This window comes from Chionomys nivalis, chromosome 2, assembly GCF_950005125.1.
Source record: "Chionomys nivalis chromosome 2, mChiNiv1.1, whole genome shotgun sequence".
NCBI classification, from domain to species: Eukaryota; Metazoa; Chordata; class Mammalia; order Rodentia; family Cricetidae; genus Chionomys; species Chionomys nivalis.
In genome coordinates this window covers 92,998,539-93,286,896 of record NC_080087.1, presented here as the reverse complement: position 1 = coordinate 93,286,896, position 288,358 = coordinate 92,998,539, and the positions used below count along the sequence as shown (strand labels likewise).

The 288,358-nt window shown below is 42.5% G+C and overlaps 1 protein-coding gene across 1 annotated transcript; it reads left to right on the top strand.

The window, feature by feature from the left end:
• Positions 1–92,284: 92,284 nt before the first annotated feature.
• Man2a1 (mannosidase alpha class 2A member 1) lies at positions 92,285–259,275 on the top strand. The gene is made up of 22 exons (XM_057761917.1): positions 92,285–93,376; positions 117,391–117,642; positions 119,764–119,908; positions 131,252–131,423; positions 146,644–146,771; positions 155,108–155,281; positions 160,656–160,842; positions 164,791–164,968; positions 170,143–170,336; positions 174,276–174,458; positions 178,647–178,761; positions 180,078–180,148; positions 209,925–210,090; positions 211,666–211,884; positions 214,545–214,667; positions 217,672–217,786; positions 235,111–235,244; positions 238,182–238,323; positions 239,383–239,516; positions 244,118–244,321; positions 254,947–255,057; positions 256,561–259,275. Exons 1-22 carry the CDS (start codon positions 93,242–93,244, stop codon positions 256,711–256,713), a joined length of 3,435 nt encoding a protein of 1,144 aa, XP_057617900.1. The 5' UTR covers positions 92,285–93,241; the 3' UTR covers positions 256,714–259,275.
• The last annotated feature ends 29,083 nt before the right edge of the window (positions 259,276–288,358 follow it).

The following is a 288,358-nucleotide window of genomic DNA, read 5'->3' as shown; positions in this document are numbered from 1 at the left end:
ATTCATGAATGTTTTTTGCTTGGATTAAACTAAAGCTAGCTTGTCTAGGTCTTTTTAAAAGCACCTTTGTCTCCCCTCATTGTTCTCTTCATAATTCAAGCACAGAAGGTAGGTTCTCATTGTGTGACCTCCCAGTATAAGAGTCCCTGACCGGGTGTACCCGGATGAGTCCATCAGGACCAGGAGTTGGCAGGGGAATGCACAAGGAATATAAATACCTTGCTGGAATTGATTCATTGGAAACAGACAAAGGGTGGAGAAGCCACACAGGACCCAATTCAATGCAAGGTGCATATATTCTCTCTACAACATGCTGTGTACAATAATGCCTGAGGACCACCTAGTTTATCTTCCAACCTTCCCAACCCCTGCTTCCACTCTCCTCTTATTCCTGGCTTTGTTCCTAAGCTCAAGGAAGTCAAGTCCCAGAGACCATACTGTAACCCTGCCTCTGGCCCACATAACACATGAGCACACAATGAACTTTGGACCCTTTGGCAAAGCCTGTTTGGGGATATAGTGAAGCATTTATATACCAGGGGGTTGCCCGAGTTCAAAGCAGCTGCCAGCTAGATCCTTGCCACTTCCCAAGGTCAGAGTAGCCACTGTCAGCAAGGAAGCCAAGGAACCTGGGTCTCACAGAGTCTCAAGCTGTCATCTCTCCCCTGGTCATGTCTCCCCAGAGACACCAGTAAATTAGAAAAAAAAATTTTTTATTTGCAATCTCAAACCCAGCACCTTTCATGAGGAACAGGTATTCTAGGCATGGCTAGTTGATGATAGATTTCATTTACATTCCACTGTGTTTAAACAGAAGACTATATCCTTGTAGTGTGGTGTTCATTTATTTGTCATTTTATTGGCTCTTATTAAACCTTTGGCTAAAACAGTGATCAGTTATAGGCACAATATAACCACTTAATTTCTGATGCTTGGACTATCTCTTTGTGGTACTATAATGAGCACCTAAGTATCAGGGTTCTATGAAATAATATGTAAATGCCGTAGGATTTTCCAGCAGAGTCAAAGGAGTTTTTGTTTTATCTTCTTGCCTCTTTTTTAAGTTATCTGACATCACTGTTAGCAGGGCTGATGGCAACGACAAAGGAATGTGTGTGCCTTTCTGTGCTGAGCTGGAAGGCAATGGTAAACTTCCAAATGGCCACGCGGGTCACAAGTCACCGGCTAACAGTAGTTTTAAATCCTTTAGTGGAGTAGATGGCTCCAAGTCTCCCAGGCTCTTGCTCGGCCACTTTTTCATGCTAACACGACTAATGCCGATTTGACAGCTGGAAAAGCAGTATGCGGCCCATGGTGAGTGTTTTGATTTGACAAAGAGCATTTATCAAGCGGGCAGAAATCAGTGCCTATTTTGTAGCTTGAATTTGGGCTTACTGAAACATACTGTTTTGTCACATAACAGCTTAGTGGCAGGTAGACTTCTGTTGCTTGAGAAGGGGGGCTTCAAATGAGGGGCACTGGTAAGAGTTCCGTTTGCTGCATCTCACTAAAGACCAATTCTTCCCAAAACGGGAGAATGTAGTCATCATCTGCATCCCCTAGTCACTGTCCATTATTCGCACCGTGTCCCCCACACACTGACAACTCAAATGGCTCAGGGCAGAACTCAGAGTACTCAATAGTGTTTGCACAGGGCGTGGCTCAGATTCACAATGATAAAATGAAGAGCATCTAGGGACACGCAGATGCTCATTTCTCCTCTTCCCCACTGCCCACCTGCCATTGTAGAAGTGGACAAAGTGGACGTGGACAAGAGCATCATGAATCCCAGGGGGTGAGCATTCATGTCAGTGGGGAGACGCAGGAATGAAATGTGTCTTCGACAGTTTCCCTTAGAAACTTACATTGCTGGGATATGCTTCACATTCCAGAGACGTGTGCTCACTTCCTAGCCTGTCTTTTTGTATACACCACATAGTCTAATCCTCTGGCAGGCTGTGCCACCGAGATTCCTGAAAGTGTACTCTGTGTTTGCATCACAATGGAATTACCCCAGGACATCTGCCAGGAGGGGTAGCCATGGTTAACATGACTCATTGTTGAACTGGTTTTGGTTTTATTTACTATGTTTATTGTTATATATGATTCAGAAAGTCATAATCCACTAGATATCCTTGCCCATACAATAAAGATATCAGCTACTTCACATTAGGCCAAATAAATGGTTTCCTACATCTACTTCTTATTTCGATGATGAAAAATCAATAATACCTTAAAAGCTTTGGTGCTGCAAACAATTAGCCTAGTTGATATGTGTAACAAATGTAAGAGAGGAACCTACCAGAAGAAGGTCAGCTGAGGAAGGAGCCAAGAGTCCAGGGAAGTAAAACACAGGTCAGATTACACAGCAGACTTAGAAAGTAACACCTAGGAATTTATACAAAGTAACACCTAGGAGTTTATACAAAGTAACACCTAGGAGTTTAAGCAAAAGCTAAACATCGAAAACCACAGCGTGGGCATTGGCCAGAGACTATAGTTGATGATGGGAGGCTGGTTAACTTCCCAATGAATGGATACATCAGTCACTTAAAGAGCTCTTACACTATAGAAAAACAAGCACCGGGCTTGTTCTTCCTATATAAAATAAGCAAAAGCAGAGAAGGAGCAACATATATATTAAAACAACAAAGGTAAAGTGCAGGAGCCCACGTATGACTCAGTTCCCGTCTGGAGTCATTTCTGACTTAAAGAAGTCATTTGGGCTCAAGCCTGCCTGCTCTGCTTTTTCCTACAACCTTGAGGGCTGTGAGAGACTTCCGAGTTAGCCTGTGAGAAAAGAACACTTTATCTAGTAGAGTATATACTGCTGACGACAAACCTCAGGAACATCAAGATAGAAAGTAAGGCTGCTTCCGAGCAGCAAGCACATGCTGGAGAAGAGGCTGCTTACTCAAGGACAGGAATGGTCTTATGGTTAGATACTGACTGACCATCTGTGCTGTGCTTTGTTCTGCTTTTGTATATACGCAAGCTCTGAAATAAACTCTGGGCTGTTTGGCTGCTTTGGCATGACCAGACAGACCTCCGATTCTATCCTGTCTTCTGTTTCTTTTATCTGACTTTTCTTTGGCTATGAGGATCCCCTGTCCAGAAACCCTAGCTGACTTTGTAGGAGCAGGCTCTTACAGTAAGGCAAGAGACGAAATCCTAAAGAGGGGGAACAGAAGTGAGCCCTACAATCACTCTAGCTTACTACCTTCAGGGTATTTGCAAGCTGTAGCTGAGGGAACCCAGAGAGATCCTGACTAATCCAGTTAGATTCCTGACGTTGAGGATCTGAAACTGGGTGCCCAGGACACCAACGTGTTTAGAGAGGAGTGGAGCCTCGTGGAGTGACACCTATCAACAGAGGTGGAGAGTCCCTCCCTACTGCCAGGTCCCCAATAAACACGCAAAAACTTATATTAAATAAAGAATGCTTGTCCTATAACGCTGGTGTATTGCTAATTAGTTCTTACAACTTAAATTAACCCATTTCTATTCATCCACATTTTGCCACATGGCTTTGTGGCTTTACCTGTTCTCTAGCACATCTCGGTCCTCTGGCCACTGGCTGGCCTCTCTCTTTCTGACTCCACCCCTTTGTCTTCTGTATTTTCAGTTTGACTTTCTCGTCTATCTTTACTCTGCTTTGCTATAAGACAAATCAGTGTTATTATCAACCAATGAGAGCAACACACATTCACAGCATACAGGATTATTATTCCACAGCCAACACCTCTAGAAATTAGCAATCTAGGGACAGCCTCCTGGAGAGGTTTCTTCAGAGCTCCCAGCAGGGCACATGTGGGGGTAACTTATCTCACTTAGGGGGATCAGAGAGGATTAGGAGCAAATGAGCCTGGTTCACCTAAAGCTGGAGAGGATCTGTTCTCACAAGCCAGAACAGGAAGCCTCAAGACTCGTGGGAACACAAAGAAGTAGACACAAATATCTTGCCCCAGTAGAGAGGACTGACTAAATATTGTTCTAGGTTCGTGTTTGAAACGGAAGACTTGCGCTGAAAAGGTACAGCATTTCTAAGCACCTACATCCAGAGTAAAGCTAGAATGGTACCGACAGGCACGTAGAGACACCTAAAAGGGTAGGATTCTCACAGCCTGCCATGTGTGGAAATTTACCAGGCGTGCAGACACAGAAAAATACAATGCAGCATAAAGTGGAAAATCGGTACTTAAACTGACACAGAAGCAAAACAGATGTCAGAACGAAAAGAGTTGTAGGAACTTCGTGCATTCAAAATGTTAAAAACAAACTCAAATCAAGTTTGTATGGGCTATAATCACAGACATGTAAGAAAGATGCCTGTCAGCTGATGGAAATGTCCATCTGGTCGTGAGAGCTCTGCCCTCACTCAGTATAGAAAAACAAGAACCACACGTATTCTCTTGACATGAAATAAGCAAGAATGGTTACAAATATATATATATAATATATATAGTACAATTATTTTGTTTATATATCATATACGTGTTGTTTGTATGTATACATACATATATGTGTATGTGTACATATTTATATATTTACATAGAACTATACTTTTATTCATGTTATATTTATGATATATTCATATTTATATATTATACCGTCATATTTTATGTATATTTATTAGATATATTTGTTGGTGTTTATTTGTGTGTTTCTATTTTATTTATGTATGTTTAGTAAATATATTTATAAACATATGTAATAAATATTCATATGTATAAATATATAACACATATATTTATAGATTTTGTTTATTTTGTTATGTATTATATAACATATTGTTATGCATTATGTGCATATGTGTATATAGAGATATATAAACAATGTGTAAAACACTTAATGTAGGACAACAAAAAGTGTCAAAGAGAGAAGAGAAACACTGAGGTAAGCTCTAAACATTTATCCACTAACAAGGAACGTGACCACATTAGATATTATAGAAGAAAAGATGGGGGAAACTCAAAGATAGTCATAAAACTCTGTGAAATGAGAACTAAGAAAGATTTATTCTTGCTTTGAAATAGAACAAAGCATTAAGGAGTGATGGGACAATTTCAAATATATGTATACTATATATGTATGCATATACATATACAAATACATACATACACACAGGTACACACACATGCGTACACACCGATGCACTTGCATGCATACACACACACACTTCAATAGTTACTTTTCTATTGCTGTGGTATTTAGATGATGTGCAGTTCCAGAGGGATAAGGGTCCATCACCATCAGGACAGGCAGGCATGGCAGCTGGAGCAGAAGCTGAGTATTCATATCTTAAAGGGCACGCAGGAATCAGAGAGAGCAAAGGCAATGGCATGTGACTTTTGAAAGTTGAAAGCTCAGCCCCAGTAACATAATTCCTGTAGCAATGCCACACCTCTTAATCCTATATAAAAGGTGCCACCAACAGGGGACCAAGAACTTAAATGCCTAAGAAAATGATACTCTAACCAGGGAAGCAGGTAGGCTAACTATAGATCTTCACCTAAACCCCCATCTCCTCTAAATCCAACCCCCCAATCCAGTCCCAGCTTCCTAGCAGACTACCCTTTGTGGTCTCTCCTCACACTCTGCCCCATTCCCAGGGAACTAAGCAGATCCTGGTGTAACACCCTGCTTTCCTCCCTCCTGTGCTTCCCTCAGCCCCCACCTCCTAGGCCATGCCCATTCCCAAGTGTCAGTTCACAAAACCTAGAAAAACATTTTACCTGGAACCCCAGTAGTCACAGCTATCAAGATCCCATCAGAATTTCTTACCAGGCAGCATCCAGCCTCCACACTCTCCTAAAAATTAGAAAGGGCAACAGAAACCAAGAACAAAATACCCATCCAACAGAAAAGACCAGACATCAGCCCCCAAATTACAACTACCCCCAAACACTGCTACTGGACACAAAATTAGTTCACAAAGATAAGTAGTCCTCCTATATACAAATGACAAACAGACTGAAAAAGAAATCAGAGAAACAACATCTTTCACAGTAGCATAAATAATATAAAATATCTTGAGGTAACCTTAACCAAGCAAGTAAAAGGCTTGTATGATTGAAAACCTTAAGACATTGAAGAAAGAAACTGAAGAAGATAGAAGATGGAAAGATCGCACATGCTCATGGATCAGTAAGACTGACAAAGAAAAGAATGGCCACCCTACCCAAAGCAATCTACAGATTCAACTGTATCCTCATCAGAACTCCAACACAGTTATTGGGAGGACAACTTTCAGCTTCATATGGAAGCCCCCCCCCCAAAAAAAAGCCAGGATATCTAAAACAGTCCTGAATGACAAAGGAGCTGAGGGAGGTCTCATCAATTTCCAGCTCTACCACAGAACGATAGTAATAAAACCAGCATGGTATCGACTCAAAACAGACACATCGACCCATGAAATCAGATTGAAGAGCCAGACATAAATTTACACCCTATGAACAACTGATTATTTTTATAAAGAAGTCAGAAGTACAAAGGGGAAAAAAAGACAAGAGATGGCGCTGATCACATTGGATGACTGCATGTAGAAGAATCCAAACAGACTCATCCTTATCACCCTCAACAGAATTCAACTCAAAATGGATCAGAGACCTCAACATAAAAAACAGATACACTTAACCTGGTAGAAGAGAAAGTGGGAGATAGCCTTGAACTCCTTAGCACAAGAAAAGACTTCATGAAGAGAACCCTGTTAGCACAGGTGCTAAGATCAACAATTAATAAATAGGATTTCATGAAACTGAAAAGCTCCTGTAAGGCATAGGATCCCATCATTTGGACAAGGAGGCAGCCTACAGAATAGGAAAATATATTTACCAAATATACATCCTATAGAGAGCTAATAACCAAAATACACAAAGAACTTAAAAAACTAGAATCTCTGTATGTTACCAAAAGAGAAATGTAAAGACCAAGCCAGCCACAAAACCTTTGATTTACAATGGTGTCCTGCCTGAAGTTATGCTAGGGCAATGGTAGCACAAAGTTTGTGGGAGTAGCTAACGAATATCTGACTTGACTGAAAGTTCATTTGGGAAGATGGAACCCATACCTAACGTTGCTTCGGTGGTTAACAACCCGAGACCGGATAACTGAGGGACTTAGGGAAAAGGCAAATACTACAGTTCTTGAAAACCAATGTAACAATAAAATGGCTCCAGTGGTACTCTGCTCTATTCATAGATCGGTACCTTGCTCAGCCATCCCCAGAGAAGCTTCTTCCTGCAGCAGATGGGAACAAATACGGAGATCCACAGCCAGACATTATGCTATAGTGAGAGGTCTGGAATGCTCAGCCCTAAGTGTGATGCCGCCATCAAATCCCTGTCTCTAGGGATCTGGGAACCCTACGGAAGAGAAGGCAGAAAGACTGTAGAGCCAGAAGGGATGGTGGAGGACACCAAGAAGGCAAGAACCCCTAAATCAACATGAAGAAAGCACATGTGAACTCACAGAGTCTGCACATGTGTGTATCGGGTCCTCTGTGTATATATCACAGCTTCCAGTTTGGTGTTTTCATGGGATGCCTGAGTGTGTGAACAAGTGGGTTTCTGTCTCTTGTGCCTTCTCTTGGGCTCTTTTTCTTCTCGTTGCTTGTTTTATGTGATTCCAGTATGTTTAGTTGATTTCTGCTGTGGGAACTCCTTCAGCCAATAGCCTTTAAGATACCAGCCAACTTTGGGTGTGGTCTCATGTTGTATAAATGCAGACGAAAAGTACGCATGGGCCTCTTGGCTTCTGGTTTTGGTTCCAGTTCCCCATGCACATATAGGACTGCAGACCACTACTCTTTCTGTGAGTTTATCCCCAGATAAATAAACCTTTGTTATACTCCATTCCGGGCTATTGTGAAACTTTTTGTATGCCAACAGTATTTTTTTCTTATTTAATGCTTTGTTTTATTTTATTTTATTTCATTATTATTCCTTAGAAGCCTGTTTGTTCTCTAATGAGAGTCAGAAAGAGAGTGGATCCTGATGGGTAGGGAGTTGGGGGGAGGGGCTAGGAGGGGTATAGGGAGAGGAAACTGTACTCAGGATATATTATGTGAGAAAAAAATCTATATTCAATAAAAAACATGAGAATATGGGAATATCTCATTCAAACTATCATACATATATATTGCATAATATATAATGGCTATCAGATCCCAAAGAAACCAGGACAAGGCTCACCTGGTACCTGTGGCTCATCCCAGTACCTCTCACCCAGTCCCAAACCTTAAACATCTCCAGTCCAAGGGTTTCCCATCCCCTCTCCCAGTTTCTCATTTCTATGGAAACCTACTATTTCAGCCACACATTTTCTTGGTGCTCTCTCTCTCTCTCTCTCTCTCTCTCTCTCCCTCTCCCTCTCCCTCTCCCCCTTTTCTTCTCCTTTCTCCCCACTCCCTCTCTCTGCTCCTCTTGGCTCACTCTTGGCTTCTCTTCCTCTCTAACTCTCTGCCTCCTTCTCTCCTCTCATGACCCGGTTCAGTCTGGACCCTTCCAGAAGCCTCTGTCTGCTTTCCCCCTCATATCTACCACAAATCTTCTCATCAACCATACCTTGCAGCAGCCATGTCTTTGTTTTTATTCAGTATTTATGCAGCTGTGTAAAATACATGCGGCTATGACAAAATGCAATATTCATCCTCCCGAGTCTGGCTTATTCATTTACTAGACAACCTCTAGTTGCATCCATTTTCCAGAAAATCACATAACTTCATTTTTCTCTGAGGCTGAGTAAAAGTTCCTTGTGCATTTGTGTGTGCACATGTGTGATCACATTTTCTTTGTCCATTCACACATGGGCAAATGCCTAAGGTGATTCCATAACTATCATGAACAGTGGCACTATAAGCATGGGCATGCAAGGGTTGTGGTATGTTGCCTCAGAATCCTCGGATATATACCCAGGAGTGACACAGCTGCGCCAAATGATAGCTACATTTTGGGTTTTGAGGACCTTCCATACTGGCTTCCACAGTGGCTAGGCCAGTTTACACTGCCACCAGCATCTTTGTCTTGGATGTTTAGACTTTTTAGCCTTAACTGTGAGAAGCAAATGTTGAGGCATGGTAGCATACACCTGAAACCCCCATGCTCACTCAGTCTGGAGACAGAGGTGGGAAGAACATGAGTTTGAGGCCAGCCTGGGAAATGTAGTAAGTCTGACTTGTAACAAGTCCCTCTCTCAAAACAACCACTAACCAAACAACAAAGACTGGAGAAATAGTCCGGTGGTAGAACACTTACCATACTGTGACTGATCACACACACACACGCACACACACACACACACACACACACATCGTTTAAACCACTGAGTCTGTGCTATTTTTTGTAACTGCTCAGGTAGAGGAAGATGAGAAGCATTCTGTAGTAATATTTCCCACACTATACAAAGCAGGCTAATTCCAAACGAATGTGAACTGCCACTCTGAATATTTCTGTGTATCAAATTAATACGTTGAGAGCCGGGCGGTGGTGGCGCACGCCTTTAATCCCAGCACTCAGGAGGCAGAGGCAGGTGGATCTCTGTGAGTTCGAGGCCAGCCTGGTCTACAAGAGCTAGTTCCAGGACAGGAACCAAAAAGCTACGGAGAAACCCTGTCTCGAAAATCAAAAAAAAAGAAAAAATTAATTAATACGTTGAGTCCTCATTATTAAGTCAATGTTCTTAGAAGGTGTGGCTTTGAGAGAGATTAAAAGATCATGAAGAGTTGGCCCCGTGAAGTTGAGTCATGTTTTTATATGAGAAATTCCTTGTTTCATCATATGAAAAGTGTGGGAACACTGGCCTATGCCTTTAGGCAAGATCCCAGACCTATAGTTCTCTCTCCTCCCTCCCTCCCTCTCCCTCCCTCCCTCTCCCTCTCTCCCTCCCTCCCTCCCTCCCTCCCTCCCTCTCCCTCCCTCTCTCTCTCTCTCTGTCTGTCTCTCTATCTCTTCCCCCTCTTTTTCTCCCCTCTATGTCTCTCTCTCTTTGCCCCCCTCTTTCTGCCCCCTTCTCTTTCTCCCCCTCTCTGTCTCTCTTTCTCTGCCCCCCTCTTTTTCTACCCCCCTCTCTGTGGCAGAGTTGAGAGAAGCATCTGTGGCGTAGCCTGACAGTGGCCTCTTATTGATGGCCATGCTTCCTTTCACATATGCTCTGCTAAGCTAAATCATGTGGCATGTGTTATGTCCAAAGCAGTCTCCCAAAATGGCAACACTGGTGACACTCTCCTAAGCAGAAGGACTTTGGCTGGGTAAATGGAAGGATTGTTAGTGGATAAACAGAGGCCTAAAGGCCAGTTTCTGTTTACATGAAATCTCTCTTGAACCTCCAAAACTTCCCTTAATCCCGTCCCAAAGGTCAACTACCATGGATAAGGGCATCTAGTTCCAGGTCAATCCTGTCTATACCAGCAAAGACTCCAACCTGCTAACAGTCATACAAAATTCACCTGCTTTTTCACCATTTTTCTCTGCTCCAACCCTTCCCCTTCCCCACTGCCAGAGACAGCTTTGGCAATTAGATCCCCAATAAATCTTCTTTCTACCCATAGAATGGCCCAGTTCAGTGGTTTCACTGTGCCCTCGCCTGGAGTATGAAAGTTCCCACAACCCTAAAAGGTAATATAATAAAAAGTCAGGCTTTTGTTCTGGGCATTGGTCCAAGGTCTTTTGAAGTCTGAAGAGACTCCTCTGGCCTTCCCTCACTATCTCTCTCATGGCAGCTCTCTCCTCAGTCAGTCACTCTCCCTCCTTCCTTCTCCCGCTCCCTACCTTCCCCATTCTCATTCCTTTTTGAGATTTAATTATTTTATGTTATGTGTATGTGTGTTTTGCCTGCATGCATGTATTTGAACGGCTTACATGCCTGGTGCCTACAGAGGTCAGTAGAGGGTAGCAGATTCCCTGATTGTGAGTTACCATGGTGATGCTGGGAGTCAATCTGGTGGGGTCTTATACAAAAACCACTGGTGTTCTTAAATACTGAGCCCCCTCTCTCTCACACTTACAAAGCTCCCCTCCAGACTTTAAGGGGTTCCTTCCCCTTTAAGGCTCTGACATGTTTGGATCTGACATGCTGTGCTGTTAGTGTCTAGTTCTATCCCTCCCACCTTGAGAGCCAACCACAGCCTTGAGGTCTCTCATTCCAATGAACCTCATTGAAGAGAATCCTGCCAGCTTCCTTCCAGACTGACCACTAATGTCATTTGTTCGTCTTGCATTACAAAGATTCAACAAGAAGGTACTCTTGAAGAACTTGGGGTCACAGCCTGTGCCCCAAGCCTGGTTCTGCCGCCGATCCTCATTAAGTGAATTTAAATAAATAACATTAATAGTGAAAAGGATAGGAAGGAGATCTATTCTGTGTAGACTTGTTGAGAAGAGGGATCAAGAGATCCAGGGACCCAACCCCACCCTATTCATCTGAAGGTCCTGATATGAAGGTTGGGCTTTTGTTTTCTGTCTATCTGTTTGGTGTTTTGAGACAGGGTTTCTCTGTGTAGCCCTGGCTGCCCTGAAATTCACTCTGCACCCGAGGTTGGCCTCAAACTCTGAAATCTGTCTGCCTCTGGCTCCCAAGTGCGTTGAAAGTAAAGGTATGCACCACCACTCCAGGCTGAAGGTAGGGTTTTCATAGAAGACACGACGCTGTATAACTATTTGCTGTATAACTAACTAGCGGCCCAGACAAGGTGTGGTCCCTGACTACCAATCTCAGCTAAAAGACTTCCCTGAGAGGTCAGCTGACAAGTCTCAGGACTTCCTCCAGGAGACAACTTCCTCCTCTTGCTGCCCCCAGGCTCTCAGTCATTTCTCCTTCCAGCATTTCTAAGGAGCTTCTAACTTAGGGGTTGGGGACCATTCTTTCAATAGTCTGACAGTTAGAGGGAAGGACTAGCATCTCTCACATCTATTGTTCTTGCCAGGTGGACTGTTACTATGGCATCTAAGAGCTAAGGAAATGGGTCCCTGCCAGCAGCATTGCTGGGTTGGTACACTAGTCAGGTGCTTGCAGGGTTGAAGGGCATTGAGGATGAACCATCCCACATAAGCCACAGTTTATGAAACCAGAAACTCAGATTGCAGAACGTTGTCACCAGGCCCTGGAGGTCCAGCTACCTGCAGCCTCTTCAGAAACAAACTAGACTGACCATAGAGGAAGAAACCATTTTATTTAGCTTTCAAAGTTTGGGAAAAATAGAGTAAGGACTGTCCATCTCAAAGAACATTCCATTTTCCGTAAGAGCTAGGCCTAAGGGGGTTCTATAAAATGACGGGCCAAACATTTCCCCATTCACCAGATTCTTGTTCCGAGACAGTTCTTCAACTTCTTGCCCAACAGATGTGTAGAGCAAAGATTATCTTTTTCTTTAAAGTCACCTTCTGGCTCCTGAATCTTGTACCTCTGATTGACAGCAGCAGATAAAGGCACAGGGAAGTAGGGAAGTGTTGAATCCCCTGTGGCATTTGCACTGGGAAGTTGGAAGACAAGCACAAGAGTTGTTTCTCTCCCAGTGCATGGGCGCTGGGGGGCCAGCACTGAGCATCAGGCTTATGCAGCAAGCACCTTTATCAGCTGGGCCACTATTGCTGACCTAGGATGTGGAATTTTATGTTTATTTTTGTCTTTTTCTTTAATTCTTCTAAATTCTCTCTGTTATTTGATTGGGAGTTTCAGTCATAAATCTGGCCCCAGGTGGAAACACAGTATCCTGAATTCTCAAATGCTCATAATGGAGACTTTATTCACCGTTGTCCTCACCTGGACAGGAAAACACTCCTTGGGGAAGTTGTCTGTTCCAGAGGAGACTTTTAAACCCACCAAAAACTGTCCACTCTGACCCTGTGAGTGTTTTTCTCCTCTGTGGTCCCCTGGCGACTACCAATTCTCGTCTTGGAGAGTGCCTCCCTTTATTCTACGTTAAACTTTGCCTATCTTCTACACACAACTGTGTGTCTCATCTGAACTTTTTCAGTAGAGACCTCAAAGACTAGGTGCCTGAAAAGAGGCCATGGGAGACCCCAGGAACACCTTAATGTTATACTCCTCAGCTGTCAAACCTGGGAAGAACATGGTTTTGTTGTTTGTAAATAGCCTAGCGTAAGGTATTTCGCTCTAGCATCTAATGGATTAAGATGGTTGTGATAAGCTAAAGTTGTGTCCTATAAAACCTAACACAACAAAGCCAGGGGACAGCTAATTCAGTGCAAATACGGTAATAATATAACAGATATCAGTCTGACCACCCTAGCAATCACATTAGCCACAAGTGATCTGAGTATTCCCACTAAATCAACATGTCTATTAGCCATAAATAAATTCTCTACATGAGACACTTTAAACAGAAAGAGAGACACAGGTTAAGTTCTGTATTTCTAAAGAACAAAGTACTCTCATGGATAAAATAACAGTGAAGGGATCGGCCAATCGAGATGATGCAATCATCAATCACTGTGTCATTGTGAACATTAATTCACCTAACAACAAGACAGGGACATGACAAATGAAAAAAGAGCTGGAAATACTGCAAGGTAAAATACAAATTTTACTTTTCTAGTGAAGATATTAGCCCCTGTTTTAGTTATGGTTTCTATGGCTGTAAGGAGACACCATGACCACAGACACTCATAAAGAAAACATTTAATTGGGATGGCTGGGTGACTTGCTTACAGTTTCAGAGGTTCAGTCCATTATCATCATGGCAGGGAAGATGGTGGAATGCAGGCAGATGTCCTACTGGCTACATCTTGACTCCCAGAGAACAGGAAGTCAACTGTAACACTGGGTAGTATCTTGAGCATAGTCAATCGCAAAGCCTGTCCCCACAGTGACACAGTGTCTCCAACAAGGCCATACCCACTCCAACAAAGCCACAACAACTGCCACAGCACCTTTCAGTAACTGCCTTAAAAAAGAGGTTTAGAAATAGTTCAGGTTGAAAAGTAGTAAAAACTAGCCAAACCTAATGCATATTGTTAGATAAGCAGAATGCACATTCTTCCAAATTCAGGGAGGAAAACATCTGCCAGATCCCACACCATAACATAGCTATCAGCACAGTTAGCAAGAATTCAAATTTTACATATGTTCTTGAACAATAATGTAATGAAATCAGAAAACAACAGAAATCTCTTAAGACTCCTCCAAACACTTATAAGTTGAACATGTTATTTCTAAGTCTAGATAACAAAAAAAATCAAAAGGAAGCCGGGCGATGGTGGTGCACGCCTTTAATCCCAGCACTCGGGAGGCAGAGGCAGGCGGATCTCTGTGAGTTCGAGACCAGCCTGGTCTACAGAGCTAGTTCCAGGACAGGCTCCAAAGCCACAGAGAAACCCTGTCTCGAAAAACCAAAAAAAAAAAAAAAAAAAAAAAACAAAAGGAAAATTAAGTAACATTCCTGGAAAACAAAAATTTCTCAAGAAACAAGGAGTAAAAAGCAATTACTTAAAAAGAAATAATGAAAAATGCCCATCCATGAGTAAATACTAAATGCTTTCTCCCCAAGCCAGAAATAAAGGTACTTCTACTCTTCCCATCCCAACACTGTTCTGGAGATCGTAACAAGCGCAGTAAGATAAAAGGCAAAAAGAAAAGGGGAAAGAGAGAAAGGGGAGGGAAGAAAATCATAATATATCTGATGGTTCTGTTTATACAAAGTTCTGAGAAATGCAGACTAGCCCACAGTGCCAGAAGGCAGATCGGTGATTGCCAAGAGTTGACCAGGACTCTCCCTAGGACAACGAGATATCAGAAAAGAGCCATGAGAAAACCATACGGAGTGATGGACATGACAGATTCATTAGCTTAATTGTGGCTGTATAGATGTTGATGGATGTCAAAACTTGTCAGATTGTATGCTTAAAACATATATAGCTTATTGCATGTCAGTCACTCCTCAATCAAGCTGTTAACACAAAAGAAGAGATATATAAACAGGAAACGGAGAGAGTGTGTCATAAATCCAAAGGTGTGAGTATATGTGGTAAGCTACTTATGGATGAAGGCACCAAAGGGAACTTGTGTGTTACTAAGATTGTCCCTATGACTAAGTCATTTTTTTTAAGGGGGAGCTAGGGGTACAGGGATGGACCATTATTCTGAAGTCATGGTGCCGATTAGAGGCTTTCCAGAAAAACAACCTTAATTGGAATAATGCATTAATTACCCAGAGCGAAATCAATGACCCCTTCAAGATGGAGCTCAGCTCTCAAAACTCAGGGAATGTGGAAATTAACCAAGGGTCTCAGCAGCATACAGAGGGAGTGATGTGGAGTCCTCCATATCCTGCCCTGAAGAATCTGTCATTATCAAATGTGATACTAGTTTCCAGGTTTTCCATACTGCACCCTGAGCTAGCTATGGTCAAGGAGCAGGCAAAGGCTATCCTCACCACTCAGCCTTGCCCCGTACCTGTGCTGTTCCAGCTACTTCTCCTGTATCAGAGAATAGGCCCTTCTATGTAGGCATAGGAAGACCTGAAACTCTCTGTTCTGGCTTTAGGAGAAGCACACACTCAATATCATAGCTGGTACAGATCATGTTGACAGTCATTTCCTCCCTAGCTATTTCTTGGAACAAGGACCAAGCTTATCTCTTCACCGCCAGCTTACCCTGACTCTGGCTGTATTTGTGGCACTGTCCCGAGACTCTTAAGCGAAATAATGAATGTTACCCACATGCTGACCCTGTGCGGCAGATGGTGTGGTCTGTCTCCTTTAAAGGTGAGGAACTGAGACATAGAAGAGGTTAAATAACCCCGCCCACCTCTCGGAGTTAGCAGTAATGGCAGAGCTGGTGCCAATCACAAGCGTCCCTACTTTAGACCCACGCCCTTTGTTTTATCTCCTCATGGTGTTCATGAAAGAGAGGGAGGATATGATTGGCCATACGCCAGTTGCTTTGCACAGTAAAAAACACTCTTTTGTTTAGCCATAGACTCCTTAAAATGTTTTCTTATTGGTGACAAACAGTGTCAAGTGAGAGCAACAGAGTGGTTCATTGTAAAGGCTTCCTGATGACTAGCAGAACAGCCCATGCTTCTGTGTCTCTGAAAATGGCACGGGGGCATTCAAGAGAGACTCTGAAAACCACAGAGAAACCCTGTCTCGAAAAACCAAAAAAAAAAAAAAAAAAAAAAAAAGAGAGAGAGAGAGACTCTGAGATGGATTAGTAGGGAGTAATAGGGAGTAATGATTTATTGGAAACGTTATTAATGCTTCGGCAGATGGACAGACCAACAGCTGCATGGCAGGGTCCCTGGAGAGAGCTCAGGGCCCCACAATGATTGACAGACAGCAAGATAGGGGCTCTGAACAGAGTAACTCAGTGCCCATTTGGTCGAAGAGGCTTCTTTTCTTAGATCTTAGGGCAAGGTTTCACGAGTTTGCAGCCAGACTCCCAGGCAGTAATGAGGGAAGGGAATGAGAAGCCGGTATGTAGTCGCCAATACCTCCTTTGATATAAACTTACTTTGATATAAACTAGGAAAGAGATCCTAGCATAGGAAAATCTGTTAACTAGAGGCTTACAGAAAATATCTCCTTAAAAAGGCCTTTTCCATACTTGTGAGAGGAAAAAGACTGCTGTAGATATTGTGGCCTAGATGCTAGCATGACATCCTTATAGCAGCTGGATGCTACACGACATCCTTACAACAGCTGGATGCTACACGACATCCTTACAACAGCTGGATGCTACATGACATCCTTACAACAACTGGATGCTACATGACATCCTTACAACAACTGGATGCTATAACATCCTATAGCAGCTGGATGCTACACGACATCCTTACAACAGCTGGATGCTACATGACATCCTTACAACAACTGGATGCTATAACATCCTATAGCAGCTGGATGCTACATGACATCCTCACAGCAGCTGGATGCTACATGACATCCTCACAGCAGCTGGATGCTACATGACATCCTCACAGCAGCTGGATGCTACATGACATCCTCACAACAGCTGGATGCTACATGACATCCTCACAGCAGCTGGATTCTACATGACATCCTCACAGCAGCTGGATGCTACATGACATCCTCACAGCAGCTGGATGCTACATGACATCCTCACAGCAGCTGGATGCTACATGACATCCTCACAGCAGCTGGATGCTACATGACATCCTCACAGCAGCTGGATTCTACATGACATCCTCACAGCAGCTGGATGCTACATGACATCCTCACAGCAGCTGGATGCTACATGACATCCTCACAGCAGCTGGATTCTACATGACATCCTCACAGCAGCTGGATGCTACATGACATCCTCACAGCAGCTGGATGCTACATGACATCCTCACAGCAGCTGGATGCTACATGACATCCTCACAGCAGCTGGATGCTACATGACATCCTCACAGCAGCTGGATGCTACATGATATCCTCACAGCAGCTGGATGCTACATGACACCCTTACAAGAGCTGGATGCTACATGATACAACATCCTTTTAGCAGCTGGATGCTTCCATGGCATCTGTAAATTTCTACCATCATCTTCCCACAAAAGGCCTGGGCTCCCTCCTTCTAGTCTCTGCTTTTTGGGGGAGACTGCTCATTCTTTCCTGACTACCCTTACTTAAATAATCACACAGAAACTGTATTATTTGCAATAATGTTTGGTGACTAGCTTAGGTGTATTTCTGGCTAACTCTTAAATTCTAAACTAACCTATCACCATTAATCTGTGTATCACCATGTGACTGTGGCTTACCAGGTAAAGTTCCATCTGGTGTCTGTCTCTTGCAGGGCTACATGGTTTCTCCCTGATTCTGTCTTCTTTCTCCCAGCATTCAGTTTAGTTTTCCCACCTAGTTTTATCCTGCTAAGCCACTGGCTGAAACAGCTTTATTCATTAAAACAATAAAAGTAACACACATTCAGAAGGACTTCCCACACCATCTGCTCACATTTTCCTTTTGGGTCGTGGGAACCACAGGTGGGGGCAACAATGGCCAGGGGAGAATTAGCTGCAGTCATAGCTGTCAGAGAGAAAGAGGCCAGGTTGAGCATTCTCTGCTGACATTTTTATAGGAAAAGTCAAAGCCATTGGGCTTCAGACCAAAACAAGGAATGCCCAGAAGGAATGGTCAAATATCACAATTTCTTCGGTTGATGGTTCCATGGTGTGTGATCTTGGAGGAAAATAGGTGCTAACATCAGTTACCGTGTCTCTGAAATGCCCTTTTCTGTGCTTTAGGGCACAAACCAAACCAAGAGCTACAATGGAACCATGCTAAGTGGGTCAAGAACGCAATGTCTAGATAAAGTTATCTCTGCATTTGCACTGTGGGACTGGACAAACCAGCATTGTTTGCAGAGGCAATCTGCCTCCTGTCCGTACCTAAATCAGCTGTTCCCTGGAATGTGGCCAGGCAAGAACAAAGCAAGCTAAGCTAATGGTGTCGCAGCCGGTGCCTTCTAACCTGCAAAGGTCCTCTCTCTGAGGTAAATAAACAGTGCAGTCAAAGGGGAGAATAGCAGAGAACACAAGCCCAGCCACTGCCACTGGACTCTGGACTCTGGGAGTCTTCTGTGCCCTCATGGCCACTAACAGCGCTGGGAACAGATTAAGCAACAATCTTCTGTGGTACCTTGAAGATGACATGTGCCTCTAGCCCTGTGGCTTGCAGAGAACTCTCACCTTCTGAATGTTCTTGTTGCCCCTCCCCCTGTCTACTCCCTTTGCTCCCCTGCCCACAATTTGAATTTGTCTCCTTGTTAGCATTAGTAAACTTTATATATTGAACACCTCCTCCTGACTTTGTTTTTCATTCATTCATTCATTTTTAACATTTTCTTGGCAACCTATTCTGGTGCTCGACCACAGCTGGGCACTGGACACTCACAGCACTCACAGGGATATGGTGGGTTCCTCCCTTTCTTAATTAATATCTTCTACCTCAAACCAGCTCTTGCTGTCTCCTGTTTTAAGATGAATTGCAGAAAAACAGTGAAATTTCTTTCTATCGGTATTACTAAATGAGAGAAAAGCAACAAAAGTTAATGGGCAAGCTGGAGTAATGGCTCAACCTTTGAGAGCACTGGTTGCTCTTCCTAAGAAGTTGGGCTGGAGCCCACGTGGTAGCTCCCAAGTGGGTAGCTTCATCCAGCTCCAGGAGATCTGACAACCTCTTTCTGGCCCCCATGGGCACTGCATGTCTGAAGCACACAGACACACACAGGCAGAACACCCATACACACAAGATAATAAAATTTTAAAATTAATAATGGGACTTGGGAAATACAAAGGCACACATAAACCATATATTCGGGGGCAGGAGTAGGGTTTGAAAGGGACCTGTCAAAGGTAATGAGATCCTGTCACCTAGCAGGAGGTAATCAGCTGAGGAACTACAGATCTCTTGACGATGGATACAATGGAGAAGATTCCAGCTTTTGCTAGAGTATTGATCTGAGATCCTATTGCACCAGCACCATCTTGAAGTTTCTTAGAAACAGACTCTCTCCAAGTCTCAAATCAAGAATCACAGGAGACTTTAACACACACACACACACACACACACACACACACACACACACACACACCACTTCCACCGTGGCTCAATTCTAGGACCTTCGTATTTAGCAGGGCTAGGTCGGGACTTGAGAATGTGGCTGAATGACTCTTTAAGAACACCTGCCCTGGTGAATTTACCAATCACCAACTACCATGGATGGCAAGGCCCACAAGGCTAGCTACCTTAGCATCCCCCATCCCTGACATCATAGGTGACTTTTGCCAGATGAGGTTTCCACTTCTGCTTCTCTCCCAGAACTCAGAGTCTCTTCATCTACCCTGCCTCTGTTTCAGGCACCTTTCCATCTAGGGCCCACAGGCATAATTCCCTTAAGCCAATCTTGTTGGAGCAGACTCAAGGACTACAATCCCAAGCCTGTCTATGCAGCGGGTTTTATTAAGTCACACATCTGGAAGAGTCCCTCTGCTGCTCCTCAGGGAGCCCTAAGAGGCATCTATGATTGTGTTACCATTAATGCGTACCAAGCACTAATCTTTCCCCTTCATGTTGGTCCACATAACTGTTCTTATCTCCAGCCCTGATTATTTGCCTTCCTGGTATACCTTAGAATCTCACTGAAATCAAAAGATTTGATCTGGATTTGATCACCCACCCTGTACTGGGTCTTTAAGTGTTATTGTATTTATTGTCTAGAGTTACACTGAAGTTATGGATGGTCCTATTTTAAAGACGAGAAGAGTTGAGGCTTAGGAAAGAGTAAGTAACACGTTCAGTGTTCTACAAATGGTAAGAGGCAGAGATCCGAGTGCAAACCCTCTGATCCCAATGTTTATGTCTACTTTGTTTTTATATATTCCCTCTTAAGCATTCTGATTGGTGACTGTGTGGCTCGGTGATCTACCCATTCTTAGTTGTCTGACTAATAGATTGGAAAATTTAGATGGAGCTATAATCATGGATGATATATATATATATATATATATATATATATATATATATATATATATGGAGTTATGTCTATAGGATATAATAACTAAAGTACAGGAGTCCTCCATGAATGGGCACGGCCACCCCTTCCCCTGCTGCCATAAATATTCAATAAAACTACAAAATGTGGTGTGCTCTGTGTGACTGACTGAGTTCAGGGATGGAACATTACACCCAGGCTAGATCTGGGGCTTGCCAGGAAGCTAAATTACATGCATGGTTGTGGGAGGAAGGAGGGGGAGCCATAGACGTCAAGCTGGCAAATGTGTATGGATTGTGTGGCTCTTTAATAGCTCCCCCTTGTGTGTTTCAGAATACTGGACAAGACTGCCATCCTCGGAGGGCTGGAAAGCCCCTGAAAGGATGAATATCTGGTGGCGGGGGGGGGGGGGGGGGGGCGGATATGCCAGGATGACACAAACACAAAACCTAACTTCTCCCTAGCTTTTAAATACTGAACAGTCCTTAGTGGACCAATACCAAGATCTACCACCATGAAGGCTGGAAGTTTCAAACCTAAAGAATCCCAGACCATGGCAAGACTCCTCATGCCTCTATAAATTTTTCCTAGGCTCTACAAAGCCTAATGGAGAGGTTATCTGCTCCTTATTGATTCTCACAGGATGATATTAGAGACACAAGAGGGACTTGGGTGCTAGCTGTAGTTTCCGCCCAGTTCCCTTCTATCTCAGGCTGGAATTGCTGCTGTACTAACTATGCCCTTCTGGGAGTGAGAGTGGTTCAAGACCGGAGCTTTCCTGTATCAGTTAGGATTTTTATTGCTGTGAAGAGACACCATGACCACAGCAATTCTTATAAAAAAAACATTTCCTTGAGGGGGTGGCTTTCAGTTTCAGGGGTTCAGTCTATTATCATCATGGTGAGGAGCATGAGGACGTGCGAGCAGAGGTGGTGCGGGCTACATTTTGATCAGAAGCCAGCAGGAAGTCAACTGTCACAATAATGAAGCTTGAGCCCATCTCCACAGTGACACACTTCCTTGAACAAAGCCACACCTACTCCAAGGACACATCTCCTACTAATGCCACTTACTTTGGGGGTGAGTTCCTTTCAAATGACCACATTCCCTCTCATCTTTCACACTCCTTGTGCACATACAGTGTGATGGTTTGAATCAGAAGTATTTGACTCATGTATTCGAATGCATGGTTCCCCACTGGTGGCCCTGTTTGGGGAGGTTCTGGACCACAGATAAGCAGTGGAGGCTCACGGGACTGGGGTCTGGTTTTACAGGTTTGTAGCTCCTCACCATTTCCAGGTTTTGTTCTCCCTCTTCTCCCCCTCCTCCTGTCTCTCCTTCTCCCTGTCCATCTCCCTCATGTATCTCCAGCTAGCTTCCTGTTCCTGTTGTCACGCCATGCCTTCCCCGCCATTTTGGATTCCCTCTTTGCAACGGTAAGCCAATCTAAACCCTTGTTTTGGAAACTGTTTTCGTCATGGTGTTTCATCCCAGCAATAGAGGGGAGACTGAAACAGATAGTACATACCAGCATGTGTACGCTTGGCAAAGAGAAGTTTTATCAGCTTACGTTTAAAAGTTTTGTGGGCCAGCCACATACCTTCATGTGGGGAATCCTGAGGGAGGTGGGAACGCTAAGACTCCTTGGTTTTAAATCAATGAAATTTTTAGTTTTCTAATCAAACTTAGTTTTAAATCAAAACTCTCTTTTTACTTTAAAGGGGAAAAGGTAGACACAGAGATACACACCAGAGAAGAACAAAAATGCAGTCCATGACTTTTAAAAGAAAATTCTTTATCTTTCTTCTATTTTAGAATAGGTCTGTATAAGCGATGCAGTGTTAATAAGGCTGGTATAAATCATACCACTATGGTTTGTTATTATGGTTGTGGTGTACATGGCTCTATTCCTGATGTGTTAAGTAATGTCTGTCAGTTAAGAGAGCCACACTAGGTTTCAAACATAAGGAATCCTATCATAAGATATCTCAAGGGGGTAAAGTCCTATATAGGAAAGGATTAGGAGAAAGTATTTAAAAACTGACAAGAGTCTTTGAACAGAGTGCTTGCCGAGAACCACACAGGATTTCCTTCCAAGTCGGTACCGATTTCAGGCAGAGCCAATGTCCAGCCTGTTGATGGTGCAGTGCACTCTCTATGCAGGATGGGGAGGCGGGGCTGCTTCTCCCGCCACTCTCTGATCATCTGGAAAAACTGGCTTTTTCCCTCCCCTTTTTATTTATTTACTTTTTGTTTTAGAGATAACAGTTTGATTCTATTTCTTTCTTCCCTTTCCTCCCTCCAAGCCTTCCTCTATATCCCTCCCCACTCTCCTTTGAATTCAAGGCCTCTTTTTTTATTGTTGCTGCATGCATATAAATACATATAGCTATCCTAAATATAACTTGTTCAGACCACATAATGCAAGCTGTATTTGTGTTTGGCCCTGAACGACCAATGGTATGCTCTTCCCTGGGGAAGGCTGCTTCTTCTGTTCCCAGCTTTCCTTAGTTGCCCAGAGCTCTTTGTGTAGGGTTGGTTTCAGGAGGCCTCATGGGCTTTGCCCCATCCAATTTTTTTAAGGTTGATTATTTTTGGCTCTTGTGTTTTCTTTATTGTTTTTATTGAGCTATATATTTTTCTCTGTTCCTCTCCCTTCCCCCTTCTCTCTTTCTGCCCTTTCCTGTGACCCCCCCCCATAATCTTCCCATCCAATTTGGCATTTTCATTGATGCCATCCTGGCTTGGCTCATATTTGAGCAGCAGTGAGTGTTATAAATGAAAACGTGGTAATCGGTTAGAGCAGTGGTTCTCAACTGCAGAGTCATGACCCCTTGAAGGGTGGACCAACCCTAAGACCATCGGAAAAGACAACTGTTGATATTACAATTCATAACCGCAGCAAAATTAAAATTAATTTCATGGTTGGGGGTCACCACAACATGAGGTGCCTCTTTCTCCCAAATACGGGGATTAATGCCCTGCTATAAAGCAGGACTTTTAGAAGGTTAACAGAAAGAAGGAACAGATAATATGGAGATCACAGGGGAGAGCATACAAGTAGAGGATGGCAAGTGCAAATGTCCTGAGGTCAGAGGGGAGATTGATCACTCAGCATCTTTGGTCATCCACTCCTGGAAAACAAGTCCACCCTTTCTTCCAAATGCATAGGCTAGAATCTTTCTACTTCCTCACTACATCCAGACAGTTCTATTTAGGGCTTCACTCTTGCAAAAAAGTATTGTAGTTTAATGCATGTGTCCCAACTCCAAGCTTTCTCACAGAGAATATATCAGAGCAGGGCAGTGGTGGTGCACGCCTTTAATCCCAGCACTCAGGAAGCAGAGGCAGGTGGATCTCTGTGAGTTAGAAGCCAACTTGGTCTACAAGAGCTAGGTCCAGGACTGGTTCCAAACCTACAGAGCCTACAGAGAGAGAGAGAGAGAGAGAGAGAGAGAGAGAGAGAGAGAGAGAGAGAGAGAGAGAGAGAGACTCAGAATGCTTGTACTACCAGCCAAGAACTTGACCACTACATGTTAAAGCAAAATGATTAGACAGAATAAAGAGTTTTCAGGGCCAGTTGCACTCACTTTTTAGAGCCAACACCTTGTTTCCCTTCGAGTCTCAAAACAGATATTCTACCACAAAACATCTCCAACTCCTCACTTTGTTTCAATTTCTGTGGTCGGTTCATATGCCAATCTGGCTTTCTCACCACAGCTCCCCAAGGTCACTGCTTGTTACATTGTTATTAAAACAGGGGCTCCAGGGTGGGGTGGGAGGGTATGTGGAGGGGCTGGGAGGAGGGGGTGGAGTGGGAACTTGAATTGGTATGCATAATGAAAAAAAAGTTTGTTTTCTTTTTAAAAAAATAAATAAATAAAAAGGAAAAATAATTAGAAACAACAACAAACAAACAAACAAAAAAAACAGTGGCTCTTCCATAGGCCTGTAGGTTCCATGTGAACTCAGGCTGGCACAAGTAGGGGTGTCGAATGTATGGACAGACCAACGGATCATTAAGTAGAACATGAAAATATATAAGGAGCCATTCATGGCAGAAGGGAGCAAGAGGCTGGGCCAAGGCCAGACAGAAACATCCAGAGACTAAGCATTGGCAACCTGTTAAAATGATGAAAGGATTGCTGAGCCCTTCTTACTGTCCTTAGGTGCCTATTTTGCTTTCTTTCTTACTTTAAGTTGATGGAGGAAGGTCATTGGTTAATTAATAAAGAAACTGCTTGGCCTGATAGGTTAGAACACAGGTGCATCTGCTGGCTTGTATCTCTTCTTCTTAACCCTCCCTTTTGGTAAATGTCCCTCCTCCATTCTTAACTGTGTTCTGTCAATGGACTAATTAAGGCCCAAGTTCCCGAGGTGCTCTCATTGACTTAAGCCACTACGCATGTCCCATCATCAGTGACTAACGCTGAGGAAGGTCAATGAAGCCAAGCAGATTCGTTCTCAGTGGGGACTTCTAGGGAGAACTCAAAGAAGGACCTAAGAGTGTGAAATGTGACGGTAACCCAACTCCAGTCATCTAAGCGTCCAGCTGATGGACCGTGAGCATGCTGGGAAGTCCGTTCCTTCATTTTAAAATGGACTCCATGAGACTGTGACTTGAAGCTCGCACGCATGCACACGCACCTCTCTTAGCCACCTGGGGTAAAGATCAACACACATCAGCTGTCCATGTTGACATTATACTTATTCCATTGAAAATACATAGTAGCATGTGGAAGCGAATGTTTGGATGGCGGCAGCTGAAGCCAGCCAGTTGTTGAGATCACCACAGAGTATAAAGGCACTGGAAAAACCAGAGAATAAAAAACCCCAGGACGCGATTTAGTTTTGTGAATTAAAGCAGTACCTGGCGTCCGCCTTCTCACTAGCCTTGCAGAACTGCGAGAGGAGTTTATTCTGGTGCAAATTTGAGGTGGTGAGTTGGCGCAGAAGGGAGGATCTCAGTAGGGCCTTTGGCTATATCTTATCCCAGCCTTACCCTGGTGTGTTAAGATTCCCGGCTGGTTTGCTGTTGCTTGCTGTCAAGAGAACAGATGATTTTTTGAGTCCTTTTCTCACATTGGCAACAAAGTAACTTGCGCTTCCCACGTGAAATACCCTTCCCATAGGTTCAGGTTTGAACACTTGGTCCCCAGCTTGTGGCACTTCTTTGGAAAGTTGTGGCACTTTTAAGAAGAGTGCCACCGAGGTGGGCCTTGAGATTTTATGGCCCCACTTTGTCCGTTCTCTGCTTCCTGACTATTAAAACAGGGAGATCAGCTGCCTTCCGCACCTGTGGCCATGCCTTCCCTGTCTTGATAGACTGTATCCCATAAAATGAAATCCAAAACAAACCTCTCTTCCTTTAATTTGTTTCCTCTTGGGTCTTTGATCATGGCAACAAGAAAAGTGAGGACTCCATCAGGACTCCATGACCATCATCTTGCTTGTACACCACCATTGAATCCTTCCTGTCCCCTTTCAAAATGGACAACAAGGGTAGCAGTTCTGTTTGGCATGAGGATGGGAAGTCAAAGCTTCGGGATAGACAAACTGTCTACAGTTAGTCAGGGCTACATGGATTCTGATCTTCTACACCAAGGCCTAAGATCTTCCACAGTATCTTCTCCCTCTCCTACAGGGAGTGAGGACCACAAAGGGCCAGGGACCCATGTCAGCCTCTTGAAAGTCGGTCTTTCCTGGGTTTGTTACTGCCGACATAGCATATAGGACTCAGGCCAGGGATAGATGCTGATTAACACCTGAATGATTATAAAGTCAATTGTCAAACTTTAATAAATCAAAGTCATACTTAAAGCTTCAGCTTGCTGATCTCATTTTCTTGCAGCTGCTTTAGGCCCACTGAACATTAAAAACAGAAACAATGATGAAATAAGTCCGTGGAATTTTTCTTTCTTTTCAACGTCAGGCTCTAGATGGGTGGCAATCCTAATTAAGAAATATAATTTCCTTTAAATTAATAGCAGATAGCCATAGTCACACTAAACGCTGTAATCCACAGCTCAATATTATTACCTTGGGCCAAAATGTTCTGTTGGCCAATGTTCCTGCGGTGGCTGTGATTGTCCTGTTTTTAACAGCTATTTCCCCTTCCCTCTGCAGCATTAATCTCTCAAGAACCCACGTACAAACTGTTCACTCAAAAAATTAATTGGGAAGGAAATTATACGAATGCAGGGCTACTTTCTGATACCAAGTCTGCAGAGGCGGTCCCCTGAGTGATGATGAGGGGCCCTGCCTTAGGTTGGAGGCTGCAAATGACAAGAATGGGAGAGTGTGCAAATTTGAATCCTTTTATGAATGATCTCCAGGATTCCCACTACTACTGTTGTGTAATTCATTATTTCAAATGCCAATTGTAATCTTTCGCTTTTGCAAAAGACAAGCTGCCAAGCATTTATTTATTGCTGGAGCAAGTTCTTTACCTCCTGCTGTCCCCAAGGAAGAAAAGATTACTGAGTGGAAGTCATTTTCTGAAATGCAAACATCATGAAAGAAAACATGGCTGTACTTTTTAAGGTAAAAACCTTGAAAGGGGAATGTTGATAGGTGCCTTTTTTGAAGAATTAGCAAGCAAATACTTCTACGCATCTTTTTCTAGCTGCAGTCAATATTAATTTTTATCTATTTGCAGTTTAAAATAATTGTGCATGAAACAGCATCAGGAAAGGAAGAACTATGCAGTCTTTTAAGAATGTTGACTTGGAAATTCACTAGGTGATACTTTCAGATAGTGAATGCATTTTTAACCACTATAACTCAAATTAGGAAAGGCCAGCAGACACCAGTGAAGTTTAGCAAAATTCACACATAAGCTTTTGAAATGGGTTCAGGAGATACTTCACAACATTGTTTATATAGAATTTAGATTTAAAAAAAATAAAAACCAGGTGTAGGCTCTGTGCTTACCCCAGTACTATTTTTAAAAAAGTAAATTCATGCTGGGCAGTGGCGGTGCACACCTTTAATCCTAGCACTCAAGAGGCAGAGGCAGGCGGATCTTTGTGATTCGAGACCAGCCTGGTCTACAAAGTGAGTTCCAAGATAGGCTTTGAAGCTACACAGAGAGACCCTGTCTCAAACAAAACAAAACAAAAACAAAAACAAAAAAGTGAAATCATGAGGTCAGGCTATCTAGTTTCTGTGGCAGGGCAACTACTCTCTGCCATATCTTTCACACACATGCACACACACATACATGCACACACACATACACACACATACACACACACACACGTCTGCATCTCTGTCATTTGGTCTCTTCTCACATAGAATAATTGATGGTCTTGCTTGCTGGACAGTGAGTTGGTCCTCCATGGCTTTTAACAAAATGGCTTAGTTGCTAGGGCTGGAATTAGAGGGGTGTTTTTACGTTGGTTGGACTCCTTCTCTTGACTCTTCTGCACCCCAAGATTCCCTCCTCCCTTGTGTGTTCTTTGCTGTTGGTAGTCTTTCTATATGCCAGATTGAGGGCCTGGGATATTCCATGATATGGTGTTTGCATCAGTGGTCTAGTCAAAGATCAGAGTAGCATTCTAAATTCCCTCCCCTGCCCCACACACATACACCCGGTGAAGGTGAAGGCTTCACGGGCTCTTCCTCACCGAGTCCCCAGCTGCCCCGGCACAAGCATATATATCTCTGTACATGTCCAATTAGCAGCGAATGTCTTTGCATGTTTCCATTGCTCTCCTGTAAATGTTCCTATCTGTTTTCATTTGTATCTGTCCCATTTCCTTGCCTGTGTATTTTATGCCCTCCATTAGATTTCACACTCCTGAGAGGAAGGGCCTGTATCTCCTATTTCATTCTAATTCCCTAAATTCTCTCCAAACAGAACTTAATGGTTGCTCTTGGGCTGCCTGCTGTACCTTAACAAATAGTCAGTGCCCAGGGCTTTTCACAGGAAGGCATTGCATGCAGTGCTATTTCTGACCTTGAACAAATCTCTAAATCCTGGTCAGCTGAGTGCTCTTTCCTTTCATCATGGAAACACTGTTGCCAAGGGCTGTGGCCCAGCACAAACCGCAGATGTGAACCCTCTCTGAAAGTGAGGACGAGGGGGCTTAAGCCACTCTCTGGATGGCAGCTTCCTAGCTCCAGGGAAATTGCACATAATGAATAGCCCTGCTGAATATAGACTCAATCGCTCCCTCCCTCGAAGACGAGGACAGTTGAACAGTCAGGCTTATGATGACATTTTTGGGGTCCTTTTCTTGTATTTAAAAAAAAATAAAAACAAGGCCATCTACAAAATAATGACATCAAAATAATATTCCACTTGTGAATGAGCATAATGAATACGGAGAAAATTGTGGACAATCAGGCCGACGCATCTTCCTAGGCATAGCCATGCCTTTCTCATTCTTTCCCCTTCATCCTGTCCAGGCTTTTTGAGGACATGCAGACGCTTGGTCATTTTTGGACTCGCTGTCTTTTTCTCTTATTAGTCCTTGGGGGGGGGGGGAGTGAAGGGGTGCATGTTGTTGTTTTTTAGTCCTGAAATTCTTTTTCACATTGAGAGTTTCGATGAGGAAGTGAGTGACCCCTGCCCTCCAAAAATTGCATCCTAAAAGCTCTTAAGCGGACACAGAGCAATGACTGGGAAAGATAGCAAAGAGGAAAATATTACACCTAAGGCCCGGGAGGACCTGACACTCAAAAGCTGCCACAGAAAGTGGGAAACATCCAATTTGATACTCAGAAGCCTCACATGGTACTGCCAGGGCTGGGTGATGAGAGCAGTAGGTGATCATCCACAAAGCACCCAGTTTGGATGGGGCTGGAGGGCTCTTTTTGGAGTGATTATATTTGGTGCCCTTTGTGCTCAATGATGGGCTTTATGGTTGGGATGGCTGATCTTGGTTTTGAACTTGACTACATCTGGAAGTGACAAAGCCCTAAGCAACTGGGCACACCTACTAGAAGGAGCATTTGAGGTATGAGACCCACCATAACTCTGGGTCGTTTGAGATCAGAAAATCTAACCTAAACCTGGGCCACAACTTCCGGTGGACGCCTACGTAAAAGAAGGGGGCATGCGCTTCCTGTTTGCCCTCATTCTCATGGGCAAGTTCATCTATCCCGAGACACTCCTTGGCTAGCATTAGAACCTGCCTTTGGAATTCCGGTGAGGACTGAGAACTAACCACTCTCTAGGACCTCCCTGGGATAGTATATCAGCTCTGTTCCACAGAGAACCCGACTAATACCACGGCACTCAAACAAGCTCTGGCTAACGAAGGTGCAAAGCACATTTCCTTGGCTCTCACCTTGTTCTTCTGATTCGGCTCCTGGTCTTGTTGGCTGTTAACCCAGGGAAATGTGATAGCTGCTCAACGTTTGAAATTTTCCCATTTCTTTGGAAGGATCTTGCTTGCTTTCTAGACCACACTTTGAAATTCACCTTTCATTTCAGAGGAAAAAAAAAAAAAAAGACAGCTGCCCTAAAGACTAATATTAAAGGAAAACTCAGCATATATTTCTAAGAATCAGTTCTCCCAGTACGGGGAGTTCAGACACGGCTCTGTTACCCCAAGCCAGAGAGAAGTCCTTCCACACACTCCTCATGGATCCACTTTCAACTTGGGCGCTTTAGTCCTCAATGCGAGCCGACAGTTCTCAACCTACCTGAAATCCTCCTTTCTTTTTGTCTCCACGCCTCTGCCTGCTCGGGCACAGGCACCCATGCTATGATTTCTTTTTGATTCCCCCGATATTTGCTGAGGATCTTTGCAATAAACAGAGACGTGGGATGCACTTACCCCGTATCTATACATATGCAGGCCTGTCTCACAAAGGAAATTAATTCATCTCCAAGGCTCAGGGCTTCCCAACTGCTTCAAAGTCATGCACTCATATGCATTGATGTGAATATGTACATATACATACAGGGCTTAAGAAACAGAGTCCTCTGTGCGCTGCTGCAGCTGGGCTTGGGGATGAGTAAAACACAGCTGGGAATTCTTTTCAGCTCATAATGGGCTCTACTCCAAGCTTCAACCCTCCCACTGCTTGTTTTAAAACCCTGATTCAACTCTCGGGGGACATTCAAATTCCTATAGGGAGTCGTGGGGAGAGAAGACCACAGTCTTGCCTACTGTGGTTCAGAGGGCATGAGCCAACCTCTCCCACCTCTCCGTAGGCTAAGTGAGGGCAGACAGGAAAGTGTTGGGATTGTTCCCTTATGTCCCTGGATAGGCAGTTGTACATATGAGGGAAGAAAATAGTTTTGTTTATTTATTATTAATAATAAAGCCTTCCCTGATCTTTTCTATTGCACTTCTGTTGAAAAGACAAAAAAAAAAAAAAAAAAAAAAAAAAGATGATGCCACTAGGAAAAGGTAGTTTGAGAAGTTTCCCTGTGAAAACAAGATGCCTTCTACAGAGCCCAGGGTCAGACCACAAAATGTCCTTTTCCTCCCTAATCTATTTGGCTTAATTACGAAAGCTTATGAAAGAACCTGTGAATATTAGCTTTTGCTCTGGGCACTGTGACTTCTAAGTGGTTAGGTTTCTCTCTGTGCTCATCTCAGTATATTCATTAGCTTCTTAGCCAAGTTGGGCAGTGTGCATGAGCACATAACCGTAAGATGCAAATATCAACATCAGCTCTAACGGGCGAACACCGGAGAAACGGGCTCCACGCTCTGCCATGACCTGTAATTGGTCTACTGATGCATAAACTTTGGTTGGAAGGAAATAGATTCCCCAACGATAATTCTGAACGTTAATTTTAAGAGCTCTCTTACAGATTGACTTCACATTCTGAAAATGCTATGATTCAAATTAATGATCCATTTGTTTGAATAGAAGAGATACAGAGATGAGCACAATGTTCCAATGCCTGTTTCAGAGACAAGGCTCTGGACCACATGTCTACATTATCCTAGCAAGGAGGAGGACACAAACAGGAATCTATGTCAGTCTTCCTCTCTCCAAGAAACAGAGGAATGCAAGTGCCCTAGAGAGACAAATGATAGCACTTGTAAAACACAAAGGTCAGGGGTTGAGTGGACATCAATTATTGAGAGCGATGAAGGATGAAAAGGTGGGCTACAGAGAGTTTGCAGCACCGTGAAGCTAGTCTGTGTGATGCTACAATAGTGAACCTGGTCACTGTCCCTTTGACCGACTCCATAGAACATTTATCATCAAGAATGAACCACAATACAAATTAAGAAATCCGAGTGATGATCGACAGACTGCTATAACTACAGAAATTTACATATGCCTCTTTTTGTCAGGGTGTTGATAATGGGGAGGCTGTATATGCTGAGGAGGAGGCAACAGGAAATCTCATTTCTGCTCAAACGTTCCGTGAACACAAAAGTAATCTTTAGCCGTCTATTAGCATTTTTAAAATAAAGATGCATTTCATCTTTTGGCAAGGTTACATTACAGCATCCTTGAAAGTGTTTTGTTGAACAACAACAACAACAACAAAAATTTCTTTACTAACCTCCTTGCTATCCACAAATAGGGAAGAGGCTATGTTGTAATCACAGTTTCCTTATCCTAGTTCAGAAGTAATCCTTGTCTAAACTTCCCCCATTCTTTTATTCCATGTTTGGTCAAAGCCAACCGGGCAGGTTCTCTGACAAATGCTAAGCTAGAGCTGGAAGACCCTGCCCTTGTCTACTGCAGAACCTAGAGTCCTGAGATCAAGGAGAATAAGAAAATAAGCTGGTAGCTGCACTAGAGAAGAGTGACAGCCACTATTAACAAGGGAGGGGTTCTTAGAAACACAGGGGGACAAGCACACAAGTCACACAAGGGGAAGGGGTCAGGGAACACTCTCTAGAGAAATACCCATGCAGCATTAGGGCAGAGGGATTTGGGGCAAGAATGGGAAGTCAGGGTGTATGGTAGAGTGGTACAGAAGGTGACATGTTCAGTCTTTCTGGTATTAGTCTTGGAAAAGACTTGTGCATCTGCTGAGGAGAGCAGTCAAGCTCTCGGAGTGTTTCTGCTTCTATTCTCCATGAAGGAATGGCCAGTGAGTATTAATATGAGCAACGGAGTGTGTTAAAAATAACCTGCTTTTTTGCGCTCATGGAAACAGGCATACCAGGACTGATTATGGATTAAGATGAGATTTCATACAAGGACAATATTGCCTATTGTTTCCATGACCATTTTTGACACGAATAGCAATGATCTGGAACATTACTTTTTAACTTATCTTTGAAATAAATTGTGTGCATTCATGTGCTTGAAAATGGCAAAATATGCTAAGGGAAACCAATTAAATATTCTTACTTTATTTCCTTAAACGACATGCCCTGAAATGCATCCCAATATGCTAAACAGCTCTCTATGCTTTGAAAGCATCGAATGCATTGTTGAATATGCAACGCGTAATCATACTATTAAAACAGACAGTTTTTAATCTTACACATAGTCCTATAGCAGTTGCCTTGTATATTCTCGTAGGCTGCATGCACCTCTACAAGTTGAAGTGCTGGATCAAATGCTAAGCACACTCAGTATTTGGTAGACACTGTTGACATATGCCTTCCCTAGAGGTCATGTCAGATTGAACTCCCACCAGTGATATCTAAGGTTACATTTCCCCACAGTTGATCTATAGTTTGAACCTTCCCCTGATGGCTGAAAAATGATACAACAGATTAATTTAATTTGCATTTCTCTTATTATCACTGGAAGTTTTTCCTACCTCTTTGATAGAGCTTTTTTTTTTAAAGATTTATTTTTTATGTTTTTATTGATGATTGTGGGGTGTGTGTGTGTGTGTGTGTTTGTATGTGTGCATCTCTCTCTCTGTGAGTGTGTGTGTATGTGTGTGCAGATGCCTGTGGAGACTTGAGGTATTGGCTCTCCCTGGAGATGGACTCACAGCAGTTTGTAAGACCCTTGAAGTGGGTACTGGGAACTGCTCTCAGGTCCCCTACAAAAGCAGTAAGCAGTTTTAAACACTAAGCTAGTTTCTCCATCCTGGAAGAGATTTTTGCAACAAAACAAACAGTTCTTTGCATCCCCTTTCTGTGAACAGTGTATATAAAAACTGACTCAGTGTCTACCATGATTTGACTTTTTTATTGGTATAAGGAAGTTCTGTGTAGAAGGGATATGGTAAACAGTTTCCTTGGACTCTGCTTAGAGTGGCCTAAATACCGTTGGGGACTGAACTTGTTTTAGCTTACTCCCTAAGTGGGAAATGAGAACACATACACTAGATCAAGTGGAATAAAGAATTCTGAACTGCTTTCAGAGAAATCATTGCTTAGATTAAAAAACCCTGCCTTCGACATAGAGGGAAATGTCTTATTCCCATCATTAAATGCCCTTCCTGTCACTCATCTGCATCACTTAGAAACGCAATGTACTTATAGTGCAGGGTCATTTCCTTCCCTCTCCTTCTAAGGCAGACAAATTCCATGCACCTGTACTCGGCTCTGGTCAAGCGCTGTTGAAAGGCGTTTCTCCAGTTGGAAGCAATGTAGGGCAATGATACTGTTGTCTTCTTCAATATTGCAGCCTAAGTCTGTCTAGGTGACATTTGTCAAATTCAGGTCCTCTAAATATAGCTGTAGGTCTCCAAAACTTTCAATCAATACCCTTATTATCAATTCTTTCCTAATGTATTTGTTTGCTTCTCCCCTTTAGAGATGGGAAGTATGGATTCTACCACTCCAGCTTCTCTGGTTAGATTCCCTTTATTATTGCTACTGTTATTGTTGATGAAAACACTTTTGGTGAAGGCGATCCAGATAATTACCAACCAATTCAATCAGAATTTCTCTGGCACTTGCTTTTAATCCCAGCACTTGGGAGGCAGAGGCAGGCAGATCTCTGAGTTTGAGGTCAGCCTGGTCTACAGAGTGAGTCTAAGGTGAGCCTGGTATACAGAATTTCTCATTACATAAAAGATTTGCCAGCTTCCAATGCTGGGTGAGGATTGAGAACCAACAAAATAACAGTAGACTTGAAACTGATGACATCATTGTTTCTACTCTTTGTGTGTTTGAGAACAGGTTATTAATGACTTTAATTTGAAATGGCATTAGGGACAGGGACTGTCTCTGTCTCTGTGTCTCTGTAAGTATCTCTGTCTCTCTGTGTCTCTCTTTCTATGTCTCTCTCTCTGTTTATCCTTTCCTTCTCCCCAGTTTTGCTCACCCTGAAAGAATAGGAAGTAACATTCATGATGACTTCCCAACTTCACCTTGCTTCATTTTACTTTGTTCTGTCAGACTGTGTTTTGTCTTCATTCTCTCCCTTGACCTTGTCAAGGGACCTCATCTTCACAGCTTTGGATACTTAGTAGTCCACATATTGCTTGGAAAAGATTTAGCATAGAATGTATCTTGTGAAGTCATTAAGTTTTTAAGATTCTTTGAACTACACAGGAATACATTGGACATCTTACAGTGGATTTGTTAAGTTCCGCAGCTAATCACTCAACTAGAAAACTTATTTGGACATATTCACTGGAGGAACCTACGGGAAAAACAGAGGCAAACTTGATACCAAAGAAAACCATATGAAAAAGTTGGGGTTCAAGTCAACACAATGGATATAGTAGATTTTGAAGGCTTTGTATAACTGACACCTTCAAGGCTGTTATTACAAAAGATGACGTTAGGTTCATTTGCTAAAGAAGAGCCATTTTTTTAATTTTAGTTTTAGAGTATATCGGAACACATTTGTTAAGATATATAATTTTATCATTATAATATTGTTGAAGGATTTGAGAAGGGGTTTCTGTATCCATATTATGAATACCATTAAGATAAACTCAGGAAATAAATAGAACTTGTTAGCTTGAGGTATGTCAATCATTTCTTGTTTTAATACAAAGAAATAAACTATAAGTCTAGTCCAACAGGAAACAATGACTCTAATAGAGGAAGGGCTGAGACCAGGTTCTAGGCTTTGTTTCTGGTTTGATCTTCAAGGGAAAATTCCATTTGGGAAAACAAAAATAGCAATTGTGCTTTAGTGACAAGGTGGCTCAGGGTGGGCTTGCGATCGTTTCGATCAGTGTAGTCAAAAGTACACAGTGCTAAGAGAAAGACTGTAATCATGGCAGCAGGAGAAGCCTCGGCTGCCTTGGCGTAGACATGCCAGGGAACCTGTGTGGCACAGAGAGAACTGAACAGATCTTTTACCCCATGGATAACACAAAGATGATCCTAACTTGGAGATCAGGAACCTTGAAAAAAAGGCAGAGGTAGGCAGAGTTCACCAGAACACGACAGCCAAGGACTTAGCACCAATACGTGGGAAAAGGAGTAAGAGCCTTGGGATCCATCTTCAAGGGGGAAAGCAGATGGTCACAGAGCCACAATGCAAATCCTGAGGCTGCTGCTGAAGCTTCAGGTGTGCTGGCTCCCAGCACTTCATATCATACCTCTCATGGTCAATATGATCTACCATGCAGTGACTGGTGCTACCATTTCCGGAGCCTCATAAAGTGAAATTGTATTATAATTTCAGTGCTGTTAAGAGAAACTGAAGGTTTCAACAAAATGAAGCCCTGTAACCAGAGATATGGAGCTCTTCTTCCCCGAAAGTGGCTTTATAGCATATAAAGCCAACCTTGCTCTCGGCAATTAAACCAGAACAAGATAGATGTGTCTCATTCCCTGACGTAATGGCCTTGAGGCATCTTAATGGAAACACTCTAATAAAAGTTTATCTCAAATACTGACCAATCCTTCAGCACTGGCTACAGGAGATGGCTGGGCAGCAGCCCCAAGCGTTCAGGCTTATCGGAAAAGACACTCCTGTATCAAAACCAGGTGATGAAGAAATCCGGATGAATTGTGAGATGGGGAGGACGAGGAAAACACAATCCCATCTGGACAGATTCCTTCACCTCACAATTTCAGAGAACCAATATCTGAGCCCCCAGTCAAAAGTCTTCTGAGGGCTTCCTGACAATCCTGTCAAGCCATCCACAGTGGCTGGAAAGAAGTAGAAAGGCCCCCAGTCCATCCCTTCTCTGGAAAGAGAACAGGAGTCCACACGCTGTCGTTCCCACACGGGAAACAGGTTCCTTAAAAACGAAATCCCTTTCTAGTCTCTAACAGAAAGAAAAAAACAGGACGACACAAAACAAGATCTTGGAGCTTGCCATAAAGAAAACCCCAAGGAGAGTTCAGAAAGAAGTACAGATGTTCCCGGCTTGCCATTAATTCAGTGTCCCCATACAGGTGGACCGGAATTGCATTTCGCTCCCCTTGGTTCCCAGTTCCACAGGAACCATGACATTTCTGAACCTGGCCTTCCACAGTGACTGTATTCCACAACTCCAGGCCCTGCTCACACCTGTGCATCCTGTTCTCCATCCAGTTCTCTCCGTAGGGAACTAGGCACCGAGTGACCCTCATTTCAATCCACACCGCCTGGTAACAAGTTGGTATTCAGGGTACAACGCCAAACAGTCATCAAGTCACGTTAATTTCAGAGGAGACAAGGAAGTTTGGGCTACTGCAGGTAGTCGTTTTCATGTCAAAAGCAGTCGCTTAACATCCTCATCTGTCCTTCCTGAAGAGGAAAGCGGGACCCAGCTGAAACAGAATTCAATCACTGAACTCATTTCCTGTCACTCTGCTTGGGTGTTGTGGTCAACTACAGCCCCGGGAAAGGCCACCGTGAATGGTAGTCACAGTCAACCAACTTCAGAAACTCACCAGTCCTGAATCAAGACTTGAGTTGGTCTCAGTTCAAGTCTATGTCTCACAAGCTGCTATTTAGTGGATCTGGGCAGGTCATTCATTTCCCTGAGCTTCAGACTGGCACGTCTGTGTAATGGCAGCTACTTCACACGGGCACTAGGGGAGAAACTCCAATGATGGCAATAAAGAATGGTCCCTGGTAGGTCGGGGCTTCTGAGAAGGTAGGTCTAAACATAGTTTCTCGGGCCAAGGACTGAGTTGAAATATTCATGCGTCTTTAGAGCCATTTGTTTCTTCTGCCTTCTTCTGGCTGTGAAGTGCAGCTTTGGCAAAGGAAACAGAGCCAGTGTGTTTCTGTTCTGCATTCTGCTGGTGCCCTCTTTGTTTGGGCACACGTACGCTGCCGCAGTGAATAATGAAAATTCTATAATGTTTTCCCTCAACTTCTGCCTCTTGGCAGCCATGACCAAAATCACCCTGCAGCTGTCATTTGCAACAGGGATCCCTAGCCAACCCCTGACAGTCGCCCTGCTGTGAGGGGCAGCTGCTCCAGAGTATTTCAAGAAGGGAAGTGACAGAGCCATATGCTACCAGGAATTCCCCAATGAGGGCAGGACTCCCCAAAAGGATCGGAACTCCTGTTTCTAACTCCTGCCAAACAGCTAAGCATATGATCTTTCTGAGATCTTGCTAATTACAACTGTGGAAAAGAAGACAAAGACTCAGACACTCCCAAGCTCACACGCGTACACAAAGTCCTGAGCAGGCTGCTGGGTCACGGCCTACAGTTGCAGGGAATGGTGGGCTGGATGGAGACCCTGTATGCTTCTTCATTTGGGCTGTGGAATCCTAGATGCAACTACAGAAGAGGCAATGATGATGCGTAACTTGAAATGACACGTATCATCTTCCAAGCCGTAGCGTGCTCTTCCAAATGCCACAAATTCACTAAGCCTGCGGGGGAAATCTAGGATCCAGGGCTTTTCTAAATTTCTTCCTCCAAGAAGCATTTTCCACAGTTTGTTCGGAAAACGCTGGTTTCTTGGACTACGTGTTATATAAAAATAATATCTAAACTTATCTGGGCAAAATTATACACTATTTCTATATATCAGAGCTTCTAGTATACTGGTGTTTACTAGGCATAACATCTCCTAAATACTGAGATCATGGAGTGTGTATGTGTGTGTGTGTGCATGTGTGTGTGTCTATCTCTGTATATCATGCACATGTTCTCTGAGTGTATGTGTCTGCCTGTCTTTGTGTATGTGCACTCACGTGTGTGTCTGTCTGTCTCCCTATATCTTGCACATCTGCTCAGTGGGTGTGTGTCCGTCCGTCTCTCTGTGCATGGGCACTCACGTGTGTGTGTCTGTCTGTCTCTGTATCTCTTGCACATGTACTCTGTGTGTGTGTACATGTCTGTCTTTCTCTATGTGTGTGTGCACTGACGTGTGTGTGTCTCTGTTTGTCTTGTACATGTGCTCTGTGTGTGTATGTGCATCTGTTTGTCTCTGTGTATGTGCACTCATGTGTATGTCTGTCTATTTCTCTGTGCATGTACACTCACATGTATGTGTGTCTGTCTGTCTCTGTGTAACTGGTCCTCGAGAAACCACATTCCACAAGACCCCCCCCCCCATACCCTGCTGGGGTGGTCAGTAACACTTTGTGAATGAATTTCATCTTCTCTTTGCCTAGGGATTGATGAGGAACAGAACCTGAAGGCTACATGCCTCAAGGCAAAGTGCCTTGTTTGTCTTCCTCATTTTTCTTTGAACAGGCTAGGAAGATGAACAACTTCTACAAGCATGTTTGCCCTACAGGCTGGAGGAAGTACATTTCCCTCACCTGAGCCTTTCTTTCACGTCCTATGCAACACACCACAGACCTATACCACACACTGGCCTCCACTGCCCCTTCTGCAGTCCTTCCCTGGTCCACCAGCTGTGTGGCGACCATCTGGACCACTGCTGTCCAGCAATATGGCTAATGAGTGTCCTGCAGAGCCGTGAAGATACAGTAAGGAATCCCACATGAGCTGCCAGGATGCAAGCTGCCAGGTCTAGTGCCTGTCTCCCATGGAGGTTTCCAGGGGTGCTGGGGAGGAGGGCTAGGGACCTGTTCTCAGCTTACACCTGGCCGGATTCAAGGAGATGAAATCTTCACCTGTATGCTGAGAAAACACACAATTATGCTGGAAAATGTAGGGCTTAGCCGCTGGCAGGCACTGTTAAGAGACACACAGCCTGTAAATAGTGCTGTATGGTTGTTTTTAATCATCATTCTCAGCAGCCCTCACTGGAGTAGGTGCTGTTTGCACACAAAGGGAGTTATCGCGATGTCACGTAGTCACTTATGACCATCTCTTCAGAGGACAGTCTACAAGTTTTTAGTTTTTACATGCTCATATTGCTTACAGCTGGGAAATAGCAGCTAATATAAGGAAGAATATAAAGATGCTAATTGCAACGTCATTTATAAAAGTAAATTGAGATACAGTACTTATGTATAAAATTCTAAAAAGAAAATAAAAATTTTGAGTTTAAAAAGCAAATTGAGAGCAGCATACTTTCATACGGTGGAATGGTTACTTAAATTTACCATATTCACATTAGAGAGTAATACATCAATGTGAGGATAAAAATATATATGAAATATTACTGGGTAAATAAATCAAAGCAGAGAATGATGCCTATTGCATAGTTCTATTCATATAAAACCTGACTCTAAAAAAGTCGTAGTATCTGTGTGTGGAAGGAGACATACCATCTGGTCAGTGCAATGGGAGAAAACACCAAATCTGAGAGGGGTGGACCTCTTTTTAAAAACATGAATGTCCTACTTCTTCTTAAGGAAACGTTATTTGTGCACCACTGTGTAATTAAAAAATGCATCTGCAGTTAAAAGTGGCTAAGAATTTCATAAGAAAAAAATTAATATAAACAAAACAAAACTACCAAGTGAGCAAGGCAGGGGAGGCACAGAGTGAACAAGCTTGGCTGTCTGACTCCATGAGGTTTGGGCTGGCCTGATAAACACCTGAAAGACAGCGACCTAATTTTAGCCTTCCGTCTATTCTCTTAAATCCCCCGTTCATTCTTTATTATTTATTTTTTTTCCTAAAGTCTCGCAGTATTTATGGTGAGGAGAGTTTGCTGGGGAAGAACTTTGGAAGGCCGTCAGATGATCTGCATCTTGTGCTGAAGACAAAGAAGGGTGTCATTTGTGGAGAGCAAGATAGGACAGTGTGTTTCGTCAGTGTATAAAAACTCTTTTAAATCTCTGGTAGAATATCTATAATCAAGCAAACTATCATCTCCCTGCGCTCCAAGGGATTCTATGTTGCCAGAAAATACAATTACTTTTTTGGATCTTTCAAACAAACTGTAGGGAAATGTCAGGATCCGAAATAAAAATCTGCAGAGAAAGTCGTTTCAGCGGAGCCCATTTTGTCTGAGAGGTTGCTGGCTCGGTGATTTCATCGTAATGAGTCGGGCTGTATTTGTCTTGTGAGCATTGAGTCGTTTCTGCCTAGCATCGAATTCTGTCGGTGGAAACCTGTTGGCCTGCCTGGTGTGAGATTCTGCATAAGGCCCATGCCTGTGTTCTGGTGGAACTCAGTGTCCTATTAGATCTGCTGTACCCACAGTGCAACGATTGCCTCCCAACTGGCTGCTGGTAATTACAGAGTGACAGGTGGTAGGGACCGCCAGGAAACCTTTAAATCTTCTGAAATAGACATAGACTTCTGCTTTTTGTGACTATCTTCAAACTAGAAGGCCACTGCCTCTGCTCTGATTAAAGGCTGTGTGGAGGGATCTGTGCTATTTTTGGGTCTTAGCTAGTCTTTGAGGGGCTGGGGGCAGGGGGAAGTATCCAATTGAGCATCTATTTGTGTTATCAACGCTACTTCACGTTCTCACATCTCTTGTCTTATTTGGTACCCATAAGCCTCTAAAATTCTTCTCCCTGTGTTCTAAATGGGCCGCTGAGGTCATTTGATGTAACCTACGTATTACAAGTCAGAGTCAGAGTTTGAACCAAGATCTATCTCAATCTTTTTTTTTTTTTTTTTTTTTTTTTTTTTGGTTTTTCGAGACAGAGTTTCTCTGTGGTTTTGGAGCTGAAAGACTCTAAATGCATTTGTAAGCCCCCTCAACCCTAAGAAAATGTAAAACTTTAAGAAAAATCTAAAGCCATTTCTGATGACTCTCAGTACTTCCCCACCTCCCCTGGGAACCAAGGACATAACAGCTATGCATGCACGTACTGAGATGTTGGAAACTTTTCATCTCCCTGAATAGGGGCATGATAACCCTTAGGTGTTGACTCAGTTACTGATGTTATGACTTAGTCCCTGGGAAGGGGCAAAGTGACTTTCAGAAGTTTCCCTTTACCTCATCTGATCTAGCAATCACTCTCCAGCTAATTATTGGTAATAGCCTTTTTGAATAAGCCAATCCAATAAGTTGGAAAACAACCTACAGGTCCCCCCCCCCTTGTCTCTGTGGCTTTTTGCTTTAAAAGATGGGCTGTAACAGCTGTGGATGTCCTTCATATCCCGAACCTGAAGGACCCTGTCATGACAGAATAAAATCCTCTTGCTTTTGCATCAATTTGTGGTTATGTGAGTGGTGTCTGGAGCAACTCTTCCCTGATGTTTGGGCATCTAGTCCAACAGAGCCTGTCCTGGAACTAGCTCTTGTAGACCAGGCTAGTCTCGAACTCACAGAAATCCGCCTGCCTCTGCCTCCCAAGTGCTGGGATTAAAGGTGTGCGCCACCACCGCCCAGCTGATCTATCTCAATCTTAAGTGTAGCATGAATAATAAAAACCCCAGAGATAGGTATTGGGGTTCAAGCTGAAGATCAGAAAGGCAAAGCAGCCAATCACTAGAGAGACCTTTTTCTTCTACCACATCTTCAGACTGAAAGGGTGAGAGCCTGTCTCCACAAATCCTCAGGTTCCACTCCAGTGAGCTCTTCCCCTTTACACTCCTCTCTCCATCCAGCCATATCGTTCCTGTCTCCACCTCCCTAGTGCTGGTATTAAAGGTGTGTGACTCCCAAACACTGGGGTTAAAGGTGTGAACAACTACCTCCTGGAACTGTTTCTGGATCAATTTTGTATAGCTCAGGGTAGCCTTGAACTCATAAGAGATCCACCTCTGTCTTCTAAGTCCTGGGATTAAAGGCGTGTGCCACCACTCCCTGGCCGTTAGTGGTTTAACTTTGCATTCTGATCTTCAGGCAACAATTATTTATTTATTTATCTATTTATTTATTTATTTATTTATTTTGGTTTTTTGAGGCAGGGTTTCTCTGTAGCTTTGGTGCCTGTCCCGGAACTAGCTCTTGTAGACCAGGCTGGTCTCGAACTCACAGAGATCCGCCTGCCTCTACCTCCCAAGTGCTGGGATTAAAGGCGTGCGCCACCACCGCCCGGCAATTTATTAAAATACAAATAAAGTATCAATACGCTTAAGTCCAAACTCTTTCCATTTAATAGTCAAGAAAGATTACACTGATTTGGTTAGACCAATAAGATAGTATTTGATGGACTATTGTCCTTCTTGGTTCTATATAAAGCAATCAGAATATTTCTCTAATTATACACAACTGTAATTGAGGATCAGGCAAGGGGAGAGCATACCCAAGGCTGTACTTGTACCCAGGGTTCTAGTACATTCAGACATTTTGCACCTCAGTAGAATAGGACTTACGCTTCCTCAGGAGGAGACCACCCAAGAAGAGACTTACTTTGGCACAGAGAAAATGTGGCCCTGTCAGGTTGCGTTAGGTTCTCATCACCTCAATGAAACACCTGTTGTTTTCCACTGGAAAGGAGTGTGGTGATTTCAAAGAAAACGGCCCCCATAGGGATTGACACTATTAGGAGGTGTGGCTTCATTGGAGTAGGTGTGACTTTGTTAGAGGAAATGTGTAATTGTGGGGGTGGGCTTTGAGGTATTGTATACTCAAGCTATGCTCAGTGTGATACAGTTGCATCTGCTGCCTATGGCTCGAGATGTAGAACTCTCCGCACCTTCTCCAGCACAGTGTCTGCCTGCAGGCTGCCGTGTTTCCCTCCCAGAGGACAATGGACTAAAACCTTTGAAACTGTAAGTCAGCCCCAATTCAATGTTTCCCTTCACAAGAGCTACCATGGTCATGGTAGATGGTCATTTCTCTTCACAACAATAGAAACTCTGATTGAGAGAAGGTGCAACAGGGCTATCTTGCTCACACTTTTGAGTCTTAAATACAAAATGAGTCATGGGGAGGATGGTTGGTGACAAAGGTCACACATCAGAGTGAGTGGTCACATCATGAGCCAGGAAGGCTAGAGGAAAGAGAAGGGCTCCCCAAACCCTTTCAAGGTCACCCCCTCAATTACCTATGAACAGTCTTTAACTCTATAGTACCCCCAAATACTGCAACCCTGGACGCCAAGACCCTACACACAGACATTTAGGGACATCTATCAGACTACAGTGTTAGCAAAGCCCAGCTTCTCTTTCCCATATCAAAGCGGGGTGGCTTTATCTCGGTCCTCACTACCACCTACAATCCACCTCAGTGGTCCCTACCTATTCTTACTCCTTCAACTGTTAAGAATGGAGCACTTGGTCCTATTATTGAAGGAAAGCAAACACTAGTTACGAATGAAGAATGGTCCTCCTTGTCATTTTGGAGCCATAGCAATCAACAGCAGTCAATGCCTTCCATAACATGTCCAACACAATACTAATAGAACCAGAAGCTCTTCTCAGACGTGAGGCCTCTGCATCCTGCCAAAAAGAGGCCAGAAACAGCTCAGAGAAAGTGGAAAGGAGGAAGTGAAACCACACAGAGTCTCTCAGGAACAACTGTAGTTCTCTTTCTGGAGCCCAAGAAGCATCAGGTTAGCATAAAACAGAACCTGTCTAAAATATATTCATAAGATGGAACAATGCCAATTCTAGCATCGCTACAATTGCATCTATGCAAAATATAATCTACATCTTCAAAGGCTATAAAGCAGACAAACTGAAGAAGATCATATGATTATTTAGAACACTTGATTTTTTTTTCATTTTTTAAAAAGTGTCCTTAATGTATGGAAAAAGAAAAGTAGTCTAAGTTCTAGAGGTAATGTATTTTTTTTGTGGGTTTCCAATTCTTTTATGTTGGAGGTTTCCACTCTAATTTTAATTAGGAATTTATGTTCCTGGGTGTTGAAATTTGATGTCATTTGGGATCAAAGTTTTGTGTCAACAAGCCTATATATATGGCTTCTGAAAGTAGATCCCCTAAACCCCAGTGTGCTCTGCTATTTTGTCAAACTGTAGTTCTAGTGATGGGGTAAGGAAAGAAAAATGAAGTAGGCCCTGAAAGCATGATTTAGAAGTAGAACTAAGCATTGAAAGATGTTCACATAAAATAGATCTATTGATCAGAAATTTGTTTCAGAAACCATCATGGGTTGCTGGAAATTTGCTAAAAATTGTTTCATGGAGAATGTAGATTGTAGAATTCGGCAGTCAGACACAAACTAGAAGATGATTGACGGCTACAGCTTGTGTGGACCTGACCATGGTAGGATGCTGAGGCCTTGGGTCTCACAACAACATCAGGATCCACCAGCATCGTTTTGGCTTGTGACTGAACACACTGTCATCGATCATGTGGCTTCAATGGTGGCAAAGAAGCCACACACTCAGCAACTAGTGTTTGTTTCTAGAATTTTTTCTTTGTTTTTGTTTCTTTGTTATATATTTATCAAATAACAGAGACTTCACTGAGTTTTGTTTACACAGCTTATATTAACAAAATCACGAACTATGTTGTCATCACCAAGTCATCTGGCCAATTTCTCACTAATTTGGAGCATTTTCTTTCTGTTTATTAAACTGCCTTGAAAAACTCTCACTCTAGGGGACCTTCAGAAACTTTCATGTAGGACCAAAAACTTAAACCGCTTGCAACACTTTTTTTTCTTCCTTAGGTAGGCAGAAATGTTTGTACTATCACTGAAAATCAATCTGGTGCTTCATTTTACCGCAACTACAAAGGACTGTCTCATGCCGTGGTTAAAAAAATAAAAATAAATAAAATGCACAAAAGAGAAGCCTAAGTAATTTCCCACGTGCTGCTAAGAACTGCGGAGGATGCAGGGACAAGCCTTTAATCTCGGTAGGAAGCCGTAGCAGTTCTAAACTCCTGTTTGCTGTCAGATGCCTTTTGCATGGTTATTAGAAAAGATAGTCCTGCCAATTTATCTTACCTTACTCCTCTGACCTGCTCCTATTCTCATTAACACTTTATAGTTGTTGATAGCTCAGAAAGTGCAGATTTCCCCAGCCCCAGGTGGGATGAGGAACTGGGGTACAAGAAGTTTGGTGTTTCCCTACTCTGCCTTCCAGGCACTTGTCTGCCTTCTGTCTCAGCAAGCTTTTCACTTCCTGAACTCAGCTCCTGCTGCCCGTTTCAATCCACCTACTACATCCCCAGAGAATTTCAGACCAGGGCGGTCAACTCATCTAGAGTCATGCGTCAGGGAGTTTACCTTGGGTGATGAAACGGGCCTGAAGCTGGTAGGGAAGTCAGACTTACCGAAGTTGTCTGTCTCCTGAGTCGGGAAGCAAGGGTCAAGGGTCTTAGCAGGCTCTGAGTGATGCGGTAGCCTTCCTCCTGTTAAATAAGAATTCGGAAGGCCCTGGACCAATCAATACAGGAGAATCTCAGCAACAGCTTTGAGTGGTGGTAGGAAGCCCTGTGGACAATTATCTCAGCTATACGCTTAACTAGTTGAGCTATAACACCAAGTGACTGGGTAAACTGTGATTGGTTGATGAACTCTCTGGCTTGCCTCCATTTTTCTAGAAACGAGCTCTGATATTCCTGGGGATGGGAGCGTTTACACGTTCTCCCTGGTGCTGGGAGATGCCTGGTTGTTGGATTATTTTTGTTTCTTTGTTCAGACGCTCTTGAGTATAAGTACCCTGGGCTGTTTTCTTTCAGCACTGCCTCTAGGCCTTTTTCTGGAGGTCTTGGATTCTGACCTCCCACTTTGGTTGCTCTGGACTAAAACTGAAATCACTACAGCTTCCCAAATTTGACGCCACTCCTTTGGAAACAGTTCTCAAGGCCCTCGAGAATTTCGAAAGATCATTTCTTGCTGTGAACTATGTAGAGCAGGGCAGGTAAGTAGTGGATGGATTCAAAGGCATCCAAGGCGTAGTGTTTGGCAACTAGTCAGGAATTTTATGAGACCATTGGCATGGCCTGGGTGACTTGCAATTAGCCCCAAGTGAGAATATAGCCAAAAAAATTGACAAAGGCTCTCCACCACACTTCCATCTCAGTACGTGTAGCTGTGTGTCTGTGTTACTCCTTCTTGTGTCCTCCTTGCTTGGCACGAGTTCGGGATTTGTTTGTTGAATGATTGAATGACTGAATGAATTTGAGACAGGATTCGCTGTTTATTCTGGTCTTTGCCGTAATGTCTGAGGCAGATTCGGTACTCTGTTGTGCCTGTTGATGAGTTCCCGGGAGATTGCCTCCTCGTCCACTCACCCGGTCCCCGTCATGGTAGCGTCGCTAGCCTTAGCCCTGCTCTCGGCTCCTCTCCTTCCATCTACCCTCATGGATCTCCTCCGCGTTGCAGTAGGTGGGAAGAAAGCAACGTGAAGTTTCTAGAACCCCAGCTTCTAGTTCAGTCATGTGGTTTCTGTGTGATCTCAGAAACACACAGCTTCCAGTAGCCTCGGCGTCTTCATGAATGAGAGTTTCTTGCTGCTGTAGCCATCTCGGTGGGATTGAAGGAGCTGGTGCACGCGCCGGGGCCTTGGGACCTGAAAAGTGCCTCAATTTTCCTTCGAGACAGAAGGAGTCAGCACGAAATCCAGCTTGATGGCCCGAAGCAGGATGTTGACTTTTCCCAGGCTTCTATTTCTTCATTCATTGACAGGAACTAACAACACCTACCACGCAGGGCTTTTAGGAGCTCAGAGGAATTGTGTGAACAAAAAGACTGATAAATACAGTTTGCAACAATCTCTTCCCTTTCCCAGTTTCCTGACTCAGATGTTTGAGATGTGTCCTTGTCATTCTCGGTCCATATTTAAGGTGCCAGGAGTCTCAGGAGAAAAGCATTCTGATCCTACTGTGTCAGAGAAAAGGCTCTGGGGGTCAGAGGTCAGATCATCTGTCCTCACACGCTGGCTCTTCACCTGCTAACCTTGATCTTAAGCAGGTCCCCCGTCTCTAGGCCGCCATTAACTTTTCTCTGTAACTGCGTCTATCTGAATTAGGTTGCGAGGAGCCTTGTGCGAACTATTTGCCAGAGTTGCTGTGCTTGGTTGGTTTTCTAGGGGTCTTAATTACCACTGTTCCTCCAGAAACCTTTCTGTAGCATTAGATTGGAGAGTGGGATCCAAGGGCATGGGTGAAGAACTACCACAGAGAGGTGAAAGCAGAGGCCTTCTTCCGCGTGCACAGCCAGGCTTAGGCCCACCCCTCTACAGTATACCTGTTGCTGACAGAATGCTGCTACCTCTTGGGCTTCCCAGGATCATCAACAGAGAGGAGCTGCCTCTGCCCTTGGCCCTATCTGTAATCATGGCCTTCTTCCTCATCCCTTTGAAGCTGATGCCTGAAGGTAAGAGAGAGGCTGAGGAAGCAAATAAAGCAACCAACGGGCTGTTTGATATGTCTCGTCAGGACTGAGCAAGCCCGGTTGAATGCCAGCCAGTTGCTTTCCCTGTTTTCCATCTGGACAGGCCCAGAAGAATTATAGTGTGCAGCGTTCTGAGGCCTTGAAGTAGCAACTCTGCTTCTCTTTGCTTCTGACGTCACACTGCCTCAGGGCTGGTCTTGCATTTGCCCCTACTAGGTGGTGGCCACATTCTCCAGTGACCTCCCATCTTTTACCTATGAAATGGCTACCATAGCGGCAGAGCAACCTCAGGAGAGGGTTGTGGGATGTGAGATGACCCTTGGAATGAACTTTTTTAGGTCTTGGCATGGAGGAAGATCAACTTTCATGGGTGGTTTCCTGAGTATCTGCACATAAACGCACCGAGGGGAGACAGTGCCTGTGTGAACATTTCCTGGGTATGTCTACGTTCCCAAATGCCGAATCTTCTTCTCAGCCAAGTAAATTTGCATGCAGAATTTATTCCTTCATTTTTAACATTCCACTGAAATTAAGATGTTAAAATTATGTCAGTGTTTTTCTAGGCCTAATGTTAGTTAAAATGAGATCATGTGTGATTTCCCTGTGTGGTTGAGTTTGTTTGCTCATTATCATTAACCAATAAGAGTTGAAACTCTGAACTTCCAAACCCTGGTTCCAGAAATTAAGTTTTAGTGTGTCATCAGTTCTCCCAGAAAAAATACGAGAAATGAACATCAGCAATAAAGTTATATCTTGCATGTGTAATTGCTTACACAATTACCTGTCACTTCCCACACTGATACAATTTCCGATCTCTCCTGTCAGTGTGTCTGAAGCAGCTTGCACTGTTACCAGAAATAGACCGGGTCTTAGGTCCTTGGTTCGAGTTCCCTGTCATTCATGACCTTCTAGGTTTTTCCTGGTATTTTCTGGAGTTTTTGATCACAGGGGATGTTTTGTTTGGAAGCATGCCCCAAGGCTAGGCTTTTGTCTTTGGACCTGCTGGTGCCAGCAGAGTTCTGTGTGCTCCCTCCCTCTTCCATGAGTAACCATGGGGACAGGAACAACCCTAAGAGCACAGGCTCCTCAGCACTAACCCTGCACCTCATATAGGCAGGATGCTTCTCCAAGGATGAGACTTGCTATGCGTCGTTCTTTCCGGAGTTTATGTGTGCTTTTGTAAATTTTGTGAATAGGTGTTTCAACCTATGTAGCCTGGAAGACAAAAAGTGCCCTTGCCAAATCTCCTTTTTGAGTGCACACTGTCCAGAGTGCACTACCACAAACACACTTTAGGGACCGTTCCTGTTCTTTTGGGTCTCTCTGATCTCCCTCTGGTGCCATAGGTGCTCAACTTACTGCGTGAAGAGCCAAGAATGAGAACCTCTGAATTTCTGGGCATCTTAGCTTTTAAAATAAACAAACAAACAAACAAACAAACAAATAAATAAATAAATTTCTCCACACACACACTCAAAACTTGAAAATCTTACGTCTAATAGCCTCTGAAGACAAGATCCTATTTTAAAAAGAGGGATTATGCCCTAAGGCGAATGATTTGGAATTTCTTTGCCTGTGAAGAAGCAGGGAAACTATGCCTCACCCTCCCTCCCTCCCTCACGCCCTCCCTCCTTCACACCCTCCCTTCCTCTCTCCCCTCTCATTCCCTCTCCCAGTGATCACTGATTCTAATAAGAAGCCAGCCAAGAGAGAGCCAGGAAAACGGAAGGTCGTGGAGATGCAAGGTCTGGGGACTTCTGCAGTATCTGAGAGTGCCAGCTCTGGACCCCACCTCACCCTCTACCAGCTGCACACTGGCGAACAACTGCACCCATGCGATCCTCTGCACACAAGTGGCAAAGAGTCCATTCTCTTCTACCCAGATCTTCTAGATTCTAGAATTCAGAACTAAAACATCAAGAGTTTGAAATACGAGTGTATAGAGGGCACTTGTGTGATGTGCCAGGGCTGCAGAATCTCCCCTGTCACTCTTCTTTCCACATCCAAACACACATTTACTTTATCCTAAGACTATTTATTTAGAAATAAATCATTGAGCTCACTTGCTATTATTTTAATTACAGTACAAGGAGCTCAAATGTCCTTCATTTTTGCCTTGCTTTTTCTGTTGCTCTTGGTTGGTCATAGAAACACTTCTCCGTGATTTAATTACAATTAAGGAGATGCGAGTTTCTCACAGGCAGGAATGAACATGTCTACCACAGACCACAAAAAGCAGAGCTGGCAGCTTCCCAGGCCAAGGCGGAAAGCAAGAGCATGGGTGCTAGGGAAGGTGAGGTCTATATCCCGACCCCCGTCAGGCCTCTTGTTTTCTGCCTGCATTCTATGGCACTGAAAACTTGATTGCCTTCCGACCCCAATCAGAAGTTCCCGTTTGTCCAGTTGGTTGCGGAATAAAGCACACCCTCCGTGACCCGCCCGTGGTCCTCTTCCTTGGGGCCACAGTGGCCAGCTCTAGCTTCACTATCAAAACCCATACTTCTTCTTGTTGTTCACCAAGTGAGCTCTGCCTTTTCTATGCCTGGGCCTTGCCCAGAATGTTGCAAATCTCTTCTGTCTTTCTAGTCTTGCCACCCCTGACCATTTCAGCGAGAGGTTGCATTTCCTCCTCGAAGTTTAATATGAGTGAGCGTGGGCTTCAGACGCAGACAGAACCACTTAAAATCCCATGACCTTCAGCATGTGCCTTCATTTGTTATCTAAGAACGAAAATGGACGGGAACAATGCTGCTGGGGGCTGCCGGCTGTAAGAGCCGCATGAGCTCACACGTGGATGATGCACTTAGATGATCAATATGTATTTCCCTTCCCCTCACCACTCAAACAGCACTGCTTTCTTGTGGGCTTCTAGACCACATCTTCCCAACTCTATGAAAGCCCAGGGTCCTTGAGAGCAAGGGCTTTGCTTAAGATTATTTGAATATTCCCCAATGCTAAGAGGGGTGACTGGCAAAAGCAGTATTTTGGATGGGTGAATAAGTAATCTTCCCGTCTTCTCCCGACATAGCAGACAACGGGATGGAGGGGACACAGGAGAGCAGAGCCACGCAGCACAGTAGAATGTCTTAGCGAGGCGCTGGCACTTCTAACACTATTGATGCAGAAAGACCCCTTCAGCAATGTAAACACTCACCTCCTAGCCCGTGTGTGCTTCCTGAGTACGAACATGAGGATTCACGCTTTGAGAAGGATCACCGGGCTTATGTTTCCTACAAGAGCAGAGAGGGACTCGGGATCACACGGAAATGAATTCGTTGACATCCGAGGTCCTTGCACTGGTAGTGTAAAGCACACAATAGGCTCTCGTGGTTCCCTTTTGTAAATCTTCCCTTTAATAAACTGCCCACCGCCGTGTAATCCAGACGGCTGTTGGCACATCAGTGTAAAAGGATGCCTTAAATCCCATGGAAATGGGGGGGGAGCACACAAACGCAGTGATTTATGGACATCCAGGCAGAGATGGTGCCTCTTTCACAACGGGGGGGGGGACAGAAAATTTTTTTTCCAAGATTCTATGCATAGAAGGGTTATTGCCTCATTTTGAGGAGGACGGTTTGACAAAGAGATCCAGGCAGAGAATGTCTATTTCTCAGGAGGAGCTATCTGTTGCTTCTCTTGGGGAGAAGGAAAAAAGAACCAGATGTCATGCTTTTGAATATTTACTGCCAAAGCTGTTTTTAAGAGGATTATTTTTCTTATATGACCCAGGAGCAGCCCCGGCGTCACATCAAAAGGGAGGAATGAGCCACGGCGGTGTTTAGGATTTTGTAACATCAGCAGGTAAATTGAGACTGTGCGTAGATGACCTTGAAGGCACACCATCAAGTATGATGGTCCTCATCCCCTAGAAGGACGTTTTTGGCACTTATGAAATAGTGACCAGATCTTGAAGTCATGTGTCTTTCCTCTTAGGGAAATTTGCAATATAAATTTTAGCACAGAGGTCCTTATTTGGGTCTTCAAGGGCTTAATGTGATACCACGGTTTCATAGATAAACAATTGCCGATCGTTTAATTTGGAAGGAAGATGGCCAAGCCTGGTGAATTTGATCCCTATAACCCACGTAAAGGTGGAAGCAGACACTGACTACACAGAGTTGTGTGACCACCACACCTACTGTGCCATACACACCTCCCCTCCTCCCCTGTATGCACACACAATGAAAATAAGAAATTTTAAAAAATCTTAAAAATAAATAAATGTATGACATAGAACTAAATTTAAAGTCTGATTTAATAAAAGCCTCACAGTTTCATAGAATAATGGGCAGATGAACTTTCATTGTCATATATAATATGATAGAAAATATAAATCAACACAGAAACAGTTAGTGTGAATTCATAGTAGTATCATAATTATTTCTCCTGCTAATATGCTGTCAAGTGATAAGACCAACCGAAACTGAACAATCCTGCGCTTTATTAGCACCCTTAGGATTTCTTAAATCCATATTATTTTTTGAGGTTTCATAAAGCAATTTCAGAAGAAAGACAATCATTTTCTGTGATAATATTCTATTACAAGCAATGGATAATCTATAGCATATGATTTCTTTCTAATGGATTAGATTCATAGCAATAAAGAAATTTAAAGGCAAAAATGTAATTAATTAATTCCAGTCCCTATTCTTATCATGATGCAGACCATTTAGCAAGAACCAAGTGATAAGTGGTAATGTTCTTGTAATCCTCCTCATCAAATATGAATATTAATGTAGACATATTTTTCCAGTTCCCTTCTTACCTAAGTCTGACTATGAAACATAAACGAAGACAAATATCTCATAATTATCTTCCATCTCCTGGGTAGAAAGCTTGTGCTGACACCACTTCTGAAGTGTGTACATTCTGAAGTGTGAGCTACTTCTGAACCTGCGCATCATAGTGTGCGAGAGTAACCAATGTAGCAGAAAGGTCGGTCGGCTGTGTGAGTGGGAGTTCATGTTGTGATGTATGCATGCTCTTTTTTTTTTTTTTTTTTTTTTTTTTTTTTTTTTTTTTTTTTTTTTTTTGAGACAGGGTTTCTCCGTAGCTTTTGGTTCCTGTCCTGGAACTAGCTCTTGTAGACCAGGCTGGCCTCAAACTCACAGAGATCCGCCTGCCTCTGCCTTCCGAGTGCTGGGATTAAAGGCGTGCGCCACCACCGCCCGGCTGTGATGTATGCTCTTTTGCAAATTTTCTTTCAATCACTTATCTGTCATTTTGTTCCCCTAATCAATAAAAGTGTAGAAAGCAATTTTTTTTCAAAAACGTGTTATAAGACGGATAGTCTCTACATTTTTCTCTGATACTCTCCCTGCCTCCCGCCCCCCTTTCAACTCTCCCTCAGGGTCCCCATGCTCCCAATTTACTCAGGAGATCGTGTCTTTTTCTACTTCCCATATAGATTAGGTCTGTGTAAGTCTCTCTTAGTGTCCTCATTGTTGTCTAAGTTCTCTGGGATTGTGTTTTGCAGGCTGGTTTTCTTTGCTTTATGTTTAAAAACCACCTATGAGTGAGTACATGTGATAATTGTCTTTCTGTGTCTGGGTTACCTCACTCAAAATAATGTTTTCTAGCTCCATCCATTTGCCTAAAAAATTCAAGATGTCATTATTTTTTTCTGTTGTGTAGTACTCCATTGTGTGAATGTACCATGTTTTCCTTATCCATTCTTCAGTGGAGGGGCATTTAAGGTTGTTTACAGGTTCTGGCTATGACAAACAAAGCTGCTATGAACATAGTTGAGCACATGTCCTTGTGGCACGATTGAGCCTCCTTTGGATATATACCCAAAAGTGGTATTACTGGGTCTTGAAGAAGGTTGTTTCCTAATTTTCTGAGAAATCACCACACTGACATCCAAAGGGGCTGTACCAATTTGCATTCCCACCAGCAGTGCAGAAGTGTTCCCTTTTCCCCACAACCTCTCCAGCATAAGTTGTCATCAGTGTTTTGATCTTGGCCATTCTTACAGGTGTAAGATGGAATCTCAGAGTTGTTTTGATTTGCATTTCAATAAAAATTTTTTAAAAAAGAAATCTGATCAGGTTAAAAGAAAGAAAGAAAGAAAAAGGCTGAAATGTGGAAGTTTGCTCTGAGTTTCTAAATTAGTTACTTATTTGTTGCTGTGATAAAATAACATATGCAATTTTTAAAAAGCTTATGAGATTAAAAACAAAGGAATGTAAGGGAAAAAGAGCCTATTTTGGGCCTATGTTTTAGAGGCATTGAGTTTCTTATGGTGGTACGGCAGGAGGAACGGGAAGCTGGATGGTCACATCTTCAAACACATGCAAGAACCGGAGAGAATGAAAGGAAATGGGACAAGGCTATAAAGCCCCCAGTAAGAAGGAGCCTCTGAAAGCTTCCAATAACCATCCCCAAAAGCACCACCAGTGGGAGGTTACGTGTATAGATTCATGAATCTATGAGGGACATTTCTCATTCAAATCACCACAACCACATTACAAAAACCGCATAACATAAATATATATATATATATTTATATTTATATAAAAGACCCTGCTAAGCAGCTCAAATGTTCTAGAAACACAGCCAGTCTGGAGAGTATTTAGCTACAGGAGTAGTAGAAGGCAAAGTGTTCCTTGAAATAGTTGACACTGGGCTCAACCTCGGCCCAGGTTCTCTTGGAGGCAAATTTCAGCATAGTTTCACGACGTAAGTGAGTCAGTATGGATTTAGTTGCGGTGTTGGAAACTATGAGAATGGAAAAATTTTATGTAGCCCACAATAAAAATAAAGCAGAGGCAAAGTACAAAAAAAAAAAAAAAAAAAAAAAACCACAACAACAAAGACGAATAGTCTCTTCCACACTATCATCCTATAGCAACACCTTTGTCTAGAAATTACCTTTCCGCCCCCCAGGTACTCTCTAATTGCCCATACATCATGAAGGATAAGAATATTGTCATGACAACTGAAGAGGAAGCCTTCCCACCACCGCCACGGAAGTTAATCAAAATGAGACAGTGTAATGCTTACTGTGGGCGTTTCAGGATTGGCCGAGATTATGAAAATGGGCTCTGGGCCTCCCACCTCATTCTACATCAAAGCATTTTGGACACATCTGTCTGCTTACATTGGGGAAAAGGTGTTTGCTTTTAATCTTTGTGTGGGTTGGGTCGCCTGCATTCTGCTATCCTGATGATGCATTGAAGGAAAGACTGCTTGCAGCCATCAAACCCAGTTACTGTTCATGGATGCCAGAGGTGGTGAGCATTCAGTGCAGGGAGCATGGTCGCCATCTTACAAGACACCCACCCTGCTTCAAAACCATAAGGAAAGGAAGCTCCCAGAGCTGGATGGCAGGATCCAGGATTGCGCTGTGGAGGAACGTAACTCTAAAGCAGTGCAGGTCTGGGGCAAGCACAGAGATGCCATCAGTGACACTCCGGGTGGAGGGAATCTGGGTCGATTAACATGGGGAGAATTGAGTTGATCTTAGAGGTAGCTAAAGGAGTATTCATCTTGTAAAAATTGATTAGAATATATACACTTAACTTCCTGCATCTGTGTTTTGGTTTTTGTGGAGTATTCTTTAAGCTATTAAAGCTATCTAACTTCAATTTATGAGCATAATAAATGTGGGCTTACAAGCTGGAGGTTTCTGGACCTTAAGCTATGCTGTTGCCTTTGTGCCTCTCACGACTGTTTAGAGAGGGTTAGAGATCAAAGAGAAAGACAAAAATGAGGACAGGCAGGGACAGAGGCAGACGGAATAAGAACAAAGTAAAATGGTGTGTGTGTGTGTGTGTGTGTGTGTGTGTGTGTGTGTGTGAAAGTGTCCCATTGAGCACAGTTTACATACCAAAGTATCATGAAGAAATATCGTAAACAAAAGGGGAACCCCACAATTATTTGAAGCTGAGATTTCAATAGCCTTTAATTAAAATTACCATTAAATTACTTTGTGTAACACTGGTATTTTTCCTGAGGAGGTAACACTCTGTGTTTATAAATGGGGTGAAAGAGCGGCTGAGCTTCTTCAAGAGGAATCCCCTGGGGATGGGGTGGGCAAACTTGGAGTTCTGGAACAAGACAGAACCCGCTTTGTTGATGGGTTCTCAGAATGTGATCTTTACACGGTACTCAGTCCTTTCACAGACATTTGAACATTTTCCTAACCCCCCCCCCAAAAAAAAGCTGGAAAGTGAAGTAATTCTACCGTATTCAGTGATAGCATGCATTAAACTATCTGAGGAGACTACAGTCTATGTGGGGTTTGTGGCATTTTAGCTGATTTTATATCCCTGATATTTATCCTTTAAAAAAAAATCTAAGAGGATTATCTTAGAAACTAGCATTGCCTTGGGGACTGGTTAAATTACAAATAAGTAGCTTAGAATAGCTGTAGCCACCGGGCAGTGTTGGCGCACGCCTTTAATCCCAGCACTCGGAAGGCACAGGCAGGCGGATCTCTGTGAGTTCGAGACCAGCCTCGTCTACAAGAGCTAGTTCCAGGACAGGCTCCAAAGCTACAAAGAAATCCTGTCTTGGGGGGGAAAAAGAATAGCTGTAGCCAAATATTCCTACAACTAAAACCAAAATATAGTCAGTGTGATAGCACACCTGCAATCCTAACAACTGGGAAACAAGACAGAGGCAGGAGGATGTCCATAAGTTTAAGACTAGAAAGGATGATATAGTGAGATCCCAAACCAGGAGCCTACAGAGATGGCTAAGCCAATAAGGCAATTGCTGCATGGCATGAGGACCAAATTCAGATAACTAGCCCACGTCAAACGCCAGGCACAGCAGAGCTGACCTGTAATACCAGTGCTTGGGTGAGGCCAGGCAGGGGCTGAGTGACTACAGTCCAGCAAAATTGGTGAGCCCCAGGTTCAGTGAAAGACTCTGTGTCAAAAACAAACAAACATAAATAAATAAATGAGGAGAGTCATCAATTGAGGATACCTCCACAGGCAGCAGCTACAGCTACATAATGTATACCTGCACACACACACACACACACACACACACACACACACACAGAGCTACACATAGACAACCACATAGAAACACACACATACACACACACCAAACCAAAAATTTTCAAACATACTAAACCTAGCTGCTTAGTGGGCAGGGATGTTTGTGCTCCATCAGTTTGAGTCTACTCTCTGACCCGAATGGAGGGAAGAGAGAAGATGAGCGAGGCAGGCTGCCTGCACACCAAACGGAATAGTAAACAGAAGTAAGCACTTAGGTAACCCAGAGTGAAATGAGCGCAAGAGGACACTGACTGTTGCTAAGGGCACCCGAGTCACGGGAAATGAAGTCGTTCGCTGACTCACACGGGCTGACGCTTGTTTAATGCTAGTCATATGTAAATGTGCTGTAACTTACCTTCACGTAGTCTCCTTGTGCACATGCGCGTGCACACACACACACACACACACACACACACAAATGTTGTTCATTCTTGAGCTAACAACTCCTTCCAGCGGACATCTTTTTCCAGACCAACTTCTTGAGTTGCTCCCCTAATGATGGCCCTTCCTTCCCACTGAGAAGTGTCCTCTGAAGGAAAGGTATGTAGAACCCCTTCCCAAGTAGAAACCTTGTCAGAGGAGGACGCTTTTCCGAGAGAATCTTTGCAGGCATCTGAGACACATTCAAAGGTTCAAGAAAAGCCCTGCAAAGCTTTCATGTTCGTGAAAATTCCAAAGTTACAAAATGCAAGATTATAATTATTACAGAGAATAGTCATTTTAGCCAGATTCACTGATTATTAATTTACCCTATCTTTTTTATTTCTTGTGATATGATTTACATCTGTTATTTGTGGGCACCTTTTCCAGAACAATATAAGTCAGATGTACATATCATGTTCTTTTTTTTTTTTTTATTAAAGATTTCTGCCTCCTCCCCGCCACCGCCTTCCATTTCCCTCCCCCTCCTCCTGTCAAATCCCCCTCCCTTGTCCGCCCTAAGAGCAATCAGGGTTTCCTGCCCTGTGGGAAGTCCAAGGACCACCCACCTCCATCCAGGTCTAGTAAAGTGAGCATCCAAACTGCCTAGGCTCCCACAAAGCCAGTACGTGCAGTAGGATCAAAAACCCATTGCCATTGTTCTTGAGTTCTCAGTAGTCCTCATTGTCCACTATGTTCAGCGAGTCCGGTTTTATCCCATGCTTTTTCAGACCCAGGCCTGCTGGCCTTGGTGAGTTCCTGATAGAACATCTCCATTGTCTCAGTGTGTGGGTGCACCCCTCGCGTTCCTGAATTCCTTGCTTGTGCTCTCTCTCCTTCTGCTCCTGATTTGGACCTTGAGACTTCAGTCTGGTGCTCCAATGTGGGTCTCTGTCTCTGTCTCCTTTCATCGCCTGATGAAGGTTAATATTCAGGAGGATGCCTATATGTCATGTTCTTTAACCCTTTAATGGCAGTAATTCTCAACCTGTGGGTCATGACCCCCAAAGACCATTGGAAAGCACAGATATTTACATTATAACTCATAACAGTAGTAAGATTGCAGATATGAAGTAGCAATAGAAATAATTTACAGTTGAGGGTCACTATAACATGAGGAACTATATTAAAGGGTCGCAGCATTAGGAAGGTTGAGAACTGGTGCTTTAATGCATACTTCCAATTAGATATGTTTTTACATAAATACCCATACCATTTACCTAGTCTAGTCCCTTTATGATGTCACAATTATCCTTTAACAATATTTTATTTTGGATAAATTATGTTATGATAATTATGTATTCATATTTCACTGTTTTAAAAGCCAAAAGCTAATAAGCATCACTTCCTAGGAAGTCACCTTATCAGATACACAGGAAGCCTAGCTAATACGGAAATGTTTCTCCACTCCACCCATGGGATGGATATGCCCTTGCGGGTTGCTCAAACTTCTCTCCTAACTTCTATTAAGATTACCTCCATTTAGAGAAACTGGGATAAACTTTCTTCCAGAAATTACAGTGACAAAGAGGACCTTATGAGTTGAGCCCTTCCCAGCAGTAACAGATAGAAGAGTCTGCTGTGCGCTAAGTGGGCTCTGCCTTTCCTGCTCTATAGGCATCTGAGCTAGCTGCTCCCTGACAGGTAGAGAGAGGTCCCAGCAAGAGCACACAGGCACAGCCAGCCCTCAGATACAACTGCAGTCACTGACCAGAGCAAGGATGTGCGACCTGAGAAGAGGGTCCAAAGCCCATGTGCCCGTCCTCAGTCGCAAGACCCGTTCCTGTGGTTTATTCTGACAGCTCCCAGCCCTGTCTATTAAAGTTAGTAAAGTGTGCTGACCTTCTATTTCTTGAGCTATTACTGGAGAGCTTCCAATAGACAGCTTTCTTTAACTGTTCTGCAAGGTGGATTGTGCCTTCCTGATACTGTATTTTGTCAGAAAAGAAATGGGTGTGGGGGTATGTGGCCCTAAGATTCCAACAACCTCTCTGCATGGCAAAGTACAGTTTTAAAACACAGATTGACATACGGGAACCAGTGTCATGAGGAAATATGTTATAGGAGAACAATGCTCGCTTTAATCTGTTGCAAAGTAATAGAAGATAAAAGGACTAGCAGCCATCAGAGCCGTGGAAACCTCATTAATCCCTCCTAATGGCCTCTTTTCGTGCTTCTGAACAAGGATGTAAGCAGGCTCCCAACAGGTGGGTCTCCATGTTCCAACCATCTAAAACACTACAAAAGTTTAAAAATAAGAACTAAAAAGCTGTGGCCCACCCATTTCTCTTTGCTAGCTCCCCTCCCCAATCATAGATAGAAGCATTTGAACAATTCCAAATTAGAGACACTCCCACTAGAATATATGTGTTGAGATATGTTGAGGGCTGGGGATGTGGCTCCGTAGGTAAACGGATTATTATAGAAACCCAAATGCTTGAGTTCAGCTCCCCAGAACCTATACAAAAGTCAAGTGCTGCGGGGCATATACCTGCCAACCTCGTGATGGGAAGTGGAGATGGGAGATTTCTGGAAACTTTTGGGCCAGGTAGCCTGACTTTACAAAGCAGTGAACAAGAGAAACCCTGTCTCAAAGAATCTAGAAGTTGAGGACTGACGCTGAAATTGACCATCATCTGACCTCTACATGCACACACAAACATGTGTGTATGCACACACACGCGTGCGCACACACACAGATACATACAAATATGTAAGGTGTCAGAGTCAAAACTTTTGCATTTAACACTGAATGGAAGATCTTGACTGTGAGGCAGATGACCCGGACTCCACTAGAAATAGAGTGCATAAGACCCGGTTCATCTTTTCATCTTGTCTCTTTCTTCAACATCCCAGTCTGCAAGAGTCCTACAGAGACTTGTGCCACCAGACACGTCTCTCTCTCTCTCTCTCTCTCTCTCTCTCTCTCACACACACACACACACACACACACACACACACACGCACGCACGCACACAAATAAAAACGTATCTCAAGAAAACTGATTTGGGGTGCAGGATGTACCCTATGGGATGGGCACTAGTGAGATGGGCTCTCCTATGCATCTCAGCATAAAGCTGACCACCACAGACCTGGTGTCCAGACTGTGATTATGAACAGTGTTCTACTAGGCCTTCTGATTGTCTCAGGACAGTGAGGACACAGAAAGGCTGAGTGTGGGACATTCTAAAGCTGAAAGTATGCACTTAGGAATGTACTTCATGACCTCCATGATGCAGTTCTGGGAAGTAAAACAGGTAGCAACAAGGGCCAATATCCTTGTTTTGTTGTTGTTGCTGTTTGGATTTTTTGGTTTGGTTTGGTTTGGTTTTCAAGACAGGGTTTCTCTTTGCAGCCCTGGCTGTCCTGGAACTAGCACTGTAGATCAGGCTGACCTCAAACTCATAGAGATCCACTTGCTTCCACCTCCTCAGTGCTGGATTTAGAAGCTTTTGTTCGGCGAGGGTCCATATCTTAACTAGGGATAGATTTTTACCACAGCCATGGCAAGAAGTCTGTGCCGCTCATCTGAACCAGAGTTCTTCAGCTCTGTCAGACATCTTAGAGAGTCATTCAGCCCTGCGGGTGGTGGAGCAGAGGACTCAGTATACACAAACCTCTGGGCTGGCCAACTGTAGGCACTGCCACTGTGTGGCCAAATCTGAGGAGTAGAGGGGAAGGTTAATTTTTAAGTGTGAGGGACAGGCTCTCTTCTCCCACCCCAGCCTGGGTAAGGCAGAGTGAGGTCAGGGTTGGATGTATTATGTCTATATATGTTTAAATCATAGCTTGTTGCCTGGCGGTGGTGGTGCACGCCTTTAATCCCAGAGGCAGGCGGATCTCTGTAAATTCGAGACCAGCCTGGTCTACAAGAGCTAGTTCCGGGACAGGCTCCAAAACCACAGAGAAACCCTGTCTTGAAAAACCAAAAAAACAAACAAACAAAAAAATCATAGCTTGTTGTCTAGCCTAGGATCAAATACTGGATTTGGCTAACAACCTTAAACTATTTCTATTGGCTCTCTTCATCCTTTAGAATATTGATTTCCTCTTTATTTATGTGTGTGTGTGTGCGCGCGCACGCACGCGCGAGCGCGCCTGTGCAAACTCAAGTGGAAGCCCAGGGTCACCTAAATGCATTTTTCTCAATTGTTCTCCATTTAACTTTTGATGCAGGCTCTCTCACTGATCTTGAAGCTCATAGAATCTGTTAGACAGGCTGTCCAGTAAGCATCAGAGGTGGTCTTTCTCTTACACACCAGAGCTAGGGTTACAGGAGCAGGCTGCTGGCCACTTTATTATTTTTTAGTTTTTATATTGTAATTTAGCTACAAAGTTTCTCCCTTTCCTTTCTTCCCTCTAAAACCTCCCGTATCCTCTCCTCTCTCCTACAAATCCATGATCTCCTTTTTATGAGTTGTTATTGCATGCACATATACATTTGTATATACTTATGTATTCCCAAATAGCACCTGCTGAGTCTATATAATGTTACTTGCATGTATGTTTTCAGGGTCAACTGCTTGATACTGGACCACCAGTTCTGTACTACTGGACAGATGCATACAATGTACTCTTCTCAATGTATGTGTCTGTAAGCAAATGACACTTATTTGCCTTTCACAGGTGATGTGCAATATAGTATCTCTTTGCTCTGTGCTCCTTTTCTATCATTCACTGCCATACTCAGTTATTTTGGCCCTGAAGTTGCTCTAGATTTGGTCAATGTTAGCTCCTCCAAGTCCTTCTGAATTTTTTTTTTTAGCGCATTTTATTTCTGGCACATTGACACATGATATGCTCATCTTGCGTTTATTCTCCGTTAGTCTTATGATCAACTGTTTCTCTAGGAAGCCTTTGTTCCTATAGTCAGAAAGATTAAACACTAAAAAATGTAGGATAAGTGTGCTCATCGCTACTGTGGTGTCTTTGTTATCTTTTAATTGCTGTGATAACACACTATGACTAAGGCAACTTATAAAACAGCATTTAATTTGGGGTGCATGGTTCCTGAAGGTAGTCCAGGACCATGAGGGTTGGGAGCATGGCAACAGACAGACAGACATGGTGCCAGAGTAGTAGTTGAGAGCTTACATCTTGAGACAACCAGAAGAGAGAGAGAGAGAGAGAGAGAGAGAGAGAGAGAGAGAGAGAGAGAGAGAGAGAGAGATTGCTCTACTAGGAATATATGGACTTTTGAAACCTCAGAGTTCACCCTTAGTGACATACCTCCTCCAACAAGACTAAGCCTCCATCCTGAACAGTTCCACCAACTAGGGACCACGTATTCAAACACATGAGCCTATGGGGTCATGCATTCAGTTCACCACATGCTGTGCCTTCAGATGCTTTCAGTGGCCAATACTAGAAAACGTGAGTATTCATGAATACATAAGCATGCACATTTACATGTATGTGTGTATTTGTATATATATGTTTATTTAGATATACTTAGATATACTTAGATATACAAACATGGATTCACAATGGTGCCTCCTATTCTAAATCATCCCCATGGATTCTTGTCTTAGTTCTGTATTTGTGGGTCTCTTTATTGGTTCTGCATCTGTAGGTCCTTTCTTCCATAGTGACGTTCTTTGCTCTCAACAATACCAACACATATGTTCATTTGTTTAATTCTACAATGCTTCATATAGCCTCCACATTGCTTTACCTGTATCACTATAGCACAAGTAAAACTAATAAAGCTTAGGATATTGTTTTTTCTTCAGTGATTGCCTGTTCTGCCCTGCAACTAAGATTCAGGACATGTGGACAAATGCATCCTGTCTGTAAGTTCCTGGGATCAGCGTTCTCTCTCTTGCTGCTGTCATGATATACGTTCGGATTAGAACACGACTCACTTGCTGTAGCTTGTTTTCTGATCAGTCGCACCCCCCTCCCTTTCTCACCCAGGTTGACTTAGCCTTATTTTAAATTTGTAGAACATTAGCATGCCTCTGAACCTCCAAACCGCAAATTGGTACAAAGAGAGAAATGAAGTCCCTCCCTACACCCCTTTGTGCCTTGCTCCCTAATTCCACTGAGGTAACTGAGGTGAGTATTTTCTATTTTGTTCTTTAAATCTAGTCCACCAGGATAGTCAGGATAACACAGCAGACTGTGTGGATTACGTGACAGATATTTATTTTCACCCAGTTCTTGGGCCTGGGATTTCAGATCAATACCCAGTAGTCTGTTTCCCTTGGAGGCATCTTGACTTGCAGGTGGTCTGCCTGTCACTGTCTCGTCACAGAGGTGCATATTTGTGCATGCATACATCGCCTTGGTGTCTCTTCTGTGCCCTAACCTCATAGGGCAACTCCAGTCCAGTTAGACTGTCATAAAGGTCCAACGATCCTGTTTGTTATGTTTGAGTCCCATCTCCAAATATGGCCGCATTTTAGAACACTAGAAGTTGGTGCTTCAATATGTGGATTTTGTAGAGGATTTACTCTCTCTCTCTCTCTCTCTCTCTCTCTCTCTCTCTCTCTCTCTCTCTCTCGTGTGTGTGTTTGAGTGTGTGAAGATAAGCACAGGTATGTGTGTATTCTTATTCCCTTATTTCTTTCACAAATGAGACCATGGAATTTACACCTATTTGCACTTTTCTGGCTCTGATTTTTTCGGAGACATTTAGTTAAACATGGTTTTGGCTTTTCACATATATTTTGTAACATCTGTTGCATATTTCTAAGATCTGAGAATCTAACATTTACATTTACAATGAGTACATCAGTCTTAATCTCATCGAAAGTCTGTTTGGACTAGACAGTGAGGTGTCAGTGGAGTCTGGGCCAAGAGTCCTGAAAACACCATCTCTCAGTAGAGCGTAGCGTAAACCTCAAGTCCTAACTGAGCAGCAAGCTGAAGTTGCATCATTATTATCTCAGGAGTGACTTTAAGCAAGAGCTGCATGGCCACTTCTTCTCAAAAAACGATCTTGCTTAAAACGTAAATTGATATATTTTTTTCCAAAGATCTGAGTAATCTTTCTCCTCCTGGACAGAAAAAAGAGAAGCAAAGAAATATGGAAAACATGCTTTAGTACTAATCCCCCAGACCTGCTTCTAAAGCCACTTGAGTTTACATCCACACAATTACAAAGTGGCCAAAGAAGTAGTCAATACAGTAGGAGCCTGTGCACTAAAGACCTTGGACTTGAATCCTAAATGCACATCATTGAAACAGAGGCCGAGTCCTCTGCCTGGGATGAGGAAACGAAGCGGGGAGTGTCTGAATGCTGTTCGGAGTCTCAACCACCCACCTGTGTCCATCTGCTGGCTTCATTTGTCTGCTAATAGCTTGTGTATTCATTCTCCATGGTGGACTTTACCCCTTCCCATTGTTAGTACAAAAACTCTCCTTGAATATTAATTCAGGAAGAGAGGAAAGGCACACCTGGGGACAGTAGACATCCGCTGGCCCTGTGCTGTAGCGGCAGAAAAGTGCCTCTCTCCCCAGAGCCTGTCCTTGGCATGTGAGCCACACACACCTCTTCATCCGTTTATCACAAAATGTGCTTTGAGTTTTTCCTTTATCTTGTAAGGGGATGGCTGCCCCAGCTAGTCCACCAAACAGAATGTCTACATTTAGATGCTGATATTTTAGGTGGGTCATGAAATGAAATTCTCCTCGGGAGCGAGCATATGTTGAAAGTGCATGGCAGAGCCGCATGTGTGCGAGTGTGGAGAGGAAGCAGGGAGAGAGGCCCTTCTGTCTTTTTTGATGCATATTCATGTGGAACTCCCAAAGTTCTTTGGAGGAGAGTTTCATTTAGATATTTGATTCTTGATAGTCACCGCAAATCGAGCGAAAAGGAACCATTGACTTCCCGGTTTTCTTTGCGGTTTAAACTGTCAGCGCGTGGCCGTTAATGGGCTTAATGTGTTGTTTGGCATTCTGTTTTCTGGTTGTATTATTTTGGAGTCATGAGATATAATTTATTTTGATTGAAAACTATTTATCTCACTGTTTTTGGACTGAGGAATGATTTCACACGATTAAGCTTTCAATTTTTTTCCTTGATACATTTGATTTTTGCCATTAGCTGCATTTGCAACAGCTTTTATTAAGCATCTTTCTGTTTTAAACTGGTTTATATTACAGTGATGCACATTCACTTTTAAAAACTCAAAAGATATGAAAGTGTGTAAACAAGAATGCTCAAATATGCCTAACCACAGGGACACCCCTATGGCCTTCACTGCTCAGAGCCTCTTGCAGAGACAGTATGTGCATTTTTCTACCTTGAAATGTATCGAACTATGTATATGGTGAAACTACGTAAGTATATTTCTGCATATAGTGGCTATCTGAAATAGCCCTGCATAGCTGTGGTCTTATATTCATATGTATACATACACAAGTATGTATGCAATCCATACCCTACTCATGTACACAATTCCCATGAACACTTGCTTATGTATATTATTTTAGCAGCTGATTTAACAATGATTCCGTTGCTCTGAATCACAATTTTTAGTGTTCAGTTTAAGGACATTTAAGATATTTTGAGCATTTCTTTTTAATAAAAGTGACTGATATCAACTAAAATGACTCTCCTGTTAGTATATACACCCAACGAAAGGAAGGATGCAGAGTTCACCACTGGTGGTCTGCTACATTAATACATTCCAAAAGCACTCAAATGCTCACAGGATGTTGGCTCCAACACAGAATTGGGCAAGGAATGGCTGTTCTAAGAACTATAACTAGCCCCCAGTATCTGGCCTTTTAACCTGCAACGTTCCAGCCTCCCCATGGTACTGGATTGCTAATCAACCAATCAGTCTCTGTAGACACATTGTGGTGGGTTGAATAGGTATGGCCCTCAGAGACTCATGTGTTTGAATGTTTGGCCCATAAGGAGTGACACTATTATGGGATATGGCCTTGTGGAGGAAGTGTATCACTGTGGGGGTGGGCTTTGAGGTCTTACATGTTCAAGCTAGGCCCAGTGTGAAACATAGTCTCCTTCTCCTGCCTGAAGATCAAGATGTAGAACTAGCTCCTTCTCCAGACCATGTCTTTCTGCATGCTGCTGATGATAATGGACTAAACCTCTGAAACTGTAAGCCATCCCCAATTAAATGTTTTCCTTTATAAGATTTGCCGTGGTCATGGTGTCTTCCCAACAATAGAACCCTGACTAAGGAACACACCTTCTTGTCAGGAACTTTGGTTTACACTACTACACATCCTTATTCTTGTAATTCTTATTTTCACCATTTCTGTAAGATAAATAAACATATGCACACTGATAATTATTTTTAAATCCCCAGTTAGTGGGTTTCTCTGCCTATACAATACACCAAACCCAGCCAAATTAATAAAACCAGGTTTAATCTGAGCAAAGTAACCCCCTGGTGATTCTCAGGGGAAGAAAGTAGGAAATAAAATCATGTGGCAAATCTAGGGACCATGCCTTAAATACCCTGTAGGTAAGATCTTGAGCATCTAAGGGGGAATAGTTGCTGCTTGGTGTGCTTTCTCAATGGGGGTAGGGTTTAGAGAGAGACAGGGAGGAGAGGTGAGATGGATCTCCCACCTGAACACACACCTCTTGAGAAGGTCTATCTATAGAGGTTTGACTAGTCAGGCAGTGTCTCTCCTCTATTTTGCTGTCAGTGCTAAAGTCAACATTATTTTCCTGTTTTCTAATTATTTCTCTAATTCAATATCAGCATGTAAAAATGTGCTCTGGAACCATATATGTATATATACATGTATACACTTATGTATATGTGTATATACATATATATATGTATGTTCATTCATGTGTGTGTGTATTTGTTTAAGAAAACAAGAACTCCTTGAAATTACCTGGCGTGAGTGAGAAGGAAACACGGAACACACAACAAATCCACTTAGGAGTTTATTAGAGGGGACATGTACAGACCTGGGGAAGTCAGTGTGCAGAGAGGGGGCGGGGAAGCCAGCTTTTAAAAGCTGCCTAGCACATGTGCACAGTGGGTTGACATGACTACATCATACACAGATGACAAGGCCCACGAATGTGCGCAAGGGATTAGCTGAGTCATATGTGCATGATATAATCCACGCCACACATGGGTCATGCGGGGCCCTTTAACATCCCTGGGGCCATTAGGCACTTCTGCCTGAGGGTTTGTTTGCACATGCATGGCCCTAGAACCTGGAATTGTCAGCCTTATTTTGGCTGAAATCATAACATTCCACCCTTTTGTTTATTATAAAAATTTGTAGCTATTGTGAAAGGTGATGTTTTTCTGATTTCCCTCTCAGCTTCTTTATCATTTGTGTATAGGAAGGCTACTGATTTTTTGAGTTGATCTTGTATCCTGTCACATCACTGAAGGTATTTATCAGCTGTAGGAATTCTCTGGTAGAGATTTTAGGGTCACTTATATACACTATCATATCATCTGCAAATAACGAAGGTTTGACTTCTTTCTTTTCAACTTGAATCCCTTTGTTTTCCTTTTGTTGTCTTATTGCTATTGCTAAAACTTCAAGAACTATGTTGAAGAGATATGGAGAGAGTGGACAACCTTGCCTTGTTCCTGATTTTAGAGGGAGTGGGAACTTGGATTGGTATTATTTTTAAAAAATCTAATAAAAAATTTGGGGAGGTTAGGGTCTTTAATGGGTGGGAATGGGGCATCGTCAGGTCTCTTGTGACTGCTTCCTGCTGATTTTGTGGGCGTTGGAGAGTTAAGATGCTTGACCACATCCTGGGGTAGCTGATTACTTTTGTGTTTTTTCCAGGCTCAGTGGCTGGCAGCTTGGACCTCTCAAGATTCTGGAAAGACAGAGAATTATGTCTGGAAAAAATTTTAGATCCTGGTGATTAAGGGAGGAGAGTCCCAAGATGGAAGATAGAGGGTTTTGGGGCGGGGGTGGTGGAGGAGGGAATTTCCCAGGGGTTCCTGAGACCAGGAATGATAAGAATTAAAGGATACTTATTCTGGGCAAGTCTGGCCCGTTTAGATAGGTCCAATTGGCTCCCTGGAGCTCATGAAAAAAAAATGTTTGAAAAGAAATAAATTTTAGTCATACTAAAAGCTTATGATTATGATGATATAGTGTTGCAATAGAAGATGGTAGGGAGGAGGGAGGAAAAGAAGGGGGAATTATTGGAAAGGGGAATTATTAGACCCCCCAATGTTTTACCTGAAGCAGATCTTAAGGCACGTGTTCTCTTTAGCATCATGGTATTACCTGAGACACTGCTGCAATCAGTGATAAACCTGTTATGTTAAAGTCTGGACTGTGAGTTTTTAGAGTCTGGGGCTGTGAATGTCACCAACCTCATTGTTGTTTTTTACCACCTAGGCTCTTGGCAATCCTTGTACCTCCAGCTCTATGTTTAATGATGGTCTTTGTAATAACAACCTGTGGCTCCGTGTTACAGATGACAGTTGTGGTCAGGTCAAAGGAGCCTGGGAATCCTCACTCGTCCATGGCCAGACCTAGAAGGTCAACTTGGGAATTTTCTGGGTTTGATGTCACCATGCTACAATGTGCTCAAGAACAATCACCAGTTCTACCATATTTGAAACACGGGCCTGATGGTTCTCGGCCCCCCCCCGGGGGGGGGGCAAGGGAGCAGCATGGACAACACGGATCAGCAGTCTGTCACCTCGGCCAGTTGGAAGGCCATGGCTAGCACATGACAATAATGATTCTAGGCTTTGTCATTCCTCGCATCGTACACCTTAAAAGCCAACTCTAAGACTTCCGCCTGTGGGGTCAAGGGGCCTTTCTCCAAACGTCTAAGTTTAGCCTTAATGCCAAGGTAGCACTGAGAAAAAAGATGAGTCATGAGTGGTTTCTGGATCTAAGTTAGTATATTGTATCAGGGCTTTAGTGAGGCAATCCAAAAATGTAGAAGGATTTTCCTTTGCATCTTGAATGACCTCTGAGAGCTTATTATAGTTTACTGGCTTGAAGGCAGCCTTAATGGAGATCTGCTAGAAGGCAAGTCAAAAATCAGTTCCTAGCTAAAATTCCACTTGGGGTGTTGTGGTTCCGCTTGGGGACTGCCTCTGCCCCTGGGGCGGGGGTGTTGCATGTGTTTGGTGAACCTCATCTGCACATAGTCTGGCCTGCTCCCAAACTCGCCTGTGTTCTTCAGGAAGTAGGTTATTAGGTAGGATCATATAGATATCATGAAAGGTGAGACTATAAGATTGGGACCTAGAATTTAGATAGTAAAAGGCTTGGATTTAAGGAAACTCCTTCCATTTGCCTGCGTGCTGACAGTAGTTAGAAAGCTCCCATAGAATTCAGGATCAAAGGTGCCATTAAGTGGCCACTTTAAATTGTTATCTAAGCCGGGCGATGGTGGCACACGCCTTTAATCCCAGCACTCGGGAGGCAGAGGCAGGCGAATGTCTGTGAGTTCGAGGTCAGCCTGGTCTACAGAGCTAGTTCCAGGACAGGCTCTGAAGTGACCACTTTAAATTGTTATCTGAGCCGGGCGATGGTGGTGCACGCCTTTAATCCCAGCACTCGGGAGGCAGAGGCAGGCGAATGTCTGTGAGTTCGAGACCAGCCTGGTCTGCAAGAGCTAGTTCCAGGACAGGCTCCAAAGCTACAGAGAAACCCTGTCTCGAAAAACCAAAAAAAAAAAAGGCCGGGCGGTGGTGGCGCACGCCTTTAATCCCAGCACTCGGGAGGCAGAGGCAGGTGGATCTCTGTGACTTCGAGACCAGTCTGGTCTACAAGAGCTAGTTCCAGGACAGGCTCCAAAGAATCTGTAAGTAGGGCATTAAGGCCTGGGATTTTAGGGCCTCTAAAAGGCATGGGGGGACGGGGCTGGATTGATGGTCTTGGATGGCTTGCTAACCATAGCTGAAACCATGAAAACCAGCAAAAACAGCAACACCACAGGCTTATAGGGGGACGTCTCCCCTTTAGAGGTGGGGTGTGAATTGGCAGTGGACACTGCAGGGCTGCAGGGTGTTAAAACCTGAATGACTCCGGTCAGGGTGACTTGGGAGCCAGAGAGGCCACAGCGGTAACCACTAACAAGTGGTCTAAAAGAAAAGAAAAAAAAGGAGAAAGAAAAATCTGAGGGACCCGGGGCCCCCAGTTGTCCCCTTCTCATCCAAACATGAATTTAGCTAAGGAAAGGAATCCAGAGATGAATGTCAGCAAAGGGTTCAACCGTAGCCTTAAAGACCATGGTTGGGGGCTGTCCTCCCACTTCTAGGAACATCAGAAGATTGCTGGGAGCTCAACAGTCAATTCCTTGGGTTTGGAGAAACAGTCAAGCTGACCACAATTGGGAAACTCACCAATTGAAACCAGTGGTGTGCATAGAAGTTGCACTCGGGCAGATGGAACACATGGTTGTTGTGGAAAAAAATACCTGGTTCTGGATTCCAACCCTGGGAGAGGGGCTTAGGGCGGGGGAGCCTCCCACTCTTACGGCATCAATGAAATTACCTGGCGTGACTGAGAAGGAAACACAGAACATGCAACAAACCCGCTTAGAAGTTTATTAGAGGGGGTGTGTACAGGCCTGGGGAAGTCAGTGTGCAGAGGGAGAGAGAGAGAGAGAGAGAGAGAGAGAGAGAGAGAGAGAGAGAGGGCGCACGTCCAGCTTTTAAAAGCTACCTAGCGCATGCGCACAGCGGGTTGACGTGATTATGTCATATGCAGATGACAGGGCTCACACATGTGCACAAGGGCTTAGCTGAGTCATACATACATGATGTAATCCACACCGCATGTGGGTCATGCAGCGCCCTTTAATTTCCCCAGGGCCATTAGGCACTTCTGCCTGAGGGCTCATCTGCACAGGCATAGCCCTAGAACCTGGAAGTGTCAGCCTCATTGTGGCTGAAATCATAACACTCCTGATACTTAATTTAGATTGTAACTTCTTGAAAGGCTTTTCTTTTCTTTGTGTCTCTACTTCGTCTTAGTGAGCAGTCAGTAGTCAGTAATAGTTCAAGGAACTACTTATTTTTCAAATGGATCTAAACTATCATGAAAGACAACTGTGGAGTTGTACGGGCAGTATCAGCCAAGAACACGGGGAATCATAGCTGAGAGGTTGGGCGAGGGCGTATCAGGCATGTTGCTAATGTTTTTGCCTTTTGGTGGGTATGCTACTAACTGAGTAACTGGAAGCTCTGACATCTGTGTATGCTGACAGCGAAATCCAGTGCTGTCCTTTTACTATTGGCTGGTCAAGTGTACACTTCGTCTGAGCTCCAACATTATCCATCCAGTCAAACTGAACTAGAATGAGAACCCAAATGAACGTTAGGGATAATGACAAAAATAAATGCCAACATCACACACACACACACACACACACACACACACACACACACACCCATCCATGGCAAGTACTCCTTCCTCCTGTCCGACACAACACAATATTTATCACCTTGCCTGTGTGACTCCATTTTATCCTCCTGACAGGTGAGGAGAGTCAGACCCTGAAAGGTTAAAACTCTTCTTTAGAAATGCATAGGATGTTGGGACTGTCTAAAAGGCGCTAGCCTGTAACTGTAACAAAGCCAGAAAGGGATTAATGGGCTGACTGACTAGTATGCTTTGTTTAAGGGTGGTAGCCGCAGCCTCCTTTGTTTACTCGAGACGCAGGCGAATCAGAACATAACTGAAGAACAAATCAAGTGCTCAACAGGGGAACTATTTGTATAAAAGACCAAGGTACACAGGCTGGGGAAATAGAAAAAGGAGGAAAACAGCCACAGAACCACATCCAGGGAGTGACGACCTGGGGCTTGCTCTCAACCTAGTCACTCAAGGTCAGGATCAAATGAAACTTTGATCAGGGTCCCCGTGTTCCCTGGGTCTGAGGCCACCTATGTGGCAAGCCAGGACTGAAGGACAGGACCCCTTCACACCATCTCTGTGACTGTGGGCATCTTGCTTTTCCAATACAAGAGAAAAGGGGGGTGGAATGTGAGGACGTAGGGCAAATGTCACTGGAAGAGTTTCGGTCCCTGGAAGTGAAAGCGAGCAAGAAAACAAACCAAAATCTTTTAAGTCCCAGGGGGTTTACAAGAGACTCTCTGCCTTGTTACTCAGAACTACGTTCCTTTCATTCCCAGCCTATAGGGCAAGGGTGAATCCTACCCAAATTCAAAGTATCTGTGGGGCATTTTCTTGTTTGTGTTATTGAATATCCTCTTCTAGGAGGTCCGTGAACCCTTCTAGGGCAAGGATGGTATTATTTTCTGAACATCTGGTAGGGGTTTAGCAGGTTACTTGCAAGAGGGCAAGCAGTGGACAATTCCTCTGTAATCTGATTTGACATTTGTTTGTTCTGTGTTAGTGATACCAAACCACCAGGTTGCGAGATAGTCCAAGTGAAAACAAGATAAAACAACAGTAACTAGCGTGCCCTCCCCCCCTGGCTGGGAAACAACTGAAACATTTTCTCCCTCTCTCAGCCATTTCCCTGGGAAGCCAAGCCAAGCCTCCAGCAGATTAACAACGTTAATGCTCTCCCGTAGGCGGACAGGCAACTCTCAGGGTGGCTTCTCACCTCCCCGCTCGCCTAATTTTTCAGAGGCGGGGGTGGGGGTGGAGAGGTGGGGGTGGGGAAAGAGTGGAGGTGGGGGTGGGGAGCTGAGGCGGTCTTCAGGAATCTCCACGCTGTCACACAGGTCCTATGGGAAAGTGGGAAGCGTGGAGCAACGGCACCGAAGCTGCAGCGCGGGGCGATGGAGAACACGGTGTTTAACCCCACAGTTCCACAGCAGAGTTATTAAGGGCCTCCACCAGAAATGGAACTTGATACTTTGGGCTATTTAAGAACGTTCTTGCTGAAGCCAGGCAAGTTCTGCTTTCAGAAATAGCTGCAGCCTCTATATCTAGTGGGAATGGGGGAGAAGCAAGGCACCAAAAACATCCGTGGGAGGTTCTAGTTTTCGGCTCAGCTGTTTATATTTGACCGTGCACTTGCTTGACTAAGAGACCCCGAGGCCCTCTCAAAACTTACTAACTTAACCAGGCACATCGCCAGGGTTTTCCTGCGAATGATGGGGTATTTGTAAGGTGGGAAAAATTAAATGGTGGGATACTTTGTGCCTGCTGATGCAGATGCTTATCTGTGGCTAGAAGGTAAGAGGGATTGATACGTTTAGCTTTTCTTTCCCTCCTTTGGCAAGAACCTAATTTTCTGAGCCTCATTTCCTACCTGTAAATGAACAAGTTGAGGCGAGATGACGTCAAGAACCTTCTCCTCTAGACCACTAATGTTCTGTGTTATTGCTTGTGAGATAGGGTAGAGAAGAGAGGCGTCGGGCGGAAATCAAGGACACATGACGTGAGGTCCCAGCCTTGCCATTTATCAGGTCATTAATCCTCTCTGAGCCTTGCTTTCCTTAGTCTGCAAGAGCCATTTCAGTTCTAAATTGTACAGTTTTATGGCACTGCTTATTGAGTCTGAAAATATCTCAAACATAAGGTCTTAGGAATTACCTTTAAGATTTTTTTTTTGCACCACGCAGATTGTACGACAAAAACAACCCAATTTGATCACCAACCAACAGCACTTATTGAGCAAGCAAATGGTTTATCTGCCCCAACGTGCAGAGGCTACAAGATGTATATGTTCTGCAGACACCATTCATTAATGGTGGTTTTACTTGCCCTATAGTAATTGAATTTTAAATCACAATTAATATTTAGCACTAATTACCACTGGGCTCTCTTGTTTTCATGAGGTTAAAGACTGTCAAGTTGATAACTTTTGTATTTTTAACACTCTGGCTTGCCTGCTTCCTAGGATGGTACCACTGGCTAACAGCCAAATAAGCACAGATTGGCGCTTCATACCCTTAGAAAACCACACGCCTGTCAAGCGCTTATGTAACCTACTTCCTGCCGTGGGTTCCACTTTAGGGTTTAGCTAATGCTTTTCCTTCCTCTTCCAGGAAGCGACGTGTCATTCTTTAAAAATATTCCCTTGATTATGGTGGGATGGCTGTGTGAGTGTGAGAGTGGACTGGGAAAAGGTATTTCTGGCCACAAGGGCATCTCTGAGCCTCCCAGGAGCTCTGCTTCCAAGTAGGGGGGCAGGTCCACCTCTGTCCTCTGCATCTCACCGGCTTTCCTAAGAGACAAGCAGGCATGCTGCTGAGGATGGCTTCCACGCTGCTCTGGAGGTTGCTGACATGGAAGAAGGAGGAAAAGCAGTTGGTTGGTAACATGTCTTGAGCTCCTCCCGTGTTGTCAGATACCGTTTAACTCATTCTCATGAGGTCCTTTGTGATAATGAACAGCACTGGGGGCATCGACAGTGCACTTGGGGCTTTTTTGCTTTTCCCCCTGTTTCTCTTTTCCATGAGTGATTTTGATTCCACTGATTCTCCCCACTGAGGGCAAGGAGGCCACCAGCATCTCCCTGGCCTCCATCCTCCTAGCTTAATCAACCCAATGGGCCGAAGACTCTTCCTCTCATGTCCGGGTACCAATCTCAAGGAAGATTCAGATTGGCCTGGCTGTGTCACATGCCCATGACTGACCTGCATCTTCTGCTCAGGGGTTCGGGTGTGAGGCACAGGGGTAGGCTGGTCAGGTATGGAGTAGGGGGGGAGTTTTTTGAAGGAGCCAAAAGATGGTGATGGCAATACTTCCTAGACAAGGACTACCGCAGATGTCACAGTGAGCTGCTCAGGAGTAACGTGGGTTTGAGCTGCCAGTTTGGATGCTTTTCTCTGACAGAACAGAATAATCATCCCAAAGAGATGGTGAAGGGTGGTTAGCTGAGTCTCGGTGGACTCAGCCATTTATCATCACGCATTTATCGACCAGCTACCCTGATCCGCCTCTGTTCCTCCTCTGAAGGTTCTTGCCGTAGAGAAGTAGCACTGGATACTACTTGGATACGTAGGCAGCCATCTAGATTTAAAGGCATATGGTCTGGTTTGGATGGCATACAATTTGCAAGATGGCTTTGAAGCCAAACTTGCTGCTTATTTCATGCCCTGCATATTTAATCACTGCTTGATATGAATGAAGCGTTTTATCCAAAGATAGAAGCCACAGAAATCTTACCTATGTTCAGTCATGAAATCTCTTTTAACATATTAATGAGGCGATCTTCAAGGGGAATGTCACCTTTGTGAAGGAAGTCTGCTTGGAGTATTAGATGTTGCTGGGAGTCTTAGATGTTTTCGATCAACTTGACCACCATTGTAGAAGACAGTAAACACAAATGATCCCACTTGAATAATTTTCCGGAAAATTCTGGAGCTCCAAAGAAAATTCTCCCATGGTTAGTGAATATTGATAAATCCTTGACTTATTTCAGCTTCTCAAAGAGAGAGAGGGCATTGCCCACGTCACTCGCTCTATGTGGGGGTGACACGTGACTGGAGTACCACATTTCTCTGAAGCACTAGTTTCTTTTCATTTCTTTTGTTTGGCTTCTGTAACTAAGACTTCATTCATCTGAATTCTCCTTCTGGCTGGCCACATTAGGTAATGCTAGCCAGGGGCAAGGGTAGCAGTCACTGGAGAACTTTTATTTTCTCTCTAAAAAGAGCTTTTATACTTTATTGTGTCGCATTAACACTATTGGGGCTCTTTAAAAACTGGCATTCAAGCAGACAGGCAGATCTAGCAAATTCCAGTTGTGTAACTGGACAGAGAGGGAAGGTCGAGGCTTGTGCTGGGTTGAGTAACGTGATGCTGGTATACTACCCAGCCTGTGCCACCACCTGCCTTTTACGTAGGGCAGCTGCTTGGTTGCTGTCAGATCAAGGATACTGTCTGCGTATAGTCTCTGTATGGGAACGTGTGGGACATGAGGTATGGAAGTTATTAGCTACTTCTGGCTTCTGGATCTCTGCTCAAATGACTCCTTGCCTTTTTCTTCTCTAGTGCTTAGCATCTCAGATAAAATGCTAAAAACAGAAGAAGAAAGGAAAAGAAATTTTACCTCAAATCTTAAGAGACAGAAAGGGCCAAGGAAGCAATTTTACTGTCCCTTTTCTAGTTTCCTCAAGCTTGATGTGCTCCCTGCTCCTCCAGAGTCTTAACGGAGTCTATTTCTTTGTCAAGAAGATTTTACCTCTTGTATTTGTTTATATCTTCTTTATGTTTGTTTAGGTTTCTTCTTCCTCAGAAAGCTTTGCTTGGATCTGGCCCCAAAGTCAACCTGGATGTCTACTTTGTAGGCCTATAGAGTCCCTTGCTCCCTGAGACTGTCTTTGGCAGTCGCTGGGAGGTACAGGGTGGCTGGAGATTGTGTCTGCCTCATTGCTCCTTGTTGATTATTGCTGGCCACACCAAGGTCAGAGCACATTCTCAGTAAAAGCCCTTCCTTGGAAGTACCCATCAGTTCTTATTCTGATGAGGCTTATTCTGCTTGTTGTATAAAATGAGCAATTGGAATATGACTAGCCCAACTTGAGGAGTCATATTTTTGATGCCCAAAACATAGCTCTTGTCTCTAAAGAAATAAAAGGTTGTTTATTCTGGAATCAAAACAAAGTGACCAGGCTCCAGAAATACAGGTTTGGGTTTATCCAAATATGGTGTTGTAATATGGTAACAGTTTCATGAAGTCTTCTGTGGTAACAAAACAAAGTTACAAGTGATGACATTTAAAAAATGTGTTGTTGGAAATATCAGGTAGACAGTTACAGCTGAGGAGGGAGGTTCTGCTTTGGGCCTCAGACGCTGTCTGATAACATTCTTAACTTTTGGGTGGGTGGAAATTAGGGCTTTGTTTGTATATTCCAAAAAGATACAGCAAATCATGTGAAGTATGTTAGGTCAAACACAGAGGTGGGCAAAAAATGTCGATTTTAGGGGCTAATGTAAGTCAAGGTAATCGGGTCTGTACCTATATCTTTTAAACTCTAAAACCAATCACTCAAGTTTAAATCAGTTAATCGGCCTTGTGGAATCTTTAATGTTACGTGTAACCCTTTCCCATGGAAACTTCAGTGACAGAATTAATTTAGTTGTAATATTGACTCAGGGTTAGTAGCCATTATATGGCCCAGCACAGTCTGAGATTCATGGAAGGATGGAATGGCCCACATAACGCAGACGTTTTGCAGTAACTCTCAGGGTTAGCTCACATTTGCACCGAGTACCCAAACAGCGTCCTCAAGTGGTACTTGTTGGGTGATGCCGACATCTGTTCTGGAGAGCCGCGTGCAGTGCTGAGGGGCCACGTCTGCTCAGACCCATCCTACATTTGACCTCCATGAGTCATTGGATGCCTTTGTGCCTCGGTTTTCTCATTTACAAAACTGAGCATAGATTGGTTTGTGTGTCAAACAGTCCTGTTAAGTGAGAGGAGGCGTGTGGGCAATAAAGTGCTTATCATGTCCTCCAAAGTGTTAATCATTCGGATTCATTATCCCGTTCTTTCCTGTTTCAGCGTGGTGTCTGTGCACACACACCAGTGTTTATCTAAATAGTGACAGAGCCACTAGACTTGCTTTGTAAGTTTCAGTGAGCGGGATGAGAGGCGGATGTGTGGTGCTATGGGAAGGCTGGAAGGCGGCAGCTAAAGCGTTAATCTGGACCATTACTAGGAAATGGCAGCTCACTTCAAAAGTGAATCACCTTGGAACGTTATGTTTAAAGAGCAGCAGTACTTGAAGTAGGAGTAGAATTCCTGCTTGTGGGAAGCCTTTCCTACTATAGTTCTGTTTGTCTCCAATTCTGTTTTGTCCCTGTGTTTTTGTTCTCCATTCCCAAGGGTGCTGTCTATCTAAGCTGGCCTTCTACCACCCTCTCTGTAGGGGAACTATCTCAGGGTGCAGCTTCTCTGGTCCACGCGCTGAGGAGGCCTAAATGGCTGGAACAGCAGTCAAAAACTTCAACCTGAGTTCATTCATATTCATGCTCTGTACAGTGTTTCTGCATTCTTTCCTGCCCCAAGCTCCACCAGGAAAGTGTGTGAGCAAGGGCAGGGGACTGGGAGATTGTTCCCCGAATATGTGGCTGACTTGCAAGCCTGAGGAGCCGGCATGAAAGGCAGCAATAAAAGTCAGTCATCAGCTCTGATATTTATAGCGAGACTGGAGAAAGAAGGAAGAGAAAGCTGTGAAATGTTATTAGGGAGTCAGAGCAGTGGAGAGAGCGCCTCACTATAACTCACACTGGACTACTTGACTTTGCACATGCATGATGCATCAGTGGGGCTCACTTTGGGAAAGGGAGTTTAGAACCTGTCCCCTCTCTGACCAATGTCATATGGTGAGTTGCTTTTGGTATAAGACATTGAAATTGTACTAAGTAGAGATGTACACAGATGATATCTAAAAAGCACTTCCAAGTTTTCTTTTCTGCCTCTCTCTCTCTCTCTCTCTCTCTCTCTCTCTCTCTCTCTCTCTCTCTCTCTCTGTGTGTGTGTGTGTGTGTGTGTGTCAGAAATTGGAGAATTATACTACATTTCACATACTCAGCCTGGTCGCTGTACCGAACTGTTGTACATTTCACAAATCTGGTTGAACTTTAGAAAGCATTTTTACAAAACACCTTCCGGTCAGTGAGAAGGCAGAAAGGAAAAGGACAGTTCTCTCATGATGTTGAAAAGACTATCTGTTGGCTTGTAAATAAGAAAACAATGCAATGTTGTGCAAACAGAAGGCATTCATTTACTAATACAAACAAATCAACAGTAACGATAGTGAGATGCAGATGCTTGGAAAACCCTTCAAAATACCAAAATGCCACAGAATGGAGGAGTTGTGCCAATTAACTGTCACAGGGTAGGTCCAGTGTTATCTGGACTTATTGATTACCTTTGTAAGCTGGTGCATTATTGTCCTGTTGAGATTAGATCACGGTGCTTGGAATTCTCAACAACTCACCACGACTACCCCCTATGTTGTATAGCATCCTAGGAGAAGGAGAAACCTGGGGCGGGGAGTATATATAAGTCTGCACTAGAGTAACTGTTCTACATATGTGCTCCCTTAAAATGTATTTTCTGGTCTTTTGTAACTCTTAACATCAGAACAGTCCAGTGCATTAGAGTTAGGAATTCTTGGGAGCCTTGAGAGAGCATTTGCCTTTGTGAGGCCGCTGGGTTTCCACTGCGGTGTGTTCATCAAACCAATAGCAGCCAGAACATGTGAGTGACTTAAGAAAGCAACCCTCCCTGCAGTGAAAGAACTGGAGTCTCCGAGACTGGCGCCTTGGCTCAGGTCACATACTAGTCAGAGAGAAGACATCACAGAAAGGTCCTGCCCGGCCCCAGCTGGTGCCGCTCTCCACAGCAAGCCCAGCCAGTGCCTCTCACCACAGTAAGCCTCTGAATAGTCTTTGGCACCCAGCACTTACCCGATGTCAACTAAACTATACTGTAGGAAATACCTGCTGACTGGCTCAGTGAAATGGGAGCCATTGTACTTTTAAGATGATTTAAAATGAGCTAAAACCCAAAAGAGATCTGGTTTTTAGAGAGGCCAGTCGACTACTAATAGATCTGTTACATATAACAAGAGGCAAGTCATAGTTGGTTTCTATTGTTACTTTGATTAGATGAAGGAACCTCTATGGCATTAGTGAGGCTATTTTGTGAGGGTATTTTCACAGAGGTTTAACTGATGCCCTAATCTCTCTTTCTGTCTCTGTCTCTCTCTGCACGTGTGTGTGTGTGTATGTGTGTGTTAGCCACTGTCTTCTTGGGCTAGAGTCCAGGACTGAATAAACAGGGAAAATAGAATGCAAACTGAACACCACATTCATTTTCTTCTGCTTCCTGCCTGTATATATTATGTGATCAGCTACTTCGAGTGGCTGCTGCGTGTGTCCTGCCTTCTCTGCCATAATGTACTATAACCCCTGCAAATTATGATCCCAGATGAGCCCTGTCTTCCTTACCAAAGACAGTTTGTCACAGTAATAGGAAGAGTCCTAAACACAAGGTACCGACTATTATGAACTAAGTGAAAAAATTCTGCATGAGCTTATAATTACTCCAGCTTCTTAAACTGTGGGTTGCGTAACCGGATGCGGGGGCTGTGAAAGTTTTGACAATGGTAAAAGGTTTCTGGGCATGCCTCAATGGAAAACTAGTTCAATATGACACGTGTAATCACATGGACCTGAGGTCTCATGGCAGCATTCAACTGTGTTGCATGGCACCATTCCACTGCAGCCTTGGATCTGAACATACCTCATGTACTTTCTGCAGGCATGCCCCCACGCCTCATAGTGTTGCTCAGATTCAAGATTCCTGTATGCCATGAGTTTATAGTGCTTTTGCTGTATGCACAAATGTTTTGCTCCTATAGAAACATAATGAAAACTAAAGGCTTCTACTATTTTCTGCCACCATTTCCCAGCATGTAGAAAACAAGTAGATTTTTGGATTGTGCTGTATGAGTGTTAGGTTGTAAGAACTGTTTTTAAATTACTGCTCTGAGTAACTCACAAAAAAATCATTAATGAACTTTGTCTTGGGATTAAGACAGAATTTCTATTACTTTCTGAAATGGCCCTCTACTTCTGTGATTTTGTGCTGTGTATCTATGAGAAGTGGCATTCTCAGAATTGAGGACTGTAAGATCAAAATCATGTTCAAATCATGTGGAAACATATTGAAGGTGTTCTATGTCCTGCAGTATTAAATATTCAGCCAAGATTACATTATTAAAAAAGCAAGCAATTTATCTAATTAGTATAGAAATTTGCTTTTGTCTAGTAAGTGTAACAAAGAATTGGGATGGAATACATTTATTTATGATTCATATAGATGTTTGATTTATAGATCTACTATTTACACCTAGATATCTAGAGTTTTATAAACAGTTCTCTGATGAGTCACTGTGCAAAAAGCATACTTTACAATCAAAAGCTCAGTTTCTCTGCAGAAGGAGAGGGGTTGACAAAGCGAGCAAGAGCGAGCGTGTGTGGAGGCCTAAAGCATCCTTGACTGTAATGGGGAGAAGCCTGGCATGAGATGCATTGCTTTCCACTGAAGTACAAGCAGCAGCTGACCGTTCAGAATGAATCTTCGGGAGAAAACAGGGCAGGATTTTGATATTCAGATATATCGAGAACCACCACAAAGAGCACGGCTCTTGGGGGAAACAAGATCTCTTCTTTTGTACTGAGTTAAGATGCAGTTATTTGGGGCACTTTTATTCAAAAGATGGAAATTGTGCCTAATTTCCATTTATCTTGTTCTCAGTCTACCAAACCGGCAAAGCAGAGGATGATTGATCTTAAAATGTCAATCTCTTACCTAAAGAGAGGAAGAAAAGATTTATTTAAAGACTAAAATGTCACAGGGGCTCTTAGGAGAAAAGCTCCTGGGTTTGAATTTTTCTCTTGACATCCAGGTTTCCAGGTGAGCAATTCTCCCTCTGTATCTGTCTCACCAATAGTGTTCCCCAGATGACTGTGAGTGTAGCCACCTAGACTGCTGAAGGCTTCCATGCTCGATGGTCCATTTTGTCAGTTTGTCTGTCTAGACACAGAGTTTCAATAGAGCTCTCTGTGACAAAGGCAACAGACTCTGAAGACTTCTATAAAGATGATAAATTCAAGTCCTGGAGGTTCTCATCTTAGGGAGAATGGGTCCAGCATGCTGGGGTGTCTGAGGTTTAGTGCTAGAAGATATTAGGGGAAACTGAAACTCATGGTTTAGAGAATTAGCAGCTATAGAAATGATGGGTGATGTGTCAGAAGGACCCAGGAATTCTTGCCTTCTAGTTACAACTTGTATACCGAAGGCTTAGTATGTATTTGATAATATAATACATTTCAAGAGCCTGCAACAGGGTCTCCCAGGCACATGGTCAGCATTTGACAGTTATTTGTTCAAATAATTCAATGTGAAAATTAGAAAACCTTTCCCGGTGGTTTAGATATAAGCATGAATGTACATTGTTTATGAAATGAAAGCTTATTGTTTTAAAATCCTATGAGTTAAACAAAGCAACACACAAATGAACTTAAAACACCTTGAGTTGTCATCTAAACTGACCTTCTGTTTCAGCAAGACTGCTACTCAAACTTCCCTAGATAAATGAATTCTTTTTCTAATTCCTTTCAGTGTAGAGTGGTCGCATAACAAAACCTAGAGGCTGGTACTCTGCTTCCCAAGGTGCCTGGAAAAATGATTCTCTGTCTTCAGGTTTCCATGTCTCCCTAATGGCTAGCTGGACTGGGGATGCTACTGCCGTGGAGTGGGGAGTGGGCCAGAAGTCATCAAGACAGTCTGGAAACTGCAACCCTAGTTTGGATCCTTATTCCTTCCAGGCTGCAAAAGGCCAAGAGATTTCCTGTCATTGTGGAAAAGCAGATGAGGCAAGAACTAGGCTACAGATCAAAATCCAGAAGGTGTTGGTCTTCTGAGGACGAGCAGGCTACTAGAGAGACTTCTCATTTGAACTCTGAAGATGGAAGGGACAGTGGTCATGGGCAAGAACACAGCTGGAGTTGCCTCGTCTGAAACATCTGGGGATCGTGGGTAAAGACAGAAAGACAAAGAGAACAAAGGAGAATCTCCCAGATAATTATCTAAAGAGTGAGTCCCAAGAAAACCACCCACTTTGGGTTTGCAAACTGGGCTAGGTTCCTTGACTTACTTTCCAGTTCTGCGAGTGGCTCAGACCAATAGCATGGACGGCCTTGGCAACTCTGAGAATCACTGGAGACACATGCGATTTTGGACTATGGGAAATAGCTTTTGTGGGTTACATAGTTATATGCTGAGGATTCAAACCTAAGGAGGACAAAGGATACACTCTCAAAATAGGACATGGTTTAGAAGGCCTAAAGGTTCTCATACAGCACACATGCCTGAGATTCAGCCACCATATGAATGGACCTGAACCAGAATTGCTTGATTATAACAAACTCCCCGACGTGCAGAAATAATATTCAAGAAACTGAAAATGCATAGGCTTTTGGTTTTCAACAACCATGAGGGAAATATTTTCATTTAGTCGAAATTTTCTAAGAAAATAATTTTAGCTGTCTCACTTTATGAGTTTTCAATAAATTTCTTTTCTTGTTGACTTTTTTTTTCTAGACACACCGAGGAAAGCAAATTGTTCTAGAATGTTCTCTCTAAACACTATAAAAGTTAATTATATTGCTTTTTGTATGTCTCTTGAATGCTACCTTTCTCCCTGGTGTCCAGGACTCACTTTTTCTGCCTATCTCTTCCCTGGTGTCTGTATGGCTTGTAAGGAAAGACATTAGCTTTTATCTGCAGACTGCAGCCATCAGATTGCCGTGGAAATATGAATTAATTACTGCAAAACCTCCTCAATGCTGAGCATTGGGCACAGGAGAATTGAAACCAGGATCCAAGGCAATACACACAGGCAAAGAGACTGGGGTGTGTACTTGAGCTTTTGTGGTATAGCAGGGCTGGAGAGTGGGGATGAGCTACTGGGACAGAGCGGCCTCCAGCCTGGGGAAGCTTCTCTTTAGGAAAGCCTTGTGGCTCACTGTGCCTGTCAGGTAGGCTAATGTGCCTGTAAATTTCTTCTGACAGAAAACACATCACATCACAGGAGTGGCAGCGAACCACACAAGCACACACTTCTTAGAAGACGGAAAACTGGGCCTTTTGGTGTGAACAGCATATACTAGAGTGAGAAGCTACAGGGCACTGGAAAGAAACAAAAGCCAGGAAGCACCGTGATGATGTTCTAAGAAAAAGGCATTTATCATTTACAGTCTGAAGAGATGCTTCTCCGGAAGCCGTGGCTTCTGTATGATCTGGCGGTTGCAGTTGAAGGTCGCAGTATCAGAGGGCCAAAGGGATCTGATTCAAGAGTTAATATTTGTCGTGACTGGCTCTGCAACTGCATGAATATTAAATATGTAGAAATAATCGTAAGCACGCTATCTTGATGTCGCTACGCATCGCTTTAATTTTTAATGTAATCTTTTTATCCGCCTTCTCCTCAGCTGGCTGTGGCCTTCTGATTTGCATGGCTAGAATGATCTAGTGCCATCAATTTGGTAATGAAGTCACTCACTGAGCAGGAGAGGTTTCCAAAGCTGTAGGAAAGGAGACAGTAGAAATCAACTTTTATATTCCAGCTAGGTGGAAAGTAAATCTTAGGCCATTTATTTTTCCTTGGTAATTTGATATGATTGCTTTATGAGAAATTGTAGAAGCAGAGAAAGGGGGAAAGCACAAATATTTCCATCATCTTTACCTCATCAGTATCCTATGTTCTGGTCTCTTATCTTTATACATGCATATTAGTAACAGATATAATCTTAGTTTGTATGATGTGTCTGTGTGTATAATTTTTCATCCTGTTTTTCTTAACCTTTCTGATTATAAAATAGTAATAAAATAGGGTTCCACAATTTATTCATAATTCTTTTCTGAATTATTCTGTGAAGCAGAACAATGTTGTCACTAGACACAACACACCACTTCTGCCATGAAGCAGCGTGGATGCAGAAAGACTAGAGGAAGGTGTGCCTCAGTTTCCCATCTACTAAGAGAGCTAACAACACTTCCCCTCTCTGAATGTTCCTGGTATAGTCAAGGAAAGAATCCATGGGAAGTACTTGGCCTGGCCCAAAAATTATCAAAGGCAAAAAGCCAGTTGCATTTGACTTCAAAAATTATGTGAAAACATTTTATAAAATGGGGTTTCCTGGGAATTTGTCCTCACTTTGAAACCCCCACATCCCCTTTCTCTCTGCCATTATTTTCTTGCTGAGTCCTTTTGCTTTGTTTCATAATTTACATACCAGAATACTTCCTTAAAGAGATAGTGGAGTTTTTGCCTGCTATTGAACTTGATATAAATTGGAACATGCACACATATGCACGCACGCTCGCACGCACGCACGCACGCATGTATGCACACACACACCACCACCATTTGGTATCTAGACAGATCACAATCTCAAGCTTGCTTCTGTTGTGATGAAAAAAGGCTTTGATAGGAAACCTGAGCTTGGCTTCCTATCCACTCTTTCTGAAACCTAGGGCAAAGTTTTCTCCCCTCGAGGTTGGATGTGCTGTTTTTGAAGCTTTAGGATACTCAGTTACTAAGCCTTTCCTTGTTGAGTGTGGCAGAGGAGAAATCAGAGCCAGAGAGAATCCAGAGAAAACAGCTTAGGGCGGCTGGAAGTAAGCCTGATCTTCACATCATGCCAACAACAGTGACAGCAAGCAGAGGGCTCTTGGAAATGACAGTGATGAGCCTACGCCACAAATTGCTTTGTCTCTAATGTGTACATATTTAGATACACTGTTGGCCTTAATTATCTTGTGAATAGAAGACATCTTCCTCTGTAAAGTCATAAAGATTTAGATGCCAAGAGTTTAGAGTTTGAGTAACTATTCACACATTGTGTATTACAGGTCTTCCTGGGCAGAGATGGTGTTGGAATACTTACGCCATTCTCTCTGTAGAAGCAGCTTTTCCTACTAATGCTGGCTATGACAAGTGCTGCAGGTTGGCTCCTTCCATGTGCCTCCCCCTCCCTGCCCTATTGCTTGCACGCTGCAGAGACCAGTAGCCTCCATTTCCTAGACTTCTTTGTACCTCGAGCTGTAGATCTGGATTGTGTTTGTCCATTGGCTATACCCACGATAGATTTAGAAAGAAGTGGGATGAGCACCCTTCTGACCTGTCAGTGACTCCCCTTCTGCACTGGCATTCCTAATTCATTACTCAGACCCCGAGGAGTAATAAGCAGAAGTGGAGGAGAGCAGTAGTGTTTGGACACACCTACCCACAGAGCTCTGACCTTGTGCTAGAGCTATTAGCTGCACTGACAGGCCAGCTCCTCATTGTTCTGGCGATCTTTCTTCCAATTTTGTAAGTGTCCCCTGTTAAATAGCTTAAAGCACCTAGACATGTTTATAACACTTCACACTGAATCAGGATAGCACAGTCCTAAGAGTAGCCATGCAAAATCCACCCACTCTACCCAAGATGATTGCATGCAATTTTATTTTATTTTATTTTATTTTATTGAGACAAGGTTTTTCCTGTGTAGCATTGGCTAGCCTGGTCTACCCTGGAACTCACTCTTTAGACCAGGCTAGCCTTAAACTCAGAGAGCCACCTGCCTCTGCCTCCCAAATGTTGAGGTAGTATCTTCAATTCCGTAGCATGCTGGAGGAAACAGAAGAGTTTTGAAATCAGAAGAACCAAGTGTGCATTTAGTAGTTATGTACTTTAAACCATGTTAATCTTTCTGCATCTAAGTTTCATTATAGATGGAATAGGTATCAGCACACTAAAGTGGCAGTATTATAAAAGCAATCAAGGAAACATGTTAAACACCCAGCATAGACTTATTTGCTTTATTTCTTTATATCAAAATATTGGATTCCTGTAATGATCAAGATTAGCAAATTTTCTTTTTAGGAATCCTCTTTAATGGGCTTTGAAGAAAGTACTTTGGGGGAAAGCGTGCTAATTCATAAAGCTAAGAATATCTTTTTAAATTTATTTTTATATTATGTGTGTGGGGGAGTTTTTCCTGCACGTATGTCTGTGTACCACGTGCATGCATGCCAAGTCCCCACATTGGTCAGAAGAGGATGCTGGATCCCGTAGAACTGAAGTTATAGACTGTTGCTAGCTGCCATGTGGGGGACCCCTGGAAGAGCAGCCAGTGACCTTAACCAACAAGTCATCTCTCTCCAACCTAAAGAACAGTTTTGAATGCAGACTAGCAAACAGACCTTTATATAAGCCAGGGCAACTACCTCCTTCCTAGCACTAGTAAGTTCGCCCTCACTGGTGCCTCAGAACCAGTCAATTAATTCAGAAGGTGCTTATTAAGCTTCATTATTGATAGATACTATTCTGCACATTGAGGTACAATGGAAAACCATATCCCAGGAGCTTGTAGCCTACTGGGAAAGACAGATGCAAACCAATTCAGTCAGTAATGGGAAGAATTCTGAAGATAGGGTGGTCATACTTCAGCTTCTTTATCCTTCTGATACCCCTTCAGTGGCTTGCTATACTTCCTGACTCACGCCTTCCCCACGTTTCTGCCATGGGGAGAAAGCATAGGCAGACAGAGAATATGGCATAGCATCAGCACCGTCTTAGGTAGGCGGGTGGTTTCAGGACTCAAGAAGGATCTGTGGTCAGTTACTGCTTTATAGATCCTGGTAGAAAGCATGAGATAGAGACTTGTCCGAGTTGTATGTCTCAGGTGGTGCTGGTTCCCCATGTCCTTGGAGCTCTGCTGTGTCTAAAGTGAGGGGTTCAGGTGGAAGCCACATGTATAGCAGGTTTGTGTCATTGTTGAGGAATACTGAATTAGGGCATTTCCTATTTCTGTGGTATGTGGTAAGCAAATTGGCTTTTTGGGAGGAGATACAATTTGGTTATCTGGTTGTTTTTGACAAAGGCAGCACTGAGCAGTGGCCCTACTTGAAAAGTGGCCAGGGTTTGCATTCTCAGCGTATCCAGGAAGAATATCTAAGAATGCTTAGACCATTTGGAAGACAGACTGTCTCAACATCCAGGAGAGCCAACCCTTCTATGCCTTTTAGTGCTCTACAAACATAACTATAAAATTTTTAAAAGTTCAGTGAGCATAAGAGAGAATGTCTCTATTGAAGTATCACTTCCCTCAGTAGAATAGTTATTACCAATGCTAGGAGACAGCAACTCACATATTAAAATATTATTGTCCTCATTACTAAGACACAACTTGAACAGATGCGAAGCAGTATCTACAAAACTTAACTTTTTATGGTTGTGGACAACCTTGAGTACGGGTTGACACTCGAATCTTGTTTGAAACAGGGCCTCTTGTTCACCACTGTGCTCTACATGCTGGACTAGTTGGCCAATGAGACCAGGGAGTCTCTTGTTTCCACCTCCCATCTTGCTAAAGGAGGTTTGGAATTACAGATGCAATCTACATTGTCCAGCTTTATTTGGGCCCTGGAGATTTAAATCTATGGTCTTCATGTTTGCTCAGGAAGCGATTTATTGCTGAACATGTCTCCAGCCTGAGTAGAGACGTATCTTCGCAGATATCAGTTGCTGTCCTATGTTGCTGAAGCATGATTCCCAATGGCCAAGATACTACAGTGAAAGGTCTTAGTGGAATAAATCACAATCGATATGATAAAATTTAATTTTCTAGAAAAGACAAGCTGCTTGTAGACTGTAAGTTGTACACACACACACACACACACACACACACACCTAGTAGTGGTATTGCTGGGCTGTAGCGAAGTTCTGTTTTCAGATTGCAGGGAACTTTCATACTGTTTTCCATAACCTGTGCCAATTTGTACAGTGCTATTTGAAATTATACCCCAAATTGTTTCTATTGTTATAACTGTTTCCCATCCCTCTGACAATTTACAAGGGCCTCCCACAGCATTATTTTACTTGTTTCCAAAACCATCATAACAGGTGTAAAGTGATATCTGTTGTGATTTTAGTACGTAAGTATCTGATGATCAATGCTGAAAACTTTTTATATAGCTGTGAGCCATTGATATGTCTTCTATTGAAAAAATGTTTCACAATTGTTTTATTTTCCTATTGCATGATTTTTTTTTAAAAAAATATAACCTGTGCCAGGTGGGTGGCTGTTTTCTGTATAGTGTATGCACACTTAGTCTGTCACCACGAGATAGGGTGCCACAAATAACAGAAGTTCATTTCCTCACAGTCTCCAGGCCAGCAGCCCCAAACCAAAGTTTCCGCAGGACTGGGTTGTCTTTCATGGCGTAGAGCCGGCCACCTTTTCACTGTGTCATCAGACGGTCATGGTGTGCATCATGTATGTCATAGTATGTTTCTTTCTTACAAGGAAGGACCTCAGTTGGATTGGATTAGGGCTCTAACCTTATGATTTCATTTGAAATTTGGTAATAAGCAGTTCCGAAAGTAAATAAACAGCATCCCCTCCTCCTGCAAAGTAGTGTGCCTTTTTGTTTGTGCATTGTAGATACAGCATAAGGTCTTTCCTATAAAGGCAACCAAATGACCCAGGCCTGTGAATTGATTTGGGTCTGAAATCTGAAAGGTTGTGCCTCTCAACAGCGGCAACTCAAGTCAGAGTTTGGCTAACTGGTCTAGAGCTTCAAGTGTTAAAAATAGAAAGAATTCTCTACCTAGGCTGCCTATGCTCTATGTTCTTCAGACATCTGGGCCCAGGTAGTGTGCCACTTGTAAAGATGAAGGGGTTCACTCTGACTTTGTTGGCTGAGTGCTGCTTGGCTTCTGCTGTTCTGAGAATCCTTCCATCTTCATGTAAACCAGAGAGGCCAGATAAACAGCGCCATCACCTGTAGTCATACCTGGCCCAGAGGGGCAAAATCTTCAGAGATTTTTTTTAGTGTCTTTCTCAACACTTCGGTGAAGGGTGTACCTTTTGTGTCTCAGCATGGAGCACAGCTGGGGGATGGATTTGTATGTTGCATATGATAAATCCAGTGCAATATTTGTTTTTCTCTAAATCATCAGCTTTCCTTTTCCACATCATGCCAGGAAGTTCTAGTATCGCAATCTCCTAAACTGCCCATTAGTCAAATCAATTTTAACTGCATGAGCTAAATGCATTAAGATTTATTTAGTTTTATTTTCTGCATATTGGTGTTTCACTTGCATGTGATTCTGTGTGTCACATGTATGTAGTGCCCAAGGAAGACACAGGAGAGCATCAGATCATCTGATGGGTTCTGAGTTGTCATACTGGTTCTGGGAACAACCTGAGTCCTCTGTAAGAGCATCATGTGCTCTTAATCTCTGAGCTATCTTTCTAGCCCAGAGAAGCAATAAACTTTGACTACATCAAGTGTTACAGTCTATCTTTTATGGCCTCCAAACCCTTAGAAATCATTCCTATATATGGTTCCCAGATTTTTGCCAACATATATTAGATACAATTATTATAGTTATTTTGATGCGTAAACTATTTCTGTATTCTACTTCACAAGATTAAATGCAAAAATGTGATTATTGTCTCAATTATAGTGGTGTAGAAGTTGACTAGTAGTTTTTTGAGAAAGATATAAATTCCAAGTCAAAGAATATGCTGCAGATGAGGACAATCACTTCTGGTGGATTTCATAGAAAAGATGAGTATTTTAGAAAAACATACATATGCGTACAATCCCCCAAACCTTAAATATGACAAGATTTTTAATTTTTTTTAACTTTTTGATTATGTGGACATTTTGCCTATATGTATGTCTGTGCACTACATGTATGCCTGGTGTCTAAAGAGACCAGAAGGTGCCAAATTCCCATATGGAATTAGAGATGGTTGTGAGCTGCCATGTGGGTGCAGAACCCAGGTCTTCTAGAAAAATGGCCAATGATCCAACTACTAAGCCATCTCTCCAGTCCAAACTGACAAGGTTTTCAAGCAAGAAAAGCTCAGTGAACTAACCACAGAGTGGCAACTGCTTCTACTGGTGAGAGAAGCGTAGCGTGGTCACACAGGTATGTGTTGGGGGAGGGGTGAGACATACAGCGCTGGGCTGCTAGATTTATGTGTCTGACTTACTCCAAACTTTAGGATGTTATCGTTCACCAATTAATCCATCCACTTTTTAGAGGGGGAAAAAACTTGTCACGTCTGTGAATTCAGTAGTTAACAATAAGTCAGCCGCTCCAAAACCAAAATAAAACATTTGATCTTCAGTCATGTAATTCTCGTTGCTACAAGAGGGGTCCTCTTAGGATTGTTAATGGAATCTCTTTGACTCTCATACCATAGGAGAACTGATGGACCCGCGTTTGTCCTTTCTCTTTATAAGCATTCAAAAGTCCCCCAAAGCATCCTCCCACACCAGTGTCCCTGTGGTCCCATTTGTAGCCATGAGGTCAAACGTAGCTATCACCGAGTCCCCCACGTATTTGCTCCATTGGCATTTCATCAGAATCAACCACAGGTGATTGCTTAATTAACTGAGACGCTCTTCACGACCCAAATTACCATTCTATTTCTCTTTGGCAAGGCGCTCTAGGCAAAGATCAGGCAATTTGACCTTTAAATCCTGTCTTCGCAGGTCAATCTCTTGGGACTACTTCCTGGACACTGAAGGCTTTAAGAGAACGAATTCTTAGAATTCTTAACTCTAATAGAGAATTAAATAACGAGGGATTCACTATATTCACAGAAAGAATATAGACAGCATCTGCGGGGAGCAAACCCTATAGTTACCTCTTGAGCTGATAAAGCCCCCCCTCCCCCAAAAGATGGCCCTGCCCATCCAGTCAGAGGCTAAGATAGAGATCTCGTGGCAACTGTAGAATGGGTGATAGAATAGAGGTCATTGTGATACTGCTTCCCCGCCCCGAACTTGCTTTGTGTGGTTGCTAGACCATCAGGAAAGCTGTTCAGGCTTTCCGCCATTACAAAAACGGCCGGCCACCAAGGAGTTTGGGACTTGAAAAAGTCAGGTAGGCTAGGAGAAACTGTTTATCAGATATACCAGAACCAGGAAGCAAGTTCCTTGATTTCCTGTAATGTCTCTTCAGCACCCTCTACTGACTAAATGTCCCAGAAGGAGAAGCTAAACCCACTCCAAAGGCCCAGATTCATTTTCACAGCGCAGGGAAAAAGGGTGAATTTGGAGCCCAGAGGCTATAATTCAACCGTCGGCACAAGCTCTTCTCTGCTCCCTCTCATTAGATTTTTGTCGACTGATGTCTACATCTGCCTGGATGAAGCTTCGTCAGCCTCTTTGGCTCCCAGGTTTCACCAGGGTGTCGCCAAAAGCCAAGGAGGAAGAGATGAGTCCAAAGAAGATCCTCAGATTTCTTGTCTACCTTTCCTGACAGCAGCCCTTCACCGACCTTTCCAAGGCTGGTCTGGGTGTTCCAGGAGAGAAGACCCGACCAGAGGATGGAATTTGGGCAATGACCCACAGGCGCTATGGAGCGCCGGCTACTGCTGGCCCCGGTTCCTGCCAAGCCGCCTCCCTTGTCACCGAAGCCTCTTGAGGTCTTCCTACTGTCAGGGCCCAGTGAGGCAGGCGCTGGGCGGGCCTGGCGGGCGGCGCGCTGTGATTGGGCGCCAGGGGGCCCGCCCCCTCATCCCGGCGCGTCGGGAGGGGGCGGGGCCAGCCGGCTGCCCAGCTCCAGGGCTACGGGCGCCTATTGACCCAGCGGCCGCCGCGCCGCCGCTACCGTCTCCTCAGGCTCGTGGCGGGCGGTCCTGGAGCGCCGAGTGGCGCTGGGGAAGCGGCTCTTCCTTTCGTGACCGCCGCCGCCATCTCCGCGTTTTCGGGGCGGGAAGGAGGGGGTGCTCAGGGCTGCAGCTGGAGCGGGCTCCTCTCCGGGGACGGTCCTCTCCTTGCTCTGCTTTGCCTCCTCCCGGCGCCGCCCGCCCCCTGCGCCCTCCGCGTGCAGCTCGGGCCCGGGAGGGGGAAGGTAGGGGCGGCGGGGGGGCCGGGAGAGGCCGGGGAACGGACACACACCCCGAGGAAAGTCCTAGATCGCAGCGCCCCGGAACCCAGGGTGCACCCCGGCCGGGCCCCCGCAGTAGCCGAGGCAGGAAGGGGCTCCGGCGGGGACGCGGGGGCGGCGTGGCGGGGGCGGGCCTGGGTGTCCCGGCGCTAAGTTGTGGGGCACGGCGCCTCCAGGTCCAGTTCCTCCTTCAGTGCGCGCGCTCCTCGCTGCCAGCGCTGCACGCTCGGCCCTGGAGCCGCGGAACCCGCGCGTTCTCTGGGCGCCGAGGACACGCCTGCCCTTGTCGAGAAAACTTTTCCTGCCGACTCAGTCGTGGCGGCGGTGGCAGGAAGTCGGGGCAGCGACCTCTCCTCTGCCGGCTCCGCGCGCCCTACCGGGTGTCGGTCCCCAGCAGGAAAGCAAGTTTGTGGGGACCCTTTCCTGGCTGCTCAGGAGTCCGTCTCGCAGGGACGGCCAGCCCCGGGGAGGGCAGCGGAGGGCTTAGGCCGAGGGCGCGTGGTGGCTCCGGGAAACGAGGTGCGGAGCGCGGCCGGGACTCGCGCTGTAGAGCGCGAAGGGTGTGCAGCCCGGAGCAGAGAGCCTTCGGCGATCGCCGGCTGGAGTCGCCAGTCCTCTGCCTCTTTCGTGTGAGGACCGTGTCCTGGCCCCGAGTCTATCGAGGAAAAAAATGAAGTTAAGTCGCCAGTTCACCGTGTTCGGCAGCGCGATCTTCTGCGTCGTAATTTTCTCACTCTACCTGATGCTGGACAGGGGTCACTTGGACTACCCTCGGGGCCCGCGCCGGGAGGGCTCCTTCCCGCAGGTAAGCACCTGGTGTAGGGCGCGGGGCCCGAGGGCTAGCTTGGGGGCTCTCACTTCTCGCCGGAGCTCGGCTCCGGGGCAGGGTGAGGCCACACCCGACGGCTCGGCAGAGCCTGCTCCGGCTCAGGCTGTGCCGCGCTCGGACCCCCGAGTTCGCAAAGTGCTGGGCGTCGTTCAGTGACAGCCTGGCGCTCGCCAGAAGTGGCCTTGTTCCGGCATTCGCACCCGGGCGTGTGGAAGTGGCCTCAGGCACCTGCTGGCGGGGAACCGGCGCCTCACGAGTGCCTCTGTGGGTCGCCCCCTCGGCTAGCCAGGATTAAAGCTGCCAGAGGTTGCCCTGTGCATACCCGAAGCGTAGCGCACCTAGCCCACATTAAAAAAAAAAAAAAGATTTCTGTTTTTTACCCCCGTCCTTCTTCACTGCCTCTTAAGACATAGAAAGTTTATTTCCTGTTACAACCCTTTTGGAGGTGGATAGTAGCGTTGATTTTAGTGTCGTCATTCTTCAGCTGTTACATCGGATTGATTTGGAGCCGAGCCGGGAAGCGCGTGTTATACTCCTGCTGGAAGCTGTGCGGCGCTCAGTTCTGTGCCGGGTGGTCAAACTGGCAAAGGGGGAAAAAAAAGACTCACCCAGTTCTTTCAGGAAAAGTTACTAAAAATAAGCAAATCGATGCAAGGGGTTCTGTTTGGAAGGTTACCACGCTGCGATTGCGAGTGGCTTTTATAGCTGCTCTTTGCAGTTGAAACACACACATTTCAGTGAAAGCAGATGAGGTGTGGAGAACTCTGAAGAATTCAAATATTGACAACCAGTCGACTAGAAAATTCTGTGACCTATTCCAATGAGGCTGATGTTTAATTTTTTTTTCCCTTTCACGGTTGAAATGATTGAAAACTATCCTTGGCGTTCCTTCTGTGCTAGGGTTAATGGCCTGGTGGGAACTGGAATTAAAGTAATGCTCTATTTGTAGTATTATGAAATTGACAACGAGGACTTAGGGATTCTGTCATTAGTACAGAACACGAGAAATAATTTTTAGAAGAGTGGAATTGAAAACCTGGCTGCAGACAGATGTTTCCAAATGTTTACAGCTTCTGCTCTCCCTAGGTGGTAGTATGATCGAGAAAATATATTACAAGCCCTATTGGCTGCCTTTAAATCTTGAATGTGGAGTTTGCGCCAGGCTTGTTGATGAGGCTGAAGTAAATAGTTTGACAACAGGAAAATCCATGTGGCCAGAGCCCAGGAGTTCTGAGCTGTGTTCCAAGTTCTCTGTAATTTCGGTGTTAAAGTTACTGTGATCCTCTTAACCCCATTTTCAGAATTGTCTCCTTTACAGGAAATATAAAACAGGTACCCTTTTACTTAGTGATGTCTTAATAACATCCTCTGGCTTTTGCTGGGTGATCACTTGAGCATGATTTATGCTAACATCTGCACGGGGTTCTCTGACAACCTTGACATTTCCCTCTGTTTCTAAAGCAGTGAGTGACTCATTCAGTCACTGAGAAATCTTAAGCACTTCGTTCTCCCGTTTCCATATGAGCCCCTGCTCACTGAGAAGTGAAAGTTCTGCTTAGAGCCGTGGAGGTGGGTTTCCAGAGAGGTGCCTGTAGTGGGTGTTTTCTGGACAGGGAGCGAGGGCTTGAGAGTGGTAGCCTGGTTCTCATCTGGACCTCACTCGAAAGGTTTAGTAGTGGTGGGCCTCGGAATCTCCTAGTGGCTAGACTTTGTAAACCCTCTCTGGAAGCCCGAGAATCATGTGTTTGGCATTAGCCAGAGTGCATCACATGATGAACTTGATTTCCCCAACTACCATTCAGTCAGTGGAGGGAACAGGGAACAGAGGCAGGCGCTGAGACTTTACCGTGCCAAGGTCACACAGACAAAATCTGGGCCTGGAACAGGCAGCTCTTAAGAGTGTCATCTCAGAGCCATAGAGCCATCTTTCTTCCTCCTGGGAGCCTCCTGGTGGGAGCCTGTAGCCTGCTTCTTGCCAGATCTGTGTCCAGCAGAAACAAACTTGGTGGTGGCAGTCTAGCTTATGACCTCCCGGCCCCTGAAAAGTAGCTCTTATTATGAAGGCATAATGAATGTGGTCCTTTTGTTGGCACGTTTTGCCGCTTTGGATTTATGCTTTCCCAGAATGTCTTCTAACTTACTTCACAGCCAAACATTATTACGACGAAAACCATTACGAAGCAGAGCATCCAACATGTACGTTCTTTAATTTTTTTTTTCTGTATCTAAACTATACATTAACTTTAATTGCACAACACTACCAGGCATAGCAAAAACTGTGTTGCAATCTGATTCTTGAACAGGTTTTGGTGGTGAATTCTTGAGTTTAAGTAGTACCCATTTTGCCAGTGTGTGTGTGTGTGTTTAGTGTCTTGTAACAACACAACCAGAGGTTATATCGTCAATTCTAGTTTCTTTCACTTGATGTGGTAACTCCATTAAGGTGTGCATCTCATTTCGTATGCAAACAGTATTTTAAGCCCATCCTAGGTTGAGAGCAGTCTGTGTTTGCAGTCCTTTGGACTTTTGCTCTTTCCCCTCTTGCAGTTTTGTTTCCTGCCACCTGATCAGTCCTGGGTCTAGAGTACTCCACGGCACCTCAGCTCTGCCCCACTCCAGCTCCCAGCGACCCCACCCCAGCACCCCCCACTCCTACACACCCCAACCCAGCTCCGCCCCCGCCCCACCCCCAGAACCCTGCCTGCCTCTGGGGAAACTACCCAGAGGTCTTTCCCAGAGTGTTAAGAGTTTCTTTAAGGCCAGAGACTGGGGCTGTAGGTGGCTATATTCTTAGGGTTCTTTTTTGTCTCAGCTAAACAATAAAAATAACTGAATAAAACAGAAACAAAAAAAAAAAACAAAAAGCAAAATCAAAGGCTAATTACCCTTCCCCCACAAAAAAGCCCCTCCAATCTGAATAAGAGGTTGGTGGGACCTAATGCTAGCTATGAGAGTATGAGCAGGTGAGATTGAGAAATGTTACATTTCCTTGAAAGGGCTGGCCATCCCACCAGGCAGTTTCCCTAGCTGCTCCTGCGACCACCAGGAAAAAGCACCAGTCTCGTGTTTACATCTAGAGGATTCAAACAAGGAATCAGGATCTGTAACAGCGACTGTCTTTTAACTAGTTTATCATCAGACATGGGGACCTGTGTTAGCTTCTGAAATCCCTTGGAAGTTAGACAATGACGAAAAATGTGCAGGTGAAGTCCAGACTTGATTGTTGGGCTCAGGTAACATTTGTCAAGGGAGAAAATGAAAATGTGAAATGTACGTGATCTGGAAGCCCTTATGGTAGGGATTTGATGCCTTAAGCAAATCCTTGAAACTAGATGTATATATAGAAGCCCCTTTAAATGCGTTCCACCACTAGCATCTTTTAGCATTTGGGAAACTGAGGCAGGAGTATGGATGCATGTCCTGGGCCAGCCTAAGCAGTATACCTTACCAGCATCTAAGCGAACACCCTCGCACAACCAAAACCACACTAGTAGTGTTTGAGTGCAGCACAGAACGTGTTAATAAAAATGGATCTGCAGCAGTAGGCATGAGGATCTTTGTGTCCTAGCTGCTGTTTCCTGGTTTCTATAAGTCGTATAGTCTGAAGCATGATGTATCTATGACAGTCCTCTCCCACCGCCGCCAGGGCACTGTATTTACGACAGTAGCTGTTGCTGCTGGGGTTTGCGTAGGAAGCTCAGTGGGGTTCTCTGGTTTCCTGAGCTGTAATGGTGGAGATCTAGGACTTTTGGGAAAGGGTGGAGCTTTGATGGCAACCGTGATTAGAAATTCAAGAACTTTAAGAATCTTGATTAAGGGTCTCCTTCATTCCCTCCAGAAGTCAGTAGTCTTCTGGCTCTTCTCTGAGGTGGGTCCCCTCCATCCCGTCCCGAGGTCAGTAGTCTTCTGGGACTCCTCTGCCAAGGGAAAGCTGAACCAGATGCCCTGGCTGTATCTGATCTGAAGTCTTTATTTTAAAAACTGATTTGCATGTATATTGTTCCTGAATCAAGACCCGAGGAAGTACTTTGATAACAGGTGTCAAGGTTCTGTTTATTGGAAAGGGATTGTTCTGTGAGTCGTTCATTAGCCTTAAGGGATTTCTGCAGTATGGATGGAACATTGATGAAGTTGACCACTTTTGTGGGCTTTTTTAACTCTGTGCTTGCTATTGGTTTTTGTGATGTTAAAGTGTTTACCCAGAAGACCAAGGGGCCATTCTTGCTGGTCCCTTCTGGTCTCCAGCTTTCTCCATTCAGAGGCCCCAGTTTCCCCTTGTTGTTTCCCTGTTTCCATAGACAACCCCGTAAGAAAATCAAAGGCTAGTAGTCATATGTTAGGTGAGCTGTGGTTTCTGACTTCTGAAGGGTTTGCTCTATTTCTGGGTCCTGTTCCCGATGTGGCAGCAGCTGTTCATAGTGTTTCTGTAGACCTGTGGAGAGGGATGTATGAGGTGGACATCAGAAGACATAAGCTACTTGATTTGAATACATTCTGTCTGTTGAGTAAGTCTAGACAGAGTATTGGAGAGAGAGTGTGTTTAAGGTAATATCGTTCATCCTGTTATACAGATAGTAGACACCATCAGTCTTTCGGTGTTCAGTCTGAAATTAACAGTGTTTCCTAAGGAAAAGGCCAATACTGAGGCACTTGAGTTTATAACTGCACACACTATCTTTCTGCTCCTTTAGTCTGGGTTTTTTTTTTTTTTAACCCCTTTGCTATTGATATGTTTTGGGGTCTGACAATTGTTGTTGGGGCTTGTCTCTGCGGTACTGCAAGCAGCCACTTGTCTCCTTTCTTGTCCCCCATTTGTAGCAATCAAAAAATGTCCCCAGACATTTGCTAGATATAAATAGCCTCTGGTGGGGGAAAAACTGTCCCCTCTGAAAACCAGTTTGCCTGAGGTCTGGACAAAGCCCACTTTTTTTTTTTTTTTTATACACAGTATACTTTCTGGGCATTTTGCATTTTAGGAAGGAGTGATTGAAAGGTCTAGTTCTAAGGCTCCGAAGGATAAGTAGCATATTTAGATGCTTCTACCCTGTTCTTTCTTTCTGGGTGCCTAAAATTCAGTTACATATCTAAGATTGTAAATTGCAATATGTTACAGAAAACATAAGGATACGTTATGTTCATATACAAATTAAAGGGAAAAAGGGAAGGGTAACAGAACTTTCCTTCTTTGTGTTTACCAGTTGGATGTATACATTCTAATAAAAACATTCTGTGCACGTCATAGCGATTAGGTGGTGTTCCAAGCTCATTGGAGACTGGCAGCAGTCCAGATTTATTCTCCTTGCCTTTTGGAATGGGAAAGCAAGCTCTATCGATCAGCGATAAGGTGGTATAAAATCATTCGCAAGCATTATTTGAGAGTCTGAAACTTTCTCAGCTTGGATTTCTTGTTCAGTCTGATGATTCTGGTGCTTGCTTTTTATGTGCCCTCTTGGGATGGGGAAAAGCAGAGGAGGAAACTGGGAAATACAGTCTTTCCTACTGTGCATTTCAATTTGTCTTCCAAGTGGTATTTTTGAAGAAGGAATGGAGAGATGAGCAGGAAAACAAGGAAGGTCTTAGTGAATCCTTGTCTTCTTTTTCTGCTGTCCGCATGCCGAAGGCAGCTGATGGTGAAACAGATTGACCTAGTGCCTCATTTTGTAGGGTGGCAGCTAAGAATGGTTTTTCATTTTTGAGTAGTTCTTTTCATTTCATGGCATCTCCGTGGCTAGTTGTGTGTGAACCCTCTTAGCCGAGTGAAGTGGCTGGGCAGAAAATGTATTTTACCTGAATATTTACCTGATATTTCTCAGAAAAGGACTTGGCAATCCTGGGTTTAAGCTGTTCTTCTCTGTTGTTGGAGGCAAACAGTATGCTGAAGCAGTAGAGTGAGTCACTGAGAGCAACATTCTTATAAACTGGCTCTTAAATAAACACTGGTCAAAATTTGTGTCTTGAACCTTATGTCTGTCTACTTGCTACATAGATTTCCAGGTATCCTTGGGGACCATCCATTCTAATGCATAGACATACATCATACACTTAACTACTTCCTGTATATCACCTGAGATTTAAAATTAATTAATTGACTATTTACTTACTGATTTGCTAGTGTACTGGGACTTGAACCTGGGACCTTACACATGCTAGGCAAGTATTCTCCCACTGAACCATGTTCCCATCTCCCTTCCCTTTGTCTTTACACTTTTTTATTTTGAGACAAGGTCTTAATGCATTGTATAACCTGGCTTAGAACTCACTGTGTAGTCCATACTCTACAGGTAGGCCTTGAACGTGTGTTCTTCCTGCCTTAGCCTTTAGAGTAGCTAGGATTACATATACTACCAGACCCTAAAACTTGAACTTTTCTCACTTGACTGCTCAGTGTGTGTTTTGGACCATGAACCAAACAAAATGAGTTTATACCTTCATGATGGGAATGCATGACTTTGTTGTGTCTTGCTGCTGTAAGTCCTAGATGGCCAGAGTACAGAGCCCAATCTGAACATTTAGGTTAGTCGGTAATGCTGAAGCAGACCCCACATGTGGATATCTGTCATAAACTATTTCATATACAGGACGGTACAAGACTCTCCGTGGTCCGGAGGATTGCCTAGGCTCTAGATTGCTGGTCTGCTCACTAAAGAATAACTCACCCTTCTGTATCATCACTTGTAAAGCTTATGTCTACCTTTGTTCTTAGTTGGATCTTTGGAGATCAGTTCACCAGCTTTAAGTCAGAGCACACCTGGTCTAAACCAAATGCATGTGGTGCTCTCATTAAGTCGTTTCTATGGTTGACATTTTAAAGTCTGTTTTCTTTTTCTTTATTCTTTTCCCTCTTTCAATGTATGTATTGTGAATTTTCAGATGGCTTTGTTTTCGGATCTAGGATTATCATCATCATCATTATTTGTTGTAAGGAGGTCGCTTGTTTGTTTCCTAGCTGCCCAGACTCCTGAAATAACCACACAGAAACTGTATTAATTAAATCACTGCTTGGCCAATTACTTAAGCATGTTGCTAGCTAGCTCTTCCATCTAGAATTAACCCATCTCCATTATTTTATATTTTACCATGAGGTTCGTGGCCTACAGGCAAGGTTTGAGTGTGTCTGTCTCTGGCAGTGGCTCCATGGCTTTTCCCTAACTCTGCCTTCTTTCTCCCAGCATTCAGTTTAGTTTTCCCCACCTAGCTCCGTTATGCCCTGCTCTGTTATAGGCTCAAAGCAGATTCTTTATTCATTAACCAATAAAAACAACACATAGACAGAAGGGCCTCCCACACCAGTTATTTTTTTGTTCTAAAAAGCAAACAGTTCCTGAACCAGACCTTCTGCTGTGGTCTTTTTAGTGAACCACTTCATCTTGGATCAGAATTGGCAGCCTTGACAGTGATCTGTTTTAAATTCTTTCATGAGGCATAGGTACACATAGGAATAATAAGAGAAATAAAAGACCCTCAAAGTAGGGAGGTGTGCATCACCACAGAGGTGAACATTGACACAGGTGTGCATTGCCACAGAGAGGTGTGCATCGACACAGAGAGGTATGCATCGCCATAGAGTGTGCATCGACAGAGAGGTATGCATCGCCGTAGAGTGTGCGTCGCCGTAGAGTGTGCATCGACACACGTGTGCATCGACACACGTGTGCATCGACACACGTGTGCATTGACACACGTGTGCATTGCCACAGAGAGATGTGCATTGACACAGAGATGTGTGCATCGACACAGGTGTGCGTTGCCACAGGGAGGTGTGCATCGACACAGAGAGGTATGCATTGCCGTAGAGTGTGCATCAACACAGAGAGGTATGCATCGCCATAGAGTGTGCATCGACACACGTGTGCATTGCCACAGAGAGATGTGTATTGACACAGAGATGTGTGCATCGACACAGGTGTGCGTTGCCACAGGGAGGTGTGCATCACCATAGAGAGGTGTGCATTGACACAGAGAGGTGTACATGGACACAGAGAGGTGTACATTGACATAGAGAGTGTGCATTGACACAGGGAGGTGTGCATCAACACAGGGAGGTGTGCATCGACACAGAGAGGTGTGCATTGACAACTGCAATCTTCCTTCTCTGCGGGCAGCTCAGTGGTCCCCAGTCCTCCTCCTGTGGGGTCCTCACTCCACTAGGTTTCTCTTTCTAAATCTAACATACACTCATGCACTATAATAAACAGCATTGTTTCATCTTCAGCTACTGTTTCCTTTCATAAAAGATTAGGGTTTCTTCTCTCCCCTTTATAAAAGATAGTTTGCTACTTAATTCTTCTATTTGATATTTGTAATCACTTAGAAGGATAGAATTCTGCATGCTTTCCTAATCTGTCACCATTAGGTATGAGCTCTCAACTCTCCACCTACTGGATAGTGTTTTTCAACACCTTCTACTTGTTTCTTTTTCTTTTCACTCTCCCATATTCCTTGAGTCGTCTTATCACCCACAAGCTTTAAATCATTTGCATTTCATTTCAGGACTTCATGTCTTACATGCTCTCCCTATTGGCTACAAAGGTTGAAAACCAAAAACAAAGGATGCAGAATTTCCAAAAGAGGAATAAACCTAAGAGATTTATTGTATAATATGGTATTCATGGATAGTAACAATGTACTGTTGTCTTCAAAACTGCTAAGAGTGGATTCCAAGGGTTCTTATTACAGAAGTGTTAATTTTGAGAACTAACACGTATGTTAATTTGACTGAATGTTTCAAATGTACGGGCATTTTGAAACAGCATGTTCTACCTGATAAGTGTGTATGATTTTTATTTATGAAAATATGTCAAAATGTTTAAACATAATGAACATTGCACATATTGATAGCATAGTGTGTTTCACTCTGTCAGGTAATTTGGCCTCATAGGGAAAGTAGGGTGATACTCATTCTTCAGTACATTCCATTTGGCATCTGGGCAAGCAGATTCTCATATCTTATATTCCAGCTGTTAAAAACCATGCTGTTTTCATCTCGTTCACATCTGGGCTGTGGCTTTCTTGTAGCTTTTGTTTTCCATGTCTATTTGTAATCTATTTTCCTTTTATATTACTGACAGTGGAAATGGAAATAATTAAATTCTGTCTCTTGCATCTTGTTTTATTAAAAGTAGTTGGACTCTTAAGGTTTTATGGAATCAAAAGAAAGAAGTTTTGTCCTTTCAAGTTGTTCACTGTTAATGTTGGCTCAAATTGCCACATTTCCTCCAGGGTAAGCACTGTTTTGTCTCCATTCCCATGAGGAACCCACCCTTCAGGGTGGGTACTTGGGCTCTGCATCCTTTGCAGCATTCTCTCTGACGTCTTCTATTATTATCTTTTGCTTGATTTAAATACACTTTGTTTATGTTAAATGCTTAAATAAAAATTAAAATGGAGGTTTTCATTCTTTTTTAAAACAAATTTTTAAATTAAAATATAATTCCCCTTCCAATCCACCCATGCCTGCAACTTACTCTCAAATCCTTGGCCTCTTTTTCTTTAATTATTATTGGCATGCGTGTGTGTGTGTGTGTGTGTGTGTGTGTGTGTATTCAGATACCTGTAGCCCTCACCGTTCATCAAGGAAGTTTCTTTTTGCAGCAAATGGCGACCATTAGAGAAGGCCACAGCTGGTCAGAATGCAGACGACAACTGAGCATAGGGTTGATACATTTACAGCACAGTAATGCCTACACCTAAGGTTCAGGGGACATTCTAGAAGAAGGTGTGAGAGAGAAGAGGACCCGGATATATGTTAGAGAATGTGTCTTTTGGATTTGACAAGGAAACTACACCCAAGGAATCTCAACAGTATGGCTGCTTTAACAAGACTTCAACTAATGACACCACCAGTTGACAATCCAGCACAGATGGCGTACACCTCTGAGTTCTTTTGTGCTAGAGGCATGGAATTCATGGGTGGGGGCCTTGTGGGGACTTTCTCTGGAGGATAGGAACCAGTGACTGGAACACGCAAGGATGGAGGCCCAATACTGAATCATCCTTAGAATCATTGTCTGTCTTAGGAGGAAAAATTGTACAATTTGCTGTTTCAGAGTAAAACGTTCATTTTCGCAATCATCAGCGTCCCAGATAAGTCATGCATAAAAAAATAGGTATAGAATCTGAGTGTAGATAGGGTCCTTAGGCTAGTTCATTTAGTCTTTGATTTTTCAGGTATGGAGACTGGGTGATTAGACCTCGGCACTGTGCCCAGTCATCACCAATGCATACCTGGACATGGCTGTGTCCTAAGCTGTGGTTCAGTGGCTTTTCTTACGCACCGCCACAAGCATAGGTTTATGAGCTTAGCGGGATGATAGATATTACAGAGATTTTGATGGGCATACTAGATATGCTTCTCACCTAGAAAGTGCTTCTTAAGTAACTTTGGGAAATATAATTATTGTATGGGAAGCAGATAGCTAAGTGCCGTTCACTTTTTCATTAGGCGATAATGTGATTAGGATGATATTGGGCAGATGTCAAATATCTAAGACATGCTAAACTTTGCCAGGGTGTGGAGATACACGGTGCACAGGTCGTGGGCCCTACATACCGTTGCACATTCTGGGGTCCAGGAGTGAAGACCAAAGCTGAGCTCTAGGGGTTTCCAGCCTTTCTACATCGTGACATGACATAGACATGTGGACGTAGACATCTACAAATGTTGGTGTGCTTCACTTATCGTCTAGTTGTCCTGGGATCGAGGAAGGTTGTTGGGCAGTAGATTGGGCATGCCGGCAGATGCCCACGTCTTATCTCTCAAGGTGTAGACTTCAAAGGGAACTCGGAGACACAGCTACGTTCAGATGATGGCCTAGTTTGCTGGACTCAAGAAGAGGAAGAAGTTGAGCATTTGCAATTGAACTTGGCAGGCGGTAGGGTCCTTGCTGATGTGGAATACAACTCTTTGCTAGCCCCGTAGTTCCGAACTTGGGCATTTGAGAAGAACTGAGGAGAATGCCTTGTCTAGATACCTCCTTCAGTACTTTAAAAGGTAGTTTGGAGCCAGGCGTCACAGCGCACACCTTTGATTCCAGAGTCAAAGGCAGGCAGATTTTCTGAGGTCAAGTTCAGTTTGGCCTACACTGAGTTCCTGGACACCAGGGCTGCATAGAGAGACCCTGTCTCAAAAACAAAAACATGGAACAAAATAAAACAAAAAAAGAGAGTAGTTTGCAATGTAATAGTGAGTTGCCTGGAGTCAACTAGCTAGAGCTGGGAGTTAGGCGATGGCAATCTTCTCAGAGTTACTGTGTGTGCCAGGCAGCTGCTTGAGAGAAGCAGTATTAGAGAATTCATTTTGTAGAAAATTTTAGACCTGGAAGGGAGTGAAAAGAATATTCAATCTAGATTATTCTGGGTGCAGTGTGTAGGAAGATTCAGAAACAGGAAGGCAGCTGAGAATCTGCGTGAGGTAATGTAACAGACATAAGGGTATAAATCTTTGTTCCAGTATCGAATTGGCTACAGTCAAAAAGGAGAAAAAATGTGCAGACATTTTGTGAGGGGGACACCAAGACTTTGTAGCGGATGGGTGAACGGCAGTGGTGGGTGGATCGAGTCACGTGCTCTTCCTTGACTTTTTCCTTATGGGGTATTGGAGACAAGTTACACTGTTTGCAAAGACAAGCTAGTTTGGGAAGCCAAGTTCAGTTTTATTTATAATGGAGTGAACATTAATGGAAATAGCCAAGTGGGCTGAGAGATCAAGGAAGGAGATGCCGACTGGGGAGTCATTAGAGTTGAGGAAGAATGACCTCACTCTGGGCCTGGGCCTGGTTAAGAGAGCCCCGAGCCAATCACATTGCTTATAGCCAAGATCTGAACGTCTCACATGAAGATTATCCTGCAGCAGATGTTAATAAAACAAAGCAGCGTGTGTTCAGTTCGTCAGAAACCAGCACATGGATGAACATACCTACTGGAAGATGACACCAGGAGGAAGCGTTTCAGAAATGCTTCTCAACAGGAGACGCGCAAAGACCTGTCTCATCTTTATCACCCTTGATGGGACCAAGTTATTTTCTCTAGGTCGTAAGGCAGAACATGGACTATTTTGTGTGTATGGTTGGGAGAGATGAGGATGAAGAGAGAGGTTCATTAAGAGTCAAAAGGCAGTGACTCCAGCTAGATAGCTCAGGGTTGGTCCAGAGGCCAGTCATCTTGCTAAAAACACCCTCCAAACAGACTGTGCCTGATAGAGCTGCTCTGGTTTGGCTGACCCTCATGTGGAAGAACTACGAATTGCTTTTGGCCCAGGACCATCTCTTGAAAACTTGCAGGGCCAAAGAGTTACAAGACTTGAAATGCAAAATATTTCTGGGAACTTTTAGGGTAAGAAAATCTACCTAGTAACTATTGAAAAAAAAAAATAAAATGTGAGACTCAAGAAGTTCATATCCTTAACGTGTCTTTTACAGCTCACGGCATTCTTAGAAATTTGTTACTATTGTATTCTTTTCAAAAAAGATTTATCTTATTTTTAATTAAATATATGTTTGTGCCCGTGTGTGTGTGTGTGTGTGTGTGTGCATGTTTGAGTGCAGGTGCTTGCAGAATGGGGAAGAGAGCATCAGATGACCTGGAGCTGCAGTTATGTGGTTGAGAGTTGTTAGTTATGGTGCTGGGAACTGAACGTGAGCAGTACATGGCCTTAGTCATAGAGCTACTGTCCTCCATGGTATTCGGGACTGTGTTCTGCCTGCTGTTGCTTACTGTCTCACTTTGCATGTGGCTGGTTCAGCTTGTTTATACAATAGGAGAAATGCTGTGACACTTTAGAGTCTTTGATGCTCAGGAAGTTCGGAGTTTCTGTAACTGGAGATGGAGCTTGTCTGCGTGTCTGTTCTCTGTTAGTAACAACTAGAAGGGACCTATTGGGGAAGGATTCCTATAAATAAGATTGTGGGGGAGACTGATACTACACTTAATAACAGCCCCATTTTCTTTTTTTAAATTGATTTTTATTGAGCTCTACATTTTTCTCTGCTCCCCTCCCTGCCTCTTCCCTGCCCCCTTCAACCCTCCCACAAGGTTCCCATGCTCCCAGTTTATTCAGGAGATCTTGTCTTTTTCTACTTCCCATGTAGATTAGATCTACGTAAGTCTCTCTTAGTGTCCGCATTGTTGTCTTAGTTCTCTGGGATTGTGGTTTGCAGGCTGGCTTTCATTGCTTTATGTTTTAAAACAACCTATGAGTGAGTACATGTGATAATTGTCTTTCTGTGTCTGGGTTACCTCACTCAAAATAATGTTTTCAAGCTCCATCCATTTTCTTGCAAAATTCAAGATGTCGTTATTTTTTCTACTGTGTAGTACTCCATTGTATAAATGTACTACATTTTCCTTATCCATTCTTCGGTTGAGGGGCATTTAGGTTGTTTCCAGGTTCTGGTTATGACAAACAAAGCTGCTATGACCATAGTTGAGCACATGTCCTTGTGGCACGATTGAGCATCCTTTGGATATATATCTAAAAGTGGTATTACTGGAACAACCCCATTTTCAAAGGCTTTCCCAAATCATTTCTGAATGAGAAGTGATCTCACGCATGTCAATTGCATTTATTTTAATAGAATTATACTGTTTGGGTTGATTGGCTTTTCCCATTTATTCGCTTTTTACATTTATTCGCTTTTTACATTGAAATTGTGCTTTCTCAAAATTGCTATGTTGACAGAACTTTTACCAGCAGATTCTAAGATTCAGTACAGACCCTTCATCTTTGGAGATTGAGTTTAATATAAATATACATCATAATTACCTTGTGGATAAAGAGATAGGCAGATGGCATAGATAGAAGTCAGAGACCAGATTAGACCAGAATACTTAATGGGGTGGTATCTACCAACAGAACTGTGCTGTTTGGGCACTGTTGCCACCTAAAGTGTACCCTGTGACCCTGAGAGAGTGCATGCAACTTCTTGGGTGAGGAGTAGATACACTCTTCAAAGATTATCTCAGAATGCTAAATATAAGAAGAAAAATGTATCAGGGCTGTCTCAGTGGGTAAAGATGCTTGCTCCCAAGTTCGAAAATCCGTGTTTCATTGCTGAGTCCTACATGATGGGAGCAGAGAACCAGCTCCTGCAGGCTGTCCTGTGACTTTTATACTTGCGCTGTGACACGTGGGTGTTCCTCCCAATAATAACTACAAGAAACATTTTTTTTTAAAAAAAGCTTTAAAAAATAATGTAAGATATTAAAAGGAAGTTGAAGGACGATTAATTAAAGCTCAGGGTCAGAAATTGGGGTTCAACCTCAAAAAGCAAAACAGTCAGCCACTGTTTTGACCTCAGTCTGAAATGTCAATTCCGCCTCCTAGAATCTCAGAATGAGACTGTGCCTGAGAGCTGTCTTCCCCCATTTTATATTCCTCTCTAGGGCTGGGATTAAAGGCATGCACCACCCAGTTTCTATGGCAACCAGTGTGGCTGCTGGGATTAAAGGTGTGTGTTACCATAACCTGGTCTGTAAAGCTGACCAGTGGGGCTGTTTTGCTCTCAGATCTTCAGGCTGTCTTTATTTATTAAAATACAGTTGAAATGCTACTACAGTAAGTCGTGAAAGAAATGTCAGTAATTTTGTTCGTAAACATTTTGGGGAGCAGAGAGGGGAGAGGGAGGGTGGCGAAGAGATTTGGAAGTGGCGAATTAAAGAACTCCATTAGACAACAGTTAATTTGCACGGTGCCACTTAATTGTAGCTATTTAGTGGATTTCTAAGTGGTAAAGCTGCATTTTATTAAAATATTTTATAGTCCAGATATTCGTTCAACTTCCTTCAGTAATTGTTTGAAAAAGATGATCTGTCTTACAAAACTGTTATTTTATATGGTAACTTGGTGCCTAAAATGTTGCCTCAGTGCAGGGGAGGTGGTTCCATGCAGCGTTCCTGGGTGTGTGCAGGTGAAGCCACTTGGTTTTTATCTGAATATTCCTCTGGTGACTGGCAGGGAGGAGGTGGGGTGGAGATGGGGAACAGCGCTCTGGTCTGTGCCTGCCGGAAGTGCCAGTACCAGGAGCCCTAGCCTCTGTTTAGGAGCAGAGTGGTCATAAGGTGCTGTCATTCCTGGTCAGGGTTTGGATCCTGCCTGGGGACTAGCAGCTGCCAGGTGCAGTCACAAGGGCTCTGAGTACCCAGTCAGGACATGTCAGAACCTTAGCTCCTCTGTAGTCACATGACACTCTTGTCTTCTACCTATTTCTGAGTGGCTTCTGTCAGTCTTACCTGAGCACGTGGGAGATTTATGAGTCATGACTGAGTTTTGGGAAGCCAGTATATAATTGAATATTCTTTCTGGTCACATGGTGATGTCACTTCTCTGCACGAACTAATGACTGCACACAGTCTCCTGGAAGAAATCCAGGTGTATTAAGCTCCAGATCTGGAATGAAACCCATTCTATTAGGAAACCCATATAGCAGTGGTCTGTGACTTGTTGACTGTGACCAGACAGGCCAGGTCTCTCTTTGGCCTCAGCACTCCACGTCTGCAGGGGTCAAGCGGCATTTGAAGGGCTACTTGTCCTGTTAGGAAACCCTGTGAAGTGCCTGGGATTGACTGACTTGCAGTGTTTTTTCGGGATAGGTGGGATAGGGCTGCGTACTGACTAGATAATGCTCAGTAGCCATGACACCGGTGCCTATATTTAGCTCGAATGCAGGGGTTCTTAATTGAGGATGTGTGAGAACTTCCCTGTAAGCCATTTCCCATGATAAAAAGTGGGCATGAGCGTGCTCTCCAGGCGATCTCACTTGTTCTCGGTGTTTGAGATCCTCGATTATATTGGCTGCTTAGGTATCCATCCTTGACTTCTCTTTTCAGCTCCAGACTTGCATGCACGCTGATACCACTGTACACCCGGTAGCTGCAGGACTACCCCTCTGTTTCTCCTTCAGCACCCCGTTTTCCTTCAGTGACGCTGTCTTGTACCCAGTTGCCCCAGTCAAACACCAGGAGACCAGTCTGCTTTTATTGTTCTCATTATTGGATTTCCTTCCTGCCACGTTTGCTGCTCCGCTTGTCCTGGCCTAAGCCATGTGGCTTTTCTTGGGCAAACTGAGATCCCTTCTGAAATGTACTTGCCCCTTCAGAGGTTCAGAGTAGCTTGAATATATTTTAAATTCCTCAACTTTAAAACAGTGTTCAAGATGACTACACTGATGTTTCTTTTCTTGGAAATTAATTAAAATGTTTATTTATTGATTGATTGATTCCTGGGACAGGGTTTCTCTGTAATTTTGGAGCCTGTTCTGGGACTAGCTGTTGTAGAGCAGGCTGGCCTCGAACTCACAGAGATCTGCCTGTCTCTGCTTCCTGAGTGTGGGGATTAAGGACATGGGCCATCACCACCTGGCATAAATATTTATTATTTTTATGTGTATGTTGTATGTGCCTGTGTAAGTTTATATGCACCATGCGTGTGCAGGAACCTGCAGAGGCCAGAAGAGGGTGATGGATTCCTGCAACAGGAGTTATAGGCAGTTCTGAGGCAGCTTGTGGGAACTGGGAACTGGATCCAGGTTCTCTGTATGAATAGTAAGCACTCTTTTTTTAACGGCTGATCTATCTCTCCAGTCCCCCTGGAAATTATTTTTACTAATAAAGGCTGATTTCATTTTTCCTCATCTCCTGGAGTAGAGGCAAATGTGGGCTGTCTGACCAAGCTGTGCTCTGGGGATGGACTGCTGCAGTTCCCTCTTACCCTCCTTCCCTGCAAGGAGTCAGAGTCTCTCCAGTCCCACTGGGACCGTAAGCAGAGCGGCTCCCACTGACCGCCAGTGTGGAAGGCTTTCTCAGTGTTTACTCACATAACGCTGTCTTTACCTGGTGTAGTCGTGCGCTGCTCTAACTGTAACCAAACAAACATGGAGACTCTGGAGGTTAGAAGTGTGAGGCTGGGGGTGGGGTGGGGGGTGGGCGGGGCTGGGTGGAAGCTCAGGCATTGCAGAATGGCATTGTATTCTCGGTCTCTGGGCAAGACTGTTTCTTGTCTTCTCCAGCTTCTAGAAGTTGAACAGTCTTTTCCCAGATTGGGATCTTGCAGGAGCATCATTCTACACTCTTCTGTTCTCTGTTTCTTTTTTGGGCCTTATTCTTTTTCTTTCGAGGATCCTGTGCTCTTAGGAGCCGTCTCTGGATATTCTAGGATAATCTCACCATCTTAAATTTTATCACCATCATTTCGCCACATACCTACCATATCCTAGCATCTGGAATTGGGGCATGGACATCTTCGAGTAAGCATTTTTCCTGTTTACCTCGGCAAACACTATTTAAATTTATTTGCATGTATCAGCTAATCAACAACTCTCTCGGTTTAGGTGTTATTCACTGCCCCTGCTTTATAGCTGGGGAAAGTGAGGCACAGGGAGGTTATGTAACTCTTTCCGGGGGTTTCATGACACTAGGTAGTGACGCTGGAGTTCACATGTCACTTTTAGTCATCAGGATGCGTACTGTTTTTGCAGGTGTCTAATGTATCCTTCAGTGTGATGTTTGAAAGCCATACAGTGGTGATAATCATGCCTTCCGGAGTGCTTGGTGGTTCCTCCTGTTTGAAGTCTTGACAGAATCATTTCACGCAGTGGGAATTAGCGTCTGTGTGTTCACCTCCTTCCTGCCTCAAGGTCACACAGATAACAAATGCTAAAACTGGAACACATGATCTGAACTGTGACCAGCCTACTTTGTTGTTTTTGCTTTACCTGATGAGGACATGTTTAGAAAAAGATTAACCATTATTTGGTGTTGCGTAATGGTCATGGTCAATGACAGACTCATGGAGACTGCAATACATCTCCTGGAGTTTCAGGAGGTGGGTGTTGGCAGCTGAACTCTGGTCTCCTGGCATAGTCGTAGGTGTTCTTTAGTGCTGAGCTATCTCTTCAACCCTTATCAGAAGAAGGTCTTGTGGTGAAGTGATATGCAGATTTCAACATCATTAGAAAAGAAAGAGGTAAAGAGGATGGAGTTGATCAGGAGGTTCAGAGCATTATGTTTGGTGGTTATATATAACATGCATGACATGCAGCCATCTCTCCTGCAATTAGCCTAGTTAGAAACTTAAGTGCAAAATCTTATCACCAAAATGGGACAAAGCATTCATTGTTTTGAGTTTCCCCTCAACCTTCCTTTGCATTCTCCACAGTGCTTAGAAACCAGCTGCTAGAGCTGTGCATGCTGAAACGGGTAGTTGAACTGCGGAGACTCGGGATCTTTGCCCTTAGAAGGGTGCCACAATTACTGCCCTGTTCATGAGGCCACGACTGTCAACCCGGGGCCAAGCCAAGTCAGGCTCACTTCCAACTGGACCTTAGAGAGCACTCCATTAATGTAGACCTTTCCATTCCTTTACCGCCTGGCTAAAAAACTTTTTATTATCTTCTAGTGTGTGTATGTACGTGTGTAGGTGTATAGGTTTGCATACACCCACAGAGGCCAGAGGTGCTGGGTCCCCCTTGGAGCTGGGATTACAGACAATTGTTAACTGCTTGGCGTGGGTGTTGGGAATTGAACCCCAGGTCCTCTGGAAGAGCAGCGTGTATTAGTAATTGTTGATCCATCTCTCCTACTAACATTTCCACTTTTTCTTATTTTTTAATTTGTTTTTTGATACAATGAAAATTAAAATTTTTATAAAGGATTATAAATGTTTTGTATCTTTTGAGGGGGGAAGATTGATGGATTATATGTCAATTACTTTTTTGTTCTAGACCGTTATGGGCCACAGCCTTTGGTACTTTCCTTGGTTTTCTCTTGTAATCCATAATTGAGATGGTCCTGCGAGTCAGGTGTTGTGCCAGGCATCAAGCATGGGGAGCAAAACAGCTGCCCACTTAGTGGGGGAAAGAGGGGTGCCGTGCAGGAGTACACTAAAATGCTGTAGAGAAAATGAAAGCGAAGTTGAGAAAGAATAATGTACAGAGGGCTATTTCAGATAGAACAGCCGAGAAGGCTGTGTAGCGGTGTATTTTAGGGAGAGTTGAAGCATTGTACAGAGGAAAAGTATGCCTGAAGGCACTGAAAATTGGTGAGAAGGAGCTGGCTTGGAGCTTAGTTACAATTAGGGAAAAGCTTGGTTGGGAAAAAAACACTGCATCCCTGTGTGTTTTGATGGTGATAAAGAATACAGGTGTCTTAGTTCTGTTCCAGTGCAACAAGGAAGTAGCAGTGGATATTCCACCGAGCGCACTATCTGAACAAGACATGGAAGAATAAAGACGCACATAGGGAGATGGAAGTGATGCAGAAAATTATTGGTGCCTTGTGGGTAGGGTGTGAGGAGGTTAAAGGGGAAGGAGTTTGTTGCTTCAACGAGTGTTTGGAGGTAGAAAGGAAAAGCATTTAAAGATAAGTTGGGTGTGGCAGCATTGTGAGGACAGAGGGAGAATCAGGACACCAGCATTTTGAAGGAACTTACTGTGGAGACCAGAGCTGCTTCCTGGTGATGTGAGAAGGGCAGTGGCTTTGGGAGAAGGGTGTGTTCAGCATGTAGGGTTGATGTTAAATAGAGCCATCAGGATGTGAATTTCAGAGTTATCAGCAGAATATGTAAATTCTGGAGGCAGGAGTACAATGTGGCATTTAAGTCACGGAGTGGATGAGATCACATAAGTGTAGCGAGGTAACAGGCTCCGGAGCTAACCTGGAGGCTGACGTTTGGAGGTCAGAGAGAGGAGCCAGCAAAGGACACCGATTAGTAAGCCACAGGAAAAAAGCCAAGGGCACACTGTACCGCAAATCGAATTAGTGATGGCCGTTTCCAGGATGAAGGGTGCTCTGCTGTGTGTGTGCTCCTGGAGATGATGAGGTCCCAGCATGCTTTGCATCAGGCGAGAAGTATGTGCATCTGGGGAATTTATATGGGCAGTTTAGTGAGGCGGACAGGAACTGAATGCATTGGGCCTGCAGGTGAGCGAGCTGAGGATCATAAGGCAAAAGGAGTGTTGAGTACAGGCCTTGGTAATCACCAGGTGTCCATGAAACATGGACTGTCTGCAGGTGACAGGGCCACAGAAACTCATTTTCTGCCTCCCTCCAAGTTCACAGTCCCTGACCCTGGCTCCAGGAAGCCCTTGGTGCCAAACTCAGGCTTGGATTGAGAGCCTGGATTCTGTGGAGAGAGTCTGGAGATAAAAGGCTTGAAGATCCTGGAGCTGTCTAGAAGGCAAAAGCAAGAATTTGCTTCTTCTGCATTTTTGCCCCAAGCAAGTCCTTGGTGACAGGTGTTGCTGGTCCACTTAGAGCAGACATTTCCCCTGCAGTCCTCTGGCCCAGGCTTCTCTAGACATGCCTTCTAGGCACACAGGGCCAGCCCTGTGATGCTGTTCAGGGCTACTTTGCCTGGATTTCCCCCGTTAACAGAAGAAGCAAGGGACCCAGTACTAATGATGATTGTGTTTTATCCCTTTTCAAGATCCTGCAGTCCAGTTAGGTAGCATCCTAGCCAGTCATCTCATGTAGTTAAGGGGGACATAGAGGTGTGGCTGACTTTTAAAAGTGGAGATAGTGGGACTGGGCGGATGGCTCATCAGTTAAGAGCACTGGCTGCTCTTCCAGAAAACCCAGGTTCTCTTCCCAGCACCTACAAACTGACTCAACTGGGAATTCCTCCAATCCCTGGGAATCTGATACCCTCTTCCACCCTCCTTGGGCATTACACACATGTGGTGCCGAGACATACACTCAGTCAAAAGATCCATACACATAAAAATAAATTAATATTGGAAAATTAAGCTATATTATACCGTAGTCACATGGCTGCCTCTTGTAGTTCAGTGTAGGAGGACAGCTACACCGCGGGGAGTGATTGCTTTCGAAGGAGATTCTCATGCAACAGCACCAAGAGGAAGCCTCCGAGCAGCTGACACAGATTGGCTTGGAAGTTAGAAGAACCGTGGCCTCTAAATGTGAGGCCTTTGGGATGGGAGAGGGAAAGGCAGCCTTATTTCGAGGTGTAACTTAAGGAAGAAGGTGTCAGATCAGCTGTGCTTGAGTGACCACAGTAACTAGTCCCCAGAGGCTAGTGTCCTCCCGGGGGCAGATCGTTAGGCAACGTGTTCAGATCCAGCTGCGGATGCAGCCGTTGATTTTGTTCATAGGATCGAGTGGGCACTAATCCCGGTCTACTGGTCTACCTTGTTGTAGGCTCTAAATTAGCTCTGCCCTACGTCTTTGATATGTGTGGTTTTGTTCCTCCTCAGCTTTTGTCTCTCACCACTAGCAGAGAAAATCAGATACGACCTTCTTCCCTGCCTGTGTTTGCAGTACAGCACCGAGGACGCCTCCCTATAGAACTGATTAGCAAATCAAAGGCTAACGCGCCTTTCTCACAAGTGATTTTCTTGCCCTACAGAAAACTGTCATTTTCAGTATTCCTGTCAGTATTCTTCGACCTGCCAGCATAATTGAAACGTTATCTATCATTTCTGTTTCTTTAATGCACACTCTGAGTATATTCGTTTTAGGTCATGACACCCCCCCCCCCCCCCCAGCCATGTGTATAGAATTTGTTCATGAGGTATATATTAAGGACTTTGGCTGTTTGGAGGGAGACTTTATTCTAGTGCGTAATATACTTTAAAGATGGTTTTCATTAGACCATTAATACTGCTATAGCCCCAGGCCATACTTTTCTACATGTACTTAACTCAATATCAAATCCTGGGCACTGGTCATTAATTGTATCTTTAGAGTTACAATGAAAGTGAAAGTCCTCTTTAATGCCTGTCAGCTCCCTCTTCCTGAAATGTCTCCTGTCATATTTGTATTGGGTAATATGCAGGTTTGGGACCAAGGCCTCATAGCAAAAGTTTTCCCTAGACTGCTTCTTTTATTTTTCCCCTCCCGTTGAGCATGTTGAACTACAGGCAGCTTGGCTGTGTACGTGGGTCCAAAGTAAATCCCCCTCCCCACCAGATTGCTCTAGAAGGATGCATTCAAATATGGCACCCACACATAGTACCTCTAAAAACTCTGCGAGTCCACTAAAGCCTCATTTTAGGGAGATGCATGAGGCAAAGCTGAAGTTCTGAGTCTGCTCGGGTTGGGAACTTGCTTGACTGTGGCCACTGTGGCGAGCAGGCCCCATTGGAGGGCTGTTTGTTTCCAGTACTCAGCAGGATGAGTCATAGCGATTTCAGGAAGCGGCTCCAGTCTGCTGTGCTGTGATAATGTGTGAAGGAATGTCTCCATTTGCTCCACATCATGTTTAGGAAGGTACGGACAGAGATGCCCTGCGTTTGACTTTTAAAGATTTTTATGTTGGGGGTTTGGACTTGGGGCTACAGCTGGAGGTAGCTTTTGAAGGTTCATTTATTTGGAACATCACATGGCTTTCCCACTTGGAGAATGAAAGTTTCAGCTGGTTGGACGTGATTCTGTCAGCTCCCAAGCTGTTTTCAAAGCCACAGTTTCGGATAACTGTGATTCTGCACCCTTCCTCCCCTCGTGCCCAGAGCTGGAGGGAGGGGCATGCCACACCACACCCAGTGCGGCAGGTCTTCATCTAAATACCACACCTTTGCAAGCCTCAGCTGCTTACAGGACCTCACTGCACAGCTCTTGCTGGCCTAGAACTTACGAGGCAGATCAAACTGGCCTTGAAGTCGCAGATATCCTCCTGCCTCTGCCTCCTCTCTCTACTGTTTTTTACTACTGTATTCATGTGTTTGTGTAAGTCAGAGAACAAGTTCCAGGAGTTGAGTTTTTTCCTCCTGCCATTTGGGTCCTGGGGATCAAGGTCATTGTACCAAGCTTGGTGGCACACCCTGGGTATTCCTGCCTTTTTGTAACACTATTTTCACTGTTTTGATACTTTCCTGGAAATAACCATCCTTATATTTTTATTTCATTTTATTTTTTGTTGTTGTTAGGGTAACAAAATGGCCCAGTGTTTGAGAGCACTAGCTGTTCCTTCAGAGGACCTGTGTTCAATTCCCAGCACCCACAGGACAGGTCCCAAGTGTCTGTAACTTCAGTTCTAGGAGAGCTGTTGCTGTCTTCTGGCCTTCAAGGGCACGTGGCACACACAGGCAAAACACTCAGGCACATAATAAAAATGAAAATTAAGAAGGTTTTTCTTTTTCAATTTTTAGCAGCTAAAGTCTATTTCATGATTGTTTCTATCCCATGATCATCTACTTTAGAACGTTTTGGTGTTTTTCAGGCTTTTGTGTATGTGTGCTGGTTTGTGTGTATGTGTGTGTGAGTGTTTATGTCTGTGTGTGCGTGCATGTGTGTGTTGCTTACAATGTCATTTTATATATTCAGAGACATCAGTATATACCTTAGGTGTTTTTGTCTTTCCACGGTGTGGCATTATGCCCAACCCTGGGCTTTCAGTTCAGAACTGTTGTGCAGAAACATGACAAATGCGTGCGTTTCTTTCCTATACTTGGAACTGAGTACACGGGGTGGAAACAAAGTCAGAGATGGTTCCTCCTGCCATTAGCTGCTCTGTTCTATAAAACAAGGTTGTTGGGATGGCAAGCCTTTGAATGTGGAGATCAATTAACACCACCACCACACCCTGAATGACACACAAGCGAAATAAAAGCATCCCCAATGACATGGTAGGGCTTGCTTGTGTTATGACAGTTAAAAGTGAATGAACTGATTTTTCTTTGGATTGGCTAATATTTGTTAAGGGCTAAAGTGGAAGATTCTTGTTCAGTTTCTTTGTTTTTTTGACCCGGCAAATTAACTCCAATCTATTTTGCTTAAATTTAAAATCTCACTTGTGAATATAGCATGCATCAGCATTTGTGATTCTGGAGACCTGAACAGGAAGCAGTCCCCAAATAGCTTGGGCATTCTCTTGTACTTTATAAATATGTTTGGATAAAGATTGCGGCTACAGAGTGGTGGTTCAGTCCCAGCGGCCCTTCTATTGTGCGTCTGTGCTCACAGAAGTGGGAAGGGCGAGTGACTGCGTAGTTTGGTGTAACCACAATCACGGTTCACATAGCTACCTCTTTCTTTTCTTTCAGGGCCAGCTTTCAATATTGCAAGAGAAGATAGACCATTTGGAGCGCTTGCTAGCTGAAAATAATGAGATCATCTCAAATATCAGAGATTCAGTCATCAACCTGAGCGAGTCTGTGGAGGACGGTCCGAAAGGTTCACCGGGCAATGGCAGCCAGGGCTTGGCACGCCTGCTTTCCTCACAGTCAGCCCTCCAGGTTGACCCCAAGGACTGTCTGTTTGCCTCACAGAGTGGAAGCCAGCATCCAGATGTGCAGGTAACGGAGAGTCGCTGGTAGCCAGCGGCCCTTTTGCTTGTTTTCAGAGTCACTTCTGTGTCTGTTCTTATTTGGCAACTTTTTAAGCTCTGGGCTCCAGTTTCTCTTTTTGCCAAGATCTGTTTGTTCTCACCATTGTTTTGCTTTGTTAGTGGTATAATCCACTCCTCCTGCGCTTCTGTTGATTTTCTGCTGAACCCCGCCATTTCGCTTGCTTTACTGTCTTTTTATCTTCTGTAGTGGTTGAAAAATCCTTAAAATTTGCCTACGTGATAATTTTACCTGCTTTTGGAGGAAACAGTCACATTCCAGTGTCACTCTTCACCGTCTCTATACAGCAAGCATCAGAGTAGATATTTGGAGGAGGCTCCTCTGGTAGGGCAGGGAGTAATCTAGAGTTGTACTTTCCACTATGGAGAGTGCCCTCCACACACTGGCTGCAAGCATTTACAATGTTGCCCTTTGATTTGAGATGCACTCTGAAAGTTTGTAATGGAAACACAGAGTGTTCTGGCCTTCGTATAAAGTATCTTTATTTTTGTATTAATTATAGGTTGGTTTGATAATACCATGGGTAACTTATATAAAATCTATAATTAAAATTTTATTGGTTTCATTTTTTTAGACTAAGATTGCCATGTTGGACTTGAACTCTTTCACTTGGACAACCCTGTTCTGGGGGGTAACGGAACTGAAAATCCAGAGAGGGCGTAGAACTTGATATAATCTTGAGGCCGTGGCTCATAGGCCAAGCTGGCAGCAGGAGGCAGTGCGGCTGGCCAGGCCCTGTACCCGTACCCTCATGGTTAGCTAGCGCATGGGCAGATCCTGGTGGGGCCAGAGTCCTGGGCTTTCCAGGGTACCTGTTTCCTTGGGGCTTGGTTTTGTTTTGCTTCTTATTGAGTTCTTCTTCGTACCACCTTCGTCCACTGTGGTAGGGCGATGGCAAAATGGCCGACTCTTTTGTTGTTGTTTGTTTGGTGTAAACGTGGGCTGTTTTTACTGGGGTTGCAGAGCCCCTGCGCCTGTGTCAGAGGGAGGAGGGAGGAGGGAGGACGTTTACGATAGGGCTGAAGATTGGCATTTCCTCCTGATGCTTTCCTCTGCCCAGCTGTGCTCCACAGATTTTCTGCCTTATCCTTGGAGTCTTAGTTTTATTCATTCAAGGCATGAGTCCCAAAACAAGAGATAGTTATTGTCTTAAACTATTTCTTGACATGTTACTTAATTTTCTGATATTCTTATTTTTTGTGATGTTTTATATTAATATGTAGTTTTTGTAGCCTGCTCAGTTTTATCAATTTAAATGTTCTTGGTTGAGTTGTCACATTCAGTATCACAGAGAATATGAGGGATAAAGGTCAAGTTTTACGTTTTGGGTGGGACACTGTTTTTTTCCTTTATGTCCAAAATGAATTATTATCTTCAAGGAATTATGCATTCAGAAGCTAGACGACATTTACTTGGTTTTGAGATGAGGTCTCACTTTGTGGTGACCTTCCTGCCTCAGCGTTGTGATGGGACTGTAGGTATACACCGCTACACCTGGCTGTGGAAACACATTGGACTACTTAAAAGTTAAATCTCAGTTTAAAAAATTTCATTCCGTGTGTATTTAGAATAAAAAAGTAAATACAACATTTGACAAATAGAAAACAAATACACATGAGTTTTCAGTCAGATACAGACTTAGAAGGTAGCTGAGGCTGATTATGAAGCCAACGCCCCAAGTGAGGTAAGAAATTGTGTTGAGTACGTATTTGCAAATGTTGAAATATTTGGTCATAACCAAACTTCACGAGAAATCTTTTGTTGCATTGCTGTTTTCCTGTTAAATCACACTGGTACTAAAAGCAAAAGGAGGAATTCTAATGAATGGAATCATATTTATCGAAAGCAGATGGGGCGGGCTTTCGTATCAGGGTAGTTTTGAATCACAATAGCATTTCAGGCCTTTGAATGATTTTGGCCTTAAAAATTTGAATTGATTTTTTATATAGTTTTATTTGATTATATATTGGTAAAAGAAACAGCAAAGAATATCTTTGAGCAAGTATTGACCAGCCTTAAGTATAGCTTAACAATGGTTAAAGTTTAACTATTTTTCTTTCATATTTTTAGATGTTGGATGTTTATGATCTGATTCCTTTTGATAACCCAGATGGTGGCGTTTGGAAGCAAGGATTTGACATTAAGTATGAAGCTGATGAGTGGGACAGTGAGCCCCTTCAAGTTTTTGTGGTGCCTCATTCCCATAATGACCCAGGTAAAGGCCGCACTCCCTCATAGCTCTGACAAGCTTGCCCCACACCCATGTCCCATAATGAGGGTCCGGTAGAGCTCCTGTCTCTCTGACTTCACAGTGGTCTTCTCAGATCCCATCCTCATGTACCAGTTTATGTGCCGTTATCAGGTAGGACTTATAGAGCAGGAAACAATGATAAACACAACAAGGATTTGGGGGGACATACATTTCAGGGCACTGTGATTTATTTTGCTTCTGGTGAAACATTGCGTGGGAGGGCTGGAGGCCTAGCGATGAGTTAAGAGCACTTAGCATTCTTGTACAGGACCCAGATTCAATTCCACACCCGACATGGTGGTTCACAACCATCGTAAATTCAGTTCCTGGAGATGCCTCACCCTCTTCTGCTGTCAGCTGGTCCGTGTGCACGTGGACAGGCAGGCAAAGCGTCCATACATATAAAGTAAAATAAATCTAACACATTAAAAAATACTTCATGAGAGAATCACTTTCTCTTGTAAATTCCACTCCCAAAAGGCAGAGTACTCATTGGAAGATTTGAGTCTTTAACCCAGAGAAGTAGAAGCAGTGGTTTGGGAGCTTTGGTGGAGGGGTCTAAGTCCTAGCCTGGGCCCGTAGACCAAGATGACTTTAGGCAGGTCACTTAATCCCTCCGTGGATAAGGGTTTTACCCAGAAGAATTAGGACGATAGTATCTTCCCAGGATGAGATGTAAAGGAACCTGCCTGACACAAAGATAGCTGTGATTACTGTAATTACTGTTATTTCCCACGAAGGCTTTTATTTGTCGAGGCCAGTGATCCCCCTCCCCCAAGGCAAGGGGAAATTGCTATAATTTCAGCGGCGCACGTGAGTAGATGTGCGTGCTTACTGGTGTGAACACACAGCACAGAGTGAGAGCGCAGTGAATTTAGTACAGTAGTTCTTGAGGCTGGGTTTCTAAACACTGTTTTGAAAGACTTCACCGAGCTTGTGTTTCTTACCTTCCTCAAGAACCTCGTCCTCTCTAGCTCGCCTCTTACTTTTAAGGTTTTTTTTTTTTTTTTGAACTCACATCTGCATGCGTGACTCACCTACTTCCATCCTTTCCTAGTTTACTGAACGCTCTCTTTCCGAGGTCCTCTTCCCGTGATGTCAGTGCAGCTCGCAGCCTCGGGTCTGAACGCGATTCATAGCTTTCCCCTTCTGGTTTCTCCGAAGTCTTTTTCCGCCATTTCCCCTTCCCTCTGTGCTCAGTTCCCACCAGCTCCCTTCCTTGTTGCTCTGTGACTTAAGCACTCAACCATAATATTAAAAGTTGTGGTTTACCAGGCAGGCTGCTGAGTGTTTTGCAAATAGCTGTTGCCGGGGAGAAGAGGTTGGTGGCACCGATCACGGGAAAGGTGCTATCATCTTGTCACGGTGACACAGCAGTGACAGTACTGGGATCCCTCATGTCGTGCTCACCTGCGTTTCTCTCTCGAGGAAACCCACGTGACAAAGCACACACGTCTCCTCTTGCCTATGGCTGATTCTCAGTCTAATACTTGGCACGTAGTAACTTGCAAATATGGAAGCTCTTCTCTGGGCTGTGTGTATTCCTTGACTGTAGGCACACACCGTACACATACCCATGCTTGGGCATATGCACGAGTTTAGAAATATACAGTGTTTGAACTGAGCCTACTTACTGCGTTTAAGCTCACCCAGGGCTAGGGCTTTGTCTCACCTACTGCCTTTTGTGGACCAGCTAGGCCAGCAACCGACACCTAGCACCTCTTCTCGGTTCTGCTCCCAAGGCATTGCAATAATAACCGACTCTCTAGGTTAGGGTCAAACACTTGGCCTGTCGCTTGTCTCGTGTTTTGCATTAACTCCCATCTTTTCTGTGTCTCCTTATTTCTATTTTTATTTATTTTTTTTTTTTGAAAACACCCTTTGCACTCTTTAGAGTAACAGCAGTATTAAGCTCTTTGAGGGTAGGGATTTCTTAGATTCCCCGTTTGTTTGCATTATAGTTCCAGCTGTAGTATGCTGTTTTGTGCGAGGACATCCGTAATAACTGTTTCTGACTGCAATAAATGGATCTGTCTGTTGGTATCCTAGCAACCATAGTGGACTCTTTTGTCTTAGTAGAAGATGTTAATGACCCTTAGCCTACGGCCCTTTGCCACTTGAGTTAAAAATAGTGGTCAGAAACAGACCCATTAAACATAATGCTTCATGAAGCAAAATGATAGAGAGATGAACCCACTGACTTTCTTCGTTATTTTCACGATTCCCTAGCAAAATAAAGCATTGATCACCTAAATTATCCTGTGACAAATGAAAACATTCAGATCATGAAAAATTACTGTGTTAATAGGGAGAAAACAGGAAAATATGTGCGTGTGTATTCTAAGTCAAACTACGACCGTAATGGGAAATCTTTGTAGAATACTCCCAAATGAATGTGCAATTAGGCAATTTACTTTCTAAATGAGATTTATAGAAAGTTGTTTGCATTTTCTGCAGCAACAATTTAAAACAAGCTTTGACTCAGTAGTTTGTTTCATCAGTGGGTTTATGTCTGTTGGGAATAGAAATATTTGAAATAGATTTTTAAACGAGTCCCATCTTTGTCCTTTCACAAGGAATTTATGGTGTGTGTATGTACAGGCATACATAGATACACACATGTGTGCAGATTGTTTCCTTTTGGGGATGAATTCATACTAGTAGGTAAGACAAGATACATTTAAAAAAACAGGATCTTAATAAATTTCCTAATTAAGTCTTCCAGGCCACAAGGTATATTCAAACGGTTTCCACGAATTAAAACAGAACAGAAAAGGAGTTGTTAGGTAAATGCTGATAGCTCTGCACTGCTATGGATTTGAAAAGTTTTGACACATAGACCAAGAAATTAAATATGAGTTGATGGATACATGTTCATGTTATATTTAATAAACTGATTAGAACACAATTACAGCACCTTTGTATCTACAATCTTAATTCTTCTCTTCCCACTAGTTAAACTACCAAAATATTTATTTAATTTTCCTTCAAAGAAATCCCAGTGTGTAGAGAAAAGATAAGGCAGACTGGATGGAAGCGTGCACAGCATCTTGTCAGGGAGGCAGTTTGTAAAATGCACAGCAGATTGTAATGCCCTTGTCGTGTGACTCTAAACAGTAGGGAGAGCTAGTCACTAAGTTATACCAGAAAGCAATTTTCTTTTGTGCATTTATATCTCTTTAGAAAAAGAATATTGATTTAATGCATGATGGGATTTTGCCCATTTTTAAAACTAGGAAAATGCGTTTTTTGGTGTGTTTCGTATTACATAATAATTAGAAATAGATTTGTTTATACGTCTGTGGCTAAAGTTCAAAAAGACTAAAAATATGAATCACAGTTTGATTTTCAAAGATTTTTGGTTAAATATTACACTTTTGGAATTTGAAAGTGTTTGGCCAGCTGTTGGTGAATGTCTACGTATATCAAAGTGGAGAAGGAAGCCAGTGAGGTGGGTAGCAACTGGGCGTGTGGTGTCAGCGTGGGGAGAAAGTCCAACTCTGTTTAGCCATGCAGGGTAAACTGTGTTCTTTGGTTTTGACAATCATTATTAAAAAGGTCAATTCCCTCAGCCCACATAGCATGAGGAAGAACTGAGGGACAGGGTTTATTTGTCCATCCTGTACCAGGAAAGGGGAGCGTCGTATGCTAAGCCATGTTAAATGGTATAGTAAGTTGTTGGAAGTCAGTCAGTGATAAATTCTCAGAGGCTGATGAATTGAAGCTCAGGATTGTCTCATTCTAAAATCCATGTTCTTCCCATTTACCACCCTGTTTCTTAGGACGTTTATTTAATTCAAACAGATTCTGTATATTCTTTTTAAAATGGGGAGTAGCCAATCTAACACATTTGCCTGAATGTCTGAGTTGTTAATGAAGTTAGCAAATAAAAATTCAGGACACTTAGCCAAACTTGAATTTCTAGTAAACAATGGATAGGAATACAAGTGTGTGTATTCCAAGTTTTAAATCAGTCATAGTTATATTAAATGTTTACTTGCTCTTTATTTGAAATTCAGATTTAACTTGGCATCTTGTTCCTTATCTGAATGATAGCATTTGAGAATTAAATAACAGCTTTGTGGAATTCTGTGTTTAAGAGGGATCCAAAATGTGAGTGTTGAGATTCGATTTTAGAGGAAGAAAGATCTGGTGATTTGGACCATCGGTGGACTTTTCTTGAGGCATACACATGTCAGTTGCCCTTGAGGGATGTGGGTGACCATCGTACATCTGACTCTGATTTCAGCCTCCATCTATTTTCTTAGCTGGGATGTGTGAGAACTCACCAATGCCCTAGTAACAAAAGCTAGTTTTAACCCTTAGGTCCATGTTCCAGAGGTTTCCCGTCATTCTGAGCATTTTACGAGTGTTAAAACCATTACTCCACTCAGCAGCACTGAGATAATTCTATAACATTACCCTCACTTCGCAGAAAAAAAGTCAGGAGAGATAATAAGAGATCTGCTTATGGCAGAGTGGACTTAGCACATGTGACATTGGCTTCTGAACCATGACTTGAGAATGGTTCTTCAATATAAAACTACCTTTCATTGGTACATTACTGAAGCCACAGGCAGAGCACATGAAGAAGTACTGTCATAGCTAGCTAGCATCATCTATGCTAGTAATATTAAACACAAAAATGATCTTATTAACTTCATGCAAAAGTGGACACATCATTATGCTATTTCCTAGTCTTTTTTCCTTTTCATTTATTCCTGTTGAAATGGATGTCCGTGCCTTGAAATACAGGCCTTTCTTATTGCTATGTATTCCTCTATGATTAGGCATGAGTTAGAAGCAATGTTTTCCAGCTTTTAAAGTGATTTCCAGAAACTGTGGTACTTTGCGTAGCTCATGTGATCCTAAGTCTGAATAACCCACGTGTGTACTGTAAGAATTGCCCATCAATGTCTTTAATATAACCCCCTCCCCCAAAATTTTAAGCAGCTACTCTCTGTGTGTGGAGGTGCCAGTAGATGTTCACAGAGTCCCCTTAGCAGAGAAGAGGGATACGCATAGCATAGATGGATAACGTCTTTGGGAGTCTGATCTCATAGTTTTTAGTATCAGGTATCAAGGTATGCAGGTGTCTTAATGGGCACTTAGGCAAGCAGCATGGGTGAGGATCTCAGGAATTACACAGCTGCAAGACGAGCCCACCCTCAGCTATTCTAAGGGGTAATGCAGATCGCTTCTGTGGTGTGGGGTGAAGTTTCCAACATAGGCCTCTGAGATGCATTAAAAAGCGCCATATCTCAAACAGTGCTACGGGAGTGAAGCTGATAGGCCTGGAGAACTATTAGATGGTGCTGAGCCACAGGAACGAAAGGTTATCTTCCTTCGGAAACCTGAGTTCAAAGCGTCTAGAGTTTTAGAGGAATCAGCAGGTTTGTAGGTTTGCAGAGTCTTTGGAAGAGCCTCAACCTCATTTTTGACACTCCGCACATCCTGGAAACTTTTCTTCAGCCACGAAGTTCTCTTAACTTCACCTGGATGCCCTCTTGAATCCTTTGCCCTGTTTCTACTCCACTCTGTAACTATTTTAAACAGAACTACAAGCATCTTGCTTCCCGTTCTTCTGTTTCAACTTTACATTTTAGTTTGTGCCTAACGTTCTTATTGTGTCTACAGTGTGTGAGCAATGATAGAAAGCCTTAACTCCCCTCCTCTGTGTTCCTTTAAGAAAAGACAGTGTTTAGAAGATGTTTAGTACCTCACTACTATTGTTATTAAATTGCTTTCCATGGTCTAGTCTAGTCATGGGTCCTGCAGTGTACAGTGCCCGCCTGGTTGCGCCCCAGCTCTCTTAGTGGCTTATTGTTTGTCCATGTGCTCTTGACCCTGTCTGTCTCGGTGCATGCTAAGACTTCTGTTGTCCTGCTAGGGCTCCACTCTCTCTCTGTTCCCTGGGCGTGTTGTTCTGGTATTCTCTGTGGAATCTGTTTTCATTTAGCTTTGCCTTACGACTTACTTAGCCCTTATTAGTTCCCCAATACGTGTTTGATGAGTAAACTGGAATGTTAATTAAAGCTCTTCCAGTTTATTAGGGGGACAGAGAAACCTAATTTATAATAGAAACATTGGAATTAAAATTAATCAGCGGCATAATCAAATAATGGTAATAACAATTAAGATTATATGCTGTCCCTCAGGTATGAGGTTGTATGTTGCAGTTTGATATTGAAGGATTAGCAAGTGATGGGAGAAACTTGTTGATCATTTGTTGATAGCGAATAACTTTATTACTGAGATAAAGAAGGTTTCTTTTAAGCCGTAAACTCCCTTTGTATTACTTTTAAATTTGAGGATACTGTTAACAGTGCAATAGAAGTAATTCAAAGTTTGAGTTGCTGGGTTTTTACATGATTACCAGTATGTCACATACCTCACTATAATTATTCAACTCAAAATCAACAAATTCCCAAAAGTTAATGCTTACTTAAGTTTTGAGTGGAATTAATGTTATTTTAAAAAGTGATTATAGCAGCTGTGAACCTCACAAATGCAGCAATGGTATTGAGAGAGGCTCCCTTTTGGGGGGATGTATGTTCCTTATAGAGGCTTCCCCCTGCCCCCTTAAAGACAAGATGTGTAGCCCTGGCTGTTCTGGAAATCACTGTAGACCAGGATGACCTGGAAGTTACAGTGATCATCCTGCCTCTACCTTCAAAGTGCTGGGATTAAAGGTGTGCACCACTATGCCTGGCCTACTAGCAACTCTTAGACTCTAATGGAGCAGCTTGGAGCTACCGGGCAGTGATCGTGAGGGTAGCAGAACATATTAACGTTGACTGTAGTAAGTTGTTTGGTTTCATTCTAGTTGAATAGATGTTCATAATCCATGTGCTTTTGTTTCTGTGTTCCTGTGTCAAGCAACATACCCCCTGAACTCTTAGATTCATGAGAATCACTTGGTTTGAATTTCTGGTTGTGGTGTATGCCCAACCCTGCTTTTAAATTTTTCAGGAACTAGGGCCAGAATACAGGAAGGCCACATTCTCTGTTTGTAAATATTTAAAAGTTATAAATAAAAGAAATTGATTGTAGAGAGATGAGGAGATGAGGTGGGAAGTGAGGAGGTGAGGTGGGCCTTCTGCTTACCTAAAGAAATAGAAATAACTCAGGACTCAGAGAGATTGAGTAGGCTTCCCAGGCCACAGTTTCTCACAGAAATGGCGTGGCATATTTGGCCATGGCATATTTGGGAAGGGACAACCTGTGGGGTAGCTAAACTCTCTTTCCTCCCAGATGTGGGTGTGTCCCCATCCAATAGGAGCTGTGCTTGCAGACAGTATATTGTTATCTACACACTGCAGATTGTCGGCCTCTTGGATACTCTCAGGCTGAAGGTCCTACTGTGGGGCTGAGGGGAAGGGAGGGACTTAGCTGGGTATGAAAGTCATCTTGGGACTCTGACTTAGTGAGCAGGACACACTCCGAGTGGGCAAATTCTTTCTCTGGGTACTGTCGTAGAAAGAGGTATGGCCAGTGGGATAATGAGGAAATATTTCTGGAGCCCTATTCTCTGGCCAGGCGCCTTTTGCCCAGGTTTGGGGTGGGGGTGGGGTGTAGGATGGGGCGGGGTAGGAAGGTAGTAGTGTGTGTGAAAGGAAGTGTCTTTGAGAGGATTCTTTTCCAGGCTCCCAAGCTGTGATCCGGAGTTCAAAACACGAAACACGGCTTGCCAGTGACTAAGAGACGCTAGGCTGTTTCACTGCACATAAAATAGACAGCTGGGCTTTTAACGTTGCTAGTTTTTTTTTAATTGTAAACTTAAAACATAGTGGCATTGAATTGGGATTTATACCTTCTTTGTTTAACTAATTTTTCACTCATTTTAGTTTCTTTCTAGCTAATTTAAAGTAGCTGTTAGTTCTTATATGGGCGACAACATTGTTGAAGTGAAAATGGATAAAAGGAATCGTATTCTTTTTTTTTTTTTATTGAAAAAAAAATTTTCTGCCTCCTCCCCGCCTCCCATTTCCCTCCTCCTCCCCCCACTCCTCTTCTCTTCCCTCTCCAGTCCCAGGAGCAGTCAGGGTTCCCTGCCCTGTGGAAAGTCCAAGGTCCTCCCCCCTCCATCCAGATCTAGGAAGTTGAACATCCAAACTGTCTAGGCTCCCACAAAGCCAGAACCTGAAGTAGGATCAAAACCCCGTGCCATTGTCCGCCATATTCAGAGAGTCCGGTTTTATCCCATGCTTTTTCAGTCACAGTCCAGCTGGCCTTGGTGAGCTCCCAATAGATTGGCCCCACTGTCTCAGTGGGTGGGTGCACCCCTCGTGGTCCTGACTTCGTTGTACATGTTCTCCCTCCTTCTGCTCCTCATTAGGACCTTGGGCGCTCAGTCCGGTGCTCCAGTGTGGGTCTCTGTCTCTATCTCCATCCATCAGGAAACGTATTCTTAACGCGGCTGTAGTCCTGGTTCAGTTTCTTGTGTATTAAACGCTAAGAGGAAGGCTGTGAATTGACTGCTTATGTAGATGAACCTGAAACTCGGTGTCCTCAGATTATTAAATCTAGAGGTAGGAATATAATTCCACATCACAAAATATTCATCCCATGCAGCTTTGCATAAAACATTATCTTTCTGATTGGTCTCCCGTTAATATGCAATTGTAGTTTTTGCAGTAATTTAGAGGAAGAAAGACCCAATTCAGAGTAAAAAGGAATACTTGATTAGTCTATTGTATAAGAGCAATAAAAGCTAATTTACTGTTATATTGCTCAATATTGAAAGCTGCAAGAAACTCTCCCCGTTCTTTATTCATTAATTATGCTATATTGTAGCAGTATTAGTATCAATTATAGACAAGTTTTATGGAAGGCTTTTACGTTGACATCTCTGAGTTGTACTTTGCCTCACGTAAATATCTTTGACATATTTTTTGCCTGATTGTTGAAGGGCGAATGAAGTGTTGAAGGCAGAGTGGTTGAATCAGTCACCATAGTTTCTCTATGAAAATTCTTGTGATAAACTGTCTTTGGAATTCAGGGATCTCTGTTAGTAGCAAGTTCCAGCTGTTGGAAATGAGTAGTTGTACCATTGAGGAGAAAATAGTAGTCCGTCTTAGTTTGCCTTTTATGCTAGATTATGGGATTTGTTTTTGTTTTTAATTAATGTTGGAGGTTTTAAGCTGTCCAGAGTGCCTCAGTTTTGTTCATACGCAAGTAACTGACTTTTGCTAAAATTCAGGCAAGAGGGAGATGTGACATTTGAAAGGCGATAATTCTAAGTGAGCCCTTCAGGGAGTTTTAGTGCTGCCTGTTCTGCACATATATGATCATGACACAGAAGTCCATTTGCTTTGACATCTGTGAATTCAGGTTAATCTTGTGCTGTGTAGGTAGAGAATGTTAAATCAAGCATTGTGATATGAGTTGATAAATCAGCATTGTGATCTTTAGTTTTTGCAAAGCAGTAGCTTTAGCTCTCAGGCTGTGTGTGTCTCCCAGTTTCTATGACTGAGTGGCTTCCAAGAATCAGGCTAGAGACTGGAAGGTTTTTGGCCTCTCTCCTTGGCTTTTGGCTTTAATGACCTTCTTCCTCATCTTCCTGGCTAGGTTTCTCTGTATGTGCCTGGGTCCTAATATTATTTAAGATTAAGAACCCTCTTCCTTACTTTATTTTCCATGAATTAACCATTTAAAGACCTTATCTCCAATACAGTCACATTCTGAGGCAGGAGGAGTTACGATTTCATCTGTCAGAGAAATGCCTTTTTAAATTTTGCCTTTCCCTCATTTGATTGTACAAATGGTCAAGGCCAGGCTGTTGATAGAAGAAAACCTATCAAGTACTCTATTTTCTTCAGGTTCTGTGTTACATCTTCCAAGCTTAGTCTTGAGTACTCATATCTTCAAACTCAAGAGTGTTGGGATGGACACCCTCATTTAGGAGTAGACTGCTATTTCTTTGCTCCTCTCTGGGAATCCAGGTATAGGTCCTGGCCTAGTGCTAGGCTTGGGTTAGTGGATTCCTTGCACACCACTCTTGCACAAGAGATGTTGGGGTTTTGCTGAAGGCAAAGGCTTTTTAGGCTAACATGGGAAAGTTATTTCATCCAGAAAGCGTTCTTTGATGACAAACCAACTCAAATGTACCCTAGGTTGAGAAAGTCTTAGGAAGAAAACTTGACATTGTATTCCTGTTTGACTCCTCGTGACACACCTGAATATCGCAGGTGCCCAACAACTGGGAGAGATTCTCACAGCTGCAGTACCCTTTTCAGATGCATCTGTTTCAGAGAACCCTGTTAAAACAGGCAGATCATATGCTCTTCCCCTCAAGGACTTTCTCTTTTCTTTTTTCCCTAGCAAGCGCAATATCGTCTGAGTGTTAAGTTAATCATAGACAAACAGAAGTACTGTTTGGACTCACTCCCCTTCACGTCTCTCGAATGTGTGGATTTTGGTTGCAGCTAGACAGTAGTCCAGCTTAGAAGTAACAGCTCTCCTCCCTTTAAGATTGTAGACATGGGAACATATCACCCTCCACAGGGTCCACTCTGTCTGTCACCAGTTTGTGTAATTGGTGGCAACGTGGATCGTAGCCTTGGACATTTTAGTCCTCCATCTGTGAGTCTTGTTAATGTTTTCTGTTACGTCAAGTCTAATGATTTGGGGGAATAGTTTCCAAGTTATTTGGGGAGTAGTAGGATAAATTAGGGAACCAAGTTCTCTTCTGGGGGGGAAACATTAACATGTTCACGTTTGTTGTTTATTTAGTTACTTGGTGCTCCTAGACAATTGCATGATGGGAACAAACGCCTGTGTTTGGGCAGAATGCTGTGTTCAGTATTCTTATCAGCTCTGTAATCACTCTATGCTTTGCTGGGAATTCAGGGCCTAGTTTGAATTTGCCTTGCTTTATTTTAGTTTTCACTTATTGGGTGGGTGGGGATTTCTGAGGTATGATGAAAGGGTGCAATTCTAATCCCAAATTATGAGAATACTTGTTAGTGCTATTTAGATTTTTAAATCTAGGATAAAAAAAAGTCCGAGCCTAGCACTAAGTAATTGAATTAATTATTAAATAGAAGTGACATTTTTTTTTAAAAAGGCTTAGTTCATTGTTTTCATTTATGTCTGAATATTTCATCATTTCAATGGCAGTAGGTTTTTATTTCCCTGTCAACTAAAAGAGAATTTCATTAATTAAGCACACTGTTCGCTTTTAAGATGTGGGTTTTACTTGAACAAAACAGCTAAGGGTATCCAATAGTAATTCGGTGGAACGGGACTAAGTTGAAATCAGCCATATCAACTGGACGTTTGTGGTGTATTTGTGTCTTGATTTAGGTTGGTTGAAGACTTTCAATGACTACTTTAGAGACAAGACTCAGTATATTTTTAATAACATGGTCCTAAAGCTGAAAGAAGACTCAAGCAGGAAGTTTATATGGGCTGAGATCTCTTACCTTTCAAAGTGGTGGGATATTATAGATATTCCGAAGAAGGAAGCTGTTAAAAGGTTTGTCTCAATTTTTTTTTAATTTAGTAATATTAAAGATCCATAACAAATGTAGAATTTTTAGAAGGTGAACGTTTAGCTTTTTTTTAGGTGCACTTTTAGCTTTATAGCTGAACTTGAGTATGATCCCCATCCTGTTTGCATTGATTTTAGTCTGTCCCTGAGAAAAGAATGCTCCGTCTTTCCACTAAGATCCGTATGTTCATCCCCTGTCCTAGAAATAGGCTTGCTAGGTCAAAGGAGTTGTTATTGTAAGGACTTTTCAGAAGGGCCATTGCCCAGTTTTCTAAATACAGATGTGCCAGTGTCTGCCTCTTTTCACTATGTAATTTTTGAAAACCATGGCTAACCTATCTGAAAAATAATTTGCTTTTATTTTTTTTGCCAGTAATTTTCTCATATGAACAAAGGTAGTTGGTTTCTGGGTTTTGTTTTGGGAGCTTGGCTCGTACTCTTTTTTACTAATTTGTAGGGATATATCTGTTTGAAGATTTTATTTCTAATTAGTTCATGATAGACAGATCAATTTTTTTCTGAAGTCAAATTGTTAATCTTTTTTCTTTTGCTGTTTTGTCTGCTGCCAGAGTTAGGTCTTCCTCAACCCACAGTTAAGGTAAATAGTTCATTTTTTATCCACCATGTTAGTATATTTTTTTAATCCTCAGTTCCAAAACCCTTACTTAACGATTTAAAAGTTGGTCTTTGGGGAGGCTCTCTGATCCAAGTGCATTTGTTCTGAAGAGTTAGGCATTGTCCGGGATTACTGCTCACTGTCCCCGTAGAGCTCTTGATAAAGTAGTCACTGCTCTGAGTATTGCCAGCCGTGACAGATACTCCTCTCTGCGGCTCTAAGTAGGCTCTTGCTGTATAGTCCAGGGCACTGGCTCACTGAGGGTCACTGAGCTGTAGGTGACAGGACTGCTGGTCCTGCCCAGGCTGTCCACCTGGGAGTCCTTTGTACACGTGGCGCTTCTTTGAGGTTGTTTTTTTAAAACTCTTTTTATTTATTATTATTATTATTATTTTATTTTATGTGCACTGGTGTTTTGCCTGCATGTATATCTGTCATGTGAGGGTGTTGGAGTTATGGACAGTTCTGTGAGCTGCCATGTGGGTGCTCGACATTCAATCTGGGTCCTCGGAAGAGCAGTCGGTGCTCTTAACCACTGTACCCATCTCTCCAGCTCACTTCTCTGAGTTGTAATGTGTCCATCTTTTTCTACTGATAGAAAGTGTCATCTTTAGTGTACTAAAATATTCACAGGCTTGGGCTTTCTGATCTGTTTGATGGATTCTGATGACTTTTGTCTAAATTATTGGAATTTTATAATGTTTAAAAAACTGGCAGTTTAAACCTTGTCTTTTTGTATTGAAAAGCCTTTTAATGAGTAACAGTTTAATTTTCCCAAAGGGTTTTAGAATTAATTTAAGTTTCTTCCTACCTCATCAGAAAGTATCTTTAGATTTTAATAGATTGACACGAACATTTGAGGATAATTTGAGGAAAATTGATGACTATCATATTCGTTGCAGAGTATTTATTTCCTCACTGGTAACAGGCTCACATGGTTGGTTAGGAGAGAGACACAGGTTTCGAGGACAGGGGAATAAATAGACCGGAGAGCTACCGTGGTCATAGGAGAAGCCACTCTTCCTCCATAGGCAAGTGCTGCCATAGCAACCAGGGTCGACAGGATCCAGTTAACACAAGAGAATCTGCAATCTGCAATTCCAAAGTGTTATATAATGTATCTTGACTTTCTAAGTGGAAATATTAGCAATGCTTTAGATTAACATCATGTTCTTGCTCCTTCACACGTGGGGCAGAGGGGAGAACAGACAGAGACATGCATACATGAGAGGATAGGAGGGGGGAGAGAGAGAACACCAAACATCAAACTGAATCCATAGGTTAGATCTAGCTACCCTTTGGTACCTTTTAAAAATCTGGACTCTTAGAAAGTTACACAGAACTGGTGGATGCTCTATGAATTCTTAATTCTTAAGAATTAAGATTTAAGAAGGTTTTTGTTTGTTTACATCTTACTCACTGATACATATTTTCTAAAATGTAAGAGAAATTTTATTGAAATTGCTTAAATTTGATGAGTTTATCCCATTTATAGTTATTTTTTTTTGTTTTCAGAATTGATTATCTGATTTTTAAAATTCATTTTAAAATTAGACTGGTGAAAACTTTTCATTATTTTTCGTTTGCCAGTTTTGCCAGTTCCCATAACGCCCAGAATGAGTTTGTAGTTTGCTGGGTATTACCCTCTTTCTTTTCTTCTTTTTCTCTTTCATGATTCCTTCTCCCTGCTTACACTAGTGCTAAACGGACAGGCCTACCCTTCTGCCTGTCCCCCCCCCCCCCACATTTTCTCATTCTATTATTCCTAACTACTCAGCAGCTGTAGTTAACAATTGTGGCTTTTTTTTTTTTTCTGACTTGAATGGTAGAGAATACTTCGCAACTTGAAGTGCCATTTTCCAAGTTATATTTGTTTCTAGTCAGTTTGAATCTCTAGTGGTCTGAGAGTGTGGACTGTATTTGCTTCATTCTTTTGTGCCACCTCAGTATATGACCAGCGTTGAGCCTTATATTGGTACCTGAAGAGGGGAGTGTGTTAAGCTGCATTTTGATGAGTATATGTTTTATAATTATTGTTCTCACCTGGGTACAATCAGGTCTTCTGCTGTGTCACATAACCATTCCTAAATTATGCAAAATTGCACAATGCAAGGACAGGGGTTGTGAAAAAATAGGTGAGGGCGAGATGGCTGAACAGTCAATAATTTCCTTAATGACACACACGAGAGAACCCAGAAAAGGACGCCCAGTAAAGGTACCGGTCCAGTTTGCCTGTGTAGATTCAATTAGGTAAGAGTTGCATACCTGTTATGAAAAACATGTCAACTTATTTTGTATCAGATCTGGAGTGTACTCGTAGATGTGGGTGTCCCGCCCGAGGAGGACAGAGCAATGTTATTGTGAAATTGTGGCAAGTGTGTTCTCTGAGATCCATTGTAATGTTGCACAGAGGGTGTGTGCATGACTTGCATCATGATGAGCCGAGGGTGCTGGTTGATCCCCACGTGTGTAACCCTGCAGGCCTGGGTTCAGCTAGGCACAGTCATCCGCCTCCACCTACTGCTTCACAGGGAATAAATCGTACAAAGGCATTTCAAGTTTTTTCACTGATTGGATCAATCATCACTTTGGAACAAATTTCATTTTTTCCTATATTGATTTGCTTGTTTTTTGGTTTATATGTTGTGTGCACACGTGGGCATGCAGAGGTCAGAGGACAAACCGTGGGAATGAGCTCTGTCCATCATGGTTCCTAGAGATGTAATATAGGTCACCAGTCTTGACAGTAAGCACCTCTACACACCAAACTATCTCTCCGGCCCAGATTGTCATTTCTAAAGCAAGTATTCATAGCAGAACTGACAAGATTTATTGGTACTGTTTTCTTGCCAGCTTCTCTTTGTCTCCTTTTTTTCTTGATCCTTTTGCTCACTCCTTCATCCATCCATCCATCCATCCATCCATCCATCCATCCACCCACCTACCAGGCAGTCCTGAAAGTCAGGTATAGGGCAGGAATTGAAAAGCTCTGGGCGCTCCCTGACTATTGATGCTTCAAGAATCAATCGTCTGTTTCAGCATTGAAGAGCTGGTTTTCCTTTGAATGACTAGTATGGCTGTCACTACCCCTTTGTTGTTGTTCCTTTTGACTGGAAGGGCAGCCAGTTTGGAATGGTAAGTGTGGAAAGGCTGCCTGGGTTCAAATCCTGACAATCTTCATTACTTTTGGGCACGTCACTTAATTTTTCTGTGTTGTGGTGTATTTGTCAAATGCATTTAATATTGGGGTCAAGCCTGTTGGGTTTTTATGAGGATTGAATTAATATAAATATGATGATTAACATTTCTTTTATTATTTTTGAAGTGCTGAGAATTGAACCCAGGGCTTTTTGCATACTGGAAAAGTCCTTTGCTACACACCTATATATATATCCCTAGCCTGACAGGACTTAAAAACTTCACAATAAATATTCATGGTTCTTATTTTTGAAACTTTTATTTTCTATTTGGACTATTTTTCTTAGACACTTTATAGAATTTTTAGTTCTGAAGTCATCTTTGAAAGTTTTCATCTTTTAATAGGAAGTTAATTATAAATCTATTTTTCTGTTCTGTTTTTAAAAACCTGGCTTATATAATGCTTCATTGAGGATTTTCTGTGCCCAGATGTTCTTTAGCATTTAAAAACATGAAACTCTTAAGTTCTCATCAAGTTACCTATCCAGGTAACTTGTTTTCCATTGGTAGCTCGATTTCTTCAACATGTGTATGCTGCAGACTTAGGCTTGTGTGTACTGTCATCTTTAGTGTGTGTGTGCTGCAGTCCTCAGTGTGTGTGTGTGCTGCAGTTTTTAGCATGTGTGCTGCAGTTTTCAGCATGTGTGTGCTTCAGTTCTTAGCATGGGTGTGCTGTAGTCCTCAGCATGTATGCTGCAGTCCTCAGCATGTATGTGCTGCAATCCTCAGTATGCGTGTGCTGCAGTTCTCAGCATGCGTGTGCTGCAGTCCTCAGAATGTGTGTTCTGCAGTCCTCAGCACGTGTGTGCTGCAGTCCTCAGCATGTGTGTGCTGCAGTCCTCAGCATGTGTGCTTTGCAGTCCTCAGCATATGTGCTTTGCAGTCCTCAGCATGTGTGTGCTGCAGTCCTCAGCATGTGTGTGCTGCAGTCCTCAGCACGTGTGTGCTGCAGTTCTCAGCACGTGTGTTCTGCAGTCCTCAGCACGTGTGTGCTGCAGTCCTCAGCACGGGTGTGCTGCAGTCCTCAGCATGTGTGCTTTGCAGTCCTCAGCATGTGTGCTTTGCAGTCCTCAGCATGTGTGCTTTGCAGTCCTCAGCATGTGTGCTTTGCAGTCCTCAGCACGTGTGTGCTTTGCAGTCCTCAGCACGGGTGTGCCGCAGTCCTCAGCACGGGTGTGCCGCAGTCCTCAGCACGGGTGTGCCGCAGTCCTCAGCACGGGTGTGCCGCAGTCCTCAGCATGTGTGTGCTGCAATCCTCAGCATGTGTGTGTGCTGCAGTGCTCAGCATGTGAGTGTGCTGCAGTCCTCAGTGTGTGTGCTGCAGTCCTCAGCATGTGTGCTGCAGTCCTCAGCATGTGTGTGCTGCAGTCCTCAGTGTATGTGCTGCAGTCCTCAGCGTGTGTGTGCTGTGCTGCAGTCCTCAGCATGTGTACTGCAGTCCTCAGCATGTGTGTGCTGCAGTCCTCAGCATCCGTGTACTGCAGTCCTCAGCATGCATGTGCTGCAGTCCTCAGCATGTGTGTGCTGCAGTCCTCAGCATGCATGTGCTGCAGTCCTCTGCATGTGTGTTCTGCAGTCCTCAGCATGTGTGTGCTGCAATCCTCAGCATGGGTGTGCTGCAGTCCTTAGGTGAATACTGCTGTTGCCCCATTTGTCTCAGAACCTCACTACTTGACTCCCTGAGTTTAGCTTATTTTCTATATTCGTCTCAGTGTTCATTTCTTGCATTTGGGCACTCCTTCTCAATGGTCTCCTCCCCACCCCAGTTCTCTACTGAGTCTGTCTCTTTCTTACTTCGAATGCTTTGCCTTAACTTTAATTATGTATTTATGTTCATTCTTGAGTGTAAACAGGTTTATCCATAGCTTGAATTTGTTGGCAAATTCAGTCTAAAGTGCTTAACAGCTCTCGCTTCTCTGTTCAAATGGTGCCAGTTTTTTTTTTCTTTCTGTATTTATCACATGACTTCAGCTGTTTGTTTTAGGAAATGGTCTTTCGGGCAGAGAAGTCCAATTCTCCACCATGCTGCCCTTCGCCAGACAGGTCAGGTAAGAACTGGACTGTTAGTGTATTAGTTTTCAGGACTTTGACTCCTGAGGCAGATAAAGGTTGAGAAATGGAGGGGAGCAGACAAGCAAAGTCTGTCTGCCCTGTTTTGGCGTGGTCCTGTGGACTGTCCTGACCTCATCCTCCCCCAGCCGTCATTGAACCTGCAAGTTTAGCCTTTCCCTTGATGGTTTGTGCCCAGGAATGTTTTCCCAACACATTTCTCTTCTGAGAAAGCTGGATGGCATCCCTCCTTTGCACCTTTGCTGGGGAGTCAGGATTCTGGCAGTGGGTCAGAGGCCATGGCAGTTGGGGAGCTGGACAGGTGCGATGACCTGGGGAGGAAATGCCTCTCTGTGCCGCTTTTCTCTTTTTTTTTGCTGAAGCTGCTGAGTCCTGAGCCTGCCCTGACTTTCTGTATCTGGCATTTCTGTGTTTGGGTGTCACCTGGAGGCTCGGTGGGAGATGTAGGTAGGCTCTGTGTCCTCGGTGAGTCAGGCGGAATCTAGGTTCTTTAGGACTGTGCTTGCTGTCTGCTGTGTTTGGCAAAAGTGCACATGGGGTTCAGGTGCTGTATGCTGTGAAGCTGGGACCTCTAGGAATGTCGATTTCCTCAGCTGGTGGAGGGAAGGCTGAAGCCCTCGGGCTGCGGAGGAACTAGTCTCAGGGAGAGACTTTGTATTGTACAGATCTGACAGCTTCCCACAAGGAAATCAGCACACACTGTTCAGGGGGCCTTTGTTTTATCTAATCTATAGAACTTTGACTCTAACAGCAGGAAGGCTTTCTCTCTCTAGTTCTGGACATCCTCTAGAGAATCCATTTTCCTTCACTAATTACTCTTTTTCTAATTGTTTTTGAAATACAGAGAAACCAAGGTGGTAGGTTTTGGGGTTGTACCTGGTAACACATGCAAGGGGAGAAAGGTCCTGACTGTTAGCTTTCTTGCAGTCCACAAAATAGGGGCTACACCAGAGCCCTCGAGAATCCTCATTCATGCAGAGGACTCTGTTCGGTTTTCCGTACAGTCAGCAGTGAGTGGGTTCAGAGTCAAATCTGTGTTACTTCCGTACGCTATCAGAAATGCTGCCAACTTCGTGGCATTTGCACGGCCCCTTCTCCATTCTTCCCTGGTGTGTTTTCATCTTTTTATTTTTCCTTTGCTTGTTGTTCACTTAATTTAGGCTGAACTATCCAAAACTGTTACTATTTTTGATATGTGCAAACCTGCCAGTTTCATATGATTCAGCTCAGTGTTAAGACAGAGGATGGTAGTTGGGGGTAGGATTCAGATTAGAACCCAGCTCTCAGTTTCTTCATCTTATGCAAGCTTCAGTGCATCTTGTGGAAGCTGCTTCTTTTGCATTGGGAAGTAAAGGATTTGATGGGTAGTGATGCCATTTTGCTAGGCAATGTGTGTGTGTGTGTGTGTATTAATTACAGCTGTTTCAGAAAACTGAGTTTCGGTTTTCCTTAAGTTTGTTGAAATTCTCTTCTGGCTATGACTACTCGCTTGTGTTCCATTAGGCCACCTGACTATGGATCTAGAGCAGTGGTTCCCAACCTTCCTGTTGCTGTGACCCAGTAATACAGTTCCTTGTGTTGTGATCCCAACCGCGAGATTACTTTCATTGCTACTTCATAACTGTCATTTTGCTACTATTATGAATTATAATGTAAATATCTGTGTTATCTGATGGTCTTAGGACCCACAGGTTGAGAACCGCTAATCTAGCACAGTTGCATTTATTTTCTTACTTGAACAGAGTGCCCATAGTGTTTGTTGTGTAAACACAGGCCACATCTGTGCCTTTCGTAGCAAACTTAACACCTGCTAAAATGTTTAAACAATGCCCCCCCCCCCGAAGATAAATATAGAAAGCTGCTGCCCCACAGGCCTCTGGATTCTAACAGAGTCCCTTGAAGCCTTCCTTGTCCCAGAAGAAAACCAGCTGATGCGGGGGGCGGGGGGGGAGGATTTAGCAGAAGCAGCAGAAGTGGTCCTGGGAACAACTCTGTCAATGATTTGTTACCTTCTTTCCCCATAGCTTCATAAACCTTTAAAGATGAGAATCAAGTTAACTAAGGAGAGATCCATGCAAATAGCATTGAGCTTTTTATTGCTTTTTATAATTCAGAATAATTTAATCCATTACGGTCGCAATGCCACTTTGGAACATGTGTCTGGAGGATTTAGAAGAAACTTCGGTCCATTAAGTCATCAGCGCGTTTTCTGTCTGCGCATGTTTTGTTTACCTTTCTGGCTTCACATTGGGATATTCCGGGCTATATGTGGTTATGTACTACATGCTGTCTGCACCCATTGAAATGCGGACCAGCTGGATAATGTTTGGTTCTGTTGAACTTCCTGCTGGGCCTGGAGACAGTAGAATGGCCTTTGGGCTGCATCTGCGCCTGCTGTCAGAAACCCACCGGGTGCCTGGAACCGGGAACATTATGTGTTTACTCATGACCAGCCTCACCGTGGGTTTGTTTTGGTTGGTGTGAAATTGTATTTCATGTCTGCTGCCCACTGTTCAGTGTAGTCGTTGTAATTTGCCATATTTGTAGGTTTATTGTTGTTTTTTTTCAAGGAAGCATATCTATCCATCTAATATTTTAAGCCTCCTGTTACATTTATCCAGCCTGTACTTAAGCGAACATTTCACTGAGAGCAGAAATATTTGCCACTACTTGCTTAAGTACTACGATTTTAGCGGATGCACACTTTGGGTTTTCCCAGAAGAATGGGCCATTAATGCTCTTACACCGACTCATTTATTACACATTTATAGAGGTCGGGTTTTATGGTGTCTAACCAAAGGCTGCTGTAAAATCTCCAGAGCAGTGTGAAGTCCGTGTGTCTTGTGAAGTCTAGAGTCAGCTGCAGATTTGAATTGTTCGTAGAGCCTGCAGCGTTTCATCAGAGACCAGAGCACTGCTGACAGGAAGCAGCTGGTTTCCTGGGTTCTTCCTCTGCTCAGGTCCTCACCTGTTGAGGGGGACACCGTACCTCGCCTTTATCACTTCTCTTTATTCATGATGGCTGTGTTTGTTGTTGTTTTTGTGTGCGTGTTTGTTTTTGTTTGTTTTGTTTTGAGACAGGGTCTCCCCGTGTAACCCTAGTTGTCCACTGAGATCAGGCTGGCCTTGAGCTCGTAGAGACCTGCCCACCTCTGCCTCCAGGGTCCTGTTGCCCAGCAATTGAAGTACTTCTGGGTCTAAAGTCCAGTAATGATCTGGTAGGAGAATCCCAGACCTGTTGAGTGTGCTGTGTGCCAGGCATGTTAAATCCTCAGAGCTCTCTAACTTTCCTTGGTAGGGCTCTCTGTTATCCTCCCACTAGGAATGAAGAAAGGACCAGGGTGGCACTGCTGCCCTTGAACTCTGCTCTTGACCTCTGTGGCTCTTTGCTTTTCAGCCTGCCTTCAGACTGTGACCAGTTAGGTCCAAATCCTTGTCAGTTCTGCTAGTCAGCATCCTGCCACTTCTGAGTGCCTTCTGTGTCACCAACAGTTTTCTTGTCACGTTACCTCCGTGCTCTGAGGTGTTCGGTGACACACAAGTTCAAAAGTGCAACCATTGTGTTCTTGCTCAGCTTTCTGCCTTTGTCCCTGATTGCCTCCCATCTTAAATTTTGCCTCTAGGCATGCCTCAGTAAATTCCAGGCCAGCATGGCATCCCTAGCCACTGATGGCCTCATACAGACATTGTTGTTTTATACATTGGATAATTTCATATCTAATCTTTCCCATGACTCAGGTAAAATATTACCTCATCCCAGAAGCCTTCCCCTGTTTACTGTGCTATTCATCCAACAAATATTTACTGTGCTAAGATCCAAGGTAAGCCCTCAGGGAAGAGGCAAGGCGCAGTTAAACACACCACTGTAAGAAACCGTTGTTTTCAGTGGAGTTTGGAGGCTGTAGTATTCAGAATGAAACCGGAGAGTGACTAAAACTGGCTAGTGAGAAGAGAGTGTCAGAGGACAGGGAAGGAATTCCAGGTTCTGAGGAAAAAGCTGTGATTAAAGGCCAAAGATTAGCAAGAGCATGGCGTCTCAGACACCTGGAAATTGGTCAGCGCAGAGGATATTGCAGAGGCTGGGGGAAGTTACTGTTCCAGGCTGTTACCGTGTAAAAAGTGAATGGCAGCAAAGGTCGGGGACAATGTGCAGCACCTGGTACACCCGAGTGGCTTGCTGGTAGGAGCTTAAAGAGGGTGACTTCTCAAGAGTTTTCCAAATGAACACGCATGATACGTGTGAGGTGCTGGTCTAGAAACTGACCCGAGAGGAATGAAATCATGCTCACAAAAAGATTTGTGCTTACATTTCCACAGTAGACTGGAAATAGTTCAAATGTCTGTCAACGAGATAATGGATTAAAAAGATAGAACACTACTTGGCAATGAAAGATGAATTAATGAAATATACATCTTTTTTGTTTTTTTGAGACAGGGTTTTCCTGTGTAGCCCTGACTGTCCTGGAACTCACTCTGTAGACCAGGCTGGCCTTGAACTCACAGAGATCCTCCTGCCTCTCAAGTGCTGGGATTAAAGGTGTGTGCCATCATGCCCAGCCTTGAAATGCATATATTGAAGAACTTTTAGAAAGTCTCTTATGCGAGAAACTTGCTGAATTAATCACGGCCAACTGTGACCCGGTTGTTAACTTCCTGCTCCTTGCTAAGACAGAGCCTATCTTTTGTCTTAGTGTTATTTCTTGCTGACTTTTCCGAGTGCCTCTGGATACATCTGCAGTCTGCAGCTGAATCAATCCTGGTGTTAGCATGTGTGAATACCTGTGTCCACGCGTCTGCAGCGTCATAGAATGTTGCGCAACCTTCTGATCTGTGTAACCTGATAGGGGAGACGTGGCAGGCCGCTTTCCATTCAGCTTGTGTTTCCTTCTGGATGAGGTTACATTTCTTTTTCTTTTGTAGAGCTCAGTTATTTCTGTCATCTCTGACGCTTGTCCTTTGTTTGCCTCGGGTGTTATTGGTACCCCTTTCTTACGTTTTTGTACTGGTAGGAACCCCCTAAGTGTTAAATGTCCAACAGATGGAATTCCCGTTTGCCTGGAGCTTGTGCTCTATTGGAGGAAAAAGGCAGTAAACATGCAGATGTATAATTAGTTTAAGTTGTAAATGTTATGTAAGACAGTTGCTGAGCTTATGAAAGGTGATAGCTTCGTTGAAGTTTGTGTAGGATGTGATGGCTAATAGTGAACTAGGTAGACCATTGTTAGCAGGGAAGATGTTCTAGGCTGCTAAAACATGACAAGCTGGGGGAGGGAACGAGTCGATATGAAATAATGAAGGAATAATGGAGATGACTCATGTCTTCTTATTCTCTTATACTCAGTCTCTGATGTCTGGCGTTCGGGGCATTAAGAAGTCCAGGGATCCAGGGTTATCATATGGGGGTTAAAAAAGTCCTGCTTGTGCTCCCTGACTAGATAGTACACACCTAGGGAGTGTGCATCGTTTGATCTGATTGGCAAAAGTCTTCAGGGCATCAGTTGATTCTTTAGGAGACACCATCTTTTTTTTTTTTTTAACTTTTCCATTTAACTAATTTTATATTTAAGAATGAAACCCAGGATGTCATCTTACATTATTTCATATTTCCCCCAACGCATAATTACAAATTCATCTCATTTTCTCATGTGAAATTAATTTGTGATTCTTTGAAGCTTGCTAAATGATGCATTGTTTGCTACTAAGTTGTCTGTAACAATTTCCCCATTAGGGAGAAAAGCTCTTCGAGTGTCTCCTTCTGTGTGTGACCAAATTGCAAATGTCTGTCTGATGAGTCTACATGGAGGAAGACATGACACTCACTAAAAATGATTTACCGCTTCTCGAGCATTGCAGTGAATTCTGAAGTCTAAGAGCTGTGTCTTGGGCCAAATGAGCAGCGACAGACACACTCGGCTTATTTTTGATCAGTAATTTCTCTCAGCGTTTTCTATGAAAATTCCCCAGCACTGACGAGAGACTTGGATCTGTGGTTAGTGTCTTCTACCAGGCAGCTAGTCACCTCTGTAAAAAGTAAAGCGTGAGCTCTGGTGATTTTGGAAGTTAGGGACTGGCTTCTCGGCTGTCAGATTTGCTAGGTGTGTATTCTCTACTTATGTTTGCATGTAGGTCTCATGTTTACACGTTAGGATTATGACATGTGCATTGGAAAGTCTGACAGAGAGCAGAGAGCCTTTCAGCAGAGACTAAGTATAGACTTTATGTGGCCTTGTCTTGATTGTTTTCCTCTGCTTATCCAGATAATGCTTTATTTGGTCCTGTTGAACACTGAGTACATTATATTTAAGTAAATATTTCTGTAGCTATAGGTGTTTCCCATAATTTTTCTTTTGAATATTGAAGTCTAGAAAGTACAGTGACAATCTGTCTTATGAACTTTCACGTGACTGGAAGCAGTAGGGATTGTAAGTGTGATGCTGTTTTGCTGTACTTCTCTTGTTCTTGTTGACAAGGCGAATGTGTGAATGATTGCATGGCAGGTTCTTTTGTCTGCTTCGTTAAGTATTTATGTCAAACCAAACCTTCCTGACTGTGAGAAGGTTGGTTTGATAATCTGGTTTTTCCTATTCTTGTGGATGGCTCCCAGGCTCACAGAGTAGGAAGACAGATGCTGCCACAGACTAGGTGGGTTTGCTAACCTGATTAAGCCTGTCCCCTGTCACAGTACTTAGGTTGTGACTGCATATTTAAGATTCACACTGTTTTCTTCTACTTTGTGTTTTGTCTTGTCCGGATGAACGATGCTAAGATAAACTGAAACTGCTCTTCCTCTGGCCTGCTCTTGTTCTGGTCTGCTTATCAGTTTTTCTTAAAGGCCTGCATGAACACAGTGTTCAGAAGAAGTCCCTGGGTTTCCATGCCATGATCTTAGTTTTCTCATGTGATCTTTTTTCTAATCACTTTGATGCCTGTATTGATGCCAATATTTGAACAACTCGCTTCTCAGTTTTACCGTCTGACCCACTTTGTGTCTGTTCTGTCATAGTTACAGTGACGTTAGCACTTTTTACAAACTATAAGGGCAGGTTTTGCTGCTTGACTCTTTTCTAGATGTTTTTCATAGATTTATTTATCTTTAACATTTCGTATCAATTCCATTTCTGCTCATTTTCCTACCTTCGACTCTCTGTTCGATTTTCTTTTTAAAGACTCCTTGTCCATCCTTATTTCCTTTCCTTTCAGTCTGTGAAACTGATTTTTATCCAGGAGACTTTCCCTGATCTAACTGGCCATTGCCATCATCCCCCTTTGGAAACACTGCTGTTGTGGCCTGGCCCAGACTGAATTACGTTCATACTGCAAAGCGACTTCTCCCCCTCGGTCTGATGTTTATTAACATCACTCTGTTAAACACCTGGACTGGGGAACTCTGAGTCACCTTTGCGGTGTTACCAGTACTCATTTCTTCTTGTCCCAATCATAGCCTGAGTTCTCGCAGATATGTTCTTAGGAACCTTATTTCCTCCTCTTCCATATTTTCTACCACTGTCTGCATTATTGAAACGCCATTCTAACCGACTTTATCCTTATTGATTTATTTTGTATGTAAGTCTGACCTAATTTGAACTACTTGTTAATTACTGGTGTTAAACGGAAAGTCTCATAAGCTGTTGCTCAAAAGTAGGCTTCTCAGTGTTGGGTGTGTAACTGCCTGTCTGATCCCTGTTCTCTTGTCGCCTGCGTTATGTGGGTGGGTGGGAGGGAGGGCAGACGGCAGATTGGAATAAACAGGTACTTTTGGTTTGTGATAAAAAGCTGTGTTGTCGTACAGTGAGGAGGCAGGGGGGAGTCCTGACTTGCTCAGGGGCTTCTAGACACTTCCGGGTAAGTTATATTTGTGTTGAAACACCTAGGTAGTTAGAACCGTCTAGGTTGGATGAAGAGGAGCAGTCTGAAATTGCTTGCTAACGTTTTAGTCAGAAAGAGGCCATCCTTATAGTACCCATTGTGTACAGATAAGAACTCAGAGTACCCTCAAAGTAGCAGCCAAGGCTTCCCAAGGAAGGGATGTGTTACTAACAAGTGCAGCTTGAGAAATCACCCTACTGAATATATTGCATAATGCTTTCCTTGGTTGGCTGTTCTTGGAGACCATTCAAGCCTATAGCATAGGATAGGACTATTTTTTTTTTTTCCAAACAAAATAAAGGTGATATAAATTGAAAAGAAAAAGTTCCATCTTTGGAATAAATTTTCTCTTTCATTTCATTTTAGTTCTTATTAACTTGAAGTTTCTGTCTAGTTAAGCCCAGCAAATCATTTGTTATTAAGCAATTATATCTGAAAATTTCTACAATACGTGTTTGTTAGGATAGTGAAATAATAAAATTGAAAGCATGTCCATATTTGATGGGCAGGGACTAAACTCCATTCTGTGCTTACAAGTCTGGTTATCAACCTCGGGTTTTGAGTCCAGCGGTCAGATCCACACAGCCTCTGGAGTGTGGCAGACTTAGATCCAGGGTCAGTACAAAAGAACTGAGTAAAAGCCCATTGTCCAGAAGATGGGAGGGAACAGCACTCTTGGACTTAATTGTGTTCTTAAATGAAGTTTTTAGAAATTCTAGCTTTTTTCTTTTTCGTCACGTCTTGATGAATACTCAAAAGCTTCCTGGCTCTGTGAACTTCCACATCTCTCAAATGGACAGGTAGTTATATTGGAAATACAAAAAAAAAGAGAGAAAGAGTTGTTAGTAACCAACAATTAGTAACCATTCTCTTGCATGGCATTATTGCAAAGAAATACTCAGCAAACAAATAACAGTAATGGTATAGCTTTCAACAGTCCCAATAAAGCCATATCGCCCACATTTTACTAAAACTGAAACACGGTGCTTAATTATTGCATTTCCTGAGTGGTGTGCTTAATTAACTTGACAGAGCAGAGGTAAATAGCTCTCTCTGATACCGGCATATTGAAGTAGACACTGTCTTTGAAATGACAGTCCAGGAAACACCAGGTTCATCGCCTGAGTAGAGCATGTTGCTCAATGACTGTGAGGTTCAAAAATAAATCCCTGAGCTCCCGACCCCAGAAGTCTTCTTCCTACTATACCTCCGTGGAAATTGTGTCCTGGGACAATAAGGGTCACCCGAAATCCTTTACCATGGGTACTTCTTCCCTGGGGGCTGGAGTTGAAACTCAGTGACTTGTTTCAAAAGAAATGCCCACTCCCCATCTACCCTCACCCCCACTTAAGTGCACGACACTTGTAAAGGTTCATCTTAAATGTTGGTGTATTTCAGTTTCTTCTTGGAACTTTGTCACCGTTGTTACCTTAACCTCTATCTATTTTCTCCTAGCTTGCTACAGAATGGTCAGCTCGAGATTGTGACGGGTGGCTGGGTTATGCCTGACGAAGCCACGGCACATTATTTTGCCTTAATTGACCAACTAATTGAAGGGCATCAATGGCTGGAAAAAAATCTAGGTATGTATTTATGTGTCTCCTCCCCCCTTTCATTTTGGGCTGTTTGGAGAAGTTGCACTTAGGGAATCTGAACTCATAGTCCTCATAAATGTTGAATAATTTATTCTTCGCTAATCGTATTTATTAGGTTATTATCTCAGTTTCATAGACATGATAGTTCCATTTAAGGTTATTGATCTTGTTTTATATCTTATTTTTTCTATTTTTTATTTTGTTTAGAAGTTTATTTAATTATTTATTAGTTAAGACTTGATCATAGGAGGCAAAACCCTATTAGCTTAATCCAAAATGAGTGTGGGGGAGAAGAAAAAGTAAAGGCCTTTATAGTATCGTGGACGATTCTGGAGACAGGGACATAATGTCCACTGTTGAAAGTGTTTCCTTGGGCGTATCTTGCTTGTGCTTTGGTCTTTACCCTAGTTTTTCTAAGCAGTGTGTAAGAAAGAGGGCACTTGGTAGCAGAAACACTCCCCTACCACCCGGTTTAGCAAATAGTACCTTGAGGATAAGGCATTTTTCTGAATATTTTATCTCATTGAGTTGATGAGTAGGGTGCTTATCACTGAGGTACAGACAGGACTTGTTTCGATGGTGATAGTCTCCAGGGAGATGGAATTGTAGAGGGCAGTCAGTCCTTTTTGTTCCTGGACCTATGGAGACAGTCCACCTGAGAAAAGACTTCTCCCAAGAGAAATGAAGAGGAGACTGTGGGATTGACAGCATCTTCTACAGTTCACTAAAACCTGGAATGGACTGACATCTTCTCCTGCCTGTAACATGGCATGAAGCTCTTTTCAGATAGTCCATATCTCACCATAACTTTCATAGCATTTATATGATAAGCACTTATGATTTTTATTGAGTTTCTTTCTAGATAATTTATTATTTAATTTTTTCTCTGTTAGAGTTAAAAATTCCTCCCTATTATAATTATTTCTTTCCTTTTTATTCTAACACAGTTAAATCTACTACAAAGAAATCCTTCCACACATACCAGTTACTAACAGATTTTTTTTTCTTTTCCCATAGCATTGTTGTGGTGCCTTTTATCTTTGATGCTTTTACTCTGTCCTTTCTCTGTCCTAAGTCACAGCTGTGTGACAGTATTCAGACACTCAAGTTCTAACAAGTTAGCAAGCCTAGATGATCGTGTGGGGACAGAGGAAGCTTTCAGACCTGTACACAATGGCCACTTTCCGTAAACACTGACATACGTCATAAGCCAAGAGAGCCACTGTTTATAAAACTCACGTCTTAGTCAGGGTTTCTGTTGCTGTGAAGGGACACCATGACTACAGCAACTCCTGTAAAGGAAAACATTTACCTGGGCTGGCTTACATTTTCAGAGCTTGAGTCCATTATCATCATGGCTGAGAGCATGGTGGCATGCAGGCAGATGTAATGTTGGAGAAAGAGTGCAGTGTCCTATGTCTTGACTTGCAGGCAACAGGAAGTGAACTGAGACACTGGGTATGGCTTGAGCATATCTGCGACCTCAAAGCCCCACCTTTACAGTGACACACTTCCTTCAACAAGGCCACACCCACAACAACAGAGCCACACTTCCTAATAGTAACATTCCCTTTGGGGGCCATTTTCTTTCAAACCACCTCACCTCACTTGTGGGTTTTTCTTAATGTTCAGCTTTCATTGAAATATAACTTGCATGCTGTACAATGTATATATCTTCAGCGTAGAGGTTGGCAGATATACATATATACTCATATACATATATACATATGTATATATGTATACATATATCACCTGAGAGTGCTCTCTGCTCCCCTCTCCTCCCTCCTTCCAGTCAAATGCTCCTGGCATTCTGCTTTTGTAGATGCATTTTGCTTTTTGAAGAGCTCACATATGGATTCATAGCATACCCCTTTGCATCTAGTTTCTTTGCACAAAGTATAATTTTGTCTTATAACTTGATTGTGACAGATTTATATATAACAAAGTGTGCTTGTTTTAAGTCTACAGTTTGGTGGTGTGTTATGCTCACAGAGTTGCACAGATATCCCATGATCTGTTTTTATAACTTTTGTACATCTACACAACAAACTTCATATTCATTAGTGCCCACCTCTCTTGTGACTTCCCTGTCTCTGTTCCAGGCTCCCACTTACCTTTTTGAATATAAGCTTTGGGGATTGGTTCTAGAATTGTCCACAGATATCAAAATGTAGGGTGCATCCAGTGAAATGATGTGATATGTACATAAAACCATTATGCTTACTTCTTTCTTTATATTTTAAATAAATCTTTTTTATAATACTAAGAAAAATGTGCATGCTGCATAAATAGTTTTTTGGCCAAGAAAAATCCATGCATATTCTGCTCAGGTTCAGTTTTGTCCCCAAGTATGTCTGATTTCCTTGTTCTTTGTCACTTGCGGTTTTGACAGCATAGTAAGAAGTTATTTTCAGAGCCAAGGCCATGGGTTAGTTTTCTTTCTGATAATTTTTGGGGGTTAGGTTTTATATCTGTGATTCAGTTAGCCTATGTGTGTGTGAGATATGGATAGAATTCCACACTTGTTCTTTTGTATAACGATGTCCCTTTGTCCTAACACCTCTGTTGAAAAGATGCTTCTTCTCTTCTTGAATTGTCCTGTTATTCTTGTTGAGAATGTCTACCCTCAGGCCAGTACCATACTATCTTGATTATATAGCTTTGTATTAAAACGTGATATTCAGAAGCATGATCATACCAACTTAAAAGAAAAAAATTGTTTACTCGTGTATGTGTGTGCTCATGTACATGCACGCACATGTGTCCATGAATGTAAGGTCACCTAATTAATATTTGCTGTGCTTAGGGATGTGGCTCAGTAGGTAGACTACTTAGCACGCACAAGGCACTGGTTCAGTCCCCAGCACCACATAAACTGGACATGGTGGTGTGTCTGTAGTCCCAGCGCTCAGGAGGTGGAGGCAGGAGAATCAGGAGGTTGAGGTCATCCTGGTCTACCTAGTAGAGTCTGTTCCAGCCTGGGATTCGTGAACCCCTATAACTTGTAAACCCTGAAACCTGCTTATAACTCCATTTCCACGGGATCTGTTGCTCTCCTCTGGCCTTGTTGGACACTTCATTCAAATTTGTGCACATAACTGTACAGGGAGGCAAAAACACTTTTATACATAAGATAAAAATAAGTAAATACAAGGTGGGATTTTGGTACGAATGTGTAGAATGTTTTGGCCAAACAGGAAACACTACTGTGTTAGCCACATGAAATCCTGTTACGTGAACATGAGCTATGTTTCCATTCATGTAGATCCTGTTTCCCTCAGTAATGTTTTCTTTTATTTTCGTTTCTTTGTTGTGTTTGCTTCTAGATATTTTATTTTGTTAGTTGCCACTGTAAGTGGTATTTGTTTTTTTTTTTTTTTGATTCAGTTAGGAGTAGTTATTGGTGGTGTATATAATTCTGTGTGTTGATTTTTGTATAGCTATCTTATATCTTGTACTACCATAAAGCAGTGATTGGTTTTTGTGTTTGGGACTTGCATATGTTGTTAATTCACTCCTTTTCATGGCTGGGTAGCTTTTGGTTTTTAAAGTAGATTCCTGTGAAATGTCTGTAGTGTGCTTCTAGGTGCTAGCTTATGACACAGGCATTCACGAGCTCTTTTTAAAGCGTATTTCCTTGTTATTGATAAATACTGGGAATAGAATTGCTGGGTACATTGTGCTTAACTTTATAGGTATGGCAAAACTTCACAGAGTGCTTTTACTATTGTACATTCAACCAGCAATGAGTTTGTTCCATATTTTGCCAACATTTCTAATGCCAGTCTTTTCAAGTAATGGTTTCAGTAGAGATAAAATGATTTCATTGTTTTAGCTTGTGTTTATTTCACAGCTAAGAATGTCGAGTACATTTTTGTGTTTATTGCCCATTGTTTTGAAGTTTTAAAGTCTCACTCTTTTCAATTGGGGTGTTACCTTTGTGTGTGTGTTCTTCGTTCAGAATCTGAGCCATTTCATATATATATATATATATATATATATATGCTGTATGAAGTTTTTATACCGTTTTGTGATTGTTCATTTGTTGTTTAAGATTTTATTATTCCCTCCGTCTCTGAGTGTTGCCTGCTCCCCACCCCATGTATATGTGGTGTGTAGGTGCATGCAGATATATGTGTACTACATACAGTACATGCATGGTAGTCAGAAGACAGCTTTTAGGAGTTTGCTCTCTCCTTCCACCATGAGTTCTGGGGGTTGAACTAAGGTCATGAGGCTGGCAGTGCGAGTGCTTTTACCCACTGAGTCATCTTGCCAGCCTCTTTTCTTTGATTTTTGATGAGACCTATCTGTCTTAGTTTCTTCTACTGTTGCTGTGATACAATACTCTAACAATGCAACTTACGGGAGAAAGAATTTATTTTAGCTCACAGCTCTGTGTCACAGTCCGTCACAAGGGGAAAGTTAAGGTGTCAGGAGATGAAGCAGTTGCTCCCTTCGAATCCACCTTAAGAAGAGAGCAGTGAGTGCCAACCAGTGCTCAACTCACTGTGTCCACACACATAGCCCGGGCCCTAACTGCAACTGTGAGGTGTCTTTGCCCATCAGTTGACATGGTCAAGGCAGTTCCTCACAGATATGTCCAAGGCCCATCACCTAGATGGTTTTAGAATCTGCCAAGTCTACAATTAACTCAGCCATAGCAGTAACAATCTTCTTTCTTTTAACTGTTTAATGCTAGTATTTAAGACAACTTTTGATTTATATGTGTGAGTGGTGAGTTTTCTTTCTCTCTTTATTACTGCTAATATTTTAGATAATTTATCGTATAGTAACTGTCCTACCTTAAAAAATGAAAATTATCTGTTTAGTACAGTTAGTATTTAGACCATATATCTGTTTGCTTTGTTCAAACAGTCTGACATAGTCACATGTTAAAAGTGTCAATTGCCTTTCTTATTTCAGATTCTTATGAAATTGGTTAAAGATAGTAGATGTTATCTATTATTTTATGTAGATATTTTTAATAGTGTTGAGAAAATTCTTTTCAGTACTTTCTAATTTGCAGTATATACTGCATTTCTTTTAAATGACTATTAACGTTATGTGGTTTTTCTAATTTGTTGTGTGAGTATGATGGCAGTTTGCTCAATTAAAAAGTCATTGACTTCCAGAACAAGTCCCTTCTGGCTTGGGTGCTGTGGAGTTCAATTTGTGTAGGTTTTTTTTTTTTTGCTTTGTTTTATGATTTTTATATTTGTTTTCATAAGTGAGATGAAATTTCTTTCTTAATGTGCTACATTTATATGAATTATTTATTGGTTTATGATATTTAATGTCATAACTAGTCAGCATTGCACCCTTTACATTCCAAAAATGTTATGGGCATTTGAAAAACTTACTGCAACAGTTTATGTCTACAGAACCTTCTGTTGGAGGCAGATTTTTAAAATAATGCTAAAAGTATTTCTGTAATTTTAGATATAATCTGCTTTCTATCTAAAATGTCAATTAAAATTGTTTTATGACAAGCCCAAAATTTTCTTTATAACATAAAATAATAATTATATGTAGTAATTTCTGTATTAAACAATACTTTATGTAAATAGTTGGTATTCTGCGTAGAAAAACAGGATGGTAGCATTTCAGCAGAAGGAAGAAGAAACATAATTTGTAACTTTTTGTGACATACTATTATAGTAGTCTGAATTCCCTATTTATTCTTAATTATAAAAGTTTGTTTTTTTATATTACTCCTGAACGTTTCTCTTACCCTTAAAAAAATAATTTGTTTAATGCCAAGGAAAACCCTGGTAAGTTCTGAAATCCAGAAATCTCTTCCCAGTCCTTACCTCCTTTCATAGCCAAGTTAGTTCTTTTTTTTTTTTTTAGATGCAGTACGTATTTTCTTTTCGGTGTTTTTTTTTTTGTTTGGATTTCTTTTCCCATTGCAGCTGGTTGTCCCTGTGTGGTTCCAGTGATTTTCATAGGGGGAAAATCACCAATGGCGCTGCAGTTCTAAACCTATGGATACTAAAATCTCTGACATTTGAAGTCTTAGAATTCTACTTTCCCCTTTATTTGTGATGATACTTACTCCTTAAGTTGCAAACTCATAAAGTGTTCTAGAGCGTTTGTTGGGAGGGACTGCCATATATCCTGAACATAGGTTCATATATGTGTGTATGTTTTAATGAACCACATGACAGTAAGTCAGAGGTGCTCTTGTCTCGATCTCTGAACACCTGGTAGTGTATTTGCTAAGTAATCAGGACTCCCGCATTTGTAATTAGAAGATAGTTGTCAAACCAGGAATGTTAGCAGTGATGCAGCAGGACAGGATAGTTCACGGGCTGCATCCAGAACATCTCAGCTCCCTCATCACCACAGCCTATAGAGGCTGCTCATCCTTACTCAGAGTAACGGTCTGGTCCCGGTTCACGTGTTACATTCAGTTGTCATGTCTCAGTAAGGTTCACATGTTACATTCAGTTGTCACGTCTCTTAGTTTTCCTTACTCTTGATCATTTCCTCAGCTTTTCTTGACTACAGTTTCTGGACTACAGTATTCTGAAGAGTACAAGCCAGTGCTGGAAAAAGTCTATTAATCTGAATTTGTTTCTTTGGGGTTAGGCTACATTAGTGCTGTAGTATTTATCTCTTTGGCCAGCACATCCCAGTCCTACATCTTAGGAGCAGCACATGGTTCCTCCCTGTGCCAGTGCTGGCAGTCTGAGGTATCTGCTATACTTCTTTATTAAAGTTTTTCTTTCTAATTAATAGTTAGAAGGAGGGGACTAGAGAGAAGGCTCTGCAGTTAAGAGCAGTGACTGCTCTTCCAGAGGACGCTTTTGGTTCACAGAACTACGCTGGGTAGTTTACAACCGCCTGTAATTTGTAATTCCAGCTTCAGGAGACCCAGTACCCACCCATACTGGACTCTACTGTGCCCACACATACTCTCCCCAGATATGGGAATAATTAATGTCTTAGTTAGGTTTACTGTTGCCTTGACGGAACACCGTGACCAAAAGCAACTTGGGGAGCAAAATGGTTTATTTGGCTTACACTTCAAACTCAAGATTCATCATGAAGGACGACATCAGGACAGGAACTCAGATGAGGCAGGAACTGATACAGAGGCCGTGGAGGATCGCTGATCATTGGTTTGTTCTTCAGCCTGCTTTCTTATAGAGGTTCGGACCCCCAGCCTAGGGGCCCACTCACAATGGACTGGGCCCTCCACCATCAATCGCTAATTAAGGAAATGACCTACAGGCTTGCCTATAGCCCAACCTTGTGGAGGGATTTTCTCAGATGAGGTTCCCTCCTCACATGACTATAACTTGTCTTGAGTCAACATGAAACTGTTCAACACAATTGATGAAATTAAATTTAATAAATTTATAGGCCATACATCAAGAATACTAACTATCCTACTCCTCCTCACCAATTTTGTGTGTGTGTGTGTGTGTGTGTGTGATTTTGACTAAACTGAGTCTTGTATGTGTCTTTGCTTTTTCTCTCAGTCTCCTTTGCTGCTTCCTGCATTATTCTTTAGAATTATTCAGCAAGGTTCCCTTTTCTCCTGTCTTAGGAGTTTCTTTGGGTCATAGCTATTTGACCGATAACTCTGCTACTCAAGCCAGGTTCAGCCGTAACCCTCAGGCCTCTCATCACTGTAGATGTGTGGGAATGCTAAACAGGTGCTTGAATGAAAACAAAAAACAAAAAAACAACCCATGCACAACTCTATTAGTTTTGCCAAGTTTTATACTGTGCGTAGAAGACGTCTTTGAGAGGCTTGACTAACCGAGTGATCAGATTTTATAATGCTAGATGAATGTTCTTGTCTCATTAACTCTAACCTGTGCCTTTATTTTTGTCACCTTTTTTGTCCTCTGTGAAGCAGAGGCACATTTAAGCTCATGGCTCTTATAACTGCTCTGAGCCATGTTTGAAGCCTTCCATTGACCTCATTCTAGGTAGAGAGAAAGGAAGAGCGTCAGGATGCATTGAGACTCAGTGGAGCGTGCAGGGCAGGTATTTCAATCAGGCCTGCCTTTTGTGGCACGATGATGTTGGGCTGTTTAAGGGTGTGAATGGCAGGCTGTTGAGATTTGACAGGTAACTTGAAGTGACAGATCATCCGGTCTCTGGGTTGTCTAATCCTCCATGACACACTGAGTGTTGGTCTACCTCCAGTGGTTGGCAGTCACTTAATCATAGACTGTTTCCTTTCTCTTCAAGCCCAGGCGTCTGCGAAGCTCTGATGAGTCTTAATGTATTGTAACTTCTTTTTATTTCTCTTACCTCCAAAACAAAACAAAAAGTAAACTAACACTTCTTTTCTTTATCAACAGGAGTGAAACCTCGGTCAGGTTGGGCCATAGATCCTTTTGGACATTCACCTACAATGGCTTATCTTCTAAAACGTTCTGGGTTTTCACACATGCTCGTCCAGAGAATCCATTATGCCGTGAAAAAACACTTCTCTTTGCAAAAAACCCTGGAATTTTTTTGGAGACAGAATTGGGGTATGTAGTGTTTTGGAGGCAGAATTGGGGTACATAGTATTTGATGAAAGCCAATGATTCATTTGACTGAGCTGTATGGTTCTGAGCTTACACCAGTGTGGGTGTCTTAGTCATTTTTCTACTGCTATCAAGAGACACCAAGCCTACTTAGAAAAGAAAATGCTTGTTGAGGCTCACAGTTCCAGAGGGTTAGAATCTATGATCATCATGACTGTGTGTGTGTCAGGAAACATGCCATCAGGCAGGCTGACATGGTCCTGGAACAGTAGCTGAGAATTTGCATCTTGAGACATAACCATGAAACAGGGAGGCAACTGGAATGGCACTGGCTTTTGAAACCTCAAATTCACCACTTTGTCAACCTCTTACACCACCACCACCACCACCACAACCCTTCCAACAAGGCCACACCTCCTAATCCTTCCCAAGAATTTCTACCAACTGGGACCAAGTGTTCAAACATATGAGCCTATGCAGCAATTCTCACCATACCACAGTGGGTGTTATTTACAGCACAGGCCTTGTACATTGGACTGTAAAAGGTAGTTTTTGCTATAGGACAATTATTTTTCATTGTAGTTGTGTCAAGATTCTTATAAATATCCATGTGAGTTCATGTTTGGAAAACTGTGGAGTTACTTCTATGACCAACAGAAGCAAATAGACACAGTGTTTAGTATTGCGGCAGCGCATGCTTTCCCTTAGGTCCCATGGGGAAAGCACTGTTTTTTCAGGGTGTTGAGCATGCCTTAGAACTTGTGCAGTTGTGTGTCTCACACAGCTAGTGTTCCTTCCTTCTCTCTTGTCTCTGTGTCTTATAAGAAACTGCCTTGAACTGGCCTTGATCCTCTCCTACCAGGGAGACCTTAGCCTTCCTGTAAGCAGACAAATGGAAACAAATTTTATCCAGCCTTATCTGGAGGAGACTGAGTTTAGGCTTCATGGAAGGTCTTTACCTTCACAGCACCCATTGAATAGGAACATCAATTTATGTTATTTATTACTTCTTTGTTTTTTATATATAATGGAATTGAAACATCTCTCCTTTTCCCTTCCTCTTTCCAGACTCTCCCTTATACCCTGCTTGCTCTCTTTCAAATTAATATCCTCTTTTTTGTTGTTAATGTATGCTTATATTATACATATATTTTCTATTTATTTATTTATTTATTTATTTATTATGTATACAATATTTTGTCTGTGTGTATGTCTGCAGGCCAGAAGAGGGCGCCAGACATCATTACAGATGGTTGTGAGCCACCATGTGGTTGCCGGGAATTGAACTCAGGACCTTTGGAAGAGCAGGCAATGAATGCTCTTAACCACTGAGCCATCTCTCCAGCTACTTATATTTTCTAAATGCAACCTTTACAGTCTGTATAGTGTTACTCTTATGCATGTTTTCAGAGCTGACATTTAGTATTGAGTAACCAATTTGTATGCTCTTTCTTGGGAAGACTATTTGTCTCACTCTCAGCATTCCTTAGTGGTGTGTAGCTCTTTGCTTAGGGTTTTGAGGCCTCTTGGCTTTTTCCCCATCCACTTTTGCATGTCCACTGGTGTCCTTCTCATTCATACCTCGTTTGGGCAGTCAGGGTGCTTAGAGTTTGTGGATATAATTTGTGAGTTGAAAGCACAATCTCATAGCAAACTTTCTGGTCTTCTGGCTCTTGCAATCTTTTTACCCCTTCTTCCACAATATTCCCTGAGCCTTAGGTGCAGGAGTGTTTTGTAGTTGTATCCAAAGGGACAAGTCTGCGTTTTGATTGGTTGTGGTTTTCTCTACTAATCTCTGTATGTTGCAAGTGGTTTCCTTAATGAAGAGTAAACTCACCTGGGAGTGTAAGGGCAAGTGTTTAGATTGTTGTTAAAGTTATGCTGGTTTAGTAAAAGTAGTGAGTATAGCTTCTCCTCCAATTACTGTGGTTTCACTAGTACTGAGTAGTTAGCTAGTTTTCCAGTACCAGACATGGTCTTCCTCTTGCTGAGTGTGACCTAAGTCCAATTAGAGAGATGTTGGACGCCGCTAAGGGATGCATGCCGCTACTGAACCCTAAGGGTTGTTGTACCATGCTGGTCAATGATGTAATTCGTACACATTATAGCTGGGTGGGACTGTTGTTTGCTTCCTTCCTTTGGAAGCTTGCATGCATTTCTGGTACTATTAAAAGCTAGTCCTCAGGGAAGTGTCATTCAGTTAGTTCCAATATAGGGAGCTCTGGCCTTGTTTTAGAAGGACATGGTCTTCTGTATCCGGCACTGATCTTCTGCCTTGGGGACAGCCAAGGGCAGTAGTATAGGCCTGTATGTTTTGGGGAGTGTCATGGACAGCCCTCGTCAACAAGGGCTTTTTCTGTCTCATATTGGGGTTTTAATTAGGTGGTCTTTGGCTCTTGGAAGATTAGCACTATTAACCTCAATGAGATAAGTTCATTAAAATTATTTATGTATATTTATATACAAGGTTACATGTATTATAGGTTTTTTTAAAAGGTAGCTAATAGTATGATGTAAATCCATCTGGCCTTGGACTTTTTTTTTTTTTTTTTTTTTTTTTTTTGGTTTTTCGAGACAGGGTTTCTCTGTGGTTTTGGAGCCTGTCCTGGAACTAGCTCTTGTAGACCAGGCTGGTCTCGAACTCACAGAGATCCGCCTGCCTCTGCCTCCCAAGTGCTGGGATTAAAGGCGTGCGCCACCACCGCCCGGCGACTTTTTTTTTTTTAAGCTGGAAGGCTGTTTCAATTTGCTCATTTATTGGGGATTTGTATATGATGTTAACTTCTTGGTTTAAATTTGGTGGTTTCACCAGCCATAGAAAAATCATCCATTTCTTTTAGGCTTTCCAACTTAATTGAGTTCAGATCTTTAAACTATTCCCATATACTATTCTGAATTTCTTTGTTGTCTATTGTAATGTCTATTGTAATTCCTTGTTCATTTCTGACTGTTAATTTGGGTCCTCTCTTTTGGTTAGTTGAGTCAAGGGTTTGTCAACTTTGTTCATCTTCTCAGGGAACCAGCTCTTAGATTGATTGATTCTTTGTTTTATTTCTTTCTGTGTCACAGGTTTCTCCTCTGATTATTACTTCTTGCTATTGACTGGGTTTGGATTTGATTTGTTCATGTTTTTCCACCTTTTTGAGTCCCATCATTATCATTAAGCTGTTTATTTGTGCTCTTCCTGATTTGTTTGCTTGTTTTAAGACAGGGTTTATTGATGTAGTTTTGGAGCCTGTCCTGGAACTCACTCTGTAGACCAGGCTGGCCTCGAACTCACAGAAATCTGCCTGTCTCTGCCTCTGAGTACTGGGATTAAAGGTGGGCACTATTTTCCCACCGAGTTATTTTTAATATTTGCCTGTGGGCATGTGTGGTAAAGAAAGAAAAGTTAAGTTTCATGCAGACATTTGGAAAGGTCTGACTGGCTGTTGTTGGAGCTTCCGCCCCAGTGCCCGTGGGTGACTCTGACTTCCACCTCTGAAGTGTTGTTGCTGAAAGGCTGTGAGGAGGTCACTGACTACCTCACTATTGGTTCCTGAGGAATCTGTGCCCCAAGTGATTTAGAAAAGAAGTTATTCCATATCTAAGAAATAACTTCTCCATATGTGTTTCTGTGTTTCAAAGGAATATAATTAGGCATATTAGCTATGTATCAGCTGTCTTGTCTGTCTACCTATCTTATCTACTTACCTATCTACCTACCTATCCCCCCCCCACCTGTCTATCTACCTACCTATCTACCTACCTATCAGTCTGTCTTGTCTGTCTATCTATCATTCTGGCAAAACTTACTGTTCAAGGAAGCTTAGAACTTGCAGGGCTTTACGTCATGTGTGGGGTGATGTAATACATCTTAACCTGAAAAACAAAAAAAGTAATTTGAAGACGCTTTGCTTAAAAATTGGCGTGTTTCAGGTTGTTTAGAATTATCAGTTGGCAAGAAGTTATTGAATAGTTTTATGTATTTACAGAAGCTAACACAGAATATAGAAAATATCCTGTGTATAAGGAAATTATATTTTGATTTAGTACAGTTGGCAAGAAATTATTGAGTAGTTTTATGTATTTGCAACAGTTAGGACAGAATATAGAAAATATCCTATGTATAAGGAAATTGTATTTTGATTTAATACAATATAGACACAACCAAACACAGGAGACTGAACTATGTAAAATAAGCTGCCTAATAGCTGGTGTTAGGAAAGGCACTGGGTCCATGTCTTGGTCAGAAGAAAAAAGTTGGAGGCAATTACCACCACTTTTGAGACTCATGATGGGCCATATGCCTGTGTCAATATCAATGACCATTGTCCTGTGTCACACTTGCAGATATAGTTTATTGACTCTTGCAGGGTATAGCACAGGAACATGGGTTTTTGAATAGTGTAAAGTTTGCCAAAAAAAGTAGTTAAAACTGGTTAGGTCTTCTCTAATAGGCTTGAGTATGTGGCTGCTTGAAAGATGTTTTCAAATTAGGTGGAGTTTGTACGTGTGTTTTATTCTTAATGAAGCAGTTATTTTCATTGTTAAAAATATGTGTTGATTGCTTTGTCTTTATTAAAGAAGCAATACCCATTGTAGAAACTGGAAATGCACACATGCATAAAAGGAGGGGCTGTTAGCGCGTAGAGTCATTCTCTCAAACCTCTAACCCACCTGGAGGTCTGCTTCTGACTGTTCAGGGCAGCAGTTTCACACTGACGTGGAGGGCTTAACCAAAACACAGTCCTCTATCAGTAGCTCGTACTTAGTTTCTATACTATTTTGGCTTGCTTTGATTTTTGATTTGGAAATTCCCCTTTCCTGTCTACCCTTTGTGATGGAAAATGCCACTGACTCATTGCTGGGGACCAGCAGGAGACATTTCATGAACTTTCCAGTGTTCTGCTTTCTCTCCTGCTGCAGGGAACTGGCCTCTGGCCAGGGCTTCCTCCTCCTCCGCCGCCCACCCTTTCTTCTTTGCTCCCTCAGCTCTCCTATTCCTTGTCTCACCTAGCCTCTCTGGCTGATGGAGCTGTCATGGTGTGTCCCTAGGAACAGATGTAGCAGAAGCTGGCAGCCTGGGGTGGACAAGGTCATGGTTTTGCATGAGCCAGCTGTAACTTTTACTTTTGCTCAGGTTGTATCCTTCATGTCAGCAATTGCTGGTTCATCGGGGACTTTTCTATTTCAGTTCCAGCAGATAGAAGAGGTGACTGAGGGTGAGCCTCAGATCTTCCTTCAGCTGCGGCTGGGAAACGCTTCTGGGGTAGAAAAGTGATTGCTGATCTAGGACACAGCTTGCATTACCTGGATTTGTATAAAGTAATGGCATTCGAATAGTTCTAGGGAGAAACAGTTTTGTGAACAGAAATATGTTGGCTTTTTATTTTAGATCTCGGATCCGTCACAGATATTTTGTGCCACATGATGCCCTTCTACAGCTATGACATCCCTCACACCTGTGGACCTGACCCTAAAATATGCTGCCAGTTTGACTTTAAGCGGCTCCCTGGAGGCAGATATGGTTGTCCCTGGGGAGTCCCACCAGAAGCAATATCTCCTGGAAATGTGCAAAGCAGGTATAAAAATACATGGTTTGTGAGACACCAAGAACACCGTGGCTACTCTGAATTGTTGAAGGATCGAATAAATGGGTGTTGGCAGCCAGCATTATCCTCATTCAAACCAGATCTAAAGCAACTTCAAAATGCCAGCACCTCGACTATACCTTTAGGGGTTATAATTTAATGGCAAGTGAACAATGGTGGATCAATATACAATGGCTAGCCCATAATATGCTGTTATTACCATCTCCTTTATTCTCATTATAAAAGCTTTCTACTGGGTTTGATTGATTTCATATACTTCTGTTGATAATAAGACTTTTGGTCCCCGTTGTACAAATTGGTAAGAAAAGTAACTCACCTGCAAAACACATTTATTGGAATGGAGCACATGAAGAGTATAATTATCTCTTACCTTAATAACGATTTCAATAATGGTGAGTATGCACAGCTCAGTTGAATACACAGCTTTGCGTCTTTCTGATGTTTTTGACTTATAGAAGACGTAAATTAGAATTATTTATGTTTAAATACATGTGAACAAAAGTCTCAAGGATGGGCTGATTCTTCAGCAAAAGTGTAGTGGTGAAGGGAATGTCTCAAGTTATTTAGAGTTTCTCACTTTGGCTCTTATAAAACTCAGTTCTTATACTTAAAGTGAGAGGTGTGTGGTGATATATATACACACACACACACTTACATACATACATATGTATCACAAATAGAGGTTATGAATTTGAGAGAGAGCAAGGGGGGAGGTTATATGGAGATGGCTGAGTAACTTTAAATAAATTGATATGGTAGTGCATAAACCAGGAGTTCTGTTTATATGTGGTTCATCTCACAAATAAATTAGCATTTATGTAGCATCCTATCTAGAAATTACTTGAAAAATGTGTGGTTTAGTAAAGTGGCAGTTTTAGGTTTTCTGTGTTTAGGCTAAGCACACACACACAGAGATCACTCACACGCACACACACACACACATAGATCACTCACACGCACACACATGTACACACAGATCACTCACACACACATTTCACTCACGCACACACATGCACACACAGATCACTCACATGCACACACACATACAGATCACTCACACGCACACATACATACAGATCACTCACACGCACATACATGCACACGCAGATCACTCACACGCACACACACAGATCACTCACACGCACACACACACACAGATCACTCACACATACACACACACAGATCAATGATTAAAGAAATAGAAGTCAGGACTTTTAAGAGAGAGCAATGGGGAGGTTACATTGGAAAGAGTGGAGGGAGGAAAAGGAAGGGGGAAATTACATGTTTATGTTTTGATTTAAAAAACTGAAACAATCTTTTTAAAATGTTTGGGAGGAGAAAAGTGATACTAGGCTTGATGATCTTGATGGATTGTCATCAGGGACACATGCCAGTGTGAGCCCCTCATTGTGTCATCAGGGACACATGCCAGTGTGAGCCCCTCATTGTATCAGACCTCTGCCAGCCTTCTCGAGTGTGCGAGGCTGTGTTTCATCAGATTCTCACTTCACGGTGGTTGTGACACTGACCGGGCCTAGGGTACCTCTAGGAGAGGTTGGCCAGGCATTTGAGAGCGAGCTTGGCTCTATTTATCAGCGGCTATAGTGAAGAGGAGAGTCCCCATGAGTGACGTTGCCTGTCTACATAGCAAGCAGTTGTATGTACAGGTGTTCACAGCGTCTCAGGTTAGACAGATGTTTCAGTTTTGGTGCTACTGAAGGTGCCTGTTGGAGGAGGTGTGTTATTAGAGACAAAACACATTTTGTGTAATTGTATTGCTATGCAACCTTTCAGAGATTGTTCCTCAAAAATATACCTCCTACCGAGTGCAGTGATTTTCAAGTTGCTTCAGGCTCCTCAGGGATGTGAGAGAATGAGCTGCACTATACTTGTGTAGAGTTTTAAAAACTTTTGAAATGTGAGCTGCTGGTTGTTTAATATCTGTATACCATCTTTTTTTTTAAAAAAAAAATTGTCATAAGAATAAATCAAATATAGGTATTCCAGGTAACTTAGTGACATTTTCCCCCCTGTTCAGTAGCTAAAGAGAATTAGACTTAATTATAATAGACAGGTGCCATCTTTTGATAGTTTTGGTTCATTGGCTTCCTCTAATTTTCAAAAGAGGAAATAACCTCCATCATTTTAATTTTTGACCTATCGTATTTTGAATTGCTTCTTTTCATTGAATATCAGATAATCTTAGAGTTAGGGATTTAGTTGACATTTGTTAGCATAGACTAAGTCAGGAACAAATAGTAGCTGCATGCCTTCAGATGTGGGTGCTGGCCAGTTAGTTGTTCATCCATCCATCCATCCATCCTTGAGTGTCTACAGCATGCTCAAGGGATAAGGTAGTAGCTGGTTTTTCTCAGCTGGGCTCACAGGTTATGAGGACGTCAAAGGTAAAGGTACGGCAATGTTTGCACTGTCTTTTCTCTCTGTTATAAGCCATGTATATTTAAGCTGTTTCATCTGTTAGTCTACTATTTTTTTTTTAAATTATGGCTATGTCAGCAGTGTAATTGGGTGCTCATTCTTGGCACATGCTTTTTGTCTGCAATATTTTCTTTTTATTCCTTTTTCTGGGGAGGAAGTTCTGCTTATATGTGGTTAATCTCATTGCTCATATGCATTTGAATTTATAAGTAATAATCTAAAAGTATTTTTAGGAAATGTGAAATGTTATGTACTTGGTAAAAAGGATTAAAACCTGACCAAACGTTAACCTCAGAAAAGTAAGAATCATGTGCTCACTATGGTTACAAACCTAAGCTCAGAAAACTAAGAATCATGTGATAGCTGTGCGTTATATTCTACTTATCAAGCTGCTAAATGATTGCTGAAATTTTATTTGCAAAGCAGTCTCAGAGACTATAAATTTCAGAAAGTCCATATGGGACTCTAAGTTTAATTAAATGTTATTTTTCATAAAATGCTCCTTATTGATGTTCTTTGAGGTACTTTCATAAGTTTTCTATTGGGAATTGGAATTTACTTTTGGATAATCTTTGAAGTGAAAATTGGAATACCAGGCAAGAAAATATCCTTGTCATTTAAACACTAGTTTCTTCAGCTTTGGCTTTCTGTACACGGCATGATTCTGGGCTCATCTGCTTACTTAATTTTATCTCATGAGCCTCTCTTCCTGTTTTCTCAATGCTGCCCCAACTCAGCATCCTCCAAAGGCATGACTCCAGAATGCTGAATCTGAAGTGTAAAGGCTGTTGAAGTCAGCACATTGTGTTTGGATGGCTTTGAGGGTCATGGTTCAAAGTCCAAGAGGGCGGGAACCAGAAGAGCGAGTTCAGCTCCCAAGCAGAGCCTGTTGCTGATAGAATGAGCCCGGTGACAGTGGTGGACTGTTGGTGGCAGGCGTGCAGGGACGGGTGTCCCTTTGGAAAAGAAAATATAAAATTCTATAAAATATTATGGGTTATGATTTATACCTTTTGATCTTTTTCAAAGTTTGCGTACTTCTGTGTTTTACCAGCCTATTAGAATTTTTTAAAATTAAGTTAGAAAGTGGAATATTAAAGTAGAACCAAGTTCATTATTGATATGCAGTTGAGAAACCTTGTATCGTCTATATGAGATTGTTTTAATGTGTGCGCTGTCTGCTTTCTAATGCTGTGGCAAGGAAGGGGGTTGATTCTAGGATATTAACTTCTCAGTTCGCTGTAGTTTTTCAAAGGGATATCTATTGGAAAACTATATGGTTTCCCTGCAATCAGAATTTGTGGCCATTTAAAATAGACACTAAGTGATGGGGAAAGTCTGTCTTAGACCTGTTTTTTTTTAAATTAACGATACTTTTTCGTATAATATGTTCTTGAATCCCTAAGTTATCTTTTTACAGAGCTATGGTGTCAGCTCTTCCTGATATGCTTTTTCACGGTTTCCCCTTTTCTTTCACAGGGCTCAAATGCTACTAGATCAGTACCGGAAAAAGTCCAAACTTTTCCGTACTAAAGTTCTCCTGGCTCCTTTGGGAGACGATTTCCGGTTCAGTGAATACACGGAGTGGGATCTGCAGTACAGGAATTACGAGCAACTATTTAATTACATGAACTCTCAACCCAATCTTAATGTGAAGGTAACAAGGGGGTCTTGATGATGTCTTTCAAGTTGAGCCTCCACCTTTAAATGAGGCCCCAGCATAGCGTCCAGCATCTCTGTCCTACCTATGTCCCTGGAACTTGCTTTCACACACAATATAAATTTACCATACCCCGTGGTTCTGTTCCCAAAACTCTTCCTTTCTCCCCACGTGAGGACATTCAGTGCTTGGGGGTTAGAGAGGGAATGTGTACCTACTAAATCACAGTTTCTCTTTTGGGGTGTCTGCCTTGCTTACAGCCTGGGAAGCTTATTGGTTTCTCCTGGTGGTCTCATCCTTGTGATTTGGTGATGTGACTGGCTGTTACAAATGAGCTTGTCATGAGTTTTACCAATATCTTGTGTTCAGAGAACAGTACACTTGCATTTTTCCTAAGTGAGAGATCTTGAAAAATAATTATTTGCTTGTGATTTTTTACTGTTTTTTTGTTTGTTTGCTTGCTTGTTTTTTCACTTGTGGGCAATTTAAAATGTTCGGAAGGAGCAGAGGTAGCTACCTTCTCTTCAACCCCATAGCTCAGTTGCAGCGCTTGTCAGCTCAGGGCCACCCTTGTTTCGGATGTGTCCTCCCGCATCCTTTGGGAATAAAACTCATCCACAACATTTTTAGAATGCATCTCTAAATGGTAAGAATTCTGCATAAAGCTGTAATAATAGTATCACTATCATACCAGAAATTAGCCATGATCTAGTGATGTGAATATAGATAGACTGGAATTTCCTTTCAGTCTGACACATATATTGCATGTGGTCAGCAAAGTCTTGTTTCAGATGCACCTGAGAGACTGCGTGTGGGGAAGTTCATCCTCGGATATGTTTGCGATAGTCATATATGCACCCACAGCACAGTAGGCCCATGGGAGGAAGTGCAGGCTCCTTGTAGAAAGTTTGAAAAATAAGTAGTGGATCATAGTTTGTGTGGTAACAATTTAAGTTCATTACGTAAACCTCTATAATGCCAAGTAAGTTCATTTCTTTTTATGTGGATTGGTGCTTGACCTGCGTGTATGTCTGTGTGAGGGTGTCAGGTCCCCTGGAACTAGAGTTACAAGGAGTCGTCAGCTGCCATGTATATGCTGGGACTTGAACCTGGGTCCTCTAGAAGAGCAGTCAGTGCTCTCAAACACAGAGCTATCTCCCCAGTCCTCAATTTAAAAAATAAAATAAAATAAAAAAAATATCCCAAATGCTTACAATTAAATTTTTGTAAGGTTATGAAGTTGAGCAAAGAAAATGTATTTAAGGAAGTCTGTATCCTCACAAGTGAAGCACATCCATGATCAGAGAAGGGTATGTGAAGAGCTACATTAAATGCATCATTTTTATTTTTACATTTTTGTTTATTTTGTATGCATGAGTGTAGAGGCCACAGGTTCACATTGAGTGCCTTCTTTGATCAATCCTCACCTTATTATTTGAGGCAGAATCTCTCCCTGAACCTGGAGTTTACATATGTGACAGTACTCTGACCAGTGAGTTCCAGTGACCCACCTGTCTCCACCTCCGTGCTGTTGCTTTGTAGGTGCAGATCACTGTGTATGGCTTTCTTATGCGGGCGCTGGGGATCCGGACTCTGGTCCCCATGCTTTGTGGCCAGTGCTTTATCCGCTGAGCCCCCTGAATGCATCTTATTTGAGAATGATTTCTAGTCTAATTTCCTACTTGACCTTCAGTAATTAGATCATAATTTTGTTATTTTCCCTTTTCTTCTCTTGTATGCTCATTAAAGCGAGTTTGAAAATAATTTAGTGACATATACAAAAAATTGTACAGAGTGTAAGTATGCAGAGAATTTTTTTTTTATTATTTTAGTGCAGCAGACTCCTTTGTATGCATCATCCAGCCTCAGGCTTAGGACATCACACCCAAAAGCAGCTCTCAGGGCCCCTCCTACTTATCACCAGCTGCTGCAGAAACACCCTCGAGTTCTCACTCTGTCCCTCGTTCTTGAGTTTCAGGAAGGGAATCGCAAGTGTCTGCCTGCTTTCTTTTAGATGGTGTTTTGAGTCTCAACCACCCTCTTCATTCCTTTTTAAAAAGTGACTTTATTTTATTTTTTGAGATTATAATTGCATCATTCACCCTTCCTTTTCCTCCCTTCACCCCTCCTATATACTCATCCTTGCTCTCTTTTGAATTCATGAACTCTTTTTCTATTGATTGTTGTGTGTGTGTGTGTGTATGTGCATGTGTGTGTGTGCATGTATACATATATATCCTTAAATGTAACCTGCTCAGTCTGTATATTGTTACTTGCTTGTATGTTTTCAGGGCTGACTGTTTGGTATAGGTATTGGAAGACTGGTCCCGCTCAGCATTCCTTCTCTACCTGTAGCTCTTTGTGTAGGTTGAGGCCTCATGCTCTTTTCCCTGTCTGCTTTCCATGTCTGCTGCTGTCCTTGTTCAGCTCACGTTCAGGCAGTCGTGTTGGTGAGACTTCTTTGATCTTAGCAGACACGTGCTACCACCACCAGCTTGCTAAACCACAGAATCCCTAACTGCTTTCTAAGTATTTGTCCCTATATCCACAAAGAAGTGCGGCCCTCGCCCCTCATCAAGGAGAATTCTCTTCATTCTGCTAGTGTGCTGTGCTGGTCCAGCATCCCTGGTATTCATTTAGTGTTTATCACTACTTTAAACATTTCTACTGTTTTTTGATATTTAGGTTGTTTTCAGTTTCTCTTTAATACAAATAAAACTGCTCGAGCATGTCAGGTGGGCTTTGGCTACCATGTGAATTCATACGGATATGAAATGGGTCCCTTGTCATTTGGTAGGCACACCAGGGCACTCCAGTGCTTCAGCTGCTGTTTCTTATGAAGTAGCTTGCTCCACAGCCTCAAGCAGACTTTGAATTACCAGAATTGTTTTTTCTTGCAGTTTTGTCCTTTTTTTAAAAACCATTGTCTATTTTCATTTTATGTGTATAGATGCATGCATGTTGCATGTATGTCTGTGTACTACATGAATGAAGTACTCAAGGAGGCCAGTAGAGGGTGTTGAGGCCCCTGGAACTGGAGTTACAGAAGGTGGTGAGCTGCTGTCTGGGTGCTGAGCACCGAACCCAGGTCCTGTAGAAGGGCGGCCAGTGTTCTAAGCACCGAGCCGTCTGTCTCTCCACAGCCCACCTCCCAGTTGTATCCTTCTAAATGATGCGTTAGGCTTTCTGTCTGTGTGGCAGATGCCCATTAATGTGTGATATTGCCCTATATAATGGGTTTCCCTGTGGTGTTTTCATACACATATGTCAGGTGTTGAGTCTGTGCTATCCATATTAATCCCTACTTCTTTCTCATGAGAGTCTCTTTCTGCTCTTGATAACCCTCTTTCTAGTTCCATTTTTCCCCTTTAGAGTCCACATATGAGAGAAAACCTTATGCTTGTTTTTCTGACTTTCTGAGTCAGAATGATCTTACTTGTTGGGATGATCTCCAGGTCCACCCATTTTATTGTATCCAGTATGGTCCTTGTTGGTGATGTTGTTCCTCCTCTTCCTTTCTCTCGACTGAGTAATGATCCATTGTGTGCATGTACCACATCCTCTTTTCTGTTCATCCACTGAGAGCCATCTAGGCGGAATCCCTAACGTGGCTATGGCAGATGGTACCACAACAAACACACGCTTACAAGTTTCTGCATTGGACAGTGCCTTATTCCTCCAGATTAAGCTCAGTGTGTTTCCTATTTAGATCCACAGTCACATCTGGAATAGGGTACAGTGACTGCTGTGGGGCTGGGATCAAGGTAGACTTATGCCTGTGACAGCGGCGGTCAACATTCCTAGCGCTGTGACCCTTTAATACAGTTCCGTATTTTGTGGGGACCCCAGCCATAACATGATTCGTTGATACTTCATAACTGTAATTTTGCTGCTGTTATGAATAATAACATAAATATCTGTGTTTTCCGATGGTCTCAGGGACCCCTAAAAGGGTTGTTTGACCCCCCCTTAAAGGGGTCATGACCCACAGGTTGAAAACCACTGGCCTATGAGGATACACAGGGCATAGTCTTTTGTAGCTCTCTCTCTCTCTCTCTCTCTCTCTCTCTCTCTCTCTCTCTCTCTTTCTCTCTCTCTCTCTCTAATTTCTGAATGAAACAAAACCAAAACAAAACCAGAAAAGCCCCAAAATGTCGGTCTCTTGTGTGGATTGCATTGCATCTGTGGTTCTGGATGAGCGCAGCTAACTTTTTGGTATTATGAATTTTATATAGTCTGTGTATGAAATATATCCATTTATTGACTTTAGCTGCTTGCTGAGGGTTTGCCAGAGCCCCTTCGTTAGGGTGACCCCCTCCTCCGGTTTTCCTCATTTTCACTGTTTCTTACGTTTTCTGTGAGCGGGTGCTGAGTTGTGTGTCGTCTGCTAGGTGTTGGTGTCTCATCAGTGACTGGACAAGCGCCCCCTGTGGAGTGTGGTGGGTGCACAGCCCTCCCCACGTGCTCCACTCTCCCAGTGCTTGTCCCTCCCTCCCATCTTCAGGCCTTTTCTGGTCCTCTGTACCAACCGTGCCGTTCTTGTCACTCTCGCTGCTTACTTACACTCAGTTCAGAGGATGTCACTTTGTAAATGGCCTCTCCATTCCCTCACAAGAACTGAGGTCAGAAGTATGATCTGTGAGATGCCTTGTTGCTGAACATGTTTCCAGATTTCTGGAGCATTCTGCACCCTTCTTACTGCTGTTCTGTCCACCTCTAGCTGAACTGCTCTTTGAATCCTGTAGCACTTTGAACCTTTATATGGTTTGGGGGTCTATAGACTTGTAGATCTAAGTTGTTCTTTAAACTGTTTAGGTAGGCACATTTTCTCTTAGTTAAATTTGGGCTGTGGTGCAAGTCAAAAAGGAGTCAGTGGTACCCTCCACCCCCACGTCGCACTCGTGAGTGTACCCGAGTCAGTGCACCCTCCACCCCCACGTTGCACTCGTGAGTGTAACCGAGTCAGTGGCATCCTTCACTCCCCATTCACGAGTGCAACCTCTGTGCTCATGCCGACTTGGAAACTCTTTCTAAATACTTATTAACATTTCCTTTCTGCATAAGAAGTAATCACTTTCAGATTATTAATATTTCCTTTCTGCATAAGAAGTAATCACTTTCAGATATACATGAATAATCAAAACACACCTCTTTTAAACTTCCTTTTGTAGATTCAGTTTGGAACTTTATCTGACTATTTTGATGCACTGGAAAAAGCAGCTGAGAAGAGTGCCCAGTCCCTGTTCCCTGTCCTGAGTGGAGACTTCTTCACTTACGCCGACCGAGACGATCATTACTGGAGTGGCTACTTCACATCCAGACCTTTCTACAAACGCATGGATAGGACCATGGAATCACGTCTCCGGTACGAGGCCTTGAGATAACGCCATTTGTTCATTGTTTTAGCCATTATAGCATTGTAGCAGTTGTGCGTGCATCCTGTATGTGCTGCTATATTTTAATACAATTCCAAAGTTTTAATGTAGTCAGATCAAATTACCACACTTTTCTTCTTCTGAGGGAAAAGCAAGCTATGGAGTTGTGTTTTTTTCAATTTGCAGCCCATATTTTCCTAAATAATTTTCCTGCGTCATTTCTGTTCTGTGTTCACACTGGGTTGTTATTACCATGTGATCTGCTGGCAGGGACCTGTTAGAGACAGAAAGGCACATAAGGCGTCTCAGCAGCTGCAAGTGGGCCTCGAAGTGCACACTCTAAAATGAGTGTATTTTCTACGTGGGGGATCTTCAGAGGCGCCGTCTCAGCTCTGGTTTATTTTAAGTATCTTTCTATAGATGTGATTTTTCTGCTAGAAGAGCAAAATTTGAAAGAGATGAAAATTGATGGGACAAGCAAATGATTGGTTGAATAAGTGAACTGATTGATTCTGTGGAAATGCCGGTAGAAAGCACAAGAGCATGAAGCAGCATGTCAAGTAGAACCATCATTACCAGCAGAGTTTTGATTTCTGTGATGTCCACTGTGAAGCTATTACAATTGAGCTCTGGAACTGTGGCCACATGGAGTCTACATTTCATCCATATGCCTGTAGCCATGTATGATCACATTAGGAAACTGGTTTTTTTGTTTGTTTGTTTGGTTGGTTGGTTTTTCGAGACAGGGTTTCTCTGTGTAACAGTCCTGGCTGTCCTGGAACTTGTTCTCTAGACCAGGCTGGCCTCTAGCTCACAGAGATCCATCTGCTTCTGCCTCCAGTGTCCTGGGATTAAAGGCATGCACCACTACCATTCGGCAAGAAACAGGTTTCTAAGACTCCATGTCAGACGTTCTGTGAAATTAACTGACCTGAGATGCCTAAGTCTTTCCCTTCACTTATGACCCAGTTGAGAAATTTATTCTCAACATGGTATTTCCTTTTTAAAAAAAGTGTTTTTGTTTTTATTTTTATGTATACATGTGTTTTGCTTACATGCATGTATATATGTGCATCACATGTGTGCCTGATGCCTGCAGAAGCCAGAAAAAGATATCAGATTTTCTGGAACTTGAATTACAGGTTAGTTATGAGCTGCCACATGGATGCTGGGAACTGGGAACCAAACCCAAGTCCTCTTGGAAGAGCATCTAGTGCTCTGATCACCCATCGAGCCACTCCAGCCCCTCCAAGCTGAGTCTTGCTATTAAAATCAAGCTAAATCTTACCCATTCTCTTTCATGTGTTAGTGTCTTCTCAGTACATTTTAGAAAGACATTTTTTAAAAATAATGAATTTCTTTAAGAAAATATCTCAGGTATGAAAGAAGAGTTTTTATATTATATTTATTACATGTATTATGTTTATACTCTTATAAAATAATTTTCATGCACTGAACAAATATCCATAAAGTAATGTCTGCTATTATAAATTTTTGATAAGATGTAATAAATGATAAATAGTATAAAGATTTATACCAATGAATTAGTAGCATTTAAGTGTTACTTATTTTCTAATGGCAGAGAGTTGTGAATATCTTAATTTATGAAATATATTCAAACACAGTGGTTATGACTAAGACTGTATTTTTGAATTATGTTTTATGGCAAAGCAAAAAGTACACAGTAGTTTTGAATTTCTGAGTCTATTAATTTATGTAAAAACAAGCTTATTATCTGGCAGTAATATCCCATTCTCATCTGTAAAGTGTAGATAAAAATATAAAGATATAAGTCAGGCAGTAGTGGTGCATGCCTTTAATCCCAGCACTTGGAAGACAGAGGCAGGAGAATATCTGTGAATTCAAGGCCAGCCTGGTCTCTAGAGGAAGTGCCAGGACAGGCTCCAAAGCTACACAGAAATCCTGCCTCAAAAAAAAAATTAAAAAAAAATAGAGCCGGGCAGTGGTGGCGCACGCCTTTAATCCCAGCACTCGGGAGGCAGAGGCAGGAGGATCTCTGTGAGTTCGAGGCCAGCCTGGTCTACAAGAGCTAGTTTCAGGACAGGAACCAAAGGCTATGGAGAAACCCTGTCTCGAAAAAATCCAAAAAAAAAAAAAAAAAATAGAGAGGTATAAAGAATAAAACAGATCTGACAGTCTGATATAGTGCTATAGTGTTACTTAAGTGTTTGAAGCTCTCAGTTCAGCTCCTACCACACATCACACACAAGGGAGAAGAATCATTTCAAAATCTTGAGTGGAATATTTTGAGATAATTCTATAGTGCCATGGTTCTCAACCTGTGGGGTGTGACCCTTAAGAGAGGTTGCATATCAGTATCAGATAGTTACATTATAATTCATAACAGTAGCAAAATTACAGTTATGAAATAGTAACAAAATAATTTTATGGTTGGGGGGAACCATAACACAGGAAACTGTATTAAAGGGTCGCATCATTAGGAAGGTTGAGAACCACTGCTCTAGTGTGTTTGCTGTTTTCCAAAGCAGGAATGTTTACCAAAATGTAAATGACCATACTTATGATTTGTCTAACACTGACCTGCTCATTCCCATGGCATGAGTCTGGAAAAGAAATTCAAAATGGTGGTTATTTATTTTTTTCCATATTTTTACAATTTAGATAGCTCATAACTTTTTACAAAAAAAGGACTTCTAATATGTACTTTATTTCTGAATATTGATACATTTTAAGATGCCTTTATCCATTCTCTTTAGAATGTTTGTTATGTAGAACTTCTTAGGCCTTTTGGTCCATGTTGCCTTTAAAAACATTTTAAAATAAACCTGTTTTGAAGACTGTATTCAAAACCATAAGCTTTCATTCTTGTCCCAAAGTCTTTAAAACATATGAAAAAGACAGATACAGTACTTTGTGCCAGCACTTAAGAAGCTAAGGTAGGAGGATTTTCAGGAGTTAGAGGCCAGTCTGGGCTGCAAAGTAGAAACTGACCTTGAAAAACAAAGCAAAACCTAAAAAGAAAGTTCACGCTGTTGGCAGAAGCCACTCATTCATTCCCAGCTGTCCAGACCCAAAATAATCACTCAGAAACTATATTATTTGCAATACTGTTTGACCAATAGCTTAAGCATATTTCTGGCCAACTCTTATATCTTAAATTAACCTATTTCTCTTAATCTGTGTATTGCCATGTGGCTGTGGCTTACCGCCAACGTTCCATTGCATCTGTCTTGTGCAGGTGGCTACATGGCTTCTCTCTGACTCTGCCTACTCTCTCTATATATCTCTTTCAGCCTGGCTTTGCTCTGTTAAGCCTCCTACATCAACTTACAACAACTGTGTTACTTGCTTTTTGTTGTAGTTTGTCCTCGTAGGCTCATAGATTTGAATGTTTGGTTCCTAGTTGGTGGAACTGTTTGGGAAGAATTGGGGTGTGGCCTTGTTGGAGAAGTTATGTCGCTAGAGGATGAGCTCACACCAGGCCCAGTCTCTCACTCTGCTTGCTTTCATTTTTCTCACTGTGTTATGTACAGTTGGCCCTGCCTTCCACCAATAGGCTCTGACTTCTTTCCAGGGTCATTGTAAACACGGTAGTCATTGGTGATCGAGAACTTAAATACATTAACTAGATACAGTGTTGGTTTCTTAGAAAAGGTTATCATTAGTGTCTTCTGTTTAATGAATTAACATTGTAGATTTCTTTTTAACACTATATTTGAAAATGATCAGTGAGCTAGGCATGGTAGTGTATTTGTTAAACCCAGCATCAGTGGGGCTAGTGGTGGGTGTGGGCAGAGACAGGTGGGTCTCTATGAGTTCAAGGCTAGCCTGGCCTACATAGTAAGACCCTGTCTCATCTATAAAAGCAATAGCAACAAAAGCATCAATGACTGTAAGCTCAAATGTTTGCTTCAGAAAATATATTAATGGCTCTTTTATGCACTCAGGACTGCTGAAATTCTTTACCATTTGGCTTTGAAGCAAGCTCAGAAATACAAGATAAATAAGTTCCTCTCATTACCACACTACACAACACTGACAGAAGCCAGAAGGAACTTAGGACTATTTCAGCATCATGATGCCATCACAGGAACTGCGAAAGACTGGGTGGTCGTGGATTATGGTACCAGGTAACGTAATTATCGAAATACAGTCAAGTAATGTCTTTTTAACTTGAGTCGTACCGTTATATACGTGTGTGTGTGTGTGTGTGTGTGTGTGTGTTTGTGTTTGGAGACAAAGCTGCTTATATATAACAGATCACATACATAGTGTTATTTGTTCTATATATTCCTATAGCCGACCATCACCAATTTTCCAGAACTCTGAAAGCATCATGGTAGCTGCAGCTCCCACCTTCGGTCTCCAGATGTTAGGCACCATCTTAAAGGCAGTCCTGCTTTCTCCTAAGTGTAGTTTGACAGTTGAGGTTATCTTCTTTGCCAGGCGGCTCAGTTGTGTCTTCTTCCACACCCGATTGTTCGTGGATGTTTGACATTCTCTAGAGGGACACCGATAGGAGCGTGCAAGGCACAGGGTAGTGAGGGAGGGTGGAGGAAGTCAGTCGTGTGTGGGCGGTGACAGCAGCTGGAAGTGAGAATGGTGGCTGGGGCACGAGATCTTCCTCATGGAGGGCCTCAGACAATCAGGAAAGCAGGTACTCAGTTACTTAAAAAATTTATAGACTAAAGACTATTAAAGCGTTAGAAGCTGTGTGTACACTGTGGCTTGGAAAGGCAGTCTTTCTAACGAGTGCTTCCCAGCAGTGGAAAGGCTGACCTTCAGTGGTGGAGACCTCCTGTCAACGTGCCAGTGTGGATAACAGGCATGGGGCTCCACCTACTTGGGGAGGGTTTCACCCTGGACAGGACAGCTTACCCATTGCCTTACTATGTGTCGACTGTGGTTTCTTCTGATTTTCTTACCGTTTCTCTGCGGTGCAGGGATGTGGAATCCAGTGGTAGGGAGTGTGTCTACAATGCATGGGATCTGTTAGTGTAACCTTGTGCTACAAAATGCACATAAAAGATGCTATACTTTGTAATATCTTAAAATCATCAGACATATGCTGTGATGTTCTTATACATTTGGAACTTGATTTATTTCATAACTATTCCTGTAGGTGAGAAGTCTGTGGATCATGTCAAATCAGTACTAAACAATTGGTTTGTCGTTGACATTGCTAAGGGCTAAAGTTCTTAGTTACAATATTTTAATTGGTTTTCTAGAAACAAAGAGGAAATAGATTTTTTTCTTAAAGGCTCACTATTGACTCGAGCCCTTCAAAAAGTATGTCTAAAGTAGCACCTTGCATGTCTTCTCAGTTTTCACGAGAAACCCGTTTTCCTGAGTGTGTTCTGTACGGAGGTTGAGCTGGCATTAGTGGCAGCGTTGTCTGTTTCTCTCATAAAAAGCAGGTGGAAAGCAAGGTCAGTGCCTGCTTGTCCTTGTTCTTGCCTATGTCTTACGGAGGATTTCTAAGTAAGTCTTGGATTCACAGGGCAGCGGGTAAGCCGTGTTCCTGCTCTCCCCACTTGCTCTTTGTGGCTGCCATCAGACACTGAAGTTTTGTCCACTCTCCGTCTCTCATCTTTTATAGGAGGCTAGCACTAGGTACCCAGTGTGGTTCTGATAGCTGAGCTTGATAAACCAGGCCTGTGCAGCACGGCCTACTAGAGGGGGTGGAAAGACACAGTCATTTTCAAATTCTTCTTGACATTTGTGAATTTACTCTGCCAGTGCTTCCCACTTCAACCGAGAAGTCGTAAACAATTATCAAGTCATTAGCACAGACACTTTGAAGAAAGAGATTTCAAAACACATGTTAAGAGAATTAGAGACAAAGAGGCAGCTAGCACTGGCACTTTCTTACGCTCACACTGTTGACGGCTGTTCATTCAGATGTTGGCAGGCATGTCCCTGCGAACAGTCGTGCGAGCGACTGACTGATGGCTACTAACAGCGATTCCAAGCAGGATTAATCCTGCTCTGTTTATCTTCCTGTCATATTTTAGAAGGCTGTAGATACCCCAGTCACTATGCCCGCTCCACAGTGCCCAAGGGATTAAGGCCCTTCTGACCTCTTTCTCTTTCTCCAGGGTGAGTCTGAGAGCTGTGCTCTCAGCGGTAGCTAAATATTTGCCTACTTGTTATTTTTGAGTTTTTTTTTCTTTTTTTAAAGAGGGTTTCTCTGTGTAGCCCTGGTTTTCCTAGAATTCTCCCTGGAGGCCAGGTTGTTTAAGAAGGAGAAAGAGAATGCCCCGTGGCTGATTTGAAGGTTAATTTTAATCATAACATGAAGAAAAGGAAGTTACCTAGGACAAAAGTATGGATATTTAGTGTCACATGTCGATAATGTGGCTTATGGAAGGGAAGAAGTCAGTTATGTAAAGATTTAAAAGTCTTTCAGCTTTTCCTATGTTGTAATTACAGTAGCAGGAGAAAGCTAACTGCAAGGTGAGTGTGAGCGCCCAAATGCACAGATGAAACTGTTGACCGACAGGCACGATACCAGCTGTTCAAACACAGCCGTGACCGTAAATGGAAAAGCTGTGATCCCCGAGTACATGTTCTTTGGGCCATGTTCTGTGTTAATAGGCCGAGCTCGTGTTACGATGTTTGAGGCACTGGGAAATCTCACATTGACGAGAGTTAAATGTTTAAACTTCGTTCTACCCCATGTTTCTTGAACTTATTTACTGGGCTTCGTTTGGCTCTGTTTTAATCAGGACAGTTTTGCATCTACGAGGAGTGTTTGGGGGAATGCTCCATCCTACGTCAGTGCCATCTCATTAGGACGCCGGGAGTGTATGGGATAGAGGCAAGCATCAATGGTGCCTTCAGCTCACTCTAATTAGGACTGTTTAATATGCTTGATCCATGTTCGGCTTAAGCTGTTGTCGACCATGACTCTACAGGTTTAGCTGTCTGATAAAAATAGGCATACAGCTACTAGAAACAAGCGTGGGTTGAAGGAATTATTTCCTTAACTAAACTACCTTCAGACATCTGGTCTTTAGTCTGTTGAGAACACCTAATACGAAGGGCAAACGTGGCATGCCGAGAAATTTGTCTGGATAATGGTACGAACTACAGCCCATAAGATTTTATTATTAACGCTAAAGATTTACTATGTAAGTCTATTTAGTTAATAATATTGATTATGTTTTATGTTCTGCCATAGGAAGTTGGTATTTTTGTTTGTTTTTGTTTTTTTTCTAACCGACGTAGAGATTTTTGTTTGTTTTGAGACAAAGCCTCTGTACTTCAGGCTTGAATTCACGTTGTATTCCTGACTGGTATCAACTTTGTGGTGATCTTACTGGTCCAGCTGCATGCCGAGACCATGTCCAGCGTCTTTTACAAATGTTTGTTGCTGTTGTAGAATGCTAGCAAACATGTTTTAGCACGCAGATACCAGGTTTCTCCCTGTAGTAGAGAAAACGATAGTCGATTCTATGAGCACAGTAGGTCATTCCGATCAGTTAACATGGTTGGCAAAGCTTATTTGCAAGTTCTGATCAAGTGTTTGTTTAAGGATGCTTGGTCCATAAAACCTATACAAGCCTGGGTTTGGAAAATTACAGAGAATTCACACCAAGTCCTTTCCCTCGGGGTTGCCTCAGCAGTTACAGGTGATTTGCTGAGAGGATACTTCAGAGCCCGGAATCAGCGGAGTCTTGACTCTGCTTTTGTTTCTCAGACACAACATAAAACTTGAGTGTAGTTACTAATGTCAGTGCCCAAGCAGAGCAACAAGGATGAAGACTATCCCGCCATTCAGATCTGTGAGAACTCTTCTCCGTAATCGTCTTGAACAAGAACATGACATCAGTCCAACCAGATATCACTGTTAGTTCTCAGGAGCAGCTTGCATGCAGATTGCATAGTCTTGCTAACCTAGAGTTAATAGTGTATTTCCTTTTGCAGTTCTATTAACACTCAACTTTTTTCCCTCCTGGGATGAAGAAGTAAACAATTGCTGTGTAATATATTCTTTTGTCGCTCTTGGAGCATCATGATAGATATACTTATTTGGCATGTTTGTAAGCATTTTGAATAAGTGAGTGTGATCTGGATATGTCCAGGAGAGCTTTATTTTAGCTGAACCAGTTTTATTTACTGGTCGAATCTTCTGACTTAGCATTTCCCCCTTAGTATTTAATTCTAGAGGAAAACAGAGAGCTAGTTCATTATAGAATCCCTATGTATTTAGCCTTGTGAAGATAAGACGAAAATGGTGGTGGCTTGGCCATTGTTTTCAAAATGAAAATACGCAGAATTTTGAGTTCTCAGACTAATACAATTTTGCTTTACAGACTCTTTCAGTCACTAAATTTTTTGGAGAAGATAATTGGAGATTCTGCATTTCTCCTCATCTTAAAGGACAAAAAGATGTACCAGTCTCAGCCTTCTGACACCTTCTTGGAGATGGTTAGTTGATTTCTTCTATGATTGCAAAAAAACATTTGATTCTTTTGTTCTTGGATTAGAAAAGTGATGAGAAGCTCCATTAAAATAACATTAAAGTATTAAAATTGTTTTGTCCATTATTTAAAGAATTTTTATCACTTTGTATAAATGTCTGCATATTCAACCCTCTCTTTTCTATAGGTGCATTTGCATTAATTTCTGTCTGTAATTCATTCTCCCTTAATCTTAGCATGAACTTATTTCGAAGTAGACAAAATAGACTTTTTGAACACTGTTTAATTGTAAAATAACTGGGCATTATAATTAATTATTCCTCTTGGCTATAATTAGAAACCACTTGATACTTGAATTTTTTCAGCCCCTAATCTGCTTCAGATAAAACTGATTTTGAGTGTCTTTTTGGTGTTAGGATAGGTTTGTTGAACACTGCGGACAGTGCAGAGGTGTGCATATTGACGGGGCAGAGCTTAAGGAACTGGGAGACTAGTTATCTGTCTCCTCCAGGACCTCTGAGGGCTTGGACGTTTTCCTAGTTCATTTTCAGCGTCTGTGAATAGGGTGGTGGTATCTGCCTTGGCTCGGGCTGGTATTAGGGGAACAGGAGAGTCAATACAAAGGTGCACTGAGAGGGACATGCTGTCCCTCATCCAGGAAGAGCCATGAAGAAGATGGCCAAGTACCATCCTCTACACATCATCTTGACAACGTGGATATCTAAAATTGTAACTTAGGTATCATTAGTATCTTTTATGAATGCTGGGATTTGCAATGTTACATGCAATTTGAATTTACACGTCTGGAATTAGAGATGCAGCTTCAATATTTTCTTAGATGGCTGCTTGTAATCAAGTCATGATTACAAATTTTCATTTTAAAGTGAGAAAACACAAGAAGTGGATGTGTATTTCCCAATGATGCGAGATACAGAATGCAGAGATTGGTTGGAGAATTTTCTCTAGCGCCCAGATTTACTTAGTTAGAAAATGGAGCAATCCATTGTGCCATTGTGGACTATGTAAGCATGTTGTGTTTAGGTTTGATACTCTCATTTCTCTGTCTCTCTTTGTCTGTGTATCATCTCTCTGTGTCTGTCTGTCTGTCTGTCTGTCTGTCTGTCACTCTTCCCCTCGCTTTCACACACAAATACACAAATTAGGGTTTGCTTTGAATTTTGGCATGCTTCCTATACCTTGAAAGAGAACCATTGTCCCCATATTGTGATTCCTTCCAAAAATTTTGTAAGGTAGTATTGGATAGCTAATTTCAATGCTTAGTTTTTAAAAGTTAAATTTTAAAACACGATGCCTTTCTTACAGGACACGAAGCAAATTTCACAAGATTCTCTGCCAAAAAAAACTGTGATACCACTGAGTGCACAGGAGCCCAGGTAAACCTGTAATTCCATGTAGATGTTTGCCACTTTCCTGGCAATCCTTGTTTCTATGGCTCGTATCTTCATTCAGCACATACTTTAAGGAAGTTTTTCTTTAAATCAAATATGTTTTTTTTTGTTGTTGTTGAAGAAATAGGTTTTCTTCCATGACAGTCATATTCAGTGCTCAGAACTAACTTGGTACAGTGATTATTGTGTTTTGATTGTAATATTTATATAAATGGAAGTCAGGGGATGGGACATATGTAGCTTGTGTTCCAAGTATTTCCTTATCTTTGTGATGCTGTTTTTAGATTATTGCGTTTTTGCATTGATCTTCCATGAAGTTTCTTCATTTTCATTAATCCCAGATCCTAAGTATTTGAAAGGAAGAAATAATCTAATAACTGGCAGACCACAGTTTCGTCTCTTCCATTTTCAAAACTACCCTGTTTCTCCTTAGACTACAACATTGTTGACGTATACTGAAGTAAACGGTTAGGTTGTTTATTAAATAAAAGCCAGGATAATTCGTGGCTGTCTTCAAGTTATAAAGAAGGGCAGCTGGTTGCGTTCGTCCTCTCTCACCCTCCGTGTTTCCTGACCAAGTATCCATGAGTTACTACCCGTGAACCTAGGCCTGTGGTATTTTGTCGTAATATAATTTTTAAATCTTAATTGAGAAACTTAGTGTCACCTCTTTCAAGTTGATGACTAAAAATTTTTAAAGTTGATTCATGATTTTCAGCTAAGTATGATTTATTAAAATTGTGGAACATAAATGCAATAGCATTAGAAACAGTCTGCATTACTAGTGAAGTTGAGGTTTTGTTGAGGCACTCGGCAAATCCATGGTTGTCTGATTTCTTCCGTAAGTAGAGACCTTTGCAGCTTGTTCCGAACAAGAAGTAGGGGTTCTTTACTTTCTGGGGGTACTCAGAAACTCTGCTGAGCTCATTAAATCTTTTACTGCCAGCTCATAGTGTGGAAAGATAACAGCATGGGAAGAAGCATCAATTATAAAACGTTTCCTTTGCTTTAAAAGAAAGGATGTTTGAATGTATTTGTGGGTAGGTGTCTACTTCTTAAATATCGTATAATAATAAGTGATTTGGCTTGAATAATCATAGTAACTTTTTTTCTATCTCCTGTTTTGACATGGGAAGATCTTTTATTTGCTGGCCCTAAGGATGCTAAGTACTTTAATAAGTGATGGTGACAGATGTCATTGCTGCCCTCCCTGGTTGCATGTTGTTGTGGGTTGAGGCAGGTTGGGGTCTCAGCAGGTCAGAGGGAGAGCCTGTGCCTTGGGCAGGACATAGGTCATTTAGCCTTGCCTAAGCTGGAGGAAGAAAGGTAGAACACAGCTGTTATAATGATAGAGATGGGTTTACTTATGGATTAGCACGGATGAAATTTTTAAGGCTTCTCTGGTCAAATATGCCCCTGAGCAGCTCATATTTAAGCAATGTTTTCATCTTCTGCCATCTTTTTAAGTACGCTCCTGCCAAAGGGCAGTGCGGCCTCTTCTGTAATTTGATTGTTGGGTTCTGTTTCTGTCTCTATCTGTTTTGTATCTTATGTTTTAAAATCTAGTTTTTAGTTGGTAGCTACAAATTACCTTAGTTATTGATAATGCTAGTAAAATCGCCTATGAACTAAAAGAATGACAGTGGCCTTTAAAAAGAACTCAACAGTTTTACTTAGCTGGTCGGGCAAGTTAAATAGCCCTTCTGGGTCTTTAAACAGAAAGTTTAGAATTTTGGTGCTGAGAGTTTCTCATAGTCTTTGTGGGTCTTCTGGAATGTTCTTGGACATAATTTTAAGTTCAGTTCTCATTTGAGTAGCCGATTATTAATGTAAATAAACCAAACATTCACAGTGCAGAAGATGACATACAGAGAGTGAAAAATATTCTCATTTGTAGCTATAATACAGATGCATTTGGTACAGGTGAGCAGTTACACATAGGATTAATATTATGGGGGTGATTAGGAAAGGAATTCTAAAAAAGAGACTTAGGGAGTTGATAATGTAAAAAAAGTAAGAAGAGTTCTGATACAAACCTATAAATTTTAAGTAATGCATACAAATGGATTTGCTCATGCTGTTGGTGTTGTTAATTATGACTATGACCTAACACAGTTTGCTTCATATTCAGAAAGTAGTGCAAGTGACATCACACAGCTGAAGGGCGTGGTTAATTCCCAGGGCTTCCAAGAATTACAGTGTAGGAACCCAAGGAGTGCTTGAGTTCAGAAAGAATTTTTTTTTCTTTCTCTTTCCTCTCTGTTTTCTAAGGAAATTGACTATAAAGACCCCTACCAAAAAGTTTAGTGCAGGGTGTGCGTGTAAGTCAGGTGACATGAAGACTGAATTCCTTCTATTCGGGAACGACAAGAATTAATTTCACTGTCACTCAGGCCCGGAGGCCACTTTGACCATAAAGGCAGTTTCTCTCTGTCAGGTGGATTTTCTGAAACATCACTAAGAATAAAAACAAATTCATAAACCCGAGAATGGGAAATCTTCAAGTTAAATACTTGGCTTTGCTTCATTTTTGATGTTGTAACAGAAAACTAGGTTAGCTGAACTTTAATGACCGTGAATATAAATGGTTCATGCTCTGGGGGTTGGGAAGTCCAAGGTGGAGACGCTGCATCTGAAGAGGGCCTCCATGCTGACTGATCCATGCTGCTGAGTCAGCCTGTGGTGGCAGTGGGATCCCAGAAGTAGTTGAGTGGCGGTAAATGCATCATTTTATCAGGAACTACTTTCAATTAATGAGCTCATTTCTCTGATGTAGCAGATCCCACATTACCTAACCACATCCTCAGGGTCTCAGCATTCAATACTGTTACTTACTTAGTACAGGAACATTCAAACCATAACAGGTGATTTTAGTTTGAGATAAATTTATTTAAACTTACAAATTTACCTGTAAGAGGTTTCAATTTTTAGTAGGGTATTTCTTGGCAAATAATCTTTTCCTTTTTCGATTTCTTCTATTTATCCTCCTTTTCCATCTTACTTCCTCTCTTTTTTTAAAAGGAAAGGGAAGGAGGGAGGGAGGGAAGAAAGGATAGAGGAGGGTAGAATTAACTTGACATAGAAGTCAGTGGTTTGGATGCTTCCGAAGATCAACAGGAATAAAAACTACCTAATGCAGACAAGGCCCTCCTTATTGGCCTTGCCTTTGCTGGTTGAAGGACCCTTCTTTGGTACCTCCCACATTCTCAGTTAACATCCTTTGATTATGTACACATGTGCTTCCTTTATGAGTTCCAATCTGCTAGATAGCTTTGTTCTCTTTTTTCTCTGTTCTGACCACAGAATTCATTTTGACCTCACCTTTGTTCATTTCTTATATTTTGTAAATGTAAAGTCTCCTGACTTTTACCTCTGCTCTCCCTGACATCAGTCTCCTTTCACCATTCTGGGTCTTAGCTGCTTCATCTCTTTCCACCGTCCTGGGTCTTAGTTGCTCCATCTCCTTCCACCATCCTGGGTCTTAGCTGCTCCATCTCCTTCCATTGTTCTGGTTCTCAGCTGCTCCATCTCCTTCCACTGCCCTGGGTCTTAGCTGCTCCATCTCCTTCCACCGCCCTGGGTCTTAGCTGCTCCATCTCCTTCCACCGCCCTGGGTCTTAGCTGCTCCATCTCCTTCCACCGCCCTGGGTCTTAGCTGCTCCATCTCCTTCCACCGCCCTGGGTCTTAGCTGCTCCATCTCCTTCCACCGCCCTAGGTCTTAGCTGTTCCATTTCCTTCTACCGCTCTGGTTCTAGTTGCCCATTATGATCTGCTTGAATGACTGTAGTCCTCTTGTTCTTTTCTCTCCAGTCTCCTATAGTCGTTCTTTATTTCCTGCAGGTATTGGTAGCAGGAATTCAAATATAGTGCTCTCAGGAAATTCCTCATAGCATTCTCCAGGAAATTTATGACCTACGTAGGAAGTATGACAAATATTTGTTTTAATAGTCTGCTTAAAAAAAAAAACAAGCAAAAATCATCTCAATTGTAGCATCTTGAAAACAGTTGATTACACCTCTCAGGAGAACTGCTGTCCAGTTCCTGCTTAGGGCAGAGTTTGGGACTGTGCTCCCCCAAGCTTGGCAGGCCCGAGTGTCTTGGCAGAGTTTCTCATATTGCTGGAAATCACTGCTGTCTATGGCTGATGGTTTAGTTGGGCACTCAATTGCCAGTGTTTACACATGTCCCCTCCAGAGCAGCTAGTTCCAAGAGGGAGTCTCAAAGCTACCCAAACAAAGCAAAATGAGATTAAAAGTGTACAAAACACCATTGAGTTCATTCTGAGTTGGCCATACTCCTGGGCATGGGCCTGCCCTGAGGCGTGGTGATACACCCAGTGAGACTCCAATGGAGAAAACCGGTTTGTCCTTTGTAAGGGGTGTCAGCTGCAGATAGCTTCATGGTTAGGTGGAGCTCATGTCAAAACCAAACGTTGGGCACTAGATGATAATGGAAGTCACAAAATAATCCCACACCAGTTCAGAATTATGAATAATAAAAGGGTTATTTATTTAAGGGAAAACTTACAGATCACTGTCCTAGATAACAGTCCTTTGTGTTAACAGGAAGAGTCTAGCAGGAAGCAAGAGGGTGAGTCCACTATTTACAGCTGCTTTTACAGTATAAGAAACCACACCCAAGTGGGCTGGCATCTTAAAGGCATTGGCTGAAGGAGCAGAATGTGCTCCCACAACAGTCTCCGAGTTTCCACATGTGTCAGGCCTGTTGTGTCTAGAAGACACCATTTCCTTGGAGTCATCCCTCCCCTCTGGCTCTTATCATCTTCCTGCCTCCCCTTCCCACATTGATCCCTGAGCCCCAAGGGGAGGGATTTGATGAAGACATTCCATTCAGGACTGAAAAAGATTCTAAAGCCTCTCACTGTCCCCACTCTATTCACTCGTGGGTCTCTGTGCCAACACATCTACTGCAAGAGGAAGATTCTCTAATGATGTCTGAGTCAGACACAGACACCCACTCATTCGCACACTCAGACATCCCATAAAAACACTAAATGTGAAACCATACATATGGCAAGGATATGGAGGATAAAAAGAGAAGAATATACATTTTTTTATATATAACAAAAATAAAATCAATAAGATAAAATCTAAAATATATTTGAAAAGAGCTGTGACATGACATTTTGAAGATGACACTGAGTTCATTTTCCATTGCCATCCACTGCTGGGCATGCAGCCTGTCCTTAAGAGTAGTTTGTTTCCCTAGAGAAAACTCTCTGGGAGGAAACTAAATTTTCATTTGCAAGCAGTTACCAATTGGAGATTATTTCTGGGTTAGGGATAGGGGCATGTGTGCACGTCTCCATTTATCTCTAGGACCCCATCGGAGGCATACCCTTTACAGGCTCTGCATATGCTGCCACGATCTCAGTGAGTTCATATGTGTATAAATCTTGTTGGTTTCGAAAGCCTTGTTTTCTTGGTGCCCTCTGTCCTCTCTGGGTCTACATTGTTTCCACCTAGTCTTCCACAGGATTCCTTGAGCCCTGATGGGAGGGTTTTCATGGAGATACCCCAGGGATTGAATATTTCAAGAACTCTTATACTCTGCACAAAGTCTGGCTGTGTGTCTTTGTGTTTGTTGCCCTCTACTGTAGGAGGGAGCTTCTCCAATATGTCTGAGCAAGGTACTAATCTATGAGTATAACAAAATGTCAGTAGGAGTCATTTTATTGCTAGGTTTTTTGTTGTTGTCTTCCTTTTTTCCTTCCTTCCTTCCTTCCTTCCTTCCTTCCTTCCTTCCTTCCTTCCTTCCTTTTTTTGTTCTTGGTGCCCGTGCTAATGGTGTTCTGTTCAGAAAGTCTTCCTGTATCAACAAGTTCAAGGCTATTGCCCAATTTCTCTATTACTAGATTTGGTGTATCTAGTTTTATGTTGAGTCTTTGATGTGTTTGAATTTGAGTTTTGTGCAGGGTAGTAAGTATGAATCTATTTGCATTCTTCTACATGCAGCCGTCCAGGTTGAGCAGTGGCATTTGTTTAAGACACTGTAGGAACACATATTTTTACAAAATAAAGGGATGATAGTTCTCATCTTCGGAGGCAGTGGCGTGTGACCTACTGTCTAGTACTGCTCACAGATCTGCCATATAAGAAAACAAACTCACTGTCCAGGATGTCCGAAGTCTCATTCCATTATAATAGTGCCTCAAATTTTCCATCTTTAGCACGTCTAGCAAAGCTCATTTATATCGCTTGGCAGCTAATGGTGGCTTGTTTCTGCCAGTATAATTATGTTACAATAATTTCACTCAATTATAATGTTATTGGTAGTGGAAACTATGTACACTGTTAACAGTTATTGTATTCCAAATAAAAATTAATAATACAAAGTAATGGGACTAGGGTTCTTTCATTTTCATACGTGTTGTAGGGAGGCCACTTGTTTGTTTTTCTGGCTGCCCAGACTCCTGAAATAACCATACAGAAACTGTATTAATTAAATCACTGTTTGGCCTATTAGCTCTAACTTTTTATTGGCTAGCTTTAATCCATTTCCATTAATCTATGTATCACCACCTGGTTGTGGCTTACCAGCAAGGTTCAGTGTCTGTCTCTGGCAGTGGATCCATGGCTTCTCTATGACTCTGCCTCCTTTCTCCCAGCATTCAGTTTAGTTTTCCCCTCCTACCTCTATTCCCTGCACAGGTCCAAGACCATTTCTTTATTAACCAATAGTATTCACAACATACAGAGGGGAATCCCACATCACATATGTATATATTTCTTTAATTTACTGTGATCACTGTGCATTATCAAGATTCATTAGGATATATCTAATTATTGATGGAAGAGAATATTAAACTTCAGACACTAATGTGCATAAAACATGTGCTGTGTTCCGTGTCCTGGTGCAGCTTCTACTTTTCTGTCCCAATTGCTGTTGGGAGGTAGGGCACCTGAGTGCTTCCTAATAAACTTAGTACACATAAAATAGCAATCTGATAGAGACTTGAACATGTGCAACTTATCATGTAAGATGTTAGAGTTTCTATATTTTGAGACATGAAAGACTTTAGGCTTCATCTAATTGTTGCATTTTCATGAAGCTACCACCTTTGAGGTTACATTTTGGAAGCGTCTTCAGGACAAGGGTGTTTAAAGGGTCTACAGATGTCTGAGTGAGTTCACCTCATCACGTTGGTTTTCACAGTCAGTACTTGTCCGTGTTTGACAATTGAGTGTTTCTTCATTTCGGAGAGCAGTTCTTCTGCCGTCGATGCCAACTGGGTGATGGAGCTCATGGCTTCAGGTGACTTTTTGCTCACTTGTTACATCTCAGATAGTTTGTGTACTGAATGAGAGCTGCACTCAAACATCTGATAGAGCTAACCAGGTGTGTAAGTGTAGATTTTAAAGGACCAAACCAAGTTTGCATCCTTATTTTTGCCAGAGAATAGAATTCATTATCTACTTATACCTGGCATTGTTATCTATTATAACATTTATTATTATTTATTATTGTAGAATAGAATTGGCAGAAGCAGGTGTAGTTTCAAATGTAACTGAGATGCATGAACTGAGGTTGCCGTAATTCGAGATGTGTGTCCCAGGAGAAGAGATGTGTGCAGAGGGGACTTGCCTAATGCTCGGTTGTGGGAAGATGGAAGATTGCTAGCAACGATAACAAAGACTACAGGCTACAAATCGATTACTTTAAAATGTAAAAGTTAGTTAGTAAAAAGCCTAAGCTAATAGGCCAAACAGTGTTACAATTAGTATAGTTTCTGTATGTTTATTTGGGCTGGGCAGCCAGGAAACAAACAAGCAGTCTTTGCCTACACTTGTGGGCCATAATTATTTAAACTCAAATTCCGTGTGCTGGAAAGTTTGTATAGAAATGCCTTCACATTGCTTAGTAGACAGTTGTGCTTTTAACACCAGGAAGTCTGATGGCTTGCTTCCCCACACATGGCACCTCACAGCGTAGAAGTTTATCCTAGGAGAATTCAAGACTGTAATAGGCAACATGAATGGATCAGAACTCTGTGCCTGAGACCTCCCACGGTTTCCGAAAACAACTCAATTACTCTAACCTTTCAAGACTATCTCATGTGGTTTTTTGTTGTTGTTGTTGTTTTGTTTTGTTTTTTTCTCCTGTGGGAGAACTGCTGACTGGTAGGATTGGAGAGTCTGAAACCCATAAAAGCTGAGTTAATCTAGTACAGGTCTCTAAGTACAATATCACAATGCTCTATGACTCTATATGAGATTTAAGGCCTGAGTTCATAGGCTCTCCTGAGATACTTTTCTATTTAAATATAATTTGCATGTAAAAAGTATTTGCATATTTGTACCTTCTCTCCTGTACTGTTTTGTTAATTTGACTTTTTCAAAATAGCGTTTGACCAGTTTTCTGATTTCATCCCGCTGATTCAATTTCTGATTTCAGTCTGTTGAAATATTTTTAGGATATGCCTGAAGGACCAAACGGAATATAGAACTTAAACAAAATAGTTGAAGGGACTAAGGGAACCCGAAGCATACACCCACAGCATGCATTTTGCCTAATTTTTTAGGGAAACAAAGTTTTGACTCTGCCATCCCCAGGATGTTCTCTTCATCCTTACTATTCTACTTATTTCATGACATCAAGAATCATGAATATTAATCTCTAAAACATTGTTTCAACCTCTCATTGACTTACATGAAGTAACATCTATTATATTAGTGGGAAAAAAATGATCCTTCCAGTTTACATGATGGTTGACCAGGTACACTGAGACTCTCGGTTTCCTATCAGTGTTCATGAAAACAAAAAGGTCTCCGAGCATGGACAGTGAGCCCATCACTATAGTGTGTGATATCCACAGACTACGGAGATGCTGGAACTGAACACTTGCTGACCCAGTTGGAAGTGAGTACAAGGTGTAAGTCTCTAGAAACAAGTATGAGATTAAACCCTTTCTGTTTCAGAATATTTACCCCCCGTGCCTTTGAAATTTATTTCTTGATCGGAGATGCTCTTTCAAGGCTGCTAGGAAGTAGACACCCCCCACCGTCCCTCCCTCATGTCTCAGTTGACCAATCCCTCTTCACAACGCTTTCCAGTCCTTGTCTGGGCCCATGGTGCTTGGAAACCCAGTGCATTTCTTTTCTTCTAGTTCTTAAGTTGTATGCTTATCATGAATCAGCCACTTATTTCCTAACCACATTTTATTGTTATTTTTCTTTTATGACTTTGTTAATTTTTATGAAACTAATAAATTATAGAAAAGAGTTTCTTTTATATTAAGTTGTTTGTTTTGGAAAGAGTCCAAGAAACCGCATCACTGAAGAATATTGGTCATATGGCTGTGTAAGATATGGAAAGAAATCATAAACGATAGACGCAATCTGATGACAGATTGCTTAATATCTGAGTTCTTAGTGTTTTATAGGAAACCCAAGCTCAACACCATGGGTGATTTATGTGTGTAAATAAATACATACGGCTATGGAGAAAGTAATGCATAAAACGGCAATTAGTAATCTTATTCTAAAAGCAGAGGTTCTGCTGTAACATCAGTAGATAAGAATATGATACACATTTGTAGGTTTTATGATAAAGTAAAATGTGGAGAATAAACAGGTTTGCCTGAGCAGTCCCAGCTTACACCTCCAGGTCAGCTTTCACTCTGATTTGACAGATCCGTTGCCAGCCTTGCTCACATTGGCTCGAGTGCTTTCACTGCCTATATTTTGTAATGAATTGGAGAGCTGAATTTGCCAGAAATAGACTAGTTAGAAACAAGTTAAGACTGATGGTAGATCAATGATGGAGGAAAGTGTTTGCTCAAGGAAACTGTTGATGTTGGCAGTATGGGCCAGAAGATTACTCTGATGGTCGGTGCTGAAGAGGGAAGCTCTCTGTCTGTTCAGACTGCCTGTTCAGAGCTGCGGTGGAAGACTGAATGCCAATTAGGCACAGTCGTCTTGGGTGCTAGACTTCTGGGAACTCGTGTCAGTCCGGATCTGCCAGTGGGCTTGCTGTCCTCTAGTCTCTGTCTTCTTTATATTCTTCATGAGCCTAACTAGGTGATTTAGTCTTTTCTTTTTCTTTTCTTGCTGTGTATTTCCCTTGCTAAGATATTAGCTCCATGAGGGTAGGGAGTGGTTTGCCTTCGAATTCCCTGGCAGGTATCAGAGGCATCGGAGGCTGCTCACAAATACTTATCAGATTCACTCTATCTAAAAGAAGACCTCCAGCCAGTGCCAAACAGGAGAGACCCGATAGAGAGTCTCGGCAGAGTTCTACTGCCTGGAGAATGAGCAAATAAGAAGCTAGAGGAAACTCAAAAGCAAACTGCGCAGTGGCCAGAACTAAGAAACAAGAAGGCATGAAAAAGCAACTCACCTCCCAAATGATTTGGCGCTGAGGCCACTCAAGAGAAAAAGAAGCTACTTGGAATTCTTGAAGTTTGTGCTTTGATCTCGAAGAAATATATATCTGTCTTAAATGTACATTAGATCTTTTAGTTCTGCTTTCTAAAAGGATCTCAGTTTTGTCATTACATTGGTTAGTTTAATGACAGAATTACCTTAAATATCACTACTCCGCTGCTGCTCTCTGGATGACTGAAACATTTTGCTGAATGGGCAAAATTAAATTACGTGTGTGAACTTAGTCATGTAATCAGTGGTTGTAATTGTATGCTAATTCCTTAACTCAAAACCCATGTTTTTCCACTGCCCTAAATATAAACTGTAGGGCATTCGACATGGCTTGTATCTGCACTTTAGACTCTAGAATTGCGTCCTGCACCGCTCTAGCCTGTCCTGTGTGCTGCAGTCTCTTAGTAACTGTTAATTCTCGGAGATGCTGTATTCTGTTACCTCTGGGTTCTTTCTGCTTGGAAAGAGAGAGATTACCACCAGCAGAAAACCTTCCCACCTAGCTCAGCGACATTGCAGGCTTTTTAAGACTCAGCTTGTTTGGAACCTTTCTTTGAGATCCAGGAGGAAGATGTCACCCTACCTCGACAGGTCCTACTGACCACATGTATGATGTCCCTCTGAAGGGAATTGGTATAAGCCCTGTTACAGGTCAGTGGTTTCTGGTTCATTATTGTTGCCTGGCATCCAGAAGTCTCTGAGGAAAGCAACCCAGCAATTGTCTATAAATTGCACTGGAAGGAATCAGTCCTGCCAAAAGTCAGGGGTGGGGATGAGCTGGGGTATTGTACACAAAGCTTGCTTCCCAGCACTATGTAGCAAGAGAACAAACATCTCGAAAGAGCTAAGGTGCTTATCAGTAAGAAAGGATTGATCAAAATCCAGCATTTGCAGAGTGCGACATAAAGTTTAAAAAACTAAAAATTACCTTAATATTTTTGTAATAAAGAGAACAATGTGGAAATAGTAAATTCTGAGGTTTACTATTTATTAAATCTTAGCTTAATATTTTTTCAAATTTTTCTTTTTAAATTCCTTAGAGAAAATAAAGATTGTTTGAATTAAAGAAATTATGAATAGTAAAGCATGTAAGATGGACTTAGCAAATAGGAAATGTTTACTAAGTCTACTAAATGTTTGCTAGCTACAGCTTGGATGAGAGCATGGTGAAATACTAGGAAAAAAGTTACGTGTGTTATTTGACTAAGCAGAACTTGTCCGTTAACAAAACTCACTTTCCCTGGAGTCATTTAACCAGGAGCAAATCCAAGTTGGAATTCTCTGCTTCGTTCCCTGTGTCGTCTGCCTCTGACTCTTGCATGAGTTTGGATATGGCTGCCCTGTGCTGTCTCCTCCTGTGTCTCTGTCTGTCCTTATGTACGTCTGTCCTGTCTGAGCATCTGTCCTGTCTGAGCATCCGTGGGATGTTTCTCTGTCTGTGAGAGGTGTCTGTGTGTCTGTCTGATTCTGTGTGTCTATGAAGGGTTTGGTTCTGTCTGTATTGAAAGCCACAGAAAGCATCACAGGGGGATGGAATGGGATACTTTACAGAAATCTTCAATAGTTTTACCAAGGATTGAGTTGCTGTCACTCAAATAATCCCATCTGATTGGTATGTTTGTAACCCATATCTGCTAATTGCTACTTTCGACCTTTATGGGAGATTTTAGGACGTTACTTTCAACTTCTGTATTTGCTGCTCTCAGCAAATGATAGACGTGGGTTATCTGAGTCGGGGGCATGGACAATGAGATTGCAGCTGTGGTTGTCAAAGTTGACCACATGCGAAACGGAAAGCTAGTCTGACTGTTTCTTTGTTTTCTTCTCTTCTGACCTTTGTGTTCCATTTTATTTGTTTTATCTGTGTGCATGGGTGTTTTGCCTGCATGTCTGTCTGTGCACCACCTTTATGTGGTACTCTCTGAGGCCAGAAGTGACAGATCCCCTGGGACCAGTGTTAGAGATGGTTATGAGCTGCTGTGTGGGTGCTGGGAATCAAAACCTGGTCCTCTGGAAGAGCAGCCGAGCACCCTGAACCAGGGAAGCATCACTCTAGTGTGGATACATTGCTTTCTTAAAAGTAGGTTGAACAGTTTGAGAACAAATAGGATAGCAGTTTTAAGTCCTAAGTCACCTCAAGGTGGATTATTAGCTCTGCCTCTGAGGTTCCAGTCTCTTAGAATATAAGACATATTTTTACGATATTGCATCCCTACAATTGGAGGTCTTTATTGGAACTTTAACAAATTCCAGTCGCTTTGGAGTTGTGTTGCCTTCTTAGATTATGATTTTGGTACTTGATGGTCTCCCTTTGTGACCTGGTATTGCTTCTTGTAAGTGGAGTGAGCACTTTATTGTATATTGTGTTCAGCCACTGCAGCAGAAACTTACGGTGTTGTCACAAGAAAGAAGTTGATTTTGTCCTGTGAAGCCTCAGGACAGGCAGTTGAGGTCTCATGGTATGTTCCCTGATGTCATCAATAGCCTAGGCTCCTCTGACCTTTTAGTTCTGCCACTTCCAACGTATGGCTTTTACTCTGTAAGTCCCTGATAGTCCAGGCTTCTCTATTCATTGCATGCGCCATTCAGCTAGAACGTGATGAAGACTTTTCATTCACTGGGAACATAATAAATTGCTCAGGATCTCCTTGTACTAGAATAATGATGATTTACTAGCTAGAAGAATGCCATGTAGCCACCACTGGATAGAGAAATCGGTGGATACCCATTTTGGGGTGTGTGTGTGTGTGTGTGTGTGTGCGTGCGTATGTGTGTGTGTGTTGCTAGGCATTGAAGGATTTGCATCCTGGATATGCCAGGCTAGTATTTCCTTACCAACATTTGAATGTTTCTCCCCCCTCAAACTAGAACTGTTGCCAACTTGAAGCAAATTGGGTTTCTATTTGTCAGTAATTGCTGTTGGATCAGCAGCTGCAGCTTCGGCTCAGGCTGGTTAACCAGATCAAACGGTGGCTGCCATCTCTATTGGCTGTTTCCCCCACACTGCTAACTGGAGCCCTGCATTGTATACCATCAGATATGCCAGGGAAATGAGCTTTTTGTAAAGCTAGAAAAGTCTTAACAATGTGACCCCAAGACATCAGGTAGAAAAATCATATTAAACACTTGTTAATGGAAATGAGAAATTTCCTTTTATTCCAAAACTAAGACATAATTGGATCCTAAAAACTTATGAATCAGAAAAGATAATAAAGTAAAAATCTATGAAATAAGAATAAATATCTCCTATTGGGTGGGACTTGGGATGTTAGCGGTGCAGAGGTGTGTTTTCTTGACACTTTGATTTCTAGAGTGTTACTCTCTCAGAATCTACACAGTGTCTTTTTTGTAGTGGAATCTTTAGTTTGGAATGCCGGCAAGAGCCAGCCATTATTGCCTTACCTGAAGCCTTCAGAGAGAAGGATGTTTGTGAGGGTCGTTTTCTGGTTTTGTTTTTGCTGTTAATTTTAGGAAAGTAATATTTATTCATGGCATGAAAGTGTAGATTCTGCTGCAACATTTCTGGATGTTCAAGTCAAATACGATAAAACAAAAATCCTATACTGCATAGTGTGAGTTCATTGTAGGTTTTCCCACCAACTGAGTTAAAAAAAAGTCTTTTGATTTATTTTTTCCTCCAGAACTATTGGGATTTTATAGATTAGAGAGAAAAAAAGAATAGAGTAATGGCTTTGGAAAATTAAGAACTTGATTAAGATAGTTAGCAACTTCGTAGAAGAGAGACTGTCGCCGGATGCACCTTACTGTTCTGAGTTGTGCTGAGTCTATGTATGCACTGCTCCTTCCACGCTTGGGCTCTTTTTTCTGACTGAGCTTCTGTCCCTTTAAGACCTGTTGAAGACCGTGTGACTCCAGGAGTCTGTGCTGGCAAAGCCCTGCTCATTTCACTGCCCTGAGCTTCAGCTCTGAGTTCACTGCACTGCACTTCCTGAGCCTGAAACGTCAGCACTGACCTCCAAGCTTTGCAAGGCTCTGTTCCCTGAGCCCTCGAGCTTGCTCAGTATCAGGACTCCTTGTCTAGTTTTTATTTTCTTGTTCCATTGGTACAGTCCCTGAAAAAACATTCCTTAGACAGTTCTTCCTTCAGGCAGTTTAATGTTTGCAATAGCTCACCTTAAGCAAAGCAGTTGTGAATTATATACTTTGTAGCTGTCATTTAGAAGTTTGCTTCTGTACTCTTCCTCCTTACTGCTTCTAAGGGATGTCCTCTGAAACCCTGCCTTCCACGTTGTCACTTGCCTTTTAAAAGACTCGCCCCTGAGGTTTTATAATTAGTCAGTTGTGATTTTGTTCCTTGGAATAAATTATTTGATCTTTTACTCGTGGAAGGACTTAGATAGATTGTGTTTAAAATGATGGTTTTATTTATTCCTTGAAATGTGATGTCAATGATTTAAGTGTTCACAGAACACCTGTTAAGTAGCCTTATTAGTCTGGATTGTAATTGTCCTTTATTATATTTTAAATCAAGCTTTCTTAACCATCCATATGGTTCTAGGTTATTATCAGATTATTGTATATTTAATTGAGTTTGTACACCGTATATTTTGGTTATGTGGTTGGTCTGATGAGATTAAAGTGACTGGTTGGGGCTCAGAGCACTGTGCGACTTCCCATTAGTAACCATGATCAGTGGAGCAAAGAGATGGAGGGAGAATATGTGCTTATATGTGCAGAAGTATGATGAAGTATTCTGATCTTTCCTGATATGAGGCCAGAGTGAGCATAAATACCACACGTGCAATCCAGCAAAGATTGCAGTCATTTCTACTTTTGGGGTGCTTGGAAATGTAACTGCACAGGACCTAAGAAAGACTTAAGAGGTGAGGTGGTGTCGGGAGTTGCTGGCATTGACGGTCTGTCTGTGCTCTAGTTTATTAGTGCTTACATGTCTTCTATGCTGAAATTTTTTAAATTTTAATTTATTTTTATTTTATGTGTATTGGTGCTTTGCCTACATGTATGTCTGTGTGAAGGGTGTAAAATCCCCCTGGAGCCGGATTTACAGACAGTTGTGAACTGCCATATGGGTGCTGGGAATTGAACTTGGGTCCTCTGGAAGAACAGTCAGTTCTCTCAAACACTGAGCCATCTCTCCAGTACCCTGATTTTTTTTTCTTGCTAGTTGAAGAGAGAGGAACTTCAAGTGTTTTTTTATTTAAGTATGTGGACTACGAGTGATTTTAAGTGCTCTTTGGGGGAGAGTAAGGGATGATTCTGTCACAGATACCATTGTCATGTTTTTTTTTTTTTTCTGGCTTTTCACACACTTAGTCCTTAACTAATTTCTAGCTCCTTGGAGATTCCTTCAGGAGTTCCTCAGTCCCCTAGGAATCCCTCACGCCTGCTGGGTGTCCCTCGGACCTACCTGGTGTCCCTCAAGTCTGTTGGGTGTCCCTCAGTCCCCTCAGAGTCCCTCAGGCCTGCCAGGTGTCCCTCAGTCCCTTCAGAGTCCCTCAGGCCTGCCGGGTGTCCCTCAGTCCCCTAGGAGTCCCTCAGGTCTGCTGGGTGTCCCTCAGTCCCCTAGAGTCCCTCAGACCTGCCGGGTGTCCCTCAGTCCCCTAGAAGTCCCTCGGGCCTTCCAGGGTTGTGAACATGAAGCAGTTAAGAGAAAGTAGTTAAGGGTGTGAAGTGGTGTGGCATATTTTAAGGTTTGCCATTCTTCCGAGCCAGGTTCTTTTCTTTTTTTTTTCTAAATTCAGATTAATAAAGCATGCAGTACAAGAGGAGCTTAGCAAAGGAGTTTAGCAAAGGTATCCTAACCCTGAAAAACTCAGGGGACTTCAAGCCCATCTTAGACTTCAGAGCACTTTACAACTTTGTGGTTAAAAATTCAGATAAATAGAACCTGTGGACTCATATTTCCATCCATATTGGAGAGTAGCCTCACTCTGTTTTATTTTTAGGCAAGAATCTTATATATGAAATTGGGCCACTCAGGAAAACATCTATGGGTTTCATATTTGTTGTAGATTCCTAATACATGCTCAGAACCAACCGAGTAATTGGACGGTGTGTGTCTGTCTTCAGAACATGCCCCTCATTGGCGGTGACACCATGTGTGTGGTCACTGGGAGAGATGTCTCTGTAGTGTTTTGTGTCTCTCTTGGACAGTTCTCTGGAGTACATGGGGAGGAGTCTTCTCCCAGACCAATGCTGTTTCTAACAGTGTTTCTGAGTCTCAAAAATGGCTGGTGTTAGTAGTCTTCCCGTCCCTAACACGGTGGGATGGCTCGTTCTCAGAAAGACAGACAGGGCCCATAAACTGTTGTCCCCTCCCATCACCTGGGAGCTCGGTAGATGCCAGATTTTGCTCATCAACAAAGATACACAAAGTGAGTCTGAACTCTCTGTTGAACAGCAGAGTGGCTTTGTCTTACCGTGTTAACTGTTACGATTTTTATTTGTGAAAATCATTCTGTTTATGTACAGTATGTTCTTCAGAAAAATGAGATTTCCTTCCGGTAGATGAGAATTACGTTTTGACTGAAAATCATTTCTTATGCAGTCACCCATAAATATAATGTCTTTTGCTGTCATTTCTGGAAATGACTGCAGATGTGATTCTGAATTGACGAGAAAACAGAACATCTCCTGTTTTAGGTGGAACAGATGGTATTTTTGTTTTCGACAGAACTCTGTAGAGTAAAAGCAACGTGATTGGTGACAAGACTCCTGGGATCAGCGAAATTAAATACAAATTTTCTGTCTGTTCTCTTTTTAATTGGCTTACTATCAGAAGATTTACAATACTTAAAAGGAATATTTACTCTTTTAATTGCTTTTTTTTTCTGCTGTGTCCTGGATAGAGTGTAAGAATCTTCAGTCTGTTTTTATTCATGAAATTTTCAAGATCCCTTTTTGGTTCTACTTTGCCCACATTTATCATTTTGGAAATGATTTTTATGATGTGCGGAAACCCTGAAGTTTGAGCTGCACTGCCAAGGGTTAACACAGTGCTGTTCCAAGTGGCATTTGTTGCTACAAATTGTGATGACATTTCTCATACTCTTTGTTTTTTGTGTCATTGCACTTTGGCAGATCTTACTGTCAGAACCTGCAAAGAGTGAGACATGGAGGTGGGGGACCCTGCTGAGAGCGGGGGCTGATTCCCGTCCCACGTGGTCACTCATGAGCAAGACATGGAGGTGGGGGCCCTGTGCTGAGAGCAGGGGGTTGATTCCTGTCCCACCTGGTCACTCACAAGTGAGACATGGAGTTGGGGGTCCCTGCTGAGAGCGGGACTGATTCCCGTCCCACGTGGTCACTCATGAGCAAGGCATGGAGTTGGGGGCCCCTGCTGAGAGCGGGGCTGATTCTCGTCCCACGTGGTCACTCATGAGCAAGGCATGGAGATGGGGGCCCCTGCTGAGAGCGGGGGACTGATTCCCGCCCCACGTGGTCGCTCACGACCTTCATATTTCTGGATCTTCCCTCTCAGTTGCTGCATGTGTTGGGATAGGTAGGGTTGAAAGAGGATTTCCCAGGTCACATTTGGTTCCCTTTGTCTGGGGAAGCACACCAGGAAAAGCTGTTCTGGAGCAGAGCACTCAAGCTCAGCTCTGGAAAACATTGCGGTCTGTCCAACACCGCGCACACTGGATGAACTCTTCCAGGGCATCCCAGCATCGCAGCAAGACATGGAACAGCAGCCGGTCTTCACGCCTCTTATAAGAAGTAGGAATTACTCAAAGAATTGCAGGTGATCTTTGTCGCTGCAGTGGCATCCTCACCCCGACTTACACTTGAAAGGTGGGGCGGTTACTCGGAAGAACCTTTGCTGGGGATTCTGAGGCTGTAGTTGGTGCCTCTATGGTGGGAATACAGCCTCTGAGTGTTTGACATTGCACAGAGACAGGGTGGCAAGGCTTCCTCCAAGCTGCCTCATCGAGTTTGATGACATGTCCTTGGGCAGGATTCCAACTTGCTCTCTGTAAATCCAAATCAGGTGTTGTTTTCAGGATGCATGGGGTGATGTGAAGCAGAAGCAGCTTAGTTCAGGTGAAACCTGTACCTCCCAGTGGCCCATTCTAAAGACTCAGCTGCTGCCGTTGGTTGGTGTTGATGGTGGCATTGCCATGAGACTGAAAGGTCGTACCCTGGCTGTGTCAGAAATGCTTAGAGTTAAACTAAAATACTCCTAACGCTTGTATTTACTGACTGCTAGTCAATAAATATGGTCTAGTAGAAGTATAAAACACGTGATTCCTCATGTCTGAGTATTTGCTTTAAACAAAGAAATTGTGTTTGGGAAAACATCTGAAGCTGTTGAATGCAAGGCGATGCAACATCTGCAGAAAGTGCTCACAGACCGTGGCAGCTCTGAGCTCTGGTATTCCTTTTGTGAAGGGCCATGTTGCACCTGCTTTGATCTCCATCCGCCATGATCCTTCATCTTCCCTTTGAGTCTTTTCTTTGGACTTGACTCTCTACTGAATAATAAGTTTTTCATCTTTTTGACCGCCAACTCAAACAAAGTTATTTTTCGTAAATACTTGGGGAATCTAATAATAACTTAATGTGTTACAGACAACGGAATATGATTTTCATTTCTGGTAATTTTCTATACATAAATGTTAAACTTATTTCTTATTAGTTTGGGACATACTTATTACTTAACTAGAATCTTCTAGAAACCATCATTTTTAGCTTTTTCCCTTGCAAGCATAAGCTTCAATATCAATTGAAAATAATAAGTGTGATTGTTAATGTTTAGCTTTTAGAGGGATTTTTATGAGAACACTGTTAAATGTTGACATCTGCCTTATTGGAGTAAAAAGATTTTGAAAGCTAGAGTCCTTAGAGCTATGAAATATCTTGCATATCTGTGCATGTCTCCAGCGACTGGGGGTCCAGTATGGGGTATTCAAAGACTAAAACATAACTAGAGTTTTAGTCTCTGCCTTGGTCTGTGTAAGGTCTGTGTGGGTCATTTGCATTTGAGAAGATGTGGGTTTCTTTCTCCTCATACTAAAGAGTACTGGTTCTGGGACAGTGGCAGCCTAAGCTCACTGGGCCTAGTGGATCCAGATATCAAAAGAAGTGCTCGTTTGCTGCTCGGGAAGGAACAGACAGCTCAGCATACTTTATCAGGCTCTGGCCATAGTTCTGAGGACCCTGAGCTGTCTTTCTTGCTCTTTGCCCACCCTGTCTCCTCTCCCAGGTCTCCAGGTTGTCCTTTTATATATGTTTAATAGTAAATACCGTCAGTCTTTGTGGTATAGAACTGGGACTTAGACTCCATGATCAATTGGAATAGGGTAGTCTAGTGACTACACTATAGCATATTACCTGTAGCAAATTACCGGCAAATTTAGTCTCTCCTGCCCCTATTTTCCTCTCTCCCTCTCCCATGACCACTGAAGAATCTAATTCTCTGTTTTTTCATCTACTAGAGGCTACCTCTAATCTTTGGCCTCTGGTTCTTTCCTCAAGTATCCAACCCATGCTTCGGTTGTCATTTGGCCTTTTTCTCTTTTGCATATTCCCTTCCTAAGAACCTATGTTTAATGTACTGTTTTTGTCGTAAATAGACAGCCACGTCACCCTAAGATCCTGAATTTAATTGGCATCTATGGAGTCACTTGTACTATATGAGGTAATGTTTGTGGGTCTCTGGAGACTACAGTGTAGATGTTGCGGGGATCATTAGGGTTTATACTGTTGTGATAAAACAATATGATCAAAAGCAACCTGGGGAGAAAAGGGTTGATTCCTTCTTATCGCTGAGTCCATCATCCAGGGAAGACAGGGCAGGAGCTCAAAACAGCAACCTGGAGCCAGGAGCTGATATAGAGGCCATGAAGGAGTGCTACTTACTGGCTTGTTCCTTGAAGCTTTCTGTAGGGGCATTTCATTTGTATTTTAATAAATAAAGCTTACCTGAGGATCAGCAAAGTAAAACAGTCACACTCGCCAACCTTACAGATCAGGCAGCAATGACACATGCCTTTAATCCTAGTAGCCACACTAGTTTGCCATAGAAACCAGGCAGTAGTGGTGCACGCCTTTAATCCCAGAACTAGAGAGGATTATAAAACGGGAGGAGACAGCCCTCGTCTTAGTCTCATTCTGAGATTGCTGGAGGCAGGATCACCATTTTTGGACTGAGGTCGTGGTAAGAGCCAGTGACTGGCTCTTTTGCTTTTCTGGTCTTCAAGTTGAACGCCAGTTTCTGTCTCTGCTTCAGCTTTCTCAGCCTGCTCACTCATAGCATTCAGGACCAACCAGCTCAAGGGTGGCACTACCCGCAGTGAGCTGTGCCTTTCCATGTCAGTTATCAATCAACAAAGTGCACCATAGACTTGCTTACAGGCAAATCTGGTTAGGGCATTTTCTCAATTTTGAGGTTCCCTTCCTCCAAATGACTCTAGCTTCTGTCAGGACGGTTATGTCAGCCGTCTCTCCTGAAATCCCGAGTTCTGGTTTTCCCCAAGAAAGCTATATCGTAAGTTAAAGGTTAAGACCTCAGGGTCAGTCTGTATGGACAGTCCTCGGGTACATACTGATTGACACTGGACTGAAGTTTATGAAGTCTAAACCTGGACCGCTTACCTGAATCTTGAAGCCCCTTCCAGAACCCCTTTAGTGTTCAACTTTGGCTAATGGCGGCATAGTGTTTAAGGTCTACTCAGCACAAACTAGATAAGGTAGCAGACCCTTGGCTTTTACCACTGTTGCCAAGGAACCTAAAAGTACCCTACTATCGATCTCTATTTTCTGTTAGCTCCTTCTAATAGATTTCCAAAAGTAGGAATGACTAAATTAAAAGACAGGTGCGATTTTAAAATATTTCCTGAATTTTATAATCTACCTAATTATAGTTTATAAGATATTTTAAGAATGGATTGGAATGCCACCTTTTGGGAATAACTATCACTAACATACACTTGCCAAGGGTCCCAGAGTTTATTCCTGTGTTTGTATTTCTCTTATTTCAGTTTTCCCTTGCCTTTCTGACCTATTGGAATTATCTGCTTGCTCTTTTTGCTTTGAGTCAGGGGTTTGACCCCTTAAAACCTCCCATCACCTTCTCACATTGAGAAGTAAATACTAAAAATGAAAAATTGACCTTGTTGAGGTAGGGGGCGTATCTCATGGGGTGGAGTGCTTGCCTTACACGCACAAAACTGTGGATTTAATCCTTAGCATCATGCCGTTTCAGGCTTGATAGTGTGTATCTTTAATTACCAGCACCGTGGAGACTCGAAGATCAGGTTTTGTAACATGTTTGAGGCCAGCCTGGGATACATGAAAATGTCTCAGAATAGAAAAAGAAAAGTTGATGATGGTAAGCCTTCCACTTAGTCACCACTATGCACAATAAGCTCTGAGTTCCTTGTGAAGTGGCCTACACTGCTAGATAGATTCTAGTGTTACTGATGCCCTCTGCCCTGAAAAAAATAACATATATATATATATATATATATATATATATATATATATGGAGACACCATTCACTAGAAGCCTGGCACCTAGAAGGCCCAATTACCAATTTGTTTTTCCTTTAAGAATTTACATTGTTTTTTTTTTTTACTTCATTCCTTGTTTATAGTCCAGAATATTTTTTGTAGTTAATAGTGTAACATTTTCTAGTATTTGAATTTTTTTCTCTAGAACTTTAAAGTGGTTAATACTGTAAACCGTAAGTATGATTTTATTTGTTAATCATGTCTCACAATCTCAACCATTATGCTACTTAAATAAGAAATGTAATACTTTGGGTAGCACTTAAAATAGATTCTTCATATATAATATGACTTGAATATTTTTACGTATTAATCTGTTTCTTTTTCTGATCCTCATAATGCATTTCTAAAAGTAGGGATTAGTTGACTAGAAGGGAAAGACTATTCTCAAAGTACATTTTTTCTGATTTTTCTTATTCTCAACTTATAAATACTTGATATAAGAAAGACGAAATTATTTTTAAAAAATAATGGATATAATACTGCCTCTTGAACATAGCTCTTGCTAGTATTTTGGGAAATTTCCTCCATGGCATTTTTCTTTTAGACTTCATTTTTATCTTATTGCTCCTGGCAGCCCCAAGGGAAGAGCCTGAGCCTGTCTTTTCTTCTCCTACTTTCCCCCTGCAGCGTCTCCCTCCTCATGGCTTCCCTGCTCTGTCCACACTCCTGTGAGGGGCCTTGTGGGGTGTACTGGCCCAGTTTAAGTCTGAGGTAATCTCCCCTGCTCCAACAGCTTGAATTTAATTGCATTTACTTTAATTGCATTTTCCATCCCAACTCATGGCTGTCGATAATTTCACTGTGATTTTAGTGCTTATCATGCAGAAGCATGGAGGATTTAGTGTGGTCTAATTCGAGTGACAGCTTTTGTAGAGCCGATTTCCACCTGTGTTTTCCTATAGACTCGCTTCCCTTTATGCTCCGCTTTCCTTTTTAATTCTTTATAATTCCATGTTTCCCTGAGATTATTTTTTCCTCTGCTTGAGGGATTTGGTATTTCATTTAGTACAAGTTTGGTGGGAAAGAAAGGAAAAAAAAGGAAGGAAGGAAGGAAGGAAGGAAGGAAGGAAGGAAGGAAGGAGAAAGAGAAAAGAGAGAGAAAGCAAACAAGCAAGCAATCTCAGTTTCTGAAACTATTCTTTAATTTTCTAAAGATTTAATCACTTTAAATATTGCTCCTCATCTCTAATGTGTCACTGATGGGCTTAATTTTGCTTGTTTTATTTGACCCTATCATCTTGATGTCCCTGGCTGCTTTGAAGAATGTCAAGGATTTGAGAGGACAGCATGACCGTCATGAATATTGTCTGTTTGGTGTGCAGAGAGAGTTTTGTTTTGTGGATTTCCTTTCTTGGATCTGACTCGTTCTTTTCAGCGATTTCCTCTGTCCCTCTTGTTTTTACCTTCTGTTTTGTCTGCACTGCACATGGATGCTGCGTGTCAGCCTCTCTCTTGCTGGCTGCACCCCATTGCCCAGTGTATCTCTTGTGTGCATTTTGCACATTTACCCCTTTGGAATCTATTTGCTGATTTCTTTGTTGTAATTTTCTACCTTCTCAAGTACTTTTTCATGTTTTTCTCTTTTCCTGGATGTACTCCTAGGTATGTTAAAGTTATCAGCTCACACAAGAATTTGGGTCATGTGCCATTTTCTCTTAGTGCTTAGTCACATGACTTTGTCTCTTGAGAGGATTCCCGATTTGTATTGAGTGTTAGATATTGTGTTGAAATTATACTTTGTTAGATGTTATCGCTGTAACCTGTAATGTGCTGAATTGAGGCTGAAGAATTTAATCTCTTTTTTTTTAATCTAGCTTTTTAGCTGTTACTTTGTAGGCCCCTTCTAATTTTTAAATTCACCAGGAATCAGTATGTTATTTTAATGTTCACATTGAATAAGATTCATGAGTCAATTTGGGAGGGTTTTACATTATTTAGGATTTTTTCTTCTTTTATTTTTCTCAGTAAAATTTTTTCAACTTCTGTACTGACTGCTCAATTTGGTATAAAATGAATTTATAAAACAGTTAATTCATTGCTTCTGATTAATTTTTTAATTATCTTAACTACCCTCATTCTGTGTATTTTCCATGTGTCAAGAACATGCGTATTTTTGCTTGATCTGATATTGAAATAAGTTATCAGTTTGTTTGTGTTTCTTCCTTCTCTCTTTTATAGGTGTTTCCATGTCAGGAGGAACTGTGTGTTTACATACAAACCTTCATAGCCACACATGCAGGAAGATCTTCTTTCTTCCTATTTTGATTGTAACTCTTATGGTCACCTTGCATGTGTGCATCTTCTGAGCCCCCAACTTGTGTCCCACTACCATGTCACCAGAACCTTCGGGTCAACATGTCACTGATATTATTTGTCATTCTTTTGTCTAGGTTTGCATATGTCTCTCTCTCTCTCTCTCTCTCTCTCTCTCTCTCTCACACACACACACACACACACACACGTACGTAGCAGTACAGTATGTTGGGCTGGTTGACTCGTTCATTGCTCCATTTGGTGTGATGCTATCCCAGGATCTTTGAATGGGCTGCCATGGCCGTGAAGTAGGTGATGGTGGAAATGAGTGGTTACCAGGTTCTGCTTCTGACAGCTGACAGATAGTAAGATGGTTTGCTCAGCATTGTGCTTTACCTTGAATCTTGGCTTTTCATTTTACTATGTCTTGGAGAAATGAAATCATCTAATGCCATGGTAAGAATTCGGCCTTCAGTGTTTCTGACTCCTAGGTCCCAGGAGTCACAGGACTTTGACTTTTGAAATCTAATGTCTTCAAAAGAAAAAATCTTTGTTTTTGATATCTTTATTTGCCTGGTAATTGTTATCATACGTATTTTATTCTCATAGAAATGAGGTAGAAAGTAAAAGGACTTCAGATCTAGAATTGCCATGTTTCTTAACATTTTAAGCTGTGTATTTCCATGGTCTGAGTGCTGAACTCCGTTCCTTAGATTTTGTTTTAGTGTGAGTGGTGAGGATATTCTCGTTTGAAATGAAATTTTCAATGAGCTCCGGTCTTTGCTTTGTCCCTAACTTTCTGTGTGACCTTGGATGGGTCTGTCAGTTCCCTCCTTTTTACAGAGGATTTGATTAACTACCTTTGTATATTTTCAGGATTAAAAATAATCAAAATGAAATGCCCTGATAAAATTATAAAGCCCCACAATAGTAAGTATCATTTATAAATGATAAATTCTACAAGTTAAAATTTTCTCTGCTCTTCATTCATCGACTATATCTACTGAACATTTTTCCGTAAATTTTGATCTTTCTTACACAGTGATAAAAACATGTCGTGTTTCTAGAATGTTCCTTCAGTGTTGACTTATTGCATACAGTGAGGTCATAAGATTAACCACTTTGTATACATTGTAAGGGATGATTTTTGTTATTGTTCTACCATTTTTGTTTATAAGTTTTCTTTTACAGGCATATTTTAAATCTAGCACTTTCTGTTCATCCCGTGTTTCCTGAGGAGAGTCTCTGTAAGCATGGTCAGGGCAGCTGTGTAGAAAGTCCTTCACATGGACTCAGCAGTGGGGGAATGTCCACAGAGAAGCCCAGCTGCCAGAATGCCTGACATGTCCTTGGCTACGAGCAGTGTGGTTACAAAAATGGCTGGCGTTACGGTGCTTTTAGCTGAATAGGTCTTGGTGACATGCCTGACCCGCTAGCACCTCCCTTGTGAGAAGGATGAAATGCTGAGCCTTCCAGAGCTCCACACAATCCAAAGGACTGTCCCAGACGTAAGAAGCACTCCACACAGCCGTTACTAGGCCCCGAATCAGTCTGCGCCATAGAGACAGTTCAGTGATTGCTGCTGTTGTCCTTCTTAACATAATGTCAATTATTGCTGCCCAAAGGGTGAAGGAAGTCTGAATGTCCTCCTCCTCGGTGGGTTTCAAAGGACAGACGCTTTCAGCAGTGAGATCCTGGTTCCTCTATTAGTCTCCAGATTGGCGTGAGCCTTTGCCTGGCCTTTCATTATTTTTCTCCTTGCTGAAGTCCATTATTCTCCTGTTTTGTAATTTGATTGACAGATAACAAATGAGGGCTTTTTCTTCATGAGATGAGCTGTTCTTCTAAAGAATTGAAATAATTGCCCGTAACACCAAGTTGTGAAACCCTGGTGTCACAGTGAGAACTGGGGGGCCAGACATGACTTGGTGACAGATAGTGTCTCAGGAGCTAATGGGAATGTGAACGAAATTGGAGGAAAGAGGCTGTTAACAAAACAAGGTCCCTGTTCAGTCGGGAATTACATAAAGGAGAAACAAACGCTCCCCGTTCCCAGAATATCAGTAATATTCTTGTTACTATGGAGATAAGTTGGTAAATGATAATAATCTATTGAAACTTGTCCTTCACACCCAAAGGGCTTGAAAGGATTCATGCGTTTTCTACTCCTAAAGACGTTCATGCCATTGTTACAACAGCGGCATGCCTTGCCCGGTCATTCGTTATTGTGACTGGCAGGGTTCCTACCAGGGTGAGGTTGGTCGTTACCTTTCTCCTCTGGTAGCCTGTACAGTACCTTCTCATATATGTGAAATAGCTGGGGGGGGGGGGGGGGGGGGACAGGAGAAACTTAACGTCAGTCCTGGTTTGATTTGTCCGTGTTCTCGGGTGTGTGGTGTCTTCAGCAGTAGGATCTTAACCAAAAACAGACTGTATAAAATTCCCAGAGAATTAGTATTTTTTTTTTGAAAAAGAACTCCTGCTGAGAGTTTTGCACTGTTGCTCAGGTGATTACCACCAAACATGGCCATAGCCAGGAAATTTGGGTAATTTGGAGGGTCTACTTGTTCGTAAGAAAATGTAACTCATGGTTATTCTTTCTCTGCATTCCACTTAAAATGTAAACTAGGAGTTCGTGTGTATGCCAGACAAATTTGTATTGTCAGGTCCTTGAACAGCATGCTGTGAATCTCTAATTACGTTAGAATTTATTTTCTTACCCCTGCGTTTTACTCATTAATATTCTACATATTTAGTTTTTTTTAATAGATTCTTGGCACAATAATTACATAATCACTCAATACAGTAGAAACATCGTTATGGTCAAATACTAATTATCTACTTAAGTGAAACAAACCAAAACCTAGCTCACAGCTTCCTGTAGGATGTACTCTCATATGGTACAGAACCAAACGTATGCTTAAAACTCTGAGTAAGTGTGAGTCAGGTTTCAAACTGTCTTTCAATTGGGAAGGAATCAGTGCTTTGGGTGCTTGTTAATCTGTTGCTTCAGCTTCTGTATCACAGCCTTCATGACCGCTCTGTCCAGAGTCCTCACCGGCAGGCTTCCCAATTCAGTGCACTTCCGCTGCTGGGGATGCACCAGGGGTGTGCGCTCCTTCACATCCTCGCTTTGGAGGCTCTGAAACTGTAGATTTTAGTCTTAAATCACTCATTTACGGTGCTCTGGGATGTGTGACCTCTGCCATTCTCTCCAGTGCACTTTTGGAGGCTCACATAGTCCCTCTGGCGACACAAAATCCTAGCACTGTGATACTCTGGGTGTGTTTGTGATCAGAGGGTCACCAGGCAAAAGACAATCTGTTGCTGTGAGGAGAAGGTTTGAATAGATTGTCAGATTTGTCTGCTAGATCTGCTGGGTGCCTCTCCCCAGGCTCCACACTGATCCCTCCCCAGGCTCCACAGTGACCTCTCCAGACTCCACACTGACCCCTCCCCAGGCTCCACAGTGATCCCTCCCCAGGCTCCACAGTGACCTGACCCCTCTCCAGGCTCCACAGTGACCTGACCCCTCTCCAGGCTCCACAGTGACCTGACCCCTCCCCAGACTCCACAGTGATCCCTCCCCAGGCTCCACACTGACCCCTCCCCAGGCTCCACAGTGACCTGACCCCTCCCCAGGCTCCACACTGACTTTCCTTGAAAATTGCTCCTGAGGCTAAGGTGGGGCTCTAATGAGTGGTAGGGTGTTCAGTGCTCTCTGTAAATATGCTTGTGCCTGATGGCTTCTTTCATCTGTTCTTGTCCATGTATATGGAACATCAATGAGTCAGTGGAGACAAGGCTGCAAGTTAGGTCCTCTTGTCCTGTTGCGTAGACTTACCAGCCTACAGGACTAGGGGCATTCTTACAGTTATATCACCTGCAATATTCCAGAGTAATATTTAAGACATAAATGTGCCTCCTGCTAAGCAATGTATAAGTGAAATGGTTTATATATTTTGTGCCTTATCATCTTTCTTTTTTTTATTCTGTGTTCTTTGCTTTGCTTTGTTAGATACTTTATTTCTTAATGAATGAGTTGTAATATGAATGGAAATGAAGATGTATAAGAACATGCGTATGAGGACTTTCTGATGTTGTTGAGCAAATAGAAGCTATGTCATAACTACTCTAGATGTTCTGTGTTAACAGGAGGTGGGGACTACTCTAGATATTTTAATGGGAGAGGCGGCGACTGTTCTAGATATATAACAGGGAGGTCATTACTGTCTGACTGTTCGATGTTCCTGCTGTTAACACATTTTCTAGGAAAATTAAAGATTTTTAGATCATAAAAATATTCACTAGTGAATCAGTGAACAGCATCAACCCCTGTTCTTTTTGAAATGCTGGCTTATTTGTTTATGTAAATGAGCTGTGATGTAAGACCATAAGTCCCTAGACTTCCTGAGCTCTGTCACCTGGTGGTGTGCATCATGCCTGCTGCACTGTGGAGCAGGGTCAGGAGAAGTCAGGACAGTGAGGAAATAAGATGTGCGTGCTTCAATGGAGAATGGTTGAGAGAGCACAGGAAAGAGGAAGAGAGGCTTAGAAACCGTTTGTGAAGAGTTCTGTCTGAAAGCACCCTGTAAAATTAAACATGGTGTACCACAGTGAGCTTTTGCCAGCATAGCAGAGATCCCACCGAAAAAGCAGTTAGTGGTTTGGTCCTGCTAAGAACCACGGTGCTGTTGCGGATACCCATGGAAGTTACTCTCATGATTCTCGTTTTTTTTTTGTTTGTTTGTTTGTTTTTGGTTTTTCGAGACAGGGTTTCTCTGTGGCTTTGGCTTTGGAGCCTGTCCTGGAACTAGCTCTTGTAGACCAGGCTGGTCTCGAACTCACAGAGTTCCGCCTGTCTCTGCCTCCCGAGTGCTGGGATTAAAGGTGTGCGCCACCACCGCCCAGCTGATTCTCATTTTCCTTTGCTTGACTGAGTCCCCCCCCCCAAGTCTTTTTTTCTCAATTATATTTGTCATAACATTTGGGGCCTTCTTATAACTAGATTTACTTTAAGTAAACTTTATTTTTTTTAATCCCAGAATAGCATATAAGGGACCTCTCTATAAAATATACACGTGTATTATGAGATTTGCATGTATAATCATACAAGTTCTAAAATGAGTGTCAGATTTTTATTTGAAGTTAATTATGTGTAAATTGCAGACAATTTATGATTTTTAAAATTTTTATTTTTAGTCAACACAGTGAAGAAAATATTAGATGAAAATATGAGAGCACTGATTCTTTTAGATAGCTAAAATGATACTCCTATGACCTTGGGGATATAGAAGGTGTTTAATATGCATATTAATATGAAGACTTGCTAGGCTGTCCTCCTCTTTCAAGATGTGTGGTGTTTGCTGTGAAGAAAGTCACTCTGGCCATTCTCTCGGGATGGTTTCTCTGTGTAGCCCTGGCTGTCTTGGAACTCACTCTGTAGACCAGGCTGGCCCCAAACTCAGACCTGCCTGCCTCTGAAGTGCTGGGATTAAAGGCATATGCCACCATGCCCGGCTTCCCTGTGTATATGTCTGGGATCTGGAGCCTCAGGAAGAGCATTGGAGAAATGGAAGTGGTTGGCGATTGCGGCATTGACACTGCTGTCTTTGCAGGTATCTCGTGGTCTACAATCCTTTTGAACAAGAACGGGCCTCAGTGGTGTCCGTCTGCGTGAACTCCGCTGCAGTGCAAGTGCTGTCTGATACAGGAAAGCCCATGGAGGTTCAAGTCAGCGCAGTCTGGAATGATGCGAGAACCATTTCACAAACAGCCTATGAGGTATGCGGTGGCCATAGAACAGAAAAGAGCCTGAAAAAGATAAAGGACTAAAAGAAAAAAGCATGGTCAGGGTCCATAGCTTGTACCTGCATAATGGGGTCCATAGCTTGTACCTGCATAATGGGGTCCATAGCTTGTACCTGCATAATGGGGTCCATAGCTTGTACCTGCATAATAGGGTCCATTTCTTGTACCTGCATTATAGGGTCCTTAGCTTGTACCTGCATAATGACCCATGGCATACCCATCGAGCTGTTGTGTGGAAGTGAAAATCTAACCGCAGAGGATATAACTGGGTGGCTAAATGGTACTAAAGGAAAAATATTAGTGTTTTTTAGCAGGTACCATTTTACAGTGGGGTGTGTATATCTTTCTAAGTATTAATATTTTAACTAGATTACAAAACAATAAACTAATAAATTTTGGAACTTTTGTATGTAACTCAATACACATAGAACTGAGGTAAATGGTACCATTTTTTAGTAGTAATGTTGGTTAGCTGCCATTTTTCATAGTAATGGTGACTTAATATGGCCTGGAGAGAAGATTTTAACTAAGATTATAAAATATATTTTTGAGATTTAATTATGGAATTCAACCAATAGACACTGTGTATGTGTGTGTGTGGTGTGTGTTTCTGTGTGTTGTCTGTGTATATATGGTGTCTCTGTGTTGTCTGTATGTGTATATGTATCTATGTGTGTGTACGTATGTGGATATCTTGTTGTCTGCGTGTGTATATGTGTGTATGTCTGTATGTGGTGTCTGTGTGTGTGTGTGTCTGTGTTGTCTGCACATGTATGTATGTGTATATATGTATCTGTATGTCTCTCTCTGTGTGTTTGTGTCTTAGATAAGCAGTTTTTAAATGAACCCCGTATCACTAGAAACATTAAGTATTTGGAGTCCGGAGATGATCTAAAGCCTTATAGAGATACAGTGATAAACTAGCAACTGAAGAGGGAGTTACTTCTGCTTTTCAAACACTGTTGCTGGTATAGCTCAGATAATCATTGTCCTGTAAATTAAATGGGAAGTAGAGTCCATGCTCAGGCAAGATCGGACAGCCTATCTCGAAAGTGAAACAGCTCTCCAAAGGCAGGGGCCCAGCTCACAGGGTGCCTCCTCCAGGCCTTGCTCAGTGTCCACTAGCTCCAGGACAGCTTGCAATGGCTACTGCTAGCTGAACTGATTATACCATATTTGTATAATTATACCTACGTTCTTAACACACTGAATATAATGTTATAAAAGGTGTTATGATAATTAAGAAGAAAAAATTGTTTACATTACATCCTCACCTTTCTGGAGAGTTTCTGCCTCTGGGTGTCTGTTGAGAACACTGTGGAACATTGGAAGGATGGTCATATAATTTCTTAGAGGGGTGAAAACATTAATGCCTTCAGTAAGCCTTCCTACCTGAGATGATTAGTTTCCTGGATGAACTGAGGTATGGGCAATCTGACCTACCTACTAAAGCATTTATACAATAATGATATGTCATGTTTTTATTGCAAATATAAATGTTTCCCTTTGATACTTTTCTCAGTAGTAACCTCTCTCCTGTCTTTAAAGGTGTCTTTTCTAGCTCATATACCACCCCTGGGAATGAAAGTGTACAAGATCGTGGAATCACAGAGTTCGAGTTCACACATGGCTGACTATTTCCTGTATAATGGTGGCATAGCAGAAAATGGAATATTCCACGTGAAGAACATGATAGGTGTGGGGGATGCTATAACTATAGAGAATTCCTTCCTTGCGCTCTGGTTTGACCGATCTGGGCTTATGGAGGTATGTTCTCAATAGCTGTGGTAACCATAGAGAGCTTATTGTATTTACTGTGTGTGTCCATGACTATGCGGATGGCCAAGTCTTCTCAACCCAGGGCTGTGGCAGACACGCTGGGAGATAGGATTGGTTAGCTGCTGCCTACCTTCTGTGGGCATGCTGCTTACGGTGCGTGTGCAGTGGTGCCGCTCACAGTGCGTGTGCAGTGGTGTTGCTCACAGTGTGTGTGCAGTGGTGCCACTCAACAGTGTGTGTGCAGTGGTGTTGCTCACAGTGTGTGTGCAATGGTGCTGCTCACGGTGTGTGTGCAGTGGTGTTGCTCACTGTGTGTGCAGTGGTGTTGGTCACAGTGTGTGTGCAGTGGTGTTGCTCACTGTGTGTGCAGTGGTGTTGCTCTGAAGGCGTAAGTCACAAACAATCCCACACCAGTTTGGAATTATGATTAATAGGGTGGTATTTATTTAAAGGGGAAAAAACTTACAGATCACCGTCCCAGACAACAGCCCTCTGCGCAATCAGGAAGGAGTCTAGTCGCTGGAAATGGAGCAGGAAGCAAAGAGAGCGAGGAGGGAAGTGGCCGCTTTTTTAAAGAGAGAGACCACGCCCCAATGGGCTGGTATCTCAGTGGCTATTGGCTGGAGGAGCAGAAGGACCTCCCGCAACACCTCCCCCTTTTGTTTAAGTAAGAGAGTTCTAAACCTATTATGAAATTATATGCAATAAGTACAAATATCCTATTCTAACTAGCTTAGGCCTTATATAATAAATAGCTTGACCAAGTCATGAGAGGAAAGTAACTACATTTATATAGTCTTCAACCCCATAGAAGATCTGAGAAGGAAAATAATGTTACCTGAGTAATTAGGAAGTGCAATCAAACAACTTCCAAAACATGCAACAAATCACAGAGACAACTAGCTACCTGGGCAATCACCCAAAGTCACGTTTGCAGCGTTGAAGCAACCAACTTTGGCTAAGGCCTAACATAACTGACATACCATTTTCAAAGGCAAGCAACTTTTCAAAACTATCTTACCCTGTCTTGGCAGGGTATGACAGTCATGTTTTATCCATTAATGCACGCTCTGTATCTCTGTCAGTGGTTGAGGTATGGGCATTTCTTTGCCCAAAGGCCAGTTCTGCCAAAAAGAAAGACTCCAGGTGGAGTGTCTTTGGTGCTCAATATTCTCTGGGAATAGATCAGTGCTGCCAGGAGCAATTGTGTCTCACTACCACAAAACTCTGAGTTAGATTAAAGGCCATTTTCTACAGCTCTTTGAAGAGGTTGAAGATTATCTATACTGAGTATAATCTCTATGTATCTAAAGAATCTGATTAGTCTAATTATAGATGACAAACTTAGAATACTATTGATCTATATAATTCTCAATACAGTATGTGTGCAGTGGTGTTGCTCACAGTGTGTGTGCAGTGGTGCCACTCAGTGTGTGTGCAGTGGTGCCACTCAGTGTGTGTGCAGTGGTGCCACTCAGTGTGTGTGCAGTGGTGTTGCTCACAGTGTGTGTGCAGTGGTGTTGCTCACAGTGTGTGTGCAATGGTGCCACTCAGTGTGTGTGCAGTGGTGCCACTCAGTGTGTGTGCAGTGGTGTTGCTCACAGTGTGTGTGCAATGGTGCCACTCAGTGTGTGTGCAGTGGTGTTGCTCACAGTGTGTGTGCAGTAGTGTTGCTCACAGTGTGTGTGTAGTGGTGTTGCTCACAGTGTGTGTAGTGGTGTTGCTCACAGTGTGTGTGCAGTGGTGTTGCTCACAGTGTGTGTAGTGGTATTGCTCACAGTGTGTGTGCAGTGGTGTTGCTCATCCATTAAGTAAATGTAGTAGTTTAAAGTGTTTATCTAATCTTTGGAAAGCGGTTTAATAGAATACAATATCTATTGAATAAAAGTTATTTTCTTATTTTTGGTTCGCTTTTATTATATTTTTAAACTGGCTCATGCATATTGACAGTTAAACAGGTCTCCTTCTATAGAAAGTTTGCTAAGTGTTAAGTCTAAGCTGCTTGTTCCTTGCTAAAATATATTGCAACTTTTTGTTCCTATTTGAAGGGTTTAAAATCTGAGGCTACCTATAAAATTTTGATGCTCAACCAAGTATTTTTAATGCTAGAGGCTTACCTTAGCCACTTTCAGTCCCACCTACTCCCTTTTTCTTTTCTGAGACAGGGTGAGACTTTGTAGCCCAGAGTTGCCTGGAACCCATTATTAATCCCAGGCTAACCTTAGCTTATATAATCCTTCTGCTTTAGTCTTATAAATACATGAGCATTTAAACATTTTATGTGTATTTGTGTTTTCCTTTCATGCTTGTGTGTACTCGGGTACCTGGGTGCCTGAGACGGTCATGTGGGCATCTGATTCCCAACAACTGGAGTTACAGATGGTAGTGAGCTGCCATATGGGTGCTTGGAATCGAACCCAGGTCTTCTGCAACTGCTCTTAACCACTGAGCCATCTCTCTAGCCCTTCTTGAGCATTTTAACTGTCTCGGTTGATTTTGTCTTTTATTTTGAGCATATTCACAGTCCCCATTTTCAGTTTTGTCTTACTGCCTTTATGTATTTTGGTTTTCATTCTTAGCTCAATCTGATGACATTTTGGTAATGAATTGTTGTTTCTGGTGGTGTTGTTTTGTTTTATAATCCCTAGAAAGTGAGAATGAAAGAAGACGGTAAACACCATGAAATGAAGGTGCAGTTTCTCTGGTATGGAACCACAAGTAGAAGAGACAAAAGTGGTGCCTATCTCTTCTTGCCCGATGGGCAGGGCCAGGTGAGTGTTGCTACAGAACTGGTTGGCATGCATGCTTACTGGAACAGTGCTTACTGCTGGACGGTGGCACCCGCCTCTAATCCCAGTACTCAGGATGCAGAGGTAGGCAGATCTCCATGAGCTCGAGGCCAGCCTGGTCTACCTGGTCTACAGAGCGAGTTCCAGGATAGCCAGGTTTACACCAAGAAACCCTGACTGAAAAAGGACGGCAGGAGAGTGCTAAGGGCAAAGATCAGCATGTCTCACTAGTTAACATTGGGATTGATCAACTCTCGGCTGTGGAATTATATTTATTCTTATTAAAGGTTGGCAGTTTGTACTGGAACATTAGATGTGTCCAAGCTGCAATTCAGTTAGGAAGACACAAGAATGAGTGCTCTCCATGAAGGAAACTAACCTAGACCTGCCTCCTAGCTCACATTCTCCATGAAGGAAGCTAACCTAGACCTGGCTCCTGGCTCGCACTCTTCATGAAGGAAGCTAACCTAGACCTGGATCGTAGGGAGGTGATGTGAAGTTCTGCACAGCATGGCTACACTGTGCATATAGAGGCACTCAGTAAGTGCCTGGTCCTGTGAGGACAATCTCGTTCACTGGATCACTTCTCTCTGTTTTTTTGGGACTTAATAAACAGATTTTTTTTCCTACTCTTAGCAATAAAAGCAATACGTCAAGAGTCTGGCACATTTTGAAAATGTAGCTAATGATGGAGGAGTTACTTTCATTTAATAAAGAAACTGCCTTGGCCCATTTATAGGCCAGCCCTTAGGTGGGTGGAGTAAACAGAACAGAATGCTGGGAGAAAGAAGCCGAGTCGGTGAGTCGCCATGATTCTCTCACTCCAGACAGACGCAGGTTAAGATCTTTCCTGGTAAGCCAGCTCGTGGTGCTACACAGAATATTAAAAATGGGTTAGATCAATATATAAGAGCTAGCCAATAAGAGGCTGGAGCTAATGGGCCAGGCAGTGATTAAAAGAATACAGTTTCCGTGTAATTATTTCGGGGCATAAGCTAGCCATGTGGGCGGCTGGGTGCCGGGGATGCAGCCCTGCCGCTCCATACTTCAACAAGCTAACGTGAGGAAAACAATGACGTTTATGGTAATCTGCAGCACATGAAGATCCCCGCCAGCATGCAGGCATGTTTTTGATCTTTTACTTTGAGCATGTTTACACATCCCCTTTCCAGCATTGTCTTACTTCCTTTACATACCTGGGTTTTCATTCCTAACTCAATCGAATGGCATGCTTGTTGGAAGCCTAATTCTGAGACTGGCTCTTGTGTTTCAGATTCTCCTAATGTCACTTATCCACGTTTTCCCACTTCCTCATGAGAGTGACCTTGTAGCTCTCTTTGTAGCTATGCATGCAGTTCTGATTATTTCCGGAGAAGCTGAGCAGAGACATTTTGGGTCAGTGTCTGAAGCAAGGCTCTTAGAATTTTTTAAAAATCATATTGATTGTCTTGCCTCTGGAAATACTGTACAAGAGTTCGTTTCCACCCATGTTTTTTGTCTCTTTCCTAAGTTCTGAGAATTAGCTCTATCAAAAGTGTTGCCAGTAACAATGCCAGTAACAATTGCCTCCACACCTCCATATGAGTTACTCTTTCTTCTCAATGATTGTTGCCCCATGACTAATCTTCTGAGAAAGTTATTTTCTTCTTCTACAGTTTAGAGAAGCTGCCCACTAAAATGTTTAGATTTTTAGGGATTATATAGGCCACCCCAGGGTGGTTTGTTTGTTTGTTTAGGTTCAAGCCAGTGAAAAAGTGTAGGTAAGTTACAGCTTCTAGGACCTATTCCAGAGCAGGCAGAGAATCTTACTTCTGAGCTATTTGGATGTGTCTCACTTTGTAGCTTTTTCATTGGATAGTTATTGGTTCAGAGTCTTTGTTTGTTTGTTTTGACTTAATTTCATTATAATTATTATTATTTCTTAGATTAAGACTGGGTCTTAATATGTATGTAACCCAGGCTGGCCTCAAACTCATGTTCAACCTGCCTCAGCCTCTCATCATGATTATGGAAAATGATGTTTGGATAGTAGTAATTAAATTATTTTATCTTAAAATAGGCTGTGATATTAGATGAAAAGGTGAAGGAAATATTATAAAGGACAAAGTACAAAATGCTAGAATAGCAGGGAAGGAGGTAGCTGTCGACCTCAGAAGAAAGGAGATACCCAGACTCCACCCCAGTTCCCATCCCTCCACCCATTTCCTAGTTGTTTGGCAATTATGTAAAATTATTGCAGATGGTACCTATTTTATTGGCGTTAGTGTGTTGTCCTGTGGACAAAGAGGTAGGCTTGCAATAAGGTCACACAGTGCTGAGAGTCTCTTGCCACTCAAGAGTGCTCCATCGAAAGCCTCGTTTCATGCTCCCATCGAGCCAAGGAAAATAATACTTAACTAGATGCTTTAAATTTATTCTCAAGTCACATAAATTCTGTACTTTATTCCCTAATCTTCTTGATTCTAAATAATGAAAACTAAACCAGTGACTTTCACACGCTTTCTGTTGAGCCAGCTCTCTCCTGCCAGAGGGCAGAGTGCTTCCTAGCTCAGTAAGCCTCACAGTGATTAAACTGCCTCTGAGTTTTGTGTCCTATTTGCTCACCCGCCCATCTTATTGCCGTCAGGGGGACCTGGTCGTAAATGCCGGCTTGAGAAATGTTACTACTTAGAATGATTTCCTTTCCAATAAACAACTGTATGAACGATAGAAGAATGTTAGTTTTTTAGATGAGGAGAATGTGTGTAGATTTTCCAAGCCCAATCAAATTGTAAACATTTGTAAATCCTGACTTTATAATGTATAAAGAAAAAAATCTTACCTTATATCCATTGCTTATATCATCTGCATTCTGATAAGTTATAAGATTTTCAATCAAGTTATGAATATTGAATGATAGGGATTTGTCATTTCACAAGCTATTCTAAACACTTGGGGAAAGTTTAGAAACCAAGTGCTTTTGCTAAAGATGTCCTTTCCTCTTCAGCCATATGTTTCCCATCGGCCGCCCTTTGTCAGAGTGACACATGGAAGGATCTATTCGGAAGTGACCTCCTTCTTTGAACACGTGACTCATACAGTCCGACTGTACAATGTACAGGGTAAGGAAACAGCGCAGCTGTCAATCACATAGATGTGGTGGTGGAAACTTACTTTCCTTCCATCTTGTCACAGGGTTAGAAGTTGTTTTAGAAGCAATTGAATTCTTTTTTAAATTGCCTTTGTGTCTGCACTCTGACTTCCAATGTCATGTTTACCTCCAGATGATGGGAATGATGAAGCATTCATCCTTCTATATCAACCTCTTCCTCGTTAGCAATTTGGTAGTTAGGCGTGGTTTTATAAAATAGAGCAGTAGCATAATTACTAGCTAGACCACTATGATATCCTCATGTGCACGCGTGCGCACACACACACCGCACAACTGCCTCTTTAATGTAGAAGGCGGTTAGTGCTTTTGGTTCATGTTTCTCTCTGGTACATTTCTTTAACTAATTTCATGCAGTATCTTTGCTAATGAAAGTGATATGGAACAAGGTTTCATCCTTTTATTTAATCATTTTAGGAGCTACTCAGCTCGAGTCCTAGGCTGTTGACTTGTCCTTCCTTGGAATATGGCTTGTTTTAGTCTTCCAGAGCCCTAATCTTGGTGACCTATTTTGGAAATTCAGAGCTTTTAGGACAGAGTGCTTTTCCAATCACAAATTTAATTCCTCTTTCCAGGTTACTTACCAGATCAACAGCTCTCTTAGAAAAGGTCCTTAGAGATGTGACACTTGAAGACTTGCCTAAGCTGGAAGAAGCTAGGGAAGGGGAAATATTTCTCCCTTGACTGTGCATACAGAGAGAAAATAAGGAGTGCCACCCGCTAGCCGTGAACTGCTGACAAGCATGGATTATTTTCGCTTAAAGGGGAGGACGTCATAGCCACAGAATTTCTATGTAGCCCTTGCTCAGTTTCTTGATTTCATAATCTAGACTCCATTTTGCTTTTATTTAAATTTGTAACTTCATATTTCACTACTTTTGCCCTTTCTTCTCCTAGAACCTTTGGGACTGACACAGTGTGTTTTCTAACTAGCCCATGGTTCCTGGGTTAAACCAGGACATCCTCGAGCACTATGAAAGCTAACAGTAGACATGAACTCGGTGCCTAAGTGCGGCTTCCGTGGTGCGTAGAGTGGCTTCTCTACCTGCAGGAAAGCCGGCAGTTATAGAATAACCCTCTGCCGAGTTTCCCAAAACCTCCAGTAAGTCAGAACCGTGGAGGTGGGCCTTCTCTTTGACCATTTCTAGTAATTCACCCCTGAACACGCTAACATCACATTTTCAACTATTGCCAGCTGTTTCATATTATAAAAAGAAAAATAGCATCACACATAGAAACACTCATCTGGCTTTAGTTTTACTTGCAGGCCTCTAACCCAAGTTACTTGAGAGACTGAGTCAGGTGGGTGGAGGGATTGCCAATTTGAACAAAGGCCTGGGCAAATTTCTGAGACATTGTCTGTAAGTTAGAAAAGCAAACTGGGGATGTGGTCCAGAAGTGGAATGGTTCCCTAGGTTCCCTGGGTGTGTAAGATCCTGGTTTCAGTCCTCAGCGTTGCCTCCTCCAAGGACATCTATTTTACTAGTATATATTAATTGTATAAAGTAAAAGGTTTCATTATGGCACTTCCGTACTTCATATACTGTACTTCAGTCATATTCACCCCTTCTGTTTCTCCCACAGAAGACATCCCCTTGGGTGCAGCCTGGCCCAGACCCATGTCTGATTTACCTTTGTTCTTCCATAGAAGATGTTTCAGAATAATTGCAGAGGCATCGCTTCTGAAATCCTAACCTCATTCAAATCTATTTCCTTAGTTACTTCTGCTTTTATTGAGTCTGCCATCTATGTCATGCATCTCCTGAGTGTTCCTTGGATTCTCCAGGGCCCATGAAGTCCTGTGTCAGGATGGCCTGTGTAAGGTAGCTCCTTCTCTGCTGCTGCTGCTGCTGGTGGCGGCAGCTTCGCCTGCTCTCATAGACCAGCAGCCTACTTGGAAATTAATCGACTCTGACCTGCCTGCTTCCTTCTGCCAAGAAACCCTGCTCATCAGAACTAAGTGGCTGTCATCTTTCCTCTGTCTTTCCCCTCTTCCCACTCCTGGACACAGCCCTGTCCAGCCTGACTGGCAGCTCAGCAGCTGAAGCCAGGGCCTGAGGTCCCAGCGGCTTCTGGCTTCCAGAGTGGCAGCTCTGGCTGACTGTTTGACCGGCAGTTGCTGGCTCTCTGCCAGGGCTCCATGTCTGTTTATGGCTTGCTTCTCTCTCTTCCCTGCTTCATTTTGTCCTTTTATTTCCTAGTGTTTTCTTCCTGGATTGTTCTTCCTTGCGCCCTTGCTCTGGTTTAGGTGCCTGGAACTTAGAGGCACTACCAGTGGGTAGATGTCTCATCACCAAGCTGAGCAACCTTGCTTGTCAGCAGCTGTTGAAGTCTGGGTTTTGACCGAGGCTCCCCTTTCCTCGGCATTCAAAATCTGTTCGCTCTAGCTACTAGATAAATATTTCTAAATCTAAGAGTATACCTTCTTACCAGTTCTTGAAATCTCCAGAAGTCTGGCCTCTAGGGAATGGAGGTATGTCAGTCAGTTAAGAAACAGAGAGCACTCGGAATAGGGCACAAACAATATTGACATAGTTTTAAAAAAATGCAGGCTCTCTGTTGCCTCTAGATTTCTCAATGGGTAGAAAAAAAACAGAGACTGACACAGTTTTGTGCCAATATTGCGTTTTTGTAGCTTAAAACCAGGAGGGTTCAGAAGTGTGACGGAAATGGCTGGCAAGGAAGTACAATGTGAAGGTAACTGAGAGCGCTTTTCTGGATGGGTTTTATTCTAGTTGTCTGGATTAAGCCTGAAGTCAACGCCTACAAACGCCAAGTGACATATAAATCTTGCATTCCCTCTAGCCTTGAGCGTTCATACTTATTTATTCTAACATGGAAGCAGTCGGGTGGGAGATGAGACCTCTGAGTCATCTAAAGGCTTTTCCTCCAAACTGCATTCCCTCTCACATCTGGATTTGATCTCCTTTCAATAAGTTCCCTGCTAAAAGAGATGAGCCACACCCAGGAGAGACTTCAGACCGACCCTCTTCCTGGTCTCAGTGACCTAAGTGTGAGGCCTCTTCTGTCACTGCCTGAGGCCTCATCCCCTGGGTGCTGGTTCATGGAGGTTGTGATGAAATCACTTCCTCACAAGGCTTGTGCTGGAAAAGGGGGTCGTTGGACGTTTAAACTGTAGTAGTTCTAGGTGTTGGGGATCACCCAAATGTTCTTCATCATGCTGCAGTTTGGCTTTCTGGGTAGACAGTTTTAGATGACAAGGCAAAATGCAGAGTCGCAAGGTCAGTTTCTTATATAGAAAGACACATACAGGCAATGTCTACATTTTTGTAGATTCACTCTTCGTTTAATAACTCTTAAAATAACAAAAATATTCTGTAGAAGGAGTGGCGGGGCTGCGTCCCGCCACCCGGCTAGCTTTACCCAAAATAATTACACAGAAGCTGTATTCTTTTAAACACTGCTTGGCCCATGAGCTCTAGCCTCTTACTGGCTAATTCTTACATCTTGATTAACCCATTTCTAATAATCTGTGTAGCACCACGAGGTGTGGCTTACCAGGAAAGATCTTAACGTGTGTCTGTGTCGGGTGGGAGAATCATGGCGACTGCCTGACTTGGCTTCTTTCTCCCAGCATTCTGTTCTGTTTACTCCACCTACCTAATTTTCTGTCCTATTAAGGGGCCAAGGCAGTTTCTTTATTTAACCAATGAAATCAACACAAAACAGAAGACTCCCACATCAATATTCCTCCTCAGACTTAAGTTCCTGAGCTATTTCTATGTATATGCTGATTCTGCCCTCTCCAGTGGCCCATTGTTTACTTGATGAGTATTCATGAATGGAACCTGGTTGGTTTGGGTATCAAATTTCTTCTTAATTTTAATTTTTAGGAATATTTTAAAGATTTATTTTGTATGTGTGCACTCTTGTGTATGCACACACACATGCACGTGCATGCTGGTGCTTCAAGAGGCCAGGGAGGGTGTCAGATTCCCTGGACCTGGTGTTACAAGATGGGAACAAAACTTGGGTCTTATGCAAGAGCCAAACATTCTCTTAACCTCTGAACCATCTCTCCAGCCCCTTTATTACGATATTAAGTAAGCATATGAAGTAATGATTTTCCTCATGGCATCCTCATTTACAAGTACAAATTTATGAGACAGGAAGTAGTGGGATTATTAGTATTGTGTGCTCATGTACATTCTAGGTTGTTACACACTTTATTATTTTTTTTTAGTAACATCGATAAATAGAAAGTGAGTTACTATTGCAGCTCATCTCTTAATTGATAGTCTATGTGAAGTATTCAATTTAATGAAATAATCTTTCTGAAATGTGTGAACCTGATCACACATCTTCCCAATCCTCAGTGTCTGCTCTACTTGCTTTCTGCTCTTTTTTCCTCTCAAGTAACGTTTATTAAGAACATAAATCAAACAACCCTTCCCAAATTTCACAGGCCAGTTGGTCATTATTGATTGTAAAACCAACTGTGTTGAGAGGCCTTCGTATAGTTAGTCACGGCTTTGGGTATTGGACTGCAGTTTCTCTGTTTGCATTCTGCCCAGATCTGGAAAATAATTAGTTCAGTTGAAAGGCTCTCTCTTTCTTAATATCACTTAGCTAGTCACAAAGACCTTGTGTGAGGGCTGGAGAAATGGCTCAGTGATTAAGAACACTGGCTGTTCTTGCAGAAGACCCAAGCTCAGTAACCAACACCCACATGGTGACTCAGAACCATTCTTAACTCCAGTTGCAGTGATGTCACATCCTCGGGCACTGCATGCATGTTGTGTACACACACACAAACACACACACACAACTAAATAACTAAGTTTTAAGAAAAACAAATGTCTTTTTATTATCTCTCTCATGTCCCGTTCAGAAAGGTTCCAGAAGGAAGCATCAAAGGCAATCTTATATTCTAAATCTAAAACTAAGATCTGAAAAAAATCTAAAAATCTAAAAAAATCAAGATCAGAGCAACTGCAGCGATATCTGGGGAAATTCTTTGCTTTTTTTGTCAGATTAAGTAGGAAAACCATCTTATAGCCCACATAATTTAGTGTGATGCCCGTTTGGAACCATTTGGAAGCATCTTCTAAAGGATTATCCAGTTTGTAGGGAAATGACATCTTTCTGGCAATAAAACTTAGTGGGGTTGGGAATTAATTTTTCTTTTCATTAAGTTGACATTTGAAGCTTCCTCCTGTGGTCCTGTAGTAGAGGAGTGTCTATGATATGAGCATATGTCATATTTGATATCGAATATTTACAAAAGGAATAATATAACAAATAAGAAGTGGCATGGCCAACCAAAGCTTCATTTTTACCTCACGCTTGTAATTATTAGACCTTTTTGGTGCCCCGGTTTCCTGACATCAACCACTGCTTGGAAGAATTAGGTTGCTATGGGTTACCAGCGTGTCATGTATGTTTTCACTGGCTTAGGTCCCAAATCTGTTAACTATCTTCTCTCCACCTCCCCACTGCCTCAAGGCTGTGTTTCTCTGGGCAGGTGGTTGTGAATGAGTGAGTGAGTCTGCATGAGCCATGTTTCAGCCTTAGGAGCAATATCTGAACCGCAATATTTTTATCCTGTTTTTGCCAACATATTTTAACAGTACTGTATACGTGTAATGGATCTTGCTAAAAAGAAGCAAGTAGCCGGAGGCCAGAATGTAATGAACTGCTGTCAGGAGTGCGGGAGGACAGACCCGCGCGGCTCAGAGAGGGAGCAATAGCCTGGGCTGATAGAGGCAGCAGCCAGAGCACTTGCTTCTCTCGGAGCAATTCTGAATGTGTTACATAAAGTCTCATTGACTTTATTACACGATTCTTGACTTTCAGAGCTTCAAGATGACCTTCACTTGCTTAAACGTGGGTGGTGTTCACATGGAGAGTGAGGGACCCCAGTCTTTAGTGCAAATCCTTCCTGTCACCTCTGAAATCGACATAACCTTTTGGATTTGTCATCTAAGTTCTTAGGGACTCTGTTTCTTAATCTATAGAAAGAGCATGGGGACAGTTACAAATAACATCAGAGTCCTCAGAAGCCTCAGAAGCACATGAAGTCCCCTGTGCTTGGTTGCTTAGTTCCAAAGCCATCTGCTAAGGATGCCTGAGTCTGGGGGCCTCAGGGTCCACCCCTGAGAACCAAGGTCCCAGGGCTTCACTGGAGTTGTTTTCCTTTCTATAAGAAGATTTGTGAGAATGTTAAAATGGCTTTGCAGTCAATCTCCTGTTTTCCCCCAGAGCTATGTTCCGTATTTAGTATAAGGGTGAGAACCATTAAGTTACACTAGGCAAACCTGGGTAATTAAACATTTTTGGAATATCATAACATGCAGTTGCCTGCTAAGGACTTTTTTTCCCTGTTAATTGGAACTTTTAAAAAATTAAAGTTAGTCACTGTGTGTGGAACCTGATTATTATTCCCCACAGGCAGGCAAGGGAAGTTATTTAAGGGCCCATAAGTACATTCTGGTTGCAACAGTTCAGTCTCGGGGTATCTTGGGGCTGTTGGACAGCAGCTGCTGCACCAGAAGCACACAGCTCCTTCGCAGGGAAGTGACATCCCTGGCGAGCGTGTGTTGACGCGGGGTCCCAGAATGCGAAGCACAGAGAAGCATACTCTTTCAAACTCCTTGACTCTGCACACATCCTAGCTGGAACCTTGCAAGGGTGACAGTTACAGATTCCACCTCATAGGGGCTTTGGGGGACATAATAACTAAGTCACAATACAGGAAGCCTGGTGAATTGGCAAGTGTTGTATCCACTTAAGAGACAGAGCAGGCCGGCAAGTTAGACAATTTATGAGACAAAGAGTGATCATTGGCAGTTAAGGGAGGTGGAAGGTTTGGTGTACGGGGTGAGTTTTGAGCTGCTAGGTCTTGGCAAGACGTCACTTGAATGGGCAGAAAGGAAGAGCGTAAAGGGAGGCTGGTTAGAGAAAACTCTCTGGTCCCTATAAAAATTTGAAGGACTCTGTATCCCCTATATATTTTTTTTTTCTAAATGACATGATACTTTTTGTTGTACATTTAAGTAATTGCAAAGGACTTTATTTTGGTATTGTAAACAGTGACATTTAAAACAAACATACCCACGGGTAGCAATTCATTGCCCAGTCATCCATTTTTGAAAAGCTGTTCTGGTCTCTGGCGGTCAGAGTTACACATCTTCATTTTCTCCTTGCCCTCATATTTGCATTCCGAGTCCCCACCAGATAGACCATAATATTGTGTTTTCATGTGGAGAGTCTTGTTCATTCGTCTACTTTTCATGACTTCCCTGGGACTGCAATCATATCTGTTGAGCACATGTATGTTTCAAATTTAAACGCTCATCCTAAGGCTAAGTGTTGTGCTTTTCTGAACTGAGTTATCAAAACGATGTAAATGATACTTTGCTATTTTGAGAATTTATAAATTTTAATGGAAATGTTTCTTTCAGTGAAGTGTACCTTTTGGTTTCATAAGCACCAAATGCAGAAGGATGGTGTTTATACAAATTAGAAGCTGGTAATTGAAACAGGGTTATAGCCATATCATTAACACTTTAAACTCCTTCTGATCAGGCACTGTCCGTCGCAGAATGTCTGTCAAACAGGATTTGTAGTTAATTATTTTAATGTTCTACTGCCTGTCAGTCTGATTGGCTATCTCTTCTATCTCATTAAAGGCAAACGATTGGAAGCTGTGTTTCAACAAAAGTATTTGTTAATCATCCAAGTCCAGTCAGGCACCAATATTTCAAATTACGTTTGCACAGCACCCACGTGAGTGGGAATGGTTGAGATCCATACTACTTCCTCCCCTTCCTCCCTCTTTCCTCCCCTTCTCCCTTCCTTTCCCCCTCTTCCCGTGTAACGTGGGGGAAATACTGTAGAAGTGGTGGGAAGGGCAGATTACAGACATGTGCCTCCAAGGCAGGAGTGTTTCAGACAGATCAGTGTAGGGTGATTGATGAACTACACCCTTCCTTGAAAGGCACCTGAGACAGGAGCATGTCAGAGAGCTGAAGTGGTTTGAGTGTATTCTTCAGTGCCTGGTGGCTTCGGTTATCTGCTTTTCTCTCCTTGGCCAGGACAAGTCTGGGGTGTGGGGCAAGCACCAAGGAGACTGGGCCTTTGAGCTGTTGTCCTGCCCTCACAGCAGGGCTGAATCTTGTTGATTGTCTTGTGTTGCTGGTTTATTTCAAGATGAGAGCTGTTTGCTGTGTTTTGTTCCTTCCCAGACCTGTTGGTTCATGAAATCATTGTTTTCTTTGCTGTAAAGCAGCCTTTTCTGGTTTTGTTGGGCATCTTTTAAGCCTTCTTCAAATGAGTCATTCCTTTTTTTTAAAAAAAAATATTTATTTATTATGTATACAATATTCTGTCTGTAGGCCAGAAGAGGGCACCATACCTCATTACAGATGGTTGTGAGCCACCATGTGGTTGCCAGGAATTGAACTCAGGACCCTTGGAAGAGCAGGCAATGCTCTTAACCACTGAGCCATCTCTCCAGCCCCAAATGAGTCATTCCTAATTGATCTCATCTTAACCAAATTTGCAAATTTTTAATGCTCTAATTTCCCTGTTTTAGATTTGTTTCTTGTTGTTACAAGGATTATGAAAAGGATAGGCACAAACTGTGGAGACTACTACCATCCTTGTAAGTAGTCAATGCATGATAATAATTATCTATCTCTCATTTTACCAATAGAGCAAAATAATGTACCTTCATTTTTCTGGATTTGAGAGCTGGAGTGAAATTTCCTAAAGGTTGTATTCATGACAGCAGGTGATATCTATTTATATTTACTTGTAGAAAAGGAATCAGTATAAACATTTCCAGACCTGGAAGTAAGCAGAGCCTCAGAGAACAAACTACACACTGCGCTAGATAACTCGGGAGAGGCAATGTAGAGAAAATCATCGCCCACCTGGCAGCTGTGGCCGGGTTGGTTCTGTTGCCCTCTGATATAAATCCAGTTTTTTTTAAAAAACAATATAGTCACAGAAATATTTGCTTTTTGCAAGCAGTATTTCCATGTTAATTCATCATTGTAAGAACTGTCATCTAGGTGTACTGTTGAATTAAACAATGTGTGTTACAAATGTGTATACATAATAGGAAAAAACATTGTTATTGATTCTCTATTTTAAAATTAGCATGCAGACTAATAGATTTCATTATGTCACTTTCGTAAGTACTTTGCTCCTGTTGGTACCACTTCCCACGCCTCTGCTGTTGCTGCTCAGCGCAGCTGTGGGCATCACGGGGCCCTGGGAACGAGGGCATGGTGGACACAGAACAGGATTCTGGCCTCACTTCAAGAATGAACAATCTTTTGTTTATCCTGCTCTGCTTATATATCGCTTAGCTGGCTGGTAGAGATAGTATTGCCAGCAGAACCAGAGCAAACAGTCTTTCCCCTCTCATCTGATGCTTCCTTCTGCACTGTGTAAACAGTATCTTTTAGCCCCTTACTAAGCACTTGCCTTCCCCTCGGCCCCCACCCCTCCACCCACCCCCCCGGGGCCTTGTTTTGCCCTGGAGGATATTCCTCCTAGGCTGTGTCTTGTGCCTGCAGTTGCTGGGACACATCTGGCTCAGGGTTTGTGCCAGAGAAGGAACTGCAGACCATCTGGACCAGAACACTCTCCCCTCTCCTCCTGTTCTCCTTTGCTGGTCCCTCCCCTTCTTCCTGATGGCCCCTTCTGTTCCCCAGGAGCCTGCCTTCCAGTGCCTTCTCTGGCTTTGTTTTCCTCCCCCTGAAGTTCTTTTTTCCCCTTTCATAGTCCCTTCTAGACCTCTGAGCTGTCACTCACTCACACCTAGTACCCACATGAGAGAGAAAATGTGCGATTTCTCTTTCTGGTGTATTTTACTTAACCAGTGAATTACAGATCCACAGATCCACAGATTTTCCTGTAGTTGTCATGCTTCTTTTTTAAAAAACTCTTATTTTTTTTATAACTGAATAAAATTCCATTCTGTGAATGTATCACATCTTCTTTGTTCATTCATCCATTGATGAATATCTAGCCTGGTTTCTGTTCTGCTGGAAGCTTCTCCCCAGCCCCTGGCATCCCTATACCCAAAGAATCTGGAATGTTCTGGTGAAAGTTTCACCCACGTCCCCATCTCTCTCCAAACCCTGCCACATCTCAGAAATTCTGCCAAATAATGACCCCTCCCCCAGAGATGCTCAAGCCCACTCCCACAGGGTATTTAAACTATGCTTCCCCTCCCCCAGAACACCATTGTACTTCCCTCTGGGGGGCTGCAAAATCATCTGGGAACATTTTTATCCATTAAACTTTTTAAGCCTTTTCTAATTCAGTTTGATTCGGTCTGATTTGGATTGCTGCATTGGCAGAGAGACTTATCGGAGTGCAGAAAGTTTTCAGGTCCATTTCCTAGCTATAGTGACTAGGGCAACAATACATATGGAAGTACGTATATCTCTGTCATAGTAGTTTTTATAGTTTTGATAATTTAAATTAGAAATATTCTGAAGATTTCGGAGGGAACTATTCAAAGTCAAAAGCACTTATTTTGGGCAACCGCTCTTGTTGCCCTGACTCTGTTATGCAGTAACGGCTTAGTCCCTCTCAGCTCAGACATGGGCGAAAGGCAATGAGTGAGGACAGTTCCAGCAGAATGCCACAAGATTCCTGAGCCTTGGGGAGGTGCAGGGAGGTCCGGGTTGATGTGGATGTCCCATCTACGGATGAACACCCCTAGTCACTTATGATTAGTACTTTGAATGGTTATGGTTATGCATTCACCACTACCCACTGCAATAAAAACCTGCTCTGATCAGGGTTGAGAACAGCACAAATCGAGGAATATAAACACAAATATTTAGAAGGCAGTTTAGCATGAGTGTTTACCAAAACAACCTAGGGGTAGAACATATGACCCTCTTACTGTGATTTCTGACTATGTTTATAGTATTAGGCATGCGTATCCTTCTGTGGAGCAGATCTCAAATCTAATCAAGAGAGTGGTTGGCATCCTGGCTACCATAAGTGTCAACATGGCACAGCCTAGGTTATTTTAAAGGAGAAGCCTCAATTAAGGAGTTGCCTAGGTCATGTTGGTAATTCATACCAACATGAATTACCAGCTTGTCTGAATTAGTTATGCAGAAGCCCTCTGTGGGTGCCACCATTCCTCAGGCAGGTGTGTGTGTGTGTGTGTGTGTGTGTGTGTGTGTATAACTAGCTAAACATGAGCCAGGGATAAAGTAGAGAGAGCAAGCCAACAGTGGTGTTCCCTCCTGGTCCCCACCTTGGGGTCCTGCCTTCCCTCAGTGGTGGATCATGACTTGCAAGTATAATATGGGAAAAACACTTTCCTCAAAGCTGCTTCTGGTCAGAGTGATTTGTCACAGCAGCGGAAAGGTAATTAGAGAACCCCACAGACAGTCTTGACAAGGGGTACATCTTGCCCGCTGATCAGCATTGTAACGTTCAGGAGTCAGCACTGGCTAGGACCGCTGATGTCTTTTGTCCCCCAGAATCCTATACAGCACCTCCAGTACTATAAAAGTTAGGCATCCGGGAGTTTCCTGGTCAGTTCAAGACTGATTTCTCTTTCTCCTGTAATGGAAGACTGTAGTGTCTTCAGCAATACGATCTTCCCATTTATGTGGGGAGCAACCAAGAGCAATGGCAACGTCTCCCTTAATAAACTATCACTCAGTGCTGCAATTCTAGTTTCCTGGCTTCCACATGTACTCCAGATTAAATACATGCATACACCCCCCCCCGATGAATGAATGAACGAATAATAAAACAAAAAACAGACTTTAAGCTAGGATCCATAGGAAAGGATATGTGACTATTTTTTTCTAGATGGGTACAGGCCAGATGCCCTCATTCTTTCTTGACCTAATCACAGACTGATGGCCTCTTAATAAGATTCTGACTTCTTGCTGGGAAGTGAGCAGGGCTCTCTTGCTCTTTACTCTATGTCCTTTCCTCTCATTGCTCTATCTGATTGGATATGACAACGTGCTCTCTGACTTAGCAGACTCTGTCTCATGGAAATAAATCCGCTCTGTATTTCAGAGCTAATGAGCTGATGTGGAAGGGGCCAACAACTCTTAGGACTGAGTTAGGCTGTTCCACATAAGTCTGGCAAAGACGTGGCAAGAGGCATAGGTAGCAGGCAGTAGGTAGTGGCAATGAGGATGTGGGTGGGGCAGGTGTCACTATGGGCCATCATCATTTTTGCTGCTCAGAACTGAGGCCCTCCTGCCATGCACAGTCTTTACAGCTCTGGATGTTTCTTCGCCTTCAGACCCAGTGCATGGTAAGCATGGCCTCTGACTTTGCTCTCTCAAGGAATATGCATCGTAGGTCACTAACCTAATGCTTTAAAGTATTTTTGTAAATACACATAGCAATACTTATTCGTTTACCACACTTTTAACACACTACACATGTAATATAAAGCCCTTTGGAATCTCTGCCCTCTGTGTTCTTAAGAGAAGAAATGCAGGTGTGCCCACATGTGCACATAGACACTTCCATGCCTCTAGTTATGCACAGCATTGTATTTGTGTCTAATTTCAATCTAAGGTTTATGACGCTATACAAGTGCGCATTCTCCCCAGGGGTCTTCCTGCCTGGATAGACAACTCCCTCATTCTCTTTCTCAGCGGGCACTGTCTGCCATAGCACGATAGTTTTCTAATCATTTCCTTGTGGACAGACATCTGGAATGTTCTCCTGTCTTCTACTCTTAGAAGGGGTAGGCAGACAGCATGCAAATGTGTGCTTCCTGTACTAACAGCTGCGTTCATCTCACCTCTGAAGTGGGGGGAATCACTCTGGGCCTTCTGGAGAAGATCAAGTATAGTCCAGTCAGTAGAAACTGTAGTTTCTACAGTCATTTAAAAAATAAACTTCATTACAAAAAGCTTGCAAATGAAAATCACCAAAACCAACCAGACCCAAAGACTATACATCTCTATGAACCTGTACACGGTTGAAATAGCCAGGGTTTTAAATACATAATAATTTTCTTGGCTTCTAAAGAAAGTAGCATTTTAAAAATAGGACTTGGGGTTTTTTTGTAAAGAGGCTTGGGTGCTGGCAAGCTTTGTCACTTAACTGGATTTCACTAGATTGCCCTCTTGCTGTATATCAGCTCAACATCTACCTCCCTTTCCCACCCTGCTCTTTCTTCCTTAACCCCCTCTCCTTTACTTTACTCCATTCCTGCTCTCCCCACCTGGTGGCTCAAGATCTTTGTAGTCAGAGTTACTACAAGCATGGCTTCTCCTCTCCCAGACCTCTCTTCCAAAGTAACTTCAACTTCCCAGTCACTGATCGCTAGAGGCATGATGATAGTGGTTTAGCCCTGATGGTGTTAGCCTTGGCATTAGCAAGTGACTTGCTCCCGGGCTTAGGGTCAGGATTAAATAAATGGCCCATTCTAGTGTTATTTCATTTGTATTTTAATAAATAAAGCTTGCCTGAAGTTCAGAGAATAAAACAGCCACAGTGATGAGCCTTACAACCAGGTGGTGGTAACACACACCTTTAGTCCCAGTAGCTACACTAGTTTGCCATAGAAACCTGTCGGTAGTGGTGCACACCTTTAATTCCAGCTCTAGAAAGGAATATAAGATGGGAGGAGACAGCTCTCACACAGTCTTGTTCTGAGATTCCTGGAGGCAGGATCGCCGTTTTGGACAGAGGTAGAGATAAGAGCCAGTGGCTGGCTGTTTTGCTTTTCTGACCTTCTAGTTGAACCCCAGTGTCTGTCTCTGGGTTTTTTATTAATCGTGCTAGAGCCTGTGAAGCACACAGTGAGACTGTGTTAACGGAGTGTGAGTGCCTGCTGGCTGTTCTCATGCTCTTAGCTTCTACCTTCAGTGAGCAAACCTAAGCATGCCTGTACGCTGTGAGAGACCCGCATTCCCGCATGTGTGCCCTTGCCCATGCTGCAAGCCACTGTTGCTCTGTTTCCCCAGATACTTTCACTTCACCACAGTCCAGTTTTTTTTCCTCCCCTGTCAGGTCATTTCTGCTTGATGAGGGATAGACTTTTCTTTCTTGACTACTTTTGCTATGCCCAGAGGTTAGAACTGGAATGTAAGGATGGTGTGTGAAATAGGGTGTCTTTGTGAAGCCAATGGACTCGGGGAGAAGACACACCCCTGAGGCTGGACTCTATCTTATCTGGACAACAGCTCCACTTTTACCGTCTCTGATCTTGCTTTGTGTTGATCACAGCGAACATCCTCCATTCCGTTTGCCGCAGAGGGAATGTCTTAGCATTTATTTTCTTGCTGCATCCCAATTGTCTCTTTGCTTGTCCCCTCTTTACAGGGACCTTTAAACCTTTGGAACCATTTTTCTTTCCCAGGATTACAGAAAACTTGTGAGAGCCTAGCAAGCTCTGGCTGCCGAAGCCAGAGAGAACCACTTTGGTAAAATCAACTATCTCATGCCCCTTACGTCTAGAACTCAGACCCACAAGCTTCTCTGGAGAAGCTCAGGGAACTCTTGACACAGGAAATGGAAGGTTGGGCGCCTTCCATCTACTCACTCACTCTTTGAGGACTCAGGTGGACTCAAATGCTTTTATTAAAATTACAGGTTTCATTTTTTTTTCATAATGGATATTTTAAGTTTGATCTTATTTTAGAGCACAATCCTGGTTCAGAATTTAACACCTTGCTGATTTGTGAATTTATATAGGGCTACTTTTAAGGGGCTTGAAGTATATGTTGCCACAGCAGGATCTGAACGTAGTACTGGGCTTGAGAGAGATGGCTTTCTCAATGGAATAATTTATCGTTGCCAGAGGTGACCTGAAATTATTAATTTTTCCCTTAAAGCGTGTTCTTTGTAAATGTTTTCTGCAGAGACATGAATTGAAATTAATGATATTCTCTTGTGTTAAGACTTTATTTCATGTATTCTGTTGACCCCTGAGAGAATATCTGTTCTAGAGAAGCATAGATAAAACACCATTGAAAATCCCGCAGGCACTCTTAGTGGCGGGAGCTTACTTCCTGTCACCGTCTGTGCACCTTCAACCTGCAGGAGCGCCTTCATTCTTGTTGGGATCTAACGAGGGTTTGGGGTGCTGCGAATGGAACTCAAGGTCACGCTTATGCTAACCATGTGCTCTACCACTGAGCTACACCCCAAGCCCGATGGTGCTTATTTGGGTGTCTTAGGCTTATTAGAAGTCCGCATGCATTTCATTTTAGTTTAAAAACATTCTGGTTTCTGTAAATATAATAAATGTAGTATTTGCACCTGTAGTGATGCATAGCCTGGCTCAGAGAAGATTCTACTGTACTCTGTAATACATACACGCATGTGCACAGGCGCCCACAAGTGCAGCCCTACATACGCATGTGCACACACCCAGACGTACACATTAATTTAACGTGTCAGTGGTGGTGGAGGTATTCTTTCTCTTAAACTGTCTGGTCCATAGTTCTGATTATGGCCATTGAAAAAAAAAGTGACCTTTCCCTCCCAGTTCCTGACATCTGTGTTCTGTGAGCTGAAAACGTGAGAGACTGAGGTTGGTGCCAGGTGTGGTGCCTGAGGAGACAAACCACATGTGTCAGGAAGAAGCTCTGTGAGTTCCTTCAGTTTCTGTGGTGGAGACTCCAGCCTATCCCCCATCCTCAGCACCATACTGTTACTCACAGTCTCTGTTGGCTAGTTTCATGTCGGATCACACAAACTGGGGTCACTTGGGAAGAGGGGACCTCAACTGAGGAAAAGCCTCCCCACCAGATTGGCCTGTGGGTAAACTTATGGTGCATTTCCTTGATTGATGGTTGCTGTGGGAGGACCAGGATCACTGCGGACATTGCTGCTCCTCTGCCGTGGCCCTGGGTTCTAGAAGACAGCAGGCCGAGCAAGCCATGAGGAGTGAGCCAGGAAGCAGCTCCCTTCCATGGCTCCTGCTTCAGCTTCTCCCTCCAGGTTCTTGTTTCAAATCCTTGTCCTTCTCTTCATGATGATCTGTGATAGGGACATGCCAGCTGACATAAACCCTGTCTTTCCCTACTTGCTTCTGGTCATAGAGCCTTCGCACAGCAATTGGAACCCCAACTGAAACATGGCTCATAACTTCCAGTGTATTTACAAACACCTGTAGTGCCTGAGCTAGCTTCATCATATCATTTTCCACAAACACCACACACCCCAGACTCCGTCCTGTGACTTGTGGTCACTTCTTGTAAGCAATGGGTCCTTTTTGACTCCTGTGGGAAAGTGGGGGAGAACCTTCTGTACTTAATTTTTTGTCACTGTGGAAGGTGGTGTTGAAGGGTTTGCTAGCAGTCAGCACAGAGGGGGCACTGTGTATCTGTATGTATATATAGAGGTGTGTGCACATGTATGTGAGTGTGTGTGCTTGCATGAGTGTATGTGTGTCCAGGGTAATCAGAGCCCCACAGGCATCAGCTATGGAAAAGGGCTAGGACGGGGTCTCCCCCTCTGCCTCCTCTCCTTGCCGTTCTCTAGAAGACGCTGTGCTAGCTCTCGTCCGTATCCCCATCTCTGCTAAATGTGTTAAAGTTCTTCACAACCCCTCTCTTCTTCTGTGAAACTGACCCAAGGCTTTCCTGAGGATCTAACAATGCAGTTAAGGCAGAGGGACAACAGATAGATGCTAATAATCACTTCAGGTTTCCCCAGAAGAATTAGAAAAGCCAGAGTTCGACACATCTGTCTTTTGTATTGTGTGGTACAGGGCAGAATGGATCATGCCATAGCAAGGGACCTTAAGGACAAGGAAGCTCAGTTAAACTTGACTTAATTTCCAAGGTTCTTTACGAATTATAATCCATAAATATTACTATGTTAATAGAGGTTCCAGTCATAGTCATGGGATCTCCTGTTTCCCAGTGAGAAAGCGACAGGACAGTAATACTCTGTCAATCCAGTATAAACTCCGTGGTTCCTTATTCAAGGATAAGGTTATGACGTCATCCTTGGAGAGAGTGGTACAGGTGCGAGAGGGTTAACCTGCAGAGAACCAGTCTCTCTCTCTCATGTCTTCCTTCCCCTCGGAACTCATTGAGAAATATGTGGTATGTTATATCTCATCCTGTTATGGACTTACATAGACTCTTAAATGTTGTTTACAGTCTGGTATCAAGAAAGAAAAAAAAATGTTAAATTTTTAATACCGTTTCCTATACAAGAAATGGTTAAGAATCAGAAAATAAGGAAATATATGTACATTTGAGAGAAGCTCTCTATACTGTATTTAGTAAATGCAGAGACAAATTGTTTTTGTTAATGTATGCATTCTTTTAAATTTAGGAATAGAAAGGCAGTCGGTGGAAGTTTCGAATATTGTGGACATTCGAAGTGTGCATAACCGTGAGATTGTAATGAGAATTTCATCAAAAATAAACAGCCAAAATAGATTTTTTACCGACCTGAATGGATACCAGGTAATTCTCTATAAAATCACTGTGATGGTTGTATTTGTGTGCAATTTTTGTTCATGTGTTCATGTGGTATATACAGGGATGTATATGTTCATGTGTATAATTTTATAGAAGATAAGTGTCCAATTAATTAATTTTGAGTCATTTGAAAAATATTCCTAAAGTAAAAAACTATTTCTAAATTAAACCAAATTGTAACAGACATTTTTAGATTCTACAGTCATATTTCCAGAGTTAGAACAAATCTTGGAGAGATATCATGTTTTTAGAGTATCTATTTGTAAAAGGTTTTTTGTTTGTTTTTCAAATTGAAAGCTAGGGGCGCGAGAGAGCGCTTAATAGAAGAAAACCTGGTTCAGTTCCCAGCACCCACGTCAGGTGCTCACAACCACTTGTAATTCCAGTCTCAGAGGATTTGGCCTGCCTGCACATGGTACACACACACACACACACACACACACACACACACACACACCATCTTCTTTCTCTCTCTCACACCTATACATACTTTTTAAAAATTAAATCTTTAAAAATGGGTTTTTGATGACTATAAACATTTTGCTAAGACTATATATATGAATCTATTGGAAAGGAAACATAATTAGTGTTTGAAAGGTATCCTTTTTCTTCATAAAGACCTTATATAAATATGTCATTTATTCCTCATGATATAAGATGATATCTTGTAAGTTTTATGGTAATTATTTGGTTCTGTTAATGTTTAGTGAGAATGCACATTTATGCATTCATGCAGGTATATAGAGAAGTATGTGCCACTTTAGAAAAGTGGGCTGCTATATATTTAATCAAAACCATCATACAGCAACTATAAATATAGTAAGAAAATTAATTCTTGCATCTCATTTGTATATTGTTGATTCTTTTAAATGTACTTGAGAGAGCTCTTTGGATTGTTACTTTAATCTTTATTATTTTGAATGTGTGACAGTGTGTCTTTGAATAATACTACTAAAAACAGGACCATATTTTTTAAACATTAGCATTTCAAAAATTCCTGGCTATGAATAGAAATAATTTCACAACATATGCTTTTTACTTGGTCTGATTTTCAACTGGCTATAAGTGGAAAGGGCTGGATAAATTTCCTCTTCTATGATTTCCTGCAAAAAAAAAAATTGTTAAATTTAAACCTTCTCCAGAGAACAGAAATTGCAGCATGCATTCTGATTAGCATGCTAATTCTCTCCAGCCTTTAGGTTTTCAAAGGACACTAACTTTTTCGTGATTTATTTTTCTTATGTACAAAAGAAAGTATTTTCCTAAGATCCCACAGAATTAAGTGTTTATGTGTATTGGTGTGCACATGCGCAAGAAACCCTAGTAAAGATAAATGGCTAAAAATGTGCACTTTCTTTCCAATGATCAAGCAAGATTCTATTTCAAGTCCACAGTGTAAATATCTCGCCAGATGACCCATGGGAATGGAAGTTCTTGGGCAGGACCAGAGAGACGCTGGGCAGGGGGTGAGGAAACAAGAACACACCCGAGGCATCTTGACAGTCCATCAGTGTGCAGAGAGTGGTCTTAAGAGAAATAGAGAATTCTTTGACAGTAACCATCTTCCTGCCCCTCCTGCTGCCCCTCTGTCCCTCTCTTACTGTCCTTCTCTCTCCTCCCCTCTGTCTCTGTCCTGTCTTAATTGCTGTATTTCGTCCCTACAGTTGCCACACATTTGTCTTACCACAAACTGGACATCTTAAAAGATCAGAGCTTCATTCTGTTGTTTGGAAACCAAATGTCTGAAGTTAGGCTGTGTGCAAAGACTCAAGGGAAACACCCTCCCTTGCTGCTTCCTAGCTTCTAGTTTACATATAGGTGATGCCTGGCATTGTTGGCTTTGTGGAAGTGCCACCCCAGCCTCTTCCTCTGCTCACGTGTTCTTCTAACATTGTGTCCGTGTGTGTGTGTGTGTGTGTGTGTGTGTCTTTCTGTGTCCACATTTCTTTCTTATAAGGATGCCATGTTTTGGCCATTTCGATTTCTGAAAAGACCCTTATCTCAAAGTAAGATCAGTTTCACAAATTATAGTTAAATATGAATTTGAAGAGACTCGGCATAACCAGTAGGTGGTGGTGGGGGCTTGTTGGGGATACTGAAGGTAAAATCTGGGACATTCTTAGTCAGGACCGCCCTTCCATTGCTGGGTACTCAGCTCATGTGAACCACTGTATTAACATTCTACCTTTATTATTTTTGAGTTTCATTTTAAACTTTTACAATTTTAAACAAGGAAATGGCATTTTTAAGTGGTATAAGTAAAATCCAGTGATAACAGGATCCTGAGGGTATCAGATGCTTTCAGGTAGTGGCAGCCCCTCAGAAGGTAAAATACTATCTCCTGCATTCAGACACGAGGCTGCAGTGTGCTGGAATTTATAACTATCTCAGTATAAAATAAACAAAAGTAAACACTGGGTTTTTAAACTGTGATATGTACGTTATTATAATGTAATATGTTGGAGGATTTGGTGGCAAGCTCTGTGGTATTTATTAAAACTGATTCAAGAATAATAGATAGTTCTTGAATGGGAATAGAGAGTTATTGTGCTTAGCATTCATTACAAAAGCAGCATGATAGATCTAGATGAGAAATGAATACTTAATACCTTCATAATTTGTTTTATGCAAATATGGGAAACTGTATGACTTCTGCTGGGCATTTTTTATTGTGACTTTAAATAATGCCTGTTTTAAAATCCAGACAAGTTCTACCTTCCACATTTAAAAATTGTCCACTAGGAGCCTTGTGGTTTCTCTGCAAGTGATTTTAAGGAGTGTTTTAATTTTTAAATATTTCATTGCTTGGACAAGAACAGAAGTTATGCCTTTTTCTCTTGGGGAAAGAGATAACTAATCTAATTTATGAAAGTATATCCGTTAATAATACATTTATGAAATGAGAATTGCTTGGTTTCATAGATTCAGCCTAGAAGGACAATGAGCAAATTGCCTCTTCAAGCCAACGTTTACCCAATGAGCACGATGGCGTACATCCAGGATGCCGAGCACCGGCTCACACTGCTCTCTGCTCAGTCCTTAGGCACTGCCAGCATGGCTTCTGGTATGTTTCATAGTCTGCTCTGAAAGCTCTTAGTTCGCAATCTATGATATTTCTGGGGTCACATATACCAGTTATCCTCCATGTTCGCTGCTTTCCTTTAAGAATTAGATAAGTAGCTAAGCCAGGGCTTTCTGAGGACTGTATCAGGTGACTGCCCTCAATCTTCAGATGAACAGGAGACTAAGACAACACAGTTGTGTTTAAAGATAAAGTGTATTTGTTAGTTTTTTTATTGTGACAGAATACCCAAAACAACTGTAGGCAGGAAAACTACAGTTTGGCTCGTGATCTCAGGCTTCCAGCCATAATCGGTTGGCTCCTGACTTTAGCTGTGGTGAGTTGACAACATGGTAGTTATGAAGACGAATGAACGAGACAGGAAGAGGAAGAGGAAGAGAGCAGATCTGAGGTCAATGTTACCTCTCAGACTTTTGACCAATGACCCCCCCTTCAACTCGGTCCTGCTTCATAACAGCTTGTTCAGCTGTGCACGTAGCAGTGAGCTGCCCTTACTGAAGTTAGTTTTGATCTCGTCACTGCTGAGTGGCCCTGATAACTAGGGACCAGGCCTCCCACACAAAGGCTCTGGGAAACGTTTCATGTACAAGTTGTAGCTATAAATTTTGCTAATCTATCATGTTCAGAAATCTGTGTTGAAACCTCAAACTCTAGAAGTTTAGACAGTTTGCCTAAACTTGCAAAAGTGATGTTGTAGTTCAGGCATACCATCTTGTTTCCCTGGATTGTGGTGCCATCACCTGTCCCCTCAAAAGACTCTCCTGTTGAAGGCCTGCTCCCGCAGCCACAACACTATTGGAAAGTGGTGGCTAAGCAGTAACAGAGAAAAGCAGAATTGAGAATGTGTTTTGTGTATTTTTAGTAGCCACTTGGACCTATGATCAAAAGACAGCCTTTCGTCCTGTAGAGTGTCTGGGTCCCCTCCTTCACACCAGGGGAACTTAGTTCAAAGCAAGACCCCTGGGTTTCTATTTAAGTTGTCCTCTGTGAATATCTGCATACAATCATCCTGGTGATATTTCTTTGTCTCTTTGTTTTTAGGTCAAATTGAAGTCTTCATGGATCGAAGACTCATGCAAGATGATAACCGTGGCCTTGGGCAAGGCGTCCATGATAATAAGATTACAGCTAATTTGTTTCGAATCCTGCTGGAGAAGAGAAATGGTGTGAACATGGTAGGAAACACTAACTAGCCTTTCTTGTGTTGCTTCTTTCTCCCCAAAGTTCAAAGTCATAAAGTTAATTCAATTTCTAATATTGAGATGCCTTTATAATAGATTTAGCTTATATTTAGTTAGAATATTTTTCAGTTAGAAATATTGAATAAGAGCTACATTTGGGCCATATTAATATTTCCTTTTCTTTACTATATGGCCAAAAATAATTCCAAGGAAGAAATTTGGGTGAGGTTATTTTCAAAGAAAAGACTAATCTGTTGACCTAAGAATTATAGAAGAGGTGATTTAACTGTACAGTGTATTCTAAACCTTAGTGACCATACCATAGTCTAATGCTGATGGTTTGAAAACAGACTGATTTTTGGCTTCCATATCAGTATTACTCTACATAAAACCCAGTACTTTGTCAATCAGTGGGACAGAAGCTGAACTACAAGTGAGCAACCTGTGTCTTCTCCTTGATATCAGTATTGGTGCCAAAAATGTGCCCCTGGCTTGTGGACCCCTCCTGTTGAGTCTTTTGTCACCTAAGCCTCTTGCGTGCTTCTCATCACTCTTGCGTTAGACTCACCAGTTTCCATTAAGTGCCAAGTTCTTCCCAAGCCCTCTTGCTCTCTGGCATCTCTACACATCCCTTTCCTGCTTCCGGTGAAGGGAATCCTTAAGGGTACTTCAGGCCATAGCTGGCTCCTTCCTTGCCCACATCATCTCCTCTTATGCCCCCTCTGAGCTGTGGTGTAGGAGGTTCTTCTGTTCATGTGTTGCTTTCATTGGCTAATGAATAAAGAAACTGCCTTGGCCTAGTAGATAGGGCGGAACTTAGGTCGGTGGAGAAAACAGAACTGAATGCTGGGAGGAAGAAGGGCAGAGTCAGAGAAGCCATGGATCCTCCACCAGAGATGGACGCCAGTTAGAATCTCCAGTAAGCCACTGCCACATGGTGATACACAGATTAATAGAGTTGGGTTAAACTAATATGTAAGAGTTAGTCAATAAGAAATTAGAGCTAACGGGCCAAGCACTGTTTTAATTAATACAGTTTTCTGTGTGGTTATTTCAGGTGTAAGCTAGCCGGGCAGCCGGGACAAACAAGTAGTCCTCTCCCTACAACAGAGCTGTCCAACTCCCAGTCATGTTTGCGGATGATTAGCTAACCATTGTCTGTTTTCCTGCTTTGGATCATAAATTCCATGAGCGTACGGACTGTGTCCTCTGGCTCTAGGATCATTTCTGTTTAGAGGAAGGACCAGTGTGCCATGTGTACAGGTGAATGAAGCACAAGGCCGGGTGTGCTGTACTGGAATTTCTGTGTGTTGCCCCATAGCTGTCTTCTGGACTCCTGGAATGTGTCCGCCTCATCTTCAGGCATTGCAGGGCTTCTTTGCCCGTGTTGTCAGCTTGTGTCTACAAATACACAAATTGATGATGGGATGAAAACAGATGATTTAAAACAAACAATTTTATAATATTTAGAATTAGTTAGGAAAATAGTAATATTTCACTTTAGATGTCAAAATTTGTGTCAGCTCTTGAGCCTTCTGGTTTTAATCACTGAAAAGATAGCCTAGTTTTAAGAGCTAAAACTGTGTCGGTTTCTTCTCTCCATATTGACACTAATATACAAAACAACTGTGTTTACAACAGCAATAAAACATTTCATTTTAGACCTATAAAGCCTTCACTTAGAAGTTAAACAATTTGTTGATTCCATTCAAAACTCCCTGGATAGCAATTGATTTAAATTTGATCCAATATTTCTATAATCCTATGTTAGTTAAATTTCTTTTTTATTTAACTATAGATTCTAGGGCTTGAATCCATAGCTGCTTATAAATAAAAAATGAACTAGAGAAGAAACTATACATTTTAATTTGTAGTGAAATTGATCTAAAGGACACTTGTACCCCCCGGCTTAACTTCTGTAGAGTGGTTTTAGCTACAACTGTTCTCATGCTCAGAGCAATGATGGTGAAGGAGTAGTGGCTAGTGGAAGACCTCAGGCTCCTAGAAGCCCTGGGTGGGCTGAGAGCAACGGGTCCTGCTTTCAGGTTGATCCAAGACCAGCACGACCAAGAAGGTTTCAAGTCTATGTGGTTGAATCAGCAACAGCTGGAAACTCTTTAATGTTAAACTGTACAAAGAAGGCTAGACTCCTGCAATCCAAATCCTTCCAAAATACAAGAAACCAAATAGTGCTTTTAGTAGCAGTGTGGGTAACTGCAGGGCTGGCAGACCCACCTGTAGCTTAATCAAACTACAGATGACACTTCTGTAGCAAATATGTTTTAGAAACTTGGGCTTTTCCCAAGACTTGGAATTTAGAAGATTGCCTTTCTGGGGGGTTAAGATGTGCGGTGGTTTACATGTAAGCATCCTGTTGAGCCCTTGTTACTGTCAGTATTAGAAAGTATATGTATGGGGCACCCTGGCTGAGACTTTATTTACTGACCAACACTGTTGTGCTTTTATGAAGAAAACTAACTACACCCTTCCTTTAACTCGTCTTGCTGAGAACAATAGAACAGCCAGTTCTTTAATTTCTGACTAGTTGCATTTCAAACAGTCTCATTTTATGAGATTTTGTCCAAACATCTTCGACTCTGAGCCTTGTAGATTTCATGGGAGAGCCTGTGGTGCAGCTCCTAGCTCAGCTAGCTCAGACCCACAGAGCTCCCTGTGGCTCAATCCTTGGATTTTACGTGCAGCTTTATCTTTCGCCTTTTTAGCTGTCTATTGCTGAGGTCTCATGGCGGAGCTCTTGATTCTGTAGATGTGGGCCAGGACCCATGAGTGGGTTTTGTAAAGCCCCTCCCCCCTTAGCCCCAAGAAGGGAAGCACCAGGGTCAGGGAACTGATCTGGCTTGGAGGATTGGTGTATACGCTTAGCATTCTCAAGGTGGTTCATGAGTGATGTACCTCATCTGTCATGGAATGTCAGTGTCTAAGACTCCCCCAGTGCAGCACACAGCCAGGGGGTGTTGCTTCCTGCCCAAGAGTGGACTGAATGCCTCTTGGCTCTGACAAGGCTCTGCTTTCCTTTCTGTTGGAATCTTTCATCTTCCATTACTCAGAAATGATTTTGTCAGCAGTGCTGACCTAGATTATGAAGTCGTTTGATCCGAGAGTCCATTTAAGTGCCTTGTTGAGACTGTTCCCTTTCTAGGCATGCTATTCTATAAGCTGCATTAAATGGCCATATTTTTGGAGAATGGTATTTTGTGTGCTTTATTTAATCTTTATTTTAAAAAAGAATGGGGAATTGATAACACTTTAATACAATTTTTTCAGAACTATTTTTTTGCCAGCATTTTAATATCGCAATGTTCCTCTGATGCCATTAAGTATTTTCTTCTCCACAGTCTGAATTGTAATGACATCTCCTGTTACCTGAGCTTCTGGTATAATGGGAGTCACCTTTTGCTAACACCTTTCTGTCCAGTGCTGTTCTGACACTGTGAAATCTAAGCTCCAGATCTTTATTAATCTAGTCTTTTCACACGGATAGGTAGCCAAACCTTTGAGTCCTGCATCACACAAAAAGATGCAAAACATGAAGTCATTAAAAAAGTTAAACTTGCATAAAATGTAGCTGGTGGTCAGAGAACCCTTCATAAATCATTTTCTCCTCTCCATCCTTCCCATGTCTGTTTTGGCTCCTTTGGCATTATTAGCTAAGGGTCTACCTAGGCATTGAGCTTTGAATTTTTTATGTAATCTTGCTTATGTATGTCCCTAACCCCGGTAGACTTATTTGATGTTGGACATATAGAAATGCTGCCTACTAAGGATAGATACATCCTCGCAAAGAATGAATATTTTTAAACTGTTTGGAGTAAAGGATACTATGTAAATATATAGTACAGAATCATTCTTGTTTTAAAATAAAATGGGATGATGTTGGTGGTAACTTGACAAATTCAAAGGTCGCAGATGATCTAAGTATGTTACCAGTGTTTTTTATGTCCTGAAAACATCAGTTTCTTTTGAAAATTTTATGTTATTCATTTTTTTTAAGGTAGGGTCTCATGTAGCTCAGACTGACTTCTAACTGCTATCTTCGATTTCCCAGTGCTGGGATTATAGGCATGTGCCAACACAACCATCTGGTTTGTTTTGGTTTGGTTTTAGTTGTGTCAGTTGGTAACATTTAGGTCTCAAAGTGTTTTTTTTTACCTATTTATGAAATTTAGTTTTAGATCCATATATGCCTTGTTATATGTGTAAAATGAACTCTTGGGAATGTGATGGGTAAAACCTGGAAAACAAGGGTGGTGACATTCAGTGTTTAAGTGAGATATGGAGGACATTATGTTTCTTGTACTTTGAAGGTTTTGTGATAGGTTGGGAGTTTTCATAAAATGTTCTTCATTGTCAAACACGTGGAAAAAGGGGGGGATGGTTAAAGCATGAGTTAGTGAACACTACTAGATCCCCTTCTGTGAGCTTGATACTCTACTTGGATTTTCTGTGACTGTCCACCTTGAAATACTCCTCAGGGTATTCCTGTGTTTTTGTATTTCAGCTTTGTCAGGCGATGAATTAATTTGGTGAGTGCGGCAAATACAAAACTTGTAAGCACTTTCGGTTTTCCTTGATAGGAAGAAGAGAAGAAGAGTCCAGTCAGTTATCCCTCCCTCCTCAGCCACTTGACTTCGTCCTTCCTCAATCATCCCTTCCTCCCCATGGTACTAAGTGCCAAGCTCTCCTCGCCCACTGTCGAACTGCTGAGTGAGTTGCATCTGCTTCAGTCATCTCTACCATGTGACATCCATCTGGTTAACCTGCGCACAATACAGTCAAAGGTAAACTCCAACATGTGTGTGCACACAGTAGCTTCTTTCTCTCTCTACTTGGTTCAGGGGGTAGGGAAGGGGAAGGAAGTGCAGGAAGCTTTGGACCAATTGCTCAGCGCTTGTCCTACAGAGGACTTGAGTTCAGTTTCCAGTGCCCAGGTGGAATAGCTTACAACTGCCTTTAACTCAACTCCAGCAGGCCAATCTGTTCTGCTGGACTTTGGGTACACACACACACACACACACACGAGAGAGAGAGAGAGAGAGAGAGAGGGAGGGAGGGAGGGAGGGAGGGAGGGAGGGAGGGAGGGAGGAGAGGAGAGAGAGAGGAGGGGGTCTTAAATTGCACATAGTGAGCTTTCTGAGCCTCATGGAATAATTACAAGGACTTCCCCTTTCACTCACTATGCTGTTCATTGGACAGTTGCTCTAGTATAGAGAACATTCCAGTGTTGGTTTATTTACCTCCTGGGACAGTCCTGTGTGGTGAGCAGGCTCGAGTTTGCGCCCTTTCCATACGTAAAGGCTAATGCTGGCCTCAGCTCTCATCAAGACCCAGGCCAGACGCATCGGTTCTTGTCACATGTTTTATTTACTCCTGTTTCTTAGAGGGTTTCTCAAAGTTTGTGAAATACTAAATGTAGTGCTTAATCATTTCTACAATGGAGGCTTTGTTTTTCACAGCTTTTGTTTGAAAACCTTGCAACTTGTGCTGAGAACCAGCTTCTAGGATGTTTCAAAAAGAGCGTGGGGAGGATTTATTAGGCATCCGATTCACCTGCTGGCGTGTTTTGGTTTAGGTTTATGTCCATATGGAAGGAGTACGGATTAGACATTTGCTGTCCTGCTTATGTAGGATGTAGCTGATTTGGCGCTGTGAGTAGGTGCACAGCTGGATGTAATAAGTGACAGGGATTCTGTGGAAATACCTCACAGTAAATGACTTCAGTGTCAAGAAAGGAAGGCGCTCAACCTAAGATGAAAGATTTAAGAATAAAGAAAGCAAACGGAGTAAAGCAAGTAAGGATGGATGTCTGCGTTGTGGATGTTTAGGGATTTACAGACGTCATGCCCAGGATGAGGAACCTGTGTCGGGCTCTGAAGGAAGCTGTGTGACTTGTAGGAATTCAGACATGTGCTGCTGGCGTAACTGTATGCTGTTTGTGAGGAAACACTTGTTTTGTCCTGTGAGGTGGGCATGCAGAATTTGTTATGCTTGCTAGGGGTTCGCTAGGCCCTGTGCTGACAGCTGTCACCAAAGCAGACTGACAGCCTCAGCTCCTCAGTCCCTTCTAGTGGGAGGAGAAGAGAATGACAGAAGACCAAGAGTCAACACCAGATGCTAAGTGGGGGAGGAAGGAAGCTAGAGCAGTTCAGAGACAGCGACGCAAGTTCGCTTGGGGTGTGTAGAGATGTCCCCATAGAGAAGGCGAGAATTGGGGTAGAAGCCTGGAGGGGGGTCAAGAAATAAAGGTCCAATCCACATTTCTGGGGGCGGGGTTATAAGGGACAGTGAGAAAATGATCTTGGCAGAATTAAGAGCAAGTATGAAAGCTGTGAGAAGCACCCGTGTTCTTCTGTCCATTGCTTTGTCCACCTGCCTAGGACAGAGCCTGGGCACAGGGTGAGACCTTCTATTGGTTGAGTCAATTGTGAGGCTCTTTAACACAGCAGTTCTCAACCTGTGGGTCACAAGACCTTTGGCAAACCTCTGTCTCCAAAAATATTTAAATTATGCTTCATAACAGTAGCAAAATTACAGCCATGAAGTCGCAATGGAATGGCCTTGTTGCTGGGGTCAGCACAGCACAGGGTGCTACAGTGAAGGCTCACAGCACTGGGAAGGCTGAGCACCACTGCGCTAGCGTTCAGTGCGTTTTCTCTCCCACCCATGAAGGCCAGCGCGGCCCAAGGAAAGAGCAGCTGAGGTAGCTGCTTTGAGGTAACGTGTCACCAGTACACAGGCTGAAAGGAAAAGAAGAGAGGGCACCGGAGACTCTAGGGTGAAGGCTCCCCCGGCTTGCGTAGATGCCGAGCTCGTTAGCAACCTGGCAGCCCCAAGGCCACTGTCCCTCAGCCTCGTTTATAAGTGACCTCTCACCTGTAACTGTGTCAATAGTATGGTTTCCTCGGAGCAGCCCAGTGCCCTGGTCACGTGGTGGTGGGTAGGGTCATAGCCTCTGTAGTCTAAGGCTGGCACTGCTTTTCAGTGGTAACTTCTTTAGAGTCTTTCTGTTGACTGCCTTCCAGTTAGAAGAGTCTGATTACTTCCTCCTCCAGTTTGCGTTTCTGGTGCTGTGATCGAACACTCTGACCAGAGCAGTTTAGGGAAGGGAAAGATTGATTTCAGCTTATACTTTGTGATGAATCCATCACTGAGGAAGTCAGGGCGGGAACCTGGAGGTGGGAACCATGGAAGAAGGCTGCTTGCTGGATTATTACTAGTCTGATGTTAAGCTGATTTTCTATAACCTTGGACTACCTGCCTGGGAAATGGTGGGCACTACCGCAAACCAAGCTGAGAAAAACAGTTACTCGTTCTGGGGTTTCCTCTCCCGATTCTAGGCTGTGGCTGTATGAAGTTGACAAGGAAGGCCAACCAAGCGCTACCCACCTACCCTACCAGATTAGCTGATAGCCTTGAGCACCCAGGCTCTGTACAGACTCCACCCTACTTACTGTAGCCACCACCTTCTCAAGGACCTCCCATTCTCTGCCTGCAGCGCAAGAAACTGCTGACTTAACTTAGTTTATGAAATGGGAACATTTCAGATATATCTGTCTCGAGCTCATTGTGAGGAAGAAAATGGTGTTTGGGAAGGCTCTAGAAGACAGAGACTTAAAGAGGCAGTTAGTGCTGGTTGCGCTCACAGCGTGTGACTGTGAGGAGCAGGTGGAGATTTTGAGCAGAGAGAATAGAGAAGTGAGCGGCAGGATTTGAAAGGGGAGGACTGAAATGCCAGCGGCATTGTACCGTGCCAGCGTGTAACCAGGACTAAGGATGCGAGGCTGTTTTTATATTCTCGGATCTGCTGGTGACAGTTCCTGTGTTCGCTTTGGACTCTGAGCATGCGTTTTGAATAGTCACGGAGCGCAGAGGAGGTTCATTGGTCCATTTAAACCTAGAAAGAGTTATTTTTTTGTTGCTTAACCTTTGTAAAGAGAAAAGTTAGCATTCAGTGAAGCCAGTGCGAGGATTGTCTTAACAATGCTGCCTAAAAATGTACCTATTGCAACTCCACAAGAGGCCAAAGAAGGGACAGCATAATGTCAGAGAAGACCAGAAAGGATTGGGTGGGTGAGTCCAGAAGCTGGATTTCAGTATTCTGAATTGGGTTCCTGGCTTTGTGTGCTGGCAGCGTTCAGCATACAATAGTGGATGCACTTGGAGATTGCAACCCTCTCCGCCCCCAAGGTATTATTGATATAAATTCTTGGCTTCTAAGCAAGACCCGTGGTTTGCACTGGCAGAATGTCGTCAATTAACATTTTCCTAGTAGCTCTCAAGGACTGCTTGGCTTAATAAAGGATACTGGACTCTTCCTCTTGATATCTACAAGTGATAGCCTCATGGGGACACCTTTTCTGCCCATTTTCCATCCTTGGACACTCAGTTCTAAATTTCAGTCTGGCCATCCTAGCTGCTGATGGTTAAAAGAGTTGTGGCTTCAGAGAGCAGTGAGAGCGGCCCAGGGTGTGCTGGAAGTGTCCAGTGAGAGCGGCCTGGGGTATGCTAGGAGTCCAGTGAGAGCGGCCCGGGGGTGTGCTGGAAGTGTCCAGTGAGAGCGGCCCGGGTGTGTGCTGGAAGTGTCCAGTGAGAGCGGGGCCGGGGTGTGCTGGAAGTGTCCAGTGAGAAAAGCCTGGGTGTGTGCTGGAAGTGTCCAGTGAGCGGGGCCGGGGTGTGCTGGAAGTGTCCAGTGAGAAAAGCCCCGGTGTGTGCTGGAAGTGTCCAGTGAGCGGGGCCGGGGTGTGCTGGAAGTGTCCAGTGAGCGGGGCCGGGGTGTGCTGGAAGTGTCCAGTGAGAAAAGCCCGGGTGTGTGCTGGAAGTGTCCAGTGAGCGCGGGGCCGGGGTGTGCTGGAAGTGTCCAGTGAGCGGGGCCGGGGTGTGCTAGGAGTCCAGTGAGAGCGGCCTGGGGTGTGCTAGGAGTCCAGTGAGAGCGGCCCAGGGTGTGCTGGAAGTGTGAACAAAGCGGGAAAGGCAGGTGGTGCAGGAAGGCGAGTCCGTGGTTCCGCGCACCAGGCCTCGGGTTCTCTGAATCGTGCTCACATGTGGGAAGCTTTAGAAATAGAGTTTCATAAATGTGCCCATCTCAGAGATACTGTTCTGTAGGTTTTGGGAGTAGAGCCTAGAGATTTAATAATAATTTATTTAAAATAATGACTTAGAAAAGCCTTTCCTTTTAGGACTAGAAATTAGTGAGTTTCTGCCATTTGAAATAAGGGCTAGAGATCAAATCAACATAAAACCACCTGATAGGTCTGATTCTGAGTCCTGTTTATGGCCGCAGAAGGCGTTCGTTATTTGATTTTTTTTTTTTTTTAGAGTTACTATTTCTTTTTCCCAAAGTCGCAAACTTGCAATAATTATCCTGTTATTAGTAGATGAGCTTCTGTTTTTATATAGGCATGTTTACACTTACACTCTCTGGATTTGCAAGGTGATTCCATGCTGTGTTTGTAAGGAGATGGCCAGCCCTGACAAGGGTGTACTCGAGGCTGGCTCGTCCTAGCGGCTGCCTGCAAGTTTAACTGTTAGCCTCGCTGCGTGCCTTGCCATCCTCGTTCCTTTGAACTGTCTTCTCTTGATCATCTCTCACGCCTTTGCTATCAAACCCTTCAGGTGAAGCTTCTCTAAAGGTTTGAAGCCTGGGTAACGCAGACACCACCAAAGTATGCTAAGCAGGGAAGCCAGGTTATTGGGAAAGGGCAACTCTGTAAGGGAAAGGGAATCTTGCAGAGGTGGTGCTGAAAGATGCCTGTGTTAGTTACTTCTCGTCACTGTCATAAGACACTGTGACCAAGACAGCTTATGAAAACAAAGCCTTTAACCGGGAGCTTGCTTGCAGGTTCAGAAGCTCGGTCATGATCATCATGGCAAGAAGCATAGCAAGCAGGAATGGCGCCGAGAGCTTACATGTTACGACAACCACAAGATGTAGAAAGGGAGGCTAACTGGGAAGGGTGTGGGCATTTAAAATCTCAGAGCTCACCCCCAGGGAGACACCTCCCCCAACAAGGCCACGCCTCCTAATCCTTCCCAAACAGTTCCACCAAATGAGGAACAAGCATTCAAATATGGGAGCCAGTGGGGTCCATTCTCATTCAGATCACTACAGCTCTCATGGGTAAACAAACCTTGAGTCAGAGTTCTGAAGACTGGACCTGCAAATTAACCTGGGAACAGAGAGAGAGCCAGAAAGATAGTTAGCCCAGCATTCGGCTTTGAAATGGTGCCATTCAGCTTCGATGCTTTGAAAAATAATGTGAAGCCCAGATTTTGTCAACTTACTCTACTGTTATTTATGTTTTGACATTTTCATTCAATTTGCACATATTACTCTATGTTCTCTGTGTGATTTTTTTTTATTTATGGTTAACTATGTTCTTGCAAGAAGTTAACCAATCATTTCAAAATCAGTGCTACTTTTAATGTGAAACTTTCTGTCTTCAGTTGTTTTACTACCCCCCCCCCATAAATGGCACTTTGAGGTTTTTGTTTTTCCTTTTTTATAAGAATTGATTGGTGCTTTATTGATCTCCCTAGCCTCTGAAAAAGTGAGAATTGAGGGGGTGGAATGTTCTTTGTTGTACACGTCTAAGAACAACTGCTCACCTTCCCTTAATATCTGTTATCTTATCTTGTTGATCAAAACCAAGGACTGTTATTGGGCATTTTAATGAGTGTCCTGAAAAAGTGAATTTTTACCAGTTACTTTCTGCCTCGGGTCTTGCAGTGAGGTATGGGATTTTCTAAGGTTCCTCACAGCCAGAATTCAATGAAGATGAATGTGGTATGAGTTACTAAATATGTTTCTAAAAGTCTAAATTCTTGAAGAGTCTGAGCAGTTTACAAGAATTTCCCAACATGGTATTTAGGGTATTTAGCTGTGCCTTAGTATGTGAATGCCTTTGATGCCCTGTGAGGAGGCAGTGTGTGCCCCTTTCTGTTTTTGGAGACTCTGGTCAGTCAGGACTCATCCTGTCCTTCCTCTTAGCATAGAAATAAGAAGAGAGAGACAGTGCCAAAAATGCTGTAGAGTAGACTGCCCTTTCTTATCTAATCTTAAGGAGGTGTAAGGAGGTGTAGTAGCCCTTGAATGGTAAGGTCCTAGAGGTGCTGAAGCAGGGTCATGAGTCATCCTTGCTCTAGACTGTGACAGAGGAGGCTTTGTGGTGGGCCTTCTCCTGCGTGGACAAACTTGCTGATATTATATTATTTCATTACGTTTGTCAACCATCTTAATGGTTATTGTGCATACAGTGAGCTCATCAGTGAAGAGCGTTGTACATGTTGTCTGACATACTGCCTGTATTCAACATGATAGCAATCGCTTTCATGGTCACAGTGGTTGGCCCTTGGCCATCAGAGGGGCTCTTCGGGAATCTAACCCAGCTCCCCACCCCATAACTTAATGATTATTCCAAACCTCATGACTGGTTTGTAGACTCAGGCCTCACTTGGATCCAGCATTCTCTAATCCCAGCCTTGTCTGAGGGGTTCATTCTTCAGACCAGTTCATCTTTCCCCATTCTGCATCCGGTCACAGGAATAGCCTCACAGCCTAGCTCCCTGGATGTTGGAGTTTATCTCTGGAAGTGACTTTTGTAATGGATTTTTGACTGATTCACCCTCAGATATGACCTGGCCTATTTCACAGAGACAGTTGCCAAACAGCACTTGGTACAGTTTTTGTAGGGTTTACATTTTTCCCCACACTCCTCTTTTCTGATATTAATAGCATGCTAGTGAATTTTTTTCATTTCGGCATCTCTAGAACATGTTTTGTACCTGCTTGAATGTATAAAAGTTTTCTTAAGTGGTGCACGCCTTTACGGGAGGCAGAGGCAGGTGGATCTCTGTGAGTTCGAGGCCAGCCTGGTCTACAAGAGCTAGTTCCAGGACAAGAACCAAAAGCTACGGAGAAACCCTGTCTCGAAAAATAAAAAAAAAAAAAAAAAAAAAAAAAAAGTTTTCTTGAGTGCATATTCAGGTTAAATTCAGTTTTTTTTGAAGTCCCTTCTCCTCCTCAGCACAGGGACAGGGTTGACTTGGTCACAATGCTAGAAGTCACTGATGTCTGCAGCTGAGGGTTTAGTTGGGGCACTCAATTGCCAGTGTTTACACATGTCCCCTCTTCAGTGGCTGGTTCCAAGAGGGAGCTCAGATCTACCCAAACAAAGCAAAATAAAATTAAGTTTACAAAAACACCATTGAGTTCATTCTGAGTTGGCCATACTCCTGGGCATGGGCCTGCCCTGAGGTGTGGTAATGTACCCAGTGAGACTCCAATGGAGAAAATGGATTTGTCCTTTGTAAGGGGTGTCAGCTGCAGACAGCTTCATGGTTAGGAGTGACGCTCATGTCAAGTTCCCACTCTCAGCACTGGAACCCCATCTGCCTTGAACCTGTGCAGGCCCTGTGCATGCTGCCATGGTCTCTGAGGTCAGAGGGGTGTCAGTCCTGTTGTGTATGGAAGATGCTGTTTCCTTAGAGTCCTCCATCCCCTCTGGCTCTTACAGGCTTCCTTCCTCCTCGTCTGCAGAGATTTGATGGAGGCATCCCACTCAGGACTGAGGTTTCTAAGTCTCTCACTGTGAACATTATCTAGTTGTGGGTGTTAATCCCCATCTACTGATGAAGAAGCTTCTCTGGTGATGACTGGGTGAGACACTGATCTAGGAATATAGTAGGATGTCATTAGAAGTCAGTTTAATGCAACACTCCTTTAGCAGAACAATAGTTTTATGAATTTATGAATAGGAATTTAAATGAAGTTTGTTTCTTCGTGCTCCATGAGATATATAAGTATTGTCTTCAGCAATAGGACTTTACCTTTAGTTTGTGAGGGACAATCAATAACCTTGTCAATAGCCCATGATGTTTGGTGTTTTCCAGGGGGCCATTTGACCAAAGAGTCAACTAGATTTAACACATTCCTGGCACTGGAAATTTCACTTGATGGTGAAAGATGTCTAGTTGGGGCATTCTCCTTGTTATTTGGTTATTCCATTTCTTTCGTGTGTGTGTGTGTGTGAGAGAGAGAGAGAGAGAGAGAGAGAGAGAGAGAGAGAGAGAGAGATCTTCTACAGTACTTGGTTAAGTGGCTTTTTATGAATGCTCCAGAGAGTTAAAAATGCCACATATTTTAGGTTAATAGTGACAAGTGCTTCTAGAAGAGTTTAATTAAGAAGGCGCATAATCTGTAAATCAACGTATAGACTGTTTGGGGATTTGATATATAGCTGTAGATATATAATTGGACAGTTCTCTTATTCTTTAACTACAAAGTTTTAATGTCAGTGGGAAAATTTATGAATATAAATTTAATTTGTATTGATTTGTAATGTTTATAAAGTAGTCACCCATTTTAACTAGATGAATTTCTTTAAAAACCCAAATAGCTAACATGCCAAGGGCTTCCTATATCAAACATTAGAGCACATCTTTTCTAGGTCATTTCATTTTATTTCTGTTTTATAGAAAAGGGAAAACCTGGTTGTACTAAATGCCACAGCACAGAGTGGCTGACCAAGTCCTGACTAGGTTCTGAGCCACTGATCTTTGGGTTCCTCTGCTAGCACTTCCTGTCCCTTTGAGGCTCTGCGAGACCACTATAGACAGAATTCCTGCTGGAGTCATCCACAGGACCAATTCGTGCAGCAAGTAGGCAAACATTGGTTCTATTTTATAGACGAATTGATGCTTAAAATAAATTACTGTTCCCAGGTGTCACAGTTAGTACAGGATCGAGTTCTCTTTGTTATTCTTATGATGCTCTGTGTATAATTAGTGAAGGGTTTTCTATGTGCTAGTTTTATGCTCTGGAATATATATCAGGACACGACATTTTGTTGAAGTTTCATTAGACATCTTCATCATCTATAGATTTAAAGTTGTTGTGTATATTATGGTCCCCTGATGATTCAGAGTTCTTTAAACCTTTTTCTCTCCCTACAGACAAAATCTTACAATACCACTGAAAATAATGCCAGTGCTGAGTGTCGTAGCATGCTATCCCAGGGCAGACCCCGAGGGAAGGGCAGTTTAAACTGCTCCGGCCCCTTAGCTTGAAATTACTTGGAGTGTTTCTGGCAATTATTTAGAATAGATATCCCTGTATCGCCTGAAGCAAGCTTGGCCTTTCCTGATGATGACCATAAGCTTGACCGTGTCATATCTCTGACTAGAGAAGAGAGAAGTAAATTGTGTCTGTCTCAGGACTGACAACAGTTAGCTCTCCTTTGACTAGCTTACATGACATAAAAGTTCCAAAGATTTTTAATTCATTTCACTTATCCTCACAAACACCTGTACACATTTTTTTTTCATTTGCATGTGTTTGAATGTATATGTGAGCATGTGTGGGGGCTGCAGTACACATGTGGACATTAGAAGAAGCCTCCCAATGTTGGTTCCTGCCTTTTCTGCCTTGTTTGAGGCAGGGTACCTTTGCTTGCTGGGTAAGCTAGGGTAACTGGCCTTTGAACACTGAGAGATGCCATCTCCATCTCTCAAATTCAGGTAGGGACTGCCAACGGTGGAGATGCTCGCATTTTGCTTCTGCCTTTTATGTAGGTTCTGGGTATTTGAACTCAGATCATCCAGCTTGCTCACCAGGTGCTTTATCCTACTGAGTCATCTCAGACCCCATCCTTACACTTTAGAAAAATATATATTAAGATGATTCAACATCAAATATCTCAAAATCTAATCATACATGGTATCACTATTTAGATGGATGTAAAAGAATTTATTTCAATTAATAAGCAAATATAAAAACAAATAATAAATATTTGTAAATATTTATTTATAAATAAATAAATGAAATGTATGTTTCTCTTCATCATTGACTGGTCATGTTTGATGTTTTTCTTTTTGCTCCAGGATGATTCCTGTGATGTGAACTTAAAATGGTATATCAAGTTAATAATATATATAGGCTGGCATAGCATAACTGATTCAATTTAAATGTCTCTTATAATGACATTTACACATTAAAGATTGAAAATGTTAGTGCACCTCGCAGAAAGTAGTATTTAATAGAGAAGAGCCTTCCCACGTTCAGACTGATGTTACATCATCACTTGACCAACTGAGACTAAGTTTATGTATGTTTTATTCAGTAGATGTGTATGTAAAAAACTAAATTATTTTATTTGAGGATACTTTTAGTAAACCAGTACTAACATGTGGGCAAAAAAAAATCTATCCCTTTAGGAATCATGGGGGAAATGAAGGCAGAATTATCCAGGACCTTAGAGGTAAACTTTAGTGGGGATAGAAATTGATGGGCCCAACCAGTGTGGAACCTTAGAAGAGATGAACGTATGTGCAGATATCAAACAGTGTCACGTGACATGCTGTAAAGGCTGGCATTAATGCTTGTGACAGATACCAGTGTTTTCATTTTCAGATGGGCAAAGACTATTCAGATGAGGCAGCCTTGATCCTCCACAGAAAAGGGTTCGATTGCCAGTTCTCCAGTAGAGGCACGGGGCTCTCCTGTTCTACTACTCAGGGAAAGGTAAGTTAAGAATGTACATTTGCTAGTCAGACGGTGTGCTGTGAAATCCTCTCTCTGTACAGACAGTGTGCTATGGCCCTTCATTGCCCAGAACTCACTTGTTCCTTCTTGACTGCAAGCCGCCTGCAGTTTCTTCAGAAACACTCATTCCGCTTAAAATTCTGTTCTTCTCAGCGTCAGAATACATGGCTGGAATCTACATTTTGGAAGCTAATGTTCATATCGTCCCTTTGGTCCTCCATTTTGAGACTACAAAGCACCTTACATCTCCTTTCCCCCATGTTCAACTTATCCAGGCTACCCGCGCTCACGTACAGTGTAGTGTAGCCATGGCAGGTAGACTCCACCTTCCACAAAGGCAGGGACAGATTTTAACATAACCAATGATTGGCATAGTGATAAGGCTATAGCATAAACAGCAAGACCATGGTCAATGAATAATTGAACACAACCCAGAGGCAGCTGTGCAGAGCTCAAGTCAGTTGATTAATCTGGAGAAGTAGATGTGTGTCTGGGTCTCCTGATTGATCCAGATTTGTGTCTGAGTCATCACTGCAGATCAGATGGCTTGTGAAGCTGCACCCCGCTGGCTGCTTGCCTGTTCTTGATTTTTCTCCTTAAGTTGGTCTTCTGGCAGTTCATCAGCTTCTCCTTGGAAGGATGAACATCCAGTCGCTTGCCTCTGAGTGAGCTGTGACTCACAGAGCAGCTGCCTAGGCCCTGCATATAGCCAGGCCTGCCCACCCAGCAGCCTGGCAGAGCCAGCTCTCTGTCAGAACTCCATGGGCACACTGCAGACAGACTCAAGCAGTTTTGCCCCAATGCCGAGAGTTAGCATTCATTCTAAGGTCTGAGAAGGTTTGCTTGGATGACTGTATTTGTCCCACTCTTCTTGTGTGTGTGTGTGTGTGTTTTCCAGTGTGTTTCCATTCTATTAGGAATGATCTAAATATGTGTAATGAACCTTCTAGTGATAGGGTATTTAATCTTAAGAGGGATAATAGAGATATATTATTCCGAGACACTTTAGGATGACCTGACAAGGTGAAGAATATGTATTTTCCCAGTGTCCCTGTAGATTAAGGTCAGTAATATACTGAGCCATTGCTATGTCTCATTTTTCAATTCTTTTGGAAAGGGGGGGGGGAGCTGGTTTAGAATTGCCATTATTAGGGTTAATATTGACCAAAAGAGTTTGATGATTTTAAAGTCCTCAGGGACCATAGGGACTTGTTGGCTCTTACATGTCCTCTCTTATGTTGAAAATGTTCACATATAATACTAAAAGAAATGCAAGAGAACAGCCCACAGCCACATGTCTCTCCAGGGGATAGATAGTTCATGTGTTCAAGAATGTCCTTCCTCCTTCATTACATATTCCTTCCTGTGCTTTCCTTAAATTGATTTTATAGATGTGCTACTAGTCTTTGCTCATCACTGATCTGAATATGCAAATCTCAGGGTTGATCTGAATATGCAAATCTTGTCACTTGCTTTTTTTAGATGTCAGTCCCAAAACTTTTCAACAAGTTTGCTGTGGAAAGTCTCACCCCTTCGTCACTGTCCTTGATGCACTCGCCCCCAGATGCCCAGAATATAAGTGACATCACCCTGAGTCCCATGGAAATCAGCACATTCCGAATCCGCCTGAGGTGAAACTGACTGCCGGATTTGAGTGGAGAAACTCTGGCTTGTAACCTTCCTTGGTTTCTACGTGCAATAACTAAGCACATTACTTTAGCTTCTGGCTACTGTGAGAACATGAATTCTGTGATTTTTTTTTTTTAAACAGTCTAGTAAGAAAAGAAGAAAAAGCCATGCTTTCAAAAAGGTTTCTTTTTCTAAGTTTGTCCACAAACTGCCGCCATCAGTGTGAACTGGTGTTACAAAAATGAAGACTTACAGAAAGACAACCCCTCAACAGACTGTATCTCAGGTTAAATGCTAGCTAAGTATGTTTGCGTTGAGGGTTGTATAGAGATTCTTAAAGATATCCACGTTTCAGATCATTAGTTTTATAAAAAAAAAAAAAAAAAGAATACCCATTTGAAAATAGAAAGAAAAAAAAAGTTGGTGGGTAATAGTTTAATGACCAAAATAGTTGTAATCATTGATCATTGCTACAAATTTAAATTTTTTGTGTGCTTAAAAACATGTGGAAAAGTGCAATCCCTCAACCCTTCCGATAAATGTAGTTCATTTCCATACTCTTTCCCAACGAACCTCTTGACTGCCCTTTCCTTCCCCCACAGTTAAAACAATAGCTGATTTTTTAGTCATTCACCAGTAGAAACAGAGGCATATTTTCATTACTTGACAATGTGGGATCGGTGCAATTTATTCCATTGTCACAGAAACAGAAGAAGCAATTCCATTTTAGGTACCACAAGGTGTCTTTTTACACAGCTCATTTGAATACAGGTGTTCCAAGGTGGGGTTTTCTATTTTTAAATTACCATATCAAAAATAAATGTGCCTTATTTTTTTATAAGTCTTGTTAAATCTTTTGGTGTCCATATTACTGTTTGGGAAGGGGAGGGGTGTTGGGAGGCCGGGGCAGGGGGTCGGTACTTTCTATGACACATAAATTATGTAATTTTTTTGCTTGATAATGCTGGCCACGTTCTGATCTATTTCATTAAATTTGTGGTGGTGTTACTCGAAACATTTTGACTATTTGAATGTACTGAGATGTCAGAAAACAAAACAAGGAAGAAAAATACTGTTAATTAAAATATGCTGCTGCCAAGGAAACTGCAACTTGAAGCGAGGATTTCATAACACACGAGATCCAAATCCTGTTTGCATTTCACAGTAGTTAACCATATTAAAGAGAGAAGGCTTTAAAATAGACTATTTTCAAGTCCACTGCGCGTAGCTCATCTTGATGTATCTTACTAAAGCGTATGTTCCAAACTTTTGTGTGTAGTGAACTCAGTGTGTCATTCTCGCCCATGTGCCATCACAGGACGTTTAAGTTAATTTGAGGTCATTGTTTCTTTAATGTAACAAGTGTATTTAATGTCAGCAAAGAAAGAATTCTCTGGCTGTGTACACTTTTGAAAAGTTCTCTTCAGTGTCTTAACCTGGTTTAGTATTATCTGATGTAAACTTCTGTTTACCTCCTGTCATTCCAATCCCCTTATGGAGACAGTCATTTCTGCCTCGCCATTTATTCTGATAGTCATCTGGATTTTGACTCAAGATGCAGCTCCTACGTTCACTGTTCTGTTCTGCTCATAAACTCCTCTGCCTATAATCATTAAGGGAACAATGCCAGAGCTAACAACCATACTGCAAGGGTGTAATTCCATGCAATAAGCATGCGCTGTGCATTCCCTTCCTCACTTGTTGGGGAATAAGCAACTAAAATACAAGAAAACGGCTTTCTTCTGTAGACCTCTACAGACACTGACTAGGATAGTTGGGAGCAGATCCCAGGAATAATACCACAAGCATTCTTGGCTTTTCTTAAGGGTGTCCCTTCCTGTGGATGGTCACTGTGTTCTGTGGTTAAGTGGCTGTACTTAATCACCATGGAAATCCTGATGAGACGAAATGAAAGCTGATGCAATAAAAATGGATCTGCCCTGTGTTGGTCGGGGTCTCACTCAGTAAGCACTGTTCCCACCAGCTATTGACTCACAAGTGAAGCAGAAATTCTCTTGAACCAGCAAATTTCTGCTTTTTGGAGTTATTTTCAGACTACAACATCAGGGAAATGAAGAAGAGGGTTTTTTTTGCTTTGGGTTATAGTCAAGATCTAACTAAATAATTGAGTTTCTCTGGCACCCATGAACAACCGGCCATGTTTCAGTCATGACCTCAGTGGTCTGTCTGGTTAGATTTTATTACACATATCGTCACAAATGTTCAGTGGACCAAGTCGTTACTTCACTGCTCTCTCCCTACTTCTTGAAATTTTAATTTTGTTTATTGGGTGCATTGTTCAAATATCAGCATTCTTGTTTTCTGGAAGTATTGATTTAAATAAAAATGCTGTAAGATGTTATAAAACATTGTAATTATCTCCCAGTGTCTGTACTTGTGATGAAAATGTTTTCCCAGTCCTTTGTCTAGCAGGAAATGTTTACTTTCATTTTGATTATTTTGCTCATTGAAATCAACAGGTTTTGATATTTTTCTCTTGGAAGATTTTTATAACTTTTTGGGAATATGTAATATAAGATCTCTAATAAAATATAATCTTATCCTGTGCACCGTCTTCTAAAGGAGTTTTTAATCCTGTTTGTAAATAGATCTATTAACAAAAAAATAGAAGACTGGGAAGCTTTTCTTTGTTCCTTCATGAAGGAACCATCATTCTTCAGCCCAGCTCTAGTTAGAAGAGGGGTTCTGTGAGCAGGTGGCAGATGACTGCTAGTACGTTTCACATCATATTTGGAGTGCCTTTGGATTGGAGTCTGAAGACCTTTCCAGCTGTTGGATCCACGGGGCCATCTTTAGTGAGCTATATGATAGGAAAGCTTTGGTTAGGTTCTATATTTGGATCTATATATTAGGATAGAACAGGAAATGGAGGAAAGTCAGCACATGAAACTAAGACGTTCCTTGTAAATTGATTCAGAAAATAAGACTGGTGGGAAGAGAGAATTTCTGATGCTGCCCCTGCTCTGTCCAGGCTAACACACAACTCCAGGGTGTATATAGAAGTTTCTGTCCCGTCCCGTCCCGTCCCATCCCACAGCTGTTCAGTCCCAAAGAAACACACAGAGGATTATATTAATTATAAGCTGTTTGGTCTATTAGCTCAGGCTTATTAACTAGTTCTTACAACTTAAATTAACCTATAATTCTTATCTATGTTTAGCCACATGGCTTGGTACTTTTCTCAATAAGGCATTCTCATCTTATTTCCTCTACATCTGGCTGGTAACTCACTCTCAGCCTTTTCTCTTCCCAGAATTCTCTCAGTCTGGTTGCCTTGCCTATACTTCCTGCCTAGCTACTGACCAATCAGTGTTTTATTAAATGAATATGAGTGACAAATCTTTACAGTATATAAGAGCATTATCCCACAGCAGCAGGGCCTGAGGAGTTCTTTCAAAAATCTCGGTGGGTGAAGACAAAGAGCCATTGAAGGTCCACAGGTGCATGCTAACTGGGAAACTTAGACTTACTTTGGGTGACATGCAGTAAAGAAAAATTATAATATGTATACGTAAATATCTAAGAATCAAGAGAAATATAAAAGTATATCTACCTGGGAAGTCATAAAAAGTAAGTCATTGACTTCATAAATTTTGATTATCAGCATGTTACAGAAATGTTAATATTAAAACTGGTAAAGAAAATTTTGATTTATATTGAGTATGAGTTCATAACATGTCCTATAAATGATGATTTGAAAGCAACTGAAGTGATTCTGATTTTGAGTAGTTGGCTCAAATTCTACAGTAGAGAAGGAATTAGCAAGCACGGCTGCCCAATAACAAGCTGAACACAAATACCTTGTGGCTAAAATGGACATGAATCCTTCCATATAAACTGCCTTCATCTAAACTAGGAAAATGCCTTCAGTACGTGATGATCAAGATACAGAGCACTCAATTCAACAGAAGCCAAGTGGGGGGTTCTCCAGGTTTGACCTTTATCTCTTGACTTTCCTGCTCTTGTCCTCATTCTCAGGCCGTTTTTGGCAAAATGTCCACCAGATGACCCAGACCCGTGTGTAGACATTGCAAACCCTGTGCATAGACATTCCAAACCCTGTTTATAGATGTTGCACAGTGCCTTTATCTCATTGTGTGTAGCACATCTTGTAGTTAGTGTCAAGCTAGTGTCATTGGCTCTCTTCTATTTCACACACCAACAATTGCACTAAGGATATAGACTTGTGAAACCACATGGGAGAATGGATGGGCACATGTAAAATGGGAATCGATAGCACGGAAGTGGCATGAGAATGATAACCATGTTTTGGATGGGAGTTGGTGGTTTATATACCAGATAGGCAAAGTATAGTAGGAATGCGTTGCTGAGGAAAATTGAATGCAGATGGGAAATTTAGAAGTAGAGAGTGTACCTAACTTGACTTTCAGGAAAGGTTTTATAGAAGATACCATCTTGAGGTAATTTGTCAAAGGTTACTCCTATCTTAGCAGAAAAGACCTTAGGCCTGGCTTGTTAAAGACCAGAATGGGGAAACATGATAACTCCTGGTACAACGTGGCAACTGGGACACGTTTCCACTCTGCAGAGAGCTGCTAAACAAAGCACTACAAAGAAGAACTCCTCTACCTGTGTGTTGTCCAGCATGGTAGCCAGTGGCCATTGAGGCCCCAGGATGTTAGAAACAATGAGTACAGCTCATTTGCTGAGTGGTGTAATCCAACCTGAACTGCGTCATGCGATTCCTCTTCTGGAGCATGCTGTAAGGGTAAGTGAATACAACAAGCAAACGTAAGCCAACTCTGAGGCTACATTTTGCTCTAGTCCTCCTCAGTGGTCAGATTGGAAGCATTGGCCCATCCTGGGAACTTGCTGGAAGCACAATCCCTCAGCCTCTACCCCGGACCAGGGGAATTGGAATCTGAATCTTACCAATCTTCCTTGAGAATCTGTGTCCTCGCTGTGCACTGGCCTAGCACATTTCCTGAGGACTAGTCTCTCTGTATGTTTCCTAAATAGACCTTGACTATTTAGAAATAGTCCTGTGTTCTACAGAGGCCAGAAAACGTGGCCAGTGCTAAGTTGCCAAAACACCCAGACTGCTACTCCTGGCTCCTACAGCTGCCTGCTTATAGGCCTGTTGATTTTAGGTTTTGCTTTGTTTGTCCCCACACAGATTTCAAAGAGAGCTGAAAAGCGATATGCAGGCTTCTTCCTTGTTGTTTGTTCTTGTTTGCTGATACAGTTCAAAAAGCATAAAGTTGTGCCAGGGCCAAAGAACACTACCTGACTTGAACTTGATTGTGCAAGTTCAGTAAATCCTGTCAGACCAGCTGCCATGTCCTCTACCCGGCCTCTCTCCCCACTGTCTGTTCCCATGGATCTCTGTGTGCAAACAGGGGCTTAGCATGGGGAAGCCTTCTCATCCTGTTCATCATGAGAATCTCCTTTTGACCAGCAGGTGTTTGGTGGTCCCCGCTCTTTTCCAAGTCATTTTCTTGCCTTGCTTCTCTTCCCCAACCTGACGTCCAGTAGGTTGGACTTGCCCAGAATGCAAGCTCTTCATCTTGTCTGCTCTGTATCTTTAACAGCACAGGGGTACCTTAAATACTCATTTGTTGTTTCTTTCCCCCTCTTTGAAGGCCGACCACCCTGCTCCCAAATAAGTATATGGAGACTATTCTTACTTATGAATATCCCATGTTAGCTTGGCTTATTTCTAGCCAGTTTTTCTAACTTAAATTATTTCATTTCTCTAACTACATTTTGCCTCTGGGCTTTTTATTTTCTTTATTCTATATATCTTTCATTCCTTCTTACTCCGTGGCAGGCTGTGTGGCTGTGTGACTGGTCCTGGCATCCTCTTTTCTTTCTTTTTTTTTTCCACTCCTGGCTCTCTTCTCTAGATTTCTCCTCCTATTTATTTTCCCTGTCTGACAGCACGCCTATCCTTTTTCTTGCCTAGCTATTGGTTGTTCAGCTCTTTATTTGACCAATGAGGTGTTTTAGGCAGGTACAGTAACACAACTTTACAGAGTTTAAAAAATAGAACATAAAAGAATGCAACACATCTTTTAAGCGTTAAACAAATAATCCACAGAATAAATGAATGTAACACATCTTAAACTAATATTCCACAACACTCACTTAATAAGTAAACAACAGCTTCAGTTCATGCAAATGTTGAGAAGCAAAACTTTTGATTTCAGAATGAAAGGCTGAAAATCTCTTAATGTTTTGTTTGTTTATATTACTCTTCTGCCAAAACCTCCAGGGTATTTCCAGGCTGAACACAAACTTTTTGAAGCTGGGTTTCTAGTCCTTTGAAAAGATTTGACCTCATGGCATGTGCTGTACTTACCAACCAACCAACCAATCATTGCCCCTTGGCCATCTGACCCAATGAAACCCTGAGTTTATTTAAGTATCATGGACTTCGGGAATGGGATTATGTTGTCTTAAACTGATCTAGCTCCCTTTTCCAGGCTATCTGTTTGCCTTGAAAACTGACATATTTTACGCGTTAGCCAATGAGCTATTGGTGGAAGTCAATTGAGGACTTGTGAAAGAGGCCTTTTCCCTGACTTGGTCTTCCTTGCAGTCAACAAGTCCAAAGTCAATACCGTGGGATAATTGATGGCAGGGCTGTTGTAGCCATTTGCAACCCTGCAAGCACAAGTTTGAGGACAGAGATAAAACCAAGTGAACACGGGATGGGGCCGAGGACTCTGACGTTCCTGAGTGGCTAAAGGAACCATCTCCCAGCTTCTTCCATATGAGATGACAAGTCACTTGACTCTCAAGTCTTTTCTGTTTAATGTCCTGTTTCATGCTCATTTCCGCTTACATTCTTGAGTGTTGTGACTACACCGGAAGCCATCTTCCATGCAGTTGCTTCGCTGAATATTGTATGTTCCTTGAGTGGTTTTTCCATGGTCATATACTTGAATGTGAGGATATAGGTTTTCATACTGTCTTCGCTGCTGCCAACTACCTTGCACATTTTTCTCAAAATGTTTAGTAAGACTGATTAATTTACTATATTGCAGAGGATTTTTTTTCTTGAATATAAAGTGGAAAAGAGGAAATTAAAAGTTACCAAATAATCACTGATGTGACTAATTAACAAAATGCTTGATGAGTGAAAGGTTATTTTACATTTACATCCAGAAAACCTTTTGCCTCGAATGTGAAATTTTGACCTCTATGATATAAGATAAACCTTCCCAGTGTCAACCAAAAAACCAGAGGCAATGTGGGGAAGGGAGAGGGACTAGGTGTGGAAACTGAGTCCATGGTGGCTAGCTTCTTTGAGTTATCTTACCTTTAAATATTCTCAGACATTTGTTGTATGCCGAGGGAGCCCTTTGTTTGTCCTGTCCGCCTGGCTAGCTTACACCCGAAATAACCACACAGAAACTGTATTAATTAAATAACTCTTTGGGCTATTAGCTCTAGCTTCTTATTGGCTAGCTCTTACATCTTAATTTAACCCATTTCTATCAATCTGTGTATCACCACGAGGTCGTGGCCTACCAGAAAAGTTTCAGCACGTCTACCTCCAGCAGCAGATCCATGGCATCTCTCACTCTGCTCTTCTTCCTCCCAGCATTCAGTTCTGTTTTCTCCACCTGCCTAAGTTCCGCCCTATCAACTAGGCCAAGGCAGTTTCTTTATTCATTAACCAATGAAAGCAACACACAAATAGAAGGAATTCCTACGCCATCTTCCGAATAGATTCGTATCATTGAAAGATTAGGTGTGGATTTCTGAATCTACAAGTAAAGGAAGCAATGGAACCGTGTTGAATAAAATCATTGATTTTAAAGGTCTAGAGTTCTTGATTTCCAGGCTCTGCATTGTTTCATGATTATGTTTATTTGTTCACGTTTGACTTGATTCACAACCGAGCCACAAGGTTTACTTCCTAGTCCAAGATCAATAAGGGAGTGTTAGTGAGGACAGTGTGTCACTGCTGTCTAAATGTGTCCTGCTTCACTAATCCAAAGGCTTCCATCCTTGGTTGACTTCCATGATTGTTTGGCTTTCATCATTGGTTGGCGTCCGTCATTGGTTGACTTCCATCCTTACTTGACTTTCGTCATTGGTTGGCTTCCACCTTGCTTGTTTTTTGTCATTGGTTGGCTTCTGTCCTTGGTTGGCTGAAGCTGAAGGCTCAAAGTACTTGCCCTTCCTGGAGTGGGTTTCTTTGTCATATGCAAAGCCAAAATAAATCCACACTTACTCTATGAAGTGAGTTTATCAGGAAAAAAAGTTATTATTTCCTGCCTTGTGTCTTTTGTCTTCCTAAATTTATTTTTTAAATGTGGCGAATACTGTTTTGAAATGTAAAATTTAAGTAAATTTTACATCTTTATCTTCTGAGAATTTATGGTATTAATCAAATCTGAATATACCTGGCTTTTTCTTTGGGGATACTGACCAGCTCCCTAATCATGCCACGGAGGCTTATTACTAGTTTTGAATGTTCAGCCTAGCTTAGGCTCATTTCTGGCTATCTCTTTTAACTTAAATTAACCTGCTTCTCTTTATCTACCTTTTGCCTTGGGCTTTTTCCTTTTCTTCTCTTCTGTATGTCTTGCTTTGACTACTTCTTGTCTTTGCTGGCTGGCAGCTGCCTGACTTTTTCCCCCACGCCTGTCTCTCCTTCTCTCCTCCTTCTTCTCTCTTGTTCTTCCTCCTCTAAGCCTAGATTTTTCCTCCTGTTTATTCTCTCTGTCTGCCAGCTCTGCCTATCTTTTCTCCACTTAGCAACGAGCTGTTCAGCTCTTTATTAGATCAATCAGGTGCCTTAGGCAGGCAAGGTGTTTCATTATCCTGTTGATTAATAAACATTAACTCAGGTTTTTCATTGGGTAAGGGACCCCTGCATAGCTCTGTGGAACTCCTAAGAAGTCTGCTAGAATTAAGGGGCCCTGAGATGAGAAAGCAAGAGGATAGATTAGCCCAAAGGACAGATGCTCTGGGATTTCAGAGGAGGCGGGGACCTCAGCTGAGCCTACAGGGTAAGTTCATCTGCAGTTAGGATGGGAGCGAGCAGAGGGTTGACAACTGTGGTGCAAAACCTAGATCCGGCAGGGATTTGGGGAAGAACAATGGATAAAAGGTTAGACCAGAAGTGTTTTTGACTAAAAAAAAGTCCTGTACCCTGGATCTAGACATTGTGCTCTACAGAAGGAAAATGAATGGTACTATGTATGTTAACCCAGGTTTGAAAATATCGAGACTGTGAAAGGAAATATGGGTGTGCGTAGTTTCCAGAAAAGCCTTCAGCTGCTTGCATTGCTTAATGTGTAGTGAAGGAAGGAACATGCATGCCTCAGAATTTGTGATTCTTTTTATTGTCGCCATGCCATGCTTCATTAAGGCAATTGTGAAATTTAAACGCCTTATACATGAATCTGTTGACTCCCAGACTCTGCGATAAAATAATACAATGAAACCCTGAAACTGGAATAGTAAAATATAACCTAAGTTTGACAGAACAGTATTATTATAAGGTTATTAAAGTAGCTCCATTCATTAGTCTACGTAAATCTGTTTTAGGGCTATCCACAGGGCTTAATTTGTCAAGCATAAACTTAGAAATATTTGCTACATGGACAAGACATTAAAAAATTAATACGATAATATGAAAATAGTTTTAGCTTTAAAGGTGATCAATATATTTTAATGTTCTCGAGACCTTTGTCCTAATACAATATTTTGGCCCTGTGCCATTAAACTGTTGTTATAAAGATGAAGTTTTTTTTCCATTCAGTAAAAAACTGCACTGGGTAAAGAGATTAGGCCACCGTCTCCCAAATCCCATCCTATTTACATGATGGGAAATGAAAGAGCTTTCTAGAGAGTTCTAGCCGAGATGCAGATCCCTATTCTTGATGCTTTAACACATACAGGAAATGGGAATCTCTTTCATACGCACAATTCAGACTAAAAGGCAGTGCAGGGAACAGAGTGGCAATGGCAAGAATGATGGGTCTTTGAAGTGCTGCACCTGGCTTCTTTAAAATCTCTAGAAATAATTGATAAAAATGAGCCTGATAAATATTTAGAGAAAAACCATCTATACAGAGACCTGGTATCAAGGAGCCAGGAGGTTGCCTGGTGCAGATAACTAAATGGGAGGTCCATTGTTTGTCTCGGCCCTACAAAGTAGAGGGTGATGCTGCCTCTGGCTGTATGATACTGAAGTTTAGAAAGTGTGGGAGCCCACAGATGTGGATCACTTCCACCTTGACTAGAGGTCAGAGAGTTTAAACCTATTCTTGCTCCTTCAAGATTGTAGACAGGAGGTTTGACCTGGGATGTGGCTGCTACCAGGATGTCTTGACCTAGGGTGTGGTTACTTGGTGTTTGGTACTAAGAAGCTAATTACTTTGTTCTCTGTGTGTTGGTAAAGAAGTCTCCTACCCTTTCCCTCCTCTTTGGGTTGGAGTATATAAAGCCTATGAGGATTAAACACAAGGCAAATCTTGGTATTTGCTGGATACCTCCCAACGCTCTCACTGATCTGTTGTCTATTGCTTTCTTAATCTGCATGCTTCCCTCCAAGTAGGAACCAGTAGTTGTTGCCCAGATACAGGATATGACAAAAAAGCAGGGTACTGGTTAGTTCTGTCCACTTAACACAAACTGAATCATGAGTGAAGAAGGAACTTCACTTGATGACTTGCCTCCATTAGACTGGGGTGCTGTGGGTATGGTGTAGTTTGTTTTCTTGACTAATGATTAAAGGCCCACCCCCATTCATCTGCCTCCACCCTCAGATTAGCTAAGAAAGCAAGCTGAGAAAGACACAGGAAGCAAGCAAGTAAGCAGGCCTCCTTCATGGGCTCAGCTTCAATTCCTGATAAGCTGTAATAAGGCAGTGGTTCTCAATCTGAGGTTCGAAGGACTCTTTCACAGGGTCCCAGAGAAAATATCCTGCATATCGGATATTTACATTATGATTCACAACAGTAGCAAAGTTATAGTTAAAAAGTAGCAATGAAGATAATTTTATGGTTGGGAGTCCCCACAATATAAGGAACTATGTTAAAGGGTCCCAGCATTCGGCAGGCTGTAGAAGGAGATGTGGGCTATGTTCCTGCCACCCAGCCCCCGGCTGCCTGGCTAGCTTATGTCCCAAAATAACAACACACAACTGTATTCATATAAACACTGCTTGGTCCATTTCTATCTAGCCTCTTCTTAGCTAACTCTCATATCTTGCTAACCCATTTTTAGTAATCTGTGTAGCACCACGAGGTGCGCTTACTGGGAAGATTCTAGTCCACATCCATCCTGGGTCGGAGCTTCATCGCGTCTGCCCCAGAGAGGAGAGTCATGGCGATTGCCTCACTTCCTCCCAGCATTCTGTTCTGTTTACTCTGCCTACCTAATTTTCTGTCCTATCAAGGGCCAAGGCAGTTTCTTTATTAACCAATGAAATCAACTCAAAACAGAAGACTTCCGTATCATTTCCCCTTTTTCTGTTTAAACAAAAAAGAAAGGCTTTCACTTTAACATAGTAAAATTACATATAACAAAACAGTTATCAAGCAAGAATTACAGTTACAATATTTACATCTATTTTATCTTTTATCATAACAATGGAAAACTATAACTATCTATCTATTCTTGAACTCCATCAAAGACTCCAGAGGATATAATATCACCTAAGCAAATGAGAAGTAAGCAACTTACAAAACTCTAGAAATCACAGAGACATCTCGCTGCCTGGACAGTTACCCAAAGTTCCTCTGTACCGTTGGGGCATCCATCTTCAGTCTACAGGCCCATAGTATCCAGAGACATTTCCACGAAGCAGGAAATTTCAAAGGCAGTTCAGTCACTATCTGCTGTGTCCTGCAGAATGTCTCGCAGACTCTTTCATGAGTCAGGAACCCCAAAGAATCATCTTACCTTTAGACAAGTTTAGCAGTTCTCTTTCTATGGGTTCTTTGTGTCCAGTTTATGCAATAGTCCAGGCAAGAACAGTTTCTTGCCCAAATGGCTATCAAACTCCATAAGGATCCTCTTCGATGCCCTCTTGAAGTAGACTGGTGCTGCCAGGAACAGACGTGTCTCATTGTCATGAAAAGCCCTAAGTTATTAAAACATTTAAAATACCATATTCTGTAGTCTTTGAAAGATATGAAGAATACCTATCTAACTGAAATATATCTCTGTATATCTAAAAAATCTAACATGACTACGAGTTTGACTATTATTAATGATTATCCATTAATAACCTATATACATCACATTTTTACATGAACTACACAATCACAATACCTTAGTCAAGGTCAGAAATACATACATACATACATACATACATACATATATAATAAAATTGACCTTAAATTAATATCAGTAAACCAAGATTCATATCAATGCAAATTATTCACATCTATATCAGCAGGCTGAGAACTGCTGTGGTAAGGTGAACCAAACCCTTTTTGCTCCAAGTTCCTTTTTGGTTATGGTGTTGATCACAGCAACAGGAAGCAAACTATGTTAAGGAGGGAGCAAGGGATGTGGGGGTGACAGGGGAAAGAAGGTATCTCTAATGTTAATCTCCTTGGTTCTCTTCACTTTTCAGAAGACATCAGAAGTAAAGTCATAGTCCTGTTAAATAGTAGCTAAAACAAGTTTTGTCATAGCCAGCATTGTCTAGCAGGCAGACACAATATAATAATGCATACATCATTGTTAACACTCATCTTACACTCCAGAAAGGTGGAGACTGGTGAACCTGGATTCCAACCATTGTCTTTGCAGGGGTCTGAAAACCCTAGGGGGAGCTATCCCGTGATTGTTTGCATAAACAACCTGAGTCAATGGTAGTGTTTGTTAATATACTTCGTGCGGCTACTTTGTAGCTAACTAGAGACAAGCTGGCAAGACTGAAAATACTCCCTAATGGTTCTTTCCAGAAAAGGGGAGGGGCTCACCTCTTAGAGGGTTGCAGGAATAGGGTTATTTACAGGAACTTCCATTTCAGAGGGAATCGCCAGGGTTGTCACTTCAAGGAGATGTTAATTAGAGAAGAGACTAGGAAGTGTGTGGTGGCAATAACAGAAGGAAGGCTGGATTGGTATCTGCCAATCTGGATTCCAGTCTTAATTATACCAAATGCTGCTGTGGGACCTTGAATAAGTCAGTCCATCTCCTAAGAAATCTTTTTTTCCCCTGGTCTAATTAAAGTCACACTGCAGAGTTTCCAAATCAGGTTTTCTGCACACTTTTTCTGGTTTGGGAAGAGTTCTTTCAACAGATGAAATAAAATGTATTTTAACCGGTTCCCCATGGCAACACTTACAGCTATGTCCAAACAACCTTTTGAAGTCTCCCTGTTTTGGTTGGGCACCTTTGGATGTTTAGGGTAGGGAATAGAATGATCTTAATGCAAAACTTATTTTTTGTTTTCTTTATATTTGTAAATGCCAGCAATCTCTTCCCCTGAAACAACCGAAATCTGAAAAACTATGTTCTTGAAGCTTTTTCTCTGGAGAAATTGATGAAAGAATTTGAAGGTTGATCTGAAAAATTCTGAAAGGATTGTCTGAAAACAACTGTTCCCAACCGTGAGTCTGCATTGGGAACTCTTGAATGTCATGGGTGAAGACCAGCTCAGTGAGGAGAAACAAGAATTCTTTTTAGTAGAATGACTGAGATGCTGGGTACTCACCAGATCTCCAGAAACTTGGTCATTGAACTGGAGAGATGACTCAACAGGTAAGCACACAAATGCACTCGATGTCCCTGAGTTCTAGAACTCCTTGTAGGACTCGGATAACAGCCTGCAACTGCAGCCCAAAGAAATCTGACTTCCTCTTCTGGTCTCCTCAGGCCCTTACTCAGCAAACCCACACACAGACTCACACATGCACACAATTGAAAAAAATTAAAGAAAGAAATAGGTATGATGCTGAATGCATCCAGTGGGGGAAAACGCAAACCAAATAATTCCAAACTGACTCCAAAAAGAATATTCTAAGGTTATTCTTTATTGAAAGGAAAAACTCATGGAACAGGAATGGGAATCCAACCTCAAGGTATTGAACATGGGAAGAAGAGAGTGAGCTGGGTGGGACAGTGGCTTTTTGTGTCCCAAAAGTCACACCCCAACCTGGTCCAGCCTCTTAAAGGCCATTGACTGAAGGAGGTTCCCTATTACCTCCCCCTTTGTCTAAATAAGAAAGTTCCAAAAACAATACAAAACTATATATACTAAGAACAGATATCAAGTATAAAATTAGAATTACAACCAACATAAACAATATTAAGCAAGGAGCATATGCTAAATGTTTTAATAAACATTTTATCCTAAGGAGTCTTGTATTAGAAATGGCTTGGTTAGATCATAAGAGGAAGATAACTTTGACTATCTAATCTTCAACCCCATCAAAGGTTTGAGAAGGGAGATAATATTACTTGAGTAGGCAGGAATTGCAATCAAGCAGCTTCCAAAATGAGCAGTAGATGACAGAGACAACTGACTACCTGGGCAAACAACCAAAGTCTCATTTGCAATGTTAAAGCAACCAACTTTGGCTAAGGTCTAGAGAACTGACAGACCATATTTAGAGGCAGGAAAAAATTTTCAAAACCATCTTAACCTCTCTTGGCAAGGTTTGGCAGTCTTTTTTTTCTTGTATCCTGTTTGTCCAGTCCAGGCATTTTGTACTTTGTCAGTGGTCAAGGCATGGGCAGTTCTTTGCCCAAAGGCCAGTTGTGCCAAGAAAAAAACAAGCTCCAAGTGGAGTATCTTCAGGGTTCAACATTCTCTCAGAAATAAATCAGTGTTGCTGGGAGCAATTGTGTCTCACATTAACAGAACCCTAAGTTATTTAAATGACATGCTCTACAGATCTTTGAAGTGGTTGGAGATTACCTATTTAGGTAGAATACAATCTCTATGTGTCTAAGAACCTAATTCGTTTGACTATAAGTATAACAAACATCAATGATTATTGACCTATAATATTTATTACCTACATAACTTTAAGACTTCATATCAGACTATTAAACAATCTTTAAACAACTGCAGTAAATGAGAACAATGATCTCAAAATGTAAACAATGTATAAATATCTTGATCAAAGGTAGAAATATGTAATATAATATGAGAAATATATCCTAAAATTTGTATCATTATATAAAATGTCTTAAACGGAGGTAGAAACATGCATGCATACAAGCTGACAAAATAACTTTGCATAGGTATACAAATATTGTGAACAGAAATAGGAGCATATTAAATATAAAAAATATAATTTGAACTTGTATCAATATACAAGAATCTATATCAATGCAAATTGTCCATAAATAATAACTCACAAGTATTTACCCTATTACTCACTATTATTATTATTACCTGTTATCCCATTCAGTTGTACTTTTTATTTTATTTTTTAAGGAGATCTCTGGGCCTACATAATTTTCACACCAACCCCAAACTCTATATAAGTAATAATCAACCCCAAAATGATGTCCCTAACCCTGAGGACAAACTTTGTTGGGAGAGGGGAAATTGTCTTCTAGAATTGCTTCCAATTGTCATGGGGGTGATGTTCTTTCTATGGGATCTTATAAAAGTAAAATGATGGTTAAGTTTCAAGATTACTGTCTTGTATAATTGCAAATGGTCTCTGAATGTTGATAGGGCTTTTCTGAAGTTCTTATGTGGAGTTCTGGCCAGAACATAGTAAGAAGGTGTACCACTTCAGCTAATCAAATTGGAACTATCTTGAGCAGTTGGTACCCCAAACCAGTCTTATGGTAGTGTTATGAGCAACATGACATCATATCAACCAGGTGGAATCATTGTTGTGGGGCCCCATCTTCTTCCTGGAAACTTCAAAGATTACTGCAGGAAAATCTACTGTTGTTCATTGTAGAAAACTTAAACATTATTCATATAGACATATATCCAATGAAAGATATGATATAAACAAAATAGGCATGTGGAAAAGTAAATCAATTTTTTATTGAAAAAAAATTTTCGGCCTCCTCCCCGCCTCCCATTTCCCTCCCCCTCCTCCCGCCCCTCTCCCCCTCCCCCCACTCCTCTTCTCCTCCCTCTCCAGTCCGAAGAGCAGTAAGGGTTCCCTGCCCTGTGGAAAGTCCAAGGTCCTCCCCCCTCCATCCAGGTCTAGGAAAGTGAACATCCAAACTGTCTAGGCTCCCACAAAGCCAGAACATGAAGTAGGATCAAAACCCCGTGCCATTGTCCTTGGCCTCTCATCAGTTCTCATTGTCCGCCATGTTCAGAGAGTCCGGTTTTATCCCATGCTTTTTCAGTCACAGTCCAGCTGGCCTTGGTGAGCTCCCAATAGATCAGCCCCACTGTCTCAGTGGGTGGGTGCACCCCTCGTGGTCCTGACTTCCTTGCTCATGTTCTCCCTCCTTCTGTTCCTCATTAGGACCTTGGGAGCTCAGTCCGGTGCTCCAGTGATAAATGCATCTTTTTTGTCCCATACCACCCAAACTGGATCCATCCTCTTAAATGCCATTGGCTGAAGGAGGTTCCCCATCATAGGTGAATCTCAAGAAGAAAGAAAGAAATTTTAGTCATGGGCTACCTGTAGTTGAAAATTAGTCTTAGAATAGCTTTGCCCTAAAAGACCAAAGAAAAGGACTGGTTAGGAAGGGCAGTGCTGCCTTGTGGGATGGGCCTGAGCAACACTTTCTATGGCAGTGGGTGCTGATGGAAACCTTGTCACGGGCCATGATGACAGAAGCATGTGTCAGTCGGCTGCTTCTGTCTTGACTCTTTTCTATTTAGAATGCAAAGAGGAAGAAGGTATTCAATTTATATCTTTAAAATCCAATCTCAGTCAAAGTAAAATCCAAGTCTATTTATATGTGTATTTTAGGAACAGAGAAATATCAGAAGTTCAAACTCATTATCTGAAAATGAGCATTCATTTAGCTAACACCAGCTGTGGCCAGGTGGCTATCATGTTGACTCAGCACTATATATACTGAGCCCTCTTTACATTCATTTCCTCTTATGAGATGCTCGTAGTGGTTTCAATAGGAGCTTCCAAAATGATGCGTTCAGGTCCAACCCTTGCAAGCTATAAATAGGACCTTATTTGGAGGTAAGGCCTTTGCAGGTGTTATTAAGTTAAAGGTTTAGAAAAGACACCATCTCAGGGTTCCTGAACAGGCCCTGAGTTCATGGCCAGATGTGCTAAATGAGACAGACTAGAAGACACACAAACCAGGTAGCAATGACTGTGGTGGGACCAAGCCAATGAGGCAACCACTGTTACGATGTGGCTGCAAGTTAGGGAATGTCCAGCAGAGGCCAGGGACAGTGTCCCTAAATTCTCCAGAGGAAGACTGATCCTGCTGACACTGTTGGAATCAGAACAAGATCGAATAAGGTTATGGTGTGTTAAGCTACCCAGTTTGTGGTCCTTCACAAACACAGCATTTTAGTCATTCATTCTGACTGCCTCTTAGGGCAGACTCTGCCAGGGAATGAAGAGCTAAGTGAGGGATTATGGGTACTCACAATAGATACAGTGGGGCTCAGAACTCCATCATCTTTGACTGGCGTGTGTATGGTGTGGAAATTTAGAATATACCTGGGAGGAAAACAGGAGACACTTTCAATGATTCACCTCCATTTGCACAGAATGCCACTCATTCAGCCTTCAGGTATCCTAAGTAATGTCTCCTAGAGAGGAAATCAATGAATGCTTGTCCTTAATAGGATATATGAGTAGTTTCCAAGTCTCAGGAACTTTTAATTTTTAGAGCGCCTTATACATGCAGATGAAGTTCCACTCCCATGTCTCACAGTAACTCTGAAGCAGTTCAGACCCGTGTGATGATAGGTCCTTGAAAGTTTTATGGCACAAAGCCAGAGAGCCAATAAAGAAAACCAGGCTGAAAAAGCTTTCCCGACCCAGTCAGTGCCCTGCTTATTGGCTTACCCTGTGGGGAATGACTGACAGCTTCAACAGTGAGTTGAAAAACCCAAACTGCCTTTACCGGGAAAGTGTTCTTATATGAATATAGCAAAGAGTAAAAAAGCAGAAAGGAAGAAAAGCAGACAAACATAGTGGGATATATGATAACACTGTGAACCCTGAGTTTGCTTTTTTGTGAACTAAATGAGATTCACCTTGGGCCAAGAGGCAGAGCCAGCAACTAGTAAGTAGTGCTAGAAAGTAATCATAGATGGTTAGAGAGACATACAGGAAGCAGTAGGGAGGGACTTTGAGTGTGGCAGTCTTTGAGTTCAGTGGAGCAGAAGGAAGCTTTTTTGGAGACAGCAGTGAAAAGGGGAGGCAAGTTTGTTGTTCCTCAGCCTCTCTTAGCTAGCATGTTTTCACCCCAGCCTCTGACTCTCGAGTCTTATTGAAAAATAGAAGGATAAAGGTTGAGTTAAGACTGCATTTGGTGGCAGGCACAGGAGGTAGATCCACTACCAGAGAAGTGGGCCAGCAACGACAAAGCCACAATTCCTGGCAGAAGTGGCAGTCGATTCAGGTGTAGCTGCTGTTCTGGAGACAAAACAGTAGATATCTATATATCTATCACATACCAAACTGTCAGTATCACATGTAATCAGACATAGGATATGATGATGGTATAGAGTTGAACATTCAATAATATACAGCATCAATTGGGAGAAAAATAAAATTAATTATTTGTACCAAACAGATGAAAATCGATTTGTACACTAAAGATCAAATTGCAAAAACTGTGGCTCTATGTACAAGGGAATAAAAAGGGAGTATTTCAATTGTTTTAAAGTAAAGGCCTTTCTTACCTTGGTATAAACTTGAGCATTACAAAGAAAAAAATCAACTAATTTGATTAGAAAAATTAAAAATGATGCTGATGGTGATGGTGTACATGTTTAATTCCAGCATTCAGAAGGCAGAGGCAGGTGGAGCTCTGTGAGTTCAAGGCCAGCCTGGTCTACACATCGAGTTTCAGAACAGCTAGAGCTGTTTTACAGAGAAACCCTGTCTCAAAAGAACAAACCAAAAAAAAAAAGAAATTTTTTTTTAAAAATGATGTTAAGTTACAGTTACAATAAAATGAAAAAAAAATATTTGCAATATATTTTGCAACCACTTGTGGTTCAACAGCTATGGGACAGAAACTGTCCGCTAGGCCATCACTAACTGGAGATAAGCAGTCTAGACCTCAAGGAACTTGATGTAGCGAGTAAGGGACAACATGGGACTAGTGCTCCAGAATATGATGGGTGTTATCAAGGTCACATCCAGTTGTCATGGGAACATACAATGTGGGCGAGTAAACAAGACTTGACATCTCTCATGTATAAAGAATTTATTAAAGTCAATGAGAAAAATGTTATCATAGGCAAATTAATATACATTGGAGATTCCTAGGTGAAAAAATATAGTTCCTCCAATAAACATGGCATTATCTTCATGAATAATCAAAGTATGCAAATCAAACTAAAAATATTATGTTTATTTGCCAGATTACCAAATAATGATATAACCTATAAAAAGGTACTAATGATGACATGTAAGAAATTAGATGCCCTCCCAGACTTGATAGAACTATAAATTGTAGAAAATCTGATAATATACATTGATATTCATAATTTTAAAATCCATGTTTCTATTCAATGCTATGGATTGGCTGTTTTATTCCTCTAAAATTTATATGCAGGGAACTAACTTGCAATGTGATATTTGGAAAGACACAGTCATGAAAGAAGGACCCTTGTGATGGTTTTTAGTTCCCTTAAAAGTAGTGGCACCAGCAGTCATTAATTGCCTGTAACTCTTTTTGTAGGGGTGGGGCCTTGTGATCTCCCACATCACTTGTAAACTGGTGGTGTTATTGCTCAGGTCTTGTTTAGGATACCCCATTGTTGACTGTCCAGGACTGGCCTTACCAGGGTTGGGGTGTGGGGATTTAGAAATATTAGTAAAGAATACAAAGATGCATGTGAAAATAATAAACAGACGCCAAAGCACAGTACCAGGAGGGCAATCCAGTGAATACTGAAACTGTCCACATATTAATTTTCCATACACTTTTATACCCCAATACAAAAGGAGGACGAAGGTAACAAAACACTTCTTCAGCATGATACAAAGGACAACTCGAGCAGTTAATTTCTTCAACACTTTGAGGCATCAAGTCATTAGCATTCAGTTGTTTTGGCAGTGAAACGACGCTAGACCAAGTATTCTGAAGGCAGCCACTCCCCGGGTAACCTTCTGTTACAAAGAAGGAGCAGAAGTACACTTGCATATCCTGACCACCTGTCAGGGTGGGGTGGATCTACCTGTATGAGCATCTTAATGTCAGAAGAGCCAGGTAATCAAGTCATGGGACATGTAGACACACTTGTCAACCATTTTGAAAAACCTCCAAACTCTCTGACTATCAGACAAGGTGGCAATAGGCTCACCTTTTGGGGCCTCCCTCCACAGTTGACATTTAAGGGATGCAGTTTCTCTGTCCTATATAGAAGACACAATCTCACAGCAGATATCCTGGTCATACAATAGTGAGTGGTCAGCCCTAAAGTCATAGGCATATATGAGCAACACGAAATGGACTCAGCAGGTTATATTTAATGTTTACATGTTTGTCACACATCTATTTGATTATAATAGTAATCAAATAAAAGAAGGGGTGGAAAAGTGTGCAGTAAAGGGTAAAGTACACATTGACTTTTGAAGACATGGTCCCCAAGAGAGATTGAAAAATAGATTATACCGTCTGGATTAAATGCTGTACATTTTACAAAGATAAATAACATACCAAGTTAAGTATACTAAAATTTATTTTTAAAAAAGAGGCACTAAAAGAGCTCTCTCTCTTTTTTTTTTCTTCCCACACCTCTAATAACCCCGAAGATGTGAATAACCATGAAGCAACTGGCTTCTGTAAGGAGAGCTCTCACTGATAACTATCCAGAACATATTTTCATCTTGCATCCTGGTCTCTACAACCATAAAAAAACCCCACATTTCTATTGTTTGAAGCTACCAGACTATGGCATTTTGTTATGATGACCTTATCTGATATTGTATATGTGTATGCATGTATATATGCATTAAAAAACTAATAGAAGAAGAAAGACCATGCAAAGACAGCAACAGCTATCCAAACCTAATATCAGAGGTTCACAAGTTATAGACCATGACATGGTCCAGCCCACTGCCTGGTTTTGAAAATGAAGCATTATTGGAATATAGCCACATTAATTTTTAAATTTATCATCGCTGGCTGTTTTATTGTCACAACAAAGAATTGAATAATTGCTGTGGTGCCTTCATGTTTGCATAAGCCAAAAATATTTATTATCTGATCCTTCATAGGAAGTTTGCAACCCTTCCTTCCTCTGTATAGTAGATTAAAATTACAGACAATTGGAGCATTCATTAATTATATTTGTCTAAAATTATTACCTATCCATAATGCAGAACATTATACTGCGATCGATAAAGTACATTTTATATAAAGACATGTAAATATTTGTTAAGGGATTCTGATAAATGAGAATTGTAGCTCAATGTGTAGAGCATAATTCATTTATATGAACACTGTGTATGCAGATACATATTAGTGTATATTGATGTACACTTCCTTTTACTAATTACAGGCAGTGAATTGTGATATTGTCACATTAATGGACAAACATTGAAGCCTGTCATTTATGATCATTTCCTAACCATTTAATTAAGCAGTGATCAGAAAACTAAGTCAGCAACAGGACAGCCACTATTTCTCTTGTAAACTTGCAAGACGTGGGAAGTCATAATGAGCTGCTGGGCCTTTGGGGGTGATCACCCACCGTGGATTTCTGAAGTGTGCTGCGGGTGAGGCTAGAATATTCTTGTCATGACATGTGACCTGATGGAACTAGGTCTCCACTGAAAATGCATTAGGCTGAACTAAAGAGAGACGTGGGTATAACCCTTGTGTCTGTCCTTCTACAAACCAGATCACTAGATGCCAGACAAATTGTTTTCACCCTTGGAACTGCACCTCATGCTTAAAATGGGAGTTCAGCCTTTTGCCTTCTGAGTCTATGTACTTTAAATCCTCTGAAATGGCTCGTAGATGGCCCCTGTGTATTACCACCATAGATTGCCACCATAGATTACCATCCATAGATTGTCACCTGTAGATTGCCACCCGGACATTGTCACTCGTACATTGTCACCATAGATTGTCACCCACAGCTTGTCACTCATAGATTGCTGTCTGTAGACTGCCACGGTACACTCAACAGCCAGCGTCTTCATGGAGACGTAGTACAGGCTGTTAAGTTGAGAGTTGAATTGGTTCTCCATGATCTTCCTGTCCTCCGCCACACAGTTCCCAAGGGAAGTGATTTTCTCCCACTCTCTAGCTCAAGTCAGCTTGTCACCATTCAGCCTGGATGGCTGACCATCACCGTCTCCCTGCTTCTGACTCAGTGCTTATGATCCATTTTCTCCTTTACCCCAGAGCCAGATTCAGCCTTGTGGCTCCTACTCTCAACTTTGTGTGTGTTTGGTTTTTTTTTTTTTTTTTTTTTTTTAGAATAGACGGCTTATAGTAAACAGTAATTACGCACGATTTGTTTTTCCCACAAAGGAAGATATCACTATAACCCACTTTTAAAAATTGCCTAACTACGTATGACATTTCCTTCCCATGGCAATACAAGTACTGTCTGATGAAGATATATGAGAGAGAATGGGATATTTAATAATGTTCATGAATTTTCTCACAATTTTTTTTTAGAATATTCACTTTTTCACTATTCTGTTTAAATTAACACTGTATATTTTGGTATACTTTGTTACGATTCAGCCTGTTACCCCCCGATCTTCCCTCTTGTGGGCCTCTTGCTCTCCCATTAGGGCTCCTCTCTGTCTTCACATCACACATATCACATTACCCTCTCTTGCCTACCCCTCCTGTAATGCTTCCTCCCTCTCACCGGTCCCTTAAAAGCCCCATGCCCAGAAGTGCCCATTGAGGAACCGTAGGAGCAGTCATGGCCCTCGGAATGCTTCCGGTGGGACTGCAAGCCCATGGGTTCCTGGTGTGTTGGAGAAGTATGCTAACACAAGTGGGGGTGGGGAACACCGCTGGAATGCCAGACTGCCATCAGACTGTGAGGACCTCATACTGCTGAGGTCAGCCGTCTCTAGGACAGGCCATCTGTCCTCAGTGTATGGAATTCTGTTGTGCTTTCCTTTCATGTGCTGTGCTCAGATAGATTGCTAGGCCGTGGTGGCTGCAGGTTGTAAATGGAGACTGTGCTGTTGTTTCCCGGTTACCCAGACTTAACTATATTATACAGCTTGGCCAATGGCTCAGGTGTATTCCTATCTAGCCCTTACATCTTAAAATAATCCATTTCTATTAATCTATGTATCTCCATGAAGCTGTGGCTTACCAGTAATGTTCTGGCATCTTTCTCCTTAGGCAGCTAATGGTGTCTCCTTGACTCCACATCTCTCTTCAGATTCCCCACCTGGCATTACTCTGCTAAGTCATTGACCAAAACAGCTGTATTCATCAACCAATAAAGGCAACACATTTACAGAAAGACATCCCACATCATCAGGAGATCCAGAAATATAGCTCAATCATAGTTGGTCTTAAGCAGCTTACCATCTATGGCACTGTATGCAACTGTTACTCTCCCATAAATCATTGTCTTGGTGACCAGTTTCCCAAAGGCAGGCCTATCCAGGATACTGTTTTATAAGAATAGTACTTTTGCAAGCATTACATGGACATTTTCATTTCCAGAAATCATTTGTTGTGTGCCTCTGCACTTATTAAACCAATGGTCTTCTTCATTTGGGGGGAAGTTAGAGAAGGAAGTCATTTTTCTGCCTGTCAGTGGGAAACTATATTTTTAAAAACTTCACAGTGGGTCCATGGTGTTGCTTTCAGACTTTGCCAGGAAAGGAAAAGGTGTTGCTTCGTTCTGCCAAAAGCTCTTTTACAAATCAAATGTGAGCCCAGGGAATCTAGCATGCCGGGTGGGGGGCGGGGGTGTAACAGGCACTGAAGGGAATACAACCACCTGAAAGAGACCGGAAAAGCCCTTTGCATTTCTCAGAGTAGCTGGCTGAGAGGAGCCCAGGGAGGAACCAAAAGTCATCTGACATGCACTGCCCAGCTCAGTGGCTTGGCTGGGATTGAAACTGTGAGGATGTGGTAGGAACTGCTGGGAGCCGATTCGAGTGGCCGCCATTACAAGATGGCGCTTGGCCCCAGCCTCGCTTGCTGGACAGCTCCATTTAGGCAATGCAGTGGAACCGTGCCTCTCGTATGTGCAGTGACGATGATGTGCTTAGGGCCAATCCCGTGGCCAGGAGCATCGGCAGGCGCACATCGGCCAATCCAGGCACGACTCGTTCCCTTACCCCCTATATAAGCAGCTGCCATTTGGCGCTCGGGGCCCCTCGCTTCCGCTCTCCCTTCAACTAAGAGGCTCCAATAAAGCGTGATTTGGGAAGAATCCTCGTCTGGTGGTCGTCCTTTCCTGCTGGGTCAGGGAGTTCGCCGCAACTGGTGCCGGAAACCTGGGACGCTGGATACTGTTTTATAAGAATAGTACTTTTGCAAGCATTACATGGACATTTTCATTTCCAGAAATCATTTGCTGTGTGCCTCTGCACTTATTAAACCAATGGTCTTCTTCATTTGGGGGGAAGTTAGAGAAGGAAGTCATTTTTCTGCCTGTCAGTGGGAAACTATATTTTTAAAAACTTCACAGTGGGTCCATGGTGTTGCTTTCAGACTTTGCCAGGAAAGGAAAAGGTGTTGCTTCGTTCTGCCAAAAGCTCTTTTACAAATCAAATGTGAGCCCAGGGAATCTAGCATGCCGGGTGGGGGGCGGGGGTGTAACAGGCACTGAAGGGAATACAACCACCTGAAAGGGACCCGAAAAGCCCTTTGCATCTCTCAGAGTAGCTGGCTGAGAGGAGCCCAGGGAGGAACCACAAGTCATCTGACATGCACGGCCCAGCTCAGCGGCTTGGCTGGGATTGAAACTGTGAGGATGTGGTAGGAACCACAACAGCAGCTTCACCCTGGCATAGCTACAGACCATGGTTGGCATGACTGTGCGTCTAACACGGTGCCAGGCTGGGCTTTAGAACTGTGTGGATGGTCCAGAGGGCTGATCGCTGGCTCTCACGCAGTCTCTTCTTGTCCCGCATGATGTTGTTTCTCTGAGGAAAATGAAAGATGGAGGAGGCAGCAGAGCAGAAAGGAACTAAGGCAGAAAGAAAAAGACACAAGTGTGTTCTTCCACCCATAGCTGGGGCTTCAGCACAGGATGCCCAGTGTAAAGATCTGAAGAGGACCAATGGCACTCCAGTGGATACGGTCACTGTTTCCTGGGTCCTGGATCAAACAAACTAGAAAGTGTTGAGAACCGAGGGCAATGCACAACCCTAAAGACATTTCATTATGTGCCGTAGTAAAGTGTGACATAAACGTATTTTTTGATAATATAGGAAAGATGAGATGAAAGGAAGGGAGCGGAATAACACATAGGAAGAAATTAAACTTTGAACTGCACAAAACCGAGTTTACCTTTAGCTAGAAAATAGAGAATCAAGTTCTATCGATGCCCAGAGTGGTAGTTTTGAAAACCTCGAGACCAGCATTCTTAAGCCACACAGAGAACGTTCTCCAGTGCCTCCTGAAAGAATAAATACTTGTTTTTACCAAATGGCAGAAAAGATGTGGCAACTCCTGGGCTTAATGCCATGAGAGGACTAGGATGGGAACTCTATCATCTCATGGCTGATGGGGACGTTTTGTTCAGTCATGTAGCTAACTTACGTCAGTGGGAAAACAGTGTGCAGTCAGCGGAGCCCTGAGATCGGAGGTGATGACAGGAATCCTTGTTACCCTCGGGTTATGGACTTCAAGTATTTCCTTGAAGCCCAGTAGATTTTACATGACATCATTTGTTCTGAAAACACTCACTAAGCAGCTAGGGTAGACTAAAACAGGTGGCAGAGTCAGCATTGCTAGAGACCTGAGAGGTCGCATATTTGGATGTGTCTCAAACCGTCTTTTTCACTATCATCTTAAAGGTGCTAATATGTCAACAGACCTACCTAATATCTACTGAATCACAAATTTCTAGTAAGGGGTTTCCAGTATTTAAAAAAAAAAAAAACAGAAACAATCAAGCAAAATAGCCCTTTACCCCACTTGTTTTATTTTATTCTACTGATGTAGCCCAAACCTTCCTGTAATGAATGATAAAGCTTAGGTCTGGAAAAGCAGATAGCTTGGTCTTGATCATGGCACTAGTGAATGGGAGAGTCAAGGTTGAAAATGGGAATAGCTCATGGCAATTCTTTAATAGAAGCAAGCGGTTTCTGAAGACCATATGAGGAAAGAGAGTAGCTAGAGAAGGGTGGGTATATGGGAGACACTAGAGTGACTGATGCTGTCATCTAATCACTCGGTGCTCATTTTCCTTCTGTACACCATCACATCTGATGACATCACTCTCGATGTCATCGTTCCCCTGGAGAAGCTAGCTTGATAAACCCCTTTAGCATCGACTTCTCCAGCCCAGGCACATAGGAACTTGGGCAGTCGGCATGTGCTAGTGATGGGTCTCTGGAAGAGCACACTTGCTACCCTGACTCACACATGAGACTGTTCACGCTGGGACATGAGCATCCTCCACAACAGACAGGTGTAGTCCCAGAATCAGAACCTCACCCTGGGACATGAGCATCCTCCACGGCAGGCAGGCGTAGTCCCAGAATCAGAACCAGTCTTCCACCCACAAATGCCAGCTTTTTTTTAAAAAACTACAATGAGCTCACCGAGAAGAGCTTATTCTGTACAAATAGACCGCTCTTATTTTGTTTCCACAGTGCAGAGACACTAGACACCGAGTCAAGAGATGGCTTCTTCCGAAAGGCACAGCCGGAAGGCGCTAAGCTTTTCTTTCCTAGACACATCGTGAATTCCCGCGCTGGTGTCTCCAGCAGATTTCCAGGCTTTGCCAGTCTTGCACCTCTTCCGCCGAACGTGTTCTCATTTCTCGAAGCATTCTACAGCCTGATTTCACCTGCCTGCCTGTTTACTCTTATTCATGTTCATGCCGCCGCGGCACTGAACCAACAAGACTGTTAAGGGACGATCACAGAACTAGTTAATTTTGTTTTCTTACAACTGCTGCAAGCAAATTCACTCCTAGGGAAATTACCTGACTCAGATGAAATTGGCGGTGGGTGTGCTTGACTTCCCGGGAAAATGAAATCTAGTGTTCTCAGCTCTATCACCTGGATGTTCAGTCAAAACTCCAATCTCATGTAATGTCTCCTGTTTCAGCCCTTCCTGTCGGTACCTCTATGGGGAAAGTGAGCAGAATCTGCCCGCCCTTGTTGCTAGTTCTCCTCAGCATTCTTCTTAAATACTTGAACAAGATGGGAGTAGGGGGTAAGGGTGTGGAGAGGGCTTAATGAATTGCCCTCAATTTAAGAAGGACAGTTGGAGTTGATTTCCTAAGTTCTTTGGGCTGTCCTTTTCTGGAAATCCTTGCTATATGAGCATATGCTTTGCTAACCCTTTGGTTTCCCTCCTACAGTCCCTAAGTACCTGGTGGTATACCTTCCTCTCTGTAAACAATGTCTTCCAATAAGACAGCCCAGTTTTTCTATAGCCTCCTGGCAGGCATCTACTCCAACCACAGAAATGGTTTTTGTGTTTTTTAGGCATGAGTCACAAACCAGCCAGTGTGGGATCAGAGACCATATCACAGGGATGCCTTGAAACCTTCATAAAACCATCACAGACCCAGTACTCCCTCTGCATGGTGGGGAAAGCATTGGAGGGGCTCCACCTGGCACTGCAGCACGTGACGTGCAATTTTTTCCTAATTCCTGTTTTCCAGATATTTAATTTCAACTCTTATTTTCTTCTTTGGAGATAAAGCACGGGTTGTAAAACTGCCTTCAGATCACCTCACTGCAAGTCCTAAGCAGGCAGCACAGCACATCACTTGGGAATCAGTAGCAACTGCCACTGGTGGAGATCTATGCAGCCATCCTAATGGATTCGGATCTGCGTGGGGTGTGTGCTTAACTTTAGTTCTGAGCTCTCACTTGCTTCTACAATTCCCTGTCCTTGGGACTTCGTTTCCCCTGTCCCTGGATAACCATCTCTTTTTTCCTGTGACATCATCGACACAACAACTTCTATACATACCGTTATCCATTCTTCGGTTCTGTATCTTGTTATAATGCAACAGGGTTTTGTTGTCTATCTGCCAATTTAAAAACGCAAGGCATGTTGGGCTTTGTTCTTGTCTACCTCATCTAGGTATTATTCATAAAAATGGCGAGCTTTAAGTCTTAGCAAGGCCTTTGGGGACCATTTACTAGTTCTCTGGCTCTTGGTCTCTTTTGTACTTTATCCTCTAGCCTCCCACGGATTCTTGAGCTCATCAGATTCTCATTCCCTTCTGCTTGGCGAGACAGAAGAGACCCATGTTTGTTGCTTATGAGAAATGTGGCATTAATCATCGCAAGAATCATGTTGTGAATTCTATTTGCCAGTTGTCGTTTAGCTGGTGTGTGCTTACTTCGTTCCACTTCCTCACTCTCAGTAAAATAACAAATAAAGGCAAATGTTAAAAATGCCTTTGGAGAACAGACAAGATACAGGCACAACTGTATCTGACTATACTTTTTTTTGAAATATTTTATTTGCTGCTGAGAAGAAAATGAGAAAGTACATTAAAATGGCATAGATGCAGAGCTAGGAAGCTGTTCAAGTCAACACCCTGAATTATGCTGTTATCAATAATAACATAGCATCAATAATAACATGTATGAATGTTTTAAGTGCTTTCAACCTTTCTGTAAATCCACCAAAAGGATATTTCATCAGATTAATCTACATTGGAAAATGATTTGAATTTGGGAAGCTTCATATTTAGAACAACTTTGATTGGATTGCCTATTAAAGAGAGTTGATGTGTTTATCATTAGTAATTCACAATCTAATATTGCCAGTGAGAAAGTTCTGAACAGCTGCCACGTAGGATTCCAAAATATCACTCGTTGATAAATGTGCAGAATAAGCACCATGGCTCACCAAAACGAAGCACAATTTTCTCTCCAGTCAGAGAAAGAGAAAACTCAAGATTGTTATGCATTCAACAGTCCATTTGGGGAGGCAAATTAGAGAGAGAAGACCTTGAAATAGAAGTCACCAGAAAAAGCTAGCAGATGAGACATTTTCGAAGCTCAGTGTGTCTTTTGTCACAGATGGACCACCTGCGGAGCGAACGCTGCCCTCATCCAAAGAGTAGCCATGAGTTCAGGACATTTTCTGATGTCTAAGGATTAAAAACAAAACCAATGATAGTTTATGAGATTGATTTTAGGGGTTCTGGAACCTTTCAAGTATCAAGTTTCCAAATTAGTATAACAGGTGTACAAAGTGAGTGCCCAGAAAAGATTCGCACACGAGTGTGTGGTGGTTGCCTTGACCCAGATGTCATAAGAACCGAGAATGAACAGACACCATCCTAAGACAGGCGAATGTATAACAGGAAGTCGAGTACGTAAAACCCCAGGTCTGGATTCTAATTTCAGGGCTCTCAGATTAGGACAACCGTCCTTCCAGCCAAGCATCACAACTCTTGGAAACTGCGTAATTTCTCTCTCAATGCTCTGTTCTGTGTAGATGGCCATCAAGGGCGAGATGGGAGTTATTCTTGCATGAGCTGTGTTTAGTTAAGTATCACTGATGAAAACGTGTCTCAAAAACCTGGAGTGATGCTTTTTCTTGACAAGTTGGCAGAAGTCTTAGTGTGAGAAGATTCTCAGGATTTTGTCCTACAGAGTCTCTCTCCCACTACACTCCCATTACAGGCCGAGAATGTTGATTGTCTGTGATGGGAACAGCTACCAGAATTAGTGATGGTTTCCATGGGGTTCCGAGAAGACAGGCATATCCCTGTCTGTACAGGACTGAACTAAGAAAAACATACACTTGGGATTTCCCCCTCTGAGTTGCTGCTTTCTGTAGAGTTGGCAGCCTGTGCCTTAAGTGAGGTGGGATAGAAGTTTGACTTTTCAACTTCATCAATGTCAGAAGATTTCAGATGATCTGTTAAAAATCTAAGATTTTTTTTTAACTTTCTCTTCAAAAATCTATTTTTATTGCATAAACCTGGCTCTTTCCTTTTGCAAGAACAAGGCAAAGACAGCCAGTTGTGAACACTTCATAATGAGGTTTAACGAACGGTGGAGCGTGTCCCTCCTCTGAGCTTGGGCTGCCAATGCTCAAAGGCCAAGGGGACGACTCAGGTCTCGCTGCGCTGTGCTCTCAAGACCCCACTTCGGTTTCTTCAGATTTTGAGGGCAGATATCTCTGTCCCCTGGGGGAATGATTTGAGCAGATTCTGTGTACATACACTTCTTGTATAAATTTCAAAGCTCTGTCGATTATAATCCCAGCCACATGACCCACCCTACTCATGTTTTATTCCCACAATCTGAGATGATGTTCCAAAAAATCAGAGATGGTGTTCAAAACGCGCAACAACTCCTGGTTTCCTTCAAAGGACACCCTGTCACAGTGTGTGAGCTGGAACCAGAGGGCTTCTCCGCATCTCTTGCAGGACTGGGGAGAGATGTGGACTGGCAGCTTTGAGGAACCTGAAGAGAAGGAAGCTCACCTGACCTTGCACTGAAGTGATTTCACATTTTAATGGTCAGCATGCCACCTGGAAAGAAGCAAGATTACAACCTCTACTTTATAATCTAGGAAACCGAAGCCCAAGGAGGTTAAATGATCTTTCTTCCACACACCGTTCACAGGAAGGAAGGAAACTGGGAAGGCATGGTAGGTTTGCATGATGCCAAAGCACAGACTCTCCTCCCTGCTCTAGGCAGCCTCATTCCTGTTCTTGGCGCCTTGGTGATCCAGAACCCTGAGCATGCTCAGTTCCATCAACCCAAGAGGCCTATGTAAACAAGAGGGCACAAATGTGGGAAAGAGAGCTGTGGTGAAGAGAGCGGAGACGGGAGGGAGATGAGAGCAGGAGGGGACACGGCAATCAGAATGTACTTTATACACGAGTGAGAAAGGTCTGCAAGGTTGATCTGTCTCGATGTGCAAGACCAGGAAGGTGGGCCTGCGCTAAGGACAGGACGCCCTGACCCCGCCTCGTGCAGCTGCAGGAGACCCTAGCAATTTCCAGGCTTTGAAAGTTCCGCTTCCAGGGCCGCTTCCCTGAATAAGAAGAGATGGAAGTCCACGGGGCTGTCTTCTCTGAAGCTGCGTTGGGAATAGGAACCTAAAATACACTCTTTTTCAAAGAATATTTTTTTCTTCTTTCTTTCTTCATTCCAAAGATCAATGAAATCTACAGAGGGAATGAAATGATTTTCTTTTTTGAAAAGCCTCTACATTAAAAAAAAAAAAAAGTGTTGGCTTACCTCGGAACCAGCATACACTCAGAGAAAGCAAAGCTGCTGGGAAGTTACCGACTTCCCCACTATCTCTTATTTTATTACATTGCTTTACATACATAGTCTTGAAATCCAGTTCCTTAGAGGTTTATTTTTATTTATTTATTTATTTTCAAGACAGGGTTTCCCTGTGTAACAGTCTTAACTGTTCTGGAACTCGTTCT

What these genes read in the sequence shown, in the direction of transcription:
- Man2a1 (XM_057761917.1), top strand. Translation starts at nt 93,242, where the DNA reads ATGAAGTTAAGTCGCCAGTTCACCGTGTTCGGCAGCGCGATCTTCTGC. An exon ending in AACCCAATCTTAATGTGAAG is followed by an intron (nt 164,969 to 170,142) that starts GTAACAAGGGGG and finishes TTCCTTTTGTAG; the next exon opens with ATTCAGTTTGGAACTTTATC. An exon ending in CTGAGTGCACAGGAGCCCAG is followed by an intron (nt 180,149 to 209,924) that starts GTAAACCTGTAA and finishes CTGTCTTTGCAG; the next exon opens with GTATCTCGTGGTCTACAATC.